This window comes from Arvicanthis niloticus, chromosome 3 (assembly GCF_011762505.2).
Source record: "Arvicanthis niloticus isolate mArvNil1 chromosome 3, mArvNil1.pat.X, whole genome shotgun sequence".
Lineage (NCBI taxonomy): Eukaryota > Metazoa > Chordata > Mammalia > Rodentia > Muridae > Arvicanthis > Arvicanthis niloticus.
In genome coordinates, this window is record NC_047660.1 from 53,948,211 (window position 1) to 54,236,568 (window position 288,358).

Consider the following 288,358-nt stretch of genomic DNA (forward strand, 5'->3'; position numbering starts at 1 on the left):
GGTGACCCCCAGGGCACCTCTAGCTCACTGGCTTCACCTCTCCCATTTAATAAACCAGAAAGAACAAGTCAGAGTTGATAACCCTTCACTCTTGCTTTTGCCTTCCCTGGCTGTAAGGCTGTGGGAGTAGAAATCTCTCTCTCTCTCTCTCTCTCTCTCTCTCTCTCTCTCTCTCTCTCTCTCCCCCACCCCCCCCCCCCCGCATTCTAAGGATGAATGACAGGTGTGTTGTTCAAAAAGATTTTCCCCTGGATATAGCAGAAACTTCAAATCAATGGCTTAAACAAAAGTGTTGGCTGGCCCTATACAGCCTTGTTTTTTGATATGTACTGTAGTGTTTAACCTACCTGGCCCTAGACAGTCAAGACATACACAGCCAATCAATGGAGTGTCCGCTCCACGCTGAGGCCTCAAGACGACCCATGTGTTGTGCCCTTACCTAGTTGGATTTGCTTACACTGGTATTCCAGCCTTCCTGTGAGACGGTGTGAGCTGAGACCTATGGAGGGAACAGTAAAGAAAGAGTTCAGGAGAACTGAGCCAGCCTCTGAAAGCCGACCCTGCAGCAGTTGGATGCTGATGAGCAAGACATCCACACTGAGACCAGAAGGACCTTCCTGCTGAGCCCAGCCTGAATCCCCAGTCTGCAGAATCATGAGACAAGCAAGGGTTCTATTGTTTAAGCCTCTGCCTTTGGCATTAAATATAACACAGCAACATATAACTGAACCCTTAGGGACGATGGAAATAAAGATTTGACAGTGTTTTGTTTTGTTTTGTTTTGTTTCCCTTCCAAAAACAGTAATCATTGGAAGTCTAGATCCAACATGGCAGGTTCATAGCCAAGGGGAACCCAGAACCTTCTGTGTTTATTTTGAATCGTCTTTAGCCTATGAATTTTGTGGTGGGTAATTTTGATTGTCAACTTGATGGAATTTAGAATCACTATGAAAACAAACCTCTGGGTGTGTCTGTGGGAGAATTTCTCAACTAGGTTAACTGAGGCAGAAAAACCCATCTGAAGTCTGGGTAACAACATTCTTTTGGCCGTGGTTCCAGAAAGAAAGGAAGGAAGGAAGGAAGGAAGGAAGGAAGGAAGGAAGGAAGGAAGGAAGGAAGGAAGGAAAGAAAGAAAAAAGAAATCAAGCTGAGTACCATCATGCTTTGCTCTCAGCTTCCCTGACAGCAGCTACAATATGACCAGCAGCATCAAACTCCATCCAATGACTTCCCATCATGAAACACTATACTCTCAAACTGTGAGCCCAACCATACCCTTCTTCCCTTAGGTTGCTTTCATTGGGTGTTTGTTTCCCAGCAACAAGAAAACTAGCCATTTCAACCCGATGTTGCCTCAAGATCCAAGAGAGCAGCTAGAATTCCAAATATTGAATGTGTGTTCCAGGAGAGGAGCATGGGGGGTGGGGGGGAAGGTGCAGGCAAAGCCTCTGCTGGCTAAGTTGAAGCCTTAAAAAATACTTCCTCAAAATCCCATCTAAAAACCAGCAGTGTGATTTTTACTGGCTACCTTGAGCTGCACCAAAGGCTAGGTAAATGAAGGGTTTTAGCTGAGCACACTGTCACTTTAAGTAAAATCAAAGGTACCACTCGATAAAGAATAACAGAGATGGAAAATATTGGGCAAACAGCCAGCAATATCTACCACAGCGTGTACGAGATGAAGCTCCATACCCACAACCAGCAGACTGCAAAACTATCTCCCCACACCCCATGTCATACAGAGAACCCAAAGAGTTTGTACTGGCTGCTTTGACCGGTAGTGACCAAGTGAACCTCAGAGAGCTTGGTGCCAAGTGGGCATGCTGGTTTCCTGGCCTTTTCACTGGGAACATGTGCGAGTGAAAAGTTCATTTTCAGGACTTGTTCTTAACCTGGCCAAGTGTTTGCTGCTCACTTTTTGTTGAGATAGAATTCCTACAAGGACAAAATTCACCATTCTAAATAACTCTTTCTTCACACTTAAAAGAAACTCTGTGCCCATCAGTAGCCAGGGCGGGGGGGGGGGGAGGGGGGGCTTCCCTGAACCCTCCTCTGCCCAGTCCCCAGTCCACCAAGAACCAGACTTGCCACTTGAATGAGTGCTTGCTCTCCCTGGACGATGAAAGCCTTGCATTCTGGAATGTTTCAAATCTTAGGAAAATGAAGAACAGGGTCCTGGTGCAGTTCTCCCCGGGGCGAGGAAGGAGATCCGCAGGGTTGTGGTACACTCTGAACACTGGGGCTCCAGATACCGAGGAGCCACCGGTCTGCAGGCCACTCCCTGCCTGGGCTAAGAAGAAAATTTGGGTTCTGCAACAAGGGCTAGGGCGCCTTCAGCAGCCTGCAATACCCTAAGGTGCAGCTGCGGCTTGGAAACATCCTGGATGCCAATGTGAGACTTGAGGTAGTGGCACCAATTACAGTAAAAAGATGGTGAGAAAGGAGAGAACATGGCACTAGCATTTAATAAAGGGCTCCATGTCCCAGACACAGAATCTCATTGCTCCACTCCCATCTTGGGAGTTGGCCCACCTATGCCACAGAAGGGAACCTGAGGGGGGATCACCTGCTGCAAAGGAGAAAGCTGAAAGATCAGAGCCCCTACTGAGCTTGTGCTCTGTGATCCATACCGTGCCGTGCTGTGGGCACCTGTGGAAAATGCTTCCAAAACCATCCTGGTGTGGCCTAGCACTTGCCACCCTAGTGGGGCCAGGACATTAGGAGGGGCTCAGCTGAGCCAGTGGGAGCTGGGCGTGAGCTCCCCCTCCCTCCTGTGTGCAGCCTGATCCTCACTCCTCAGGCAGAGAGGTTACTGGAGAAGACTCCAGGTTTTGGGGTCTGCCTTATCCCTTGTCACCAGGAGTCTGTTTTTCTGAGTGACTTGCCAGCTCTCCCTGGCTGGCCATCCTCACAGTGGCTCTGAAAGCAACCGGAGAGGCAGCTGAGGGAGCCTAGCTGATCGGAAGTCCAGGTGAAGCAGACTAGAGGCTGCGTTGATGGGAGGCTGGCATGTCACAAGTCTGAACGCAGAGCAGGGGAGGGGGCCAGCCAGGCAGGATTGTAGTTGGGCTGTTTGGTTGATGAAGGGGGTCAGCGTAGGCATGTGTCATCATCGAGGTAGGCAGGGAAGGGGAGGGCTGTGCGTGGGGGGAGGATATATATGCTGGTGTGGCTGACACAGAGAAACAAGCCTCACATCTGAGAGAACCCTGTGACGGACAGCGTCAGGTAGGCAATGCATGTGGTCGGCCGGCACTATCTGCCCAGAGCCTCTCCGGAGAGCAGGGCAGCCTGGCCGGCTCCTCCACCTCTGTCTTTTGTCCACTGTCACTGCTTGCTGGCCTCTTGTGAGATTGTGGCTTCATTCATCTTCTTCTCAGGGTTCCGATGGTGGAGAAGGGGGAGGGCTGAGGGCTGGCTAATCTCAGAGAAATGCTAAAGAAAGCTGAACTTGGAAATGAGGAAAAGTTTTGCTTTCCCAGTTGTGGCCGCTACTGGGTGACAGATCCACATGGAAAAGGTGGCTGCCGGAGAGGGGACAGACACTGGGAGGGGGCTTGCCATTCAGAGTAGCCCAAGGAAGCCCCTGGCACACCTTATGGAGGATTTTTCCTTCTGTGGCTTTCTGCCCTTTGTGCAAACTGTTGTCTGGTGTCATTGAATCTGATGTCATTCTGGTTTCCTTACACCTTAATGGAAATTGTCCATAATATTGGGGAAAAACAGATCCAAGGGTTGAGCTTCACCTGAGTCCATGGCTGAACGCAGTCAGTTGCCGGCTGGGTGATTTTCATGGTCGTTTCTCAAGGCATGACCTTGGTCCTCTGGATCTGGGTTGTTTCGGGGTATCCTTTCTTCCTTGACATCTTTCTCCCCACTGCTCGTCTGTCCCACCTAAAGCCTAGACTGCATAAAACTCTCACACATCAGGGAATCTGAACTCTCACTGCTCTCTCTCAGCCTTCTCTTCCTCCTCCTCCTCCTCTTCTTCCTCTTCCTCTCTTTGTGCATTTCTTTCCCCTCCCTTCTCTATCCATCTCCTCCTCTCCCCCATCTCCCTTTGAACTCGGGGAAGTTGGGGGGTGGGGGGGATTTCAAGTAAGGCAGGATGATTCGGAAAGGGGGCTATTTAAAGCACACTGCTTTGGACTTGAATACCCCAAGCCTGGGCTTAAACATCTGTGTTTAGCTTCCTCCAGCAGCTCATAATTGCCCCAATTATAACCAATAACATTGTTCAGCAGACTAACAAAAGCTCAGCTCCACACGGCACTTGCCAGCAAGCCCAAACGAGAGTTTTCATCTCAGAGGGAGAAAAGTAACTGCCCGACTCCGTATCAAAACCTCCCAAAGAGAATGCTGTGATTTCTCGCTGCCTGTGGGTGGATGCTGTGCACACCCTTCCTTTTTCTCATTTGTGAAGCCTAGCGGGGAGATATTCTACACGCTTCCATCAGTGCCATGATACCTTAACAGAAAGGATTCCTATCCCTCCGGCTTACTGAGTCTTCTGCAAGGGAAACTGCCCCAGACATCACCTGAGTAAAAGAAACACCTGCACTTTTCCAGCCGACCCCCAGCACTGTCTGGGGAAGGTGCTCTGGTGTAGCTGAGGGTCATCTTCTTCAGGAGCCGCTGCCTCTGCCTTACAGCTGAAGTCTGAGGGCACTGGGGCTGCAGAAAACTCAGCAGGTTTTGCATTGCCGGTGAAGGGAGTAATTGCGGGATTAGATGTTAGCCGAGCCTGAGAATGGAGCTGTCACCAAGCAATTCCATCTTCAATCAATCAGGTATTTATCAGCTACACCCCACCAGGCAAGGGAGGCACAGGGCTCTATAGATTCAGCAGAGATGCTAATAACAGCACTTTATTTGTGCAATGATTTACGCACTTCGAACCCATTATCTCCAGCAACAACCCTGGAAGGCAAAAAAAATCATTATCTCAAGAGTTGCAGGAACAGGACCCAGTGCAGCAAGCGCAGCCTGGAGCAGCTGCCCCAGGTCTGATGCTCGCTCCCCTTGAGATCTGTGGGGCTTGTAAACTAGTAGCAGCCACACATCACGGACAGACAGGAAGCAATTCAAGATAATGGGATAATACAGGGCTGGGTGTGACCAGTCCTACACTTGGGGTCCAGAGAGTCAAGGCTGAAGGAATTTAGGGAAGGGTACTTCCTCTGGTAACTGATGCTGGTGGGAAGAAAGGTAGAATTCAGATGGATCCAGGGTTTGAAGGCAGGTAGGACCAAAGTCCAAAAGAAAGGCAGAGGAATTAATCTTTCTTGAAACAAGGAATGAAGGGCAGCAAGCTAAACTTGGCTATATACTTATTTCATCACACACACACACACACACACACACACACACACACACGGTGCACATGGTGACAATGAGAGGTTTGATTCTGTATTGTTTGACCCTGTGTTGTGTACTTACAATGATATGCTTCGAAGACTCTTCCTTCCCCCAATTCCTCCACTCACAAGGACCATAAGAAAATGTTTAAGTTTCCTGCGCTCTGGGTCATCAGACGTTTTAGGAACAAAAGAACACATCTCAGAAATGAGCATCATCGTACCATCGGCTTTTGGGGGCTTGAGTTCCTGAGAACAAAGGGATCTTTGAAACACTTCTGTTTCTTTGCCTTTATCTGCTCCACTGTCTCATGTAGGTCTTAGAGTTTATCCAGAAACTCTAGCTGTGATATTTGGGGCACATCATAACCCTCAAAAGGTTACACCCACTTTGATCCTCAACTTCCCATGGTCCTGGGTTTGTTAAAATCCTGGCAGCTACTTAGGCACTGCAGCCGCATAGACCAGCCAGGTGGGGAACGTTGGGCTTGCCTCCCTGCCAACAGCCAAGGCTCCGCAGCCTGCAGTGTCACAGCCAGCCTCTCTCCTCCTCATGCTGGTCCTGTGATCTTCCCCCATCCTGTCACCCCATTCATCCTCTCATTCATCCAGCTGAGAACGTGCATGGGTTCCTGAGAGGAGCTGAGCAGAGCTGTCAGTCACCAGCTTTCTCCCAACTCACCATCAAAGTCACAAAATGTGCATGAGCCCAGACCAGTGGTCTCTTTTCAAAGGGGCTTACCTACCCAGATCCTACTAGGCTACTAGAGACTGAGATGTTAAATTGTTTTTTATTTTAGCACACCACACATACACACACACACACACACACACGCACACGCACACGCACACACGCACACGCACACACACACGCACACGCTCACGCTCACGCTCATGCACCCATGCACCCATGCACGCACACTTCCCCTGCAGGCACACGTTGAAGCCAGAGGTCAACACCAGGTGTCCTCCTCTATTGTTCTCCACTGTATTTACTTGAGAAGAATCTCTCACCAAATCTCAGGAGCTCAGGGTTTAGCTAGGGTGACTGACAAGAAGGCAGCAGGATCTACTTGTCTCTGTCCCCAGCCTCAGCACTGGGGTTACAGGCACACAACAGCGTCCCTGGCTTTTTCTATGGCTTCTGGGAATTCAAACTCAGGTTTTCATGTTGTGTAACAAGCATTTATGTATGGAACCATCTCCCCATCCCCTAAATCTTATCCTTCTTAATTTGTCCATTAGTGGATTTTATAATATATGGAACATGATTTGAAGAGTTTAGGAATGTATGCTTAAAACTCATTGCAAGAGTGACTGTGGTTAATGATAACTTATTCTTTATTTCAAAATAGCCAGGGTAGAGGACTTAGAATATTTGCTACACAAAAGAATGATAAATGTTCAAGGCAATGGATGTGCCGACTACCGCAACCTAATTGTTACACAGTGCACACAGCATGGAAATAACACACTGTATCTCCATTAACATGTATAATCATGTCAATTAAAACTCTCTTTAAAACAGGTTGTTACCGTTACAGAATTAAAGAAGTTGGAAGATTATATGAGCCTAGACTCATCATTCTTTTCCTATCTGGGTTTTCTGATTATTTTTAAAAGAACGTAGAGTGATCTTATGAATGTAAATAAAAACTTTTAAGGGGAAGGGGATTTAGCTCAGTGGTAGAATGATTGCCTAGAAAGCACAAGGCCCTGGGTTCGGTCCTCAGCTCTAAAAAAAAACAGAAAACAAAAAACAACCTTTTAAAAGTCCGCTCAAACTACCTTGACAATGATGTGGCAGCATTTACCAGAATCCGGAAGGAGAACGTTAAAAGTGTCCCCTTCCAATGTGTGACAGCCAAAAGGCGTGTGCCTGGCTCCCCTCCTGGCCCTTTGTGAAACCCAGTGACCTTCATGACCTTCACCTGGGGCTACTGAAGCCACTGCCCAGTTGTCTCCTCTCCCTCCCTCCTTCTCTCTTGCTTCTCTTACTGGCAGAGGGCAATCCTGGCCATTCATACAGTTAAAGGATACTAACCATCTCACACAACTGCCTGTCTTTATAGACAAAGAAATCCAGACTCAGGAAAAGAAAGTGTTGTGCCCAGGATCCCACAAGTAACAACAGAACCAGATCTAGACCCCAAGACCTTGTCTCCAAGCACAGGATTCCTTCTCATTCACAGCTTTACCTAGGCACCCTTGGCCCACATAGACAGATAGGTGCTTTGTGCCCTGACTTCTGAGCCCTTGCCCTCCTCTCGGGGTAGAAATGGAGAGCAAGAGAGAAACCTTTTAAGAGTAAATGTATAGCTGGGCCTTTAATTCCAGCGCTTGAGAGGGAGAGCCAGGTGATCTCTAAATTTGAGGCCAGCCTGGTCTACAAAGTGAGTTTCAAGATTACCAGAGCTACACAGAGGAACAACAACAACAAAGGGTAATGGAGTAATTGTATCCATCAAAGAAAAGAAAGAAAGCTGTCTCTCTGAGTAAGAGAGAGCCATGCTCCATATGGATGTTTTAGCTGCTGGGCTATGAGAAAGCCCATGGTTCTTTGGTGCTTCTATTAGAGAATGGGGGTGGGCTCCTCCCTCCTAGAAGCACATATAGGCACTTTCTTTACATCAATGACATAAATAGAATACTTTTCCTTACAGGTTATAGATGACCTTTATATTCATCTATAACCCTGTAATCCAGAGACAACTTAATATACCTTTCTGGGGTAAATACAAGTTCATAGGAGTTAAACCGCCTACCTAATTAATAAACAGCAGAATCCTGCCTGTGATGGATCAGAGAACCAGGATATGAGGAAAACCCTGTATTCTCCCAATGATTCACAACTGGCTGACTTCGAATATCTCTTTGGCGAATCAGGGAGAAGGATTGAGACAGTCCTCCAAATGAATTCACATAAAGACAGATCATCAGAGGTACCCTCGAAATATACACTTGGGGGGTTCAATACCTGCTCTGCCACTGCAGTACATCTCTCCCAGCCTCAGTATTCTCATCTGTAAAGTGGAGTTGTCAGCACTTAGCCCACAGGACAGAATCTTATAAAGCCATTGGCTCTCAACAGCTTTCAGTCCTTCGGATTCCTTCCCAACAATGTATCACAGTTTGCTGTGCATTTCAAAGCCATAAACCTTGTATTGAGTTTGTGTTAGGTCAGAACACAGGTTAAAATGCCTGAGTTTAAGTCCTAACTCTGCTGTTTATCATCTGGATAATTGCTTAACCTTTGGGAACTGATGTTTATCTCAGAAAGGAGGACAAAATTACCCCTCCCCCCAAGTGATAAGGTTATATATGAGAATAAATATCATTTTTAATTGTTTTTAATTAAATAACAATATTCCTATGTGTCACTGATGGAAAGAGAACCCTCTGCCCTTCTTCACCAAAAGTACCCAAGTCACAGACTTTCCCCTACCTCAAGAAACAAAACTCAGACTCTCCATTCAGCTCTCATTGCAGATGTCTTCGTCCAATAGAAAAGCAGCTGACTTGTCCTCGGAGGCAAGAGTATACAAAAGTAGATTAAGACTAAATCACCTCGGAGTCTTATCTTTCTAAGCAGCAAGATACAATCGAATTTATAAGGTGCCATTACCTAAATAAAAGGTAATTAAACCTTTCTTTATTCGATACAAAATGACCTGATTATAGGATTGCCACACTGAAAGGCTAATTGCTCTGGGCTCATTTATGAAATGGAAGCCATTAAAAACTCAAACATCCTCAGGTACGCTGTGCTTCCTGATGGCCAATCTTATTTCTGGCTAATAAACAGCTGAGGGGAGACAAGTCATCTTCAAATGAGGGGAGATTCATCATCTTCACCTTGCAGTCGAGAAGACTGAGGCTCTGAGAAGTCAAATAAGTTGCCCAAAGTCACACAGTTACAGTGTGTGGTTTAAGCACAAGTGTGACTCCAGAGTTATCTAACTTCTCTGTTCTCTTCTTCTGGACACCAGCGTATGTGCACAGCTCCAAACCGGCACACAGATAGGGTTCAGGCTTCTTTTATTTGTTGTTGTTGGGGTGGGGGAGAGATTGTATGTTTGTGATTGTATTGTGCAAGTGTGTATGCACATGTGTGTAAGTGTGTGCATGAATTATGTGTATGTGTGTGAGCTTGTATGTGAGTATAGGTGTCTGTGATTATGTGTAGGTGTGTGTACACATGTGTGTATGTGTGTGTGCATGAGATATGCACAAGTGTGTGTGTGTAGGTTATGTGTATATAAGTGTGTGTGTATGTGTATGTGTCTGTATGTGTCTGTGTAGGTGTGTATATGTATGTATAGGTGGGGGTGATTGTGTGTACAAATGTGTGTAGGTATGTGTAGGTATGTGTATGAGTTTGTGTGAGTGTGTAGGTGTGTCCACATGAGTGTTTGTAGGTGTGTGTACATGATGTTTGAATGTGTGTGTGTGTATGTCTGTATAGATATTTGTGTGATTGTGTGTGTATGTGTGTGTTCTCCTGAGTGTGTGTGTAAGTGTTTATGTGTTCATGTCTGTATATGTGTGTGTATGTGTATAGGTGTGTGTGATTATGTGTGTCGGTGTGTATAGAGATGTATATGCACATATGTATATATGTGTGAGAGTGTGTGTGTGCGCAAATGTGTGTGGGTATGTGTGCTGTGAGTGTGTGTGCATGTGTGTGTATATGTATGTGTGTGTGTGTGTGTCTGTGTGTGTGTGTGTGTGTGTACGGACTTTTTGACAGAGTACAGTCTTACTCTGTAGCCAGACTGACCTCAGATTTATAGTAATCTTTCTTCTTCAGCTTCCCAAGTGCTAGGATTACAGGTATGTATCACTGTGCCAGATATACTGTTAAGACTTCTTAAAATTAAAGAACTCTGGAGTCGGGATGCAGCTCAGTTGGTGGAATGCTTTCCTAGCATGCACAAGGCCCTGGGTTCAATCCCCAGTACCATATAAATTGGATATATTGACACACGGGGTTGATCCCAGCATTTGAGAGGTGGGGTAGAAGGGACAAAAGTTCAAGGTCATCCTCATAGTGAGTTCAAGGCCAACTTAAGATAAATGACTCAGTGTCTCAAAAATAAAATAAAGAAATACTTTTAAAAACATAAAACTTCACGCTGGGCAGTGGTGACTCACACCTTTAAGCCCAGCACTCAGGAGGCAAAGGTAGGCAGATCTCTATGAGTTTGAGACTAACCTAATCTACAGAGTGAGTGCCGGGACAGCCAGGGCTACACAGAGAAGCCCTGTCTCAGAAAAACAAAAAGAAATAAATAAAAAAAAAACTTTAAAAAAAAACTAAAACTTGTACTAAGCTTTCTATTTTTAATATAATTCTCTACAGCACACAACTGGACTGGGTGTCATGAGAGTACAGAAGAACAAGATTTCTAATTTGTGATGTATTTCCATAGGTTTTTGCACATTTGTTTGTGTTGATTATAGTGACAAACAGCGAACTACTCATGAGGTGAATCCCAAGGTCATGCCTAGCTTGTGGCTTCTTGGACTTGCAGAAGGGAATGAATACTGTCCGTATGGAAGGATTTCATTTAGGAGCTGGAGCTGCTTGTTAAAGCGGAAGGTGGAGGGGTGAGGTGACATCCATCTGTGATCCCAGACGGATGAAACCCAGCCAGGAAGAATGTGAGTTGGAAGCCAGCCAGGGTTACGTATGCACTGTATGCATATACACTATTCTTACTATGTAATGACAGTATGTAATGCTCACTATGTGAGAATTGCCATGTACTAATCTTACATAGTAAGAAGGTCTCAAAAAAGGAAGAAGGAGGAGGCACTTGCCTTTGATCCCCACACTCAGAAGGCAGAGGCAGGAGGATCTCTGTAAATTTGAGGCCAGCCTGGTTTATAAAGTAAGTAAGCTCCGAACCAGCCAAAGCTACAAAGTAAGACCCTGGGGGTGGGGGTGGGGTGGGGTGGAGAAAAGAGGTGAAGGAAAAGAAAAAGAATGACGTGGAAGAATGACAGGAGAAAGAGCAGTGGAATCGAGGCCATTAAGTACAGACAGGAGGAGGGCCTGACTAAACTAAGGTCAATCTGGTAAGTTCTCACCAAAAGCCAACCCCAAAGGGCTTGTGTTTTACAGGTAGCCAGCAGCAGAGGCTAATTGCCCCCAGGATCGCACCCTTAAATTCCAATTCAATTCCCAAATTAAAAATGACAAGCATCAGTCAAAACGCCATCCCTACCCTCGTATCAAGTATGAAGTCCTTGAGTGGTCTCAGCGGGAGCTTCTCTTTGTGTCTGTCACAGCTTGTCAACTGGGCAAAGAGCTGCTTTAAACAAACATCCTAGGCAGGGTCTACAGGAAATGGCCCATACCCTTCCTTCCGAGACATATGGCCACTGCCATCGTGTGGCGATAAAGGGAACAGCTGTGCTGTTCTGAGATCCTACAAAAACCATCTCCTAAGTAGAAGTACAAGCGCTGAGCTGCTGTGAGACACAGAAGAAATTATCCCATAACAAGACAATCATAAAGGCCTGTTTAAGAGTACCTTGTGTCCTAGAACATTTATTTTATATAATATCTATTTGAGTTGCATTTTTCCCCTCAAAGAAACATTCCCGTTGATGGACTAACAACTCATACTTAACCCTCACAGACTTAGCATGGGACACAATGCCAGCCATGACCATTTATCCTCTAGCAGACATGCATCAGAGTTTCTGCTAAAGATGACATCTTACCTTACTGGGATGATATAGTGTCCTCTTCTCCCTGCTCAAACAGGATGATTTGCTAATTGAGCTTTTGTAGGGGGTGAAGGTCCTGAGGTAGCTTATGTGCCATGGGCACACTGAACCCCCAATGAGACTCCAGAACATTCCTCAGCCCTGCATTTACAGAGAAAAATGAAGGGGGCTCCTGAGATCTCCCACTGGCTTTTGTCAATTTTTTGTTCAGCAGATCCTAAAGTTTGCATCCTAGTCTGGGTACCTGGCAGACAGAGAGAATGATAGAACCAGATCTCTGTCCTCCAGGAAGTCATATGCCAGTGGAAGGAACAGACATAGAAGTGCACAGTTATGATTGGTTGCTTACTAAGGGCAGAGATGAGGCAGAGAGAATAGAAAAGTGAGGGCTATGCTTGAGCTTTCTTTTATGAAGCATTTGTTCTATGTTAGGTGCTGTTTTAACTGCTTATAAACATGAACCCACGAATGCTGGTATGATATAGTTCCTAAGACACTTCCCATTTTCACAATGAGGAACTCAGTGACTGAGTACAGCCGGCAAGTTACTGAATCAACAGTCAGAACCCAAGGACTCCTCTCCCAAGATGATGAGATAAGAAAACTCACACTACATGACTCCCAGGACCATTCCGGTTGGCCCATGTGACAGACAGGATCCCTGAGTCCCATTCGTTTCCCATGGTAATACATTGCCTTGACATGCTCAACAGTAGTAAGCACTGATCTAGCTCAAGCCAGTCTAGTGATGGTTTTCTGGAGGGGGACATTGCTGATGCGGTGATACAGTATTCTGACAAAGGAAACCGTGACAAGATATAGAAACATCAGAAGCCTGATGTAGGTGAGAGCTGTGCTCACTGGGTCTGGAAGTGCTACCAAGATGAGCGACGGGGGATGAAGCAGGAGCCAGTGGCCTGACAAGTCCTTGGAACATCCGACAGCCACAGGCATCATAGAATTATTTTAAGAATGAAGTGATATCATCCAACAGCTTGGAGGGAGACCAGATCATTAGGTAGACTAATTAGGAGACTATTACAGTAATAAGGTAATAAATCTCAACTAGACACTGGCTGTTGGGTTAGAGAAGGAAAATTTTGCATTGGAGAGACACTCATGGACACAGATGTCTGAGTGCTTTATTTATTAGCTCAAGACCCATCCCATCATCTGAAGGATAAAGCACAAGTCTCCTAGAAGAGCAGACAAGACCTGCTCCATCAGGAACAGCCCTCTTGAGCAGGTGCTAACCTTGAAGAGTGTGGGCAGGTTACCTGTCTGCTTGCTGCTCTCACAGGCTGTGATCCCGGGACTCCTGGGTTCCCTGTTACCAAACAATCATTTTTATACCCACTTTAAATGGTAACTCACTGAGGGCTGGGAATGTTACTCAGTTGGCAGAATACTTGTCTAGTATGAATGAAGCCCTAGGTTTGATACCCAACAGTATAAACTCGGCTTAGTGGTATACACTGTAACCCCAGAACTTAGGAGGTGTAAGTAGAATGATCAGAAGTTCAGGATTATTACAACTACATAGGGAGTTTAAGGACAGTCTGGGCTACATGAGACTCCATTTCAAGCGAACAAGAATCTACTAAACACCCTTCTAATCATAACCACCTATGTCCGAAACAGTTCTTGATACACAAGAGCCCAGTGGTCTTCCAATACGGCTCCTTGGCAGCTTCTTGTTTGCATGTCCCCTTCTTGCTCCATTCACCTCTCAAATGTAATCATACAGATAAGTCATTTAGGAATACTGCTAATGACACAGATCCTGATATGATGGTTGTGGGTGGGGCCCAAGACGATACACTTCTTAGAAGAACCCAGCAGATAGCATTTAAAAGGCAAACCTCTCTAAAGCCAAACAGTGGATGGAGCTTTGGGATTCTTATAAAGGAATGGGAAGAAGGGGACAGGAACTCCACAGAAAGACCAATGGAGTCAACTAACCTGGATCCTTGAGGCTGTCAGAGTCTGAACCACCAACCAAAGAACATACTTGGGCTGGACCTAGGCTTCCCCACACATATGTAGCACATGTGTAGGGTCCCAAACAATTGGAGTGAAGGCTATCCCAAAAGTTGTTGCCTATATGTAGGAAATGTTCTTCTGGCTGGGCTGCCTTGTCTAGCCTCAGTTGGGGAAGAAGCATCTAGCCTTGCAGAAACTTGGAGTGCCAGGATGGGAGGACTCCCAAGGAGGTCCTCTCCCACACATAGGAGAAGAAGAGGAGGGATGGGGGAAGGATTTCAGGAGGGGGTCACTGGGAGGGAGCAGTGAGTGGAATGTAAAGTGAATACATAAATAAATTTAAATTTTAAAAATGGCAAATCTCAAAGATTTCTCAGAATCATCTGTCGAAAAAGCAATGAAAACAAGTTTTTGTTGTTATTCTCTATGCAGAAAGGTTGTGTACAGTAAAATGCACAAACTCTAAGTCTATAATTTGATGCATATTGGAAAATATATACATTCCTATGGCCCCATTAAATAAGGTCAATATTTCTAAAGTTTCCATTCAACCTTCATTTCTGTTGAAGCAATGAAAATGGTAGTTTTTTTTTATTCTCTGTGCAGAAAAGTTACATACAGTAGAATTTAGATTCTACATCTATAATTTGATGGATTTGGGAAAATATACACACCCCTATGGCCCCAATTTTAAAAAAAGTCAATGTTTCCAGAAAGTTTCTAGATTTCTGTTGCTTCATTTCTGTTGCTATGAAAAAAATGCCCCCCCTACACACACACACACACACACACACACACACACACACATACACACACACACACAGTTTAGAGGGCTGGAGAGTTATCTCAGTGGTTAGGGTCGCCTGGTACTCTTTGGTTCTCAGCACCCATGTCAGAGAGCTCACAACTGCCTGTAATCCTAGTTCCAGTAGATCTACTGCCCCTTTCTTGCCTCTGAAGGCACCACACACAGAGAGACACATACACATAGATTTTTAAAAATTATTTTAAAAACAACTTCTTTAAACTTACAATTCCAAGGTAGTCTACCATAACAGTAAAGCACAGTGACAAAGACTTGCAGCAGCTAGTCACACATCTCATCACAACTAGGGCAGAAGGAAACAAATGCCAGCCTTGCTTACTTGCTGGCTCTCAGTTGAATTTTCTTATCTCTTATGTTGTCCAAGACCTCCTGCCCAGGGAATGGCACTGCCCACAATGGGCTGGCTCTTCCTACATCAGTTAACATCAAGTCGACCCCACAGACATGCCCCCAGACCAACCTGAGCTAGAAAATCCCTCATTAAGACTCTCTTCCCAAGTGACTTTAGGTGTCAAGTTAACAGTTAAGACCAGTTTCCTATTCCTCTTTCCACTGAAGCATGCAAGATAGTTCAACCCAATGTGACGTAATTCAAAGGAAGTAGTTTTCTGATTCAAGAGGTTTGATCTAAGGACATTGTTAGTCAGGGTTCTCCAGAGGAACAAAATTGATAGAATGAATATATATGTATATATTTATATATGTGTGTATATATGTATATATATACACACACATACACACACACACACACACACATATATGGATAAATGTCATCTGCTTTTCTATACATTTCATGCATGGAATGTCAAGGTGAGCATTCTAACCCTGTATTCAGGAAATAAGCTTTCATCTTAACTGTTGGCTGCTGTTACAAAACATCTTAGACTGGATAGTTTATAAACAACAGGAATTCATTCCTCATGATTCTAGAAGCCAGGAAATCAAATACCAAGATACAAGCATCTTTATTGCCAAGTGAGGCCCATTCCCTAAGTCACAGACAGTAAGTACCTCAAGAGCTATCTCCCCAAGGAGCCCACCTTTTACTGTCACCATCCTGGGGGTCAGGACTCTAGGTTCCTTCCTGTCCTCATCGCTGCTACCAAACAGCAGACAGAAACAACTTCCAGGGGGAATTGTTTATTCAGTTCATAGCTTCAGAGCAGTTCAATTTTGAGGAGACCATCAAGGCAAGAGAGCTTCCTGGCAGATTAAAAGCAGAAAAAAGGAGGCATGCGGGGCAAGAAACAGGGGTCATGTGACCTACTTCTTCTAAGAAGACCCCACCTTCTGTCATTCACTGCCTCTCAACAATGTTACCATCTTATGCATTTACCAAGGGATTATTAGCCTATTCACAATGTCAGCAGTCTCATGATCTCATTGGTGCTGGAGATGTCATTACAGATGAACCAGAGAAGAAATTTACTAATATTCCTTCCACATGGTGTGTGTGTGTGCATGTGTATGTTCATAGCATATATGTGTATGTGTGTGTGCATAGTGTGTGTATATATGTGTGTATAGTGTGTGAGTGTATATGTGTATGTGTGCATGTCTGTGTATCATAGCACGGGGATGTATTGTATAGTGTGCCTGGGTGTGCTCTGGTTGTTTCTATAGAGCCCTGACGTTGACTTCAGATATATTCCCCAATCATGAACTAGACTATATACAGAGAAGTAGGTCCTCTCCCTTAAACCTGGAGTTCACTGATTCAACCAATTATTTGTCCACCTTGCTCGATTGATTCCCTATCTCTGCCTCCCACGGAACTGGGATCACCATGGGTCCAATCCACATTTGCAGGTGCCAGGGATCCAAACTCCAGTCTCACTTGGATAGCAAGTGCTTTACCCTCTGAACCATTTCTCCACCTCCTTCTACTTGTTTTTAATCTTTTCAAGCTATCTGCTGAGATCAATCATCAAAGATTTCAGCATACGCATTCTGAGAAGACACAAACATTCAGACTATAGCAGTAACTCCGTTCTGATGTGGGTAACAGACAGGGAACACATGGATGCCTCCTAGAGGAGAGAATTGAGGGACAAGCGTTCCTGGCCAGGCCAGAGGGGCTTGAGGGGCTGAGAGGAAGTATTTTAGTCATTCATTCACCTGTCTCTCCCTCCTGAGAATCGGGATGAGATGGATATGATACCACCACACTCAGGTACTTGTCTGCACTATGCAGTCCTTGCAGGTCACATCTCCGCTTCTAAATAAAGACACAGACCTTACACAGCCCTATGGTAAGGTGTGTACAGTGCTTTTTTATGCCTATGGAAACTGAGGTTTGAAGAAGTTGACCTAAAGGCACACATTGGTCAGCTAGGATGCAATGCCTCTGGCCTCCAGAAAGCTGTTTTCCATCCAATAGCTGTTCCTGGAACAGCAGAGGCCAGCCAAGTGGCAGGAATCACAAGTGCTCTCCCAGAATACAGACCACATATAGCTTATGAATGAGAGCAGACTTGGATGATAGGGGCCAGGCCACCAGCACTCTCTACAAACTACTCCTTCCCAGGTGAACCTCAGACCTGGGGAATCTCCTCACCAAGGAAGGATGCTTGCCCCTCTGGATTGTGGTCCTCACAGCTAACCAACCCTCTCCCTAGACTGTACTAACTGGCATGTGCCCCCTCTGTGTTTCAGCCTCTGGCTTCCCACTACTGCACCATGAAAATCCTCTTTTGTGACGTTCTGATGCTCAGCCTGCTCTCCAGCGTGTTCAGCAGCTGTCCCAGGGACTGCCTCACCTGCCGGGAGAAGCTCCACCCAGCTCCAGACAGCTTCAACTTGAAGGTAGGTCCAAAAGGTCGAAGGACTGTCCTCTTCTCTGTCATCTCCTCCCTCTAACTCCAAAGCAAACCCTATGTGAGATACCTTAAGTCTTTCCCAGAAGTCCTACGGCTTGAGCAGTGTCATGTGACCAAGAGGAAACAGGTGAAACTGAGCTACACTCTCCTACTAGGACCCCTGTGATTCTCCCTGTCTCCCAGCAGACTCTTCTGGTCCTCCCTCTCTCCCAGCAGACTCTTCTGGTCCTCCCTCTCTCCCAGCAGACTCCTCTGGTCCTCCCTCTCTCCCAGCAGACTCTTCTGGTCCTCCCTCTCTCCCACCAGATCCCTGTGCTTCTCCTACTGTGCCACCAGAATCCTGTTGTCCTCTCTCTCTATCTCCCAATAAATATCTGTTCATGATGCCCTCCTTACAGTGTTAATGCATAACACGCATGCTATCTATAAAGAAAATGTAAATCTTCTCCAACCCCATGTATTGGTCACTTGTCTCTTTGCTGTGACAAAAATCCTTGAAACGTAAGAGTTTATTTCAGCCCACAGTTTGGGAGCACAGTTTAGGAGCACAGTCAATTCTGAAGGAGAGAGCATGGAGGCAAGGACTTGAGGCAGCTGGTCCCGTTGGGTCCGCAGTCGGGAAGCAGAGAGAGATGGGTACTGAGGCTCAGCTCACTTAGTCAGTCTTGCACTGCAGCTCTTGGGATGATGCTCTCATACTGAGGGTGGGGCTCTCATCCTCAATAAAACCTTCATCAACTGTGTCTCCTACAGGATGCTAAACCCCTCAGGTTAACAATGATGATCAGCTATTATAGTGCAGCAATCCAAGAGAATCTTACTTTTTCTTACTTTCTGTAGGTCTCTGGATTAATATTCTCATGTTATTACACATTGTTTTAAGTGATTTCTTTCTACGAATATATAACTTATTCTCCATCTGTTGAGCATGCATATTGTCATTCATTTCTTTTATCGCAGATAATTCTACGATGAACATCCAAAATGCTTTCTTGTGTTTTAAATTTCCAAGTTGAAGCACAAAACATTAAATTGTTATTCATTAAATGAACGGCTTCCTTGCTCCTCTCATTTCAGTGTAGATAGCTATTCTCGCCTATGAAATCCAGTATAATTCAATTATTTTTCCCTTTGAAGTCAGTAAAGCTGCTTTCAAGATGCTGTGTTTCAAACCCCTCAGCCTTTCAAAACAAACAAGTAATTGCACTTCCTTAAGGCAAATGTGCAGACATGAAATCCTCTGTAGCTGGTGCCCAATACTCCTTGATATCGCTCAGCTCTGGATAGAAATATGGCCTCAGCCCCAACAGACAAGCAGTATACTCTTCCAGACCCAGGCACACCTACCTTCTGCACAGTCATGCAATCAGGCCGCATGACCCCTCGAAGAGATATGTTTCTGACGCTCATCCATCAAGATTTTTTTTTTTTTTTAGAGGCTGTCTGTCTGTCCAATATCTCATCCTTCCAGAAACATCTCTTGCTTCTCTTGCCTGGTTTATGGGACTCTTTCCTCTACTCTTTCCCAGCCTTCTATATTGACCTCTAGTTCTCTGTCCAATCCCTAAGCAGATGCCTGCTTCTTGCCCCTCTGTCTCTCTCCTTCTGAGTTGCCACTACGCACCAGGCTTTCCTCCCCCAGGCTGCAGGTAACTGTCAAGGCTAGACCCCTGACCTTCTTCTTGGGTTCAAGCCCAGGTCCATACACTCTTGACAGCACGCAGGGAACCCTTCTTTTCTTTGCTCTCCTGCCACCTTGCTCCTGCTTCTCCCTTCCCCCACCCACTAGACCCCCCCCCCTTATACTTCAAGGCCAAGGTTAAGCTTCAGTTCATAGCACTCTGTTCTCTCACAAAGACAAAGGTAAGATTCAAGTGGAGTTTTGATCTGAAAACGCAAAGGAGAAGTATAGGTAGAGCTAAAACAGTACAGAGGCTTCTAAGGAGACCCAAACCAAGACAAAAAATTCAGGAGAGTGAGGCCAAGGTCGGGACCAGCCAGAAAGAGCTGGAGAGATAGAACAGTCAGGATGATAGTCCTCATGAGACACTGTGGTACTTGGGGAAACAGAGCAGCAGCCGAGGGTTCCTGGGGCTCTAGGCCTGGCTTGAGCATGAGAATGAGCCCCCTTGGGATAGATTGCATGTGCCCAGCCTGCCTGGATCCCAGCCCAGTGCCATAGATCACACGCAGATAGGAACCACCAGGGTTGCTCTCTCCCCAGTAACGTTATTTTCAATATATATACAGACTTGACCACCTATTCTCACACCCCAGTTTCTTTAATCAATCTGACCTTGAGCTTGATGAGAAAATGAAATAAGATTCTTCCTGGGTGATGATCATGGGCTGTACTTACTCTGGTTTTTGTTTCCCATGGCTGGCTGCCTGGTTCCTTCTCTGTCTCTATCTCTCTGTCTCCCCCCAACTCTGGTTAAGGTATGAGATAGGAATGAGATAGATACCTTTGCTGATAGGTATGAGTACTTATCTAGGTATCCCAGGATGGAGTCCAGTGTGCCCATAACAGGGTTCAGGCAGCCTGTCTTGTAGACATTGTATGATTCTTAGAATATTAGGCTCCTCCCGGGCACATCCTGGGCAGCCATGGCGAAGTCTTGCATTTGGGTCTTGCTGGGGTGGCAAAGAATTGGAAGTGCACTTCTATCTCTCCCTTAGTGTCTCAAATCTTTGGGGTCCAGACAACACTCACTTTACTTCCTAGAAACAAGCTAGAAAATGGGTTGGCAAAAGCCTCACTGTTGGAGATAAATGCTTTGCAGTGCCTGCTGGCCCCTGAGGACTCTGTTACCTGCTTACTTTTTTGTTTCTAGTTTGTGATCCCTTTTAACCCATTTTAAAGTGGAATGAAATGCCAAGAGCATAAGCAATTATGTCTCGTCTTATGTCTGCACATCTTGCCTGTGTCTGCTTTGATGGGAAGATGAGGAGGGACTCACATTTCAGCCAGGGTCACCTCCTAGTCTCTCCACCACATTACGTCATCCTGACTCGTTCCCAAGATCCTCAGGACACTTGGCTCTGGCATGGTTGGCTTTTTGTTAGACTATAATTTTGGTCAGCAGTGACTCACATCCAAACCCGTTGCAGTGCCCTCTGGTTCCTCACCCAATTGTCAGCAGGGCTCGTTCCATCTGTTCAAGTAGAGGAAACTAGATTCAGAGTTATTTTAGCGTCCAAGACTAAAACAACACACTCTCAAAAAACAGTTTAGGGAGATGCACTTCAAAGTCCTAAAACTATTGCAACAGAAGCTGCCCCAGGCATCTCTACGTGCAGTTAGTGAAAACTCTTAGAAGATGATTTGGGGCAGAAGCTCTTCTAATAGATTGTTCCCCTGCTAGTCATCTGCTGCCCCTTAGTGTCTGCCTTTGAATACACACACACATACATACATACATACATACATACATACATACATACATACACACACACACACACATACATACATACATACATACATATATACATACATGTGCACATGAATGCAGTTGCCTGTGGAGGCCGAAAGAGGGTGTCAGATCCCTTGGAGTTGGAGTTACAGGTGGCTGTGAGCTACCCATAAGTGCTAGAAACTGAATCTGGGTCCTCTACAAGAGCAGTATGTGCTCTTAACCACTGAACCATCTCTCCAGCCTCTGAATTTATTTTTATTAATTTTGCAGTAGCTAAGATTGAACCTAGGGCTCTGTGAATGACCAGGCAGTTGTGCTATGGCTGAGTTACATCCCTAGCCATGCCTTTGAATATCTTGGCAATATTTCCTAGAGCAAATAGCTCCTATACATCACTTAGGAACCAAAACACCACAGTGACTGTCTTCTTTCCCTCAGAGGAGTCAACTGTCTATATGACAGGAAATGCAAAGCTAGAACAGAGACCTAGCTTCTATGGCTGGGTTAACTAACCCTCAGCCTGTGCCCAAATCTCGGATTCAGACACCCAAATGGCCCTTTGATCAGTCTTTTTAGAAGCTCAGCTTTACAAATCAATTTGGCACGAGTCAGATTCCAGATGCTCATGCAAACTCTGGCTTAATATAGCAACGTCATCATCATGGCTGAGAAAACGAGTCCAACTCACTTAATAAGCCACTGGCCCATCCTGGCAAAATAGCTGATGAGGACCCCAGACCAGACCATAATAAGCATTAGGCTTATATACCCATCTGGCACTAAAAATGCTGCTGTACATTTAAATACCCCAGACCTGCCTCAAATCTTCTCCTAAACCAACGGTTTGTGATGATTTGGTCAGTATCTGATTTACCTGGCAGTGAGTTGAATCTCAGTAAAGACCGTGGCATCTGGTTTGATCACAAAATTTCATTTTCTCTCATTGACACAAAATGTAATTACCATCTGGAATTAGAAGCCCAGTAGTATTTGGTTTTAGTGGCCTCTAGACTTGTCTCTTCCACCCGTAAACCAAAGGAGCAGAAAATTAAGCAAGCATCAAGGGTTCCTTCTCTGTGAAGTTGGACCGAGCATTCCCAAAGGCTGAGCTGCTCTCAGCCCCCACCTCTGCAGGCTTATCCGTGCTGCACACACCTCCTGTGCTCTTGCTGACTCTGAAGGACACAATTTCAGCCAATCTGCCACCATGGACATGAGGAACTGGACGACTGTTTGTTGCTGGCATCTGTTCTGTGCACCAAAAAAATTTTTACTAACATCTTCAGCCTCTACATAGCATTGGAAGACACATGTGGACTCAGTTGGTTAAGGGATCACCTTGTAAGGATGAGAAGCTGCATTGGAACGATGCCCATATACATTATGGAAATTAGTTTCATACTAAATTATTTATCAGAAGGAAAATTATGATGTTTTGTTTAACATTCTAATAATTATCTTTGGTATAATAGTTGCAATACACTTTTGTAATTAAACTTACTTTGGAATGCAAAAAAAAAAAAAAAAAAGCAGGTGGCATGTGCTTGAACTCCCAGCATGCACTGGGAATGTAAAGACAGGAAGGTCCCTGGGATCCAATGACCAGCCAGTCTAGCCTAATTAGTAAACTCTAAGCCAAAGAGAGATATTTCCTAAAAAGAAATAGACAAGATTCCTGAGGATGACACCCAAAGTTGCCCTCTGACCTTCACACACACATTTTTAAAGACATACGTTATGACAACCAAGACTAGCAAATCTAGAACTTAAGAGAATTTAATTGACTGCCTAGCTTACTAATCACTATATAGAGGAGACACTTACCCAGGACTCCAAATATGAGTAAAAAATATTTCTAATTTTTTAGATTATGCTTTATAAAGTATTACAAATATCTCTATCATTAAAACCCCGATGGGAGGAATACAAAGTTGGGAAGGAACACAGACGTAAGATGGCAGTTATTTCCAAGAAACCAGAAGAAGATAATCTAAAGCTAAAGACATAAAGCTAGGATGTGGCCAGGTCGGCAAGGATGGGAACAGTGGGGGCCATTCCTTCAGAGGGCACACAGTGATAAAAGGCAGGGAGGTTTGTGAGGTGTAGACACCCTGTGTGCCTGGGGACTGTGAGAGATGAGGAGTGACAGTGACTTCCCTAAAATGATGGATCGCAACCTGAAATAACACACAAATCCTTTGTCCCCTAAGTTGCATTTTGCTGGGACATTTTATTGTAGCAAATTAAAGTACACCAGTAAGAGTATACCACATGAGAATTAAATCTACCTGCTGGTATCAGAGGCCTAAAGGTAGCCAATGGATTTGACCATCCACAAAGTGATCTTGGGGCTGGTGTCCCAGCTCTAGGATCTCCTGTCTTTATTCTGCTAGAATGTTCATTTGCCTTCCAGCACAGGATGCTACCCTCTAAGTCACCTCATGGTTTCTGGATGGCAGCAGAAGGATATGATAGCCCAAAATGTCCACATTCCAAACCAGATGCTGAAGAAAATCAAGAAAGGAGGAAAAGGGTGCCTTTTCCTGCCATGCCAGCCCCAAGCTCACTGCAGGCCCCAGCTGATCATTTTCACTCTTGTTGCCTGCCACCTCTGACTACAGAGAGCTGGGGAAATGCACTATTAACTTCAGGAAGGGACCTGTGTTATATACTAGAGAAGAGAGATGGCTCTGGGTGGAGGGTGGACAACTTCTGTACCACAAGGAGCTAGGGAGCCAGGCAAGAGCTCCACGGTGTGATGAGGAGCTCTTGAAACACCCTTCATGACAATGGCAAGGTCAAGGAGAAGGGAGACTTTCAGCTAGGTAAGGCCAGGAACATGAGAGCAAGAGTCAGGGGTAAAACTGAAATGAATATAGTAAGTTGACAGGGGAGACTTCCAGGAGACCCAAACAGAGATAGAAGGCAGGAGAATGAGGCCAAGGTCGGGATCAGCCGGAGGGTGATAGAAAGATGGCATGGTCCAGCTGCTGCTCTCCACTAGAGGATTTGATGCTTGGGGAGGAAAGCCAGCAGCAGAGAGCTCTTGGGACACTGCCTCGCTTGTATCTAAGCAGATACACAAGTTCAGTAGATTGTGAGTTTAACTCCACATGCTCAACTGTGTGCCTCCAGAGCCTCCGGGACATCACTTACTATAAACCATGGTCAAATAGGAGTGGCTAGTATAAGTGGAATAAAAATTAGTGACATGAGTTGATCTTTACATGGGGGCTTTAGGTTTCTTCCCTCTTGTGTACACGTGTGTGTAGTGTGTGCACATGTCTGTCTCCCTCTATCATTCTCCACCTTGCTTTTGTAGACAGCCTCTCTCAGTGCATCCAGTGCTTGTCAACTGCTTAGATTGGCTGACTATGGAGCTCCCGGGGGCCGCCCAGCTCCACCCTCTCCCCCTCCCCAGTAGGGTCAGAGACAAGTACCATCATGCCCAGCTTTTTAGTGGGTGCTGGGGATTTGAACCCAGGGACTCATGCTTGCACAGCAGGCACTTTACCAACTAAGCCATCTCCTCAGCTGAAGAATGGCCTTAAAATGCATATGAAGATAGAATCCCATGCTTCCTCTGTTTCTGTAACCAATGTGTCCTTCCCTAGTCTATATAAGAATATAAGGGTATAATTTGGAATATCACAATTCTGTGTTAACTTGCTGGATCAACTGAAGATAGATTAACCACAGCTCTTAACCCTAGTTTCTTTGTTAGTGAAATAATGGAGCAGAGTCATAGAGTTCTCTATTTCTAACTCTAAAACTCTACAAACTTGGGAGGGGAGCACTATATGTAAAACTATATGTACATGGGTTGGAGAAATGGCTCATTAGTTTTGCTGCATAGTTTTGTGTCAACTCAACACAAGTTAGAGTCATCAGAGAGGGAAGAGCCTCTCTGTTGAGGAAATGCCTCCATGAGATCCAGCTATAAGGCATTTTCTCAATTAGTGATCAAAGGCAGAGGACCCAGCCCATCATGGGTGGTGTGCCATCCCTGGGCTGGTGGTCCTGGGTTCTGTAAGAAAGCAAGCTGAGCAAGCCAGTAAGCAACACCCCTCCATAGCCTCTGCATCAGCTCCTGCCTTCAGGTTCCTGTCCTGACTTCTTTCAGTGATGAACTATGATTTGGAAGTGTGAGCCCAATAAACCATTTCTCTCCAAGTTGCTTTGGTCATGGTGTTTTATCACAGCAACTGTAACCCTAACTAAGACTCAGTAAAGTGCTTGCTACACAGACCCGAGGATCTGTATTCAATTCCCAGCACCCACATAAAAGACAAGCATAGAAACACATACCTGTGATCCCAGGACTAGGGAAGCAGAAGCAGGAGGATCGCTGAGGCTTGCTGACCAGCCAGTATAGCCCCACTGGATCAGGTCAGTAAGAGACACTGTCTCAAAAAATTAAGTGGAAGGGCCAGTGAGCTGTCTCAGTGGGTAAAGGTGCTTCTATGCAAGCCAGTGACGTGAGTGTGGTTCCTGGAAGCCACATAAAGGTGAAGGGACTCCATATAGTGTCCTCTGAGCTCCACACTCACACAAAATAACAACAACAACAATAAATTGTTTTTAAAGAAAATTATATTAACAATTAAATAGACAGTGATGGAGGAAGATAACTAATGTGAACCTCTGCCACACACATGCACATACATACATGTACACACACACATACACTGCTGCACAATACTTGAGAAACAGCACTTCAGAACTTTGGACAGATATAGATGATTCTGTGACTTAGCTCATCCCTGGCATTGACACTTGTCTCTTCCTCCTGCCTGTGTCTTTACAGGTGTGCATTCTCCAATGTGAAGAGAAGATATTTCCCCGCCCTCTCTGGACTGTATGCACCAAAGTCATGGCCAGTGGCTCTGGGCAGCTCAGCCCTGCTGACCCAGAGCTCGTGTCAGCTGCTCTTTACCAGCCAAAAGCCTCAGAGATGCAGCACCTGAAGAGAATGCCGCGTGTCAGGAGCTTGGTGCAAGCACGAGACGCAGAGCCCGAGGCAGATGCAGAGCCTGTCGTAGATGATGCTGCTGAGGTGGAGCAGAAGCAGCTGCAGAAAAGGTTTGGGGGCTTCACCGGGGCCCGGAAGTCGGCCCGGAAGTTGGCCAACCAGAAGCGGTTCAGTGAGTTTATGAGGCAGTACCTGGTCCTGAGCATGCAGTCAAGCCAACGCCGGCGCACTCTGCACCAGAATGGTAATGTGTAGCCAGAAGGAGCCCCTCCCAGCTGCACCGGCCACTGCAACCCATGAGTGAGTTGGGCACCAAATAGCAGGGGGCAAGGAGTGACTTCATTTACCCAGCTGTTTCAGACTTCTTCCCAAGCCTAGAAACACATTAGCCAGCCCCCAATCACACACACACACACACACACACACACACACACACACACACACACACACATTCACTACCCAAACCCTCTCCCCACACACATCTCAAGGATTCCAGTCCTTGAGAGGTTTGGTTGGTGAAGAAATTCACATCTCTGCCTCTTTACCATTTCTCCAGGAAGCAAAGTTTTTCCCACCATTCTCCTTGAGGCTGACCACTCCCATTCAGAGACTGGTTACCATGGGGATAATAGTAGTATGTTAAGATAACTAATTCCTCTATAGCACTCCAGGAGCTTAGTTACTATGGGGACAGTTAAGTGGACCAATTCTAACAGCCAGTTACCATAGCAACCATTCAGCTCACCTTTCCTCAGAGACTTTATCTGCAAAAAGCCAATAGCCAGCCCTCCTCTTAGCCATTTGCAAAAAGGCCGATTACTGCTCTACTTCAAAGACTGCTTATCCACCTCACCCTACATCACAAGGTGGCTGGACTCCATGGAAACCATTAATTGTTCCCATTTCCCCTTGCCAAAGACTTTTTGTTGAGACCTGGAGTTATGCTTTTTGCTCTTATTTCTTCCTCTAAAAATTTGGTTACCCTGGCATTTGGCCAAGAAAAGACCAGTTCTTTATCATTAATGGCATCCTTGCTGAACCAGGATTCCAGAATTTTGCCTAATGGATCTAGTGAGTTATAAAATATGTACTAAGGAAGAATGGGTCTTTTTTTTTCTACAGGCTTTTGTCTCTTCCCAGGATGCCATTTGTGATATTTTTCCTTTGCTTCGCTCCTACCCTCCGGTACACACGCACACACACTCATATAAAGCCTATCAGAGATCACAGAGCAGAGACCCAATTACAGCTGGCTGATTCTAAACCCAACTCTCAGCAGTACATAACTATGGACTGGCATTAGAAATTAACAATTCCTAATTAGAAAAGGCCCAACTGTCAGGTCTGTGTCCTTCATCCACATATGCTGATGTAAACATCTCCTGAGACAGCTCAGGAACACGGCCTCACACAAAAGCATGAGTTAAGTTTGACAAGATGATATTGTCCTGACAGAAGCTATTCCCTACCTCTGAGGCAGAGAAGAAAAATGCATGCTGCCCCTCTTTTTGCTTCTTGCACATCCAAGGTAGCCATGTCGTTCATACTCCTCTTTCAAGGTAGAGCCGTCTAGATCCTAATCTTTGATGCCCACACTCTGGCATACAGCCAGCCTGCATGGCCCAAGCTGCTAGGCCATTTGTCTGCAGCAAGCTTATCTCCAAAGATGGACACACTTATTAGGTTGTGGGGAGAAGGCTGCTGCGTTTGTCTTAACAGGATGATTCATCTCCAAAGATCCCGAGTGAACTTGCACACTCTGAAGTCACAACTTCTGTTCTTGACAAGCAATCTCTTTCTTTTGAAGCCAGACATGTTATCTACTAGTAAATCTTCCAGACGTAGCACGAATTCTTCTAAATCTTAATGGCATTCTTCAAAGGGGCTCTTAAGGGACACCAAAGCCCATATCTAATTCTAAACCACAACAATATTCTTTACAGTTTAAGATCAGTCCCATTAGCAAGAATCAATTTATTTGGGGGGGGGGGTGGGAAACAAGCAAACTATTTGAGCCAGACGATTGGTTTTTCTGGTTTTCTATTATACTTCCAGCTGAGAGGTGCTGTAACAGGGATAATAAGTGCCTTCTCTCTGCTGCTTTGCTCAACATGCAAAGTTCTTGATGGATACATTAGCCAGCTCATTTGGGTATTATTAATGGCTGTCCTGTCACCATGTGACAGCACTCAGTGTGCGCGCTCTCTCTCTCTCTCCTCCACATGCATGGTGCTGAGTTCCAGAGTGGATGTTTGTTAATGAGCCTGGCACAGCCAGAGGAGACCTTGTGTTTATCTGCATACACACAGCTCAACCTGTCATGTGTGTGATAGAAATCCTTCCCCTCCAGCTAGCTCCCATTGCCAAAGTTGTTCTTGGCGTCTAAGATGCCATTGCCAATCAATGCTCAGAAGATTGGAATGGGGGAGGGGGGCCACCCAATACTGGAGTACAATGGAAAACCTATTCCAAGTGCAATGATGGCCTAGGAAGATGGGGTACGGTAGTGCAGACCCTGCTCTGGACATAAAGTGAGAAGAGCACAGCATGTCTTGTGGACAGCCTCTCTCTGATCTATACTTCCAATAATCTCTCCTGCATCTGGCCTTGACCTTCTAGACATCAGCAACACACTCATGATCCCACAGTCATGACATCTAGCTTAGCTTGGGCCACATAAGAAAACCATAAGAACCCTGTTTAACATAGACGCTGTGCTGAGAACCAGGGAAGAGATGACTGTTACTGTTAAGAGGCATGTCGCTGTGCTTTTTATGTCACAGCCCATCACCCCCCCCCCTTTTATCCAATGCATCACCCCTGTCAGTAGTAGGCAAAAGTGGTTAGGTAGGTGGAGGGCATCAAGTAAGGACCCCTTCTGGTCACTTGGGAACTTGCCACAATGGCCAACTTTGGGTTGCTTTAGTCCTGTAGGCAAACAGGGTGGAAGGCTCAGAAGACCTATTGAGTTTGATATTGTAATCCTTTCTGTCTTCCCAGGCATCCAGGTGATCCCCCGTACAGCATGTGTCCACACCAAGACCTGCAGGCCGGGAGTCAGGATTCCTCCTCCCCCGAGGCACTGAGCACCCATGGCACCTCCCCGCCCCGTTGTTGCCCCCTCCCCATAGCATGTATCACCACAATCCCGTTGCTACATCAGAGTGTATTTTTGTAATTCCTCCAGCTAACATTTTAACAGCCCCATCTTCTCCCTCATCCTCTGGCCTCCTGTAGGGCCAGGCGAGAGGAACATGAAATCAGACCTGGGGTTTTGCCTCTTCACTGCCATAACTTGTTTGTAAAAGAGCTGTTCTTTTTGACCGATCGTTTGAAACAACTTTGTCCATTAAACTTCTACTGAGCAAATGGTTAATAAACTTGTTGCCTTTTCTTTAGTTTTATTATGTATATAAGTACACTGTAGCTGTCTTCAGACACACCAGAAGAGGGCATTGGATCCCAATACAGATGATTGTGAGCCACCATGTGGTTGCTGGGAATTGAACTCAGGACCTTTAGAAAAGCAGTCAGTGCTCCTAACTGCTGAGCCCTCTCGCCTTTTTTTTTTTTTTTTTTTTGCAGTGCAATAAAGAGGCATGGACTCTGCAAGCACATGCTTCGAGAGCCGCCTCTCTCAGAGCTGGAAACTCATAGGCAACTATGCCTAAACATAAAGCCGGCACAAGGAGATGCTGGGACGTGAGCACACAGAAGGCAACAGGCACTGTGAAGCCAGATGTAAATGGCGTGTGAAGGTATGAGCCAGAGGAGACTGAGTCTCAACCTTTGAGTGCATCCAGCTGCTGTTAGATTCCCACTCGAAGCTCCAGACCCAGCAGAAACTTCTCTTTTTAACAGCTTCCAGATGATGCAGAGAGCCTGCTGGTTTGGGGCTGGTGGGTTGGGACAGAGGAAGAATGGCAAGCTTGCCTACGTACTTTTTTCTCCATGTAACACTAAGCTCGGTTAGGTGTGTAAAAATCCAGCCAGGAAACACATGGAGAATCCAATTGGAGTAGCTGACCAGTTCGATATCTACAAGGTAGGCGGCTGCCACAGCCCATTTGCTGCTGCTGAGACAGCAGGATACAACTGTCTTTCTATATCCCAGAGGAAATGGTTCCAGAACCCCTGTGGGCAGCAAAAATCACACACACGCGCACACACACACACACACACACACACACACAAACCCCAAAAACATTTATATATAACCTACATACAAGCTTCTATGTGTTGAAATTACTTCTATCTATACCATCTAATACAACATAAACACCATGTACACAGCTGTTTTATTATGCTGCTTAGGGAATAATGAGAAAGGTCTGTATTTGTCTGGGACAGACACGATTCATTTTTTAGGAGCCTCAGTCTGCAGTTGGTTGCATCTACTGATGCAGAACAATTGTACTATACATTAGGTAAATTCAAAGCAATGGTTAATTTATTCTGCTTCACTTCCTAAAGTCAAAAAGGGCAAGGTCAAGGGGCTTTCACTGTCCAGCAACGTTGGGGAGCCTTAGAGTCTGCCTCAGAAATGGCTGCTATCCCCCAAAGCAGCTCCCTAGGCCTCCTGATTCCTTCTCTTTCAGCAGCTCCTGCCTTTGCTGAACAGGATCCCAGCTTAATGCAAAAGAGATCCCAGGTTCCCTTCAGGCACTCCATCCAGCCCTTTAAAGTCTTCTAAGGGCCAAACAGGGTGGTGCACACCTGTAACCTCAGCACTCAAGAGGAGGAGGAAGCCATCCTGGACTGTGTAGAGAAAACCTGGGTGGAAAGGGTGGGTAATGCTGACAAGCAACACAACCCCTTAGTATGTTGAACATTTAAGACACATCTACAGATTTCCTTCAGCCTGGTTTGACAGGCTCTCCCTAGAATGATTAAAGTTGCGTAAACCAGTAGGGGAGGGGGATGCTTTCTGCTTCCAGACCCTGCCCACAGAGGCCAGCTTAGCCAACAGCTGTCCACAACCTGTGACATCGATGCCCTTAGAAACAGACTATACTCAGAGCCCAACCTGGAGACACCAAGCTATGGTTTGGAGATGTTTGGAGGAGTGGGGGGGGGGGGGGGGGGCGTTCCCAAGCTCCATGTGCTGGAGGCATGATGTGCACAGGGTGGCAGTGGGAGGTGGTGCCTGGGGAAGGGACCTGGGGACCCCAGCCTCTCTGATTTTCTATCTTCACAATGATCTCTCTTGGTATTAGTTCCCAGCATTGCCACCTTCAGGGAGGTGATGTATTCAGGAAGTCCCTTGCAAGAGCCTGCACCACGCAGTTTGGTCTTTCAGCCTCGAAACCTTTCTTTTAAAGTTAGCCTGCCTTGGGTCTTTTATTATAGCTATGAAAAGCTGTTGAGTATTTAGAATGTGACTTATTTTCTAGGTTCTCAGTCAATTCCCCATTAGACACAGAAACTTGCGTAAAATATGCCTTCCTTTGAAAACAAGTGTTTTCAAAGAAAAGTTACTTCCCAGATTACAACACCAGCACCCCACCCCCAACCCAAGATGTACCCTTGGCAAGATACTCAGCCTCTGTGATTCACCAAAGTAACTTTCCTAGCCAGGTTGTGGTGGTGCATACCTTTATCCTGGCACCGGGTAGGCACGTGGATCTCTGTGAGTTCAAATCCACCCTGGTCTACAGAGCAAGTTCCAAGATAGCCAGACAACTACAGAAAAACCCTGTCCCCCCAACCCCACCAAAAAAAAAAAAAAAAAGACCTAACTTCCTTCCAAGGTCACTCTGTTTACTCCCTGGTAAGTGTATCTAATTACTTGAATTTGTTTTAGGACATTGAACCTAGGGCTGGGCATGTGCTCCTTCAACCAACCTGATACTATAAGCAAGTGAGTGAGTCCCCTTGCCTACAGTACCACATGCTATCACTTGCTGCTTACAGTAGGAACAGGAAAGTAGGCAGTACAGGCACACACTAAGTCAGACAATGTACCATTTTATTCCTTATAAAATATATTTCATATCATTGCTGTAAAAACATTACATTTCATTTCACATTTAAAAAAAAATCTTAACAGTAAAAATAATACTTGGAAGACAGCGGGGGGGTCGTGGGGGAGAAGCGCTGAAAAGACAAATTCACAGATGGGAGTCTCCCTTTTTGTGTTGTTTTTTGCCCCTGGTAAAGTCAGAACCTGGGGTGACCAGAAAGTAACAATTTTTTTTTCCCACCAAGTCAGTTTCCATATCCAATTTCATAGGGTCCTCTAAGGTGTCAAGCTATACACTCACTCCGACAAAGGCAGCCATTGCTCGCAGTACCGTCTGAAGCAGCAACATGATAAAGGCTTATCATGGATCCAACCCTTGGTTCCCAGAGAGCCCTTTGGCTTTGTACCTGAGACTTCAGTGGCTACAGACAGTATTCCTGGACTTGCAGCACGGAGTGAGTGTAGTGCAGTCCCACTGAGGCTGCTCCCAACATGGCACCACGTCTGAAGGTAACTCTGAGAACTCCGAAGAACGGAAATGTGGCTGGACAGTTTCCCAAGCTAACTGTTAGCAGGCTAGGCCCTGTTGGTTTCAAAAGCATGCCTGTGGTGCCTTCACCCGGTCAGATTCCAAACCCTCGGGGCTGGGGGAGCAGGGAGATAGAGATGAAGACAAAGCAGGCCTGATGGATGGGTGTGTTCACAAGCCACCCTTGCCCTTCAAACCCAAAGCCAGACCATGTGTCAGGAACCAACATGAAAGCATCGGGATGGGCAGGGAGCAAAAGGGGGACATATGACAGCAGGCAGGAGGCCAACACCACCAGGGAGGAGAGGGAATGAATGTAGGCTCGAGAGGCTGCACAGAGATGGAATAAAGAACCAAACAAAATCACAACTCCTTCAGTTTTTAAACCATCTCATCAATTCCTGTCTTTTCTCTCTTCCTGTTCTGTCTGCTGCACCAATGGCACAGGAAGCCTGCTTCAAATGGAGGAAGTTATATTCAGTTACGTTTGCAAGCTCCCAACCAAGGCTGGGATTAAAACCCCTTGTTGAAGTGGACACTCAGTCTACACCGGGATTAAGAAGGGGAGAGGAGAGCCTCTTGGTGGGGTCCCTATATGATCAAAAACTCTGTGTTATAAAAATACAACCCTACCAAAGACACCCAGACACTGGTGTTTCCCCTCCATCAGCAGCCCAGGCTGCCACTACACCCTTCACTTCATACACACAGTCTCTTAGACTCACAGGTTTTCTATGAATGGTACTTAGTGTGCTTTAGACTGAAAAGTAGATGTTTTCCTGTGACACCACCAGCGGAGCCTCAGTGATCAGGCTACTCTCCGTAAGCCAAGGCTGCTTACTCCCTGGGGAGGTGGCCTGGTGTCACTCCCTGAGCCTGTGACACCTGGGATGTCAGTCCAAAACAGCTGGGTCCTGGAAGTCATGTTGAGCAGGCCCAGAGGCAAAGTCTGCTAGGATCTTCCAGAGACCCCAAAGGAAAGAAGTTTTCCTCATCAAAGACTTCCACATCAGACAAGACCACCTGACATTCTCATGTCTGTGACACTCTGGGGGGAAGGGGCCTCAGGAAGGACTTCACTCAGCGGGAGCAGAGTTTTATGGAGACCCTCTACACTTCCTCTCAGAGCTGAAGGATGCTCAGAATAGTGTTGAGGCCACCTTCTCAAGCTGAATTCATACTAGCCTTTTTAGCTCAGCTTTTTTGAGACAGGCCTTGAGAAGAAGCCACATGTTTATTGGCATGCAACCCAACATCTGGGGGTGGGGGGGGAGAAGACCCAGATCCAAAAGTTGCCACCATAAAAGGGTGTCTCTTTTCTGTCTGCAGAAGCTGCTCCAACAGAAGTCAACCCATATCTTTAAAAAAAAAAAAAAAAAAAAAAGGAAATTCATTCCGCTCACAGTCCATTCTAGAATAGCTGAAAGAGCAAAGGATTCACCAGCTCAGCACAAAAACAGGCAAGGCATCCTGTCCTACTTTTGATGCGTATGTAGTCCCAGAGCGGGTGGGATGGGGTAGGGATGGGGGTAACTCTTTGGTCTCTGGTTCGCTGTAGAATACCCTTGGTCAATTTTGGCTCTCTCCTATTTTAAGGGGAAAAATAGTTTCATTTAGATTTTGCTTTTAAAAAATAAAACACTCCCACAAGGGGGAGAAAGTGTTTTTAAGTGTTCTATCTTAGCCAATGGAGCCCCAGCTGCCCACATCCATGCCACATCATCTCCCTGTGTTCTGCTGATGGCTGCAGGCCTGGAGGCCTCCTGGCTGCCAGGCAGGGTGAGGAGCGGGGCTAGCGGAGGCAGGCTCAGTCCAGGAAGCGCTGGCAGGCCTTCTTCCACCGGCAGGCTGTGCACCACTGGTCCCGGTGCTCGATGCCATACACCTTACGGCACTTCTTGGCCTCTCCACGGGCTTTCCTGACAGGGAACAAAATGAGGGTAGTGTCACTTGATGGAGGTGGCCCCTAGGTCACCTAGCATCAGCACGCAAACACACAGGAGCTGGAAGGGGTGGCTCGTGGCAGGAGTGAGCAGCACCTATAGCCAGAGACTCCGGGGAGAGAATCCACCATGTAGCCTCCATTGGAGGACTTACCCTAGGAACTACAGTTGGGTAGATTCATAGTCTACATTACCAGTGCTGATGGAGGGCAGAAACCAGAAGGCTGAGGAGGAGAGCTCACCTGGTGCTGCTCTGAGCACGGGGTGGGGAGGTGACAATCAGATGAGACTTCACTGTGGGTGGCGGCTGCTGGGGCTCGCTGAAGCTGAGTGAGCGGCTCCGGACCTGGGTATGAGCAACAGAAGCTGTTACATGAGACCCCCTCAGGACAGGGGGGCAACTCCCTGGGTCCTGCTATGCCTCACTGGGACCGAGCAGGCACTGGTGCAGGGGACCATGCAGCCTCCCCTGGAAAGACATTCTCAGCAGATGGGGTCGGCTTCAATGAAGTTACCATACAAGGGACAAGTGGAGGCACTATATTGCCTCAGTTGAAGCCTTCTATCAACTAGGTTCTGCCGTCTATGATACTTCTCTGTGGCAGACAGGTGAAAGTAGAGCCACCGTATGTGGTTCTAATGACTTCCAGTTTATTTCAGTTCAGAGTCAAGGGTACACGAATCCATGGTGGCCTGAGACTTCTGGTCCAGCCCACGCAGCCTTTGAGTGTTCCTATGATCTTCCTTGTTCTCCCTTTTGACAGCCCCGAAGTCTCTCCCTTCCTTTCATCTAGACATCAGAGCTCTAATTAGCACTTGACACACACACAGAGCAAGGAACTAAGTCTAGCCCTGTCCAGCATATTTCTAAGCAAGAAACTGCTCTGCCCTGAACTCCCTGGGAGTATCCTTCTAGCTGCTGAGAGGAGCTGTAGCCAGATAGAGGACATATGGTGTGGTGATTTAAATATGCTTGGCCCGTAGGAAGTGCTACTATTAGGAGGTGTGGCCTCATTGGAGTGGGCGTGGTCTTACTGGAGGAAGTGTGTCACTGTGGGGGTGGAATTTGAGGGTCTATGCTCAAGCTCCACCCAGGGTGGAAGAGTTCCTTCTTCTGGCTGCCTGGGAAGACAATTTCTCCTGGTTGCCTTTAGAACAAGATGAAGAACTCTCAGCTCTTCCAGTACCATGTCTGCCTGCACACTGCCTTGCTTCCTGCCTTGATGGTAATGAACTGAATCTCTGAAACTGTAAGTCAGCCCCAATTAAATGTTGTCCTTTATAAAAGTTGCCTTGGTCACGGTGTCTCATCACAGCAATGAAACCCTAACTAAGACACACAATGATCTTCACCAAGTATGGGGGTGGACTGTACCAACGACATAGTCTCCCAGCCCTGGAGATGTATGTAAAAGCTTTGGGGTTTGGGGGTGCACACTCACCGGAGAGAGGGATGAGGTGGTGGTAGGGGCAGCAGCCCAGCTGATGCTGGTGTAGATGTGGGGGGAAACAGGAATCTGGAAGGATGGCAGAGCCTGCAGAGACAAGAGTGTGTCAGCTGGGCCTCAACTTAAGGACATATCCTGTCTGCCTCAGGTCCCAGTGACTTCCTGTTTGCAACAGAAGGCATATTGCCACCTAATCAAGAGCCTGGAAAACACCAGGACAGTCACATAGGTTTTCCCACGAGCAGCCTCAAATCACCTAACCCTTCAACACAGCCATGGCCTGCCTGCCTTCTGGGAGACTCCAATCTTCCTCTCTAATCCTCCCTTTGGGGCTGCTTTCATGCTAGCCTCATGACTTACTAAGTCCTTAGGGGTGTCATTCCTTGGCTGGATCACCTACTGAGAACAGGCCTCAAGCAAAAAGTCCAAAGCTTTCTGAGTGTGAAAAGGACAGAGCTGCCACTACTCAGAAGTGGAGATGCAGGCAGGAATGTCTGGCTTAGATCCATCGGTAACAACACCAGCCACATTAACCAGATGCCACAGGGTCGGCGAAGGCTGAGCCTTAGTCAGACACTAAGTGGCCAACAGTTCTAATGAGGAGAGCCCACTTATTTTACGAAATCTTTCTCATTGAAAGTAGCACTGGTTTTAGGGGTGAAGGCTGGCCTTATGACATAGCCTGAGCTGACCCTTGACTCAGGTACCAGTATTACAAGCATGCACAGGCACATCTGGAGGGAAGCACTACGTTTTATTTACTAATTTACAAACTGGTCAAGTCTGCTAAAGCCAAATTGTACATACAGAAAGAGTTATAAACCAGCATATGGACATGTGAACCTAACATTCAGAATCAGGTTCGTTCTAAATGACATCACCCTCCTCGCCATGACAACTTTCCCAGGCCCATAAGCATAACAGAGTGGTCTTCCTTGGGCCTATGTCCTGTCTTCCTGTGCCCTGAGGAAATGGTACTTTGACAACGTAGAATTAGTCCTCATTGCTAACCCTAGCTCCACCATGTAGTTCATGAGAGCAGGGGCCATGCACTAGTCTAACTAAAGGGGTTACCTAATCCATTGTTGACACGTAGTGGGTACTCCAAGTGGGACCATTCAGTGTAACACCTTGGAGCTAGGGAGTTGCCTGGGAATCCCTGTATGAGTCCATCAATTCTTCTAACTAGTCTTCAAAGTGACAGCTCTCAGGTCACATCCACACAGCCAACATGGTTAGACTTCTCATTTCTACCAAACGTCACCAGTTTCCTTTCTCTTCCTTCTTGTTCTGTTTTGTTATTGTTGTTGAGAAAGGGCTTACATGTAGCCTAAGCTGGCTTCAAACTCCGTATGCAGTGAGGGTGACCCTGAACTTTCATTCTTCCTGTCTCTACCCTACGTGCTGGGACTGTGGGTGTGTGCGTCCACACCGGGTTTATGCTGCGCTGAGGATCAACCCAAAGCCCTGTGCACCTTAGGCAAGCACTCTACCATCTGGCCTACATCCCTCATCTTTCTTTTTCCCTCTGGTGGAAGTTAGATTTAGTGACTTGGTCAAAAGGTTCAGTCTTAATCGAGGTGCCAGAGGCCTACCCTCTAACAGCCAGTGACCACTGAGATCCAAGCTAAGCCCTGTGTGTGTACATTCCATACCTGGTATGCATGGTCAGCCTGAATGTGCCAGAAGGAGCCAGGAGCTGACTTGCTGAGTGCAACTGAGGGAAGGGAAGACTCCAGGCCAGGGTGTTCTGGGCCAGACGACTGGACTTTGGCTGGAGGCAATGAAAAAGCAGCAAGGGACGGGCTGGTCACCCGGGAGGTGGACGCTGGCTCCCCCGTAGGTGTCCCAGGGGCAGGGGGGGCAGCCACAGCCAGAGCAGATTCTTCTTTCATCTGCATCTCTGTGTAGTAAAAGTCTTCCTCCCGCTTGAACTGATCAGAGTCGACAGTATCCCTGTATACAACAGACATTTGGCCGTCACTGAGGACATGTTGCCTTGGTTCGAAGCCAGAGGAAAGAAAGTCACAAGGAGGAACTGACTGTGTATGCCCACCCACAAAGTTAGGGGAGGGTCCCAAGAGAACATCCAGGAGCCCTGCTCTCAGAGGCTGTCACGGGGGATTAGAATATGCCCATCCACGGGAGCTCTTCTTCCCTGCACAAGGGCTCACACAGCATCAAACGTGTGAACACAGACCCGGCCGTGGCACAGGCCCTTTTGGGGCACCATCTAAGCATGCTCCCAAGGCCCGTGAGGCAGTTCATGCCAGAGCTGCTGCCCAGAGGGCTCTGTACAGAGATGAGACCCTTACATTTGCACTATAGCTGACACAGACCTAACTCCCACAAGCAGCCGCAGAAGTAAAACTTGGCCACTTCGCTTAAGTCACAGGATGTCACCAGCAATTAAACCAAACTGTTCTATTTCTACCCAGAACTGAAACTTCTTGCTTCCTCTACCAGGTAAGAAGAAACAACAAGATGCACAGAAAGACACACAGAGCTCACTCTCCGGCAACAGCATCAACAATGACCCTGATGCAAACAATCTCCGTGGCCAGCAAAGGCATCAAGCTGACAGTGGTCAGGGAGAGGCTGTGGGAAGCGCCTACAGCAAAGCCATTTCACTAGAAGCATTCTGGGCTGCAAGTCCTGTGGAGTTCGCAGAGTGGAGGCGCTAGGCTCTGTACCTACCCCAGGTGGAGGGCTTTCACGTGGCGTTTGATGCCCACAATTGAACGAAGAACTTTGCCACAGCTGGGCCACAGGCACTTGTACATCACCTTCACAGAGTTCTAGGGGGGAAAAAAAAATCTTAGCAACTGGTGTGTATGAATCCTGTCCCCAGCTTCTCTCACTGCCTGATGAGGACTTCAGCCAGACCCAAAGGAAAAAACTCAAGGGAAGGGATTCCCAGAGAGCATAGAAACATGCACGAGAGAACTCAGAAGTGACCTGGTAGCCGGCCACATTAAAAAAAAAAAAAAAGGCACAGCTGCACGCACTTGTAATACCAAGAGCATGACAGAGGCGAGTAGATCCTTGGGCACACTGGTCACCAAGCATGCCTAGACCCTTTGGTGAGCTCCAGGCCAGTGAGAGAGCCTGTCTCAACAACTAAGATGGGGTGCATGTGCATGCACACCCACAAACATACACACCCAAAAAACAAAAAGGCAGAGGAACCAGCCACCTCTGGGAATTTCACAAGTGCAGCAAAGGAGAGATACCTGGACCTACAGGGTACCTGCTCCTCTAGAGATGGCTGACCTCACTACTCGCATGCCCCACGGTCACCTACCTTCCTCTTTCGTGGGGCTGGTTCATCTAATAGGAAAGGGTCAGGATCAGTCTCAAAGCCGTGATCAGTTTGGGGAGACCCAAAGGCATCCCCTAGGTACTTGGGGCTGGCCTGCGGGTGGGGGGGTGAGGGAGTGGAGCTGCCACTGCTCCCGCTCCAGTGCCCACTGCTGCCACTGTCTGAAATGTCACCGCTCTCCTTCCATGGGTCACCGCTGGCTGCACGAGAAACTGTCCAGACAAAGAGAGAGGTAAAGGAATACTCAGGCTTATCCCCAGGACCAAAGGAAAAGATGAGTAAATAAATAATAAAATTAAAATATTAAAATTTCAGTTATTAAAGATATACTTCCTGAGCTACAGGATGAGGGCAAGTGCAAACATTACAGCAATTTTTGCTACAACCCCTCTGCCTGCTGGATATTTTCTGGCACGGCCACATGGGTCATCATTCACCCACACAGACGCACACTACAACTACGGTTCATTGAGGATTAATAAAAAGAACACAATTAAAACCCAGTTCATGCTGTACATGCTAAAAAGAGCAACTTTTCCTAGTTCCAGCCTAGGAGAATGTCCACTCGGTAGCAGCAACACAGGGAGACCTTCTTGGTAAGTTTCCTGAAAATGCCTTTCAATCATTCCACCTCAGACAAGAGCATGAACGCCTGTGAGTGAAAGGAAACTGCTCAGAACTCTCAGACCATACAGCCAGGTGATCTCCAGGTGACAGGAGGCCCTGTCTCACCTGTCACGCAGTGGCCACCTGCCCCTCAAACTCAGATGTCTAAAAAAGAAGAATGCAAACCAGTGGGATTTTCACGATTAAGTTTTCCTTGATTTTTTTTTTTTTTTTTACTTAATTCTTTGTCTTTTGTAATGCTGAGGATGAAACCTGGGGCCTTGCTCATATTAGGCATTCTAGAACTAAGTGGAACCCCAAGCCTAGATTTTTACTTTTTAGATCAATGGGGTCTGTAGGGCTGCTTCAGGCTCTGTCTAGACTCTCTTGTGCTTTGTCTTCAAAGCTTGTGCCAAGCCAATTGATAACATAATCTGAAAGTCTAATACATGGGAAATACCAAGAAAGATGGGGGAAAAACCTTATACCCTCCGCATCCCCTGCTCCCTATCCAGACATACAGAGTCTCGTGACCCTGAACTTAAAGAGACACTGCCACACTCTAAGAGACCAGGACCGATCTGAAAGCTATGCCGACTCCAAGCCCCATGTTTCCAACTCTCTCTCTACTTCTAGGAGACATATGCCCAAACAGGATGCTGAATAAAGAACCCCCTCCTCCCCAGATACTCCTGCCCAGTCCCAAAGCTCTGATGAGAGCTTTTCCTGGAAACTGAGAAATTACCACAGCTACACACAGACCTTAAAACAGTAGATGTTTAAGGCAGAACTCAAGAAGCGTCCAAATCAACTGACCATAGTCCCATGAACTCAGACCCAAGAGGGAACTCCTGACATTTTTTTCCCCCCCTTCAGCTACTTTCCTGAATCTGCTGACTCAACTTTTTGAGAATTTGGCATCCCTCCTCAGGGTCTTCCTTGTGCTCATTAAAGCCGGCTGCACTGCTGGGATTCACCACTAGATGTCCCCAAGTGCAGTGACAATCTCTGGGTAGAATAATTAAAATTTGCTTTCAAAGGAAGATTACTCGTGAAGGACATTTGTAAAGGCCAATTTCCTCTCAGTATGAATTAGAATTAGCTCCACATTCTCCTACAAGTAGCTTTTAAGACTGGCAGATAAGGGATTTCCATTAAAATAAATTTAAGTCACTAGCAGTCTTGTCAAAGGCCTTATTCTGCAATCCTTCTTTAAGCTACCCCCCACCCCACTTTAAGCTACAACCCTTCTTTAAGCCCACTGTACTGTATGGGTACAGTATGTGGGGGTCATAACCCAAAGAATTTTGTTTGCAACTATAAATCAGAGGTCATACTATTGGGAACTTTTTATTACTCTATGTGGTAGGTGTGTGTGTGCACACGCGCATGAAAGAGAGAGAGAGAGAGAGAGAGAGAGAGAGAGAGAGAGAGAGAGAGAACACATGCATAAGGACAACTCAGTACTCAGTACTTTTCTTCCACTATGTGGGTCCCTGGAAGCAAACACAGGTCGTCAGGCTTGGCAGCGAGCACCTTTACCAAGAATCATTTTGTTGGCCCACATTGCTGGTTTATATAAAGCAGTCAGATTTGAGCTCAGGTATTTGGCCTCTAAGCCCATGCTGAGAATTTGCGAGGCTTATTTGGGCACTGAGAAGTGAACATTGACAATCGGAAGCCACTAGGGGGCCACGGAGCATAGGTCTGCTTTTGTAAACTAAGTAAATCGTTCTGCTGGCCCTGTCCAGGCTCCCACAGAACCTGCTTGAGTGTCTGGGCAGCTGGACTTAGTGCTGAGTTCAGTCACTGTCACGAAGCACCAAGTTTCTGCTCAGGTGAGGAAACTTCTGGATCAATGGTCGTAAGAGACTGCAGAAGCCTACTGCCAAGTTCACACTGGCAATACAAGCTGGGAAGGGAGAGCTTCAGTTGTAGGCCTCCGCCATGCCAGGAACCAGTCCAGCCCCACTTGCTCACCAGAGAAGATGGGCTCAGCCCCAGGAGGACTCTGCACAACAGGACTGCAAGACAGAGACGTCAGCACCATGGCGGCCATCATCTCATCCATCTCCACTGCATCCGACTTCCTGGATTCAAGTGAGCAGAGAACATGCTTACTTCCTCAGAGATTACTACCACATCCGCTTATTTTGTGGGATCACCTTACATTGATGTGAGCCCCCACCCAGACAAGTAGCACAAGCTCAGTGGATGGTAAAGCGAGAGTCCACGTGCCCGTTCCGGGCAGTGCTAATATTAGCTCAGAATGAGCAGTGGGTTCCCTGCTTAACCGGCACTGACACCTGAGGCGGCACCACTCTCCCCAAAACTCTCCTTCTAGACCTGCAACTTAAAATGGAGCATTTTATTTGGGGGAAGAGAGAAGAGTCAAGAAGATAAGGTGGAAATAAATGATGCCCACCGGAATCTAAACACTAAAATTACATCCTTCTCCTGTCTTATATTCAAATTTAAGAGGAAACAATTACACTAATGGATCTCTCTCCCTTCTGCCAAAATAAACACAACATTCTGTTAGCTTCTGAATGTCAACAGAACCTATTACATAAGCCAATGAACAAACAGACCAGGATAAAATAAATAACCAGATGAAACCATCTCCCGCTGTTAAACTCCAGGCTGCATAGAATTTTATGTGTCTTTTCTTTCCCTCTAAATTTATACAGTTATATGATTTGGAAGTAAAATAAGCACTATCTGAAATGTAAAGTATCTGGGGAAAATCAGAATGTAATAAGCTGCCAGTGGCTTGCCTACTTCAAAGGACTGTATTCACCCATTCCTTATACACAGGTCTGCTAAACTGTGCAACTGGGTTTGAAGCAGACAGACCAAAGCCATTAACATAGTAAACATGACTTTACATGATCTTTGTGTTTTCACCTCCTCAGAACAGCAAAACAAGTTCTTTGCTGACTTTCCACTGGATACACGATCAGAAATGCTGTTCCTCTGGCCTTAAAACACTAGGTCTGCTGGGCCAGTGATATGGCTCAGGGGACGAACGCTGCCAAGCCTGACTAGGCGAGCTTGGCATACAGTACTCACAGAGTAGACGAGAACTGACTCCTGAAAGTTATCCTCTGGCATCCATCCACATGTGCACCACAGCATGCACACACCCCATACACAATAAATAAATGAATGTAATAAAAACATGTTTTAAGCCTCCCAATCTGCCAACAGCTCCCATACCCACAGAAAGTGGGACAGAGTTCAGCTGTTTATATATCTTGCATGCAAAATAGTTCAGTTGGCAAAGTTCCCTGGTTGTTTTTATTATGATGATGATTATTATTATTGCATGCTGTGTGTTAGTGCACTCATGCCATAGTGCAAATGTGGAGGTCAGAGAACAGCTCTGTGGAGCAGGCTCCTCCTTCCACCCGTGCTAGGCTCAGGCACTGAACTCAAGTCGTTGGGCTTGCACAACATGCTCTTTAGACCTACTGAGCCATCTCCCAGCCCCAGATTCTCCTTCATTAAATCTTAAAAAATCAATACAGATAGACCACAGGGTGTACATCAGGATCTAGAGTCCCAGGATGACATTATATCCCTAAGCTCTAAAGCAGAATATTCATTCTTCACCTAATAGTTTTTAGCACCTAAGTGAAGAATCAGACCAGCTGTGCTCCAGACACAGCCTGCTGCCTGCCTGTCCAGTTTTGAGCTAAGAAAGGATGGTTTTACCTTTATAAATGCTATTTAAGAATCAAAAGCATTTTACGCCTTGGCAGATGATACATGCCAATGGTACTGAATTACAAGAAAGTTTGGGGACCCTGATTAGCTTTCATTGATGAGAGCATGGCTGTGCCTACAGGCTTTTGGGTCTATGGATGCGACAAGTGGTCATGACAGAGTCTGCTTTGGCCACAAGGCTAAACCATTTTCTTCACCCTATATAGAATGAACATCAGCACCAGGTTCAAGCCATTTATTTGTTCCTGTCTCTTCTTCTGAAAAATTATTAGCTGAGTTTAAACTTTCACCAAAGCACATACACTTCACTCCTAAGAGAGTTTCGGAGAAGAAAGGATGTGTCCAAGGCTTCCTTAAAAACATGCCTCTCTGTACCTAACTCCACTATCCCATCAAGTAGGTACCTAAGACCCCACATTCCCTACACCACGTCCCAGCCCATACCTATAACCCTCCCCACCCCTACAAACCTCTTTGGGACGTCGATGTTCCTAGACACGGGTCTGTAGGCTGACACCTGGGCTCCGGGTTCCGAGGCTGGCACCTGGGGTGTGGTACCACCCTGCAGCTCTGCGAGCCACACCTCTTCTACTTTACAACAAATCTGTAACTTCTGGTCGAGCAGCTGGACGGTCACCTTGTCCTCGGCCCAGCTGTGCTGTTCCACCAGGCCCTTGCACTCCTGACCCCCATACCACACACAGACCTGCAGGGGAAGGATGGCCAGTGGTCAGCGCTCAGGAGCTCCCACACCAAAGCCCTTGGAGATCTGTATTCCACGTATCGGGCTCTGTCTGCAGCAGCCTGTGCTTTGACACACTCGTCTCTAACGATGTTAAGATCTGTCAGACATCCCCAGCGTTCACATGTTGACACTTAATCCCCAAGACCAGTGTCAGGAAGTACGGACCACTGTTTGTGAATGTCACAAGAACTGCTGCTCTCTCAAATGGCCTGTCATAAGAGGAGAGTTATCCAGAAAGCGGGTAGGCAGGGAGAGTGTGAACTATTACAAAAGTGAATGCAGACTCTCTCATTCTCTTGACCTTATCTTCCTCAGAGACTTCCCAGTTTCAGGAAGGTTGAGCCAAATTAACTACTGTCTATAGCCTACCCCATCTTGGGCCTTCCATTATAGTAGCCTAATCAGGCCAGGAGAAAGCAGGTATTCCCAAGCACCAGCTGCCCACCCAAGCACTGTGGCAAGCCACACAGGATCAAATCTTCCTCCTATAGCACCCTACGTGCTTTCTACAGTAGAAGATAGTGAGAGCAGGCCAGCAACTGGGGTCTCTGTGTGGATCTCAAATTATTCTCATCCTTCAGTTATCCACCCTCTCCTCCTTGCTCCACTTCTTCTCCCCCCCCCCATTCCCCCCTTTGGTTTTTCGAGACAGGGTTTCTCTGTGTAGCCCTGGCTGTCCTGGAGCTCCCTCTGTAGACCAGGCTGGCCTCGAACTCAGAAATCCGCCTGCCTCTGCCTCCCAAGTGCTGGGATTAAAGGTGTGTGCCACCACTGCCCAGCTCCTTGCTCCACTTCTTACTCAATACTTTTCTTCCAGAGAGTTCTAACTCCCCATCTCTTCCCAGCATGCATTGGAAAGGGAGAGAGGCTCTCGCGTGAGGGTACCAGCAAGTTAGAAGGCTATCTTATCTTATGAGGACAGAGGTCTAGTGGGCACCAAGCTTCATGGGAAGACAAAGGCTAAGTCTCTGTGGATGGACCCTAGAGAAGGCAATGGCAGGAGTTCCCCAAGTCTAGAGCTAGTAATAAATCAGGCCTAGGTGACCATGGGCCCAGCCATGGCAAAGGGATGCAAGAAAAACAAAATCTCATCAGATCTGGACTACACTTCCATCTGCATCTTCTGCAAATGCTTTCTCTGGCTCCGACAGTCTAATGTCCTTCTCCTGGCTGCCTCCATCTGTGAAATGAGGCAGACAAAAAGCTGCGAAGTGAAGGCCATGCTCTGATCTGAGGTTCTCGGCACCCCAGAATGCTTGGCCACTCTCTCCCCTACATGACAATCAGGGAGATGCCCTGATCTGAAATGAGTTCATTCTCTACACCTAGAGCCCCAGTTCACAGGCCTTCCAGCCTATCACTCAGATACCGCTAATCCGCCAGTCCGAGTGCTTAAGAGACAGGGTATGTATCCATGCTGGGCTCAACCTACCTTCTGTCCAGGCTGAAAGGCCACCTGTGGGTGGCCTGAGGTACCCAGAGCTTTGAGGACATCCTTGGGCTGCTCCTGGCACACAGGGTCCTTAGAGGTGAGTGAGGATGGGGGCATGGCTCCTTCCGGCACTTCTATCTGTGGCTCCAAAGGCAGGCTGGCCCCTGATGGCACTTCAGTGGCACTAGGTCCCAACACCCGGGCTCCCAAAAGGGAGCGCTTGCCAAGGCGTCGGGACAGCATGCTGGATACTCTTAGCTCCTCGGTCTGCTGAGAAAAGTGGTAGTGAGTGAGTCTCTCTTCTCTCGCTCTCGCTCTCATTTCTGTGTGTGTGTATGCACCATGGCACATCCGTTAAAGTCAGAGAACAGCTTGCGGGAATCAGTTCTCTCTTCCACCATGTAGGTTGCAAGGATCAAACTCAAGACCTCAGGTTTGGTGACGAACTGCTTTACCTGTTGGGCCACCATGTCAGCTCTATCCTTCCTTTATACAAAAATAATAATAATAATAATAATATCTATTCCTAGGAAGGCAGGTAATAAATATCAATAAACTCAAGGTAAATAAACTCACTTGTGAACCCAAAACACCCAGTGTCCCCACTCCCGTTTTCTAGTTTTTATTTTGTCTTTTAAGACTCCTGTTTCATGCAGCTCAGGCTGAAATTTCCTATACAGTGGAGGGTGACCTTGGATTTCTGATCCCCCTGCTCCATCGCCCAAGTATTCACCAGCATGTCCAGTTTATGTGGAGCTTGAGGCCAAACCAGGGACTCTGTGCATGCTAGGCAAGTACTTCACCAAGCCCCTCCTTCTATAACTGCTCACATACTTTCTGTTGTTATTTTGTTTTTGAGGCAAGGTCTTGCTAGGTAGCCATGGCTGGCCTGGAACTTACTATTCAAGTCAACTTGGCCTTGACTTGTGGCAATCCTCCTGCATAAGGGCCACTTCACCCAGCTCGACCACAGTTTATTTCTATGAAATGAAATCATCTTTGGTAAGCTTGTTTTCACTTAATATGCCAGCTAGCCTCTTTCCTACATCATGAAGTATTGTTCTGTAAAAATAGCCACCATGGCTTCCTTAGTGAGGGTCCTTCACCCGGTATTGCCTGAGGGCTTTTGTTGGACACATGGACTCCCAAGCTGGATTCCCCTCAAAGCTGCAGACAATCTAGGAAACGCATTGTGCTGTTTTTCTCCTAGAAACTAACACCACCAGGACTAAAAAAGTGGCTCCGTGGTTACAAGCACTGGATGCTCTTCCAGAAGACTCGCATTTGGTTCTAGTACCCACATGGTAGCTTGCAACCACATGTCACTCCACTTCAGGAAATCCTATGACCTATTTCTAGCCTCTGCCAGCACCAGCACAGACACAGACGTGCAGGCAAAGCACTTGTATGCAGAAAGTAGAAATAATAAATCATTAAATAGAAGAGGAAAATCCAGCCTCTGCCAAGCACACTGTCCTCCTCCTCCCCTCCCCCAACCCCCAGCCATCTTGAGCCTCTCCTCTGGGTCTCTAGCACACTCGGCAAGAGGCACACTCCAGGTGTGCTGGGGCTGGGCAGACATTAAAACACCAGGGCTTTTCCAGTTGCTGCTTCTCCAGCCCAGAACACCATTGGACTAATTGCATACAGGCTAAATATCTCAATAGAGGTATCCCAAAGCCCAGCAGTGGTGGTGCATGCCTTTAGTCTCCCAGGACTTGGGGAGACAGAGGCAGGAGGATCTCTGAGATTGTGGCCAGCCTGGTGGTCTCCAGAGTGAATTCCAGGACAGTCAATGTTACAAAGAGAAACTCTGTTTTGTTTCTTGAAAACAACAACAAAGTATTCTAGCACATTCCTCCCCCTCCTCTCGGCCTCTCCCTCCCCCTCCCCCCCCTTCCCCAATCCATAACCAGAAGAGCCATCACTGGATAAAGTCACTTCCCACTAAGCCTGAAGACCTCAGTTTGAGCCTTAGGACCCACATGGTAGATCTAACTCCTGCAAGGCAAGTTGCCATCTGACCTTCATACACACACAAATAAATAAATGCAGCTAACTGCATCTCCTAGCCCTATAAATACCCTTTAAACACTTGTTAGCATCAAACGTCTTTGAGCTGTCCTATAGGCCTCTTTCTGCCCTGGCCCATAAGTACCTCAGGGCTGATTTGTCCGGGTTCCATATCACAGCCTCACCCCACCCCCATCCACGCTTCTTTTCCCAACTAGCCAAGCAAGTTCTACTAGCAGCCAAGACAGGAAAAAATACCTATAAAGAAGAGTTGGAGAGAGTGTGAGCCAGGGCACGGGGAACACCAAAAAAACAAGACCTCTAAGTCAACATGAACAAAGCTCATAGAAACTCACGGAGACTAAAGCAGCATGCTCATGGAGGGCCTGCACAGGTCTGCACTAGGGCCTCGGCATACGCAGCCTCATATGTAGTGTTTTACGGGATTCCTGAGTGTGCAAACAAGTGGGTCTCTGATTCTTGTGTCTTCTCTTGGATTCTTGTTCTTCTGTTGATTTGCCCAACTTCAATAGGATAATTTTTGCTTTATCTTATACTTTTTTTTTTTGGGGGGGGGGTTGGTATTTTGAGACAGAGTTTCTCTGTATAGCCCTGGGTGTCCTAGAGCTTGCTTTGCAGATCAGGCTGGCCTCAAACTCACGGAGATCTGCCTGCCTCCTGAGTGCTGGGATTAAAGGCTTCTGCTACCATGCCAGGCTTTGTTGTGTTTTCTTAAATGAATATGCACACAAATGAATGAAAACCTAACCACTGGCGTAAAGGTTAACAAGAGAAGGGACACTCTACCTGCTGGGAGAGGGAAATCAGTTTTCCATGGAATGACAGGTCTGTCAACCACTCCAGAGCAGGTCATGCTCAGGAATAGCTGGCCCACATAACTGCTCGGGTCTTTTTGTTCCTTTTTTTTTTTTTTTTTTGGTTGGAGTTTTGTGTTTTCTCTTTTTGTTGGGTGTTGCTTTATTTTGTTTTCTTGGTGGTGGGCAGGGGTGTTGTTGTATTGAGTTTTTGTTTGTTTTTGTTTTGTTTTGAGAAAAAACTTAAAATTGGGTGGGTAGGGAGAGGGAGATGATCTGGAAGGACCTGAAGGACTGAAGAATATGATCAAAACATTTAAAAACTGTTTTAAATAATTTAAAAAAAAAAAAAAACAATAACAGCAGAAGGATAATAAGAAAGCGGTAGCCAGGCAGTGGTGGCACACACATCTGAGCCCAGCTCTCTGCAGGCAGAAGCAGGCAGATCTCTGCGTTTTGAGGCCTGCCTGGTCTAAGAGTTCTGTGACAGCCAGGGCTACATAGAGACCAGGTCTCAAAAAAAAAAAAAAAAAAAAAAAGAATTAAGTAACAGAGTGGGGGAGGGAAGAAAAGGAAGTAGAAGGGAGGGGACGATAGAAAGAGGCAAATACTGAGCAAAGTGGAAAGGCTGGTTCTCTGCTCAAAGTCTGTAATCTGATATACTAGCAGCTTGGCTAGGAACCCCCAAGAAACAACGCAAAGATATGGCACGCAGAATCCTCAAGATAGGCGGCTGGTGCCTTCATGCTCTCATAGAACTTCGTGACTACAATTTAAAAAAAAAAAAAGTGCCCCAGATAAAAGGCTTTTAAACTGCAGCCACAGGACAGGGTGTGACTCAGTGTACAGTGTGCCTGGGTTCAAGCCCAGACATAGCAAAAAAAAGGGAGCACAGAGCAAAGGAAAGTACAGTGTAATGCCACTTACTGACAACAGGTGGCAGCACTAACACAGAGAAACCACCAGTCTTTTTCTTGCCCTCCCCCACCCCCCCAAAAAAGAATCCCAGGAGCTACCCCCACTTTGCTGAGCCGGAAGTTTGGGGTTTCTAGTACTGAAAATGAAGAAGGTGGTGTTTCCAAACCTTGGTTCCCAGTCTTCAGAAAGAACCTGAGCTGTTTGGGCAACAAACTCTGCCGTTGTTTTTGGAAGGCTGTCTTCTTTTTAAAGAATGCTCTTCTGTTGGCTGGTAAGCCTGCACCTTCCAGAAGCCAGAGGGATCTGCGCAAATAGGCAGCTTGCCTGCTCCTGGCCTGCTTCCACAGGCTGGCTACTTTCTCCAAAAACCCACTCGAAAACACATTATGCTTTCAGGATTCAGAAGTAATAAAGCAATAATGACAGAAGTTGGCCGGAAAGATGGGTAGAGGAGCGAGGTCACACCTATTTTGGAGGTGCTAGCTGGTCACTCAGCATGGAGGATCTCACCCTTCCTCCTAGTGCATGCACCACTCTAGCTGTCCTCTTTCAGGACCTTCTTCCCCCACCAGGATGCTTTCTCCAGAGCTACTCATGGTACCAGGACCAGCCAGCCATGTGGCTTTTCATTTGTCATGTGACTCTTCTGTGGCAGCAGAGAAAAGTTAGGAAACCTGTACTGTGAAGTAACAAGGACTGGATTTCACCGTGTAGCTAAATGCAGCCTTTCCGGTTTTACTTCTCCACTTACAGGATTCCTTGATGGGTCATAAACTTATAAAGTGGTCTCAGAGCATCATAAGGGGCATCTGGAGTCCCAAATGCCGTCATCAATAGGAAAGGGATAGCTCATGCGCTTTGGTCAATGTCCAGTCTCAGCAGATGCATCCTGATGTGCTAATGGCCTTTAATGCAGACATCTGCTCTCCGTTACATAACTGAACCTGACAGAATGGTAAAACAAACTCTATGGTCCAGAGTCACAAACTGCCATTCATCACGTGATGGCTACTGGACAACAGCATCTCTCTCAGCACACATTGCAAGTGCACAGAGCTGCACACGATGGCTGTGCCTCTCACTACCCAGGGGCATTGCGGCATGTCATGACATCACCCAGCAGCACTTCCAGGACACAGGTCAGAAGCCGGTGGTTTATTACACAACTCATGAGACTTTTGTCAGAGTTGAGGAGGGTGAAGTTTGGACCGAGGTTGCTAAATGCAAAAGCTCTGATGCTCACTAAGTTGCTAATGAGGGTCAAATTGAAGACAAGAGGCTCCTAATCTCTCTCTCTCTCTCTCTCTCTCTCTCTCTCTCTCACACACACACACACAAGAGGCTCCTATTCTCTCTCTCTCTCTCTCTCTCTCTCTCTCTCTCTCTCTCTCTCTCTCACACACACACACACACACACACACATGCACACGTGTGCACACGTACGCACACACACGCCATTTCCATGTCTTTATAGATCTCACAGCCAGAGCATAGTCAGGAGCCTGGTTTTAGTACTTAACATCCTGGGTGCTCTCCTCATCCTTTACTGGAGAACTACCAGGTTTCTTTTCCTCCTTTAAATCTTTACTGTTGTAACATGAATTGCTTTTCAATGTTATGTTCTAAATTCAACCAGAGGATAGATTATCAGGAAACCGTGTCTCCTGTTTTCAGCAGATCTCCACGGGGATCTCGTTCTAAAAATGGGTAGCCAGTATTTCGGCTGATAGGTGCCGTGTGCCCCTGTGTGTTAACAGTGATTATGAGCAAAAACATTTGTGACCATTTTGGCTCACATTTTGCCACTTGCCCTTTGTCACATTCCATCACCACTATCTGAAAAACAAAAACAAACAAACAACAACAACAAAACTCAACCTACTTTGGGTTTTTTCCTCCCCAGAGACAGGAGAAAACTCTACCTGATTTCAGTTAGAAACCCCAGTAAGAAGGCTGGAGAAAGGACTCAGCAGTTCATAGCATGAACTGTTCTTACAGAGAAGACCCAAGTTTGATTCCCAGCACCCATGTCGGGTAACTCACAGGAGCCCTGACAGCATTTTCTGCCCTCTCTTTGGACAACTGCACTAACATGAACACACCAAGCCACACACGTAATTAGAAATAAAAATAAATCTAAAAGAAGATGACTAAATCCCCGTGAGGGTATGTATCCAAGGCCCTAACCCAAAACCTCTCATCTCAGCCATTCATCGGGCTTTTTGGTGTGTGTGCATGTGTGTGCACACTCTGGGGACACATGTATGTCAGAGGGCAACCTCAGGCGTCTGTCCTCATCACCCACCGGTGTACACAGGGCTAGGGACATGCAGGCTTCTGTTCTTTCCCCTCCTATCTCTGTAAGAGCTGGGGTGACACCTGCACAGAGAGCACTTCCTAGCCCTCTCCCCAGCTCCTCTGTATTAGCTTTACGGTGGGAGCATACACACTTAAGATGTTCATACCATACTCAAGATACACAGCATTTAACATATATTAGTGATCTTTTTGGTATTTCTAAATCCACTGGCCTCAGGCTGGTGAGTGGGTAACAACCTGAGTCTGATTGACCAGACACACTTGGTAGAAAGAAAGAACCAAGTCTTGCAAGCTGTTGTCCTGGACACATGTACTGAGACATGCACACCCACACCCAAAACTTAAAAAATACCATGTAATTTTTAAAATTTCAAATCAGCTGTCCAGATAGTAAAAGTTTGAATTCTCAGGATATTCTAATTATTATCTTTTTCTGAGGATTTAAAAAAAAAAAAAAAGTGAAATTTAAATAAAATCAGCCAATCAAGAATCAAGGCTGGATCCCTCTCCACAGCATCCTGTAACGAAGCACGAAGCCTCTTACTGTTGCAAGTAACAGATGTAACAGGATAATGGAAAGGAAGAATAATGGTCTCAAATAACAGAGCCATTTTCATATTCCAGCGATGGGCCAGAGAAGCAGGTCATCTGATCTGGTTTCCAGCAAATAACAAATGAACCTGATCAGCAAATATGCCTGTGGGTCTCACAGCCCAGCTGGCATTCAACAGGGTGACAGAGGCAGTTCTGTGCTACAGAGGGAAAGGAAGGAGTTCACAGCTCTCCCAGCAACACGAGCCCCGCCCCACCCCGCCCCTTGCACTTACCTCCTCCTCCTCCCAGCTCTTTCTGAAACACAGTGCCCTTTGTTCATGACTGTCCTGCTGGCTTGACTCTCTGAAGGAGACAATACTCAACATAGCACCTAGCACCCAGGGAGGGCTCTCCTCTGAAAACCTCAAACACCAAGAGCTCTTGTACAGTGCCACTACGTTGAAAATTCCATATGTGACTACACGTGAAAACACAGGCCCCTTAAAAATGATGTGCAGGGAGCTCCGGAGACCACTTGGCAGTTAAGAGCAGTTGTTGCTCTCACAAAGGATCAGGATTCACTCAGTTCCCAGCACCCACATGGCAGCTTGCAACTGACAGGTCCAGGAGATCCAATGCCCTCTTCTGGCCTCAGAGGCCACCAGTTAGTTATACACATGACACATACATATATGTAACCATACATACATACATACATACACACACAGTGAAAGAGAAATAGGTAAAATTACCTATTTAAGGTATATAACTACGAAACAGATGACTCTCAGGGTTCAGACATGGATTTTTGCAAATATTCCCAATTTGGGGTCAGGCTGCAATAACTGATATGCTTCTGTTCTCAGGCACTTCTGCTGAGGAATACTCAACCTGCAGCAGTGGGACTGCAGAGCTCTTTGCAGACCATCATACTTTGCTTGTCACTCAAGGTTTGTTATTTTAATCAAATCTTCCCAAGGCCCAGATTCAAGAATAGTTTGGGGCCTGGAAAGATGGCTCAGCAGTTAAGAGTACTTGCTCTAACAGAGGATCCTGTGATGTTCCCAGCACCTACATGGCAATGCACAACCATCTGCAACTCCAGTTTTAGAGGATGCCCTCTGCTGGCCTCCTTGAGTACTGCATGCAAAATACTCATAAATACAATTGCAAATGAAACAAACAAACAAAAAAATATTTCTAAAAAAGACCTGCTGCTTCCCCTGACATTCAGGTAGACATCAAAGCAAGGCAGAAGGCTGGAGAGATGGCCCTGTTGTTTAGGGTATTTGCTTCTCTTGCAGAGGACCCATGTTCAATTCCCAGCACCTACATGGCAGCTCAAAACTCCAATTACACGGGTTCTGCTGCCCTCTTATGGCCTCTGTGGGTACTGCACACGTGATAAACATGCATACAGGCAAAACACTCATACATATTTATAAAAAAAGTAAAACAGTTTTGTTTTTTTTAGACATATTTTATGTACTTGAGTGTTTTATATGTATACCACATCCGTGCCTGGCTCCCACAGAGGTCAGCAGACAACATCAGATCACCTAGATCTGGCATTTCAGATAGCTGGGAACCATCATATGGATGCTGAACAGAACCTGGGTTCTCTGCAAGAGCTACAAGTGTCCTTAACCACTGAGCCATCTCTCTAGCCCAAGGCTGGGTCTTAAACAGCACTCAAACTTGGTTCGAAGATTGTTTTTGTAAGAGATAGGCCTTGTAGTGCAGGCAGGGCTGTGATCCTAGCTAATCAGGAAGTTGAGGCAAGAGAATCCCAAGTTCAAGGCCTGACTGAGCTACACAGTAAGTTCAAGGTAAGCCTGGGAAACTTAGGGAGACTCAGTTTCAAAGTCTTTAAAAGGTGAAAAGGATAGTGGTAGCCAGCATTTGACTAGCATGTACCAAGGCTCTGGGTTCAATCCCTAGCTCTGAAAACACACACACACACACACACACACACACACAAAGAACAGGCAAAAACCAGGCAATATATAGGTGCTATCCCTATAGTCCTGGGTACTGAGGAGGCTGAAGCAGAGAACAGCCTAGGCAGCATAGTAAGACCCTGTTTCAACCAGCAAAAAATAAATAAATACATAACAGAGAGGGAATGTTGTGGTTAAACCTGACTGAAACTGGGCTCAAACTCCTCCCCGGAGGAGACAGGGAGATAAAGGAGTGCTGACTTGGCATTCTCCCCAGAGCCAGGTCTCAGGGGAGGAAACTAGGAGCAGAGTCTCCCCAGGGAGGCAGGCCCCAGACAGCTGGCAGCGCTGTGGCTTTTCACAGCAAGCTTGGGAGCCTAGTGCTGGCTCGAAGGAGCGAAGGAGGAACACTCAGGTGGCTCCTTGTCTACCCTCAATTTAACAGACAATTTGGGGCTACTGTACTTTCCTGACCCCTTACCCTACCCTAGTAACCCAATAAAGCATGGAGGATGGCTCAAGGGCAAAGGTGCCTGTCACCAAACCTGGACTTGATCCCTAAGACTCACATGGTAGAAGACTAGAACCAACTCCTGCAGACTAGGCTGTCTTCTGACAGCCCTCCACATGCTCGGGCACATGCACAGGCACACGGTGAGTGAATGTAAAATCATTTTTAATTTGGAGGGACAGTGGCACCCCTGCTTTGTAGCTAAGTAAGGTCCCTTAAGAAAGCCACTCATTTGCCCAAGATCACCCTATGAACGGGGTGGGGGTACATTTACAGCTTTGCTGGCCCCTCCTGGGGTATAGGGAGGGTAGCTCAGGAAAGGAAGGGGCCTCTGGAGGAAAGGAGAGTGATTTTTCACCTGGAAGGGTCTATGAGAAGCACCTGAAGGAGTGACAAGCCAGGCTAGCAAGATCCACACCCCAAAACATAAAGCAGCCACATGAGTTTAACTAGAAAGGGAAGCTACTGTTAGCAGCACCCAAGGTCCTTCCTGACATTCACAGGTGATGTTTTCCACCTTGAAGAAGGAAGCAGAGCATAGGATATAATTCTGTTTTACAAGAGCAAATACCCTTTAGAACTTGGCCACCATTTGCAAGGATTAACCTCAGACCCTGGGGATGCCAAATGAACAGAATGGCTGCTGACAGTGAACCCATTAGAAGAGGCGGCTACAGGGTTCAGACGTCACTCCTGTGAATTACCACATTCCCTGACAAGGCCAAACAAACAAGCGACGGGCTTGGGGGAAGAGCCAAAGTACCTGGCAATGCTCCTGGCTGAATCGATAGGTCATCCGACAGCCCTGCACCTTCCGCGTGGTGGAGAACCAGGCTTCAGGTGCCAGCAAATGTGCCACTGATTCAGGCACCAGGCTGTTGTATGAGATTTACAACTAGCAATGACAAACAGTGCAAACACACACACAAGAGACACTGTGCCTGCAGAGACACTCAACAAGGAGGGTGGAGATCAAGGCACCACCTACATACCCCTCAGGAATCAGTGTCCACTCCAGAAGCCACCAACAACTACCACCTTTAAGTCTGCAGCTGCACACCTCACCTGTGAAGGTGAGACTGTGTCCGCCTCGCTGAGCCAATCCTGCATACTGCACCAACTCCAGAAGGACCACGACCCTCTCATGGCCGTGAGGCCCATGCTATTTAACATAGCAAGGGACTCTGAGCTAGACACAGCCACTGCCCAGCAGCAGCCATCCAGGAGCCGGCTTTGCACCAGGGTACCCTACCAGAACCTGAAATACAACTACTTACTCTCAAGGGAATCCAAAAGCCTGCCATGGGTGAGCCACTAATTAACTGAAATCCCAACCAAGCTGACTTCAGCAAGATGGGGGGAAAAGAAATCCAACCTCTTGCTGTCAGAGGCCTCCTGGTCAACAAAGCCCCTGGGTTCAGTCCTCAGACCACGCTCAGTGTAAGCCTAGACAGACATTTGGGGAGTCCAGACGAGGGCCTGCCTGTCTCCCACATGATCAGGCGCCTGTCACCTCTCTCCAACCATGGACTGCTCCCCTGCTCACTCCCCTGTGCCTACATCTGTCTTGGGGCCCTGCCCAGGGTATTCAAGGCTGACTGCCAAACTTCCCCGGGGTGTGGCCTGGCCAGCCTCGTGGAGCAGATCCGGCCCACACTGGCGCAAAGACACACTTGAGCACTGACTCACCAGAAACCTGGGGCCAGCAGTACCACTGAGCATAGCCCCTGCCCCCAGCCATCTGCTGACATAGCCGTGTCAGGGCCTAGCTCCCGAAGACAATGCTAAGTGGAAGAAGAAGACAAGGATGGTTCCAACCCTGCTTTGCAAAAGTGTGTGTGGCCTGCCCAGAGTACAGGCACACGTCTGTGATCCCAGAGCACAGCTGCTCATGTCCACCTCACTAGAACGGTTGGTTACAACATAAACAGACAAGCACGGAGTAGGAAACGTGACACACAAACCACAGTCTTTCAGAGGCTGTGCCCAGGACCAGTCCCATAGCTTTGCTGATCAACTACCCAAGCTCCAGTAACTCGCTGAGCAGTTCACAACCTGTACTTCATTTAATCCTCCTGGATAATTCACAAGATAAGCACCCTGGTCGTCCCCATTTTCCAGATAAGCAAACTGAGCCCCAAGAAGTTTGAGCAATCTTCCAGAACCGCAGACACAGAAATGACAGATCTCAGCTGGGAGTTCAGATGATCTGATTCCAAAAGCCCTGAACTCTCAGTACAGCCAGGACGGCCATGCACGAGTAAGGAGAGGTTAGGCTGCCTAGGTGGGATGACTCTTGAGGCTTCTTGTTAAAGATCTTAAGTCACATCGAGGTCAAAGTGGCACTGGCGGTTGTGGCATGAAAGGGGAAATGGGCCCTGAGGCAGTGACCCAGGATGGGGCTCCCCCAACAGCAGGGCCACCCAGAAGACTCCATCTAAGCTCAGACTGCCCAACTATGTGACCTTCAGGAAAAAAACAAAACAAAACAAAAAAAAAGCCTTTTTGTTATGCCTCAGTTACTGTACCTGTGAAATGGTAAAACACACATACTCTCTCGTGCACGCACACACACACAGATGTACACACACACACACAATTTTTCAAGACAGGGTTTCTTTACATAGCCCTGGCTATCCTGGCACTCTATAGATCAGGCTGTCCTCAAACTCAGAGAGCCTCCTGCTCCTGCCTCCCAAGTGCTGGGACTAAAGGCCAACACCTCCCTGCTATTTGTTTAGTTTTCAAAAATACTTTGGGGGCCTGAGGAAATGGTTTAATAAAGAGCTATGGGGATCAAAATCTGGATCCCTAGAACCCATGTAAACGCCAGCCAAACATGGCAGCCCACTTCGAAATCCAGCAATCAGAAGCAAAGACAGAGGATCCCACAGAGTAAACTGGCTGCCGGACTTAGCAGTGGATAGCTCTAGGTTCACTTGGGTTCCCAACCTTGGCCTCCACAAAGACAGACACAAGCATACACACACACACACACACACGTGCAGACATACACGGAGGGGGTGCCTTGGTTTTTTTGCTGTCTCAAAGCTCTTCTTCCTAAATGTTCTGATTCCCCAGGTCTGAGAGAGAAGATAATGAGGAAATGCATGTCAAACACAGCTCAGCTATGCAATAAATGTTAGACACACACACACATACACGCACGCACGCGCACGCGCACTGCCACCACCTATAAATAGGTATAAATTTGCTGTCCAGTTAAAAATAAAAAGAGATCTTTGTATCAGAAAGGAAAAAAAATTGTTTAATATATCATTTAGAGCCAGGTGGTGGTGGCGCACACCTTTAATCCCAGCACTTGGGAGGCAGAGGCAGGCGGATTTCTGAGTTCGAGGCCAGCCTGGTCTACAGAGTGAGTTCCAGGACAGCCAGGGCTACACAGAGAAACCCTGTCTCGAAAAACCAAAATATGTGTGTGTGTGTGTGTGTGTGTGTGTGTGTGTGTGTGTGTACATACACACACACATACACAATCATTTAGAGCAATGAGTTGGGCAATAACAAGAGTCAAAAAAGAGGTGGGTGTGTAGGGGTGTGTGTGTTGTTGTCTGTGCACTGAGTAGCTGCACATATGCTACAGGGCACATGTGGAGGTTGGAGGACAGAGTGGGTGTTAGTCTTTGCCTTCCACTTTGTTGTTTGCAGGTGTCCTGCAAACACCAGGTTAGCTGACCCACAAGTTTGAGGGAGTCTCCTGCCATCCCTGCCCATTCACTAGCGAAGCACTAGAATTGCCAAAGTGTGTACTGTACCTACTGTACGTGGGTCCTGGGACTACCGAAGTGTGTGCCTGCTATATGTGGGTTCTGGAGATTCAAACCCAGGTCTTCATGCTTGTAACATCTCCCCAAGAGAGACTCCTAACAAAAGAGACGGGCTTGAGTAAGGCTGTATGAGGTTTGTGATACAGTACTTGGCTAGCATATACAGCGCCCTAAATTCAAGCCGAAGTACAGGGACCAAATAATAGAAATTAAACTGTAGGCAGTGGTGAAGAGTCAAATCTATAGGCAGACTACAGGGCGGCATTATAGTGGGGAAAAACACTAAATTATAATACTGGCCAGGGAGGTGGCTCAGCAGGCAAAGGTGCTTGCCACCAGGTAAGCCAAACAATCTGAGTCTCATACTAAGGGTTCACACAGTGGAGAGAATTAACTCTGTAAGTCATCCACCGACCTCTACTTAATATACGTGGCACACATGTCCTCCCCACACCCCATACACACAATAAATAATCACTAAAATTTAAAAGAAGAAAACAAAATTTACCACTGATAAGGAAAGTGGAGGGCACCAACCCCCCCCCCCCAAAAAAAAAAAAACCAAAGTCTTGCAAGTGTAGTACAGTAAAACTCCCAGACGAGGACATGTGCATCCGTATGGATCAGAATGCCATCCTACTCTGGGCACAAAGGCCAAAAGCTAAATGGCATTCTATGCAGGACACACACCCATAATCTCAGCATGGGGGTGGGGCGGGGGGGGGGCAGGGGGGCTGAGCAGAAGGACCAAGATTTTAAGCAAACATTTGGCTCACATGGAGAGATCCCATCTCAAAACAAAACAAAAAAATATTTGGGGAATGGAAGGATGGCTTAACAAACAGGAGTGCTTGCTGGTATTTCGGAAGCCCTAAGTTCAGTTCCTAGCACACTTGGGGCAGCTCATGACTGCCTGGAACTCCAGCTTTATGCCTCAGAGGATCCAGTCCCTCTGTCTTCCATGGATACATGCTCACCCTTGGAAAACACATACATACAAATAAATCTTTTCTTTTTAATATATTTATTTTTATTTTTATTATTTTTATGCACATTGGTGATTTGACTGAATGTATGTCTGTGTGAGGGTGTAGTATCTCTAGGAACAGAAGTCATAGACAGGTGTGAGCTGCCATGTGCTTGTTGGGAATTGAACCCAGGTCCTCTGGAAAAGCAGCAACACTTAACCACTGAACCATCTCTCCAACCCCCAAATAAATCTTTTTTATAAAGACAGTCATCCTGCCCAACACACTGCAAATAAAAAAGTTAACTAATTTTTAAAAATTAGGAAGGAAGGAAAGGACACTACCCCCATAAAATTAGAAAACTATCCACCCTGGGGACAATGGTCACTCCCCTGAAAAAGAAACAACCTGCAAAGCTCTGTGCTATGTGGTGAACGGGGCAAGCTGAAAAGGTCAAAGCCAAGAGAGCACTGGGAAAACCTGCCAAGTGGAAGGAAGGTAGGGAGTATGCTGGTCTGGACACCAAGTCCTAAAAGAACAGAAAAGGGTAGCCTCTGCAAACACCTGTAGGAGAGCAGGAGGGAAGCCACCTGAGGCTGTCAAGCAAGAACAGGAATGCATTCCTAGGTTTGAACAAATGACCCTAGTGTCCTAGGGTCAGAATACAAGCTGCCTTCACTACCTGCAGAGGGATCTGAAGGCAAAGCCCAGGAAATCATGCAAACCATAAAGGGTTCTAACTTTTATATGGGTGGTCGGTCCTATCAGCACACAGCTAGCCTTGGAACAGGAGCACGGCCATAACTCTCCATTACTACTTTGGCCCCATCAATGGGACTTAATCAGCATTGGTGCCATATAGGAGTTCTGCAAAGAGCAGGCATCCATGGCTGACAGTGCAAATAGGAGAAAGACACACAGCTTCTTCTCTAACATTAACCATTAGTGACCTGTGTGGCAAAGGTCTAAACACTTTCATGGAAAACTAAAACTACCTCTCAGTGCCCCACCCCAGCCTGAGCAGTGAAACCGTGCTTGGTATTCTGAAGAGCTCAAGGAGAAGACCCACAGGTGAGTCATGTCTCCAATGAGAGTGAAGAGCTGAGACTTGCCCACTTTGGGTCCACCACACTGCTCATCCACCCTGTGGCTCTTCTTCACGCAGGCTCTATCAACATACCAAAGACCTCTGGGCATGGCCCCAGATATCAGCTTTCTTAAACACCAACCTCTCTCACCTACCAACACTTGGCCTGCATGGCGGGTGAGACCCAGAGAACACACAAACCTAGCATGCGCTAAATTCTGTTCTCAGAGTACACTGCAGGCATCCTTCTGTCCATGGTAACTCTAAATTCAGAAGTGCCTCCATCCCATGTCTTCATCAGGATGTATGATCTTTATCCTACTACCCAAGAACTCCTCTTCTCAGGACCCACCCAAGAGAAACCTCCCAAGATCTGCAAAGGCTGCAACAATGTTTTCTCTGAGGGTATTTGGAACAGAAAAAGATGAGAGGTAACTTCTGTGTCCATCAGTTAGGAAAGAATGAAACAGTTGTTCAGTCTTAAGGTATACCACATGCAGTACAGTGTCTTTGACTCTTAAGTCCTAGAGGCCCAGCTGTAAGTATGCAAAGCATCCGAAGAATATCAACAACCCTAGGACAGTGGTTAACCTCTGGGGGGGAAAGGGCGGGGGAAACTAAGATTAGAAGTGGTTGTCAAGAAGGCCTTTTTTTTTTTTTTTTTTTTTTTTTGCCTGCTTAAAGTCTGCATTTTCTTCCCCTATAGAGAGTATGTCCATATATTATTTATGCAATAAAACTCTCACTCATTTAATTTTTTGAAGAAGAGTTTGAGACCCTGCTCGATACATTTTAATAATGTGTTTAGTTAAGAGTGATTTCCACTGGAATCTGGCCCCTGCCTGCCAGAAGGCTGCAAGCTCAGCAGTGCACAGACTGTGTGTGCTTCAAGCCAGCAGCTCGTTTTGCAACATGGATCTTATTTCAATCTCCCAAGCACTACTCAAGTTAGCTCTGTGGAAACTCTGCAGATGGTTAAATTTTATGTCAGTTGGGGGGGTGGGGGGGTGGAGTATGTCATGGGGACTTTGGTAATCCAAAGGGACCTCCTTGGAGCCGTTCCAGTTCTAACCCACACTGCAGGGCTCCAAAGCAACAAGCTAAAACACACCCTAGGCACATAGGCATGCACACGGCACGCACGCACACAGCAGTAAGACAGTTCCTGCCCCATCATGCTTCCTCTGACTCTTCCAGCTGGGAATCAATCTAGATCCCTTGGGCTACTGAAGAGGAAGAACCTAAACAACACATAAGGAAAACACTACAGCAATGGGGGGGGGGGGCACCTAGTTATACAGGAAACTGACTGACTATTGTACAGGAGGATCCAACCCAGGGCCTTATGCATGCTAGGAAATCACACCCTGGCGATAACAGCCTCAGCCCCAGACAGTGTTATTTACACACACACACATTGTTTCTGTCAAAGCTAATTAAAGAACACAAAAATCTGAAATTTCACTGTACTTAAATTATACCTTTAAAACAAAACCTCAACTAGGAGTGGTAACGCTCGCCTTTAACCCCACTCAAGAGGCTGTGTTAAATGGATCGCTGAATTTGAAGGCAGCCTGGTCTACATTTTGAGTTTCAGGAAAGCCAGAGCTCTGTGGAGAGGCCCAAGTCTTTTTTAAAAAAAAAAATAATAATAATAATAATAACTAAAATCTTAAACACCGCTAAGCCACGGGACCCTGTTTTATAGAACACTAGAAACCTATCCTATACCATGTAAGGAGCACGCACAGCACGGTGAGGTCACGTAAAAACAGATGACAAGGGGCTAGAGAGATGGCTCAGTGGTTACAAGCACTTACAGGTCTTGTAGGACTCAGGTTCCCAGCACCCACTAGTGGCTCAAACTATCCTATAACTCCAGCACCACTGGCTCTGATACTCTCTTCTGGCTACCTCAGGCACGAGGCACACACATGGTGCACTGACATACATTCAGGCAAATCTCATACACATTAAATAAATAAAGCTAAAAAAAAAAAGCCGGGTGGTGGCGACAAATGCCTTTAATCCGACTACTTGGTAAGGAGAGGCAGAACTCTCTCTTGTTGAGAGTTCGAGGCCAGCCTAGTCTACGAGTTTCAGATAGCCAGGGCTACACAGAGAAACCCTGTCTCAGAAAAGAGGGAGGGGGAGGAGAAAAAGTTTTATTACTGCCTACATTTAGCCACTGACTGGCTGTTTTTAACCAAGTTTTATGACTTCCCAGTACTCAGAGAACAAAATAAAACTGAGAACTGCTGATTCTTCCCAGTTTGCTTTTTTAATTTTAAAAAAGGAAAAAGTTTCTGGATGTGGCTATCTCTACTTGTAATCCCAGCATCTGAGAAGCTGAAGCAGGAAGATGGAGTGTTCAAAGCCCATCTGGGATACAAGGTAAGATATCGCAGGCCTATTGTACTACTACATACTCTGTCGCCAACAAAGGGAATATAGGGCAGGATCTGAGTTTGATCCCCAGAATCTATGCTAAAAAAATAAATAAATAAAAGCCAGGCATACTACACTTGTAGACAGGCTGACAGGCAAGTTCCAGGCCAGTGAGACCCTATTTCAAACAAAACAAAACAAACAAACAAACAAAAAACTGGACAATACCTGAGGTTGCCCTTTGCCCTACACACACACACACACACACACACACACACACACTAGGACTAGGAATGTAGCTTACTGGTACAGCCCTTATCTAGCAAGTATAAGACCTTAGACCTTAGGGTCTATCCTCAACATCACACACAAAGAATTACATGTTAGTCTAACTTTTCTCCATAACCACAACATGTGGACCAAAGAACCAATTTCCAGCATCTAGACAAGTACAGACACCAGGTAAAGCACAAGCAACATGAAAATAAAGGAGAGCTGGCCCATCATCCCGCGTGAGCAACAGCCAGACTTAACCATCCACATCGATAATCTCAGCCAGGTTCAGCAGTCATTCTATGCCTGTAATCCTAGAACTCAGAAGACAGACACAGGAGGGTCATAAGTTCAAGACCATCAAAAACACATACTAAGACCTGTGTCAAAAACAAACAAGTGTACAAATATCTTGTTTCAGTTCTACACAACCAAATCCTTCATAATCACTTTACACACATCTCAAGTGGCACTGGAGTTGCTGGGCTCTGAATTACTTTATCCATATGAACAGAGTGCTTCTTGTCAAATGATGGTTCTTCAAATGCCAAAATAGGAGCATGAACCACATGGAGACAGAAATCAGCTTGTGACAGTCCTGGAAGATAAACTCAACCAATACAGTCTCTAAGGAGCTGGAATTAACCCACTGCAAGGCAGTCCAAGCAGTACCAACAACAGCAAAAGTCACCCCAAACATCCAGACTGGTGGTGTGGCTCAGACCTGTGCTTCTAAGACTGAGGCAAGATCACAGCTGTGAGTATGAGTACAGCTTGTGCTGTGTGAGAAATTATCTCAAAAAAGAAAAGGAGGAGGCTAGGTATGGTGGCCCTTAGCTAATCCCAGCACTTGGGAAGCAGGGACAGGTGAATCTCTGTTGAGTTCAAGACCAGCCTAGTCTACATAGAAAGTACCATGCTAGCCAAGGCTACATGGTGAGACCCTGTCACACACACTCACTCACACACACACACACACACACACACAAACACGTAAAGCTAAAGGTTGAGGAGACAGCTCAGTGGATGAAGAACTTGCCTTGAGGACAGGGGTTCAGACCCCCATAAAATCAGAGCAAACTTGCTGGTACTTGTAATTCCAACCCTCAGGAGACAGAGACAGAAGATCCCGACTACAATCTCACTAGCTAGACTAGCCTGTGGTGGGTAGCCCAGCCTTGTAGTTTGATGCTAATTCCACTTTCCTGGGAGGGGCTGCAGAGGAGGAGAGAATCAGTACACAGGTGACTTCTTGTGAACCTTCTGTCCACCTTAATTAATAAAATAAAGGCTAAAGCCAGTGATTGGGCAGAGAAGGGGAGGTGGAGAAAAAAGGCTTGTGGGGGAGAGGAGAAAGAGAGAGGAAGGGGGTGGGGAAGACAACAGAGGAGCAGGAGGTGGAAGGACAGGCACTCGGCCTGGAAAAACTGCAAGTTATAAGGGATCTCATAGCTGAGGAATAGAGTAGTGTAGTGGTGAATCTGCCCAATCTAGGCATGCAGTTTGTATTCATAATTATTGAGTTGTGTTTTCTTTGACCGGTCTTATCTGGGTTGGAGATTTACCACAACACTAGCCAGAGTCAGTGAGCTCTATGACCTATAAGAGACCCTGCCTCAATAGCTAGCTAACATGGGGAACAGCTGAGAAGACACCCAGTGGCCAAGTCTGGCCTCTACATCCATGCTCACACACACATGTCCATATACATGTAATCATACATACACACAACACACATGCTCAAAAATTAAAAAAAAAAAATCAACAGAGTAGAATGTTTATTATGATCTGCCATCTCCCCTACTTCCTTACCTCTCCTGAGGACTGAATTCAATTATAACAATCACAAAACAAGTCTCAACCCATCTCAAAAAGGCTAGAACCAGGCTGGGATATGAACCCCGTGCTTGTCTTGGTGTGAGGTCCAGGTTCCATCCCCAATACTGAAAAAACAGAGTAGAAACTTTCTATGTAGTGATACTGACTCAAGAGGTACAGCCACCATTCCAAGTCATCCCTCAGCTGTGACAAGTCACGGAGTCACTGAAAACTGAAACAGGCTCTAGAGAGCACCTTGGTTTCCTTCTTTTCTAAACATCCCTGATCGGTAGCTTAGATCCAACTTGAATGCACCCAACAATGGGAAGCTCACTACCGCACAGGCAGTCATGTCCACTGTTGGACAGCCTGCCAACTGGAAACCCTTCTATGTGCTGAACTGTGACCTGCTCTCAGACTCTGCAGTTAGAGGCCTGAAGGCCCGCCAGCTTTAGAGGCAGAATCAGTGTGTGTCGCCGGATTAGTGTCAAGAGCACACGTCATGTCCTTCATCCTCTGCCACTGCTTTTTACCAAACATTTGAGTTCATCTTACAAATGAACCTTGGGCACAAACACTGTCTCCATTATTTTTTAAACGACCCCTAAGTATTACTTTTCATGACCTTGTAGTATTCCATCATCATAAAATGCATCCACCAGAACTCATTTACAGTTACACATGCCTGTAATCCCACCACTTAGGAGGTGGAGGCAGGAGGGCTGGTAAGAACCTGAGGCCATCTTGGGCTACATAATGACATCATTTTTCAATACATATTCTCTGATTTCTGGGTAATCTCTGTGTACAACATCATCTACACTTGGACAGGGTCTCAGAAGAGGAACTTCTGATCACAATGCATAAACATTTCAAAACAACATTTTAAAAGCTCAATTTTGTTTTAATTTTCTAAGTATTATACCATATGTGCATGACGGTGGGTCACGCACGCACACCATGGACTGTGTGTAGAGGTCAGAGGACCTTTACATGCGTCCAGAGATCACACTTGGTTGCATTGAAACAAGTGTCTTTACCTCTACGTTCAAAATCTTTCAAGTCCCTAGACATTCATTCATTACTGAATTTCTTTCTAATTCACGATCCTCGTTCTCGATGAGTCTGAACCTTGGTTTACTTCTGTGACTCTTAAACTGGATAAACATCAACACCCCCCAACACCAGAGAAATGCTGAACCAATCGACAGCATCTTACAGCTTTTACATTCATACCTCCCTTGAGGTGGACTTCTAGCATGTAATTGTCAAATTAAAGACCGCGCAGCCCACCACACTTTACCACCTATGATTTTAATATGAACGTGTGTGTGTGTGTGTGTGTGTGTGTGTGTGTCTTTTTTTAAGTGTTAAACACAGCTGGGTGGCACACAGAACTTTGGTTCCAGCACTCAGGAGACATTAAGCAGACAGACTTCTGTGAGTTCAAGGCCATCCTGGTCTGTAGAGTAAGTTCCAGGACAGTCAGGGCTACACAGACAAACCCTGTCTGGAGGGAAGGGGTGTTAAATACTTTACAAATTGAATATAAGCATCTAGAAAAGAACTCAAAGAGTCCCCAGTAACACTGGGGACTGAAGGAAGATGGAGAGGCAGAGGCAAGAGGACACATGGGACACAAAGAGAATAATCTCTGGGTCTCAAGGGGATACAAAGGACAATGGATGTAGCAGGGGTGAGGAGATGGGGAAGGGGAGCCACAGAGAGAGCAAGCCACACCTTGCTCAAAAAGGCACAATGGTATCTAACACATTATAAGCTGATTTTTAAAAATAAAAATAATTTTTAAAAAAAGTTTACTAAAGCCAAATTGTAACATAGCTGCTAACCCTTAGTCATCACATAAAACAGAAAATTAATTTAGTTTGATAGGACTCAGCTGACTTCTGACTACTCTGCATACTACAGACACATTTAAAGAAAAAACAGAATACAGTTAAACTTCAAAAAAAAAATTTCCCCCAAAGTCTATGTAGCCCAGGCTAGCCTCAAACTTACAGTCCTACTTCCCCCTCCAAAGTGCTATGAGCCACCAAGCCAAGCTTCCAACTTCGTTTTTTATACTATCAAAACAATATTCTTTTAAATAATTGAATTTTATCCTACCTATACAAAAACAAAAATGAGTGACTATTTGCCAGGCCCTCTCACCTGCAGCTCAGGTGGGAATGCCTCTGAATCACAGGTGACTATGGATTCTTCAGAATACACTAGAATGTTCTAGATTCCAAAAACCTGAATTTATTCACTTCAGATGGTCACCAAACCAGACTAGTTTTCCTGGAGTCATTTCCAGATTACTACCTAGACTTGAACCAACTATTCTGCAGCCTCCCTGAATCCTGGAGCCATGACAGGTTTAAAAAAAAAAAAAAATCAGAGAGAGACGGATTGGCCTTTCTTACTCCTCCTTTAGTACTGTCTCACAGAGACACAGGTCCTGAGAAATCCACTGCCTCACAGCATTTGACAGTCCTGACACAACATCTCACCGGGTTATCATCACCCTTAAATATTATCCCCAGAGTCACCTAAGCATGCGAGCCTACAGTGAAAATGCTAGTGAGACCCTGGTAACCCTAGAAACAAGTGTCACTCTTACTTATCCAGTGGACATTTGCTTAAAAAAAAAAAAAAAAAAAAAAAAAAAAAAAAAAAAAAAAAAACACCTTTGGTCCTAGCATTTGGGAAGGCAGAGACAGGCAGATTTCTGTGAATTCAAGGCCAGTCTGTTCTATAGATCGAGTTCCAGGACAGCCAGAGCTACACAGAGAAAGAAACACTGTCTCAAAAAGAAAGAAAGAAAGAAAGAAAGAAAGAAAGAAAGAAAGAAAGAAAGAAAGAAAGAAAGAGGAAGGAAGGAAGGAAGGAAGGAAGGAAGGAAGGAAGGAAGGAAGGAAGGAAGGGCGAGCTGGAGAAATGGCTCAGTGGTTAAGAGCTGGCTGCTCTTCCAGAGGTCCTGAGTTCAATTCCCAGCAACCACATGGTGGCTCACAACCATCTGTAATGGGATCAGATGCCCTCTTCTGGTGTGTCTGAAGACAGCTACAGTGTACTCACATACATAAAATAAATCCGAGAGAGAGAGAGAGAGAGAGAGAGAGAGAGAGAGAGAGAGAGAGAGAAGAAAGAGGAAGAGGAGGAGGAGGAGGAGGAGGAGGAGGAGGAGGAGGAGGAGGAGGAGGAGGAGGAGGAGAAGGAGAAGGAGAAGGGGCTGCAAAGATGGTTCAATGGTTAAGAGCACTTTCTGCTCTTGCAGAGGACCCAGATTCTAGTCCCAGGAGCCACATGGAGATTCACAGTCCTAACTCCATTCTAGGAGATCCAACATCTTCTCCTGGCTGCCATATGCACTACACATGTGGTGTACACACATACATGCAAGACAAAACACTCATACATAAAAATAAATCTAAGAAACTACAGTTCTGATCATATAAAATATTTCCAGGCTCCATCCTCCTCAGGAGCAACAGCCTCTGATTTGCATAACACACGTCTATCCCAGCAGATTCCATGTCATGCCCTTACAGAATCTTCCAATGACCAGCCAGAGCTCATGACATAGATCCCAGGCTCCCTGCCTTGGCATTTAAAGGTCTTGAAACCTGAGGTCCCAAAGCCAAATGTGGATATATGCAAAGAATGCAAAGACCACTTCAAAGCACCAGGGAACACTGAGACCAAGCCAGCAGGGGATTATAACGCCTGTCTTTTGTACTCAGCAGGCACATATGCCTCAACTTGAGAGAGCTGCCATGTTTGATTCCTCAAAACCCCAAACCCAGAGGTTTTTTTTTGGACTGCTCCATTTAAAAAAAAAAAAAAAAAAAAAAAAAAAAAACAAAAACATGGTGCTCAGGCGTGGTGATGCATGCCTTTAATCCCAGCACTCTGGAGGCAGAAGCAGGCAGATCTCTGTGAGTGGGAGACAATAGGCAGGGATACATAGTGAAACTCTATCTCAAAGAAAGAGAGAGAGAGAGAGAGAGAGAGAGAGAGAGAGAGAGAGAGAGAGAGAGAGAGAGAAGAAGAAGAAGAAGAAGAAGAAGAAGAAGAAGAAGAAGAAGAAGAGAAGAGAAGAGAGGGGAGAGAGGAGAGAAGAGGGAGGGTGAGAGGAAGGAAGGAAGGAAGGAAGGAAGGAAGGGAAAAAAGAGAGAAAGGAAAGGAGAGGAGAGGAGAGGGAAGGAAACCTTTGGAACTTTGGTGTTGTCTAACCTATAAGTCACCTGACCTGTCACACATGCCCAAGCCCTACACTACACATGACCCTAAACCACTTTTCCTGTCCTCCTCTTTCACAAAGAAGAGTTTCCACTCACACACAACCACAGTATACATTCTTAGCCCCAGGCCTCACTCACTACCATGCAGCTCTGAGATCCTCCCAGACTTGGTTATTCCCAGGTCCATCAGCACACACCACTGAGCAGCCCCGCCCTCCTCTGCCCACTTCTCTAGCCCTTTCCAATACTAATTTCTCATCTTGGCATTTAACACTCTGCCTTGTGGAATCTCCAGTTTATATCTTATCTCTCCAGCTAGACCATAAACCCCAACTCTTTGTTGGGCTTTCAGCTACCTTCAGCCCTGGGAGGTGTAGCTCTACACACAGGCTGCTTCATAAATAGTTCAAGAATGTGGAAAGTCTCCCAATGCATTTCAAACTGTGAGTGGATTATGAGCCACTGGAGAGTGATTGGAGCAAGTTGGTGGGAAAGAAAAGAATTTTTTGGTGAAAAGCAACAGAACAGACAATAAAAAAGCCCAAGGTTGCACCAAGAAAAGAAGACTTCACAAACTGAAATAGATTTTTACATTAGGCATATAAAGTCATAACATAAATTTCCTTTCATTATTTTACATTTAGAAAGACACTATGAGAGAGAGACAGACAGACAGACAGAGAGAGACAGAGAGAGACAGAGACAGAGAGAGATAGACTGACTGCACCTGCAGGAGTTGGTTCTTTCCTTCCACCATGTGAATTCTCCGGATCAAAGTCAGGTCAGCAGGCTCAACATCAAGCCCCGCTGTTCACTGAGCCATCTTGTCCGCCCTCAACTTTCTTTCTTACCTTAGTTTATAGCCACAACTGCATACAAACACTGCCCTATAATGAGCCAGAGAATTCAACTTCTGTCTGCTCTGCACAACTAGTCACCATAAGAAAAAAATGCCTGTGATGGCTCAGGCCTGCCAAGGCAGGAGGATTGCTGTGAATTTAAGGCTCCTGGGCTACAGAGCAAGAAGGATAGGAGAGGGGGAAGGGAAAGGAAGGAAGAACAGGAAAGGGAAAAGAAGGGGAGGGAAGAGAAAAAAGAGAAGACAAGGGAAGAGAAAAGAAAAGGAAAGAAGAAAGGGGAACGGACCAAAGGCAAGAAAAGGAGACGGTAAGAAAGAATATGGCCCTTATGGCCTCCAGTCCCCATCCCTCAAGCTCCTCTTCCCCTCAATCCACTGATTCTGCATCTCAGAGACATAAGCATCTGAAACACCGGTCCCAGCTCACTCCACCGCCTTTTGCAATCATCCTTCAAATTTGGATGTTGCAAGCTGAGGCTCGAGGGATTAGTTCAGCAAATCACCCTAAGTCACTCTTGCAAAAAAAGAGCAGGATCCAGAGCTCAGGAAAAAATAAAAAATAAAAAGAAATTCGGGTTCCCTTCTATGCCTTCTCCTCACCAGAACCCTGGGAAGGGGTAACTGGATGGGACTAGGATAAGCCAGGCCTACAAAAGATCCTAAATTCCTCTGTCTTCCTTTAGGTTGTCTTGCTGTTCATCCCTCCCCCTGCACAAACAGCGCAGGCGACTTACCTTAATATCTCTGTAAAGAGTAAAGTTCAGCAGTCAGCAGAGCCTATAACATTCTTCTCCAGCAAAGCCCACTCCACTTCCCTCCATACACACCCACCCACCCCGCAGTTAGATAAATGGCCTCATTTCCCTAAGAAGCCCACTCCCCAGCATTGCTCCTCCACCTCCAGGGCCAAATCCAGACAGTGTCCAGTAAAAGGAGGTCAAAACAGAAGCCCTGAGGGTCAGACCCTCAGTCCCGCATGAATTCTCTGCTGCTCCTATGACCAAGACAACTCCCAGCTTGCTCCCAGAGTTCCCTGACTGGTTTCCATCCGCTCCTCTCCAGAGCTCCCACCTATCACAGCCACAGTTCCTAGCACCTACATACGGACATCTGGATAACCTGGCAAAACACAAGAGACTTCTCTAGAGCCCAAGTGGCAATTATCTTCCCTACAAAATACACATTTCCGAGTCCAGTTACCAACTACAGCAGCCCCAGGCCCTGGTGTGGGATCGGCTTCCTCCAGGAATTAATTCCCATTCACTTCTTCCCTTCAGCCTGCCCCTGTCAACAGATTATTTTAACAGCAGCGTCTTCCAGTAAAACCAAGTCCAAACCCATAGCACTCCAAAAGTGCAACAGGCTACTTACTGGTCTGTCTCCTAACATCAGATTCAAAAGTCTTTACCAATACCCTTGTTACCTCACCCCCTAGCCTAATGTCTTCCCAGTCCACTTTGGATAGAACTCTAATTCCTCAGTCTGACTTTCTAGGACTTTCACAGTTTCAGTCACTGTTCCTCTCTATCTCTTACTGTTCAGGAAACATTCCAGGAGGGCCAAGGCCATCTCCTGGTCTCTAGAGAAACCCATATTCATCTCCACTTTGTATCCCATTTCCATAAATCTCATCTTTCAAGGACGCACAACGCACAGGCCCAGTAATCCCAGTCCGTAGCTCCCTCCCTGTGACCTCCACAGCACCCAGTTCTGCGCCTGGCGTTGTGACAACTAACTGTGCCCCATCTGGAGTCTTATTTCACGTGCTCAAGTCTTTCTATGTCCTCCGAGAGATTGTAAGCCCTGGAGGGAATTATCTCTGTCTCTTCTGGCACCTTTCTCACTGAGACAAGCAAGCCCCTGGACATCCTTCTGCAAGCTTGTCATCTGTGAACTCTTCCTTCTGACTTGACAGGGAATTATCCACAGGTGGAAATTATTCCAAACTGAGCGCTGTATTCCCTTCCCACCTTTAACTACCACGCCTCCTGTGCCTCAATGGGTTCATTAACTTTGCAACCATAGCACGTTCATTTAAATTTGAGCCCTCAAATCATTTCTCTCTAGTCTTGTAGCTTACAGAGAGACCTTAGACTTTTCATGGGCCTCTAAACATCATCCAGAAAGCTTGGCAGTGGGAAGAGGGCAGAGTGGCTTCTCAGAGGTACCTGTGGGTTAACCAATGTCCTTGCGTTTCACCCTTGCAAAGCAAGAACCTCTATTTACACACCCCCTTAGGAGGATGTCCTGGGGCTAAGATACCTGTTGATTGCACACTTTGAAACCAACTGCTCCACTTTACACCTTTCTGTTAAGGGAGAGTGCAGAATGCAGTGAAGAACTATAGATAGCCCCTGTGCCACGGCCTGGCATCATGGGAACCCATGCCTGGTGGAAGTCCTCCAGAACCACAGGAAAGGGAGGGATGGAAAACAGCGCTCGCGCAGGATTGCTGGCAGGTGGGTCTTTTTAGATCTCCAAGTGGGCCCTAAAGTGAAGGCGCAGAGCCTTAACTCCCAGGCAGGAAGCCTTGGAATTTGTTTGCCCATGACAAACTCCCTTTCCAGGCCCCCATGGGCCACTCCAGAGGCCCACAGTGCCACGGCCAGGGAGGGACCTGGGGTGAGCCCGGAAGGCTTAGAGCCAAGGGGGCGGCGAAGGGGGCCGCAAGAAAGGGGTTGAGAGAGGGTGTGTCGCGAGGCCAGTCCCGCAGCACCGCGCTCTCTGGTTCTGGAGAGGGCAGAGGCGCGCGGAGCGCAGGGCTGACGGCCCAGCCGGAAAGGGAGCAGGTTAACAGGTCAGTGTGGTCCCGCGAGGCCACTCCCGGCCACCCCTCAAAGTTAGAAGGGAGATCCGGCCGTAGGACCCGCGACATAAACAAGGCGACGCGTGAGAGGGCGAGCGGCCACCCCCACCCAGTCACCCCGCCAGCGCCGCAGCAGCCCCGGTCCCGCCCGGGCCGCGCGAGCCTCCTGGGTCCCCCACCCACCCTCGACTGTCGGCCCCAAACCCGGGCTGCAACCTCTGCGAGGTCCCGCGCGCAGCTCACCTCGGCCGGCCACCGGCCCGGACAGCTCAGCTCCCTGCAGCGGCCGCGGCCCTGCCCGCCACCGGCGCGGCCCCTGCACTGCGCCGCCTCCCGCGCCGCCGCCTTCGCGCCCACCTGGCCGGCCTGCCCTCCCTCTCCGGGACACTGCGCTCACGTACGCGGCCGCGGCCACAACCCGGCCCGGATTCCCCCGCCCGGGAAGGGAGCGCGCCGAGCGGCTCGCAGCCAGTCCGCCCGCGAGCCAGGCAGACGCGGGGACACACCCCCGGCCACGCGCGCGCACGGCTCGCGCGCCCCCCAGCCACGGGCGCGCGCGCGCGCGTTCCACAAATCCTGCTTGGCAGTACACAGTGGGCGCTCAATAAGTGCTGGAGCGACTCCTCTCACACATGCGCACTTGAACCTGACCGAGTTGTGACCCACTTCCCCAGCCCCCACCCCGAAATCCGAACGTTCAACACCACCCGGAACCGAACTAGCGATTCTGCTACCCCCGCTCCTCCTTTTTTCTTTCTTTTTTTTCTTTCTTTTTCTTTTTTTTTTTTTCTTTTCTTTTCTTTTTTCTTTTTTTTTTTTTTTCGCCCAAGTGAACTGCAAACCCAGCCAAAGTTTCTGGCTGTTGTTTTTCCAGCGAGCCCCAGGGCGGGAAAGGAAGCCAGAAGCTCTAGGCGCCAGGGACAGGAGCTTGGCGAGGGCGACAAGGACCCGAGGCCGGGTAGCGGGAGGCGGCGCGCGAGGGCGGAAGCGCTTGAAAACCTAGCCTTTCCATTTCTCTTTGGACCAAGAGTGTTCTTCCCCGGTTTTATGACATTTATTCGTTTGTAGTTGTAACGAGAGGCGATGTTTACTGTTTCTGGAATTAAATGGGAGAAAGTTAACTATTAGCCTTCAACCCTTGTGTAAACAATACCGGTTGCTTTTTGGCACCGTTAGGCACTGGCTTTTGGATAATTTGTAACAGGGAGAATCGAAGCTGTTCCATTGTGTAGTTCTGTGTTTTTTCTAGATAAGGCCAAGGACGGTAGAGAGGGGCGTGTCTAAGTGTGTGTGTGTGTGTGTGTGTGTGTATGTGTGTGTGTGTGTGTATGTGTGTGTGTGTGTGTGTGTGTGTGTGTGTGTATTTACAATCAAATTTAATGACTAAAAGTAATAGCCCCTCCCTTCTCAAAAAAAAAAAGTTTTAAAATATTTTGAAGTTGCAGTTCACCTCCAATTTTGGACTTCCTGTGTTTCTGGGAGGCAGTGGTGTGCTAGTAAAGTTTTGGAAATCACATCCCATTTTAAGTGCTGAATTAGCATTGGCTTCTTCAACAGGTTCAACCCTAAATATCAGCTTCTTGATCTATAAAACAAAGCAGAGTAACTAGAGATAGTTCCTAGCTCACAGCAAATAAAAAAACACCATGTCCTAGGGACTGGCAAGAGGTCTCAGTGGGTGACTGCTTGTGGCCAAAGCCTGATGTCCCAAGTTAGAGGCCCAGTATGCACAAGGCAGCGGAGGGAATCAACTCCAGCAAGTTATCCTCAGACCTGCACATACACAATAAATAATTTTTTAAAAAGTAGTATGTCCCTTTTCCTGCCTTCAACTATTTGTTGAAATAAAATTATCCAACTGGAATCAAAACTTCACAACTAGGGGTGATTTTTGTTCCTAATAATATTAATTTGTCCTTAAAATATCTGGAAATATTTTCTACTGTTGTTGCAAGGGTCTCCCACTACTAATATCTAAGCTGCTAAAGATCAAGGATGTCACCAATATCCTGCTGTATACAGAATAGCCCCACATGCTGGTCGGTGGTGGCACACACCTTTAATCCCAGCACTGGGGAGGCAGAGGCAGGCGGACTTCGAGGCCAGCCTGGTCTACAGAATGAGTTCCAGGACAGCCAGGGCTACATAGAGAAATCCTGTCTCGAAAAAACAAAACAAAACAAAAACAAACAAATAAAAAAACAGCCCCCACATGGATGAATTAACTAGTCTAAAATGCCTGCCTTACCTACTCTAGGACAGTCCTGCCCAGGGTGTAATTCACCCAAGACTACTGCTCCCTTTTGATTCTCAACCTCAGGAAAGAGTTCTGTTTTGAGCTAATAATACAGTATTGTAGGGAATCACATAAATGACTTTATTTAATACACAAAGCCTTCTCTTAACATGAAAATGTGGACTGGAATTGTATACTTTATTATTAAAGGAACATACACAGTCTATGTGAAGCTCTCTGTTCATGATCCCAGTTGTCCTCAAATGCAACTGTATAGTCACCGCTCTCAAGTCTCTCTTGATCATCCTGAAGTTTGCAATATAGTCCCTGCCCCAAGGAACACTTGGCCTCCTCAAGAGCAGACTGCTGCTCACTCATAATTGAGGAGCAATACAGAAAACAAAATATGCAATTGTTAATTGCAGCCCAGGGACTAGGGTGTCTGAGACGAAAGGGAAATGAGTCTTCATAGTAAAACCCAGGGCTTCAGAAAGGCTCACGGAGCTAAATGAAAGGTGCATGCACAGAGTAGGTCTCCAGCTAGACTATGAGGAGCACCACAGATTTAGATGGCTAGGATGTGTTTGGAGTGGGGGGAGGGTGGGCTTTGGCTTTTGTTTAACTGTGCTTTCTGAGACAGAACCTTTAGCATTGTTGGTAGGCCTGGTCTGAGATTTTTACATAGATAAGGGTTCTTCTACTACCCAAGGACAGGGGCCACAGGCAGGCACTGACACCCATTTATGTTTCATTGGGAACCAAACCCAGGACTTCATTCATGCATACTGGGCAATCAAGTTACCAACTGAGCTATCTCTGGCCCGACTTCTCCTTTTTATAATTTTTATTTATTCATTTATTTATTTATTTATTTATTTATTTATTTGCTTTTTTTTTTAAGACAGAGACTCTCCATATAGCCCCACCTGACCTTAAACTCACAGAAATCCACCTGCCTCTCTGTACCACCATTACTGATATTTATTTACTTACTAATTTATTTTTGCAGTACTGGAGATTAAACCCAGGGTTTTGTAACTGCTGGACAAGCATTCTACCACTAAATCCTCAGCCTGATTTTATTTAATTTTTTTTATTTTATTTTTATTTTATTTATTTATTTATTTATTTATTTGGTTTTTCGAGACAGGGTTTCTCTGTGTAGCCCTGGCTGTCCTGGAACTCACTCTGTAGACCAGGCTGGCCTCGAACTCAGAAATCTGCCTGCCTCTGCCTCCTAAGTGCTGGGACTAAAGGCATGTGCCACCACTGCCCAGCTCAGCCTGATTTTATATTTATTTACTTATTTGTTTTTTTTTTTTTTCAAGACAGAGTTTCTCTATGTAGTCCTGGATATCTTGGAACTCACTCTGTAGATCAGGCTGGCCTAGAACTCAAAGAACCACCTGCCTCTGTACCCCAAGTGCTGGGATTAAAGGTATGCACCACCACCACCACCCAGCTGAATTTATTTTTTTAAATAAATTTATTTTTTAAACTTTTTAAAAAAGATGTATTTATTTATTTATTTATTTATTTTATGTTTATGAGTGCTCTATCTGCCTGTACAACTGTGTGCCAGAAGAGGGCATCAGACCCTATTATAGATGGTTATGAGTCGCCATGTGGTTGCTGGGAATTGAACTCAGGAGCTCTGAAAGAGCAGCCAGTGCTCTTAACCACTGAGCCATCTCTCCAGCCCTTCATTTAAAATTTTAACCAAACATACACTTCCTAAAATGACTGAGTCTTGATAAAACTGAAATGCTTCCTTAGTTGACAAAACATATGCCCCACTGTGTGCAAAGTGAGCCATACTCTGAATATGAACAGAGCCCATGGCTTGTTCTGATTGAAATCTCTTCTTGGAATCACAGGCTGTTCAGGGACATATGTCTTCTCCCAGCATATGTTAGATACAAATCCCTTTTTACTGCTACAGTGTACATCCCAGAGTTCCTCGCTTAAGCCCCAACCCAGAATGTCCCACCACAGATGCCTGCTCTTAACACAAATACCCAGCAGGAAGCACCGTCCCTTGGAAGCCAGGCCCTACCCATGAATACATGCAGCACAGTGCATGCCAAGCCAACTACGCTCGCAAAGGCTGACATTTGGAGTCTGTAGTCCTGTTGTGTCTGCTTGCCCCTGCTGAAGGCTGTCTCATCTTTGGCCTGCTGACCTCCCTTTCTCCCACACCCTGGCTCTCTACAAAAGTGCTGGCACCTTCTGCCTCTCTTCCATTCAAGTAACCAGCCCTTTGAAGAATATCAGCTGAGATTAAGCAAAGCAGATCCAGACCTTTGTCCCCTCCCCTACCTAATGTTATATAGACACACATATAGCTAATATTTGGGGCACTATGAACCTAAACTGGCCACCCTCCTCAGACCTTGATTCTACTGCTTATAGGCTTGGCTTCTCCAATCTACCCTTTCCTTAACCTCTTAGCTCTGCCTAAGGCTTTCCAGAGGCTGCCTGAGGCTTTTCTAATACAGTTCCAACACCTGCCTCCCTCTCTGCTTCTGTCCACCCCATTCACGCTGCACTCCAGACAGGCTCAGCTGCTCATCAGAATGCATGTCTTCCTTTGTCATGTGCTGTGTTCTCTGCTTAGACCACCCCGTTCACACTCACTGGTCTGCATGGCTCTCCCTACTCATCCCTAAGCAGAAACACTTGGGAAGCAAGTTCTTAGACATGCATGCTTTCTTTGGCCTCTGAAGCAGGATGAGCCGACTCTCCCGTGGCCAGAGCACCCTCAATTTACCCCCTCCCCACTGTGCTGAGATCTCCACTCTTTCATCTTAGTCTCCTACAAGACTAAACATTTATAGATTAATCTTCTTGTCCATGATCTAGGCCATGTCCTGCACGGGGCCTTAAACATTTGTTGCTGGATAGCTTGCTGATCGCATGTGGGAAAAGAGTATGGGTGATCTACAGTCAAGCACTCCTCAGTTCAAAGCACACTTTAAATGCTCTGTGGACTCCAGGGCTCTTGAGAAGCTGCCAGCCATTTATTTAGAGTAGAATGAAGCTTCTGGTGTGAAGTGGATCTTTGAACTCTACCACCGGGTGAGGCTTTCTATCACGTGGTTTCCTCAACTCCAAACCCACGTTGTTGATGTTGATGATGTTGTTGTTTTCAAGACAGGGTTTCTCCGTGTAGCCCTGGCTGTCCTGGACCTCACTCTGTAGACCAACCTGGCCTCAAACACCTAGAGATCTGCCTGCCTCTGCCTCCCAAGTGTTGGGATTAAAGATATGAGCCACCACCTCCTAGTCAGCTCCAAACTCTTATCACCAATTCTTGCTAGACATTCCAATGCTGATGTCAATTAGACCTTGGGGGTTCCCCTCCCACCTCAGTAAATGACAGCATTCTTCAAGTTCTACGGATCAAGCACACATCTTAGAAACATCTTTATCTCATGTCCTTCCTTCCTTCCTTCCTTCCTTCCTTCCTTCCTTCCTTCCTTTCTTCCTTCCTTCCTTCCTTCCTGTTTCAAACTCTGTAAGACATTAAAAACGAACAAACAAATGCCCTGTTGACTCTAGCTGCCTAATAGCTATTTCCAGCACAGCTTCTCTGAACCAACCACCATCTCTCTTACCTGGACTTGTGTAATGGAACTCTGCCTCCCTCCCGTCTCTGTTGTTTCTCTACAATCTACACAATACCCATGCAAACACGGGGATCCTTTGGACCACATCACTCTTCCAATCAAAACCTCCAAGGGCTCCATCCACTCCCTACCAAAACCATGTGATCTTAGGCCACCACGTTCTGGCCTATCCAGTGATATTGGCCCCAAGCTGTTTCTCAAACCAGCCCCCACCTTGGCCTCTCTGAGATTGCTTATTTAGAATCTACAGTGATCTCCCTCTAGAAGCCTAGTATTTAACTACATCTCTGCTCAAACACATAGGACATTTTCCTCCCAACGTATCTAAAACTGCACCCTGCACCATCCATCCCCTTTACCCAGAGATATTCAATAGTCTTAGCTGTCATTACCACTTGACAGTCTGTCACCAGCTGCTTGGCTACAAGTTCAATGAGAACAAGGATTTTATTCATGATGTATCGTTGGCTTTCTAGGGCAGTGGTTAGCATATAGTAGATTAAGTAAGTAATCAGAAACTAAGGGTCTGACTAGTCAATCATAAAGGTACCCATGGACTAAGGAGATGGTTCGGCGGTTAAAACTTTAGCAAGCTCAAAGGCTAAAGTTTGAATCCCCAACACCCATGTAAATGCCAAGCGAAATTGGTAGCCTGCCTGTAATCCCAGACTCTGAAATTAGGGGATTGCCCAGAGCAAGATAGCTAGCAATCCCAGCCACATTCGCAAGCTCTGGGATTGATTGAGAAACCTTGCTTCGATGAGCAAGTGCAAGAGAGATGGGGGATAATTTCTGATCCAACCCAACCTCAACCTCGGGCCTCCATACACATGTCCACACATCTATATGGTACACACATACATGTGTATGCAGGTACACACACATACATACCAAAACACATGCAAATGGGCATATACACATGCATACTTCACATGCACATACACACACATGGAAACGAGAAAAGAGTGTGTGTGTGGGGGGGGGTACTCATGAGTCAACTGCAACTCTAGTTTCTTAAACTCCCTCCAGAATTTAGCTTCTCTAAAGCAGGCTGTTAAGACATCTGTCAGCTCCATGGCATTTACATGGGTGTTGGGGATTCAAACTTTAGCCTTTGAGCTTGCTAAGCTAATGTTTTAACCGCAGAACCATCTCGTTAGTCCATGAGTTCCTTTATGATTGACTAGCTCCGTTGTTTGGGCTTAGTTTCTTTTTTAGTCAAAGCAGGAGCCACTAATGCCTCCTGGGTACATGCTTCTAAACACGGCTTCCTTTGTGGTCCTCTCAGAACCAGGTTGTGAGTTTCAGATGGAAAGAATAATATGCTATTTTTGCACTTGTAGCATTCTGGGTTCTTTTCTCTGGTTGAGAAAAGCCATTGTGGATCCTAGTGCGCAAAAGGGTGAAGGGGGAAGCGCCCACCCAGAGCATTTCTCACTCTAAGGCAAGAGTCAGAAGTTCTAAAGAGAGTGGTTTGCAAACATGCCCGGGGCCAATGGAGGTTCTATCTGATCTACTTGTCCTACGGCTTTTCTGGAGGAAACAGGCTTTGCACTCCATTGCTAGAGGATTGACAGGTTGTGAGATTGTTCAAAACTCAAAAATATCCCTGAAGTCCCCAGGGTAAATCTGTACAATGACACTTTCACTTGGACAAACTCCCACACGTGTAGACAGCAGACTCCGGTGCTCTAAGCCTACTTCCTCTACTCATCTCTGCAAGTAGAACTCAGCAAGAATCCATGCTCAGTAAAGGAAGAAAAAATATGAACTCAGATCCTAAGGACTGTGGGTATAAGAGGATGTGTAAGCCCAGGCAGGCTATATATGCACATATGGTTTTATCATTTTATGCTTCTGTGGTTTCTATGACACAGGAAATTCATTCTGGACAACGCTGTCTGCTTTCTAGTGAGGGCAGAAAACAGAGATGAAAAAGTATGTTTATCTCTGGGCTGGAAGCAGAATGATAAGATCCAGAGCAGCACCACTTTGAAGGTGCAAGGACTGTGGCTCCCAGACACATCAATTCCCTGTGGAGGTATAGAAGGCCAGCAGCAGGATTCCCACACTGTCTTCTGGCTGTCTTCACAGCTGTCACTCTGGAGCCTCCCAGATAGGTAAATTACATGTGACAAAAACTAATTTAACTCAATTCCATTTGTGTGCTTCCTGATGGGGGTACTGGGGGTGTCCTCTGTTATGACCCCTGAAGGAAGGTTCTTCTCATAGAAGATCCTTAGTAAGACCTGGGGCAGCTCTTCCCACCCACAAGGGGAAAAAGTCAGAGCTGTGAAAAGTGTCACAAAATAAAACAAGATGTTGTAGGCCAAGATGGTTTAGCAAGTGGAGGCGCTTGTGTCCAGCCTAGTGACCTAGAGTTTAATTCCTGGAACCCAAATAATGGGAAATAAGAGAAATGACTCTTGCAGATTGTCCTCTGACTTCCACTGACATGTGTACATGGATACCCACAGAAACACACACAAAGTTAGTTGTTTCATTTTGTCTTGGTTTGTTTTGTTTTAAGGTGACTACATTATTTTGGAAGTTTGTCCCCCAAGCCTGATGTGCTAGAACTGGATTCCCAATTTGACAATAGTAAGAGGTGGAGCCTTGTATAAAGAAATGTATCCTGGTCTATGAAAAGGGAAGAAACTTTTTCCAATAAGTTATTTAATCTTGAAAAATTACATTTCAAGGTGAATCTAAGTTTTAGACAGTGATGCCTATACTTAAACTCAAAGTTTAGGCAAAAAAAAAAAACCTGGGACCTATTTTAGGATTGTTTGTTTGTTTAAATATTTTATTTTATTTTTAATTATATGTGATGTGTGTATATGTTAGTGTGTGTCTGCAGTACCACCAGAGGCCAGAAGAGGGCGGCAGATCCACTAGAACATTAATCACTAATGGTTGTAAGCTGCCCAATATAGATGTTGAGAACAAAACTCAGGTCCTCTGGAAAAGAAATAAGCACTCCTAACCACTGCACCATCTCTCTAGCCTGTTTGTTTTTGAGAGTCAAACACTTTCCCAGAACTCTAAGTCTTAGCCTCCTAAAATAGCTATCACCACATTGATTCTCTTAAATTGCAATTCATTAGACATTAGACCATATCCTGCTTTAGTAAACCTTTTAATTCATTGTGATAGAGACCCTATGAATTATTAAAGTCCTATTCAGTTACTCGTTTGCATTATCCACTTGGGAGTACTCTGATTTTCCAAAGCTTGTCTCATCTCACAGTGTTCGCACTTATAAGCTGCTGATCCCAACTCGCCCTCTCTCACAGTGCAATGGACTGCTTCAGTGCCTCCTGGGAAACAAGAGAAATGTCCAGTAGCAAAGCATTCTTTCCTTTAGCACTTCAGGGTAAGGATGAGGACTGTAGTCTACTTCAGATAGTTCTATGGTGTTAGCTCTCTTGTAACTCCTATGGCTTACTTCATAACCAAAACTAGTTACCCAAAGGCAAACTCTAAGACTCACTTAGCCAACAAGTTTACAACAAATACTAAAAGCTGGGGAAATGACTATCATCATTTATTTTGGCATCAGCTAGCCAATTTCCAACAAGCACCAAGTTACCACTTGGTAACTTCAAGTTATTAATGTCTTCTGTGTGTCTTGGGATGTGTGGTGTGAGTAGGTATGGCCCTACTCAAACCTATAGTCATGGCATCTCTTCGCAGCAACGGACACTCTAAGATAGAAGTTGGTACCAGGGACTGGGGTATTGCTGTGATAGGCCTGACCATGATTTTGTTTGGAGGAATGAATTTGGGAACTTTAGATTAGGAAAGCAGTGGAATGGTTTAAGTGGGACTCAGCGTCCCATCTTAATAGGAACACGGAAGATAGCAGTGTTGAGAATGAACTGAACTATGGGGGCCTGGCTAAAAAGGTTTTAAAATAAAATGTTAGTATGTTGCCTAGAGATCATTCTTGGGATATATTGGTAAAGAATGTGGCTGCTTTTTGCCCTTATCCAAAGAGTCTGCCTGAGGCTAAGGTAAAGATATTTAGATTAATTGCATCGGCAAAAGAAATCTTGAAACACCCTAGTATAGAGTCTCTCCTGTGGTTCACTCTTTTTCTTTTTTTTTTTTTTAAAGATTTATTTATTTATTTCATGTATCTGAGTACACTGTCTCTGTCTTCAGACATACCAGAAGAAGTCATCGGATCCCATTACAGATGGTTGTGAGCCACCATGTGGTTGCTGGGAATTGAACTCAGGACCTCTGGAAGAGCAGTCAGTGCTCTTAACCGCTGAGCCATCTCACCAGCCCCCCTGTGGTTCACTCTTATGAAGAACACTTTGATTAAATGGAATAAGCTGAGCAAGGAAAAACAAAATGTATGGTTCAAGGACTAAAGGAGCTCCAGGAAGTGAAATGGAGCTAAATCCTGGGTTCAAGGAGATACACAAATTAAAGATATTAAGTAGAATCAAGGGATTGGTGACATCAGGGCAGGATCCCACCTAGCTAAACTTCCATCTTGTGAAAAGGAATTAAAGAAAAGCTTAGGTCCAGGCCCTTAAACTCAGCACTCAGGAGACAGAGTCATGCAGATCTCTGAGTTCAAGGCCAGCCTGGTCTACAGAGTAAGTTCCAGAAAGGCCAGGCATAGGCAATGAAGGAAACCATCTAAAACACAAAGCTGGTGAAGATGCAATTGAACAAGAAGTCCATGTTCTAGCCTTAACAAACAGCAAAATTTGGAAGCTTTGGTCATGTGGTTCTGGACTTAGAGTCAAGGACAGAAGAAAGAGGTTATAGAATCTCCCTCTGCAACTAAGGAACATCGCTGTGTCAAGGGATGTCCCTTCATAGAGTCCCAGAGAGGCCACTGTGTGAGGCAGTGAAGTTGAAGCCTGGCTTGCCTTGGAGATCCCAAGATGTTGGAGATGCCATATCTTGGGATACCTGTCAAGGAAAGCTGCTAACAGGGAATGAACCAGCCCAAGAGAAAGAAGTGTATTACAGTCAAAAAAGGTGAAAGGAGTCGGAGATCTGAAGAGCATTTTGACATCAGACATGGAGATGCAGAATTTAGAGTTTGCCCAGCTGGTTTTTGGTCTTGCTCTGCTCCAGTATTTCCTTGCTATGCTCCCCTCCCTATATTTTAGAGTAGTAATATATATCTTGTGCCATTATACGTTGGAATTATGTGATCTGCTTTTTGATTGTGTGTGTGTGTGTGTGTGTGTGTGTGTGTGTTTTAAGGGATTACAATTAAAAGATTGCATGCATGTCAGAAGAGACTTGGAACTTTGAACTTTCAAAGATTATTGAAACTATATATAGACTATATATTGAAACTATATGTAGACTATAGGGACTTTCGAAGTTGGACTAAATGCATTTTGCAGTTATGTTATGGCTACAAGTCAATGGGGACCAAGTCGTGGAATGTGGTGGTTTGAGTAGGTATGGCCCCCATAGACTCATGTGCTTGAATGCTTGGCTCACAGGGAGTGGCACTATTAAGAGGTGTGGCCTTGTTGGAGTAGGTGTGGCCTTGTAGGAGGAAGTTTGTCACTGTGTAGGTGGGCTTTGAGGTCTTAAATATGCTCAAGCTATGCCCAGTGTGCCCAGTGAGGATATATTCTCCTCTGCTGCTTGGGATGAAGATGTAGAACTCTCAGCTCCTTCTCCAGCACCATGTCTGCCTGGATGCTGCCATGCTTCCTGCCATGATGATTACGGACTGAACCTCTGAACTGTAAGCCAGCCCCAATTAAATGTTTCCTTTATAAGAGTTGCCTTGGTCATGGTGTCTGTTCACAGCTCAACTCTCCAGACACAGAAAACCTCACCTTCTAGAGCTGGAGAGCTGGCTCAGCAGTTAAGAATATGTCACTATCCTTCATTTCCTCCACCACCATGATTCGTGTCTGACTCCACTGGACTATTCCTTGCGGGTTTCTCTCACAAGAGTTTCTGAGTCAAAGGACGGATTCGTGCCAAGACACAAAAGCAAACTGCCCCATTCCCCAGTGGATCCAGATGAAATCTCACAATAAAACCAGGTACATTTCCAAAGAGGAGACACTGGAAAAGCAAACAAGGTCTATCAGGACTTAACTATGAACTAGCAAAAACAATTATGATTTACCAGTGATGACTCACCTCACCACACTGAAAACGTCACCACTGCCCCAACACTTGACATATTTGGGAATCTGACATTTCTTTCTGTTTGATCTGTTCTAGTTGGTTGGCTCAATAAAAATATGTGAGGCTTTCTTGAAAAGACTATGTGTAATATTATTGCATTCTCTCTTAAAATTTCTTTTACTTTTTAGTGTGTATCTCTTTGTGTGAGTGTGTGTGTGTGTAAGGCATGCACACATGTGGCACCACATGAGTGTGCAGGTGAGAGGTCTACTCTCACAAATCAGTTTTCCCCTTCCACCATGGAGTCCTGGGATTGTCCTCAGGTTTTCAGGCTTTCTGGGCAAGTACTTCTGTTTGGTGATCCATCTTGGCACCCTTCCTCTCACACTTACCTGCTTTGTCACACAAATCTCATACATTGTCATGGTTGCCCTTCAGCTCTCTTTGTAACCAAGGATGATGGCCTTGAACTTATGTTCCTCCTGCCTCCACTTTCCAGAATGCTGGGATTGCAGACATGCACCAGCATGCAGTCTGAGAGCTAGAACCGGTGGCTTAGTGCCTATGAGGCAGGCACCCCACCACGTGGACTGCATCGCCAGCCTCTCTGTTGACTCTTTGAAGGGAAGAAGCCAAGGAGGAATTCTATTGCACAACACACAACAACGTTTCCAAAACTTGTCTCTCCAAATTCCTCTCCTCAGAATTAAACTCCCACATCTGCCGTTTCTCTCAGCTTCTCTTCTTCCCTCTTCATGATGTCCTCAGCCTTGCTTCTCTCCATTTCTCTCTCTTCTCCAGGGACAGCCATACTGCTGCAGACAAGCTCTGCAGAGGACCTAGCAGCCTGTGCTCACCAGGTAGAGAGGCTCCTCCCCCAGAGGAGTCAAGGAGTAGATAGGGCCTAGTATTTTAGGCATCTCAAGTGTTTAAATGCATTCACTAATTTTAGATTGTTTTATTTTATGTGTATGACCATTTGGCCTGTCTGTGTGTCTGTGTACCACATGTGTCAGATCCTCCGGAACCAAGGTTATGAACCAACATACAGAGACTGGAAACAGAACCCCTATCTTCTGTAGGAGCCACAGGTGCTAGTAATCACTAGCCATCTCATTTCAGCTTTATGTTCCTTTTTAAACTTCCGTGTCAGTATCCCCGATGTGTTTCCATGAAGGACACACAACCCACTTTACCCTCAGAATGGACATTGCTGACCAAGATTCGAAAAGACCATCCACCCATGCTCTTTCTGGATGACTACACATATCCATGTTCTTTGTGGATCACTGATACCCTTGTCCTTGGTAATGTGTTCAGTCTGTCATCACTGGAACTATTTAGGAAGGAGAATGACAAACACATCGGGGACCCTTGGTGTCTAAGATTTAGTGATGGCAAACTTCCCTGCTCCTCCTATCTATCCTTCAGCTATAACCAACTAATAATTGTTATCAGACTTCCTCCTTCCTTTCTTCTCTCCTTCCTCCTCCTCCTCCTCTTCCTCCTCCTCCTCCTCCTCTTCCTCCTCCTCTTCCTCCTCCTCCTCTTCCTCCTCCTCCTTCTCCTCCTCCTCCTTCTTCTTCTTCTTCTCTCTCTCTCTCTCTCTCTCTCTCTCTCTCTCTCTCTCTCTCTCTTTCTCTCTCCTTTCAAATCACTAAGAACCAGGTAATCTCATCTCACAAACCTTAGAGTGGAGACAGCTCTGAAGAGTGCTTGCCCAGCACGAAGCTCCACTCATCCCCAGCACTACATAACCAACTATGATGGCACTCACCTGTGGTACACTGGGGAGATGAAAGCAGCTCATGCTCTTGGCCATGAATCCAGTTCAGGGTCAACCTGAGATTCATGAAAGGCTATGCCAGTAAAATAAGATAAATATGATAAATAAATAAACTTGGCCTTAGTGTGGAGGCTGAGGCAGAAGATCATGCATTCCAGGTCAGCCTGGAATATTTAGCAAGATCCTTTAGAAATATATACATTTTTAAAAGGCTAGAATCGCTGTCTATATTCTATTCACAATTCAGACAATTACAGTATCCCAAGGTTAAGTGTTATCTGTCTAACCCTTCACTTGTGCTTGTGGAAGTGTGTCCTGTTTGCAATTGCAGTAATACTTCCTGAAGAGTTGGACTTGCTGTCTAACCCACATCCATGGACACACACACTTGGCATGACTCACTAAGGGAAGTAGAACACTTAAGAAGTGATAGTTATGGCCAGCACCCAACTTCCATTATTCTAGGAGGGAAAAATAAACTCCGTGCCAAACTTATTAGTCAGACTTCTTTTTAGAGATAAGTAAGAGGAACTCAGTTTATGCTAACTTAAGCAAAAAAAAAAAAAAAAAAAAAAAAAAAACAGACTTGTTGCTTAACTGAGAAATCTAGAAACACTTCAGGCCATAGTGCCAGGGCCTTTGTGCACACTGGTCAACAGCTCCAACGTGGAACTAGACCCATTCCTAGCCCTTGAGAGCTTAAACCTATTTGTAATAATTTAGTTTCTAAATTTCTCATGTCTGTTTGCTCTATCTTAGTAGTTTCATTTACTTTTCCTACCTCAGAAGAGCCACCCTTCCTCCAAAAGGACTTCCTTCGTATACTTGGGAACACAGTTTGTTGGCAGCTCCACCACTCTGACATTTCAACTTAGCAACTCTAGCAGAAAACAGCCTTTTCTCTCCCAACTAACTACCTCCTGTTGGTCACGGGAAAAGACTGTAATTGACTGCGATGATAAAATGCCCCACCCTCCAGGCCACTGATCCCAGAAAGGGTAGGATTCTATGATCCTTAAAGCCAAATGAAACCACAGGGAAAGGTGGCTGAGGAGTTAAGAGGGCTTGCTGCTCTTCCAGGGGACTGGAATTCAGTTGCCCGAATCCACACTGGGCAGCACACCACAGCCTAGGACTCCAGCTTCAGGAGATCCAGACCTCTGGTCATCATGGGACCCTGCACTCACATATACAAACCCGCATGCAAGCACACACACAATTTAAGATAATAATAAATCTTTAATAACTAGCCCCAGGGAATAGAAGAGTGATGTTCCAAATCAGAGACACTAATGACAGAAAATTACACGTCCTCACACAATGGGTTCATCGCTTTTGTGGGGGGGCGGGTGTCAAAGGCCTCCTGTTCCCTTGCTTCTTTATGTTTGTGACTTCTCACTGACTAGTTAGTGTCTTTATGTGCTTCAAGTCCTCAGATATAAAACGGTTACTTGGTAGTAATGGCTACAGTAGCAAATACTGTGTATGCTACAGTTTCTCCGTGCTTTGTATTTTTCAGATGAATGGAAACTCAATTGAGGAAGGTATTGCCCAGTGTTCGCTAATTTTTGTGAATTCATTTGTGAAACACATTAGGTTGTGTGAGCAGCCCTCTAGCTCATCCTATGAATTAGAAAAACTAAGCGCGAGTGATTGAACCGCCTAGAACAACCCCCGAAGGGCTTATTTGTGTGCCTGTGGCCAGATGCAAGCATGGGAACTACTTGAGAACGTGCAAATGAATCAGTTCCTGGATTTAAAAAAAAAAAAAAAAAAAAAACAGTGGCAGAGACCCACTCAGGAACAAGCACGCAGCGGGCGTCCACCTCTTCGAGCAGCAACACTAGAAACACCGCTCCATAGTCCTACCCTAAAGGATCCAAGAATTTCAGGGCCTAAAAAACGGTGTGCATGCACTCTCCACCAACCACACAGTACTCTGTGCAGGGTGGAAGGCGCACAGGCGGGGAGCTGCACAGCGACTAGGAACTTGTTCGAAGACTGCGCTGCGCCTGATCATCCAGCTGCTTTCCAGGCCCACAGCAGCCCCGGCCCCCAGCCCGCTCCGCTCCCTCTGCCCGTAACTCCAGGCCACGTTTTCGCGCTCGCTCTCCCACCCCCCTCTGCCAACACCGGGTTACTGCTCCCCCGCCAGGAGTAAACAAGCAGCCCGAGCCCGCAGCCAGTAGGCCGGGCCCCTGAGCCCAGTTTCCTGCGCCAGCCTTAGCAACAGGCCCCGCCCCCACGACATGTCCCGCCCGCATGCCTTCTTCCACTCCCTCCTCCCCCCCAATCCCCCACCCCTCCATTTCTTCTCTCGCCGGGTCCTGGAGCACTAGAGGCCGGGAACCTTCAGCCAGCCTCCTCCCAAGGGACCGCCCCGCCCACGCGCCCACGCCCACGTGATTCGCGCTATGGGCGGGAGAGAAAAGAAACTGGGGGCGTGGCCAGATCCAGCCACGCCCCGCTCCGCCCTGCGGCCTGCGCGGCCTGGCTCTGCTCCAGCCCGCTAACCCCGCTGGGCTTCCTGACAGCGTGGATACCGCTGCTGTTTCTGCAGGCAGGCGCAGCGCGCTCCGCTCCATCTTCCCTATAGCCTCCGCTCGTCTGAACCTCTTAAATTTGCTGCCTGAGCCCCAGAATCGACCTTTCGGCCCTTAAACGTATACATTCCGGCTGCGTAAACGCGCCCCCTGGGCGGTCAGGGTGGCGCTGGTTGCCCTTTCTTAGAAGGTGAGCGAACTTGAGGTTCAGAACGGAGGAGATCCACTGTCAGACTCCCCCTCCTGTTGCTTATCTGTTCGGTCTCTTACCGCAGTTCAGGGTCAAAAGACTGACCACTCAAACCTGCAGTCCAGTCTAGTCAGCACCCTCTCAGCCCCCACCTCGTCCGGGACAGCATGTCTGCTAATGAGCTAGGCACAGCTGGCAAAGAGAGCTGGGGAACCTTCCCAGCAGTACTTTCTTGTGTCTGTGACAAGAGAAAGGACTGGGCAGGCCAGAATTCCGCAGCCGGCTTCTCCACCTACTTGTTATCTTGGGCAAATCATTTGACTTCTCTTTGCTGGATTCCAGAGATGATTTATAACCCGGAGGAGTGACAGTAACTACCTAACAGAGATGTTCCACAGATTAATGTCAATGGATCAGGTGTTCAGAATAGGGAATTTGCATCCAAGCTACTAAAAAAAAAAAAAAAATGATTCAGGACCGGCACATTCTATGTTGTCTTCTTAACGTACTTCCTTCGAGGCCTGGTAGCCTGACAAGGCTTTAGGGGCCTGAAGCCAAAGTTACCATTGGTGGCCGGAGGGGGAGAGAGGATGGAGGAACAAACACAGGGTCTGTATACTGGCTAAAGCAAATGCAACACTCGAAATCTTGAGGGAATAAACCCAGATCTTGAACCTGATATTGCAGCCCTCCACCACTGAGGTACACCTCCATTTCTCTTTGTACAGATTAATTTGAGAACTTGTGATTCTTTTTCCCGAGCAGCTGACCTTACAGGCTTGAACTACCTGACCCAGCACCAAGAAATTTCTAAGTGGAAGGAATATGTGTGATGAACAAGCTGTGGTGCCAAGGAAAGAGGTGTGGATGGTGGGGTGCTAGAACAGAAGGAAGATGGGGTCTGAGCAAGAAGCTGGCCATAGGCCCAACCAGGGTAGGGAGAAACTACTAGATCCTGGTCTTTTATTCTGACCCCTCTGTGATGGTTTATATATGCTTGGCCCAGGGAGTGGCACTATTAGAAGATATGGTTCTGTTGAAATAGGCATGGCCTTGTTGGAGTAGGTGTGTCACTGTGGGTATGGGCTTTAAGACCCTCACCCTAGCTGCCTAGAAGTCTGTATTCTGCTAGAAGCCTTCAGATGTAGAACTCTCAGCACCTCCTGCACCATGCCTGCCTGTTTGCTGCCATGTTCCCGCCTTGATAATAATAGACTGAACCTCTGAACCTGTAAGCCAGCCCCAATTAAATGTCCTTATAAGAGTTGCCTTGGTTATGGTGTCTGTTCACAGCAGTAAAACCCTAACTTGGACACCCCTCATTCAGTAAACTACACAGGTGATAATGTGCTCAGGTTCCTTCAGGCAGAGCCTTTTTCCTCTCCTTTATCAGGTCCCCTTATGTTTAGCCCCAACTCCATCCTGTGGGTACTGGTGGTTAACAAATGTTTCAATGTGTGTTGGATGAAAATTTATATACACTACCCTCTGGACCATAATTTTATTTTTTTTTTTCCTTCCTATCGTCCCTTCTTTTTCTTTATTTTTTATTTTCCGAGGCAGGGTTTCTCTGTACAGCCTTGGCTGTCCTGGAACTACTCTGTAGACTAGGCTGGCCACAAACTCAGAGATCACCTGCCTCTGCCTCCTGAGTGCTGGGATTAATGGCCTGGACCATAACTGCTCAGAACCTGATCTTAAGAAAAGTAATTTTAGGGCTGGAGAGATGGCTCAGTAGTTAAGAGCACTGGCTGCTCTTCCAGAGGTCCCGAGGTCGATTCCCAGCAACCACATGGTGGCTCACAACCACTTGTATGCCCTCTTTTGTCATGTAGCCATAAATGCAAATGGAGTCTTCGTGTACATAAAATACATAAATAAATAAATCTTTACAAAGAAAAATAATTTTAATAGCATCCCAACACTTGGGGAATCAGAGGCAGGCAGACTTCTGAGTTTGAGGCCTGGTCTACACACAGAAACCCTGTCTCGGGGAAAAAAGAGGTGGGGAGTATTAGTCAGCATGGTGGCACACAGCTTTAATTCTAGGAGGCAAATCTCGGTGAGTTTGAGGCCAAACTATTCTGCATAGCAAGTTCTGGGACATCGAGGTCTGCATGACAGAGAGACCCTGTTTCAAAAGGAGAAGGAGGGAGAGGAAGAAGAGGAGTAACTTTAAGGGCTGGAGAGATGGCTCACAGGTTAAAAACATTTGCTGCCAGAAGACCTGAGTTCAGTTCCCAGTGCCCAAATGGCTTACATGTAACTCTAGTCTCAGGAAATCTAATGCCCTCTTCTGTCCTCTGTGATCTTCGTGCAAGTGATGCCCATACACCCATGCAGTCTCATACGTACACATAGAACACAGATAAATCTTAAACATATTTAAAGGAATTTTTGTTTCCTTACTCAACTCCAGAATTATAGGAAGCCAAGAAAGGTGTTTACCTGAGGTATATAGCCGATGAGACTTAGGACCAAGTTTCCACTTTTCAGCTGACTGTTATTGCCATCGTACAGGAGTTGGGAGGGAAAATAATATAAAGGGTGGGAGCTGGAGCTGGAGAGACTCCAGTGAGTAAGAGCACTTACTGTGTAAGCATGAGGACCTGAGTTCAAATCCCAGTGCCTGCCTGTGTGAACACCTGTAAAACAGTACTTTGTTGGGGCATGAGATCACTGGGGCATACCAACCTGGCCTAGCTCCAAGTACAGCAAGAAATCCTGTCTCAAGGAAATAAGGCATACAACAGGATATCCAATATCCTGGTCTGGGATCTATGCTCATGCAGGACCACATATACACTCACACACACTCACACACACTCATACAGACACATACACTACATGGGACTTGCAAGAGCCAAGAGAGCATCATTCAGATATCATGAACACTCACAGCAAGAAGGAACCTGAGTGGTCCTCGTGGATCAGTAAGATTTGGGTGCTAGGGAAAGGGAAGTCTTGAGAGAGGAAGTGGCTTTTTACTAAGGCTGCAGTGGATGTTTATAGGGGTGACCAAGGAAACCAGTTGGATAGGAAGAGAGGTTTGTGTTGAATCTTAGTACGACAAGGTGTTGGAGGGTCGATGTGGCAAGATTTAGAGAAATTCTAACTTATGGGATAAATTTTGACCTTTGTCTGTGGGTAAAATAAACAACCTTGAAATTAGTGAACAGGGTACAGAACCAAGACTGGGTTCCAGGCAGAGATCTGCCAGCTTGGTCTGATTTGCATCTTTTGCAGACAGTTGCTTGCTATATATTCATCCCTCACTCACAGGAAACACTACCAACTAGCTTGCATCTATTTCATCTCCAAATGAACATGATATTGTCAGGGAGCAGAGAAGCTCTGGAGAGGGTGAGCAAGAGAAGCAATATGCCTGCTGAAGACTAGATACCTTCACTGGGATATCTCACTTAATCCCCGCCTTCTGGAGGGGTGTGCTACTTCCTCACTAACTCCCATAAAGCTAGGCTCTTGCCAACCTATTGACTTTTATTAATAATCATCTTCATTCTTTTTTTTAATATTTATTTTAGTGTATGTGCCTGAGTGTACGTTTGTGTACCACATGCACGTAGGAACCTGAAGAGGTCAGAAGAGAATGTCAGATCCCCTGTGTCTTACTTTGGGTTTTACTGCTGTGAACAGACACCATGACCAAGACAACTCTTTTTTTTTTTTTTAATTTATTTATTTAGTTTATATGAGTACACTGTAGCAGACACCCCAGAAGAGGGAATCAGATCTCATTACAAATGCTTGTGAGCCACTATGTGGTTGCTGGGAATTGAATTCAGAACCTTTGGAAGAACAGTCAGTGCTCTTAACCGCTGAGCCATCTCTCCAGCCCCAAGACAACTCTTATAAGGACAACATTTAATTAGGGCTGGTTTACAGGTTCAGAGGTTTGGTCCATTATCATCAAGGTGGCATCCAGGCTGGCATGGTGCAGGAGGAGCTGAGAGTTCTACATCTTCATCTGAAGGCTGCTAGCAGAATACTCACTCCCAGGAAGCTAGGGTGAGGGTCTTAAGCCTACACTCACAGTGACATACCTACTCCAACAAGGCCACACCTCCTAATAGTGACACTCCCTGGGCCAAGTATATACAAACTATCACACCCCCAGAACTGACAAATGGTTACCAATGGTTGTGAACCACCATGAGGGTACTAGGAACTGAATTCAGGTCCTCTTTGAGAGCAGCAAATGCTCTTGACTACCAAGTAGTCTGTCCAGCCAGCCCATCATCTTCATTTTTGCTACAGGCAAATGGGCAGGTTAAAAACCGAGCTCAATGATTCCGTAGACATCTTTTCTGAATAAAAATTAGTTATGACATGCTGTCAAGGGGTTGCAATTTAAAAGTATTGCTTGAAGAAGTCATGTTGGTGCACGTGTATAATCCCAGAGAGTCAGGAGCAGAAGGGCTGAAAACTCAAGGTCAGACTGGGCTACACATTCTCAACAAACCAAGGGCTAGGGCTTATCTCACTAGTAGAGTATCCTGGGTCAGAGTATTGCTTAAGGGGTAACTGTTCAACTCTAGACTATGTCACTTGTAAATCAGTCCCTCATACCTAACCTGAGTTTCTTCATCCATGACACCCATGCATGTCAACAGCTGTACACATGGATGGCACTCCTCAAAGCCCCCTTCCCATAGCTGTTCCAGTGGTTAGCAAATGCAACGGAAGTGGAAAGTAGATTGCATAGTCACAGATCTAGGAGATAAGAGAGCTTGAGTTCAAGCCGAGGTATCCATTCATTTATTTGAGTTTTTATTCATTCTCTGGTAGTTTTGTTTTTGTTTTGAGACTCTTGCTGTTTAGCCCAGGTTGGCTTTAATCTATTCTTGCCTCAACATCTCAGTGCTGGGATTACCAGCATGTGCCATTGTATCTAGCTTCAAACCCATGTTTGATGCCAAAGCCCACACCTGCTACTTCTCACGCCTTCTAATCAAAAAAACAAAAAAAAACAAAAAAAAAAAACAAAAAAAAACCATGGGCAGACAAACTCCCAGGCCCTTCAGGAGTGATCTGGTTAGGTTCTCGATTTTTGAAAATATTTTAAACCCAAACTTTTCTTCTTTTTATGTTTAATAAGAGGAAATCCACATCTTGTATCTCGGAAGGCAGACAAGACTAAGTTAGTATTCTGTTTCTGCCTTTTTACCAACTAGTCCCAGAGGCTAATCAAGTGGAGGAACTTTAAGCTTCAGGGCCTCACACACAGAAGCCCCTTGCAAGCTGCCTAGTCAACCTCAGACCTCTCAGTTAGCATCGCTGTCCCTAACAATTGTGTGTGCTTCAGAAGCCAGACATCTGAAACTGCCCCAAGTGGATGGGCTCCGTGGATTCCAGGTTCTCATAACCAGCAGAACATCCAGCCACTGAAGAACGCTGGAGCTGCAGAAAATAATCTGAAGAGCTGGATCTCAGAGAGCCGAGGCCCAGGCAAAGGTCGCACAGTCCCAAGGACAAAAGAGACTTCTGAATCATCTGTTTGTTTAGCAGTTAACTCCAAACCGCCAAAGAATGTGTTCCTTGAAAGGTTAGCAGTCCTTTACAGAAATGATATACATACATGAAAAGAAGTCAGTCTTTTGATTTTGCTTCTCAGTGACTGCTATGACTCTCTAATGGGATCTGCTCACCTCTTGAACATTAGTTTCCCAACCCTGACAATCAGATTCCACACAACGACCCTCATTTCCCAGTCCCCACCAGGGTTTACATAGTGCCAGCATGTTAACATGGCATCTACCAAGACCTAACTCAGTGAAGGCCAAAATGAACTTAATGCTGGCTACTTCAGAAACTGTATTGCCTTTACTAGTTCATGCCCCCATGGCAGAGGCCAAGTATCATAGTGTTTTCCTTTAATGTTTATAAAATGCCCCCAGGCATGTCGAAGACAGGATGATCAGAAAGTCTTCCTCTATTATATAGGATCTTTTGAAGTGAGCCGGGCTACATAAGACCCTGTGTAAAAATATTATAATTCCTTTTACAAGCAAAAGACACAAGCCATTAAAGAGGATATAAAACCATTTTTTCCCTAGTTTCAACTGAGTCATTGTGTGTGTGTGTGTGTGTGTGTGTGTGTGTGTGTGTGTGTGTGTGTCTATCTGTCTGTCTGTTGGGTAAATGAGTACAAATGTGACTTATAGTGTGTAAAACCCCAGTGAAGCTCCATGGCTTCAGAACAGCTATTCTTTTGTTTGTTTGTTGTTGTTTTGAGACATGGTTTCTCTGTATACCCCTGGCTGTTCTGGAACTCTGTAGACCATGCTGCTGGCTTCGGCACCACTTAGACACCACTGCCAGGCTCAGAACAGCCTTTCTAACTGCAGAGAAATTAACTGAGATATAAACTAGACAAGCACCTGAGTGGCTTCCTCAAACCAGCTGTGTGATGTTTTAATTCGTGAGTTAGTTAGAATAAAAACATAACTTTATTTATTAATAAAATAAAATATAAGGCCAGACATGGTGGCACAAGCCTTTAATTTCAGCACTTAGGAGGCAAAGGCAGACAGACCTCTTTGAGTTTGGGGGCAGCTTCGTCTACGTAACAAGTTCCAGAGTCAGCCAGGTTACATAGCAACACTCTGTCTCAACAAAAACAAAAACAAAAACAAAAAACCAAAAAAAAAAAAAAAAAAAAACCAACCCTCACAATTAGTAGAAGATTGATTCAGAAATGGTTAGAAATGATTTCTAAAGCAAGTAAAGGACATCTCAGTTGTCTCCAGCAGGATGGGGCAGGAGAGATTCCTGCCATATTGCCCCAAGCGTGTTCTATCTTATCTGATCCTGGGAGGTACCATGTCTGGGCCAGGTCTGGGACTTGAATAAGTGAGCTGTATACAGCTTTGTTCACAGCTTGCCACAATGTCCGTGCTCAACTATACACAGGAAATCTTCCTGAAGTCTTTTTCCTGGTGCATCCTGCCACCCCTGGTTGGTTATATTTAGGTAACATCCACAAAGTCAAAAAAGCAGTCAGTACTGGATTGTTTGGCAGCATGGGTTTGCAGCCTGGATCTGCCGCTTAGGTTGTATGACACCTTGGCCATCTCCTCCTTCCAGAGTCTCTTCCAGCCTTAATGTCTCTGAATCTCACATCTGCCTTCAGACTTTCTGCTCAGTAGCCGAGGTGTATGCATTTGATTTCACTGTAGCGTCCTTAGAGCAGGAGGGAAGGAACTCTTTCTTCCTTGGTGCACGTCTCCAGGCTGTCCTTCAAGCAGAGACATTCTAATGCAAAGCACCCACATTTCTGAAAAGGAGGAAGAAACATCAGCGTCAAGAACTACTAGAGTGTGCTGGGGGGGGGGGGTGTACTTGCTGACTGACTTGAGGAGATTCAACTATAGTCTATAGATAAGTGTGTTTCTTTGTATGTATACCACATGTGTATGCCATAAAAGAACCAGAAGCTCGTTCTGGTGGTTTAGACTGGTATTGTCAACACTCCAGAGCTCAAGGCAAGAGGATAGCAAGCTTGAGGCCAGCCTCGGCTGCATAGCAAGCTCTAAGTCAGCCTGGGCTGGATAGCAAGACCCTATCCCAAACAAAACAGAAGAAATCACTTTTAAAGTCAGAAGCAGATTGTAGAATTGAAGTAATATTGAAATTATAAAACACCACATTACACAATATTTATTTTTATTGTATGTATATGAATGTTTGTCTGCATGTATGTCTGAAATACCTGAAGAGGGCAGAGGAGGGCACCAGATTCCTTGGAACTGGAATTCTAGGCAGTTTTCAGCTACCATGTGGCTGCTGAGATCCCGACCCAGGTCCTCTGCAAAGGCGGCAAGAGCCCCTAACCACTGAGGTTTCTCTCTAATCCTAATATTATTATTACTGACACTGAAAATAAACTTCAGCAGTCTGAGCATGCTATATGCTTTCAGTAATGTCTTAAAATAAAATGTAAGTTATAAGGAGACTGGGGAAAAATTAGAATCCTGGCTATATGTAAGCTTTGAGGCTGGGCAGGAAGGCAAGGGCTCTTTCTCTCTGCAGGACTTCTTTTAAGTATGATTTCTCTGAAAGACTTCCTTTGTTCCACTGCTCTCTCCCTGTCTCTCAGTCAAGGGTCAGGTGATTAGCCAATTCACACCCATAGAAAAGTCAGTTTATCAGGAAAGCTTGCAGGAAAGTTAAAAAAAGGCACAATCTTCCTTACTCAAGATTCTTGACACACCCACCCACCCCCCAATCCCCTGAGGAACCAGAGTTCAGGAGGCATCTGCCCTGCCTAGCCTGGGGCTCCAGAAACTTATCTTCATCCATCAGGAAGTCAACCTCAGGACTGCCCAGAGCCAAAGAAATAGACAGATCATGAAGCTGCATATTCTAGCAGACTGAGCTCACGAATGTTGTTGGTTGAGCCTCAGTGACAGAGCCAGCTGGGTGACCAAATGGCCTCTTCTGTGAAATGTGGAGTGGGCAGTAGACACTCCTTATAGCTTGAAAGTGCCATCATTTCCTGATTTGACAAGCACAGGAGAAAGAGTATGAAAGAAGAAACTGCAGGCCCACCTAGAAAGGATGGTCAAAGTAATTTATTTTTCCTTTTTAGTTATGTGTAGGAGGGGGGGCGGGGCTGGGAAGATGGTCCTGTGAATGCAGGTGCTCAAGGAGATGAGAGGTGTCAGTCAGGTCCCTTGGAGCTGCAGTTACAGGCGGTTGTGGGCCACATCTGATGTGGGTGCTGGGAACTGAACTCAGGTCCTCTGAAACAGCGTCATGAGAACTTAACCAATTAGCCATCTCTCTAACTCCAGGGCAGTTTTGAGATGCACTAGAGGGCAAAGGATCCAGCTAGGAGCTGCCTGCATGTACAAGATGTAACTGATTTCAAGATCAGGGCAAAGGGGAGGGAGGGAGGCTCCATGTGCAGCCAGGGAGCTGAATTTGTGGTTCTGAGCACGGAAGCCTGATTTTGGGGTCATCTGAGATAAAACCTTGGGGTGTTGAGTGTGCAGACAAAAAGAAGGAACTGATAAAAGTGGGCACTCTTAAGTAAGGTATGCTGTGTCCACACGGACACAGTACATAAGGGCTCCCCTGAGACTCACCCCTTCCACTGAAGCAGAGAGAAGAAACTATGCCGTCAGTGACAGAACATTAAGACAGCAGGCAACTGAACTCACCAATTTCTGTAACTGTAGAGTGAAGGTCAATGTCCCTGCCACCTAGGGTTGGTATGACCTCATTAGTGACCAAGAATGTGCAGGCTGGTGCCCAGGAGAGTGGTTTAATGCAATGCTAACTCAGCTTTAGGGAAACTGAGATAGAAAGATTTTATGAGTTCAAGGCCAACCTGGGTAACATAGTACTTGGCCAGGCAGAACCACTTAGCAGGATCCTGTCTCAAGAAACAGAAACAGCCAAAACAACAACAAAAATCCACCCCCAAAAAGCATAAAAACCAAACGACTCCTAAAAAAACCAACCAACCAACCAACCAAACAAACAAAAATCTTCACAGCAATACTGCATCTTCAGGGTATTACTCAGAGTCCCTTCAGCCACTCAGATTTGGAGAACAAATTCTAGACCATGATTCTCAATGGACCTGCACCAAGTGGCAGTCTCTGACCCCTCATTTTGAGACAAACTTTCATAAAGTAGCTCAGGCTGTTCTTGAACTTGTGATTCTTCTGTCTTGGCCTTCCCAATGTTGGGATTATAGGTCTGAGCTCTAAGGAACTTTTTTATTATTTTTGTTCCTGTTTTTTTTTTTTTTTTTTTTTGAGACAAGCTCTCTCTACATAGCCCTGAAACTCTACATAGACCAGGGTGGCTTCAAACAGGTGGTTTGTTCCTTCCTGCTGAGTACTGGGATTTAAGGCTGTGCCACCAAGGGACACCTAGCTCCAAGGGACTCTTAATAAGGTAATTATTATGATTATTCAGCATGTAGTCTTTGACTTAATTTTGAGCCTGACCCCATGGGAGCTGCTGAAACTGTCAGCCCAGCCTGCTGAGTCTGCTGGGAACCCAGGAGGGAGTCTAACTGGAATCAAGGCACTTGGGGGCCCTGGGGAAACACTATATACTGTCTCCCTCTTGGGCTCTTCAAAGTACTGATTTAGTGATACAATTCTGAACTTAAGGGGACTAGATAATGACTGGAAAACTGAAAAATAAGAACTGGTCAAAGGTCACCATAGTCAGACCACATGAGTTTAACTGGTTTTTTTGTTTTTCTTTTTTGTTTCAAAGAAGGAAATGTTTGGGACCTACAAAAAGCCTGGTATCCACAGCAACACAGCCAAGTAATCAAGGGACAGTAAATCCACTTAGTCTTTTTGCACAGTGTTAGCACAGAACCATTACCCATATTTAGGACGTGTTTAAAGAAATGGAAGATGTAAGAGCAGCAAGCACAAAAAGCAAAGCTAGGTGTGAACTGGCTGGTGCTTGTGATCCCAGTACTTAGAAAGTTAAGGCAGGAGAATTACTCCAAAGTCAGAGGAGAGGAGGGTCTCCAGATATCTCTCAGCTGGTAGAGGTGCTTGCCCCTAAGCCTGATTGAATTGAGTCTTGGCTAAAAGAGGATCGACTCCTGCAAGTTACCCTATCACCTTTGCACACGCTACCCCTCCATCGATAAATCAATTAAAAATAGTTTAAAAGCAAGATACTAAATGATTTATGCAGAATTATCAAGTATGTAAAGAAATCTAGACACATCAAAACATAAAACATTCCAGAATATGAAGAATTAAATTTGGGGCTGTAGGATTCTGAGTGTTCTATTTGGGGAGGAATCTAATTATTTACACATTTCCGTGTTTACCAGTTTATACACTAAGCTATCTATTATTTTCTAAGGTGGTGATCGAGATGGAAAATGTCCCCAAAGCTCCTGCTTCCTTCCCAGTTCACCGAATCAGAAGAATTTTTTCCAGGACCCATCTTAAATTGCGCAAGATCTTTGGGCACACAGACCCTTTGGGGCTGTAGTTGAAGAAGTGGTGGAACCCAGGGAAGGCGGAGGGGTCACGCGAGTCTCTAGCGTTCCTCTGCACACAGCGAGCAGAGATCCTCCTTCCACTGGCTGGGGCCGGCGACCCCCGGCAGCGCGAGGTCCTGCAAGAGTTGCAGCCAAGGCGAGGCAGCCTTCGCTCCCCTCCCCAGTCCACCCCCACCCCAAGCCTCCAACAAGCTTCAGCCAAGCTCCGGCCAAGCTTGCGACACGATCGCCCCCATCATGATCATGGCAAACGGGGCCTCCTGGAGGCCCCTCCCCGCCAAACTAGCCTTAGTGCGCCGGAGGCGGGCGCTGCGCGGACGTGCCCGGGTCCACGGAGGCCCCTTCGCAGCTCCGGGCCCGCCCTGCCGGGGGACATCGAGCCAACAACAGGGCCCCAGAGGCGGCCTTGCACGTTCCAGCCCCGCAACTGTGGCGCCTCCCTGTGCCCACAGGCGGGCGTCTGTGCGGACTGCCAGGGACACCCAGGCCACCAGTGCCCAATCGCCCAAGGCAGCCTTGGGGCTGGGCACCAAGCCAGGTTTCCTTCAGTGCCTTGCTTCTCCTGGGCTGCCCCCCCTCACCTTCCCCTCCCATTCCCCCCCCACCCCTGGCCAGTTTCTGTCTCCACTCTGTTTCCAGCCCAAGGCTAAATCTTCCTTCTGAAGGCCTTGAACCCATCCTTCACTTCTATCTATCGCGACCCCCGCCCCCGCCCCCTTCCCGCTTGCTAGAACATTCAGCGCCTCCCCACCGAGCTGACCTCTCAGGGTCAGCAAGAAACATTCTCAGACCAAGAATAGTCCCCACCTGTGCCTTCACCCTAGGCCGACTGTGTAACTTGCAGCCCCCCCTTCTCCCCCCACCCCCACCCCAACCCGTGCAAAATGCAAGGCAGGGCCTCTTGCTCAGAACCTGAGTTCCTCGCAGGAAACAGCAAAACACTGATCCAGCCCCAGAATCTTCCAAGGCTGGGGCGCTAGCACCTGCCTCAGAGCCAGCAAGGCAGCCTTGCCAGTAAGTTTTCCACCTTCAAGTGTGTAATAGTGAAAGCAGGGTATGAGGGACAAATGATCTCTCTATTGTGCCTCATTTCTGGAGTCAAAGGTTCTTTCTTTTCCTAGTCACTGAAGCGTTGACACCGCTCACTCAGCCTTGATTCATAAAAACCCCTTTCCTGGCTGCAGGTGTGCGCGTGCGCGCGCCCACGAGCACCCACAGGAAGGGGGTTGCCTCAGAGGGAAAAGCTTCTTGCCATCACACCTGAAGACCTGCTGTGGAGGTCTGCTGTGGGAATTGGCTCTCTTCTTCTACATTGTAGATCCTAGGGTTGAACTCAGGTCCTCAGGCGTAGCCTCAAGTGCTAGGATCCCAGGCTGTACATATATTAAGCCAATATGCTAGAACTAAGTGATGTGCGCCTCAAATGTTTGCCTTTCCTCCACTTCTCCCCTTCTTTACCCTCTTCCTCCTTCCTTTCCTTTCTTCTTTGAGCAAAAAAAGTAGGCAGAGCCTGGGGCCCTCCTAATTACAAGATGCTTTACAAATATACAGGTACCAGTAAGGCCAGTCTTCCTAGTACCTTTCCAATTATTTCAGTAGTTACTTGTGTGTTTGTGGGGAGTGGGGTAGGGGGTTGGGGGAGAGGGACAGGAGGTGACTTTACCATGGAGAAACCTGGCAGACATCATCTTAGTCAAATCATGGAAACCGCAGGTCCTGAGATGAGTGGACTCTGTGTGCTGCCTGAGAGGACACAATAAGAAATGGTGGTGTAAACCCTGTGACACTTCAGTCTCAAAGAAGGAAGCCTAGGTCTAACCACAAAGAAATACTGAACAACTCTCTAAACTGAAGATAGCCTGCAAAACCAAGAAATCAAGGCTGTGAACATAGAGGTAACTCCAGGAACTGCTCAAGATTGACATATATGATAACTGGGTCAACATGTGACCTCTACAGAGGGCCTTAGTGAGACCATAGGCCACACTTGAAAGGCAAGCCTATAATCACAGCACTTGGGGAGTGGAGGCAGGAAGAAAAAGAGATCAAGGTCTATCTTGGACATATCAGGCCAGACTAGGTTTTGGGACAAGCAAGCAAACAGCAATAAAACAAACAAACAAAAAACCCAAATAGGCTCAGGATAAAAAGAATAAGTAGGGGCTGGAGAGATGGCTCAGTGGTTAAGAGCATTGGCTGATCTTGCAGAGGTCCTGAGTTTGGTTCCTAGCACCCACATGGTGGCTCACAAACATTTGTAATTCCAGTTTCAAAGGATCTGATGCCATCTTCTGGCCCTTTCGGGCACAGCATCCATGTGGTGCACAGATATACATGTAGGCAAAACACTCAAACACATAAAATAAAAACAAATCTTTAAAAAATTTTTTCACCATCACAAACTCCCTTCCCCATCAGCTTTTCCTCTAGCTCTTGTCAGTAGAGAACAGTGTCCTGGTCACCCAAGCTTAAACACCTGCGGGTGGGCTATCATGCTCCGGACCTACTCACTCCCGCCCCTGAATCCTGCCAGTTCTGGCTTTGTAAAATCTCTCTCATATACCCACCTTTCTAATTAAATCTCTAAACTTTAAAAAAAACGGATTCAGCCTAGCTCACATGATTGTTTTTAGGAGGGTCTATAAAAGGCATGTGTACACATTGTGTAGATACAAGGTCTGATTACTGCATTTCCAGTTCAGATTACGGCTACTTATCACTGTAATCTCCTAGTTGGTTTTCTCAGCGTCCACCATCAACCTGTCCTGTATCTAGTTACCAGAGTCATCTGTTTAAAAGCACTCGTTCATCCTTTGGGACTTTATTTCCCATGGTCCATGCCTGGACTTAATCTGTGATTGAGGTGGTCTGTCCTCATATCAAATGACTACAAATTGTGTCCCCATTTCACAGAGAAAGGAAAAGTCAGTGGATCAAACTAGCTGGGTTTGAAAATGACCCCCCTTCTTGCTTTTCCCCCAGTAGTGAGGATCCACCCTGGGATCTGCTAGCATCTTGGACTATAAGACAAACGAAGCAACAGCATATAAATAGTGAATATTTGGCTTTAGCAGATGAAGCCTCATTCTGAGGCTTGGATTCCTTCTGGGCATGTGTTAGCAGTTGTGATTTTTTTGTAATTTATGTCAATTATATGGTCAGTTTCCTTCTTGAAAAGTATCCCTGGATTTTTTCTTTTTGAAGATGAAATGAAACATATCAAAATCTCATCAGGAACAAATTACAGGAAGCACAGATTCCAAATAAGCACCAGAACCACGCATCCAGGGCCTCACCAGTTCACCCCATTACCACTCTTCTTGACTTCAAAGTTCTTCAATCCCTGTTCGTGTTTGCTGCTGGCAGGGTTTGTTGAGATACAGTCTTCCTATGTAGTCCTTACTGGTCTGGAACTCTTTATATAGTCCATGCTGGGCTTACTAAAAATATAGATGATAGCCAAGTGTGGTGGCGCACATCTTTAATCCCAGCCCTTAGGAGACGGGTGTGTGTGGTGTGTGAACCTCTGAGAGTTCAAGGCCCTGTCTGTCTGTCTATCATCTATCTATCTATCTATCTATCTATCATCTATCTATTATCTATCTATCATCTATCTATCTATCTATTATCTATCTATCATCTATCTATTATCTATTATCTATCTATCATCTATCTATCTATCATCTATCTATCTATCTATTATCTATCTATCTATCATCTATCTATCTATCTATCTATCTATCTATCTACCTACTTATCTCGGCATGCTAGGGGAAAATGAGGTGAGATGGTTTAACCTGTTAAGGTGCTTGCCATGTAAGCTTGGTGACCTGATTTCAGTCCCTGGAACCTATGGTGGAATGAGGGAACCAACTTTCAAAAGTTGCCCTCTGACTTCTATTCATCAGGACACACTGTGGCATGTGCATGCATCTGCATGTGTGAGCAGCTGCACTTGTGCCAGTGCACACATGCATGCATGTGCATGCACACCCCCCCCCCCCCCAGTAAAAACAGTTAAAAACTGTTTTGAGGTAACAGCTCATTATGTACCCCTGGCTACCTTGAACTTGCTACATAGATCAAGATGACACAAACTTACAAGAGATTCACTGGCCTATGCCTCAGGAGTGCTGAGATTAAAGGTGTGTACCGCCATGCCCGCCTGAGAATACATATCTTGAAGTGGAGTAATGCCAGAGATGTGGGGTTGATTGTCTGGTTACACACGGAATTCTAGGCCAGCCTGGGCTGCATACCAAGACCTTGTCTCAGAATCTAAATTAAGACCCAAGAGATGGCTCGGTGGGTAAAGGCACTTGCTATTAAGCTTGAGGACCTGAGATCCCTGGATCCCCCAAGGAAGCAGGGAAGCGGCATTCAAAGGTGGTCCTCTGACTTCTGCATGCACACCATGCATGGCACACACACACACACACACACACACACACACACACACACACAAATGTACTTTTAAAAAAAGCCAACAAAAAAGCCCATTTAGTCCACTTGTCCCCAGATCATCTCGAGCCCTGCCCTTTCTCCGCCCCATGTTTGCAATCTCACTGCCGTGGAGGCAGAACTGCTGCGTGAATATTATATACAAACACTCTGGCGCTCTATGCAGAGGGAGCTGAAAATCCCAGAGCTCTGGGAGGTCCTAAAACCGATGAATGAAAGTGTTGTCGTTGTTCTTCTTTTACGGTATACGTCTACATAATAGGCCCCAGAAACTCACATAAATGATGATGGGTAGGTGTGAAACCTTCTTCTGAAATTGCAGGCTCTGAAGGCAGAGCAGGCTGGCTAATGGCACTTTACCCATATCAGTGAGCTCTGAGTTCGATTGAGAGGCCCTGTCTCAGTGAGTACAGAGGAAGAGATTGAAGATGATTTCTGACTTTTACCTCGGGCCTTCACAAGCATGTTCACACATGCACATTAGCCTACACACATGAAGAAGAAACATGCATATACGAACATGCAGCACACACGTACATACAAATTGGGAATGGGGGCGGGGGGAGAGAAAGTAAGATCTCTGAAGATCCCTGATTGCCAAGTCGGAGGTAATAACACAACGGAATGGAAATGGCTTGTATGGGGAGGTGAAGGGAGGGGGCACCGCAATCCTGGGAATCGTTAGCCTCTTAAAGCCAGCAGAGAAGGCAAAGGAGGGTCTGTGGATGATGCAGAGAGTCTCTGCAGATTTAGGAGCAAGTCCCCAGTGGCAGGATGCAAGGGGAATCCGGACTGGAGCAGTCAGCGGTGCACTGATAGAAACCATGGGGCGTCAACAGAGAAGGAAATGGCTTCTGATCAATGGCCAAATGCTGCCAAGAGATCAAATAGGATGAAACCAGAGGAGAGGCTGCTAGAGGGGGCTGCAGGAGCCTCTGAGAGGAAATTGTGTGAGAGGTGAGAGGGCAGGCTCCTAGTTTAAGGAGGGCAGATGCTAAAGAATGAGAAAGGAAGATAGTGACAGACTTGCTGTAGAGAAGGGGAGGGACAAACAGCACTCTTGAGGGAATGATAAAGGGTAGGATGTCGCTGAGTGTGGTGGCACAAAGAGGCAGGAGGGTCAGTTCAAGGCCAGCCTCAGCTTCATAGGAAATTTGATGCCAGCTTAAGTCACAGTAAACTGTCTCGCCCCTGCTCATCTACCCAAAATTGATAGTACCTGGGATGTAAGACACATAGACAGATACATGAAGGAGACTTAACTGAGAAACAGGCTTGGAGATGCACGAGAGAGGAGAGAGGTCATGATCCATGTGGGGTGGGGTGGTCTTTGCTTTGTCTGCAGCCCCGTCCTGTCCTGTCCGCTACTGACTTGGAGCTGCCTGCCTGAGAGGTCCTCCGAACCCTGGTGGGGCACCATGGGAAAAGATGAGCCCGAGTCTAAAACTGGCTTTAGGAGTAGGACAAATGGCTTGGCAGTCCTTAAGAGAACTGGCGGCTTTTCCAGAAAATCTGATTTCCACCCCCAACACAGGACCTCAAAACCTTCTGTAAATCCAGCTCAGGGGAACCTGCCGCCCTCTTCTGGCCTCCATGGGCACGGCATGTATATTATTCATAGACATAAGCAGGCAAAACATGTACATGTAAAAATAAATAAATCTTTAAAATTTAAACTAACACTAAAAGTAATCAATTTAAATGAAATAAAAGACTTGAAGTGAATTAATGAGCATTTTCCGAAGGTGCTGGCATATAGATAGCCAGAACTCTGAAAAAGCTCTGAAAAAAAACACTGGAGAAACTTGTTCAAAGCAAATGAATGACTTTGGAAGACCCAGAGGATTCGAAGGGGAGCTGCTGCCTAGACTTAGAAAAGAGGGGAAGGAGCGCCCTCTAGCGTCCCTTTTCTGCTGGAGCCCGGGACTTACGAAGCCAGTTGAGAAATGCGAATTTCTTGACATTCTGAAGACAGTGTTACTGTCAAGCACCAGTCATGTGCCTGCTAAATAAAAGAAACGTGGAAGTATGTCGTGGATCTGGGATCTTATAAAGGATTCCATCCTAGAGGGTTCATGGCTAGAATTGAAGATGGACAGAGAGAAATGGGGAGAGGTGGGAGGGAGGCCAAGAACAGAAGAATCCAAGCTGGAAAGGAGAGACAGTGAGGTGCCTGCGGAAGTGGAAATGTGTGTGGTTCAGACACTTGAGATGACACTGGGCTTATCTGAAGGCTCCACTTTCATCTTTTTCCTGTCTCTTTAAGAGAGTCTAACTACGTAGAGTTGGCCCTTTTACAGCAATCCCGCTGCAGATGCACATAAATAAAATATTTTAAAATATGAAAAGGAAGAGGAAAAAATTATTTGACACTCCTATCTGTTTGTTTGTTTATCTGTTTGTTTTGAGACAGCATCTTACTATGCAGCTCTAACTGTCTTAGAATTCACTATGTAGACCAGGCTGGCCTTGAACTCCTTGAGATCTGCCTCCCTCCAAAATGCTGGGACTAAAGGCATGTGCCACTATGCCCAGCTAATTCCAGCTCTTGACAGCAGCCTTCAGCTGCTCTCTGAAAGCCCATGGGAGCACCAGATCTAACCTCCCCACTCCTTGCCAGGACCTTCTCTGCTCTCTGTACTAGGTAGACCCTCTTTCCAGCCCCAATACTGAATGAGGAAGCATGGCAGAAGTGAGGCTGCATCCACTCAAGAAGGTTCTTGTGGCTACGGAGCAACTGTGAGGTGGGAAGAGATGTTCTTTGGAGTCAAACTCTCAGTCAGAGCCCAGGCCTGCTGTTTTCCAGTCATTGCTTGGGCTTGCTACTCCATCCTAAATTCTCCAACTATAAAATGAGGGTGCCAGGCCCTCCCTGTGCCCCTCCTTTTTTTCCTCTCCCTTTTCCTCCCACTAAGGGTCTTATGGAAATTAAACCAGAGTAGGTGAGTGGCTTTTGAAGTCTATAGTTTAACACTGTCTCTCTTTCCTCCTCACCCTTCAGAGGAGCCTTCTCACAAGTTTCCCTTGTCCCTGGGATATCCAATACAGTTGCACACCCAGCAAGATCACCATCAAACCAACACCAGCTGCAGGGGAAGGAACTGTTTGTTTGCATTCCAGGGCAGGGTGGTGTGGGAAGGCCTTTCTGAAACACACTCATCACTTCCCCAGAGTTTCCGAGTGCCGATGCCAGGCACCAGAGAGTCTCTCTCACCAACTTTCTCTGTACCGCTAAGTCCTGCTGCTGCCCAGAGTCTATATCCTTCTAGCCCCTGGTCTCCCTCCACCAGTCCAGTTCAACTCACTGACCTTTCTTCTCTGGAGAAAGGTGGGGACTCTGTGATGGGCAGTCCTTTGCACATCCCCTCTTTCCAATTACCCAGGCACCAGAGCCCTCTAAATGCAAGTCTTCCCAGCTTGCTTTCTTATTTAACAGTCTGTTATCAACTGTTCAGTACCTAGGGTGAAGCCTTGACTTCCTGTTTGGGCTCTTGACTAGCTTTCCAGCTCTCTCCCCAGCTCAGATGGGTTCCTATGGACTCCAGCTTTCATGGGCCAGCCAGTCTCCAGAACCACTCATGGTGACTGAAGGGCTTCCTGGACATCGTCCTTGTTTTCAGTCTCCTCTTCTTTCCTCTTTCCCTTCCTTTCTTCTTCCTCATCTCCCCTCCCTCCTTTTCTCCATCTCCTCTTTACACTCCTCCTTTATGCCCTCCTCTACCCCTTTCCTTCCTCCCCCTTTTCTTTTTACCTTTCTCCTCCCCTTGGCTTTGGCAGTGCTGAGGAACATACCCAGGGCCTCGCATTTGCTCTCACTAGACTATAGATCTGAGTCTCCTGAATCTGGGTCTTTTAGTCCTGAAGCCAAGCCAGGCCTGGGAAAACCAGGATGACTGATTCCCCGGCTTCTCCCTGGGTCTCTGGTCACTTCGTTGGATCATTTCTCTCTTGGGAATGCTCCCCCTTGCACACCCCACACCAGTGACTCATCCTTGGCTTTCTGCTGGAACATCCACCCCCTCTGTAGCTCCTCCCACACTGCTATATCTGCCCCCTCTTTGAGATCTGCTCAAGGTACTATGTTCAAGAAGCCAGGTATTGCAATGGCTGTCCTCTCCTCTCTCCAGCTTCTTAGGCTCCTTAAAAGATTTATTTCTTACAACCACACAGTTAGGTCTTCTGTATCTGCAGGTTCTACATTCTTGGGCTCTACTACACACCACACACACACACACACACACACACACACACACACCACACCACACCACACACATACACACACTACTAGAAAAAGTTATCACAATATTGCTGATATACATTCACGATGCAGCCAGGCCTGCCATGTTTGGAACTGTATTGAGCATCGATCAGTACTGTCCCATTTAGTCACAGTACAAAAGACACAGCATTAACAACTACCCACATTGTGTTAGGAAGTACAAATCATCTAGAAATGATTTGAACTCTATGGAAAAGGCTGGGGACACAGCTCTCCTGTACAGCTTGTATATAAGACACTGGGTTCAACCCCCAGCACCGAAAGAAATAAAAATGAATAGGAGGGGCTAGGGATATTACGATGTTGTCAGAATGCGTATCTAGTACCCACAATGCCTGGGGTTTGGTCCCCAGTGTCTCATACACTGAGTGTGGTAGTCCAGCACACCAGTAATTTCAGTATCGAGAGGTGGAGATAGTTCAAGATCATCTTCAAATACATACTTAGGTCAAGCTCAGTCTGGGATACTTGCATCCCTCTCAAGTACAAGTAGATCAACAGAAATAAATGAGAGGTTGGTGAGGAAAGTATATGAAAGCAGTATGTATTTGCACAAACAAAGTCCATTTTGGTGTCTATGGGTGTCCTAGAAACCAGTGTGTTCTTCCAGAACCTTGCAACCCTGCGGAGGCTATGTTGCCTTTGTTTCAAATTGAGCCAAGTAAAGAGACAGAAGTGACACTGTGAACCTCCCATGCCTGGAATTTCAAAGGTGACTCTGGCCCCACCAGGCTCACCCTCATGTTTCAAAACCCCAGGCTTTGAGAAGGGAACGAAGGCTCTGCCTACAGCCTCACTGAGCCCCTAGTGGATGGCTCACACCAAATTGCCAGCCATGTCCCTCTGCCATCTTGGACATAGATTGTTCCTTCGTCCTCAGGATGTCCAAGAGCTGCATAAGGGAGCAGAGGTAAGTTATGCATACAGAGTCCTGCCCAAATTTCAGATTCAGGAGGACAACAATCAGCTCCTCACTGTAGTCAGCAAGTCAGTCAGGGGTACTCTGACACACAGGGATAAATTGCTGAAATTCAGCCAAAGACAACTTATAGAGGCTGGTACTAGATAAACGCTTCTTGACCTTGATAATTCTTGGTCCAGATGATTCTGGTTCATATTCCAAAGAGAATGGTGGTAGACACCAGTCTGGCCCATTTAAACATAATCCTGGAGTGTAACTAGCTTATGACATGACCGGGGGTCCCTTGGATGAAAGAGAGGTCCATCTGCAGACCATCCAGCTTCTCCATCTGCCCATGGTTCCTGGCATATTCTTCCAGAGCTTTGCAACCCTTTGTTTCAAATGATACGACTGTATGGCCAACTAAAGAAATGGAAGTGTCCATGAGGACACAGGCTTCAGGAAGAGGACACCCTTCCTATGGGAAAGACACAAGATCTCAATGTAGAAGGACACTTTAGTGTAACCCTATGTGGGACAAATGAAGTAATTATTAATAGATTGTGTTTTGTCCCTACCCATCATCTGGACACACACCACACTTTATTCTGTACCATCAGTCTGGGCCACAGTTCAAAACCCTCTCTCTCTCTCTCTCTCTCTCTCTCTCTCTCTCTCTCTCTCTCTCTCTCTGTGTGTGTGTGTGTGTGTGTGTGTGTGTGTGTGTGTGTGTGTGTGTGCAGAAAGATTGTCTGGTATTACAATGGATGGCAGTGTTTGCCATCTTTTTCAATACTGTGCAACATACCTAAAATAGACAAGCTTGCTGAGAAAGGATTTATTTTGGCTGCTGGCTTCAGAGTTTCAGTCCTTATCCACTTGGCTTCATTGAGTATGGGCCCATGCATGAGAAGGCAGAAGAGTACAAAAGAAACCAGAGCTGCTAACAGGATGAGAGTAAGACAGGAAGGTGCCAAGGACAAGACAGACTCTTCAACATATGAACTCCGAGACTCACTCTCTCCAACCAGACCCCACCTCCTAAAAGTTCATTTGGTGTAAACTCTGTAATAAATTAACCCACTGATTGTTGTGGATGGCCCTGGTGTTGTTTGTATTTTGATCCTAATTCCATTCTCCTGGGAGGGGCTGTGGAAGAGGATTGAGTCACTGTACTCAGGTGACTTCTTGTGAACCATCCCCTAATGAATAAAGGAGTCAATCACCGGGCAAGTAGGCGGGACTTCTGGGTTGGAGAGGGGAAGAGAGAAGGCAGGAGAGAGATAGGGGCTTTTTGATGGGGATAGCGAAAGGGCAAGATGTAGTTACTAGTGTCTCCCAGTTTCAATAGTGGATTCACCAGGATTTGCCATCGGAGGATTTAGATTTAATATGGCTTACAAGGTTAGGATTCTAGTTATTGTGCCCAGTGATTGAGTTACCATTGTTTCTGAACTAAGTTTGTGTGGTGTTTTGACTAGGTTCCAGAGAGAAAGGTATGGTGGCAAAGCATGGGTTTGCCAGATGTGCACCACAAAAGGCTATGGGGGTTTTGAAGCGTGGGGCTGGCATGGTAGCGACCTGCCAGTGGGAACTTAGTAAGCTGGGTGGAGAGATTTTGAAGCTCGGAGTCAGAGAGTCTTCACAAGATAAGAATAGGCCAGCCATTGCCCACCAGTGCATGGCCAGCCAGCCAGGCCACTGAGGCAAAGAGTAGCTGGGCATAGCACGGGAACTTGATGTTCTATTTAATATTTTCCACAACAACTGATGATGTCAGAGCTGTCATGATGTAGTCAACCCCCCAGTGATTGGACTTCCTACCTTGTGACCAAGCCTTCAATGCATTAGCTTCTGGGAGGGGGGAGAGTCCTTCATATTCAAACAATAACAGCAAACACTGCTCTTCCATTTTTCTACTTTATTTAGATAACTCATCTCGGAACAGCAGTTTCTGGGACACTGAGATGGCTACGTGATAGTTTAGTGTAGAAGGAAATATTGTGAGGTAAGCCCACCAGAGACGACCACAAGGACATTTATTTATAAAGCCAAAAAGAAAGTCATTATTGCTGGCCAGTGTCTGCATAGGGAACTTGCCAAAACCATGCAACCCCAAGCCTTACAGACCTTTATCTGTTATGCACAAAAACCACATCCTAGTTGTAACCACTCTAGTTAGCAAGGAACAAAAGTACAGAAGCCAAAAAGCAAGGTTGGTACGTGTAGGGACGTTCCTGGAACTATGGCCTAGGTCTTTGATGTGTTAAGTCTTTTTGTTTCCATGTTAGCAGGTACTGGGACCTGTGTGCTGGGTTTTAAGATCAGAATGATGCCTCTAATATGTATCAGTTGTGTTAAGGTCTGGGGCCTGTTACAGTAGCATTCATGTCTTCAGTTGTGTTAAGGTCTGGGGCCTGTTACAGTAGCATTCATGTCTTCAGTTGTGTTAAGGTCTGGGGCCTGTTACAGTAGCATTTATGTCTTTGTACTAAGTTGCTGTGGATTTGGTTTAATGCTTGCATTATGTTATTTGGGTTTCTAAAATCCACACAGGAGACACCAAGGGTCCCTGACCCTAGTTGGCTTTGATTGGTAAATAAAGTTGCCAGTGGCTAATGGCAGACAGAGGCAGGATTCCGGGCAAGGATGCAGGAGGAGGAGAAGGTGCCATGCTGGGGAAGGAGAAGGTCTAGGCCTGAGAAGTGTAGGACAGAGAGACAGAGAGACAGAGAGACAGAGAGACAGAGAGACTGCCAACATGTAAGAGTCAGGGATTGTGGCCCAGAAGGGCAGCAGACCTGGGTCTGTGGTGGCCAGGATGGAATATAAGTTTTGGTAAGTAATAATTCAGCAATATTGGAGGGGAGAGTGTGCTAGCAACAAAGAGGATTGAAATGGTCCAGCTATTGAGCAGATTGATAAAGGCATATTACGTGTGTGTGTGTGTGTGTGTGTCTTTCATTCGAGGATTCAGAGCATTTGGGGTGGGTAGCAAGGAGTGTGCATTCAGCCACAGGGGAGATAAGATCAGATGAATCCACTACCATGGCTACACTAAGTGATTTTGTCCTGTTTTCCAGCTACCCCAAAGCTCGTTTAAATTGCTTACATGCCCATTTTAACTCCTCCAGACACGCGCTCTGTTAGTGTTGGAGTAGGAGGTTGGCACGTGCAGAGGCCAGAGGTCACCTTTCAGAAGTTAAATTCTCTCCTTCCACCATGGATTCTGAGGACTGAACTCAGGTCATCAGACCTACACAGGAAATGCTTTCTCTGGCTGAGGCGTCTCACTGGTCCCAGCCCTGTACTCTTTCCCTCCATGAAGCTGGTCATTTCCCATGATCCTACCCAGACCTCCTGCTCAGCCTTCCCAGTTCTGCTCTCTTGCAGAAAGGTGGACTTTCTCCTAGAAGTATCTCTCAGCTGGAGGCTGCCAGCTAAGGGCTGAGCCACGAGTGTCTTTGTCTCTACTTCCAGATGGGTGATATGGAAGAGTGGTAAGAGAGAACTGAGTATCAGCTGCTTCCCTCCCCGAATTCCTCTGCCACCTCCATCACATTATGTCTGCCAGCCTCTCTGAAGGCCACAGCAGAAGCTGGATCCCAATGCCTTCATTCTCCCTGATCCCTTCATCTCTTTGGCACAAAGGATGATAAAGGTTCTCACCGCTGCCCATTCCCGAGGCTTCAGTATTCTATCTTGATTCTCCTAATTCTGCCCCATAGCGTGTGTTACTGGCTGAACCATATCTCTTACACATGCTGAACGCCTTACTCCCATATCTTATAAAGGGCCTGCATTTGACTTAGAAGAGACTCACATAAAGACAGGGAGAAGATGGCCAATGGAGAGGGACCTCGGGACCTTGGTGTCATTTGCTGACACATCATCTCAGACTTCCAGTATTCTGACTGTGAGCTCATACACTTCTGTTGTCACAACCTCTCAGTTTGTACCCTAAGCATCTCCTTTGCAACTTCTGAAGGAGGTTGGGGGTGTCATTCCCTTCCGGAGCCTGACTTTCCCAGTATTACCAATGAGGACATCAGATGTCGCCTTATCAAATCCAAGGTATCCATTGCCATATTTCCAAGGGTCTGCGTTTGTCTCCATTTCTGACATTCACTCTCTTTTCCTGAGACACACAGACTCACAGGACCATTCACAGTAAGGTACTTAAGTCAAAAGAGTTTAATGAAGGGACTAGCTAGAATCCAACTCTCAGCGGTGAAGAACACCTTGTCATTTCTAGGAAAGTCCTTTTCCATTCTTAGATCAGCTTTGATTCTGGAGCCTCGGAGAGGATGACTGAAGCCTGGGGTGTTTCTGAAGGTGTTCCATGAGAGCTTCAGCTGCTGCTTCAGGATCTGAGGGCGCTACAGGCAGATGCGGAGGCCAGGCGAGACGAACTGGAACTTTTGGAGGGAAACTCAGGGACATCTAGCGAAGAAAGACTGCCGTTAGAGGGAAGGTTATGGGAGTGCCAAAGGAAGCCATGCAATTAAACCTCCTATAATGATGTGATGTAACATAACGCAGTCATAGGCAGGCCGGGATTTCTCCAGGAACACCACTCTCATGCAGTCTTCACCTTGAATTATAACTAGTAAATTTTCACCTTCAAATGGGCTTTTATAAACACACACACATTCTCTCTCTCTCTCTCTCTCTCTCTCTCTCTCTCTCTCTCTCCTCTCCGTCTCTCTCTCTCTCCCCCCACCCCCCGTATGTGTTAGCCCATGGCACACACATGAGGACATTGAGTTCATTCCTCAAGAGTCACCCATGTAGATTTTTGTTTTGTTTTTTAACACAGGGTCAGCCAGTGGTCTGGGGCTCGTCAGTGAGGCCAGGCTGGCCAGTGAGCCCCAGGGATCCGCCTGTTTCGACCTCCTAAGTGCCGAGATTATAAACACACACGACCATCCCTTGCTTTTTACATGGGTGCTGGGGGTCAATCTTAAGGTCCTCATGCTTGCTGGGCAAGCACTGTACAGACAGAGCCACCTCCCAGCCCCAACCACATTTTATTTGGACCTCAAGAAAATCGTGAAAGAGAAAGGGATGGAGGGAGGGAGCTATTCACAGCCTCCTTTTCAGAAGTAAATGCAAGGGAGGGACCAGCCTGCCAGCTATAGCGCTCAGACACAGCTTCACAGCTTCAGTGTCACAGCTGGCTCTGGAGACTTCTGTTTCAGACCAGGGAACACCAGGGCAGTCCCCATGCCTTTCACTCTGCATCTGCATGCACCCTTTATAACAAGGCAAATGGCCCAAGGTGACATCCCAACCCCAACTCACAGTGACAACAGGTCTCTCCTTGACGTCTGACAGTGTGCAGGAAATGGGAGATGGAAAAGCAAAGAGTAAGAAGGTGAGGCAAGCTGAGCTTGAGGCGAGAGGGAGGTGCTTTATAAAGTTTGCCTTGGAAGCCAGGCACTTGGGAGGCAGAGGCAGGTAGGGTTCTGTGGATCTGAAGCCAGATTGAGCCATAGTGAGATCCTATCTCAAATAATAAATTAAACTTTAAAAAGTTTGCCCTTGGCCAGGCGGTGGTGGCGCACGCCTTTAATCCCAGCACTTGGGAGGCAGAGGCAGACGGATTTCTGAGTTCGAGGCCAGCCTGGTCTACAGAGTGAGTTCCATCTATAATCCCAGCTGTCTGAATTTAGAGGAAGGAAGGGCTGCTGAAAGTTCAAGGCCAGCCTGGGCTACATAGTTCTAGGCTATCTGACTCAAAACATACCAAACAAACACAAAAAGCAAAGTAAATGGTTTGCCTTTTCCTTGGCTTCAATTACATAGTGATGAAAGATGATTCTCGTGGCCACAGCCCCTTGCTTGCTGTCATTTCCCGACATGCCACCCTACCCCACCCTGTTCCCCTTGCTCCCCCTGAACCCTTACTCTATCTTGTCAGATAAGGTACAGATCATGTGAGATCGTTAATCCAGTTTATGCCGATTCATGTGTGCAGGCTTCCTCTGAATCTTGGAAAATCTCTTCATTTTCATTGATTCGGAAACCAGTGATCGCTATCACTTGCTCTCCCCTTAGCTAACTGTCCCTCAAGGCTACACTGTGTGGAATGGTCCTGCCCCACACCTCTGACCTGCCTGAATTTCTAACAGCTAACTCACCCTCCAAGGTGGACTTTCTCCTAGAAGTATCAACATACAGGTCTCATATAACACAGGCTGGCCACTTTGAACTCTTGATCCTCCTGACTCTGCCTCCTGAGTGCTGGGATTATAGTGACACATGACTACACCCAGAGATTCTAATATAGTGTATATGTTTTCATACACGTGTACATGTGGAGGCCAGAGGTTGACATCAGATGTTTTCTTCAATTGCTCTCCAGCTTGATTTCCAAGGCTTGGTGTTTTGTTGGTCTGGAGTTTGCTGCCTCAGCTAGACAGGCTGTCCAGGAAGCACCGCTCTTATCTCTGTCTTCCCAGAGCTGGGACTGTAGGCTTGCTGGGATTGCAAACACATGCCACCATGCTCAACTTTTATGTGGGCGCTGGCTAGGTATCAAACTCAAGTCCTCATGCTTGTATGGTAAACATTTTATTGCCCAAGCCATCTCCTCGGCCCTGTCTTTGTGTTTTAGGATAAGATTTCTCAGTGTAGCCCAAGTTGGCCTTGAACTTGCAACATTGCTCTTGCTTCTGCCTCAAGCACTGAGATTACACACGTGCATGAACCCTCCCATCTTGAATGATTTCATCTTCTGGGATTCCCAGAACATCACTGAGCCCTCCATTTTGGCCTTGGTAACTTGGTCTTGCACATCACTGTTCATCTCTGTGTCTTGGTCTCCCTGCCTGCATATCTGGGGTCTTGTGCTTCATTCACTGTTTCTACAGGGGCCATCTACAGAGGTCCAGAATATATTGGATGGTGATTTTCTTTTCCAGAAAAGTAGACAAAACTAGGGCTGAAGTAGCAAGTATCTAAGTTCAAAGGGTCAAAATGTCAGTATTGAGGAGGAAGCAGGAGATAAGACCGTAGAACCTTCCCTTGTTTGACGTTTTCAGTGTTGGTTTTAGATCCCTGTAGAGGATGATGGGTTCATGCAGGAGACCAAGGCAGGAAGGCTAAAGTTCAAAGCCTACCTGGGCTACAGAAAGAGTTCCAGGTCAAACTGGGCAATTTAGGAATTTAGCTAAACCTCATCCCAAAATAACACTGGCTATGGTGGCACACACCCTCAATCCCAGCACTCAGGAGGTAGAAGCAGGTTTATCTCTGTGGGTTTGAGGCCAGCCTGGTCTATAGAGAGTTCTAAGATAACCAAGGTTGTTACAACAGAGAAACACTGTTTCAAAGAGAAAAGAAAAGAGAAGAAAGGAAAGGAAGGAAAGGAAAAACAATCTCCACTGAGAGAGAGACAGACAGACAGACAGACAGACAGACAGACAGACAGACAGACATAGACAGACAGAGAGCACTCAATGGTAGAACAGTTGCCAAAACATGTAAGACCCTAGGTTCAATCCTCAACACCACAAAAAGGAAAACCAATCAAACAGCAGTTGATTTCAGATCCACATAAGGCAAGAGAGTAACATGGAGTGTTCCTTTGTGCCCACTCAGGAACAATACAAAGTGCTGCCTGCTGAAGGGGGACAAGCCTGGCTCTCCTGATAACAAGACAGGGCTTGTCCCTCTCACCGGTAACACTTTCAGGTTTAATCCTATTACTGAGCCCTGCTTATCTGTCACTGAATTAGAGGAACTCTTTGCTAGGAAGCCCCAGGCAGCCACAGGTCTGGGCAGGCTCTTTGCCACTCTCCTTCATGGTGGCAGGTCCCAGGGGTTCCCACTGCCTTGCTCTCCCCGCCTCCCCCCCCCCGCCCCCCACCCGTGGTAGCTGTCACCACCTGTCCAGACTGTTGGCTTTCTCTCTTCTGCTGAGAGCAGTTCTGGGAAGCTGGTTTTCTTATATCTATTTTTCTTGTCCTAGAAAGCAGTTACAGACCCTCTCCTTTAAGGCTGGGTTTTTGTTTGTCTGTTTTGTTTTTTGGGGCATGTGAATGTTCATATATGTGTGTGCAAGTAGATGTGTAGATGTCCATGTGGAAGCCAGAGAACAACCAGTGTCACTTCTCAGGGGCCATGCAGCTTATTTTTTGAGACAAGATCTCTCAATGGCCTAAAACATAGCTAGCACGAAAGGCCAGGGACCCCCATGGATCTGTTTGTTTTCATTCTCCCAGCTCTGGGATTACAAGTGTCTACCACCGTGACCAGCTCCCTGCCTCACACACCTTACAGAGGTTCTGGGGACCAAACTCAGGTCCTCATGCTTGCAAGGCAAGCACTTGACCAATGGAGCTGTCTCCTCAGACCCAGTTTACGACTTTAGTATCAGCCTGGTGGTGGTGGTGCATACCTTTAATTCCAGCACTTGAGGGGCAGAGTCTGGCAGATCTCTGTGAGTTCGAGGCTAGTCTGGTCTTCAGAGAGAATTCCAGGACAGCCAGGGCTACATGGAGAAATTCTGTTTTAAAGAAGAAAAAAGGAAGAAGAAGAAGGAGGAGGAAGAAGAGGAGGAGGAGGAAGAGGCAGAGGAAGAAGAAGAAGGAGGAGGAGGAGGAGGAAGAAGAGAAGGAGAAGGAGGAGGAGGAGGAAGAGAAGGAGGAGGAGGAAGAAGAGAAGGAGGAGGAGGAAGAAGAGAAGGAGGAGGAGGAGGAGGAGGAGGAGAAGAAGAAGAAGAAGAAGAAGAAGAAGAAGAAGAAGAAGAAGAAGAAGAAGAAGAAGAAGACTTTAGTGTCTACTTTTTTATTGTTGTGGCTGTGTGTGCTTGTGTGTGTGTGTGTGTGTGTGTGTGTGTGTGTGTGTGTGTCTTACACTGTAACCCAAGCTGGCTTGGAACTTATCAATATAGCACAGGCTAGTTTCAAACTCATAGCAATCTTCCTGTCTCAGTCTCCCAAGGGATTACAGGCATGAGCCCTAAGATTTAAAAGAAAACCAGGGAAGATATATAAAAGGGTAAAAACCTCAGAGGGCTGGACCATGGTCTGTAACATCTGACTGTTATTGAAATAACTGGAAATGTTTCTCTCCGCAACACCAGGGTTCCCCAAACCCTCTCCTTTCCACTGATCTTTGCTACCTGCCATGAGCTCCCCAAAATGTCCACCTTTTCAAACATAAACTTAGCAACGAGGAACATTTTAGGGAGGTGACTGTCTTAGTTAGGGCTTTACTGCTATGAACAAACACCATGACCAAGGCAACTCTTATAGAATACATTTCATTGGGGCTGGCTTACTGGTTCTGAGGTTCCATCCACTATCATTATGATGGGAAGCATGGCAGCACCCAGGCAGGCATGGTGCTGGAGGAACTGAGAGCTCCATATCTTGTTCTGAAGGCTTTTAGGAGAAGACTGGCTCCCACAAGGCTAGGAGGAAGGTCTCAAAGCCTACCCCTACAGTGACACACTTCCTGCAACAAGGCCACATCTCCTAATAGTGCCACTCCCTGGGCCAAGTGTATTCAAACCACCACAGAGACAACTCACAATTTCAAGTTGTTCATTTGACCCCTGAGCACTTCAGGATGGATCTGGTTTCACTAACCCTCCCACCTACACGAGGGCTTCTTCCCTACCAGGTATCTCCAACAGGGGGCCTCAGAGATTTTTCTCCCTTTCTTTAAAATTAGAATTTATTTTTCACATAGGCTACTTTTCTGCATAATTTAATATTCAAAAGATGAGAAAGGGCTCAATTAAACCTCCCTCGGTTCATTTCCTATGTTTCCCTTTACAAGGCCAGCCAAGGTTATCTGTTCCTTTACATCCTTCTAAAGCTATTGTGTGCAATCACAATGTTCACAATAAATATAAGTGCAAATCTACACAGAAAATACAAGCATTGTCCATGAACACACATGCACATGCGAGCACACCACACACGTGTCAACACAAAAACATAGTGTTAGATATTGTTCTTCTGTCTTTTAAAAATATTTTGTTTCGTCTTTGACAAGTCCATAACGCATACAATTTATTTTGATTCTATCTACCCCCTATTATCCTCTCTGACTCCTCCTACTCCCTCTGAATCTCCTCTTCCCAGTAAGTCTTCCTCCTGCCCTCATGGCTTTTAAATTTTCATTATTGTAACTCTGAGTTTAATTAGCGCTCACTGGAATGTGGGCGACTTACCAGTGGCCACAGCACTGAAGAGAAATGACTCCTGCTCCTCCAGCAGCCATAATGTCAATGCTCCTTGGCTAGAGCTGGGACTGCATGAGCCCACTCTCCACCCACCATTCATGATGGACTGTTGAGTGGCCCCTTCTTGTGTGGGTCTTGTGCAGCTAACCACGGCTGTTCACCGTTTCTACAGCGGAATCGATGGAGCTCACTTACTTCCTGGGCAGCTGGTACCTAGATCGTCATGGCTGAATCTACTTCTCTCTTCCCGAGCTCTGGCTCTTACATCCAGACCTCATGAATGGTTCACTTGGAGACCCACAAGTCCCTCAACTGTGTCTGCTGGTTTCTGGCCTCAGTTGGTGCTTTCCCCATCTAACTTATAAGCCACTAGAGGGCAGGAACTGTGTCTTATCCTGCTGTTTCCCTAGTGCCTGGTCCAATGCCTGCCAAATATTTGTTGCTTCAGTGAGATCTAGCCCAGTGACTCCTTCTTTTAGTGCAGGGCAATGGCTGCAAGCAGGTGGACTCTGAAATAAGGACAGAGGATGCTGCTGACAGGTTGGATGCCAGAAAAGTGGGTGAGAGGACCCAGAGGCCGCCGAAGTGGAGGGATGCATGAAACAGTAGTACCCTAGAAAAGTGGTAAGCTGGAAACCACCCGAATGATTAAGTTGATACACAGACAGACCTGCGATTTTCAGCCTGTAGTTGATTTTTTAAAAAATTCATGTTATGTGCATCCACTTGGAAATTATCAGTCATATGAACAACACCAATGGATACGCCCATGGATCCATTAAGAGAGTTAGGTAAAGCACTTAGTGAGTATGGCAAATAAAGAGATACAGACTGAGGATACTATGTGAGGTATGCCAGTCGCACTTCCAGAAAGCAAATGGCCATCGATGTAAGTACCTGGAATCAAACATTCCTTAGTTCACTTAATCTTTCCAGCACTTCTGTAGTGTGGGAAAGAGAAGGGGCAGAGCCGAGCACAGGCATGTGCCTACAGTCCCAAGGACTTGGGAAGCAGCAGCAGAAGATCATTTGCATTCACTGGTTTGAGGCCAATAAAAAAGAGATTCTGTGTTGGAGAGGTGGGAGTGGAACATGGCAAACCTTTACTTCATTGAAGACCTCTCCACCTCCTTCAGTGTTTAGGAATTATGTCCCTTATTTTTACATCGTGACTCCTGGTTCAGGTTATTACACTGTGTCTAAGTGTGGATTATTATTATTTGACTGAGATGATTTTAGCACTGGCTGGTGACCATCAGGGAAGATGAAGGCTCACTGAGTGAGTTCTCAGTCCTTCTGGAGCAGGATCTAGGAGGAGCAATGGCTGAGCTGTTTCTGCCTGCTATTCTGTAAGGAAGACCCTTGTCCTGTTGCTGTGGAGTTCAGAAATCTGCTCAGGCCCCTGGTCAGGCCCCTGCTTTGGTCAGCACCTGTGGGATGGTGTCCCCTTCCTCCCCTCTTGTCCTGCAGAAACAGAAGTGATGTGTCAGGGAGAGGTCAGCAGCACTGCCGGAAGATGCCTCCAGCATGGCTTTGTTCTGGGTTTTCCTGAGGCAAAACCATCAGCTGCCGAGGAAGATGAGGCAATGTAGCCAGGGTTTTGAAACTGTAACCCAAGACTTCAAGTCTCTGCCTCTCAGCCATCCAAGTAGATGAAATAAGGCATCTACATTGCGAAACTCGCACAGGCCATACACATGGGCCAAGGGCTGACTCCTGCTTCAAAACACCCACATCTCAGCACACGGGCTTCTAGCAGATTTTCAACAAAGCCCCATATTACCAATATTGCAAACACACAGAAATGCGCACACACAGAGACACACTTACAATATATGCATATATAAAATACATATTTACATACATTTAATACATATGCATACACAAATACACACATACAAACATAAACACACAAATTCTCACAATACAGATGTATAATGCAATATACACATACACAAATCCACATGCATACACATATACATACATTTATACATAAATGTACACATATACACATGCATTAACACACACATACATATATACACACACAAATGTACATTCATACATATACACATATATTCACACATATACACACATGCATGTATACATACATACATATTCACATACATACACATGCATGCACATATACAGAGGCATATACATATGCACCCTCCACTACCTACATTCATATATAGTTTAAACCCTATGAGAACAGTGATTTAAACCTGTCATCACGGATATGCATATAACTAATAACATAAAATTCACAAGTAAAACTCTTTCCTGGTAGATCCTAAGTAGATGCTACTTGGTGCCAACTGTTTTGGTTTAAATAGTCATTTGGCATCTGTCTAAATGTTTGGTGACAGAGAAGAAGGAAGGCTCCTCTTAGTGGGAAACGCCGAGGTCATTCATTATATCTAGAGCGCTGACACAGGAAGCAAGGAGACAGAGCATACACTCAGCTCTCTGAGCAGTAAAGAGAAATGTGGGCTCTAGACAGGGTTCCCAGGCCTTTTCCTTTCAGGCATCAACACCAACAGCCAAAGTTGTTGTTGGTGTATTCAGTACACTCTGAGCTTCAGTGTGGGAGGGTGGAGCGAAGCACAGCAGTACCAAGGAGCCAGTGCAGGGAATGTACACAGATCCACAACATGTATACAAACAGATACATAATATATATACAAACAGAAACAGATACACAGTGATGCAGAGGCCACATGGGCAAAGAAAACCCATGGCTTCCACTTCCCTTTCACTTCATATTGAGACAGAGTTTCTAGCCCAGGATGACCTTGAACTCCTGTAGTCAAGGTTGACATCCAACTCATTCTTCTCTCTCCATCACCTGAGTGCTGGGATTACAGATGCAGCCACAACGCTCAGCTTATGTGATGCTGAGGATTGAACTCGGGGCTTCTTGAATGCTAGGCAAGCACTGAGCCACAGCCCCATACACTTCAGAAGGCAAACAAAGAGGAAAGGAAACTGGGGGAAGATGGGTAGAGTCTGAACATTTCTGCCCCTGGTCACTACCTTCTGTCTGGTGGGCTGGTCTCTCCACCAGTTCCTCCACTGTCTGCTTCTCAGCAGCTGTCCTTCACACCTGCTGTGTGGTCCCAGGTATAATTTAGTATTTTTTCTTTTAACCACTGCGGCTAGTTACAGTAGTCATTATCTGAAATGCTGGGGAGCACAGGTATTTGATTTGGAAACATTTGCATATGGGTGATGAGACACCTTAGCAATGGTCTACAGAGGAAATCCATTGATGATTTGTGTACATCACATACATGTATCCTGAAGGTGAGTGTCCGGGATATTTTCCATGCACTTTACGTTTTCCTGCGACCTGTGTTAGGAGGTCAGGTGTGGAATTTCCCCTGGTGTCACTCGGAAGATGTGAGGATTAGTTTTAGTTGTCAATTTGACACAATCTGAAATCACCTGGAAAAAGAGTCCCAGTGGGAGACTGCCTGCAGACGTGTCTATGTGGGTGTGACTTTATCGCCTTAATTGATGTGGGAAGACCCAGCCTAAAAAAAACCAAAAAAACAAAGCAAAACAAACAAACAAACAAACAAAAAAACCCAGTGGGCAGCACTGGTTTGGGGTTCTGGCCTATATAAATGTAGGGAGGTACTGAGCACCAACAAGCGCACATGTGTCCGTTTTCTCTCTGCTCTCCAGGTATAACTAGATGCTTCTAGTTTCTGCCCTGACTTTACTGTAATGATGGATTGTAACTCAGGATTAAATAAACCACTGCTCCCTTAAGGTGCTTAACTCGGGGTGTCATATACAGCCAACAGAAGCGACATGAGAACACAGAGTATTTCAGATTTGGGCTTTTCAGACTAGGGATGTGCCATGCATATTACCATGACTGGCAGCTACTGGAGGGTGCCCACTCTGAGCTAAGAACTAACTGCCTCACCTCCTCCCAACCCTGTGTCAGTCCTACTAACTCTCCATTTTTCCAGATGAGGAAATTAGTCCTCAGAAAGCTTAAACGCCCTCGGTTAAATTTCCAAGCCACTAAAGTAGTGATACAGGGTACTGAGCCTAGGTTATCTGAGTCCTACTCTGTGTTCTTAGACAGCAAAGCAAACAAGAAAGATGGTGTGTAATGGAGGAGAACACAAACACATAGTAGGTGCTTGTGATGGCTAGTGCTGGTATCAACTTGACAAGATGTAGAATCAACTGCTAGTTCGGTCTCTGAGTCTGTCTATGAGGGACTGTTTTAAGTCAATGAATGTGGAAACACCCTTCTTGTCTATGGGTGAGACCACTGCAAGCAAGGAATACAGGACAGCATAGGACAGAGAGGATAAACTGAGCTCAGGTGTGCATTCCTTCGTTCATTGCTCTTTGAGCTTGACCGTGAATGTGATGTGATGGGCTGTTTCAAGTTCCTGCTGCCTTGGTTTCCCCACAATGATAAATCATAACCCCAAACTGCTAGCTAAATGAACCATTTCCCCACAGATTGCTTTTGTTGGAGTATTTTATCACGGCATCCGAAAAAGAAACCGAGACAGATATAGGTATCAAGGTGTGTTGTTGCTGCTGTTATAAATCCACTCGTGTGGCTCCTAGGCCTTTGGAACTATTTTGTGGGAGGAATATGGAAGACTTTGAACCCTTGTGCTACAACAACCATTGAATGCTGTGGTGGTTTGAATAGGTATAGCCCCTATAGACTCATGTGTTGCTTGGCCCATGGGGAATAGCACTATTAGGAGGTGTGGCCTTGGAATAGGTGTGGCCTTGTTGGAGGAATTGTGTCATTGTGGGGGTGGGCTTTGAGGTCTCATAGTACTCAAACACCAGTGTGGAGTATGAGTCTCCTCCTGGCTGCCTTCGGATCAAGATGTAGAACTCTCAGCTACTTCTCCGGGACCATGTCTGCCTATGCACCGCCATGCTTCCTGCCATGATGATAATGGACTGAACCTCTGAAACTGTAAGCCAGCCTCAATTAAATGTTATCCCTTATGAGAGTTGGTCATGGTGCCCCTTCACATCCATGAACCTCTAACTAAGACAAATGCTATGAGCCTGGCCAAGATGGTCTGTTACCTGGACCTGTGAGCCAAACAAATTCTCTCTTCCTTAAATTGCCTTTATGAGGGTATTTAATCACAACAACAGTGAAAGAAACTTAATTATATCTTACATTTATGTGTTAACACCAACCTTGCAAGATAAACACCATGATTCCCATTTTACAGATGGAAAAAGTGAGGCTCAGTGAGACTATCTCACCCACAGTCATACCATTTAGCAAAAGATCCCAATTTCATCTCTATGCATAGCCACAGTCTTTCTGCCTCTTTCCAAACGACATCTTCAGATGTTTCTTTGGTAGAGTTAAATTATTTAAAATCTCTCCCGTGGAAATGTGTAGCTTCGCATATCCAAACCAAATAGATATTATAAACAAACAGGGAAAGTTTGCTGGAATTTGAAAGCAGTCATTGACGACTGTCAGCGAGGAAACCAGTTTAAGTTCTCTTTTGTAACTTCTTTCATCTTAGGGAATTCTGTTTTCCAAAGTTCAAAGAAAAAGACAAGAGAGTAAACAAGAATTACCGGCTTAGAATCTGGATTCTCAAACGGAATGGCTTACCTTTGGTATTCTATCTCGCGGCAGTTCAGCCACAGCGGTGGAGCCACGGCCTCCAGTAAAGGAGAACACACGCATGCACACACTCATTAGGTACCCAGGGGACCCCGTAGAGTCAGGATCCAGCCTGCAATGTGTGTATGCATGTGCGTGCATTTGTAGGTGAAAGCCACATAACTCCTGGTGTGGTTCCTCGGATATAATCTACCTTGTTTTTTGAGACAGGGTCTCCTACTGGCCGAGGACTTAGCAATTAGGCCAGCCTGGCTAGCTAGCGAGTCTTAGGCATCCTCTCATCCTTGCCCACCCAGCACAAGGACTTCAAACACATACCACCACTCCTGGCTCCGCCCACGCCCTCTCAGCCCTGTGGGTTCAAGGGATTGAACTGGGGGATGGCCACATTATTGAAAGGCAAGCACTTTACCAATGAATTACCTCTCGAACAACGCCCACCCCTGCCAATGACAACATTGTTAAAGTATATTCAAATTCTCATTTTATACACGGGAAGGTAGCAGCCTAAAAGATTGACTGTTAGAGTTGAAACTGAACCCTGTCTTCTTCCGCTCTTTGTATCACACCGTCCCAGAATCATTTTAGCGTATTTGATTTAGCAAGGCACAATGAGAATGCTTAAAGAAAAATTAAAAAAAAAAAAAAAAAAAGAAGAAGAAGAAGAAGAAGTCGGGACACTAAGAATAAAGGGATCCTGGAAAGAGGTGAAGAAGGTAATTGCCTTCTGGAGGCTGGAATTAGCAGCAGGTCTTATCTAAGGCAATTAGAAGAATGAGCAGGTAATTAAAGGCTCAACAGCTTTCTGAAATCCCCAGTCCAGACGCGACCTGGAAAGCAAGGACTAACTTCCAAGGAAAAGTCTAATGAAGGCAAAGGTGTGTGTGTTTTATACTCCACCTGGTGGGAAGGAAAGGTCAAAGTAAGAGGTCAGCTGAGGGTTGGGGACTGTAGCACAGCTGGAGAGCCAGCTTAGTGGTTAAGAACATGGCCGCTCTTCCAGAGGACCAAGGTTGCAGTCCCAGTTCCACACAGCAGTTAATAATCACCTGCCACTCCAGTTCCAGAGGATCTGACACCCTCTTCTGGCTTCTGTGGACACTGCATAATGTGGGGCACCAACATCCATGCAGGCAAAAACGCATGGACATCTTAAAATAAATATCCATGTCCCCCCCACCCCCGTCCCATCTTTGTATATATAATGTCATCTGTGATCCTCTGAGTCTAATTTCAGGAAGTCTGACACTCACAAACTAGATTTTTGTATCATCTCAAGAGACTTTTGTTTTCTTGAGCTTTGAGACTTGTAAGCCCTTATTTGTATATATAAAGTGAGTAGAGTTTACCACAGATATTTCCCTGGTCTCAAGCACTGTAGGCTTAGGCTTCCCCTTCTCTGCATCCTGGTGTCCGCTAACGCCACGCTCTTCCTATCTCATTCCTATCTCCAAAGTCACCAAAGCCTCCCTGCAGGGAGACAGCCCCCCCCTTCTCTAAATGGCTTTAGAGGTCAGCTGTCAAGATGTCGGGGGGAAAAAGTGGTGTGTGTGTATGTGTGTGTGCGTGTGTGTGTGTGTGTGTGTGTGTGTGTGTGTGCGCACACACGAGTATGTGTGATTTGATACAAGACTGGAAAAGACTTTGAAGTTTGAAGACGAGGTCATCATGATGTTTGTGCTTTTCGCTTGCTCTGTTTGGAAATGGATCCTGTCATAACTAACAGTGGTGGAGATTTCTTCATCTGAATGAAAATTTCCCAGAAAATCTTGGAGAATTCAAAGCATCCCCACCCAGATCTAAGCTTGATTCCCAACTTCTAACAGATGTTAGCAGCCGGCTATATCCCAGGCTGCCCCTGGGGATCTCATGTAGACAAGAGAACACAAGAGAAAGCCGGCTTCCAACGTCTTCTTAGCTGTTAACCAGGAAGCTCACAGTTCCATGTGTAAATTAGAAGCGGGTGCCCTGGGGATGCTTCTCTTTAGACTGAGCCTCATCTCAGCTTGCTCTGAGGAGACAGGCAGAAGAGAAGCTGGTTCCCCCAGCTGTAGCTGGGACCTTAGAGCAGGGGTATCTGATGTGCTCTCTCCTAGTGGTCTCTGCTTCCTTCTTCCCCAGGCGTTTCCATTAGCAACACTTTACCTTCTCCAACTACCATGCATCCCTCTCCCACAGCACAGGCACAAGTCCCAGATTACTGTAGTCTCAGGCAGTCCTCTGGCTGGGTGATGGAGGCGTGCCACTTTTATCTGTGCAGTTAGCACTGGCTCCTCCCCAAACCCGTTGCTCTTCCCCCACAAACATGTTGAAAGGATCCTAGAATTTCCCATCAGAGCCCTCCTTGGAATCACTTGGGATGCATTCACATGTGCAATGTTCCCCCTCTTTAGGAGGGATAATGTCTTCAGTGCCTGCTCCCTCCCCTCTCCAGGCTTCCCCAACATCTCTTCACTATCATAAGGGTGGGGGTGAGGGGGTGGGGCAGGCACAGGATCTCTATTAGCTCAGGCTGGCCTTGAATTTGCTGTGTATCTGAAGATAACCTTGAAGTTCTGATCCTCCTACCTCACCTTCCCAGTACTGGGTTTACAGGTATGAGCCACCAAGACCAGGTTGTGCAGTGCTGAGTTGAACCCAGGACTTCAGGCATGCGAGGTAAGTACTCTACCTGCTGAGTTACAGCTCCAGGCCTCTACTTTTAAATCTTAAAAAAAAAAAAAAAAAAAAAAAAAAAAAAAAAAAAAAAAAAAAAAAAAAACCTAATTGATTTAATTTTATGTGTATATTATATTTATGTGTATGTATTGGTGTGAGGATGTCAGATCCCCTGGAACTGGAGTTACAGACAATTGTGAGCCTCCATGTGGGTGCTAGGAATTGAACTCAAGATCTCTGGAAGAGTAGCCAGTGCCCTTAACCGCTGAGCCATCTTTCCAGCCCCCACTTTTGAATTCTAAAGAATACTTTAAGAAAGCTCTGCCAGTGTTTGATAGATGGTTAATGTCAAAAGCCATAAATTTTGTGCTTTTCAAGCTGGAGAAATATTCAATTACATTGATTATTTCTAAGCATACACTGCCACCAACCCTTATTATCTTCAGATTCATTCTCTTTCCCTTCCTCTATCTTCCCTCTCCCTTGCCTCTATCTCTGTCTGTCTGTCTCTGTCTGTCTGTCTGTCTCTCCCTCCCTCTTTTCCCTTGTTGTCACTTTCTGTCTCCTCTCTCTTCTTTCTCTGCCTCCTTCCTTCCCTTCTTCCCTCCCTCCCTCCATCCCTTCTCTCTATTTCTGTCTCTCTGGTAATTGCCACCGCAGCTGGCTCAAATTCTGGTGGCAACCAGGCAGAAGGTCTTGCAATGGCCTATGTGATAAGATTCATATTGTCTGCTGTTGGTGTTTCGTTTCTATTTTGGTTTTTGCAATCAGCAGGTTCATGGCCAACTTTACTGCTTTGGTCCAAGCTTCACAGCCTGTACACGCCTACAAGGAGCCTCCCCCAGTGCAGTAGAACTGGTCTTCAGCACACAGCTCTATTTTAAGAAACTCACCTCTCTCTCTCTCTCTCTCTCTCTCTCTCTCTCTCTCTCACTCTCTCTCTCTCTAATATAACACTTGAAAATACATTTCAGCAGAAAGTAACAGGTTCTTAATTAGAACTGTAGCAGAGATTTATTCCCAAGTGGGTACAGATTATCCTACCAATTGATATCCATTCTCTATTAATTTTCCTGGAGTGTGTCCTCAGTTTTTCTCTCCATTCTTATTACATTATATGCACTTTTACTCCCACTCATATCCTTCTTACTCTGCTCTAAAACCTCTCATAATGTGATAAAAGAGAACCCCTGTGGTCCAAATCACAATCTGGGAAACTTTGCTACAAATTAACTGTGCTCCCAAGTCACAGTTACTGATATTATTTTGTTGCTGATTGCCTGCTTTTTAATTGGAGGCAGAAAAAAAAAAATTGAACCCAGTGTTTTGGAGTCAGTGTATCCATTTATTTGTTCATTTCTTTTTGAGCCCAGGTTGGCTTTGAGCTTGCTATGTAGCCAAAGATGACCTGGAACTTCTAATCCTTCTGCCTCTATCTCCCAAGGGCTGAGATTACAGGCAGGTGCCACTGAGAGTTTTCTGCTGTGATGGGGATGGAAGCCAGGACTGTGTGCTGGCAGTCACTCCAGCAACGGAGCTGCACCTCCAGCCCCAGAGACCAAGGTTTAAACAACCACTTGATGATTCTGATTTAGCCAACAAATTCAATTTCACAAATAGGATTAGGGATCAGGGTAATTTCCTGATTACGGGAGGAGTGTTTTGTAAGCAGACTTACCAATGATTGTGCTTTCCTGAGCCTGGCTCTGTCTTGAAGCTTATTTTTCTTATCTTGCAACTGCTGCTTGAAGTCTGGGGTCACTTCGTTTCTTTTTCTTCTTCTGCAAAATTGCAAAGTGATGGGAACATTATAACAGATCTTTTAAGTCTTTAGCAATCCACATAGTTATTTTTTTCATTTTGTTGACTCTTATTGGAGTAGTGATTTAAAGACTGCCTGCATGTCATTGGAAATGAATCAAATGTTCGTCTATAGAGAGCTTGTTCAACTAACCCTGGCATAGTAACACAACAGATAGCTATGAGCTGTAAAAGGGAAGGCGGAATGTTTCTATAGACAATGCTGAGTGAGCCTCAGGATACAATGACACATGAAAAAGAAGACCGGGTAAAGAAAGGCCAACCTATTATATGCTGCTGTTCATCTCAGAGGACATCTAAAACCATGTCTGCTATTTGCCAATACTTTTAAAAACATTATTTTTATTTTATGTGTATGAGTGTTTTGCCTACATGTTTGTATATGCACTGCCTGTAGGAGCCAGAAGAGGGCATCAGATCCCCTGGAACTAGAGTTACAGGCTGTTTTGAGCTGCCATGGAGGGGGCTGGGAACTGAACTCAGGTCCTCTGTAAGATCAGTAGTCCCTGTACTACTTTCTTTTTTTCTTCTTCTTCTTCTTTTTTAGGTTTTTCGAGACAGGGTTTCTCTGTATAGACAGCCTGGGCTGTCCTGGAACTCACTCTGTAGACCAGGCTGGCCTCAAACTCAGAAATCCACCTGCCTCTGCCTCCCAAGTGCTGGGATTAAAGGCGTGCGCCACCACTGCCCGGCATCCCTGTACTTTCTATTTGTTAAATGTTATTATTACTTTGGTTTGTACTTTTTAGTTATTGTTTGTTTGTTTGTTTGTTTGTTTCTGAGGCAGGGTCTTACTATATAACCCTTGCTGGCTGTTCCTGAAACTTGCCATGTAGATCAGGCTACCCTAAACTCCTACTGCTCACCCTGTCTCTGCCTCATGGCTACCCTAAACTCCTACTGCTCACCCTGTCTCTGCCTCGTGAGCATTAAGATCTTGGGTATGCACCCCCATGTCCAGCTCTGTGAACTTTTTAAAATGGAAGAATGATACAAAAAAATTGGAAAATCATTATCAGCAGGTAGGATTCTCATGTGAATCCATCAGAAACAATCAGGAGTCTTAGGGGCAAAAGGGAGACTCCCCCAAGCATAACCTTATTATGTATACTTGACTTTAGAACCTTCTAAAATGTCCTCCAGCATATGAGCTAAGATGAAAAAGAGGGAATAATAAAAAGCAAATTTAAACAAGTTTGATCTTGACCATAAAGCTGGTGGCACTACCATACACAAAGCAGGTTTTTCTTTTGCTTTTTAACAGCATTATTTATCTGAATATTCTTTCTTTGTTGTTTGCTGTTTGTTGTTTGTTTATTTGTTTGGGGGTCTATTTTATATAGTTCTGGCTGGCCTGGAACTCGCTATATAAACCAGGCTGACTTCAAACTCACAGAGATACACCTGGCTCTGACTCTCTCTGCCTTTGCCTCTGAGTATTGGGATTAAAGGTATGCACCACCATGCCCACACTATCTGAATATTCTTAGTAGGACATCTCCCAAAGATAAAAGTACAGACCAGGAAATCTGAAACTATTTCAATAATCATGTGTGTTAGTATTAATACTTGTTTACTATCATACATGACTGTCATACATGCTAAGAGAAGGCAGAGGCCATCAATCCTCAGTCCAGCCTGCTGCCAAATTCTGTTCATAAGGTCGTATCAGAAAACAGGGATTTCTGTGTGTTGTCTAGGTCATCTTTCAGACTATGTTATCAGAGCTGAGTGACTGTACCACAGAGCATATGTCCTGCAAAGTCTAAAATATCTTCTGTCTGGCCCCTTACAGAATAAGTTTGCCTTAAATAGTGTATCTAGGTAACGCGCTTCCATGGTTACCAACAATACAGAAAGAACCAGGAGTGGACGTGTAAGTCTCTGTTCAAATAGTCTAGATCTTCTAGTTCTGATGATCAGTGTGGCCAGGGACAGAGGACAAGGGACATGAGAGGATGCACATGGCTGGGCACTCCTGCGAGAGCATGGCAAATGGCCCGATTCCTACAACAAATTTCAGGAAGGGTGCGGGGGACAAGAAGAAGGAGGAAGAGCAGGTTGTGGTGGGTGGGGGTGGGGGAGTTGTAGGGTGGGGAGTTAACTGGGTGAGGGTTGGGAGGAGGTGGTGAGACACTACAGAAGAGGTGGAGGCTAACTTACAATTCAGAACAAGAATGGCCATGTGTGGCAGGCTGCAGTTGGGATGTAAAGGGAATTTTAAAAACGAATTAAGGAAAAGAAAAAAAAGAATGGACAGGTGAGTCAAACATAACATGTATTTGACACCTTATCTGGAACCTGATTAAGCAAAGCATTCACAAAGGGGTTAAGCATCTGTTTGAGTCAAGGAACCCTGAGCACAGATGGTCCTTAGCTGTATTAAGGAGTTATTCATTGAGTTAGATGAAGATGGTGTCTGCTTATGATTTTTATAAAGGGTCCTTACCTTTTAAGAATACAGATTAAAGTATACGACATGAAGTAAGTCATATATGAAATAATATGACATTATTTATTTAAAAAATAATTTAGAAGTCTGTCAGTGGTGGCATACACTTTAATCATTGCGCTCAGGAGGCAGAGGCAGGTCCATCTTTGTCCAGGACAGCCAGGGCTACACAGAGAAACCCTGTGTTGAAAACAAACAAAACAAAAAAATTAACAACAATGATAATTTAGGGGATCCAGACATAGTGATGAATGCTCGTGGTCTCAGCGTTGGGAAGCTTGAGACAGGTGGATTGAGAATCTGAAGCTACCTTGGACTAACTTCAAATTCTCAATCCTGTCTTAATCATCATCATCATCAGATATGGGTGGGACAGAATAGGTAAGGAATACATGACTCTAGACTAGTTGTAGGTTAAGAACTATTAACAGTTGATGATAGCCACAAAGGGTTAATTTTGCTATTTTATTCTATCTATCTATCTATCTATCTATCTATCTATCTATCTATCTATCTATGTGTCTCATCTATTTGAATATTGGTCATAAAAGCTTTTTATTTAAAAATATTGCTAGCCCAAATATTACTAGCTATTTTACTTTCCAGATGTCTCCCAAGTTTCAATCGAGGCGTTTCAAGTATAAGAGCTAGAAGGGGGTGGGAATCCCAGACTTAAGTACTTGGCTGTTCTTGGCTTCACTGTACCCTGCATATATATGCAGTTGGGTTCCATGGTGGAGGTAGCTGTTTGCTTAATTGCAGAAATGATACACTGCTCCTTAACACATCAACACTCAGCTGCTAAGAGGAAGACACTTGTCTGCCTCATCACTAGCACCATTATGTCTTAGGAAATAAACATTATTCAATATCATTTAGTACACAATCCACATTCAAATTCCTGCAGTTGTTGTAAGAATGCCTTTTGTTTCTTTTCCCCTTCCCTCTCTCCCTCCTCCCCCTCTCTTCTTCTATCCTTCTCTCCCTTCCTCTTTTCCCCTTCTCTTTTCTCCCTCTCTCTTCTGTCCATTCCACTGAGAACTCCTCTAGATTCAAGCTACATTTGGTTATAGATCCCTTACCTCCTCCTTTCCTCAGTATACAGTTTTTTTTTAAAGCCAGCTTCTAAAACATCCCAGAGACGTCTTGTTTCCTTACAGTGTCTTTTATTTGTTTCTTTGTTACTTATACCTTCCACCAGACACATGATTAGTTTCCAGTCAGACCTTGGACAAGATGTTTGTATTTGATAGTTTTCTATTCTATCAGAATAGTTGATGACCAGGGTTTTCTGGCTATTAGTGATAGTAACATTGATTACTTAACTAAGGTGGTGACTGTTGGCTTTCTCTCTCTCTCTCTCTCTCTCTCTCTCTCTCTCTCTCTCTCTGATTTTTTTGAGACAGGGTTTCTCTGTGTAGCCCTGGCTGTACCTGGAACTCACTCTGTAGACCAGGCTAGCCTCGAACTCAGAAATCCACCTGCCTCTGCCTCCCAAGTGCTGGGATTAAAGGCATGCACCACCACTGCCCGGCGACTGTTGGCTTTCTCAACTGTGTTGATACTTTTTTTTTTTTAAGCCTTTCCAATTACTGTGTAAGTCTTACAAGTGCTATTTTGTCACCTTGAGAACTTCTAAGTTCCAAATTTTCAGCAGGGCCTAGTACCTTATACCTGTAACTCCAGCACTTGGGAGGCTGAAATAAGAGAATGTGTTGTTTGAGGCCAGCCTGCCCTGCATGGTGAGTTTTGAGTAGCCTACTTAGACTACTGGGTGAGACTTTGTTTCAAAAAATGAAACAATGAAGCAAGCAAAAAACAACAAACAAAAGCAAGTTCTTGCTAATTTTTAACTTCTGCCTTCCTCTCTGTCCCGTATCTCCCAGCCTGTCCTTCTGTTTCTGGCTTGCATGCAATACTTTGTGTGCCCCAGGAAGAGCTGCCTACACACTATGGACCCTGAGTGCCCAGCCTCATCCCCATTCACTCTATTTCAAATGTAGGACCGGAAGGTAACTTCCAGACCACGTTTAATCTGCCTTAAATTGGCTTGTCTCTCTGGCTTTGTCACACCATCCAGCTTGGCCACACATAGGAAAAGTGAACAGCAACCAAACTATAATTTGATGGAGAGTGTCAAGATAGAGAAATTTCAAATGTACAGAAAAGCCAGGCATGGAGGCACATATTTATAATCCTAGCACTCAGGGTTCCTGAGGCAGGAGGATCACAGATTCAAGACAAGCCTGGGCTGCAAAAGGAGACTCTATTCCCACAAACAAAACAGCCTCCAAAAGGCAGGAAAGTTGAGAGAGACTAACAGCACAGTGAGGAACTATACTGTCTCCATTTCATTTTGACAACTGATAGTAATTTACTACACATATCTTAACTTTTGACTTCATTATACTATACTTTTTGGCCTGTGTTTTTTCTTTTGGGGACAATATATCTCTATGTAGCTCAGACTGGCCTTGAATGTGCTACACTCCTGCCTCAGCCTCCTCAGGGCTAAGATTACAGGTGTGTATCATATTCAACTATGTGTTGATATTTCAACTATCAATTTCCTTTTGAGACAGGGTCTCATTACTTAGCTCAGGCTGCCTTGAACTTGGTTTGACCTTTTTACAAGTCTGTCCCTACTTATTTCGGTTTCCTTGGCCCTGAGTCCAACAGAAAAAACTTTGTGCTCTATACGGGGTGGGTGGGTGGGTGGGATTAAAATCAGTCCCTCCCTCCCTTTGTTTGTCGACTCACTGGTAAAGGAAGAAAGTATTAAAAAAAGAAAAGGGAGCTGGGCAGTGGTGGCGCACGCCTTTAATCCCAGCACTTGGGAGGTAGAGGCAGGCGGATTTCTGAGTTAGAGGCCAGCCTGGTCTACAAAGTGAGTTCCAGGACAGCCAGGGCTACACAGAGAAACCCTGTCTCGAAAAACAAACAAACAAACAAACAAACAGGAAAAGGGGAAAAAAGCTAGAATGAACTATGTTTATAATTAATATTAAAATATTGAGTGACGGCTGGGGCTGGAGAGGCAGCTTATCAGTTAAGGGCTCTTCCTGCTTTTACAAGGACCTGTCCTTGTTCAGTTCCCAGTATCCATACTGATCAGCACACAACCACCTGTAACTCCAGCTCAAAGGCTAGACAGCCACCCTCACACACACCAAATAAATAACTAAATTATACACACATACACACACACACACACACACACACACACACACACACATCTGGGCTGGCCAGATGGCTCAGTGGGTAACAGCCCTTGCTAACATGCCTGATGATCTGAATTTGATTCCCTGAACCCAGGGTGGAAGCAGAGAATTGACTCCTAAAAGTTGTCCTCTGACATCCACACACATGTGCCGTGCCATGTACGCACAGTAGCCACAGTATTTAAAATACTAAGGAGCATGTACTGCTGAGTCATTACAGCTGTAAGAACCAGACCGAAGAGGACAAAAAGGACAAACTTCTTAAGAATGGTCAGTCCACATCCACCTATGGAAAAGCTTCTGTAGTTCACAGTGGGCTCTAAGATTACTTCTTCCCCCTCCCCCATCTACTCAAGTGTCAATAAATTATTCTGAAGAACAAATGGGCTAGGAGGGGTATGGAGCTTCTCACCCTAACCTGAAGAGCTCAGGGTCACAGTTGTCTAGATAATTAAAGCGGATGATGTCAGTGGGATGCTTATCTGATGATCTCCAAGGTGGAAGCTCTTTCTCCCCAGGGTGATTCTTCTTTCTTAAAGAGGAGGAGGACCGAAAAGCGAAGGAAGGGGACTGCTTCTCCTCTGGAGAATTGCCAGGAATTGGCTGAACATCGGCAGCTGTGAACCCATCCTTTGGAGGTGTCTAGAGGAAGAAAATGAATTACTTTTACTCTCAGAGTACCAGAACATCGACCCCAACAGGCGAAGAACACAAGAACCTTCACCACCTTTCCAATCATCCTTATCTTCTCTACAACAATGCTGATAACGGTGATGAGGACCACAACCACTGTCTCAGGAGCACTTGGGTGCGCATGTAAGTTTCTTTGTGTTTTCTTATTCCATCTTCATAGTAATTTACTTATTACTTACTTATACTGAGTCACTTGTAGCCCAGGCTCACCTCAAACTCCCTGTATAGCCTCGAACTCCTTTTCTTCCTGCCTCCACCTCCTGAATGCTGGGATTAAAGCCCTATAACACCAGGCCTGGTTTATCCAGTGCTAGGGATTGAGTTTAGGATGTTGTGACTGACAGTCAAACGTTCTCCTAGCTGAGCTGTATCACCAATCTTACTTTGGTTTCAAAAGACAGTTCTCAGGCTGTGACCCAGGCTGGCCTAGAACCAGGTAACCAGGCTGGCTCTGCACTCACTGCAGTCCTTCCCCAACCTCAGAAGTGCTGGGATCACAAGTGTGAGCGCCACTCCCACCTTCACAGTAAAGAAAGCTCACCATTGCTCTGTTTTACAGAGGCAGAAACTGAAGCCAGAAGAAACGACTTAAACTGACCCATGATTCAAATCCTAGGTCTTACCCTTAATGGCCTAACACATTCAAGTTACACAGAGGTGGACTGTAGCTGTGGCAATTATCCAAAGCCAGGCAACTCCCTGAGAACAATTCTATTTCATTTCCAAAATTAGAAGTCTTTTGTATGCTCAGTTCATAAAGTGTTTTCAGTGTGGGTTTAGCCTAAGGGAAGTGGTACTGGTATGTTGGGAAGCCATTAAGAGCTCAATTTTTGTTCATTAAGAGATTAGGGGAGCTTTGCTTGGTAAATTGGCTTGCTTTAAATGTGAGTTTAAAAAAAAAAATCAAGAATTTCCCCAGTTGGGACTGGAGTATAGCTCTGAGGTAGACTCTTTGCTAGGGTCTTATATTCCAAGCCCAGCACCACCAACAAAAATAAAGAAGAAAGGAAAGAAGGAAGAAAGGAAGAGAGAGAAGGAAGGAAGGATGGAGGGAGGGAGGAAAGAAAGGAGGGAGGGAAGAGAGAGACACAACCTTCCTAGTTCTCCAAGCATAACAAGGTAGTTATGCATCGTTTGAGACACTCCTTGTTTGTTGAATTCACTTATACTCCAAGATTACCTCTTAGTAGTATTTCAGATACAGCATTTATTTGGGTATGTCATGGCTACTAGACCGAGTTCTTTGGAACTCTTGGTTAATATCTTTGTACTCTTAACACCAAGCACATAACAGTGTTTGATAAATATTTACTCAATGAATGGCTATGGCTGTATCAAGTTTGCTGTCTGCAGCTCTGATAAATTCCATGACCAAAAGCAACTAGGGGAGGGAAGAGTTAATTTCGTCTTACAGGTTACAGTCCATCATCGAGAAAATTCAGGGAAAGAACTTGAAGCAGAAACCATGGAGTAATGCTGCTTGCTAGCTTGCTTCCAGGATCATTTTCGGTTACCTTTCTTATATAGCTCAGGACCACCCTGCCTAGGATTAGTACTGCCCACGGTGGACTGGCCCTCCTATATCAATTCATAATCAAGACAGATACAGCAACAGGCCAATCACAGGTATGTCAAGTTGACCATCAAGTTTACCATCACTGTAGCCCAATAGCCAACTAAGAAAACATTTAACATTTGTAAAATTCTGTATGTTTATAAGGGTCTCATCTAGAATGGACATTCATTTCTATTAGCTTATTTAGAAAGAAAACCTTGTCCTTTTGCTGGAGGAGTTCTACTTTAATCCTTGTAATGGTTGAAACTGTCAATTTGACAGGACCTAGAATCACTTAAGAAACAAACCTCTGGGCACTTCTGTGAGGGAGTTTCCAGACTGAGAAGACCCACCCTAACTAAGGCAGCAGCATTCTGTGTACTGAGGTTCCAGAAAGAATTAAAAGGAGACAGTGAACTAAGTACCAACTTTCAACCTCAGCTTCCTGGCTGAGGATGCAATGTGACCAGCCACCTCACAACCCTTCAGCCATGACTTCCCACCATAATGGACTGTATGTGCCCTTGAACTGGGAGCCAAAATAAACCTTTCCTTCTCTTAGTTGCTTTTGCCAGGTATTCTGTCACAGCAATGAAGAAAGCAAATTAATATAACACTATGCATTATTTGATTAAATAATACAAGATCATTTAAGAAACAAGGAAAGTATTTAAGGATAAGTGATCATAACATAGAAAAATCATTAATTCTGAAAGGCACAAAATGCTTGGCCCACTAACAAACTGGCAATAATGACATCCGCAACAATGAAGTAAACGAGTTCTGCTCTCACTATTTGAAATCTTTTGTGCTAGCACTGGAGTTAAACCCTGGGCCTGATACATACTAGGAAAGTGCTTAGTCTACCCACTGCTGAGCTGTATTTCCAGCCTGAGTGAGGTCTTTCAGGAATTCTGTCATCATGAATGAATGAATGCTGAATTTTGTTAGATGACTTGATTGCATATCTGTATTAAAATGATCTTGTATCTCTTCTTTGATTCTATGAACGTTCATATCAAATGATTGTGTGTGTATATTTGTGCATTGTGTGTGTATATTTGTGCATGTACTTACAAGCACATGTGTTTATGCACACGTGTGAATATCATTGTGGAGGACAGAGTTAAACTTTGGGGTCAGGGTCTCTCATTGGGACCTGGGGCTCTCCCATTTGTCTCAGCTAGCTGTCCAGTGAGCCCAAGGGTTCCTCCTCTCTCCACCTCCACAGTACTGGGATTACAATTATGTTACACTGCTTCTGGCTTTTTTATATAGGTGCTGAAAATGGAAACTCAGGCCATGATGCTTGCATAAGGCCCTAGTGTGGAACATCCATAACAATTGGTAAGCAAATTAACAGCCAAGCATAGTTGCACATATCTATAGTAACAGCATCCCTAATGCTGAGGCAGGAAGTTCTTGGGGTCAAAACCAGTCTAGGCTACACAAGGAGACACTGTCTCAGTCAATGAACTAATTAACCCACTGACTGGCCAACCAATACACTTCAGCTCATCTTATAGAATCATAGCAAATATAAATGTGCCGATTCTAATGGCCCATAAGTGAACATAATGCAGAGTTACCATGTCAGAGCTATAATGGTGTCTGAGGGAGAGGCAAATAAATCAGGGGTGGAAATACAGAGAAAGATACCTCACTTCTAAAGGTATCTGAGATTGGAGGGCACCAGATGAGAGCTCTTGGTAACACGGCCATCCTGAAGAGATCTGTGAAGCCTCAGAAGAGAAGCCTGAAATCATGAGAAATGTCTTTGGCCCTTCCTCCATTTCAAACTGGATCATGTACTCACAGTTCTAGCATTTGCTAAAGACGCCAGTTTCTAAGTGTGCTGCTCTCCGTCTCAAACTTGCCTTGGGCCTGGTGATGTGAAGTTCTCTCACCATCTGAATGTAGTGCTTTTTCCAGACGCCCTGCTCAAAGGGCGTTGGGGAGAAGCTGATGTACCAGTTAAAGCGCAGGCACTTGAGCATCCAGAGCTGGTCCAGCTCAGCCAGGCTCTTCCAGTACCAGCTCACCTGGGAAAACAAAGCAGCCTACTCAGTTCCCAAACTCATTTCCTCTACTGCTTGAGCTGCTTTGTGGGACTCCAGATAATGTCTGTCACCTGTGGTTTTCCTTGAACACTCAGCTAAGTAACTTAACACTTCTGACCCTCCTGTGGTGTGCTGGAATTACAGGTACGCCCCACCAAACTTGCTTTACAGGTTTATATCTTAATTTAACTTCAGTTTGATTTTTATTATTTTTGAAACATTTATTTATTTTTACTCTTATGTGTATGTGTATTTGCCTGTGTGCATGTATAGGCATACAATCCAGAATATGGAGAATATGGAGATTCCCTGGGGCTAGAGTTAGACAGTTGTGAGATATCACATAGGTGCTGAGAACTGAACCTGGATCCTATGCAAGAGAAACAAGTGCTCTTAACTGCTGAGCCATCTCTCCAGCCCTTTACCTTCAGTTTAATACAGTAAAAAAATTACTTGTGAGAAATATTAGCCTCTTTTTTTCTCCCAAGCCCCTGAGGGTATACTGGCACACTCAAAACTACCTATATTTCTTTCTATGTTTTTGTTTGTTTGTTTGTTTGTTTTTTGAGACAAGATTTCACTCTGTAGCCCAGGGTAGCCCTGAACTAACAATGGTTAGCTTTAGCTATCCAAGTGCTGAGTTCATAGTATGCAGCTTAGTGTAGATACCTTTCATTCTCATCCTCTTTGAACATATCTCACAAAGACCCTCTTTCGAGCTTTTCTATTTACAGGTGCCCTGCACTGCACAGTGTAGGGCAGTGTTTTGCAACATGTGGGTCATGACCCCTTTGGGAAGTCAAATGACCCTTTCATGGCAGTCACCTAAGACCATCAGAATACACAGATATTAAATTATGTATTAAATTATGATTCATAACAGTAGCAAACTGAAGTAGCAACAAAAATAATTTTATGGTTGGGGGTCACCACAACGTGAGGGACTGTATTAAAGGGTTGCAGCATTGAGAAGGTTGGGAACCACTGACTGCTCTAGGGTGTTACTGTAGCTGTGTGGGCGGTGGCAATGCTGTCCTTCTGAGGAACCACTTATATGTATGCATGTAACTGCTAGTGGGTTTTGTTTGTTTTGGTTTTTTTTGTTTTTGTTTTTTTTTGATCTTGCAGAACTAGAGAAAAAAGTCAAGGGTCATTCAAACTTTGCAGAATAAAATCTATTACTTGGCTTTATGCACAGGCATGTGAGTTTCATCTTTAGATTATTCCCCTTCCAGAGTTTCCTAAGGCTGTCTCAACTAATCCCCAAGTGCCAGTGCCGTTACCTGTGCACAACGGCAAAGGCTCCGGGGATCCAGGAAGGAAAAGATATAGACAGATAACACCCTTGGAAGCTTGGTAGTAAAATCCAGGGCCTCTGCTGGAATTTTTTCCTGCAGCTTTCGACAACAGAACTTCTGCTGGGACAGGGAGCAACGCTCTAGCAGGCCTGTGAGAATTCTTCTCCTTTGAGAGTCTGTCCATTTGTCAAACTGAGGAAACAGAACAAGAAAGTCTCATAGGTATTATGATTGATTATAGGGAAGAGAATGGCACAGAAAGCGAGTTTAGTAAATCACTGCTAATGCATAGCATGCACTTGTTTCTGTCTCAACTCAGTAAATTCCACAGTTTACCGCCTACATCTCTCTTATGCACATGACCAGACTGCTACTGCAGAAGTGCATCTGACCTGGACCTTCAGTGTATCTACAATGGTTAGTCAACTCAAGTGTCAACCTGACACAATCTGGAACCTGAGCAGAGTGTCTCATTGAGGGACTGTCTAGATCAGGTTGGCCTTTGGGAGGACTGTCTTGATTATGTTAATTGATATGGAATGATCCCGCGTACTGTGGGAGGTGCCATTCCCTAGGCAAGAGATCCTGCACTCCCCAAATGCAAAGACAAAGCTGAGCATGAGTGTGCATTATGCACTTATTTCTCTCTGCTCTTGACTACAGAAGTGACTGGCTATTTTAGGTTACTGCTTTGACGTCCCTACTTTGGTGGACTATAATTGGAACTGTGGACTGAGGTGAGCCCTTTCTCCCATTAACTATTTTTTGTTGAGGTGTTTTATCACAGTAACAGACACGACACTAGGGAAGTATAATTAATTAATTAATTAATTAATTAAATGTGTGTGTAGAACAAAGAGAAAGCATTATCTTAGATTGCTCTCGGGTACCTTTCTCCTGTCTGACATGGTTCAAAAGCTTATGTTCAGGAAACCATACTACCTACAGGACCATCCCCCACAGTCATGCTCACAGGCCAACCTAGTCTAGACAGTTTCTCAATTGAGACTATCTTCTCAAACAAGTCTAGGTTGTAGCAAGTTGACACTAAAAACTTTCCTTCACAGTAAGTGTGTAAATTCACTTTTGTTGGTATACAGATATGAGAAATACCACTTTAGACTTTGCCCTATCTGGCCCTCATACTCTTTTCCAACTTCAAAAAGAACTTTTCCTTAAATAATTTAAATTACATAGTGATGATTTGAGAACTTGTCTGTAAAAGTCCCACTTTTTCTGCTTCCTCCCAAATACTGATTCAGAGTTATTAGAACCAGTGTCTCCCAGATTACAGTTTCCCAGACCTCACATAAAATTTGCTTACACGTGCTGAGTTTGGATTCTTTGACAGTAGTAAATACTCAGGGTCTCGCTCTCAATTTTCTACTGTTTGTAATATTCAAAATGTCCTCATTTATACATTAGGGGTCATTATATCTGTACTATAGGGCTATTATGTGAGGATTACATATATGTGTGTATGTATGTGTGTATGTTAATATAAAGGACAACTATTATTCTAAAATGCCACAGTGATCTTAAAAATAATATGTACATGGTTAAATCAATGTAAAAAAGATACACAAAAAACTTTAAAAGCCCCAAGCTGTCATGCTTGCGCCTAGACAAGAATGAGACCAGGTAGGCTCACCATACTTCCTTAATGTCACAGAAGAGAATGAACTCAAATTACAGTGCGACTTAAAATGAATATAAAAGAACATTAGAATCATAAAAACCTATAAAAGAAAACACTAAAACACTCTCTCTGGAGATTAAAAAGATAATTACAAGAGTTCTTCATTTGTTTCCCTGATCAAGAAGGTCCAGGATAATTTACATTTAGCTCTGATAGGTGTTTTTGCCTCCGGGATATTCCTTTCTAATTGTGTTTGTTTAAGCTAATAAAAAATGAATTTGCATTCCTTGAACCCCTATCAATTCAAGGTGGGGAGATGACTCAGAATACTGAGGAGCAGCAGGGGGAAACAAACGGTCTCTTGGAGTTTAGAAAGTATTAGGACAAATCAGAAAGTAGATAATCCATGCAGAGTTGACTGTACAAGAATTTAATAATCTCACTTATTTCTTGCATCAATTCTCCAGTAAAACCCTGCAGCACAAACGTGAGGGACCAGCATGTGAGGCTGGGGAGCCATTAGAGTTCTTACAGTCTCCTGTCACATGGTATCAGGGCTTACTCCGGAAGGTCCCTGTTCTGTGGGGTATACTTGGTAACTGCACGCTATTTTCTGAGTCACTGTAGCTAGGGCTATTGGTGTCACCAATCTCAGGATGAACGGCAAGCATGTGGAATGATTAGGGAGGTTTTCCCACACACACGTGATGTATGTCCAAGGTTGATGCTGGGAATCATCAAGGCAGGGTCACAGCCGGGGTCATCTTTCTAGCCAGCTTGCTCTGGGGATCCCTGGCTCTTCCTTCAGAGGCTACACTTACAGACAGGTACCTAACCTACCTAGAGTTTATCTGGGCTCTGAGGATCCAAACTCCCATCCCCACACTTATGATGTGAGTACTTAAGCCACTAAGAGATCCTCTTAGCCCTACAGAGGATTATTTTTTTTAAAGAGAGGGTCTCATTGTGTATCTCAGACCACCCTTGAACTCACAATCCTCCTGCCTTGGCTTCTGGAGTACTATAATTACAAGTGTGTAATACCACACAGTGCACTTCCACACACAACTTCAGTTTCTCATTATTATTTTGTTTGTTGCTATTCTAAACATTAAACAGAACCACGCATACATGCATGAACACAAATGAAATTATTTATGGGGCTGGTGTGTTAAGAGCATACTGTTCTTGCAGCAGTACCCAGGGTACTGAGTTTGATTCCTAGTACCCCTGTCAGACAGTTCACAACTACCTGTAACTCCAGCTCCAGGGATCTGATATGGTCTTCTGGATTTCCTGGGTACTGGCATTCAAGTGCACATATCCTGCCCCCACTCACATATACACATAATTAAAAATACATTTAAAAAATGTTAAGACTTTAAAGGGCAGAGAGAGAGAGACAGAGAGAGAGAGAAAGAGAGACAGAGAGAAAGACAGAGAGAGAGACAGAGACAGAGAGAGACAGAGAGACAAAGAGAGAGAGACAGAGAGAGAGAGACAGAGACAGAGAGAACGCTCAGTTGGTAAGGTGCTTGCCTTGCAAACAAAAGGATCTGAATTTGGATCCCCAGCACCCATGTAAAAGCTGGGTGTGCTAACACACACCTGTAATCCGGGGTTGGAGATGCTGAGACAAGGGAATCCTTGGGCTCACTGGCCAGCCAGTCTAGCTGAATTCACGACTTCCAGTTTAGTAAGAGACTCTGCCTTAAAAGTAATGTGGAGCTGGGCAGTGGTGGTGCAGGCCTTTAGTCCCAGCACTTGGGAGGTAGAGGCAGGCAGATTTCTGAGTTCGAGTCCATCCTGGTCTACAGAGTGAGTTCCAGGACAGCCAGGGCTATACAGAGAGAGAAACCCTGTCTCAACTCCCCCCTCCCCCAAAAAAAGTAAGCTGGAGGGCCAGTAAGATGGCCCAGCAGTTGAAGGAACAAGGGGTACCTAAAAATCAGGTGACCTGAGTTTGATCTCAGGAATCTATACAAAGGTGGAAGGAGAGAACAGAGTCTACAAAGTTGTCCTCTGACCTCCACAAGAGCATTGTGGCGCATGTGCCCTTACACAGGCATCTCACACACACGCAACATGCACACATGCACCTACACACAAAGGGAAAAAAGTGTACAATGGAATGTGTTTTAATATACTCACAAGCCATCACTACTGTCTAATCTCGGCAAATTTTCATCCCCACCCCAAATTTAAAAAAAAAAAACAAAAAACCAGAAATGGTACCCTGTTCTCTGAGGGTCCCATAAACCCATTTGCTTCATCCGTCATCTGCTAGCTTTCAGAGACTCAGTAACCAAACAGTCTGTGAGCCAGGAAGCCATCTTACTGCTCATGTGTTTGGGATCCAACCTCACCCTCTCTTCGGATTGTAGGGGAGGCACTCACAGTACTATGCACCACAAAGTGAGCACGGTTTATATTTCTAAATTACCATAAAAATTCCCATTATTAAAATAGTTGCCATTAAAAATTACCATTAAAATATCCATTATTGAAGATAAAATGACTTGAGAAAAGGAATACGTAAGCATCTCATCCTACTTTAAACTTCTTTGGGGGTTGGGGTGGAGGAAGAAGGCTGGGGAAGATTGGTTTACGATGACAAGACTCTCAGGAGCTCAGGCCAGCCTGGATCTTGGTGTGCAGCCTGAAGCTGGCCTTGATTCTCTTGTCTCTGCTTTCCAAGTGGTGGGGTTACAGGCTTTTCATACCATACTTGGTCTTATACTTTGTTAAAATAGATATAAAAACCACAATGTTAGCCATTTATCTGTAGAGTGGCATTTAAATAAGCTCACATTCTAGTGCAACCATCACTTAAAGTGTCTCCAGAACTTTCTCAAACCCATCAAACGGTAGCTACCCAACCCCTGATCCCCTCTACTCTATTTTCTATCTTTATGAATTTGTCCATTCTAAGTACCTCATTCATTTATTTATTTTTATTTTATGTATATGAGCGCACTGTTGCTGTCTTCAGGCACAGCAAGAGAGGGTATCAGATCCCATTACAGACGGTTGTGAGCCACCATGTGGTTGCTGGGAATTGAACTCAGGACCTCTGGAAGAGCAGTCAGTGTTCTTAGCCACTAGGCCATCCCTCCAGCCCCTATTCTAAGTACCTCATATAAAATGGAGCTGTACAATATTTGGCTTTGTACCTGGCTTATTTCACTTAGCACACGATGCCTTCAAAGCTTGTCCATGTTATAGCACATATCAGAAATACTTTCAGGTTGCCAATGAATAGTCACTCCATCCTATAAGCATAGCACGTTTTGTTCATTCATTTACCCGTGGATGGATATTTGGATTATTTGTGCTTTTGACTAGTTTGATTACTGTTGCTATAAACACCAATGTGCAAGTTTTTGTACGACCATATGTTTTCAGTTCTCTTGAGTGGTGGAAAATAGTTAGTTGAGAATGTAAAGTAATTCAACAAGTAATTTGTTGCCCAGAAACACATAATTTGACATTATCCAATGATGGATAATGACCTTTGGGACTCTGTCTCCTCCTCAGAGAAACAAACAAGAGAATTGCCCATTGGTGATGAAGGGTAGCTGTATCTTGTTAGGCAAAAGCATGAAGCCATTAGCGTTCTCATGTGGAATTTCAAGTGTATACAGAAGAGTATACCGCTGCCTGGATGCTAAGAGCCCAATGGTTGAGCTGCACTGGTTACTAAGATACCACCTCTCAGATCCAAACCCATATCTCCATACTCTGTGAGTGCAGGAGGCTGGAAATCTGTAGCCATATTTCTTTTTTGACAGCCAGCTCTCTGCTAAATGCTACCTGTGAAGAGGGAGGCACCAAGGGGAAACTGAGGAAGAAGAGACATATTCCTCTTTGTATTTGCCTGCTGTTCCTGTCAGAACTACCTTCACCCTAATCCCTGGCTTCAGCTTTTCCCCCAAACAACCTAGAATCATCATGCTTCCTTGGATATATCAGACCCAACTGGCTGTGAGATGCTGACTTCAGGGGTGTGGGTACCGGCTGGGTTGGAGCTCTTCCTTCCAAAGCACAAGGAATGCTGGCATCAGCCCAGTTCTGTCTCCATGGACCCCCATCGATCCCTTCCTGAGTCTTTGTTTTTAATATTTGTTCATCAATCCTTTTGATTAAATTATGGCCATTAAAATAATGGATGAGTTCTGTTTTCCAGGTAGGATCTAAATGGAAATAATCAGTCATGCTCCCCAGGAAAGAGCCAACATTGCCTTAGGTACGCATTCCATAGGCACCAAGATAAAGCTACAGGCTGAATGTTTGTGTTCTGAATCATTCACATGCTGAAATCTTTTTTTCATTCATTCATTAATTAATCCACTTTACATTCCAAAGTCAGCCCCCCTCTCCTTTCAGTCTCCCCCAACAGTTCCTCCCCACTGCTCTCTCTTGCAAGAAGGGGAAGGCCCCCGTCCCAGGGCAACCTCCTACCCCACACCCCCTCTCACCCCTATCCTCCACTCCTTACCTCACCCCCTAACACATCAGTCACTGCAGGACCAGGCACACCCTCCTGCCACTGAGGCCAGACAAGGTGGCCCGCCAAGGGAACAGGATCCAAAGGCAGACAACAGGTTTAGGGACAGCCCCTGCTCCAGTTGTTGGGGGACCCACATGAAGACCAAGCTGCACATCTGCTACATATGTGTGGGGAACCCAGGTCTAGCCCATGCTCACTCTTCAATTGGTGGTTCAGTCTCTGGGAGACCCCAAGGGTCAGGTTAGTCAACTCTGTTGGTCTCCCTGTGGAGCCCTCATCTTCCTTAGGTCTCTCCATTCTTCCACAAGGCTCCCCTTAACCTCAGCTGGGGGAACATCTACCCCATAATCCCAGATTTGTAAAGCTGAGATCCCTGAAGTTATATAAGTTTGAGGCCAGAGGAGTCTGGCCTACCTAGTGAGCTCCAGGCCAGCCAGGGGCTATAGAGTGAGACCCTTACTCAAATAACAACAGTAAGGGCTACAGAAACGATTCAGTGGACCCAGATTTTGTCCCAGCACCTACATGGCGGCTCACAACCATTTATAGCTCCAGTTTCAGAGGATGAAATTCCCTTTTCTGGCCTCCATGGGTATCGAGGCCAGAATGCCCACATGGGGCATATATACATATGCAGACAAAATAAATTTAAACAAAAATTTAAAAACAACACAGAATCCTAACCTGCAGAGTGAGGGAGGGGTGGGGAGGTCCGGTGCCAGTGGGATTGTAGGTACGACCTTGGGACGTGGAGCCCTCAACAGGATCAAACCAGATCCCAGAGAACCCTTTCCCCTTTCATTTTAGGAGGCAGCAAGATGGCTGCTCTCACTAGACACTTATCACCAGCACCTTGATCTTGAGACTTTCAAATCCAGAACAAAACAAACAAACAAAGAATGAATAGCCACTTGGTCTAATTTTCATGATAATAGTTTGGATAGACTAAAACATAATATTACCATGTTGCAGAAACAGGCATATTTTATTTTTATCTATTATCTATCTATCTATCTATCTATCTATCTATCTATCTATCTATCTATCTATCTATCTGATGGTACTGAGCATTGAACCCAAGGCCTTGTGCATTTTAGCCAAGTGCTCTGAGACCCAGATATCCCAAGCCTTGTATATTTTAAATGCTTTACCCATTTTCCAAGCAGAGCTCTTCGTTCTTCAAACACCTACAGCAAATAAAAGAAAATAGGGTCATTTGTGCATCGTGGTTCAAGACATCCATTATAAAGAACACCACTAAAGGGTTAGTGAGTAAGTATTCACTATCTCAACCGAGTAGGAAGAGACACACTGCATTCCTGAGGGCATTTTATTTCTTTATTAAATGACCTTGAACTCTCTATGTAAGCCAAGGATGACCTTGAACTCCCAATCTTCCTGTCTCTACTTCCAGAGGGCTTGAATGACTTGCCTGGTTTATGCAGTGCTGAGGATCAAACCCAGGGCTCTGTGCATCCTGGGCAAGCACTCTACTGCTGAGCTACACTACCAGCCCACTTTACTTACTTTTAACCTAGATGAGGCTTCTTTCTCTTTTTAGTTCTGTATATGTAATAATTCATATAAAAGAAGTAATCTACTCTCTTTTCTTTCTTCCTATCCACCCTCCTTTTGTTCTTTTTCTTTTTTACTTCTAGACAGGGTCTCACACTCCATAGTCCAGGTTGGCCTGGAATTCATGACATAGCCCAAGATAGCCCAGCAGGCTTGATTTTCCTACCTCTGTCTCCTAAGTGCTGGGGTTACAAGTATGTACTACCATGATGACTTACTGAGAAGTTGCTCTTTAAGAGAAATGAAATCTGAGAGAGAAGGAATTGTGAAGAATAGTTAAGTCTTAGATTCGAAAGATCATAAACTAACACAGGCTAAGCAAGAAAATGGAGATCCTGGAAATTTTCAATATTAATCACACAAGAACTTATAAAATACATGAATGAGTGGTTCTTCCCTTCATCCCCTCCGTGTGTGTACAAGTACAAGCATGTGTGTGTAGAGGCCAAAGATCAACAATATCAGCTATTCCTAATCTCTCTCCAACTTAGTTTTTGAGACAGAGCCTCTCCCTGAACCTAGAACTCATCAATTTGGCTAGACTGGCTGGCCTAGTTGGCCAGCAAACCCTAGGTATCCCCTTGTCTCTGCCTCCCAGACACTGAGATACAGATGCATGCCACAGTGTCCAGCTTTTTTGCAGTTTCTGGGCATCGAACTCAGGTCCTCATGCTTGCCGAGCAAGCATTTTACTGAGTGAGCGTCTCTCTATCCCTGCTTTTGCCCTTCAGTGTATACCGATATACACAGTTATCCATGGACTTACTAATTATAAAATTAGTAATTCCTATATGTGTGCCTCTGGGCTTGCAACTTTGTGTCTGCACAGGTTTGTTCTTATATACTGTTTTGAACAGAAACCATGTCTGCCTCATTTGATACATCCAAGCAGAGTGCTGGTGTAGCATATCACAAGTCCCCGAGATAGTGGGATGCGATGGATGTGACTGTAAGAATTGATAGCCTTCTGGGTGTTGCAATACAGTGTGAGGGAATGTATATGTTGGTGTTTCTCTGAGCCCCAGAGCATATGTGGATTTGAGCAAGTGAAGAGAAGACCAGCGTGGGTATATTTGGCAGAGGAAGGGTTATGAAGAGAGGAGGAGAGAATAATGAACATATGCGACTGTCTCTGCGGCGCCAACACAGACACCCTCTGTCAGCTTTCAAATGGGGATCAATGTTACAGCAGCTCTGCAGGAACAAGAGGCAGCTAGGCGAGACAGTGCAGACCTTGTGCCCTCCTGATTGTGGAGGTTGAGAAGCTGGCTTCATGCTGCCAGGGGCTCATCTTTTCCTTTCTTTCCCAGTTGCTTACACTCTGGTTGCCAAAGGCATATTGAAATGGGGGCTGAAATACCGGCTTCAACAAGTGCCATGAGAAGTCCTCACTCTCCTGTTCGAGGAATCCCATATACCTCGTGCAGATGTTTTTTTGCATATTAAAGAAGAAAACGACTCTTGCATCCTCCTGCCCCATTCTGAGATGTTATGGCCCTATAATAATGGCAACAAATAAACTCAGGACTATACATGCAAATCGAAGAGAAAGTAGAGCACACAAGAGAGACAAAACTAAATCTGGATCCAAATGTTTCTGGAGCTCTTTCTCCTCCAATACCTCCACCCAAGCCAAGCCACCAGTGCCAATGCAATCTGCTGCCCAGCGCCCCTCCCCTTTCTGCTCTACTCAAGCTCTGTGGGGGCTGAAGAGTTCTGAATTTGTTTGTTTTTATTGTTGTTGTTGTTATTTATTTTATTTTTTTGTTTGTTTTTCAAGACAGGGTTTCTCTGTATAGCCCTGGCTGTCCTGGAACTCACTCTGTAGACCAGGCTGGCCTCGAACTGAGAAATCCACCTGCCTCTGCCTCCCAAGTGCTGGGATTAAAGACGTGCGCCACCACTGCCCAGCTGTTGTTATTTTTTGAGACAGGGTCTCTCTATGTAGCCTTGGCTAACTTGGAACTCACCATATAGACCAGGCTGGCCTCAAACTCACAGAGATCTTCTTGTCTCTGCCTCCCATGCTCTGGAGTTAGAGACATGTACCACTATGCTCCGTATAGAGTGTCTGGTTTTGCCTCTAGTAGTTCTTATTCACTTTACCTCCCCATATACCCAAGAACCCGTTTCTCTTACATGCTCCTCAGAACCAGCAAGAACAGGTTCCATCACAGATTCTCTATGACACTGCTAGTCAAGCAATGATAATGAAAAGGTTTCTGAAGTCATAGGAGCTCAGAGATGAAAGAAATCCTAAAGAGCTGCTGGAGAGATTGCCTAGGGGTTAAGAGCACTTGGAAGCTTATATCACCCTATATCTCCAACTTCAGATGGCCTGACACCCTCTGCTGGACTCTGGAGGCACAGCACTTATGTAAACATACTAATACACACATATACACATACATAAAAATATTAAATAAATAATTAAAAAACATAAAGAGATTTTTGTTTAACTTCCTATTTTCGATAGAACATGTGAACTTTCATGAAAGTTACTTTGTCCAGATTTTTAAAAACATAAACAAATCACTGGGTCTAGCTGGGCATGGTGGTTGTCTAGGTTAGGGTTTTACTGCTGTGAACAGACACCATGACCAAGACAACTCTTATAAGGGACCAGGTTTAGTTGGGGCTGGCTTACAGTTGCAGAGGTTTGGTCCATTATCATCATGGCAGGAAGCATGGCAGCATCCAGGCAGATATGGTACTGGAAAAGGAGCTGAGAGTTCTACATCTTGATCTGAAAGCAGCAAGGAAGACTGGCTTCTAAAGGGAACCAATAGAGGGACTCTTCCTTACTGAGCAGAGCCTGCACATAGGATCTCAAATCCCACCTACACAATGACACACTACCTCCAACAAGGCCACACCTATTCCAACAAGGACACTTCTCCTAATAGTGTCACTTCCTGTGGGCCAAGGAGTCAAACACATGTGCCTATGGGGGCCAAACCTATTCAAACCACTACCATAGTGCAAGAATGAAGTCCTCATACTTAGGAGGCAGAAGCAGAAAAGCAGTAAGTTTGAGGCACAAGTGGGCTGACAAAAAGATCAAAGGCCAACCAGTACTCCCAACACTTAGAAAGCAGAGGCAGGAGGATCTATGCAAATGTACCCTCTACTACATAGTAAGTTTAAGGGTAGCCTGGCTTACAGGAAACCCTGTATCAAAAACAAAAACAAACAAAAAAGGAAGGAAGGAAGGAAGGGGAAAAGAAAAGGAGGAAAAGAGGGACCCTGGTACCAAACTACCTAGTCTGCTTAATTCTACCCTGGTCTTTCACTATACTCATGGTCTTCTCCATCCTGACTGCCTGGAACTTACTGTGTAACCCAGATGACCTGAAACTGATTCTTCTCCTGCCTCAGCTTCCTGAGTGCTGAGATTATAGGTGAATACCACCAAGTCTGGAGCTCTAAATTCGTAAGGAACTTTTGTCAGTGTCCCCATATTGGCAGTGGGAAGAAGACTGGGTCTTGACGCCATAACTAAGTTTTCAAAAGAAGGTTGGGCTGCTCCACCAAGGTGTTCTCCATGGGTGTGGCTCATGGTAACAAAGGGTGCCTGTGTGAGAGGAGACAGTCCACAGAAAGGTATCAGGAAAGGAATGAGGTGGGCTAGAGCAAACACAGTGTCTGATTAAGACCTGGTGCTGCAGGCTTGCCATCCCAGCTACTCAGGAGACTGAGGCAGGAGGATCACAAGTTCAAAACTTGTCTATTTATATTTAAATAGATAATTTGGGCAAATCATTTTGTCGTCAGTCCTCAGTTGGATTTGTACTCTTATGTTCCCTGAATTATCATGAATTTTCATTCCAAAGATGTGCAATCAGGGTCTTCCTTTTTAAGAAGCTGGAAAACAGACTATCTCTTTGAAATGGCAATATTAAAATGGCTCTTCTCTCACAGACGGCTGCAGTCTGTTTATATCACAGTTTACTCACAACCTGCTGTTAAGTCAAAATCCCTTGGTTGTTATTTTAGTTTGTTGACATTGAAATTACATATTTCCTCATGTGACATCATTACAGTGGAGGAGGGAGCTATCTTGGAAATCATAAATTATGATCGATGGATGGCAACAGAGGTGTAGTCTCCCAGAACACCCTTTTCTCAGGCACGACCTGGTGCATGATTCCATCCCCTGAAGAAGTGGAGATGTGCACTTTTCATGTTTTAAAATTATATATATTTAAGGTGTGCAACATAATGTTTTGGGATGCATATACAAGAGAGAAATAATCGTTAGAGTCAGGGCAATTATCCTGCCCATCCCTGGCCACGGCTAACTTTGCGTGTAGGGGAACGTGATCCTTCTAATTACAACACTGGCTGGCAACACAGGTATTATTATAACACCCTCCCCTAGGAATCCCAGTGCCCAAATTACTCTGTAATCTGCTGCATTTGCCTACCTTGATGATGCTTTATTTTTTTTTAAGTTATCTAAATTTGAATTCAGTCTCTCTGCTGAAAACCTGCTGCGAAGTTAAAACCCTGAGTCTCTTATTTTAGGCTGAGTTGGTTATTATGTACTTCACATTTTACTACAGAACAGAGGGAAGACAAAAATTAAAAACAAAATGAAGGACTGGAGATGCAGCTCAGTTGGTGGACTCATTACTTAGCATGCATGATGCCCTGGGTTCAACCTCCAGATCCTCATAAACGGGGCCTGGAGTCACATGCTGGGAGCGGTTGGACTAGGAAGGTAAATTCAGGAAGATTAGAAGTGCAAGGTTATTTGTAGCTACATAATGAGTTCAAGGCCAATTGGGCCTACATGATATCCTGTCGCAAAAGAAGGAAATGGGTGCTAGAGAGGTGCACAGTAGTTAAGATCATGTGTTGCTCTCGAAGGGAACCCAGGGTTCAGTTCCCAGCATTTAAGTAGGGCAGGGCACAACTGTCTGTAACTCCAGCTCTAGGGAACCTGATAGTCTGATGACATCTTCTGGCTTTCATAAACACTTATTCTACCTACCCCCCTACCCCCCCCCGTCTTACACACACACACACACACACACATTAAAAATAAAATAAATATTTTTACAAAAGACTTCACGATGGCAAATATACATTTTAAAAAATTCATTTGAATCAAGAAGCCAACTAAGTGATATTTTTGCATCTGGGAGTTATGAATGATGAGTATTTTCTCTAAAAATTATCATTAGATGTGACAGAAACCATTGAAGAACAAAGATAAGTCTATGCCTCGTCTGCTATATTGTATTGATCCTTTCTAGAACTGGGGGATGTGTTTAGTACTCATTGAGAGGCAGCTGGTTGACAGCCAGGAGCTTAACGGAGCTGCCTTGGGCCAAGGTCATGACCTTGGAGGGGAGAGCAGCTGGTCACTGAAGGGGAGTATCAACTATGGAGGCCAGGCCTCCTTGGTGAGTTGTAAGATGACTCTGAGGAAACCCAACAGCTGGTGCCCTGTGGGGCCAGTGGAGATGTCATGGAGACTGCACTGCAGTCATCCTTGGCCACAAACCCTTGCCTTCTGTACTAGTCAGAGTTCTCTAGAGGAACAAAGCTTACACACATATACAGTAGTTATTAGAATAGCTTATAGGCTACGGTCCAGCTGGTCCAATCATGGCTGTCTAGAAAAGAATCCAGGAATTGTTCAGTCTATGAGGCTGGATGTCTGTCTTAGCTGGTCTTTAGTACACGTCAGATTCTTGAAGGCTTTCTATTGCCAGTGAAGGACCCGACTTACTGTAGAGAGCAAGCTTCCTTCCGCTCTGTCCTTTATGTTATTCTGGCTGCCACCAGAAGGTGTGGCCCGGATTAAAGGCAGATCTTCCCACTTCAAATGATTTAATTAAGAAACAATCCCTCACAGGTGTTCCCAGCCACTTGGGTTTTAGTTAATTCCAGATGTAGTCAAGCTGACAACCAAGAATAGCCAGCACACCTTCTCTCCCCTTCTTTAGGGTTAATTCCTCCCTGCTCATCTTAAAATCTGCTTCTCAAGGCTGGGGATGTACATCAGTGGGAGAACCCTTTGTGCATGCATGCAAAGCCCCACGTTCCATCCCTAGCACTGCCAAATCACACCACCAATAATTAATAAAAGACCGTTCTTTATCACCCCACCTACAACAAGCACCCGGGTACTTTGGGGACTATTAAGATAGTTTGTAAATTTTTTTTTTTATTTGAATTATGTTTGTGTGTGGGTATGTGCACATGACTGCTAGCATCCCAAGAAGCCAAAGGTATCAGATTTCCCTGGAACTGGAGGTACATGAAGTTGTGAGCCACCCCATGTGGGTGCTAGGAATTGAACTATGGTCTCCTGAAATCTCTAATGTGCTCTTAACTGTGGAGCCATCTCCCCAGCCACCAATTTAAAAAAAAAAAAAAAATGGGAACAGAGTCTTGTATGCAGCCTTGGCTAGCCTGGAACTCATTTTGTAGACCAGGCTTACCTTGACATCCTCCTGCCTCTGAGATCTGGAATTAAAAGCATGTGCCACCATATCTAGCTTAAGATAATATTTTTTTTCACAATGGCCAAATTGATCAAGACTTTTCTTGGAAATTTTCTGAAACTCGAAACACTCAACAACTTCATATTTCAACTCAAGTCACTTTCTCACACATGTGCAAAACCTTCACAATTCAATGAGAAAACAGATTTCCAAATCTGACACTGAAGTTGGAGGAATAAGCTGTTATATAAACTGTTGGAGAGCTACGAGCATCACGACAGGTGCTCAATAAATAGTTGTTGTGCTGAAAGAAAAAGATTTCCATACGTTCATTTGGCTCCGCGAGGCCAGGCTCCATCTGCCTCTGCCTGTCCTTTTGTTCCTGAGGCCTCTTTTCTTCCATCCCCCTCCCCATGTCATTGCTGCATCTTTTTCCTTTATAGCTTCTCCCTACTTTATTTCTCAAGATTCCAATATCTTATACACACTCCTATATCACATCAGAGTAGGAGAAAGTTTCTAGTTCTAAGATGAGCCAGGTTTGACTTTGAGCTTTGCCACAGGGGATCAATACTTAAAGATTACAGCAATAACAGACCAATTCCATCCAAGGAAGGAGCTGGAAGGGCCTGTGATGGTTTATATATGCTCGGCCAAGGGAGTGGCACTATTAGAAGGTGTGGCTTTGTTGGAGTGGGTGTGGCCTTGTTGGAGTAGGTGTGTCACTGTGGGTGTGAACTTTAAAACCCTCATCCTAGCTGCCTGAAAGCCAGTCTTCCACTAGTAGCCTTCAGATGAAGATGTAGAACTTTCAGCTCCTTCTGTACCATGACTGCCTGGACTCTGCCATGCTCCCACCTTGATGATAATGGACTGAACCTCTGAGCCTGTAAGCCAGCCCCAATTAAATGTTGTTCTTTATAAGACTTGCCTTGGTCATGGTGTCTGCTCACAGCAGTAAAACCCTAACTAAGACAGGGCCCAAAGATAAACGTCAATGAATGTCTAAGAAAGAGCCCAGTAGGTAAAATATTTGTTTTGCAAGGACCTCAATTGCATCCCCAGAACTCACATGGAAACACCAAGAGTTGTGGTGTGTTTAAAATCTCAGTGCTAGAGAATCAGGGACAAGCAGATCCCTCGGGATTACTGGATAGCCTGCAGCACCTGCTTGGAGAGATGCAAGCTTATGACAGACCCTGTCTCAAAAAAACTAGGTAGTTCACATCCAAGGAATAAGAGCTGAAGTTGTCCCTGGGCCTCCACACCCATGCATGCACATGTATACTTGCAGTTGCATATGTGCAAGTACACACAGAGAGTCACACACAAAGAACAGTGGGATGACTGGACTTTTGTTCTGGAAGCCACACCCAGACTTGTGTATTCTAAGAGAGTGGGCGAGGAGGAGCATGTCAGTCCTGATGGGCTAAAGCTGAATGGGAAAGCCTGAGACAACAGTGAGAGAGAAAAGGAGACAGGAAGTGGTGCTGCTGAGGGGACAGCAAAGTGATTCACAGGTGATGGGCAGGAGTTGTGATGCTGTGGATGTCACCTGACTGGCTTCAACTGCCATGGAGTAGCAGCAAGGGTGAGATCTGGGAGGTTAGCTGGGCGCCAGGGCCTGAAGGGACCTTAAGGATGTGTATGCGTATTGGGGTTGGAATGTGCCCTTTGGAGTAGATCCCACTTTCAGCCTCACCTAATAAGATTGGTATTTCAGAAAGAACTTTATGGAGCCTTAATAGAGTGGGTTAGAGGCAGTGACAAGAACCAGGATGTTACAGTACTGTGCCTGGCAAGAGGTGGTGGTAAACCAAGAACATGGAGCTGGGCCAACTAGATCTAGAGAGAAGAGTCACAGCCCCAGAGAACACATGGGAGGGACATGGAGGTAAGAGTGTACAGATAGATGTTCCTAACATGGGCCTACATGATAAAGTATCTCATGATGTTGTACTACAAAGTAGGGCTTTCCACCTGGAGGAAGATAGTGAAGTCGGTTTTACACAATGAGACTGGTTGTTTCATTGCCAAGTAGGTGTGGTCCTGATGTTGAGGTACTGATCAGAGTTCTGTAGCTCCCAGAAGCAGGAATACAATACCCTAAAGAGCTGCCATCCCTACCCCACCTCCCAGCCATGTGCTGTGATCCTTTATCAGGGGTATTTTAACTGTGTCTCCCCAGAAGTCAGCTGGGAAGTAGACTGCTTAGGAGAACATCAGTCTCATGAGTACCTGGCTGAAATGTATTCACTAAGTGGCCTCAACTTCATCCAGAAACTTGGGGATTTGGGCAGGGCAGGGAAATCCCTCCTGGACATCTTTCCTCCCCTCCCCCAATTTTACTGGCTCCAAGGAGATCCAGAGAGGATCCAGTGCAGGAAAAAAAATGACAACTTTTCCCTTGGGCAGGACTCTGATCTATTTTAAGTCTTGTCCACATAGCAAAGATACAAATAAAATTGTTGGTGTTGTTTTTAAATAAACCTCTTGTTTTGTCTTTTGTTCACCAATTGTGACATCTTAAACAATTCCTGCTCATATTTTGACGATCAGAACTTTATTTTTTCCTCCCTCATGGACTGAAATGAGAAAGTACCTTTGGCCACTCACCTGGTCATTCAGAAGCTGATGGTTTAGAGGTGTCCAGGTACTCATCTTTGTCTGCATTTTTGGGCCATCGATGCTTTTTGGAGGTGCAAATGCCATCATGCAATGAACTGGTATTTTTCCATAAGAAAGACTACACCTATCAGGAGAAATGAATCATTGAATCTTCTGAGAACCAAATAAAGTTAATGGGTTTTGTTTGTTGTTTGGTTTTTTTTGTTTGTTTTTTGTATGTTGAGAGAAGGTACGGGTGAGTAGCTATTTACTGAAAGCCTTGTTTATGTCAAAGACTTTATATGTATAATCAGTACAAGTGTACAATGAGCTGATGATAAGGTTGTGGTTCAGTTCCTCAGACCACTGGAAAAAGTGATGTTCACTGAGGGTACACACCCTGTCCAAGATTATAGTGAGTGGAAGAGGGATCGAACCACTGGATCACGGGGGAAGCTCAGAGGCATCCTTAGCTCACAACATAGTTAACTGGCCAGAAAGAGACGTGCTTCAAATTGAGGGTCCCAATGCAACATAACACCCTTTACCCCAACATTTACCCCAACAGAGGTAGGTGAGTCTCTTTGAATTTAAGGCATATTGGTCTTTGTAGAGATTTTGAGGCCAGCCCTAGCTACACAGTAAGATACTGTCTCAAAACAAAAATCTCATTTTTGTCCTTGCATCATTAACTCACCTCCTCTGGTCTTAGTGTAAAAGAGTTCCAGCCTGAGACATACTCAAGGAGCAGACATGTAGTGGTCAAGGCCATGGCTTTGGAGATGGACAGACAGTTTATTGGGAGAATTCTGCGGGCTTCAATGATCTGGTACCCAGTCTGCCTACTTTTAATTAAGGTAGCTTAATTTCCATAAGAAAATAGTGTGGGTTGGTTGGCTGATTTTTGAGGTGTCCAGTTGCTGCTTTCTGTCTTCTTTTAGGGGCTATCAGTAGCCCCCTCATGGGAACAGATGGTGGGTGATTGGCTCATGTTACAGATGGATCCTTTTCTGCACTAGTCACCTGAGCAGACTGCAATGCTGTCCCTGCTCGTCTGGCCCCAGGAGCTGCATGCCCTTTCCTCTTCTGCATCTGTTACCTAGGTGTTGTGTCTAGTTTTGCAACTTTTTTTTTAACCTTGTGCAGTTTTTTTAATACTAGTTCTTCTGTTTCTTTTTTTAAAAAATTCTTAAATTTATTTTTTGAGTGTGTGCATGTGTTTTGCCTGCATGTATGTATGTGCACACATGCATGTTTGGTGCCTGAGGAGTTCAGAACAGGGCATCAGATGCTCTGGAACTGGAGCCGTAGATGGTTGTGAACCATCATGTGGATGTCAGGAATTGAACCTGGGTCCTCTACAAGAACAACAAGCACCCCAACTTCTGAGCCATCTTTGCATCCCCACTTCCAGCAGTTATTTTAAAAACCCTAGGTAGGGCTATCTCTAAAATGATGCTTGGAAGAAAAGTCTTGCCAAGGTGGCTGAAGGGTAGGTGGCCTGAGTAACTAGTAACCTCCTTCAGTCTTTCTTTCTGAGAACTTGTCAGATATAGAATGCCCCAAACCTGTACTTTGGGGACCATGATGGAATATTTTACAATGGACAGTAGTGTCAGTGGCTGCCCCTCAGTGTTTCTACCCTCCCTCCTCTCTGAAGATGGGTTTGCACAGACAAGTAGAACTGTGGCTGAGAGGACTCTATACATGAACAATGTTGAGAAGTGTTCAATACCTTCCCAAAGCCCTGGTATGAAGGGGCTCAGATTAGTCATTGGGCCTTTCTCAGTTCCTAATGTCTATCTAAGTCACTACATTCACTACATTTTTAGCTAGGTTACAAAAAGCACAGGAAATGGTTGCATTGTAGCATCATTAACTAGCAGTTAGAAATGCACACACAGGTGAGCAGCCAAACTACAGATTTAAAGCAACGCTACCCAGTTCATACCTGTCCAGGTAAAATTGTATACTGCTTGTTGTTGTTTTGTTTTGAGACAGGGACTTACTGTAGTCCAGGCTGCCCTCAAACGTCAAGATTCCACCACCTCAGTCTTCCCAGTGCTGTGATTACTGAAGTTTGTCACCATGCTCAGTCCCCTTCTTCTTTTTAAGACAGTAGCTAGTTTAAACATCGTAAAGCCTCTGAGATAAAATCTATGCATCTCTTCCTAGAAAAATACACAGGAAGCTAAAATTCTGCTTCCCCCAGGTTAAAATCTCTGTGTTAAGCCAAGAAGCTCCCTTGCTTCCCAGTGTGTGAGGAAAGCCATTTAATGTATTCTGCACAGGCTGTTTTCTTCCTCCTGGCTCCTTGGGTCTGAAAATCACTTGAGATTAGGCTTTCTTCAAAGCAGCTGCAGTTTCCAGGAGGTGGGCTTAGCCAGGAGGCACCTTTCTTGGTGACACTCATAAAGAAGCATGCCAGTGGGGATGTCTTACCTGTCCTTTATAATTATCCCTTTTCCATTTTTCCCTCCTTCCTCAACTCCAGAAGATGAACAGTATACATAGTTTGTATGCATACACAAGTTCACAAATAGACCACTGTCTACTTTTCAAAACACAGAAGTTTTTGCATGACACACACACAAGAAATAATTGTGCCCTGTCTACCAAGACAACAAAGATTGTCTCATCCTAGTCCACAGATACAAGTTGCAGGTACTTATGACTTCCTTTCCTTTTAATGGCTGCCTGTCATTATGTTTCATGTTCCTTGGGATAAAACTGTAGAAAGAAAGCCCAGGGTCCTCACCTCCTACATATGACTCCAGGCTCGTGTTCAACAGCCAAGCAGGAGTCCCAGTCTCACATGCTTCCGGTCTGGCCTTCTAAATCTTCTGAGCCATTTTTCATACCATTCCCATTACACAATAATTTTACTAAAAATCTATTCCAGACATGCCTCAAACCTGCTTATGTAGTCAAAGATGACCTTAAACTTTTGATCCTCTTGTCTCTATCTCACAAGTTCTAGATGGCAGCACCTGTTTTATACAGTGCTGGGTTCCGGCTTCATGCATGCTGGACAAGCATTCTACCAAGTATTGATATTCGAAGCCCTAAGATTCATTTTGTTCTGTCTTGATTTTGTCTTTGTTTTGAGACAGAGTGTGCCTCATATCCCCGGTCGGCCTGGAACTTGCTATGTAGACCAGGCTGGCTTTAAACTAACAAAGATTCACCTGCCTTCCCCAGTGTCTACCTGCCACTCCCAAATGTTTTTTGTTTGTTTGTTTGTTTTAAATGACCAGTCAGTGAAGTCACTTTTCAACTCAAAAACCTTCTCATCTCACTAATGACTGGAATTCCAATTCCTCAATTTGAAGTATGGGTCAACTCAATGTAACTATTTCAGTCTGCCCCCACCCCGCCCCTTTTCCTGTACTCTGTCCAGATCCACTGACAGCCTGACCACGGTAAGGATGGTGGCACAAGAACCTGATGCTTTGGGGCTCGTGTATTCTGTCACTGCTCATTTAAATTCCAATCACAGTTGTACATAGTAGATGCTCAATAAATGTTATTCAATGAAAGGAAAAATGTCTTGGTGGAGCACGGGAAGGGGCATGTGTGATTGCATGCTGAAACTCAGAACATAAGAATCCTGGCACAGAGTAAATACTCAGCGTTGTCAGAGTTTTATTTGGAGGTTACAACGAAGACTAGGATTGAGTTTCTCTGCTAACACACAATTCACCCGCAGTACACCGAAATATCACCAGACAAAGGGAATCTCACACAATATCAGAAATAGCGGGTGGGTAGGTTTAAATACGAATTCACCCTATATTCAAACAGCTAAAACCTAAATAAGCACTGTAATGCACGGTTTTCAAAGCTACTGCTTGACCTTCGCGTAATTGTTGGTTGTTAATTTCAGAGGTGTGAAGCAGCCATTGAAACCGCAGCACACTTTAATCCCCAGGGGCCCCCAGCAAGCTTTTTGGGAAGCTGGGAGCTCTCTTAGAATCTCCATGTTTTTCCTGCTCTACCGACTGCTCACCTCAGCAGCTGGCCTCCTTCTTCAAGCCTCTGGTTCTGGGGTTGCTATCGTTGCACTAGGACAGCTTTCTTTGACTCCTTTCAACCCCCACCTCATCGCTTCCAGCAGTCCAATCGCTATCCATAAATCCTGTCGCTGGCATCCGGGGTCTCTTAGGTAACAGTGTGTGGTCTCTTGATTGGTCAGGGCATCCGAGAAAGGCTGGCTCCAAAATTGGGCACAGGGATAAAAGGAGAAAGTGTGGCGGTCTGGTGAGTGGGAGGAGCTGTAACATCTTGGTAGAATGCTCGGAGGAAGCTGTATTCAATCCTGAAACCAGCAGCCTTGAAAAATCTTCCTTCAAGACTCGCTGCGTTTGTGTTCCAAAACAGCTCTTCGCGACCGAGCATGCCCAGTTATGTTGCTCTGGTCACTCGGGAGCTCCAAAATGCAAACTCCGTTGTGCCAGGTTTTAAGACTTCCCAGACGGTGGAAGAGGGTTGGAGGAAATAAAAATTGGCTACGGTTTGGATGGGGAAAAAGCACCTGCAGAGGGAAAGGGAGGTCGTGGGGGAACTGCCCCAAGCCGAGTGACAGATACGCCAGGGAACCAGCATGGCACGCCCTTGTAAGAATAACTGAATTTAGGTTTTAAGATCCAGTCACATTTAATTAGCTAAATATATTGAGCACTCACCTTGTAGTGAGAACCAGAGAATACAAGGATTAAAAAAGAAAGAAAAAAGAAATCTGGAGGCGGGCATGGTGGCTCAAACCTATAATCCTAGCACGAGAAGGTCAGGGCTCCTAGGAAAGCATTGGCTACAAAGGGAGTTGGAGACCAGCTTGAACTCCAAAACCCTGTCTAAAACATAAGAGGAATCTAACGAGAGAAACCGAACATTGTAATGTGCAAATAACTAATGTAAAGCCCAGGGTTCTAGTAGCTGTGATAGCAAGTTCTAGAGAATTCCAAGAAGTTCGAGATCCCATGCCTGCATCCACAGTGCAAAGCAATTTTGATAAGAAGCAGCAAACCTAAAACAAAAACAACAACTTTCCAAACTATCTTTGCTTACTAAAATAACAGACACCTCCAACTTAAGCAGTCCTTCAGATCCTACATGGTTCATCATTTTTAATCTTTTTTTTTCTTTCTTTCTTTTTTTGGTTTTGTTTTTTTGAGACAGGGTTTCTCTGTGTAGCCTTGGCTGTCCTGGAACTCACTCTGTAGACCAGGCTGGTCTTGAACTCAGAAATCAGCCTGCCTCTGTGCTGGGATCAAAGGCGTGCACCACCACTGCCCGGCCATTTTTAATTTTTTAATAGTGTGATTTTAAGTTTAGGTTTATTTACATGTGGGTACCTATGTCTGAGTGTTGGCCTGTGTGTGCCATGTGTAGAGGAGATCAGAAAACAACTTTCAGGAACTGATTCTCTGCATCACGTAGGTCCAGGGCTCCAACTCAGGTGATAAGGATTGCCACCAAATTCCTTTACCTACGAGCCATCTTGCCAGCCTTATGTTTCATAGTTTTTAAATAGGCAGTATTTGCATATCTCCCATTTGAATGGAAAGGGGACAGTGGATCTCATGGAGGTTGGTGCTTTTCCTAAGTTAACAATGGATCAGTGAGTGGCCAAGCTGAAATGAGAACCTCAGTTGTCTGGATTCCAACTTAGTGGTTTTTCCAAATGACCAGCTTGTATGTAAATGGATAAACAAAGCCTTTGGGGATGTGAGGGGGTGGCCTGGGGGAGGCAGGTAAAGATGTCATACTAAATTACCATGCATTACCAGTTAACATTTATGGTTTCAAAAAACGGGTTCATCCAGAAAGGGACCAGTTTTAACAATGCCTAGGTAGCTGAGTCTCCCTGTGAAGTTCCCGCTTGTTAAAAGCTTTCTATTAGTGGTTACTACATGGAAGGAAGGGAGATGGAGAGCAGAAAGCGTCTGGAGTTATCCCTGTGGGATTTGAATGTTTCCATTCCTATAGAAGATCCCCTTCGTCTCTGCTCTTAACAGTACCTTCTGGGTCTTCTCATGTCCTATAGCTCCTCCAACTGACTGCTCCCCCAAGGGGGAATGAGTCACCCCGTTCCCACTGTGTTCCTTCTGAGTCACCCCATTCCCACTGTGTTCCTAGGGAACATGCACACATAGCTCAGTGTCTTGTGATATTTTGACATTACTTCTGTGTGGAACATATCACACATAAAGAAAAGCTTAGAGACTTTTATAACTTATATCTCCACAGATGTTCCACCATATGCGTTCTCTCTCTCTCTCTCTCTCTCTCTCTCTCTCTCTCTCTCTGTGTGTGTGTGTGTGTGTGTGTTTACCAGACATGTAGTACCCCTTTTGCACACAGATTCCATTGTCTTCTCTGTCTAGAAAACCACTTGTGTGCAGCCTTCTTGTTCCTTTGTTGACAGTTTCATTAGATACATGTTCACTCTTACAAGTGAGTTGTTCTTGCCAGTTTTTACAGCTGCGCCACCACTGACATATAGTAGTTTCCTTTTGTTTGTAATTGTGTCTGTGTCATTCCCATCTGCTGATGTGAGCAGTGGCATGGCCTGTGTCTGTTATTATAGCGTGAGGTGTACACTGAGTAAGAAGGCTCCTGGCAAGCACGTTTCCAGTGCTTTAGTTATGGGGACCAAGCAATACATAAAGCTGTCACGAAGTTTCTCCTCCGCCCCCATACACCACCTGCCTCGTTATTTACTCTCATCAAGAGACACCACTGGGTCCCTGGGACATGTTGACTTGCCTGGAATAGCCCTAAGAATCAATATTATTGTCCTAAAAATGTTGCTGCACAAGTGTCAATAAAGAAAATGAAAATTGTTGTTTCAGATTTTATTTATTGTGCTGGTCTATCAATTATATATGAGACTGATCTGAGCACAAGACTTTTCAGTATTCACTACATTACTTGAGAACCTTTTTAAAATTACTTTCTCTGTCTCTCTGTCTCTGTCTCTGTCTCTGTCTCTCTCTCTCTCTCTCTCTCTCTCTCTCTTTGTGTGTGTGTGTGTGTGTGTGTGTGTGTGTGCACTTATAGGCCAGAGGTCAACCACAGGTGTGTTAGTCAGTTGCTCTCCACCTAGTTTTTTGAGACAAATTTCTCACTGGCCTGGGGATTCAGTGAATGGGCTAGGAGTGACTAGCTAGCCCCGGGAATCAGCCTAGCCCCACCTCCCCAGCACTGGAGTCACAAGTGCCTGCTTTTTTTTTTTTTTTTCTTCCCGAGACAGGGGTTCTCTTTATAGCCCTGGCTGTCCTGGAACTCACTCTGTAGACCAGGCTGGCCTCGAACTCAGAAATCCACCTGCCTCTGCCTCCCAAGTGCTGGGATCAAAGGCGTGTGCCACCACTGCCCGGCTACAAGTGCCTGATATTAGGACTGATTTTTTTTTTTTTGTGGGATCTGGGGCTGTAACTCAGGTTCTTCTGCTTGTATAAAAAGTGCTTTACCAAAAAACCAAACAAACAAAAAACCAAAAAAGTGCTTTACCATCAGAACTGTATCTCCAGCCCATATGTTACCATCTTAGCCATTTATAAACATGTCAGTAGTGTTAAGTACACTCACTTGCAACAGGGCCAGTGTTGCTGTAAGTCCTACCAAGAGAACCAAATGATGCCATGGACTCTAAGTTGAAGATGGACAAAAAGGAAGATAGGTAAAACGCTGTAGCAAAGAGAAACGCAATCACGATTAATTGAATCCAGACTCTTCCATTAAAATGCCGAGTGACTTTAAGTAAGACATCCAACCTTTCTGAGCGTTCTTCTTCCCTGTTGGGAAAAAAAAATGTATTTAGATGACCTCTAAAGAATCTTTCAGCTTCTCAAGTCGTGGATGTAGCAAAGGGGGTAGGGGATCTTCTAAGAAGACGAGGCATGCAGCCAGTGAGCACAAGCTCTGTCTGTTTATAGTAAGGTCTCGGTAGAGAGGACGCAGAGCATGCACCTGCTTCGCCGGTCAGAATGCAGAGCTGCAACCTGTGCGCGGCACTACCCTCCACCGTGGGTCCCCGAGGTCCGAGGTCGGCACACTGGCTCTCAGAGCAGTTGTTGGTGGATCCACACTGAGAGCTTGGCTCGGAGGGCTTTGAAAGGAGGACCCGGTATACGTCAGATGAATGCTTCCAGCGCAGGGAACCACTTAGCCGACGCACGGCAGCTCAAGGCGTCACTATCACCTAGGATGCCAGGCTGAGAACAACGAAGCGGGTCAGCGCGGCACAGCCAGTATCAGGCTAGGAGGTTGGGCGCAGCGCGCATGCGCGGCACGTGCGCGCGCACCTTCCTCCTCGGGCCGCGCGCCCCGACGCTCGCGAAGGCTCGGCGCGCCGGCTGTCCTCGGCCGCTCGGGGGACCTGAGGGACGCGCGGCCGCCTGCGGGGCCAGCGGTGCTGCTCGGGAGAGCCCGGAGGCCGGCGGTGAGGTGAGTCCTGCGGCCGACGTTTCCTCCGGGGCCTGGAGGGCGGGAGAGGAGCAGAGCGTGTGCAGAGTGCCGAGGCGCCTGCCCTAGCCCGGCCGCCCCTTGTCAGGCGGCGCTCGCTGCTCGCGTCGCGGCCGAACAAAAGCCCGAGGCCGGCGCTGCCGAGGCGGGCGCGGAGCTGCGGCTGGGGAGCGGCCGGGCCCGAGCGGGTCGGAGTGGGCGGCGCGGAGTTCGGGGCCGCGGCCGCGCTGAGCGAGGATGCCCCGGGAAAGCGGCGGGGCCAGTAAGTCCCGACCGCGCCGGGCAACCTGTGCGAGTGTGGACGCGGCGGGTCCCCGCGCCGGTCGCCTGCAGGGAGCGAGGCCGGCCCCAGCCGGTTTCTGCGCTCGGCGCCGCGGGGGCGTGGGCGGGAGAACGATGCGCTCGGCTCCGGCGCCGCTGCTTCCCTGCAGCCCCCGCCCGACCCCTGCCACCCAACGCCCAAAAGTTGTCCCCTGCTGCCCATCAGTTTGCAAAGTCGAAGGCTCCCAGCGCTGCGCGCTCCCCAATTACCCCCGCAGTGGGGACTCGGGGTCGGCGGATTTGCCCTAGGATGCAACGGTGAATTTATAGCCTCTGGAATAAAGGCACTGAGATGCAAGTAACGTTAAGGTTGTAAACATCCCAACGGGTTTTCCCATCTTGGAACTCTTGGAGGTAGGGACTTCCTCGAGGGAAGAGAAGAGGGCTTTTTCATTTTGCTTTTCTCCTCCCTTTCCTATTCTTTCCGTTTTGTGGGTAGAAAAAGAACAAAAGCGCATGCCATTAATTAAGCAGAAGAGACTTAAAGTTGAAAAAGACCAGGTCTGGGTTTCGCCCAATGTAATGAAAAAAAAAATTCAGTTTTTAGCTCCTTTCCGAATTTCTCAGGCTGCTGAACAGACGCACCGGTTCTAAATCTCACGGTAGAAAAGTCCTTCAGTACATCCTGAATGTTTGTTGATAGGAATTGGGTTACTTTGCAGAGCCAGTACATGAGAGCAAGGAAACAAAGACCAGCCGGGCTTAAGGATGCTACCTCCCTCCTCAGCCTGCTTTGGTCCTCGGTGGTCGGCTAGTGGCATAAGAGCCTAGAAGAGGACTAGATAAATCCTGAGTTGTGTATTCAGAAGCAGGTACTCAAGTCGTGCCTGATGATGCCTCATGCCTGTAATTTGAGTAATCAGGAACTAAAGCAGGAGAATCACAGGAAGTTATAGGCCAGAATAGGCTGTGTAGTGGACCCCTTTATCAGAAAGAAAGACGGGGAGGTCCTCGAGGGATACGGCTTTACATTCTATCTTTACCTTAAACAAATCAGTGTTCCCCACCCTCTGGGAAACAACACATTTACTTCAAGCACAGCATAAAGAAAAGATTCAGGGTTAAGGAGCCATCGAAAGAAGAGTAAATATTTGGAAGCATAAAACCAAGATAAACTGTAACCCAGTTGCAGCTCTTACCATGCTTCCCTGTAACTTAGTAAAACACTGCGTGGTGTTGATCTGTCTGTCCCCCAAATGCTTTGAACCTGTTAGGGAAATTGGCATACTTTTAAATAAGGTCTAGAATTCTATTTCATCTTTTCTATTTTTTTCCTTTCATCTAGTAATAATGTGCATTTCATCGCCTAAAAAGCTAATAAGATTCCATTAATGAAAGAAAAAGCGACTGTGGGCTTCTCATCTCTTTTATTCTTTTCTCACGTCTCTTTGAACTTTATTTTCTGTTTTTTTTTTTTTTTTTTTTTAATTCCATGCTTGAGATATTTGAAGTAGAAAGGGTTGAGAGGAATTAAGTGAAGTGTATAATACAGTGTAAGTCTTTGTATAATACAGCATGAAAGGAAGAAGAGAGAAGCGATTTTGCTTACAAAAGTGTTTCCCTGCTTGACCTCTGGGGGTTAGGAATCTACCCAACTTACATTTCCTATTAGTTTGTTAATAAAACTCTACAATGTTTTTTATGTAAAACTTCTGAGTGTGTAATAAGGTGTGGTGGCACACGCTTTTTATCCCAGCACTTGAAGGAGGATCTCTATGAGTTCAAGGCTGACCCGGTTTACATAGCAAGTTCCAGGACAGCCAGGACTACATAGAGAAACTTTTTCTCAAAAATAGAAAAAGAAAAACAAAAAACCAAAAAACAAAACAAAAAACCCAAAAAACAAAAACAAAGAAAGCCTTCTGAGTGTATTAGTATATTGATTGTTCTTAGGAGGCAGGTGATAGGCAATAGTTCTTAGCACATCATTATCTTCTTTCAGTAGAGATCAGGGCAGAGAGATAAAGTAAGGTTCTGAGGAAAGAAAATGAGAGTGTTCAGTGGTGGTACTTGTAAGGCAACTCTTCATTGGCTCGAAGAGACTTTTAGCTGTTTTTTCAGAAATGGCCTCTCTCTCTGATTTCTAGTTTATCATTCTGGGAACCACCAGCTTCAGTGCATCCAGGGAATGCACTATAAATGAAGCTTTTGAAGACTGTAACTCAGGGAGTGAGCTTAACACATTCCAGTCTCCCGCTCATTATGTCTCACCAAAACAGTACTTTAGTCAAAGCACACAAAGCATATGGTCTTGTTAAGGGAAAACACTAGGACTTGCTATTTCCTCACAAAAGTTCAGAGTTTTCTGACCACCTTTATTTATTTTATTTACTTTTTTTACTGGCCTCTTATTTAAGACTAGGGATACAGCCCAGCTGGTAGAGTGCTTACCTGGCACCCACGAGACTAAGTCCAGTCCCCCGTACTGCAAACAAAACCAACCAGAATCTATCTTTGATTTTCTAGTTTTATGTACAGGTTAATTTTGAAAGATTGTTTTGTTTTTCTTAGTTTCAGAGCTTAGTAGTTTGTCAATCTGATTGAAATCTGGTGCCTACCATTCTTTCTAAATTCTGAATCTAGTACTATTTGGTTTATTTCTTTAAGCAATACCACTCAGCACAATGAGAGATTAGATGATTGTAATTAGTAGATGTCAAAGTGAAATTTAAAAATTAGAAAGGTGATGGGCACTAAGGCATATACCTGTTATTTCATTTTGAGGGAGGCAGGAGGCTCTGGAGTCAGATGGTAACCTTGGCTATAAGAGATGCTGTCTTACACCTTGCCTCAGGCAAAAATTAGATTGGTATAGTAAAGAAGATCAGAAAAGAATTACTCTATTAATACAAATATAGATTCTATGAATTAAATATGATGTTATGTAAACTTTTTTTTTAAATAGCTAAGAGGCAGTTTGTGAGGATGAGGGATTTTTTTTTTCCCTTTAACTGTAAGATACAGGGCTGAGGAGGTGGCTTCATTGATGAAGTGTTTGCTGTGTGTGAATGAGGACCCGAGTTTGGGTTCTCTACAGCTATATAAAAGGCCTTATGCGGCAGTGGGTGCTTGTAACCCAGTGTTGGCCAGAATGGAAACAGAAAGATCCTTCTTCTAATCTAGCCAGTTGGTGAGCTCCAGTGAGAAATCTTGTGTCAAAAAAAAAAAAAAAAAAAAAAAAAAAGTGTAAAGCACTAGAGGAGGCACATGCAGGCACACATATAAGTACAGACAAATGTATAACCCCCAGTAAAAAATGAAAAATAACAGGCTAAATACTGACTAGGCTTTAGAAAAAGGGAAGTGATACTGGAATAGGTCGTAGGAATATTTTTCTAATAAGATAGTGGTTTCGTTCAGAGAGACTGACTTAAAGCAACCCATTGCTAATCCTTTGCTATGCATTCTTGAAGAATGTGTCTGAAAGATGGGAACATTCTGGCTTTCCATGCTGGAGCTAGTATATCTAGCATTACAACTTACAGATGAAATTTCTGAACTACCTGTATTTACAGGGTGTCAAAATTAAATATAAACTAAGAATAGTGAGATGGGCCCTGTCTGTGGAGAAACTGATAGAAAGGTATTTATGAGCATAGTCTTTGGTTGCCATGTTTCTTGATAAGCCCCTTGTGGCACACTTTCCCATGGTTGCATCTGGGATCCGCCTGCTTTTTCCACCTGAGTTGTTTGGATCTGGCTTTGTTAGCCAGCCTGGGAAGACAGCCTTTCAACATTTCATTCATCTTTTTCTTGCTGTTGTTCAGATCATGGGCTCAGCTAAGTTAATTTTAAAGACCTTTACTTTTTCTCGTCAAATGGACTATAATTGGAAAAAATATCAGATTCCTGATGATCTACATTAACAAAACTAAGAATGTATACATTTCAAGTATTTCCCATGCCCCACCTAGTATAGGAACTCAAACCAGGGCTTCACACATGCTAAGAAAGCACTTTCACACCAAGCTGTGTTCCTAGCTCTAGTCTAGAATGTTACCAAGCACTAACAATTAATTTTTCAAATATCTTATATTGCTCTGTGGAGAAGTGAAAGTGCTTCTTAACCCACAGTGCATTAACTGTCATAGCATTCATTTTTGCTTGGACTCTGGTGCCCAGAACTGCCTACTCCTTCTGTTAGCTCAATGGGCTTCTTTATTCTTTTGGAATCCTACAGAGTCTCATCAAAAACAAAAAACAAAAAACAAAAAACAAAAAAACCACACACACACACACACATGCATATATATATATATATACATATATATATATATATATACACACACACACACATAGTCAAAATAGTGCCTCGAACAACCTTAACTTTTATTTAATGGGTTGCTATATTTTATCTTTTTTAGTCCAGATTTTTTTTTTTTTTTTTGAGTCCTATTTCGTGCTTTTTCTACCTGAGTTGTTTGGATCTGGCTTTGTTACCCAGCTTGGGAAGATGGCCTTTCAACATTTCATTCATCATTATGTTAGAGCTTTTCCATGGATGAGCCTACCTTGAGAAAAACGGCACATTCTCCTGATTCTGATTAGAACCAGGTATTTCAGGGACTATAGAGATGGTTAGTCAGTAAATATGCAAATGAAGCCTAATCCTTGGTACATACATTAAAAAGATGCCCTGTGTAGAAGGTGCATATGTCTAATTCCAGCTTCAGAGACAGGTGGATTGTTGAGACTGGCTCACCAGACAGCCTAGTTAGCCCCTGGTAAGAGACTTGATCATCTCAGCAAAACAATGTGGATGCTTCTGAGAAAGACACCTGAGCCTACACCTTATCCCTACATGCATATGTTTATATATGTACATATGTATAGGTAGTTCACCGCTCAAATGTGATGTAGAATGTGTATGAGATGTTTTAAAGCGCACATACCATTTTGGGGCTGATAGGTTACCTGCATTTTTTAGTGTTAAAAAAGTCAAGTTTCGCCAGGTATTGTGTGCATGCCTTTAATCCCAGCACTCAGGAGGAAGAGGCAGGAGGATCTCTGAGAATATGAGACCAGCCTGGTCTACAAAGCAAGTTCCAGGACAGCCAAGGCTGTTACACAGAGAAACCCTGTCTCAAAAAACAAACACCACTACCAACAACAAAAAAGTCATTTTGTTTGGTGTTTTATTTTGTGTGTATTTGTGTGTGTGTATGAGACAGCATGCATGTGGAGACCAGAGGATAATTTTTGTGAATTACTCCTCTGTCCTGTGGCTTCTGGGAATTGAACTCCTGTCAACCATGCCCAGTGGCAAGTGCTTTTACCTGATGAGCTGGCTGGCTGGCCTGAAAAATCTATTTGAATCATACTAAATTATCACTCCTCTGCTTTTCTTACTACTTGCACTAATACAAGTAGTATATCCCTTGGCTTGTTGCTTTAATTACCAGCCAATAAACTGTTCAGCTAGCATTTATTCTTGTCTTCCACTCAGCAACATTTGTAGATTTGAAGTTACATCCCTTATACACAAAGTAATATAAAGTCAAGTCTTTCATAAAATTCCATAAGGCACTTAAATTATTTTTAAATAATTGGAATGACCTTCCTCTTTTTAAAAGATGGTCATACTTTGTAGCCCAAACTATTCTTCATTTGTAATCCTTTTGCTGAGTTCTGGGATTATAGGTGTGTACTATGACATCAAGCTAAAATAGCTGGGTTTTTTGTTTGTTTGTTTTTGCTTATAGGCTTTTCTGACAGAAGTTAGTTATATATGCATACTGTTTCTTAACTCCCTTAAAAAACATCTTTGTATTAGGTTGTATGTGGTGATACATCAGTCTTTGGGAAGCACAGGAAGGTGATTCTCTGTGAGTTCAAGCCTGGCTAGGGCCAAATAGTGAGACCTTACCTTAAAAAAAGTAAGTGTGTGTGTAAGTGTGTAAATACAATGTATGGCAGTTAGGACAACTTTGGATGTCAGTTTTTACCTTCCATTAAAAGACTGAAACAGTCTTTTACTTACTACCATATATGCCAGGCTGATTGGCTCTCGGGCTTCCAGGGATTCTCCTGTGTGTTCTCCCCCTCTCTGACGGCATGCTGGGATTACAGATATGTGTTATTGTATCTGGCTTTATGTAGGTTCTGGAAATTTGAACTCAGTGCTTCATGGTTAACACCACAAGTACTTTACCTACCGAGAATTTTTCTAGCCCTAATTTTTTTGCTTATTATATGTTATTATGTTATAAATACAATCCATGTGCATCTTTTGGAAGAGAGGAGCAGTGTCAGGGATTGAACCATGGGTCTAGGTGTTGAGTACCTAGGGTCACTGTGGTGTGCTCTTAGTCATGTTTATCTTTTTTAGTGTCTTTATAGTCCATCATGTGTTATACCACAGTAGCCAAACTACTGTTGGTAATCTTTTTGGTTATTTTCAGGGCTTTTGTTGTTGTTGTTATAAATTACTTATGCTAATATTTCAGTTGTATACTACATGTACTTGTATCCTTCAGAAATAAATTATGAATAGGTTTGCTGGATCAAGTTGTGCCCATTTGAAATCTTTTGGTATAAAAAGTCATTAAAAATTATTTACCATGTGCTTGTAGTTCCTAAAGAAGCCAGAAGAGAGTATTGAATCCCTTGGAATTGGAGTTAACGGGTGGTTGTGAGCCCTCCTGCAGCTGAGGAATTGGACAGAGGCTCTCTGGATGAACATTATGTGTTCTTAACTACTGAGTGATCTCTCCAGCCCAATAAGTAGCCATTTAAGAAAAAAAAAAAAGTATCAATTAATTTAAGTTCTTATCTAAAGTATTTTGAAATGCTGAATATAATTTCTTCCTTCCATTCCATGCCATACTTTGTTCTGTCATTGCTAATTTTGTACATCGGATTGGCAGAAGTATTATGTTTTGCCTTTTTATTTGAAGTTTTTTATTTGTGAAGTTAAACATCACTTCATGCGTTTATTGGCTATGTGTGTATTTCTTTTGTTCTTTGATACTTTTTCTAGTATTCTTTTTTAATTGTTATATTTTATATGTATGAGTGATTGCATGATGTCTATGTAATATGTGCATATCTGGGACCCTCAGAAGAGGGCATTGGATCCCCTGGAACTGGGGTTATGGATAGTTGTGAACTACCATCTGAGTGCTGGAAACCAAAACTGAATCCTCTGCAAGAGCAAAGTGCTCTTAAGCCCTTAGCTGTCTCTTTAGCCTTATTAGTTACCTTTATGTCCATTTACTTCTAATGTCATGTAGATAATTATATATAAATATACTTTTTCTGTTTTAGCATAGCATTCCTCAAGACCTGACTTACAAGACATTTGCAATTAGGACCATCCTTAGGAGTTATTTCTTAGGTAGTGGTCCTTAGGCAATGGCTCTCTCTTCAAGGGAGTTACCACTAACTTGGAATCATTCCTAGCCCTACTCTGGCTTGTCTACATAGCTAGGCCTTGTGGTGACCATTTGTTGGTCATGTGTTTGATTGAGATTCCAGGGGAATAAATATGGCATTACATTTTTGTGTTATCTAAAATGATGCAGCATTGGCAAAACTGGCTGGTAATACTTCTAGAACCTTTTATTTGTTAGTTCAGTTGATATTGGTTGATAGAGGTGGCCTTGTCAGCTGCATTTCAGTGCCCCAAACATCTAATGTGTAATGCTACTTTTTACTGATACATTATTTCATAATTTACTTGTAAATTCTCCTGTTTGAGAAGTGATGTGTAAATAATTTTCAGGAAAGAAAAATATGGGTTAAGTGACAGTGTTTACAATGTAGCATTAATAAGAGGTTTTAATCTCATCCCAGACCTTTCACAGCTGCTTTCTATCAAGTCAGTTAATAAAAAAATGCACTGCCAGTGACCAGAACACACTGCCAATGACCAAAACATGTAAAATAAATTTGAAATTCCATAGTCTGTTTTAAAACAAGTATCATTTAAACACAGTTTGGGACATATCTTGTGACAGAATTCTCTACCATGTGTTATATATGTAACTTAGAATATAAAAATATAATTATAGGGCTGGAGAGATGGCTCAGTGGTTAAGAGCACTAACTGCTCTTCCAGAGGTCCTGAGTTCAATTCCCAGCAACCACAAGGTGGCTCACAACCATCTGTAATGGGATCAGATGCCCTCTTCTGGTGTGTCTGATAGCTACAGTATACTCATATAAATAAAATAAACAAATAATTCATATATATATATAATTATAAATGTTAAATATTATTTAAGGACTATTTTGAGTGTGTGAATATATACATATATATCATATATGATAAAATAGAAAAACTGTTACTTTGTGAATACCCTTGTGTTTTCTCTATTAAATCAGTATGATGTCTCATCAGATATTTTAATGTTAAGTCTGCAGTATTTTGAGAAGTGATTAACTTTCCCATTTTTCAATATTTTTCAGATATTTCTACAAGAAAGAAATCACTCTCCTCCTAAGATGGAATCTGTGATTTGGGAATGTGGTTGATCAACTTGATATGCTGGCCAGATGTGCCCTATGTAATAAAATGAAAAGAAGATACAAGATGATGTCATTTTCCCATATTGTGAAACCAAAAACAAATGCCCTTTGTGAGACCAGGTTAACAGTCCTTTGACAGTACAGGAAGTTTTTAACTGAGGAGCCTAACAGATACAGAAGGGGTACTTTCAAGCTGAGACCTGCAGGTGTAGACTGATCTAAAACACATCTTGAGTAGATCTGATCATCCGAGCCTCATTCTGATCCAGGAAGAATGGCTGTGAGCTGGATTGTCTTTTATCTTTGGCTCTTGACTGTGTTTCTGGGGCAGATAGGTGGGCACAGTTTGTTTTCTTGTGAACCTATAACCTTGAGGATGTGCCAAGATTTGCCTTACAATACTACCTTCATGCCTAATCTTCTGAACCATTATGACCAACAGACTGCAGCTTTAGCAATGGAGGTAAGGCACTCCAGAAAGTACCCTGTGCTGCCCAGATGACTCACCTAATGTGTTCCATAGAAACAATAGGAAAATAGTGCTGTTTTTAACCTTATCTTACACATTTGAAAATGTATATCGTTTGGCTCATACTCAAATAGATTGAAAAATTTGTGTTTAAAGAGATTCTACTCTTCAATTTATTTTTAGACATGTTTTTATGAAGAATTTGAAATACTAAAACATGGGTGATGATACCTCTTTAGAGATTACATCTGTTATTTAACTAATAAATAACTTTATATAGATAGCAGAGTATAATAATATTATATAACATTTAGTAGCTGAGTATGGAATATTATGTCATTTGTTTTGTTCTTCAAGACAGGGTTTCTTGGGCTGGAGAGATGGCTCAGTGGTTAAGAGCACTGACTGCTCTTCCAGAGGTCCTGAGTTCAATTCCCAGCAACCACATGGTGTCTCACAACCATCTGATGCCCTCTTCTGGTGTATGTGAAGAGACCAATGGTGTACTCATATACATGAAATAAATAAATCTTTAAAAAAAAAAAAAAAAAAAGACAGGGTTTCTTTGTGTAGCACTGGCTGTCCTGGAACTCACTTTGTAGACCAGGCTAGCCTTGAATTCAGTTCAGCCTGCCTCTGCCTACCCAGTGCTAGGATTAAAAGTGTATGTTATCACTATCCAGCATAATGTAATGTTTTTAAGGCTGAATTCTTTTGTTCTTTAGGTTTAGAGTATTCTCCCCACCTTTTTTCTTAACATCTAAGATGATTTCCTGGTCATGTCAAGTTCATATCAATTTCAGAGTAATTTTCAAGCAATGAGAAAGGTTTTGTTATGCTAATTCTGTTACTGATGGTTTAGAATTCTATGTAAGTTTGTTGCTTTACTTGCAGGTACTTACTCTTCAGGTACTTCTTAATTTTGCTTCAGAAACTATGTCCTATTAATGAATATGGTAAAAGTGTCTGCAATGGTCTTAGATTTGAGGACAAAGATATATTTACTAGATAGAAATGGGAGGCAGTAAAAGTCTGATGAAGAATATGGGCTTAGGAGCTAGGCAGCCTAGTGTTTGATTTTAAGCAGTGTCACTGTGGCAATTTCTGTGAACCTTGTCAATGTAGTTCCTTTGATTTTTAGTAACACAGTAGCCTGGTGATGGTGAGGGTGGTGGTGGAAGAGGAGAAAGAAGAAGAGGTGGTGGTGGAGGAGGAGGAGATTATAGAGGAGGAAGAAAAGGAGGAGATTATAGAGGAGGAAGAGGAAGAAGAAGAAGAGGAAGAGGAGGAGGAGGAGGAGGAGGAGGAGGTAGTTGTAGTGGTGGTGGTGGTGGTGGTGGTGGTGGTGGTGGTGGTGGTGGTGGTGGTGTAAGCCAGTACTTGCAAGGTGGAGGCAGGAGGATCAGGAGTTCATGACAGTTCCTTGCTACAGGATGAAGTAGAGGCCAATCTGGGCTTTGTATAATCCTGCCTCAAAAAACAATAAAATAAGGTTAGTTAATAATTATACAAGATTTCATAGTACAAAATTAAAATATGCTTATAGGGTATTTAGTACACACTAAATACTCTCTAAGTGATGGTTTTTGCTATTTTTATTTACGCCATGTCTCACTATATAGCCCTGGCTGGCATGCTTCCTGAGTTCTGGGATTAAAAACATATGCCACCACGCCCTGGTTATCTATATTCTTATCATTAGCATGACCATGTAATATAATTTGGACAGTGTCTTATATTTTTATCAGTTTGACAGTGTTTCAGAACCTACATTTGGAATTCTTCATTTTACAGTAAAACATATTCACTGCTTCAAAGTCTTATATAAATCTGGTGAAATTTGTAGAAAGATCATTATTCATAGTATTTCAAAATATAGCAGGAATTATAAATTATCCAAATATTTGATGATGCTGTAGAGATTGAACAAAACATTTTCTGTTCTTTTTATGACTATAAAAGGTCTAACTAATAAAGAGAAATATTTGTCCTGGGGTATTATATGATGGCCATAAGTTGGCTCCTGGCGTGATAGTTGTAGTAGTCTTTGCTATGTGCTGAAGATTGAATTAGAAATACCCTCATATCTAGTATCACCACAAAGTCAAAATTTCCTTGGAAACAAGTGATAAGGATGCCTGTACTAACTTAGGCTCTGTTTTGACTCTGCATGCATAGGTGTAAGACTTTGGACAAATTGCCTATCATTCCTACATTTTGTTTTCATAACTTATTTTAAGCACCAAAAAAAAAAAAAAAAAAAAAAAAAAAAAACCTAGATATGCTTGTGAGGATTAAATGAGAGACTTGTAAGTAGCTGTAAAATGCATGGTGTACACATTTTAATTCTGGCCCTGGTCCTGTTTCTACTTGTCAGAGTTGCTAGTAAGGTGATGGACTTGCATCATTATACTTGGGTTCATGGGACATTCAGAATGATGACATGATAGGCTTTCTCTGCCTTCTCAAATTTGCCCAAGTAACCATATAGTTTATTGTCAGTGGGTTTGCCTCTGAATTTCTGATAGCATAGGAAGTCTGTAAGTGGAAAGTAGTTTCTAAGAGAAGGCTTCAAAGATTTGACGAAACCCTGAAGAAGTTGTGTTATTTCATGGCTGTCATAGCAGGGCAGGGTTGCCACTGATAGAATCTTCAGATACAGTTTGAGAGTGAGTTTCATGCAATAGCAAAAGACTTGAAAATTAGCAGACATTGCAGTGCTTACAGCTTGTCTCTCAGCTCAGTAATTCTGTTAAAAAAAAAAAAAAATTTCCCCCTAATGCTGGAGATCAAACCAGCACTGGTTTGTTGTTGTTTTGGGTCGGGGGTGGGGGGTTGATTTTTTTAAGACAGAGTATCTCTGTGTGGCTGAACCAGAGTCTTAAGCTGCTAGAAAAATGTATCCAACCATTTAATGTGTTGAGGAGCTGTTAGACTTCTTTCCGCCATGTCCTCAGTTTCTCTCCTTGCTTGTGAGCACTTGCCTGCCTGCCTTTCTTCTTACTCTTAAAAAAAATTATAATAGCTGCACTACTCCAGTGGCTATGATGACTTTGGATTTTACTGCTACATTGGGTTGGATAATTCCCATTTCTTCACTCAGTGCTTACTGATGAACATTGGGGATTTTTTTCCTGTTCTTTGTTCTTAAAGTAAGTGCCACACATGTGTTTTCATACTTTTGCTGATACAGTTTTGACATGAAATTCAGATATTCAAAGAAAATATTTTCATTGATAGTTTTAAACTCTTGATAGTAGTTGTACAGTAAGTTTTTTGTCCCTGGTAGCAGTGTAAGAGAGAACCTGTTTCTTACCATTAGTAGAACCTGCTCTTTGTCTCTGTATTAAACTGTCACTGACAGAAACCTACAGAAATAGCATAAGAATGAAAAGGTTTATTTTGGCTCACAGTTAGGGACACTGCATTGTAAGGGTGGTGTAGCAGAGTGGCTCAGTTCATAGTAGATTTTTGTGGCCCTGCTGCCCACATTGTAGTGGACCCACAAGAAGAGAGAATACTTGAGCCAGCAGCTGAGTTTAACTCTCAAATGGACACTCTACTAGACCTACTTCTACCAGGCAAGCCCCATCTCCTAAAGCCTTCCCAAAGAGCCATACCTGCTGGGACCAACTGCTCAAAACAGGAGCCTCTGGGAACATTCAGAGTCAAGCCATCGTATTCAGTAGTAAACCACTCTTGTAGCTGGAAAATAGCATCTCATTGATCTTAAGCACTTCCTTTACAGAGACAGAAATTGTATCATATGCAAAAGTAGTTAAGCAAAGATTGATTATACTGTAATGAAGAGGGAAGAGTAAGAAGTTTGGAGTACAGTAATTCAAGCCCAAGTTTCATTACTTATAAACAGTGTAGCTGGGACTAAGTGTCTTACACTGCCATCATTAGATTATATTGGTTACAAAGATCAAACAAAATATGAAAGTTACTTTATAAACTAGCAGTGCCAATCCTTGCCCAGAAGATCCAATTTGAAGCATCATAGACATTTGTAAATGGCTTCTACTTAATAGTCAGTCTCAGTGGTCTTTAAAAGCCATTCACCACATTTGCAGTTCCTTAACTTTATCAAGTCTTGGTAAACACCACATCTGCCTGGAAGGCTCTGCCATTATCTGGGTGATAGCGTACTTTTTTTTTCAAGGCCTGACTTGGGTCTGATTTTGATTTCCTTGTGGAACCTAGGAAGACCAAAGTTTGTGCCCTTACCACCATACTTAGCAGTATGCTTTGTTTGCCCCTGGTGTGTGTGCATGTGTGTGTGGTTTTAGTTGTTACAATATTTATTTTTGTTCCACTTCTGGAATTTGGAAGCTTGTCCTTACTCACCTTTGTGTGCCTAGTACTTAACTCAGGGCCTCACATATAATATTTACCAATAAGTAAACGTTTGAATTAAACTGTAAGTTCCTTAGTAATGATAGTAAAAATAATTGTGTTTTGCTGCTATACCTAAATCTTACTCTCCTGGGGTTGAAAATAGTTTGGTAGGATAGTGATACTGATCATAGTTCCAAAGCTACCGCCTGTCTGTGAACACTAGTGTGATACTTCTCTGTCTGTCTGTCTTGTCTTTTCTTTTTTTCTTCTTCTTCTTCTTTTTTTTTTTTTTTTTTGGTTGTTGTTGAAAGTGATTAGAAACTTTGAATGTATGTGTTTGCATTTTATAAATAATGTAACTAGTAAAGAATGACACAACATAACTTTCCTTTCTCTAGGATCTTGTTTTGTTCTGCTTCAGTGTACCTTTGCTTGTCCAAATTCTGTTGTTCTTGATCTGTTGTTAAGTTTAAGAAAAAAGTGCACTAAGGGTGCCTTAACCAAAACATTTGTAATACTGTGCTGGTTAGTTTTATGTCAACATGCTGCAAGCTGTAGTCATCTACCTCAATTGAGAAAATGCCTCGGTAAGATTGGCAGGTAAGTACATTTGCCTGTAGAACACTTTCTTAATTAGTGACTGATGGGGGAGGGCCCAGCCCATTGTGAGTGGTCCCACCCCGGCTGTGGTGCTAGGTTCTATAAAAAGGGAGGCTGAGCAAGCCATAGCAAATAAGCCAATAAGCAGCACCCTCCATGGCCTCTATCTCAGCTCCTGCCTCCAGGTTCCTGCCCCTATTTGGGTTCCTGTCCTGACTTCCTCCAATGAACAGTGATGTGGATGGAGGTTTAAGCCAAATAACCCTTTCCTTCCCACATTGCTTTAGCTGTGGTGTTTGATCACAGCAATAGTAACTCTAACTAGGACAGGCTAATATAAGAACCTTCTTATACATACAGATAGTAGAGAATTATTTGCAGTTATTTCTGGTTTTAGGAACAAAAATAACGGCTTTTGAAATTTTGAATGTACCCCAATGTAACAATACTAATCCGTATTTGTGGATAGGCTTTTTAAGAAAGAAAAATTCTTTAAGCTCATGTTTTTAACGGCTAGAGTATACCATATTTAGTTATTATCTTTTGTTTAGGTTAATTTTTTTCTTTTTTGAGACAGGGTTTCTCTGTGCAGCTCTGGCTGACCTGGAACAAGATGTATACAACAGGCTGCTGTCAAACTCAGAGACCCACTTGCCTCTACTTCCAGAGTGCTAGAATTATAGGTTAATGTTTATTGGAAGATTTTTTTTCTAAGCAAACAACAGTGTAGTGAAATGACCCATTTTATTATCCGTATTTAATTTTGCAGTACTGGATATCAAACCTGTGGCCTTGTGTATGGACCTACATTCCTTTCCCTAATAGATACAGCTTTAGAAGCCAGTTTTGTGACTAGGGTAAACCAAACAAACTTAAGACACACACACACACAGAATAGAGAATTGCTCGCAGTTGTTTCTGATTTTAGGAATAAAAATAACAGCTCTTAGAACTTTTGAATTGGTTTTCTTATGAATTACATTAAAGGAATCTTTTGAAATTCTTTAAATCAGATTATTAAGTGGAGTAGGATTTGCCCTATAAAGTATTATTTTTTAAGTATGCCATAATCCGGAACTCTCCATAATAATGAAATGTTTAAAAAGTTTACTAACCAAAGAAGAGTCTTATGTACTGTTTTAGGAACTCTACTTTGACTTATGAAAGTAAATAGATTCCTGTGATAATGGCAGATTTCCAAATAGATTATTCAATTTCCCTAGCTATTATCAATGAGTAGACTACCATGATACATTTTTGAAAATTAAGGTTTAAAAAGGAAAAAAGTACCAGATTAAAGATGTTTTTGGTTTTTTTTTGTGTTTTTTGGGGGTTTTTGTTTGTTTGTTTGTTTTGGTTTTGGTTTTTTGGGTTTGTTTTTTTTTTAACCTAGAGGTTTTTGGTTTAGTGTAGAGACAAAAAACAGTTCTTGAAAGTTTTGGACCTTACATCATCAGAAATTTTATTGTTTCAGAAAGGGAGATTGGATTTGGGTTTTTGTTTTGTTTTGATATTTAGAATCTCTTACAATTTTACTTACATAAAATTATTTTTATAAAGTTGTTTGGAATAACTTTTTATTCCAGCTGGATCTAAAGTAGCTATGAAGGGGAGTTTTGAATTTTCAAGGCTGTTCTACATTGGTTCACATTAAGTGAGTTTAGTCATGCTATTCCCAAACCTAGTGTGGCACAGTTTCTATAGTTACCAGGCCCTTTGTACAGTGACAAAGGTTGGAATTCTGATTCTTCTGAGTCAGATTTTGGCCTTTGACACTGTCCCCTTTTCACACCCTTGCTAAGCTTGGACTGTGGCTATGCTTGAGGGCTTGTCAGTTAGCAGGTTGCTATGGTAACGAATGGAAATTTGAGAGTAGAAAGAATGAGAGCACAAAGGCTTGGTTGATTTGAATTTAAACAAAGAATGTAAGGTTCCCTGCAGTGCACCTTTGTTGTAGAAATCAAAAATCTAGTTTTTAGAAAGTTACTTTCCAGTTTGTAAACTTTCTATACTCTGGTCTTGATTTAGGGAATAAAAACATCACTGCTTAGAGAAAGGCTCAGGAAGAATCATTAGAATTCAATCACTATGTTCCTTTCTCTTTCATAGATTGTGAGTACTGTTCCTTATGTTATATGTGTATTCTCAACCTAAGTGTCATGGCCACATCATTTAATTTTTATTTTGCTGTGGTTAGAAATTGTTAAGAGCAAGATGATTTGCTTATTTTAAAAGTATTAGTACTTAGTTTTGTATAACAGCTCTATTGAATTGTACCATATTTAGTAACTACACTTATTTAAAGTTTTCCCTTTGATAAGTTTTTAACAGCTTCTATTCACCATCACCATAATTAAAGTAGAATGTTTCTGCCACATCAGAAGCCTTCTTATATCCTTTGTAGTCCACCGTCTCTGCTCATGCTTCCAGCCATCTCAGATGTGCTCTCTGTCCTTATGGATTAGTGTACATACTAGTGTTGTACAGGCATAGGCTCATACATGAGCTACTTTTTTGGACTTCACTTTTAGTTATGTGTGTATCTGAGTGTGAGTTTATGCAGATGAGTCCTGTGCCCGTAGAGGCAAGAAGTAGTCATCAGGTCTCCAGGTAACGGGTGGGAGCTGCCCGATGTGGGTGATGGAATACGAACTCTGTCCTCTGCAAAAGCAGTTTGTGCTCTTACTTGCTGAGCCATCTGTCCAGGCCCACAGCATTTATCTTTTTATATCTGGTTTCTGTCACCTATCATCATGATTTTGGGCTTACCTACTTTGTTTGACATTTAAAAAAAAAAAAAAAACTCCAGTTGAGTTTTCCCATTTGACAGTTGAGAACAGGGAACAAAATCACCCTGCTATAGCCCTACTATACATGAAATTATTCCCTATTTTATTTTAATTATTTACTAGTTATGTTCTACATGTGTTAAGACCATTTTATAAAAGGGGAAACTAAAACAGAAGTGAAACAAATTGGGTAAGTATAAGGGATCTGCGTAAAAATGTCAAAGTTTGCCTGGCACTTAGATTCGTGTTTATAGTTGTATGATCTTAGGCAGGTTAGCATTTTGTGTCTGTCATATGAAATTATTCAGTTTGAAGCACTTTAAGCCCTACTGTGCTAATAAATGTCAACCAAAATGTAGCTCAGGGTATTTATAGTTCAGTGCAAACACACAAAATGGTCATTAAAATAAATTTTATAATTTAAGATGGTGCTCACAGGTGGAGATTTTGATAACATTAACAAAGATGCCTCATCATCTGTCAGTTTACAGTTTGCATATTACCACACGTGTATGTGCATGTTTGTCACATATGTACATATATCAGCATGTGAATGTAATTATTATTTTTTTTGAAACAGTCACATTGTAGTTCTGTCTGATTTGTACCTTGCTATTATAGATCAGTCTGGCCTTGAACTCACGGAAATTGGCATGCCTCTGCCTCCCAAGTGCTGTTAACTTTGCCTTTAGTTTTTAAATAATTGTAGACTCCTTAGAAAGTTAGGAATTTGCAAGAATAGGACATAGGGATTACATGTCTTTTCCCTATTTCCTGCTCTAATCTTACTATTTTATAAAATTTTGGTATCTAGTTAACATTGAAAGATGTATGCATTTTTCCGGACTTTTGCTGTTACAAATAAAACTCAGCGTAAACATTTGTGACAAATTTTTCTGTGGACATAATTTTTTATTTCTTTGGGATAAATGACCAGGAATGTGATTGCAGTGTTGGGTGGTAAATATGTTTGGGTTTTAAGAAACCATAATGGTTGCATCATTTTACATTCCTATACCTGTAGGATACAGTGTATCTGTTTTTCTCACATTATTGCCACCATTTGGTATTATCATTGTTTTTGTCTTTAGCAGTGCAGGTATATATGTAGTACTAGTTCATGTGCATTTTATTTGTCAAAATAACTGTTTAAGCTTTATGGGTATTTTCAGTTAGATTTTCTTTGTTAAAAACATTTCAATTAGCTATAAAGTAGCAGTTTTTACTAGTTTTGCTGAACTTCCTCTTTCCCTCCCCATATCCTTCTGTACTTCTCCCCCCATTCACCTTTCCACTTCCATAACTCATGTATTCTGTTACCTACCCCAACTTCTTACAATCACTTTTCCCCCTCTTGTGTCTCTTACATTTTATTGTGGGGTCTTGAGTTAAACAACTTCCTCCTTTTCCTTCTCCTCCTCCTCTCCCTCCTCTTCCTCCTCTTCTTCCTCTTCTTCTTTGTCATCATCATTATTATTAATGTGTGTGGAGGGGTGTGCCACAATTTGATTGTGAAGATTAAAGGACACTGTATGGGAGTCAGTTCTTCTTGATGTGGGGTGGATTCTGGGGATTCTAACTCAGGTTAGTAGGCTTGTTCAGGTTACCAGTGCCTTTATGTGCTCAGCCATCTTGTTAACCCCTGAGTTATATATTTCAGATACAAATCCCTTCTAACTATTATCTCAGCACCTGGTAAACTGAGATAGGATTATGTTCTGGCCAGCTTGGACTGTGTGGCAAGATTCTATCTCAAAAATAACCCAACTAAAACAAACCAAAATCTTTTGTAGTGTATAAGATTACAAAAAAATGTATCCTAGTTTGAAGTTTGTCTTTTCATCTTTTCAGCAGAGCCTTTAGAACAGGAATTTTCTATTGTCTTTTTGGTTGTGATACTAGCATTTAATGGCTGAGCCATCTCTCCACCTCAGGAATTTACTATTTTATTGAAGTCCAATTTCCCCCTTCCCCCAACACACATATGGATGTTTTGAGTTCCATTTCTAAGACCTCTTCATCTTGTTGTAGTTCTGAAAGATAATATTAGCATTTTCTTTCTCTGTCTCCCTCTCCTTCCCTTTCTTTCTTCCTCCAGTCTTAATGTTATATAGTTATATTTTTAGTTAATACTGGCTCAATATTTAGACCTTGTCATATTTATTTGACCAGTTTTTTTTTTTTTTTTTTTTTTTTTTGAGGCAGGATTTTTCTGTACAGCACTGGCTGTTCTGGAACTCACTGTGTAGATCAGGCTGGCCTCGAACTGAGAGCTCCACTTGCCTCTGCCTCCCAAGTGCTGGGGTTAAAGGTATGCGCCACCACTGCCCAGCTCCAGTTTTGTATTGTGTCTGTATATGCAGGTACATATGTCCCATAGCACAAGTGTGGTGGTCAGAGGACAACTTTCAAGAATGAGTTCTTACCTGCTATCATGTTGAGACAGGGTCTCTTGTTGATCTGCTTCTGTGCTGTGTATTTCAGGCTAGCTGGCTCTTGAACTTCCAGGTGCTTCTCCTGCCTCTCTCTCTATCTCTCTGTAGGAATGCTGGGATTCCAGATAGCATGCCACAGTATCTAGTTTTTTATGTGCTTCTGGGTAGCCAGCTCAGATTGTCAGGCTTACGTGGCTAGCACTTTTTACTTTCTGGCCTTTGCCAGTTTTTATATGCACATGCACACTCACTTGTCTGTTTCTAAGAGAGTATGTGTACAGGCTTTGCCACTGTCTTTCTATCATGTTTTCCATTGTTTTATGTCTTACTCTGAAATTGATAAATTTTGAGGTAATTGTTTATATAGGACATGACTAGTTCTTGGCTTGTGAATATTCATTAATTGAAGCACCATTTTGTTTAAAACATATATTTTGTTGTTAAGTTTTAGAAAAAGCTTGGTTTTGTCTACTAACAGTCATGCTAAGTTTTTGAGTATGTGACTATGGTAGGCTGAGGATCAAACCGAGGACCTCATAGATAAAAGAGATTTCATTAAATTTTAGAGATGATTTGGGGGAAGAATTGGTGTCTTTACATATAAACTCTTGTAGTCTTTGAACATTTATGTTTGGGGGAAGAATTGGCGTCTTTACATAAACTCTTGTAGTCTTTGAACATTTATGTTAAGGGTTTGTGTCTCCCTGAAATACATCAAATGTTGGAGTCCTAAACCTAATGCCTCACAGTGTGACTTTACTTCAAAATAGGATCATTCCAGATGAAATTAGTATGAGGTAATGCTGTGAAGTATGAGCGCTCTTGATATAATGTGATATAACTAGTCTCCTTAGCTAAAAGGCACATGTGGGCATGGAGACAGGCACACCTACAGGGAAAAGGATAGGTAGTGAAGTGATCTCCATCACCATGAAAAAAACTTCCAGAGAGTTCTGGGACAGGTTGTTCTCCGTGGCTTCAGAGAACATTGTCTCAGACAGAGACAGTGAAGCTCTGTTGCTTAAGTCATTCCATTTATATCTCCATATATTTGTATAATCTTGATTTCTTTTGTCATTTTCAGTTAACAAATACTGTGCCTTACTCCCAGATTCAGCCAGTGTCTTCATACAAATGTGGCTGCCTTCTCAGGCCCTGTGACCATGCTCCCCTGCTCTTTGAGCTCATGGTCCTTGGGGTTTTGGTTTTGTTTTGTTTTTTTTTTTGTTTGTTTTTTTTTCCCATGAGTAGTTCTCCAGCAGCTTAAGGTAACTTAAAACCTCTCCTTTAAGTTGTTCTTCATGGAAACTACTCTATCATACTTAGAAGGGATTGTTGATTGTTATATGTTATTATGTATACTTTATCATTAGTTTCTTTGGCATTGATTTAACTGACTTTAGGTTTCCAGATGTATAGAAACTAATTCTTATTCAGTAGATAAACCCAGTGGTTACAGTATAACCAGTTCACAATCAGCTGTAGCTCAGTTAATTTTAAAAACAACTGGAAAAATTCTCAATAGTCAGAAATACAGATGTACTTTTGGGTGGGACATTTGATCTATTCCTCTGGTTACAGTAGCTCTCGTAGCCTAGTTTTATATTTGGGACCATAAGTTTTCTTTTTATCAACATAGTATAAAATTGTAGCATTAGCTATATTTACAACATTTGATTTCGGTTTAAAGAATTATTTAGAAATTTTAATTATTTATGTTTTAAAAAACTACAAATTAGTCAGCAAAAGGTGAGAGATGTTTTCTCTACCAGAACACCCTTTACTGTGTACAATTTCTGGATGCAGCTATTGAAAGGCCTTTCCCACCCCAGCCCTTTACACTGTAACTACCTGTCTTTTTCCTTCTCACCTTCCCAGAACTACTTTCTGCTACTAATTTTCTTTTTTTGATGGTGTTAATTGAAGAAAATATAGAAATTTAAATACATAAAAGTTAAAACCCTTACAGTCTCACCACTAAACTGTAATAAAACTGTAATCATTCTTGAGCTTTAAAGCATATCTTATATAATTTTTGTTTTTCCTATATTAAATAAGCTGTATTATTAGTAATTTCTAGCCTGCTTCATTAATATCACCTGTAACACTTAAGTATATATAAGGATTTATCAATTCTGTCATAGTTCTTGGACTTAACTAAAATAAGTCCTTGGGAAATAAGCCCTCAGAGAACATTTTATTTTTTAAAAAAACTTAGAAATATTAATATTTTTGAGAAGTTTTAAAAATGAATTAAAAAGAAACAAGTTATTAACAAATTTATCTAAAGCTTTTTATCTAATTATTCAATTTTAATTTTTTCTTAGCCATTCCATCCTATGGTGAACCTGGATTGTTCTCGGGATTTTCGACCATTTCTTTGTGCACTCTATGCCCCTATTTGTATGGAATATGGACGTGTCACCCTTCCCTGTCGTAGGCTGTGTCAGCGTGCCTATAGCGAGTGTTCAAAGCTCATGGAGATGTTTGATGTCCCTTGGCCTGAAGATATGGAGTGCAGTAGGTATGGGTCATATTTTATGCTAATGCGTGTCTTTTCTTTATTTTAAAGAGCAGGGTATTTTTTTTTTTAATGTATGGGTGAGTATACAAATACTGGTTTGCAGTATGTAATATCTGTATTGTAAAACAGTGCTCAAAACAGTTTAGCACTATTTCATGATCTCAGTTTTTTTGTGGAAAAATTGAACACTGCTTCATGATCTCAGTTTTTTGTAGAAATTTGGAAGAATTAAAATGAAAGGATAACGATACATCTGTGAAGAAATTTATAGGAATTAAGAATTACATAAACAAAACCTTTGGTTGATACTTTTTTTCTACTTTTAAAATACTTCTCTGTTTTTAGAAGTAATGCTATTCTTGGAAAATTACCAAATATAGAGAAGAAAATAATTACTCATAACTATCATTTTAAAGCTTAAATGCATTTGATACAGATGTGTTGATATATAAGGCTGTTGTGTTGGCTTTATGGTTTTGTTTTTTCATTTTTTTAAATCACATATTAACACCCAGTTGAGAAAACATTGGGTGCTTTTCAAATCTATCTAATGCAACTGTGAGCTGTTACAGAAGACCTAAGGGTTTGTTCAGCAGATGTTCCTGTCATGTTATAGGAGTGAGCATTGTTAATAGTAATAACATATTGCTGTTAGTAATAATTAGTGATTATATAACATACCTTTTTATTGGTTGAGATATAGGGAATACTTATTTACTCAAAATGATCTGCTTTTTTCTTGTCTCAACAATTTGTAATGTTTGCCTTCATATCTCCTTTTAAGAAATAAAACAGTGGGGCTGGAGAGATGGCTCAGTGGTTATGAGCACTAGCTGCTCTTCCAGAGGTCCTGAGTTCAATTTCCAGCAACCACATGGTGGCTCACAACCATCTATAATGAGATCTGATGTGCTCTTTTAGTGTGTGTCTGAAGACAGCTACAGTGCACTCATATAAATAAAAATAAATAAATCTTTAAAAGAAAGAAAGAAAACAGTGTAGATACAAGCTGAGCTTGATGGCATATGTTTATAGTCCTAGAATTTGGGAGGCTGAGGCAGGAGGATTGTGAGTTTTAAGCCAGCATAGGATACATAGTGAAACCCTGCCTGGGGTGAGGTGGAGTGGAGTAGGATGGGCTCGGGGGAGTTACATGTTGTGTTGGTCCTTGTCTTGCTCACATTCCCTTCTTTCTCCCCAAGGTAAGAAAAACATCATGGTAAATTAATTATTAATTACTTCCATGCTTGATTTTATACATAAAATATAAACATACATATTCCATGAGCAAACTGTTTTCCCCTTTTTTTAAAAAAAAATATAATTTGTCTTATATGTGAGTACAGTCACTCTCTTCAGACACACCAGAAGAGGGCATTGGATCCCATTACAGATAGTTGTGAGCCACCATGTGGTTGCTGGGAATTGAACTCAGGACCTCTGGAAGAGCAGCCAGTGCTCTTAACCACTGAGCCATCTCTCTAGCCCCACTGTTTTATTTCTTAAAAGAAGATATGAAGGCAAACATTACAAATTGTTGAGACAAGAAAAAAGCAGATCATTTTGAGTACATAAATAGTCCCTTATTATATCTAGCCCCATGTGTGTTCTTTCTCTCTCTTTCTCTCTCTCTCTTTCTCTCTCTCTCTTTCTCTCTCTCTCTCTCTCTCTCTCTCTCTCTCTCTCTCTCTCTCGCTCTTGCTCTCTTCTTCCTTTCTGTATGTGTGTTTATATGTAGATTTGGTTCATTTTTTTGTAATTACTTATTAAAAGTTAATATTTGGTAGTTAATTGTGTTAATATCCTAAAGTTATTTAGCCATCTCCTATTGATAATTACTTAGGCTGCTCCACAATTTTCATTAGAAAATGTTCATTTCTTTTTTAAAGTAATTTTGACTGTGATCTGATAGTAGCTAGAGAAGGCATATACCATGTCCTCACACAGTAAAGGGGTTAAAAAGCCAGAGGCAAACTCCTCTGATCTATGAGGGCTTTGCCTTTGTAACTAGTACCATTACAGTGGGGATTAAATTTCAGCAATGAGAGTTGGGGCCATTCAGACCATAGGACTCAATCCTCAGCTTCACAGACATCCTCCTTTTCTTCCCCAACACCCTTTATTTTTTTTTCATTACTTAGTGTAAGCTTTGTTGCCTATCTCTTGAAATGATATTTTTGTTGATAATCTCAGTTCATTCTTTCCTCTGTGTGTGTTCAGATCTCCAGATGGAGTGCTCTGACCCATTTCTAATAAATTAATATGCTGTGTATTTATTTGCCAAGCCATAGCTATTCTTTTTGTTATTCATAACTATTTGTCCTGGTAAAAAGAATTTCTTTTGGTCCCTTCAGCACCTTGGCTGATAGAATTTTAGCTCCTTAAGGACAGGGACTTTGTTCTGTTCATTGCTTGTCTTCATCGTCTACAAGAGTCTAGCACACTGGAAACACTCCATATTTTTTTAAATTTATGCTTGTTAGATAAATATATTTATGTAACTCAGCCTAAGTAAGCTAAGAGAGAGCAATGTGGAAGACAGATTTAACCTGAGCAAAAGTGTATGCAGAGAGCCCAGTTGGTGCATAGTTAATACATTTAAAAACCAAAACCAGAGCCAGGTGAGGTAGTGAGAGTGAGGCAGATCTGAAAGTAGTCATAGGAAAGCAGCTGAAGCAGAGGAAGAGAGTTCATGGCTAATTGGATATAGGGATTGAGTTGATGAAAACTAAACAGAGAACTTGAAGAAAACTAAGAGAACCAAAGAAATGCATTTCAGGCCATGTTAAAATTGAGATATTTAAGACAAATTTAAGAATTAAGATCCTGGCATTTATTTAAACTTGTATCTCATTTAGAATCTAATTTAAACCTTAGAGTATTCTATCTGAGCTGCTGTGTTACCCTGTATCAGACCAGTCTTGTTTCCTTCTTGCATCCTCTTCCTGAGTGTCCCTTGTGTTAGGTCCCATACAGGGTTCAGATCTTGCTTTCTTTTATACTTTCCCTGGAATCTCACAAACAAGAATCAGCAAAATAAGAAAATTGAAATAGTCACTGATTATAATGAAATAAAGCTAGAAATCAACACCTAGAGAAACTACAAAATACATAGGCTCCTGTAGCTTAAACAACACACTATAAAATAATGAGTGGGTCATTAAAGAAATCAAGAACGAAATTTTTTTTAATGCCTGGAGCCAAATGGAAATGAAAATACAGCAGACTAAAATCTATAGGATATAATGAAAGCAGTCCTAAGGAGGACATTTGTAGCTTTCTGAAGATTTGTGGTGATAAGTACATAGAGTTTTCTTTTTAAAAAAATCCTTGTTTAGCAAGAACTGAATTTAAGGGTACAGTGTGTTGATGAGAAGTTGTCAGGATGATAGGAAAAAGTGAGGTGATATTAAAGAACTTAGATGCCCTTTAGTTACCCAGGAAGATAAACAAAAAATTGGGCTTGGGTGTCACTTAAGTGGTTGAGTGCTTGCTTGGCATTCATAAATGCCCTAGATTCTAAACCTAGCATTGCTTCCCCATAGATAATAGAGTGTGTGCATGAAATTTAAAAGCCATCTGTGAGGGTGTGTAGATCTAGCTCACAGCACCGTGGACATTTAAGGAAGCCTTAAAGGAAGATTTTTAAATCTTAGGTTTGAGCTTTTAGTTGCTATTCTTTTGGTACAATATAATTGCACATATACTTGCACACATACTTAACATTTGGAAACAATAAAGATTGTACTAAATACACATTCCATGTATATGTTGTTTACTATTAATAGCTAGATTGACTGTTTTAATTGAGTGCTGATTTTGAAGGTAAAACAAATTTAATTTTAAAACTAATGTAATTTAAAATGTTTGAAGCTCCCCAGAATATGCCATTTTCTTTATTTCTATTTATTCTATATTATAGGAATAGATGAAGTCATAGGTGCTAAATTTAGAAATTGAAATTGTTAAGTGACAACAGATTTCCCTGGAAGTAAATATGTTTTTCATCTTTTGATTTTTAGGTTTCCAGATTGTGATGAGCCATATCCCCGACTTGTGGATTTGAATTTAGTTGGAGATCCAACTGAAGGAGCCCCAGTTGCAGTGCAGAGGGATTATGGTTTTTGGTGTCCCCGAGAATTGAAAATTGATCCCGATCTTGGCTATTCCTTTCTGCATGTGCGAGATTGTTCACCACCATGTCCCAATATGTACTTCAGGAGAGAAGAACTGTCATTTGCTCGCTATTTCATAGGCCTGATTTCAATCATTTGCCTCTCTGCCACATTGTTTACTTTTTTAACCTTTCTAATTGACGTCACAAGATTCCGTTACCCTGAAAGACCTATCATTTTTTATGCAGTCTGCTATATGATGGTGTCATTAATTTTCTTCATTGGGTTTTTGCTCGAGGACAGAGTAGCCTGCAATGCATCTAGCCCTGCACAGTATAAGGCTTCCACAGTGACACAAGGATCTCACAATAAGGCCTGTACCATGCTCTTTATGGTACTCTATTTTTTCACTATGGCTGGCAGTGTATGGTGGGTAATTCTTACCATCACATGGTTTTTAGCAGCTGTGCCAAAGTGGGGCAGTGAAGCTATTGAGAAGAAAGCATTGCTGTTTCATGCCAGTGCCTGGGGCATCCCCGGAACTCTAACTATCATCCTTTTAGCGATGAATAAAATTGAAGGTGACAATATTAGTGGCGTGTGTTTTGTCGGCCTCTACGACGTTGATGCGTTAAGATATTTCGTTCTTGCTCCCCTCTGCCTATATGTGGTAGTTGGGGTTTCTCTCCTCTTAGCCGGCATCATATCCCTAAACAGAGTTCGGATTGAGATCCCATTAGAAAAGGAAAACCAAGATAAGTTAGTGAAGTTCATGATCCGGATCGGTGTTTTCAGCATTCTGTACCTTGTACCACTCTTGGTTGTAATTGGATGTTACTTTTATGAGCAAGCGTACCGTGGCATCTGGGAAACAACATGGATACAGGAACGCTGCAGAGAATATCACATTCCATGTCCATACCAGGTAAGGGAACTCTTGTTACAATTCTCAGAATCTGGGAGTGAAAAGAAGGTTACTATAAATAGGGGATCTTATCTATTGTTTTCTTTCTAATTATTTATGAACATTAAGCCTACACATTGAAATTTTAAAGTGAAGTAAGTATAAGTATATCATAGTAAGTATATAATACACATATTGTATAGACATTTATTTTAAAAGATGATTTACATTTTCATACTAGGAGCTTAAAGCAACTTATTTCCATTACCACAAAAAATTTATTGATTCTTTGAAAGTAAGGCTTTATAAGGGAGAAAACTGTTTCAACTCTGGGGTAAGGGTCTTCTGTGGAAATTTAACTGGTGGTCAGATTAGTAATTGTTTGAACAGTTTTACAGAAATAATGATTCAATTACACAAACCATCTTGGCATTAGTTTCTTGTTTGCATACTGAATATTTTGTGATGTACCTTTTAGTTTGAAGAGTCACAGAATCAGAATTTTTGATCTAGAAAGAAGTTTAAAGATCATTAATTTGAATTCTATATATATAAATCTTTATACATGTCGATTTTGTTTAAATATTCACAATACTGAGTGACTTGCCATGCTTAGTGTATGACCAGCTGGTAGTTAGTCCTATGAGAACAGCTCAGAGGATCCCATCCTCTAGGTGGAACCTGATCTTCTTCCTTTTAAAAGATTTTTTCTTAATTTGTTAAGGTTTGTTTATTTAATTTTATGTGTATGAATGTTTTGCTAGCATATACATATATGCACCATATGTTTGCCTCGTGCCAGTCAAGTTCAGAAAAGGGTGTTAGATCCCCTGGAACTGGGGTTATAGGTGGTTGTGAGCCATCATGTAGGTGCTAGAAACCAAACTTGGATCCTCTCCAAGAGCAGTAAGTGCTTTAATTGCTGAGTGATCTCTCAGCCCCTCACAAGGAATTTTCTTAAGAGAATGTTCTGACATTGCATCTATTCCCTATCTTTTAAGTACACCAGTCATTTATAGCTCCTGGTATTTCTCAGACCTCTAAATACTATTAAAGGTACTTGCATCTTAGACTAAAGGGCGATGTTCATGTATCTTTTCTTCCTACTAGATGGTGAACTCTTTGAGAGCAAGATCTTTTTTTCTTTTATTGAAACTAGAATCTATTCTCCTACAGTATACCCTGATTATAGTTTTCTCTCCCTAAGAGATAACAATCAAACATGACAAAATAAAATATAAAATGAAGTAAAACCTATCAAATCGAAGTTGGACACAGTCCAATAGGAAGAAGAGTCCCAAGAGTGGGCACAAGAGTCAAAGACTCACTCATTTTCACACTAAGGAATTCCCTGAAAATACCAAGCTGATAGCTATAATGTACATGCAGAGAACCTGTTGACTAATGAAGGCCCTGTGTTTGCTGCTTCAGTCTGTGTGTGTGTGCTCATATGCACCTTGCTTAATTGATTCAGTGGTCCTTGTTCTAGTTTCCTCCATCACCTCTGGCTCTTGCAATCCTTCTGCCTTTTTCATGGGATTCCCTGGGCTTGGGTGAAGTGAAGAGGGGGATTTGATGGAAACCTCCAGTTTAGACTTTCTGCATAATGTCTGGCTGTGGGTCTCTGCACTGTTCTTAATCTTGCACCAATGGAAGCCTCTCTGATGACTGGATAAGGCACTGGTCTATGAGTATAGCTGAATATCATTAGAAGTCATTTTTTTTTTTTTTTTTTTTTTAAGACCAGTAGTGTTTGGTTTTACCCTAGGTCTCTGAGCTATCTAGTCTTTGGTTCTTGGCTATCCAAGCAGTGTTTAGGTATGGGTTCTTTCTCATGGAGTGGGCTTTAAGGCAAATCAGATACTGGTTGGCTACTCCCACAAGTTTTGTGGCTGGGTTAGTGTCCATGTTTCTCTTTCAGTACTGCAAAGTACCTTCCCGCACCAGAGACGAGAACATAGGGGTAGAAGTTCCATGTAGGCACCAGCTTAGTTTATCCATATTCAGTGAGTTGTGGAGTTGTGTTCATGTTGTCCTCAGCAAGTGGAACCCTGCTGTCAGTTTGTGGAGAGTCATCCTTTGACTCAACAAAACCTGGGTTGTTTGGTTTTTTTCAGGGACCCTTTTGGCCAACTCAATTGAATGCAACCCTGTCCCACTACTGAAAGCTTTGCCTGGCCACAAGAGATGGCCAGTTGAGACTCTATATACCCTATAACTAGGAGTCCTCATTAGGATATCCTTTCATAAATTCCAGGAAGTTTTCACTGAACTGTGTTTCCACACTATCCCCCAAATGCCTCCCAATTCCAGCTTTCTCTCCTAGTATTCTCATACCTCCACCCCATCTCCCACCACACCTGACCCCCAACAATCTCATCCTCGTACTCCCCAAGCCCCTTGTAAAAATCTGTTTCCCCCTCCCAGGGAGATTCGTGCAACCCCTCCAGACCTCTCCTTGTTATTTATCCTCTCTGGTCTTTGGATTATTTATAGCTTAGTTGTCATTTACTTAATGGCCAGTATCTACTTATAAGTGAGTACTTGCCATATTTATCTTTCTGAGTCTGAGTTAACTTCATTCAGGATGATATTTTTCTAGTTCCATCCATTTGCCTGCAAATTTCTTTTCTTTTCTTTTTTTTTTAATAGCTGAGTTATACTCCATTGTATAAGTGCACTATATTTTCTTTATCCATTTATCTGTTTAGGAACATCTAAATTATTTCTAGTTTCTGGCTATAATAAATAAATAACTTATAAATAGTTTACAATAATTTATAAATAAAGCTGCTATGAACATAGTTGAACAAATGTCCTTTTGATAGAATGAAGTGTCCTTTGGGTGTGTGTTCAAGAGTTATGGGTCTTGAGGTAGATCGATTCTGAGGAATTAACTGGTTTCTATAGTAGCTGGACAAACTTGCATCCTACCAGTAATGGAGGAGTGCTTCCCTTTTTCCTCATCCTCACCAGTAGAGGCTGTCACTTGAGTTGGTTTTTTTTTTAAGATTTATTTATTTATTTTTTATGTATATCAGTACACTGTTGCTGTCTTCAGACACACCAGACAAGGGTATCAGATCCCATTACAGATGGTTGTGAGCCACCATATGGTTGCTGGGAATTGAACTCAGGACCTCTGGAAGAGCAGTCGGTGCTCTTAACCCCTGAGCCATCTCTTTGGCCCTTGAGTTTTTGACCTTAGCCATCTGACAGGTGTAAGATGGGATCTCAGAGTCATTTTTATCTGCATTTTCCTGATAGGGAAGGATGCTGAGCATTTCTTTAAGTGTTTCTCAGCCATTTGAGATTGCTCCATTGAGAACTCTCTTTAGATTTGTACCTCTTTTTTTTTTTTTTTTTAAAGAATTATTTATTTTATGTATAGGAGTTCACTGGTGCTATCTTCAGACACACCAGAAGGGGGCATCAGATCCCATTACAGATGGTTGTGAGCTACCATATGGTTTTTGGGAATTGAACTCAGGACCTCTGGGAAAGCAGTCAGTGTTTTTAACCACTGAGCCATCTCTCCAGCCCTGTACCTCATTTTTGTTTATTAGTTTGTTTGGTTTTTCTTTTCTTTTTAATTATCTTTAATCTTTTTTTACAGTCCAGCCATTATCCCCCTCCTGGTGCACCCTCTCACACTTCTTCAGCCCATTCCTCCTCTCTTTCTCTCACCCCTGTCTCTAAGAGGATGTCTCCACCCTACCCCAACCCGCCAGGCCTCCCCACTCTCTGGGGTTTCAAGTCTCTCAAAGGTTCAGTGTACCTTCTCTCACTGAGGCTAGACCAGGCAGTCCTCTGCTGTATTGTATGTGTTGGGGGCCTCGGACCAGATGGTAGGTACATGCTGCCTGGCTGGTGGCTCAGTGTCTGAAAGATCTCAGGGGTCCAGGTTAGTTGAGACTACTGGTCTTCCTTTGGGGTCACCTTCCTCCTCAAGTTCTTCCAGCTTTTCCCTAATTCTACCACAGGTATCCTCAATTTCAGTCCATTAGTTGGGTGTAAGTATCTGCATCTGTCTCAGTCAGCTGCTTGTTGGGCCTCTTGGAAGACAGCTATGCTCCTGTGGGTAAGCACACCATGTAGCATTAGTAATAGTGTCAGGCCTTGGAGCCTCCCCTTGAGATGGATCCCAAGTTGGGCCAGTCACTGGACCTTCTTTCCGTCAATCTCTTCTTCATATTTGTCCTTGCAGTTCTTTTAGATAGGAACAATTCTGGGTCAGAATTTTTGACTGTGGGATGACAACTCCCATCTCTCCACTTGATGCCCTCTCTTTCTACTGGAGGTGGTCTCTATAAGTTCCCTCTCCCCACTGTTGGGCATTTCATCTAAGGTCCCTTCCTTTGAGTCCTGAGAGTCTCTCATCTCCCAGGTCTCTGGTACATTCTACAGCCCCCCCCCCCCAAGGTTACATATTTCTATTCATTCTGCTGGCCCCCAGGGCTTCTCTCCTGTTCCCCCTCACACACTACCTAATTATGTTCCCCTTTTCCCCTCTCACCCAGGTCCCTCCCTTACTCTGTCTCCTGTGATTGCTTTCTTCTCCCATTCAGGTGGGATTGAAGCATCTTCACTCGGGCCCTTCAGCTTGTTATCATTCTTGAGTTCTGTGGATTGTATCCTGGGTATTCTGTACTCTTTGGGCTAATATCTACTTATTAGTGAGTACATACCTGCATCTCCTTGTGCGTCTGAGTTACCTCACTCAGGATGATGTTTTCTGGTTCCATCCATTTGCCTGCAAAAGTTACAGTGTCCTTGTTCCCTAATAGCTGAGTAGTATTTCATTGTGTAAATGAACCACATTTTCTGTATCCATTCTTCCTTCCATTATGGGACATCTGGATTGTTTCCAGTTCTTTCATTGTTCTTATTTTATTTGTATGATTCTTTTATTGGTTTAGCTATCCTAGGTTTTTTGTTTTTTCAAGATCTGTAAAGGATTATGTTGGAATTTTGATGGGTATTACATTGAATCTGTAGATTGCTTTTGGTGGGATGGACATTTTTTCTATGCCAATCCTACCAGTCCGTGAGTATGGGAAATTTTTTTCATCTTCTGATATCTTCTTCAAGTTCTTTCTTCAACAACTCGGTTTTTAATAAGTCTTGCACTTGCTTGAGTTACTCCAAGGTACTTGATATAATTTATGGCTATAGTAAAGGGTATTGCTTCTCTGATTTCTTTCTAAGTCCATTTGTCATTTGTATATAAAAAGGCTATTGATTGATTGATTGATTGATTTTAGTTATTCTTGTATCTAGCCATCTTGCTGTTGAAAGTGTTCATCAGCTATACAAATTCCCTGGTAGAAATTTTAGGTTCAGTTTAGGTGATAGTATACTATAATATTACCTGCAGATATCAATACCTTGACTTCTTCCTTCTTAATTTCTATCCCCTTCATCTCCTTCAGTTATCTTACTGCTTTACCTAAAAATTCAAGTGCTATATGGACACCCTTATCTTGTTTCTGGTTTTAGTGGAATTGCTTTGGAATTTCTCTCCATTTAAGTTGATGTTGCCTATGGGCTTGCTGTAAACTACCTTTACTGTGTTGAGTATGTCCCTTTTATCTCTAATCTCTCCAGGACTTTTATCGTGAAGAGGTGTTGGGTTTTGTCAAGGACCTTTTCTGTATCTAATGAGATCTATCAGGTCTCTAAAAACTATTAAAACGTTTACATCTCATACTAAAGGGCTTGTGTCTGTGTATTGTTTCTTCCTATTAGTGAACTCGTTGAGAGCATATTTTGTAAATTAGTGATGATAGCAGTAAGGATGTGGATACAGAGATGGAGAAGAAAGGCCACCTTAAAGAAATAGCAACAGTGCTAGGGTGTGGGTCAGTCACTGCTGACAGTAGATCCTGAGAATGATAGCTTCCCTGTTCTAATATAGTAAAAGACTGCCTTTCGGCCAAACATTATTTCTTTACTAGCCCTAACACGACATATAATTGAATCCTAGGTAATAGATATAGGGAAGCAGTTAATGTGATTCAGTTACCTCTTTCTTTTACTTTCAGGTATGAAGATTGTATTAAGACATTTTAGTAAGCAAGTCTGATAGGAAAATCAATAGAAGTTCAATTATTATTTTCCCTTGGCCTATAAATTATTAGTTTTAAAGACAGTAGTTAATATTTCTTACAAAGATAAAAGCATTATTTGTATAGACTACCACAAAGCAAAGGAGAAACTGTCATTCATCATCTATGATCACTGACTGTGATAATGTCATAGCTATGTCCCCAGCACTGCTGTTACCATTTCTTTAAAGTGACATTTATTCTTCATCCATAACCCATAACTTTGTAACATCCTGTCCTGGTCTCTACAGGTTATTTATCAAAATCTGCAATTGTTGTAGTGTGGTATTCTTTTGAATCTTCAACTCAAGTGGCTATTTTAATTTATATTCAGACATTTGTTTACCTTTTATGGGTATCAGGCATGAAAGTTTTTGCCAGCCTTTAAAGTACTACCCCAGTGCTGTAGTGTACACCCTTGTATTAATGACAAAGTATTTCTATGTGCCTATTGGGCTTGCGGCTTCTCCCCTATGATTTGCCTATTTGTTACCTTTGGTCATTGCTCTCATGGGTTGCCATTTTCCAATTATTTGCATCACAAGCGTCTTCGGGCTTTTGTGATTTGGAATTTTTGTTTGTTTAGGGTTTTGGGGGGGGTTGGTTTTTGGTTTTAAGAAGTTTTAATGCAAGTTGAATCTGATCTTTTCATCGATTTTCTAAAACTTTTTTTCTATATACACAATTTTGTTGTTGTTTTGCTTTTTTTGTTTTGGGGGTTTTTTGGTCTTGGGTTTTTTTATTATTTATTTTTTTTTTTTTTTGAGATGTGAAAATCTTTATTGGATATTTTATTTACATTTCAGATGCCATCCCCTTTCCCCATTTCCCTTCCCTAGAAAACCCCTATCCCATCCCCGCTTCTCCTTTTGGCTTTTATACTATTTTTTAATGTCAATCAAAGGCTTTCTAAGTTTGGTAATGCTCAATAACAAGATGCCTATACAATTAGAAGTGTAACCCAATACCCAACCTAGATATATCAACTATCTTTGACTGGCGGAGACACGTGAACATCTGCCTCCATGTTCCCCCCCCTCTCTTGTCACCTAGCTCCGCCTCTCCTCCTCTCCTTATTCCTCCTCTTCTTCTCCTTACTCCTCCCACCTTAGTTCCTCCTACATATCACCCTTCCTGTTAAAATAAAACTTTTCTCTCAAAATACAGTTAGAGCATAACTATACCAATTTATGTCAGTAAGGTGCAAGATAGCCCTAATACCCAGTCCATCATTTTGTTGACTAAACAGAACCTCTGTCATCCCTCCTAACTAAAAGACTTAGTTCTGAACCTGGCTTTTTCTCTTGGCTTTAGAATGAATGTCAGCTGAAAACCATCCTCTCAAACCTTTTCTCTCAAAGTAAATAGCAAGGATTGGCTATGAGACTATAAGTTTTCAACCCCATCAGAAATCCAGAATGACTGAATTAACTGAAATAGGAAGCACAAAGCATAGCTTCTAAAACTTAGCCAAATTATAGAGACAGCTGAACACCTGGACAGTCCCTATACTACAGAATGTCGGAGCATCCAATCTTCAGCCTTCTGGCCCAGGATCATCTGACAGACCTAGTGATGCAGAATTATTATTAAGGGCTGATTACCCTGTCTTGGCAGATATAATCAGTTGACTATTTCAAGTCAAGTGTGTCCTTTTCTGGACAGTGATTTGTCTGTAGATGAAAAGAGGCAATTCTTGCCTAGTGGCTGTCTCACCACAACTGGAATAACTCCAAAGATGCTCAATTTCTTCTTAGACTCTAAGACAGGAAGCTGTCAGGAGCAGACAGGTCTCTAATCAAAATGAACACTAATACAGAAATGTGCTGGGCGGTAGTGGCGCACGCCTTTAATCCCAGCACTTGGGAGGCAGAGGCAGGCCTGGTCTACAGAGTGAGTTCCAGGACAGCCAGGGCTACACAGAGAAACCCTGTCTCAAAAAACAAAAAACAAAAAACAAAAAAACTAAAAACAAAAACAACAACAACAAAAAAAAAAACGGAAATGTTTGTAATGTCAATTCTGTGGACTTCGGACGTTTTGAAAACCAACTATCCACGTAAGGCAATCTGGACTGTTATCTGTTAACTCCTCTCAGCCATTTCTAAATAAAATATAGAAAACACCCTAACAATAAACTCAGAGCCATGAATTTGCCATAGGCCCTTAACTCACAGGCTAACCATCTCAAATCAGTTAAAAAAACATAAAGAAAGACTGGGTCTAAGCCTGGTATTCCTAAATGTGTTATATAGGCACAATGCCTATGAGAGTAACAATATTAATCTCACTTTTATATCAATAAGAAGCTCGTACCAATGAAAACCTTAAAATTGAAATCAAAGTAAATTTTGTACCATTTAAGAAATTATAACTTCATCTTAATAATAATTATACATATTTCTATGACTAGGTTATGGCTATGCAATAACTTAATCTAATAGGATTAGATTCTAGCTAATCCTCCCTGTTCCAACAAAACCACTACTTTTCCCTAGAAAAACAGCCCAATATTAACCACCTCAGTCCCCAAGCCCAGGGAATAGCGGCATCGACTCTTCTTTAGCTTCTTCAAGCTGATTATGGGTGTTGAGATATTAGAAGAGGGGCAGGGGGAAGAGTAAATTGATAAGCCTCCAATGATGTGTCTTCACTGCATCCAGCTGGAATTCCAGGACATCAGAGGTTCGAGCAGGTCTGCTCAGCTCACTTGATGAATAGATACACCAAGGCTGTGTATTCTGCAATATACAGTTCTCAAAACAAATTTTAGTATCAAGATAATTTTTTTGTTTGAATTCTGGAATCTAGTCATCTGATGGCCTGCCTCTGTCATGTCTAATCCATATAAGTCTGGGAGTTGCTATGACAGTGTGCTCCCACCTTTTCCTCCTCCCTGCTTTCAGATTCCCCAACACTAGGGAATCCAAACTTTCAGGCAACAAGGCCCTCCACTTTCACTGATGCCTAACCCCTTACCTCATCCTCCCTCCTTCAATTACTATGAGGGTGTGCTCCCACCATCCTCTCATTCCCACCTCCCTGCTCTTGCAATTCCCCAACACTAGGGTATCCAAACTTTTAGGTACCTAGGCTGTCCACTTCCACTGATGCCTGACAAGGCCACCCTCAACTACCTATACAGGTGGAGCCATGAGTCCCTCCCTTTGTGTTCTCGGGCTGGAGATTTTAGAATGGCTACTCCAGCTTGTTTCTTAGGACCATTTGCTTGAAAAATTGTTTTCCAGCCTTTTACTCTAAGGTAGAGTCTGTCTGTGTCACTGAGGTGGGTTTCCTGTATGCAGCAAAATGCTGGGTCCTGTTTATGTATTCAGTCCATTAGCCTATGCCTTTTAATTGGGGGATTGAGTCTATTGATGTTAAGAGATATTAAGGAACAGTGATTGTTGCTTCCTGTTATTTTTGTTATTAGAAGTGAAATTATCTTTGTGTGGCTATCTTCTTTTGGATTTGTTGGAAGAGGATTACTTTCTTGCTCTTTCTAGGGTATAATTTTCCTCCTTGTTTGGAGCTTTCCTGCTACTATCCTTTGTAATGCTGGGTTTGTGGAAAGATATTATGTAAATTTGGTTTTGTCATGGAATATCTTGATTTCTCCATCTATGGTAATTGAGAGTTTTGCTGGGTATAGTAGCCTGGGCTGGCATTTGTGTTCTCTTAGGGTCTGTATGACATCTGTCCAGCATCTTCTAGCTTTTATAGTGTCTGGTGTAATTCTGATAGGTCTGCCTTTATATGTTACTTGACTTTTTCCCTTACTGCATTTAATATTCTTTCTTTGTTTTGTGCACTTGGTGTTTCGATTATTATGTGACGGGAGGTATTTCTTTTCTGGCCTAGTCTATTTGGCGTTTTATAGGTTTCTTGTATGTTTATGGGCATCTCGTTCTTTAGATTAAGAAAGTTTTCTTGTGTGGGAGAGCTAGGTTCTAATGATGCCAAGTACCCTGGGTTGCTGATGCTTATGTTCTTGCGCTTGCCTGAGATCTGCTCCGTCTTGGGTTTTTTATTTTGTTTGTTTGTTTTTTGTGTTTTTTTTTTTCAAGACAGGATTTCTTTATGTAGCCCTGGCTGTCCTGAAACTCATTCTGTAGACTAGGCTAGCCTCAAACTCAGAGAAATCTGCCTGCCTCTGCCTTTGCCTCCTGAGTGCAGGGATTAAAGGCATGCGCCACCACTGCCTGGCTCATAAGTGTTTTATTAATACAGCATATGCAAACTATAAAGGAGTAAGCCGCTTAAATATCTGCAACATAACTAACAGGTGACAATTCAGTATCCAGGGTAGAGAGAGCACTGGAAGGAGGCTGCAGCAGATTGATTCCCATGGGAGAAGGCATCTTCATAGGTGAGGGAGCTCAGGATCCAGGTTCTATATCTTCTCAGGCCCACTCTCCCTTGTTTGCTATCATAGAGGTACTCCATTCAAGGGGAGAGGTGCAATCTGGTGTTCCTCAGGCAGGTCAAAACTCAAAAGTCTAGAATAGAGGTTCTCAACCTTTCTAATGTTGCGACCGTTTAATACAGGTCTCGTGTTGTGGTGACCTCCAACTATAAAATTATTTTAGTTGTTACTTCATAACTGAAATTTTGCTACTGTTATGAGTTATAATGTAATATCTAATCAGCAGGGTATCTAATTTGTGACTCCTGTGAAAGGGTTGTTTGACCCACAAAGGAGTTGCAACCCACAAGTTAAGAGGATACAAGGGAAGAAATTTTCTATTTCTAGGTAGCTGTCATCAGAAGCAGGAACAGAACTTTGTGCTTTAACAATTTTCTGAGTTATCTCACAGTGGAAGTTGGTTGGTTTTGTTTGAGGGGTCTGTTAGTCTTCACTGACTTTTCTGTAGCTCTTTCCAGCCTTTTTGCCAATGTCAGATAAGGCTGGTAGACCACTGAACACCTTGCCAACTTGTGCTTTTAAAACCTGATATTTCCCATCTGAGGTTTTGATAGCAGACTCTAACCTCAACCCATTCTTAGTCACATGTTTCCAGATTCTCCATTATCCTCATCAACAGAGATCAAAGTAGCCATCCTGGATTACTGTAAGACTGCTCCACATTTTCTAAAACTCCATGGGGACATTTTGCACATTCACATCTCATGGTTACGAACACTCATATGCATACATTTAAATTTTTTCTCTGTTACTTAATTTTTCTTCCATATTAATACTAACCTTTCTCTTCAAATAATTGTGCAGTCTAATGAATTCCTTTATGATTTTATAGTTTTTAATCTCACTTGAGTAAATGGCTGTTGAGTTGAACCTCATATATTGAAAAGGATGGAGTACTGTAAAGAATTCACTAGGTCTATTACTTGATGGTGGATAAAAGCCAATGATGACATTTGGTATGCACAGTAACCTCATAAAGTATGTAATATGGCTTCACTGTAAAGCACTTGAAGCACTTAAAACACTTAGCTATGTGGCTTACACAGTCACATTAGCTAAGAGACCAGCAAAAGTGACCTATTCAAACTACATTTCAGTGACAAGGCTGGCCACATGTGAGTATAACAATACTTACTATGATCCTCACCCTTTTACTTTCTTATTCTCTTTTTAAGACAGTATTTTATGTAGGCCAAGTTTGCCTTAAACTCATTCTGTAGCCAAGGAGGACAAAGTTAATAAAACGTTGGGAATAGAACTCAGGGCTTTGTGCTTGCTAGAGGAGTGAAAGGACAAGAGATGCTCTACCAGTTGAGCAAACTCAAGTCCCATTTAAGCATCTTTAAGTGTGTCATTCCAAGTACCTTCACAATTCGCAACCCTCCCTAGCACTTTTTTTTAAAGAAATGTTTTCATTTTCTCAGTCTGAGGCTAAACATTTAACAGTGACCCCACCCGTACTCCCACAATCTCTGGCATTCACAACTCGACTTCCTTTCTGTGACTACTACCTGATACAAGTGAAATCACAGAACATTTGTTGCACTTTATGGCTTTTAACAACCAAATATTAGGGTATTAATATTCATTCAGAATTTCATTTTAGAGGGATCTTGAGCACCAGTAATATTATAGTCTCATTTTGAAGTAATATTGAGCATTTCTAAAGGAACATGCAGGAAGTTCTGATGATAATTTCTAATAGGAAGTTTTAAAGTGTTTTATGCAGTAATGGGGTAGCTGCCTCAGGTAACATAGAAAGACTAAGTAGCATTTGAATGTGCTTGATTAAAAATACTGACATTGCAGACCAGGTAGGGCAGCTCACACCTGTAATCCAAGCACTAGCGTCTATAGACAGCCTGGTCTACATAGTGAGACCATAAATAACAAACAGTGCACAGCAAGTAAGAAAAAAGATATCTGGCTTCTAAAAAAAAAAGAAAGTTGGCCTCTGATATCTAAAAAATCAGTTTGTGAGGTAATTTAATGACAATCACATGTACATAAGCTTATAATTTGAATAAAATGAGCTAAATATAAGTTAGTTTAAAAATCTTTGAAATTAATGTTCTTCCTAAAAATGGAATTTTACTGCCTACACTTGTAACAACCTTTTTTTTTTTTTCCAAGAATGTTCATTTATTTTTTTAAAATGTATTCAGTCACACTGTAAAAAGTATTATTTATGGCTAAGGATATGTCTCAGTTGGTAGAGTGTCTAGGAAGCACAAAGCCCTAGGTTTCGTCCTGAACAGCATGTAAACCCACTGTTAATGGTGTGTGTATGTGTGATCCCAGTACTCCAAAAGTAGAAGCAGGAGGATCAGAAGTTCAAGGTCATTCTTGACTGTATAGAGAGTTCAAGGCTAAGTTGGGATATGTGGCGTACCATCTCCAAAAATTAAAAAAAAAAGAATATGTAGACCTAAGTTTACTCAGTAATGCTTATTTCACAATTGAAAAGAGTAAAAGGGCTAGAGACATGGCTTGGTGGTTAAGAGTGTGTACTGTTCTTGTGGAGAACCTTAGTTCAATTTCCAGCACCCACACTATTGCCCTCCAGGGAAATCTGACTCCTCTGCCCTCTATGGGAAATGCACATAATTTTAAAAATGTCTTTTAAAGCAGTGACATTTACTTCTGGAGCAGGTGTCATGTTGGTAATTTCCTAGATACTTGGGTATTTTTTCTATGTTTGTTTGTTTGTTTGTTTTTCCTTAAATAATTCCTTTTATTTATTTAGTGTGTCTTAAGAGATTTGAAGGATTTTATAAAAGTTTTATTTCTTAAAAGTTTATAATCCTAGAATAGATTTTTGAGTGTAACCTGGGACAAATGAAACAGATTGAATTCATAACAACTATTTACCATTTACTCATATAAGGAAATAATATGTTACCTTTTAAGTGCTATGAAGACTAAACAAGATAAATTTTAATCTTTTACCTGAGTGTCTTTTATAGAGTATAATTTCACTGTTAGGATAAGTATATAATTCTTCTCATGTTCTCTGCTGTAATCAGATTTTCTTCCAAACTTTAATTTTCAAAAGAATATTTTTTTTCATTTTTTTCATGGCTTTGATTCATCTAACCAAGGAATGCTGCATGTCCCAGGGAGTCTGACACTGGGGCTTTTGTTTCAGTCATAGAAAGTATGTTGTTAACATTAGAACCATTTGCACAATCTAAAAAGATACATTTTTATAGAACAACAAACATCATTTATTCTTCCAGACACACAAAACAAGCCATCTGTTGTTTATCTCGTCTTGATTCAGAAAAGTATAAAAAATAGAATGACATTAAATCTAATTTGTTGTGATTTTAGCTTCATTTTTCAATAGGAGTTTTCCCTTTGTCAGGCAGCTTCAAAGGAATCAGCCATACTTAGGAAAGGACTATGAGAGAATGGGATTTCTCTTCTTACATCATGAAAGTCAGTGAAGGATCCATCTTGTAAATACATAGTTTGTCTCGTGTTTTGATGGAGGTATCTATAAGACTTTAAAGAGGAAGCTGTCTTACTTGTAACTTCTAAGTTCAGTAAGTTTATTCTCAAAAAGTGTTTAAGTTTCTGTTAAAGAAGAAAAAAGTGAAGATAAAAGCTGCTACTGTTATGGCCTCCGTGGCACAAAATAGCTTAAGCTCTGAGCTCAGTTATGTAACACTATAGATAGGCCTGGTGTATGAACTTTGGACTTTTTGTTTGGGTTAAGACAGGAAGCAAGGCTAGATCTCACTCTTGCTGTGTAGCTAAGGCTGGCCTAAAACTCCTGATCTTCTGTCTCTGTCTCCCATGTGCTTGGGTTAGAGGCATGTGCTGTCATGCTTGGTGGTTTACTTTTTATTCAAAGTAGTTATCATGATCTACAAAACGGTGCTGCAGCCTTTTTATGAAGGGTTAAATGTAAATGTGGGGGCTTTGGTGGCCAAGTGCTTAGCTCTTGGTGTCTGTACATACAGTCATAAGCAAGGAGGCAAATGCTGCAGGAAAGTTTTACTTATTGAAGAATGACTTAACCTACTACAGGCTATAATTCACCAGCCCCTATTCAACATCAAGAATTATTCCATATAACCTTGGATATTGTGTTAGGAACTCCTAACAGCAGTTGGTACTTATCAAGTAAGTTGTCAGATTTGCAGTCTTACTACTTTGGTCATCCTTTTATTTCATAATGGAACTAAGATGTTTAGTATAGTTAAATATTGCTATGTCACTGCACTAAATAAATAAACAAACTGACTTACATATCACGGTAAGACATGTCGGTAAAGTTTATTCCTAGCAGTCTTCAAAAGTTTCACTGTACCAATTAAAGGAAGTAAACTTTGATAGTTTATGCTAATATAAAATCAGCAATACAGTTTAATGATTGTATTAGCTGCCAAGGGATGTGTGTGTGTGTGTGTGTGTGTGTGTGTGTGTGTGTGTGTGTTCATGTGAGGGATGCTCATATGTTTTCCAGTATGTGCTCATGCATGTGAAGGCCAGAGGACAATGTTGACTGACAGTGGAGCCCAAGGATAGTTTTACAAAATAAAGAAACTAAGTGTGAAACACAGCTTAAACAAACTCATGCAGTAAGTGACAGAGTGGATGTGAACTGCCTGATTTCAGAGCGTGCAGTCTTAATATTTTATGCCTTTATGCAAGAACACTTGTACTTAGAGGGCATTTTCCTACTTTTGACTGTATTACTCAGAAGCTGTCTTTAGGTCAGTCATTTGCTTATCATTTCTTTAGCTCTAATTTGCTTGCTTGTTTATTTGTTTGTTTGTTTGTTTGTTTGAGACAATATTACTCGTAGCCCAAACTGGCCTCAAATACACTATGTATGGAGAATGACCTTAAATTTATGATTGTCCTGCCTCAGCTTCCCAAGAGCTAATATTTAGATGTATGCTAGCTATCACACCCAATTTATGTGCTTCTGGGGTTCAGACCCAGATGCTACATGCTGGGCAAGCACTCTACCAAGTGAGCTTCATCCCAGCCTGAGCTCCAAAATCTTACAAGATATCCAAAGTTCTTGGAACATGTAAAATGAAATTAATCTAGAAATTGTCTTTTTTTTTCTCTTTTAAAAAACTCACTAATTCAAAATTATTGTTAAATATTATTTAACAATTATTAAATATATTAATTGTAATATTAGTAAATATAAATAAATAATATTAAATTAATGTTATTAAATAGAATATTATTAAAATTATTATACTTCTACTCCTCTGGCATGTTGGTAAGATACAGCCACTGTCTTTAAGGAGCTCATAGCCCAGTGGAGGGAAGTAACTGTTAGTTGGGTAATGTCAAAACTAAAGCAGAGTAATGTGTGAGTTCTTCTTGTCTTTAGTTCCATAAATAATGAGCCTTTTGGTCAGGCAGTAGTGGTTCACGCTTTTAATCTCAGCACTTGGGAGGCAGAGGCAGTTGGATCTCTGAGTTGGAGGCCAGCCTGGTCTACAGAGTAGGACAGAGAAATCCTGTCTGAAAACAAAACAAACCCAAAAAACAACACTTTTTAAACATGCACCAGAAAAAAAATGAGAATAACAACAAACAGATCTGAAAGTACCTAGTAAAAACGGCTTAAAAAAAAAAAAAAAACAACGAAGTTTGTTAAACTAAGATTGTATTTATCTTTCTAGCTCTTTATAGCTAGATTAAAATATCTCTGAGTAAGAAAACCATATGCGAGTTCCTGAAGTTTAGAAGTTTAGGTTTCCAGACAAGTGTTTTATAAACTCTACCTTAAAATAAAACACAGCACTTAAGGGGCTGGAGAAGTGGTTTGGGAGAGGACTCAGGTTCAGTTCCCAGTACCCACATTACGGCTCACAGCTGATAGGACTGTTGGTGTGTTTTTAAATCATGAAGCTGTGAACAGTTTGGGGGAAGTTTTAAGATGTCATTTCTAACCCTGCTCTGGCCTTGCCGTTGTGTACATGTACAAGGCTGAGGAGGATTGTTAAAGATTTATGACAGTGTTTGGTAAGGAAGAGTCCTTGTTTTCTTTATTGTTCTGTAAAAACAAACTAATTCTCCCTTTCTGATCATCTTTTAGTCTGCATTTGAAAAAAAAAAACCAAAACCTTGTGAAATAATTTACTTTTTGTGTGATTTGCTTTAGGAAGAAAAACAGTTGTTCTTTTCTTAATCTAAAAGAGAAATTACACTCCGCCTGTGTGAGCAAGAACATTACGCTATGTATAAGGGATATCATTTTTATGCTCACTGAGATTAAGATTGTTCTGTAGAGTTTTTAATTGTTTCCGCATCTATTATTGTGTGATCTGTGTGGACAGTGTTGTTTTTCTACTTTCAAGCCATTCTTTGCTGTAAGAGACAGTAACGTCAGTGATGGTCAACATCAGTCATGTAGAATTGGATGAAAGTTCAGGATGTTGCCCTTTGCTTAATCAAAGATAACTTCTTCCTAATGCCAGCAAGGCAAAGGACGATAGAATTGAGATAACTCCATTGTTTTTATTCCCATTTTGAGCTCTTAGGTAAATTTGGCTTTTGGCAGTTTTCTATGGGTTAGCTAAATAACAGGTGCAGTCTGTGTTGCTATATGCATGACAAATCTGTCAGGTGGTGAAACACTGGGCTAATGTCTGAGCATTCCATTCTGAATCAGATGGCAAGTTCTGCTCTCCTTTGTCTCTGCCTTCTGATCCCTTACTTGAGAAGTTAGGGGCTTGAATAATAAGATTTGGTTTTTGTAATCATTAATGTTCACTTTTTATTTCCTTAAAGGTTGACAGTGAATGGTTTTACAGCAGTCATTATAAAGACACTAGAACCCAAGTTGTAGAACTTCATTACAGTTGGCCACATTGGCTGCTCTTATTTTGTATGAAGTAATTATTTTATTGTTTAGAAATTCAAAGATTATTTATAATATGTTTGAAAAGTGGATTTATATTGATTTCCTTCCTTTCAGTGATAGAAGGAAAATCTGAAGGTTGATACCCTACATTTTTCACAGTGGCACAAATAAATTGATGGTCCAAGGATAGAAGAATAAAGATTTAGAGGAGAGGAGAAACAAAACTATGGAAGAGTGAGCTGCTAACAGCTCTTTACTTGCCCAGCCTTGTGCTGCTGTAATTTAAAGCCATTGCTTTCCTGACGGGAACAAATTACAGTTTCTAAGCTGTGCCTGATGTGCATTTCCTGACTACAGCCCTGCTCCACTGCTCTGTATTGCTTCTTTAGTCAGACATGAAGAATTCACAGAGAACGTGCTGCCCCTCTGTTCCATGGCCTGCTTATCTCTCTGTGCTACATTATCTTAATTACTATAGCATTATAATAGGCTTTTATGTCAATAGGGCAAGTAATTGACTTTTCAAAGTGTAATAAAAGTAAAGGCCGTTAAAGTAGCATAATGTAATTAAGAAGTGTATAAAAGTTGTAACTAGAAGCTTCTATTCAAGAACTGGTGGCTATGGGTGTGGCCCAGTAGTAGAACATTTGTCTGAACATACAAAAGTCCCTGGGTTCTATCCTCAGCTCCCAAGAAAACGACAAAGGAATCCTCCACCCCTTGTTACTTATATGACAGGCTGCCTAAACCTGATTAACAGTTTATTTTCATATGGCTTTACATGATGATAGGCTTGATGTAAGTCAGTGTTTGTGATTAGCATATTTAAAAAATAAAAGCTAATTCAACAAAGTATGAACATTCATTAGAAAAATACAGATTTTTTTTTGGTAAGGAAAAGCTAAGACCTGATTCAAAGCCAAAGCCTCAACAGTGTAGGCCACCAAGTAATGTGATTATACCTTGGGCAGTTTCCTTTTTATTCAAGGCTTTCCCTCCTTAATATGAGTAATTTTTTCCCATTTATATCAAAAGAATTTAAACCTCAGGGCTTTGTTAGGTTATGAATCTAAATAAGAAAACCAAGATATAGGTGAATATTTTTCTGTGATGAAATAAAAAATAAATAAATCTTAAATAAAGCCATGTAGCAGTACTGTTGGCTAAAATTAGAGTGATTGTGGAGCCACTGTTTGTTTGGGAGATAATGCATGTAGTTTGTTTATAGCCAGCCAGGCTATTGCACAAAAAGAAAAAAGCAATAATCAAGGTGGATGCTAGTGTCATCTTTGTCTGGGATTCTCCTTGGTTTCCTAGATGACAAGCCAAAGAAATACATCAGATGAATTGAGTTGTTAGGGTTCTGTGATTGTCTGTTTTGAATGTCAACCTGATACAGTCTGTTCAGAAACCACTCCGGAAGAGAGCCTCAACAAGGGATGGTCTAGATCCTGTCAGCCCATGACTATGTTGGTAGGGAATTATCTTAATTACAAGAAATGATTGGCTTCAAAGACCCAGTCGACTATGGGTAACACCATGGATTTGGGGGCTAGACTGTAAAAGTAGAAATAACTAGCTGAGCAGCAAGCATGGATCATTCATTGTTTCCCTGCCCCTGCCTGTGGGTGTGATGTGGCCATTGGTCTCAGTCCTGCTATTGTGACCCACCCTGGAGTGGTAGGCTGTAACCTGGAATTGTTAACTAAAATAAACCCTCTGTCCCAAAGTTGTTTTTTGTCAGGCGGTTTTATCACCACAACAGAAACACAACCAAGACGATATTTTATAACATGAGAAAGATTTTGACGTTTTCAGGAACTTTATAAAAGAAAAAAAAAGTGCTTCTCATTTGTCACCTTTACTATTTAAGGATTGACTTATTTTTCACGTTTTTTGTTTGTTTGTTTTAAGATTCAGTTCATTATAAGGCTGTTTTAAATGAAACTGAACGTATATTCCTTTTATTTAAATGCACTTATTTGATGGGCTTTACCCTGTCTATCATGTTTATATACTACCCACCTTCAGTATTTTCATGCTGTCTACGACGTTTAACCAGATAATGCACTCTCTAGCTCTCTTCTCAGTCAGAAAAGGGAAGCTTCCTTTCTTTTATAGAATCACTTGACCATTCCCTCTGTGTCTTGAACTTCTGCTCCAACACTCCTACATATTTCTGAGTCACTGTCTTGCTTTTTAAATCCTTGTCATCCACAGGTGCTGACTTGTTGCTCCTGGAATTTTTGCACTTAACTGGAATCTTGTGGTACAAACTGTTGAGTGCTCTGTCCCTGCTCTCCTTTGTATCTCTCTGTGCTGCCTGTATGACTGAAGGCTTTGGTGGTTGCTTTGGGTATTACTGATTTTGTTTTTAGCACTCCTTCCCTGTAATTCAAGCTTTTATGATACGTGAGCAATGTTGATTCATAAGAGACTTGCTATACAGCATAAGACACTAGAGGAAAGAACTTAAAAACAGGATTTCTTGTCTGTCCTCTGTTTCTCCCCTCCTTTCTGGATAGTCTTAAGCTCCCCATGTTTTAGGCATGTATATAAGCTCCAGAATGCCCATTTGCTTGATGTTTCTGAGCTCAATTTAGAACTCCTAATATTTCTCCTAAAACCTGATTCCTGCATCTCACCCCCCAGTTTCTCCCATTCAGTGAATGTTATTTGCAGTCCCTTGTTGCTCAGATTCTTAATTTGGAGCCATCTTTGAGCTCTGTCTCCTCCATGCTTTGCATTTAGCCCATTAGCTTTGTACAGCCTCCGCTTCTTCACTGTTTGCACAGTGGTCTACTGCTTACACTCTTACCTTTTACAGGAAACGGAAATGAAGTGGTTGCCCCTTTGGACAAAGCCCTTCAGTGGATTCCGGTTGTTCTGGATTCTTACCATTGCCCTCAGGACCAGACACATTTGGTTCCTGTCCTCTGACTGTATCTCCTGCCATTCTCTTCCTTGCATGCTCAGCTCTAGCTTTACTTACTAGCCACTTTGGTTTTCTTCAGAAATAGCAAATTTTCTTAAGATTATCATTATCAATGTTTCTGTTTGAATGCTTACGCTCCAAAATATACCCACTTTTGTCTGTGGAAAGACCTTGACCACTCTGATCTCGAATCTAATTCCTGACTCTTTCACACCCTAGTGATCCTCTTCTCTTTGCCCTGACCTCGCTGTAGTCCTGACGTTTCCTCATTTCTGTGTAGTAGCAACAGTCTACCCTCTCTTTCCCTAGAATGGAAATTGAACAAGGACACAGAACTTTCTGACTCATCTGCTGTGAGACATAATAACTGTGAGTCAAAATTTGAATGACTAAAAGTGCAAATAAATATAACCTTAAGATGGATCACTTTGCATTTCTGTGCTTTGATTCCATATGTATAAAATGAAGGGCTTACACAAAGTCCATGAGCATTCATTTCAACTTCAGATGATCATTCCCTTATAGTTACAAGTTCAAGGCATTTAACTTTTTAAGTGATTTATTTGAAGACACATTACTCAGGCCAGTACTTTACAATCACAACACTCTAGGAACTATGAGATATCTGACGCTTCTGTTTTCTTTTTCTGTACTTCTTGTTTACAACTTTCCCAGCTTTATTTTCTAAAGTTACTATCCATCATCTACTTCTTTGTATTATTATTTGAATTTCTTCATTATTATTATTTATGTGTATGAGTGTTTTTGCTGCACGTATGTATGTGTGTATGCCTAGTGCCCAGGGAGGCCAGAAAAGGGCACCTGATCCCCAAGAACTGGAGTCATAGATTGTTGCAATTCACCATGTAGGTGCTTGGAATCTAACCAGGCACTTGGTAAAACAGCTAGTGCTCTTAACTTCTGAGGCATCTCTCTAGCCCCTCTTTGTATTGCAGAATTAAATTGCCTCTCTACATTTAAAGTATTTTTTTCTGATCAGTCCTCATTTGACATTCATTGAATATAAGCAGATTTGATTTGAAGCATATTTCTTCATTCTTGCTTCATTCTTGCTCTGTAGAAATTCTCTTCCCAACTCTCTCTCCAGATACATACAACCCAGGTTAATACATATATTAATTGGTTTGATGGATTTTTAAATATTGGAGAAGAAAACAAAATTAGATGTAAAATTTAGTCTCTCATTTTACTACAAAGTTTTTCCAGCCAGGACTCGGTGCACATTTGTAGTCTTGGTGCTTTGGAAGTTGAGACAGGAGAAACAATAGCTCAAGACCAAGCACACATAGCAGCTCACCCTGTAGTATGCACCCCAGTAGCAGCAAAGAAGGAGGACTGCCACAAGTTCAAGACCAACTCGAGCTTCAGAGTGAAACCTTGTCTTAAGAAACAGAAGTGTTGGAGCCAGAGTGCAGAAGAATGAATGTGTACTGGTTCAAGAATAGCCCGTATTAAAAGACATTGTTTCAGAAAAGAAAAATAAAACACTTCTGAGCTGAATAGCTTCTGACTATAGATAGATAGATAGATAGATAGATAGATAGATAGATAGATAGATAGATAGGTAGGTAGAAAGGTAAACAGCTTGCTTATTAGTCCAGGTCTTCAGAAACTTGAGCAAACTAATGTATTATCCTTCAAGAGATGATTGCAGTATCCATGATTTATTTCACTACAGAGTATCTTTTTTAAGCTTCATTTTTATGTATGTCTGAGTATTTGCCACATGTGTGGGTACTTGAGGAGAGCAGGAGAGGGTTTCAGATCTTCTGGAGCTGGCAATACAGGTGTTTATGAGACTCCCCATTATAGGTGCAAGGAGCTGAAGTCAGCAAGTGCTCTTAAATGCTGAACCATCTCTCCAACCTCACACAAGAGACAGCAGTGCTCTGTGAAACATATCTTTGAACATTTACTAGGTAAAGCATTGTTGTAACTATATGTGAATCACTTTTTATGAAATATACATTTGTTCCTTAATATTTTAAGAAAGTCTTTAAAAAAAAAAAATATGTTCTGGGGCTATAGAGACAGCTCTTGCTCAGAGCACTTGCTGCCTGTGTAGGAACCAAGCATGCAAATGGCATACAGATGTACATGCAGATGAAACACTCATGCACATAAAATAAGTAGATATTTTTTAAAATGTATGTTGAAGCTGGGCATGGTCACACACACCTTGAATCCCAGCAGAAGCTGTGGATCTCTGAGTTTGGGGACATCCAGAGCTACACAGAGAAAGTCTCAAAACAGACAAACAAGTTTAAATGGGAGGTTGATGGCTCAGGGCTTTAATCTGAACACCTGGGAGGCTAACAAGACTGCAAGTTAAAGGCCAGCCTGAGCTACACAATAGGTTGGACAGGCTGAACCAGAATAAGATCCTCAGAAATAAAAATACTGTACCATATCAGAGAATGAATATTAGATTATGTAGGGAGATATGTGTAATCTGGTGTGTGTATAAATGCATTCTGTAAATTTCAGGTATTCGTTCATTTACAAAACTATTATTTTCTATCTAGTTGATTTTTTTGTATCTTTATATCTTTAAAAATTTATGATGTAAACTATTTACTACAGACTATCTATCATTGTAATTATTGTAGAACATATATTGATGTGTGCATGACCAAATGTACATTTTATTTTATGATTTTTTCATTTCATTAGAACATTTTAAAGGTTTTTCTGATTAAGTACTTTGTCAATTTTAAATATACAAGTAACAATTTTACACTTAAAATTTTTAAAATATTGACCCAAGCATAGCAACACATGATTTTAATTCTAGTTATTAGGAGGCAAACATAGGTAGATCTCTATGAATTCAAGGCTAGACAAGGCTACATAGCAAGACTATGTCTTTAAAAAAAGCCCCCAAATTTAAAAAACAACAACAACAAACTGTAAACTGTGCTCAGAGAAAAAGCTTTTCTTCATCAATATAACTGTGATTTATATTCTACATACTTTTCTAGACACTTTGATCCTATTTTTTGCTAATGTTCAGAGATGCCTACTCCCGAGACCCTGTCTGCAGTCAATGAAGCATACCTCTTGTGCTCATCAAAGCATTTGCTTTGAATTAGATAGTCCTTGACTTGGTTTTGATTAATAGACTTCCACAAAGGTGATTGATTCTGCATGAACCTGAGGTACTTATATGAAAAAAAGGATCTTGTTCCAGATTTGCCAAGTAAAATTGTAGAATGCCTACCTCAAAGAAAGGTCAGAAGGATAAGAGAGAAGGCAAGACTGCACTCTTGGGATGAGTATAAAAATTTTAATAGGGACTATGTAGAAAATTAAAGAATGTTCATCTCCTACTAAGCAGTGATGTTAGTGGGGCTGAGTAGGCAGATGTCCTCATTTTAGGAGAGAAGTGTTGCTGTGTTAAGTAAGAGCCTGGCAGGGGGCTGGGTGGGATCATGTGGAAACCTAGAAAAGCATCCAACAGTCTTAACCATCGAAACATAGAGTCCTTCCCAGGTAACATATATGCTGATAGGCTGATATTATGGGCCCTGTTAGCTACTTAAAAATAAGCATGTTTAAGATTCTTCAAAATAAAAACAATGTTTAGAAAAATGATAGTAATCAGGATAGGCAGTTGAATATCAAGAACTGATTAAGCATAAAAGAAGTGAAATATAAAGATACAGAGATTAATCAGTAGATGACAGTAAAGCCTAAAGTCAACATGGATGAAGAAAGAATTAATTATTCAAGTAAGAAATGGTTCTGAAGAGTTTGCGGTGAGTACAGAATAGAGAAAAGTCTTGAAAACTATGTAGCGATACAGTTGGACATTAGGAAAGATGGGGAGCCTCAGTCTGGGAGGAGGCTGTGAGTGTGACTAAGTGATGGCCTAAAGGCTAAGAATGGCTTCCAGAATTACAGGTGTGGTTAAAGCTAGGCAGTGGTGCCGCACACCCTCGCTCCCAGTACTTGGGAGGCAGAAACAGGTAGATTTCTGAGTTCAAGGTCAGTGTGGTCTATAGAGTGAGTTCCAGGACATACCTGCTTCACACCTGTTGTTGGTTTGTTTGTTTTTTTTTTTTCAAAAACCCAATAAACCAACCAAACAAAAAACTGGTTGAAACTACAGTCAGAATACTAGTGATAAGTAAAAGTCGACCACAGTAGAAGTATTGAGTGGAAAGTTAAAGAGACCACAGCCAGAAATCTGTAGAGGAAAGAAGGGACTTCGCCAGTGGCAGTGGGAACTGCACACAATGGACTTTAAGATGCTAACAGATTTTAACATCCCTGTGCTGTGTGCCTATTCAAGGTTAAGGGAAGAGCTGCTTTTAAACAAAAGTTTGGCATACTGTACCCAAGAAGGCATCTGGAGGGCATCATGTCAGCAGGGAAGGAGGAATCCATAGTTTTGGGCACAGTTAGTGATGATAAAATATTTTTGTGAAAGTTACTCTGAATACTTTGAAAAATATGCAAAAGATAGCTACAGGAGGGAGCACTATCTTGTGAAGGGGATGGTGGCAGTGAATAATTTTGATTAATTTCTTCCTAATAAAACCAAGCATAAGTAGCCAGGTATGGTAGTTCACTCCCTTAATCCCAGCACTCAGGAGGCGGGTGAATCTCTGTGGATTTGAGGCCAGCCTGGTCTAAGTACTGCATACTTATAGGATATGCAGTGAAACCCTATCAAAAATACATATGATTTATTGAGTATCACGCATGTGTTGAACACTGCTTAAGGCCCTGGGTATAAAGCGTTTGGAGGACATGGGAACCTCTGTCTTTACATTTTAGTGATATAACTACACACTGCTTTTTAAAGGCACAACAAGCCCAAACATAGGACTTCGGTTGGGGGGGAGTCTATGAAGAAGGGTTGAGAAATCCTTGAAAACATGTTGATGTGGGTAAGAAAATAGCTAATAATGGACAGTGTTAAAGTTAGACAAAATGTTAGGTGAAAGAGCATTCGCAAAGTAAGACAAATGGTAGCGCATCTTCTCTCCCCAGCAGAATACAAAATTGACTAGACTGGGTGTCTAGTGTATCTCTGAAAAACTGAAAGGGAGACAGAAAATTAGTCAAGAATGTAAGATTTAGGCTTAGATGATTCAGTTAAGAATACTTGCTGTTCTTTTGAGGATCCAAGAAAATTATTTTTTGGACTTTATAAATGAAGATACCATATTTGTAACATGAATTCACTGTTGTCTTTTGTGTTTATAGTTTCTATAATTGCCTTTAATAGGTGCACAGATTTAGGATGATCTTCTTTCCCTCCCTGCAGGTTACTCAGATGAGTCGTCCAGACCTGATTCTCTTTCTGATGAAGTATCTCATGGCTCTCATAGTTGGGATTCCCTCTATTTTTTGGGTTGGAAGCAAAAAGACTTGCTTTGAATGGGCCAGTTTTTTCCATGGGCGAAGGAAAAAAGAGTAAGTTAATGGGTTCTCACAGTATTAACAGCCCCCCTTTGTGTGTGTGTGTGTGTGTGTGTGCGCGCGCGCGCACTGAACTTAAGTATTCTCAGAAAATTGTAACTTTATCAGCAGTGACTAGTAGCATTGGCACAATAGCAGAATTTAAAACAATTCTCTGGACTCAGTGGTTCATGCCTGTAATCTCGCTGTTGATTAGACTGAGGCAGAAGGATTAGGAGTTCGAGGCTAGATTGGGCAACATTGGAAGATTCTATCTTTAAAAAAATAAAAACAACTGAAAGTCTCATTCTGAGAAGATGGTTGAGTAGAGGCGTACAAGTGCTTCAGTGTTCAAATCCTTTAGATTGGAATTGTGGAGCATTCAAAATATAATTTTCTTGAAACTAGAAACAAGTGGATGCTTTTTTCTCTTCATGTTTACCTGGCCTTCCTGACTGAAGGCTGGTGTGTATTCTCACCTTTTTTCGGATGAGAAAACCAACAGCAGCATGCCATGCCACGCTGTTCAGTGTAAGAGGAACTTGTGAACTTCTGTCAGAGTTTCCCATTGCTCTTCTAGGTCTATCAGACATGTGAAGAGATAGAGTAACACGCCATTTTGATTCAGTGCACGTTCAAATTTGATAACCTTGGGTTTTTTGTTTGTTTGTTTGGTTGGCTGGTGGGTTTTTTTCCTTTTCTTTTGTTCGGAGACAAGGTTTTTTTGTATAGCCTTAGCTGTCCTGAAACTAGCTTTTCTTCTTTTATCTAATTGTAGTCTGAAGCTATTGAAAGATTAGTTAAGAGTGATCATAGTATATAGTATCATATTCTTGATTTTTAATGAAAGTATTTGTAGTTAGCCCGACAGTGGTGGCACAAACCTTTAATCCCAGCACCTGAGAGGCAGAGTCAGGTGGATCTCCAAGTTTGAGGTCAGCCTGGTATACAGAGTGAATTCCAGAAGCCAGGCAGGGCTACACAGAAACCCTGTTTCAAAAAAATCAAATACATAAATAAAAGATATTTCTAGTGGTTATTGGTGTTTCATTAAATATTTTGCTGCTTTTGGAGTTGACATGTTTTCTCTCTGTAATAACTTACTCCTCATCTGTTGGTGTTCTATTATAATTTTAAATATCAAGAATAACATTAAATGGACTAAAGAAGAATCTATGTAAATTACTTATCAAATATCAGTTTCCAGCCTTCCAACCCAGCACTGAAAACAGCAGTAACTGTAGCAGTGTTGCTGATTTGAGAACTTACACATACTTTCTCAAATACTTTTTCAGTATATGATCGAGTCTATAAATATTGGTGTTGTTTTAATTAAGTCATTTAATTTTACCTTTGGCTGATTCTCATAGACACTTTACAGTGATTTAATTTGATTTTTTTGTTTCAATTGTTGCTTTGTTCAACATCAGGCACCTCTGTTACTCTCTACCCTTTCTTTCATAGCATTTAATTTTTTTTTTTTTTTTTTTTTTTTTTTTTGTTTTTCAAGGCAGGGTTTCTCTGTGTAGCCTTGGCTGTCCTGGAACTCACTCTGTAGACCAGGCTGCCCTCTAACTCAGAGATCAGCCTGCCTCTGCCTCCTGAGCACTGGATTAAAGGCATGAGCCACCATTGCTTGGCCACTTTTAAAAACTTACTTCTGTAGTTTGTCGCTTTAAATTGTTTAGGACTTCATTGAATACTTGCTTAATTTAATCTTTCATATTACTTTGTTCTAAGGTTGACCACTCATGACTGACTGTTTTAGTACTAGGCAGCTATTCCTGCCACAGAGTCAAGATGGAGTATTAAAAATGCTTTTGCAAGTTAAAATTTTAATCATTTATCATGAGCCCTTATTACTTCCACAAAGCACAAAAAAAGAGAGAGACTTTTTTCTATCTTATAATTATTTTAAAAAATATTTTGGGACCTGAAAGATCACAAGTGTCTTTATCTGAAAGGGCCTTTTAGAAACAGTGGACTTACCAGCTTTCTTTTCATAGATAAAACAAAGGAAAGACAAGCATAGTGAGTTGCTGAGAGTGTGCTCACAGAATTGCAACTGCTATTTCGAGTTTTATTTAGGTGGGTGTGAAGATGACCATGAACTCCTGATCCTTCTATCTCAACTTCCCAGATGCTAGGATTACTGGCATCAAACCTAGTTTTTGACAAAGATTTTTGTTATATTTTATCCTCTGCCAAAAAGGTTACCTCAAATTGGTCCCAAAGACTTAATTTGGGGAGCAGTTAACTTTAAGACTAGTATCAACTAGTATCAGTAGCAGTAGTGTTTGTTGGTCTATAGGAATGTTAGTTTGTATCTTAAGCTTCCTGTTGTATTGTCTAGGATAGTGAATGAGAGTCGGCAGGTGCTCCAGGAACCTGACTTTGCTCAGTCACTCCTGAGGGACCCAAATACTCCAATTATAAGAAAATCAAGAGGAACTTCCACTCAAGGGACATCCACACATGCTTCTTCAACTCAGCTGGCCATGGTGGATGATCAAAGAAGCAAAGCAGGGAGTGTCCACAGCAAAGTGAGCAGCTACCATGGCAGCCTTCACAGGTCACGTGACGGCAGGTAAGTTCTGGGGGCCAACCTAGTTCATGTATTCAGTCAGGAACACACAGATTAAGAGACAGAAGCCAATTCTGAAGTAGAAGTGGAACATTATTAAGATTTTTAAATTTGAGTATAGTTCCAGATTATGGGTTTAAAGCCAAAGACTTTGGGGTTTAGACCCGATGCAAAAGCAGTATGATGTTACTGTAGGGCACTGAGTGGAGGTAAGAGAAGGCAGACTGCTCAGTTTAGAAAGATGCATTTAATTGGGTGGTGGTGGTACACACCTTTAATCCCAGTTATTGGGAGGCAGAGGTTGGTGGATCTCTCTTGAGTTTGAGGCCAGCCTGGTCTACAGAGTTCCAGGACAGCCAGGGCTACACAGACAAATAAAAAACAAACGAACAAAGAAACAAAGAGGGGGAGGAAGAAGAAAAAGAATTAATTAATTTAGCCAACATTTCCTATGCTGGTGCTGTGTGAGCCTCTGGGAATAGAGAGATTATGTACCATGAGCTTTGCACTTAATAGGTTCCCAATCTAGAAAGATGGTGTATTTGGTGTTATGGTTAAAAGTGGATCTGGGCAGCTGTGGAGATGGTTTAGCGATTGAAATTACTTGCTGTTCTTCCGTAGGATCTGAGTTCAGTTCCCAGCACCCACATCTGGTGACTCAAAACCATCTGCAAATCCAGCTCCAGGGGATCCAACACCTCTGGCCTTTATAGCAACCTGCACACATGTGCATGTACCCTCATGCAGACACACACTTACACATAATTAGAGCAAAAGTAAATCTTGAAAAAAATATCTAGAATGCAAAGCTTAGTTTCCTTAGCTATAAAGGAGAGAAATAGTAGTAGTAGCCACCCATTTTGTAGACCAAAACAAATGAACAAAAAAACAAAGGGGGGGAGGAGAAAAAGAATTAATTAATTTAGCCAACAAAAGCTCAATGAAATAAAGTGCCAGCCTGTCTCAGTGTTAGACCACGGTTCAGTTATTAATGTTAATAAGTGCATGAAGTAAAATATATCCCAGGGCTGCAAACATGTTTAGGAGCCATATAGTAAATACTTTAGGCTTTTTAGTTAAAGTGACAACCACTGCTCAGTCCTGCTATGGCAGTCAGTATGTAGTCAGACAAGAAGCATCTCAGTAACCTATTTATAAAACTAGGAGGTAGCAGATGTGTCCATTAAACTGTCAGCCCCTGCTATTTTGTGGAGGTACTCAGGTTTAAACCCAGGGCTTCGAGCATGCTTGCTACATTGTATCCCAGGACCCAGCCCATGTTTATTAGGAGCAGTAGAAGCAGACTAGGAGTGATTCTTTCTGGTATCATGGAGAACATCTCAGAAGATGGTTCACAGAGAATGCTTGAGAGAAGCCTGTCTGCGGGTTTCTCATTACATTTGACTTGGGATACTAGAGCTAGAAATTGTTGAGGAGGTGGCACATTGAGTCATTTGAGAGAGAATAAGAGTTTATCAGATGGTAGGGAAGCAGCGGGAAGAGCTGAACAGCTGACTTGAAAGGTGTATTTTTAAGAAAAATAACATAAATATTGGAAGGATGGAGAGGAGATAAGAGGAACATTGCTGGAGAGTATTTGAGTTATTCCAGCCCCTGTGGACATCATTATGGAGGTCCCTCAGAATACTAAAAATAGAACTGCTTTATGACTCACCTGTAAGACTCCTGAGAAGATACCCAAAGGAATCTAAGTCAGCATGCTGAAGACAAGCCTTTACCCATGCTTACTGCACCACTGCTCAGAGCAGTCAGCTTGTAGACTCTGCTTAGATTTTCATCAACAGATGAATGAATAAACAAAATGGTGTGCATATGCACAGTGAGGTTTTATTTAGCCATAAAGAACAATAAAATAATTCTTTGAAGGAAATTGAGTGGAACTAGAGATCATCATTTTAAATGAAATAAGCTAGATACTGAAAAACAACGCTTTCTCCCTCTTATGGAGAACCTAAATTGTGTATGTGCGTGTGGGCACAGATGTGTACAAGATGCTTTAGGATCTCAGAGAAGAGCACCATCTACCTCATCACGGACAATCAGAAACAGCTTTACAACTGATGGCACTTCTACTTCAAATAGAGGTCAGAGGAGACACTTGGGAATGAAGGGCAAGGGAACAGCATGCAGAGCAAGAACAGGCAGGCAAGGTTTAGTGTCTGGGTTACCCAGAGCACAGTGTGTGTTGGGGACTTTTGGGAGACAAAACCATGCTGTGGGCTTATTTCTCTCTGACAGTGAAAGGATCTTACAGGACTTGAAGTACTAGAATAACACAGTCTGACTTGAATTTTAGAACCATCCCTCACAATAGCGTGACAAAGGAAAGTATAATGAAACCATCCATCGATTTGTGGTCTTAATTTTTAAGATGCTGATGAGGAGGTAGGGGATCTGATATCCCTTGAAATGTACTTCATCCAAAAACTCTTAGCAATGATATTGAAGTCCTCATCTATCCTTTTCAGTGATGAACAGACATTATCACAGTAGTACTTGTATGTGTATGACATTTTGTACATAAGTACATAGAAGAGCAAGGTTTGAATTTCTGTATTCTAGGAGCACAGAACCTTATAGAAAAGGTATAGTGCATACATATGAAGCAGAATAATGTGGATGTAGTCTGTTGATGGCATCCTGTACCCAGGTGAGGGAATACACGTCCATGCCCAGAACTGTAGGCAGGTGTAAGAGGTTTCAAGATGACATTGAAACTGGGCATCTGCACAAGGATTTTCATGATCCAAAAGGACATCTCATGAGGAGTTATGCTTCAGTCAGGCTTTAACTGCATGTTGGTGCTGTCTTCTGGCCATCGTATTATCTCAAGCTATCCTGGCCATAGGTCACAGATTCCCAGTACTCACTTTGATTCACTACTTGGATAATTATTGATCTGTGTACTACATACACCTACATGTAAACACCACTTCAAAGAGTAATTGGTAGGTAGATGAGAGGATGGGTAGAAAACTACGTGGGAATACGTGACTAGATTGGTACATAAGTGACCTTATGTACCAATCTAAGGTCAAGGATTGTGCAAGGGAAAGCATTGGAGTGAATAACAACACACTGAACAGTGTTTGATTTAGTTATTTAGATGAATGATAGCAGATAGTAAAGAAAATCAAAATGTAAATCATCACGTTTTGACTGATTCTGGAATGCCCATACTATAGTGCTGAGGTTTGGTCTATTGTTATGTATTGTAATGCTAAATTTTATACCTGAAGGTCTAGGCCTTGAGGTGACTTTCAGTGACTTTTTATGTTTACAAGCTTTTGTTGTGCAAACCTTGTTCTTTGATTTAAAACTATTAGTTAAATAAAATTGGTTATAGCCAATTATTGGAGGGATTAGAGGTAGGTGGGGGGGGGACATGTCTTGAGACAGGGTCTCCCTCTGTTAGTCTTGGTAGGTCTTGAACTTCTAGAGATCTGCCTGTCTTTGCCTCCTCCCATATGCTGAAACTGAGTGTGTGCCATCATGCCTGGTCCCTAGGATAGATTTTTAAGACTTTTTTCAAAGGACTTCTCAGTTTTAAACTCTGTAATGAAATGAAAACATCCGTTGACAAGCACTAGATGGCCACCTCAGCAGCGTTCAGAAATCTTTCTTTTAGAGCTTTTAATTTTACAAATGGTTCACCTTAATCATGGCTTATAATGATTTATTTTGATGACTATTAGAAAGGGAATAAGTTGGGCATGGTGGCACACACCTTTAAATCCAGCTCTCAGGAAGCTTAGGCAGGAGGATGTCTGCAAATTCACAGCCAGCCTGGTCTACATGGTGAGCTCCAGAACAGCTAGGAATATTTATAGACCTTACCTCTGAAAGAAAGAATGAAAAAGGGAGCAAGGCTGGGGCTCATTCTTCCATGGAGAGTCCCTTGCCTAATATCCCCGAGGTCTTACTTTAATTCCCAATTCTATAAGCAAAGCATACAGATTAAAGCCAAAGCAGTTTGCTATATTCTGAGTTGTTTGGTTTTTTTTTCTTTCGTCTGCAGTGCTGGGGATGAAACCCATGAACATACATATAGGCTAGTGTTGTATAAGCGCACTGTATGCATTCCTTGCCCTCAGTGTTGAGACAGGGCCTCAAATGTTGCTCAGGCTGGCCTTGAATTCTCAAATTTCTTGTCTCATCCTGAGTGCTGGTGTTGTAGGCCTAACAAGCATTCCTGGCCCTGATTACGTTTAGAAACATTGCCTAAAACATTGTATCTAGGCAGGGCTTGCAGCCCAGGGCCTCTTACTCCTGTGCTATAAACAAAAGCAGCATGTTTACTAAAGTCATCAAGAATACTCAGTTCTCTTTTACTTTTATTATTCGAAATTATGTTTTCCAAAAGAGTACATGTATGAACAAAAATAATTAGAAAATTTTTCAAGGTTCTAAAGATTAAAAGATAAAATATGGGACTGAAGAGATGGCTCAGTGGTTAAGAGCACTGGCTGGTCTTCCAGAGGTTCTAAGTTCAATTCCCAGCAGCTACATGGTAGCTACATGATATGGGAACAGATGTCATCAATGAGTGGCAGTTCATTCACTGATATTTAGCTTACCCTTAATTTCCCTTAATTTCTCCTCTGGTTTCATATGTTCCTTCCAACCCAAGTCTTTTAGTAAAACTGACATTTGCACTGCTGCTAACTTTACCTCATCTTGTAGAGTCTGAAGGCAGTGCCTCACTCCCTTTCCTCATCTCTCTGAGCCCAGTGTTTTTGAAACGTACGTGAGTAAGGAAAGTATCCATACTTTGCTCATAGCTCCAAGCCTTTTGCCATTTTACAGGGACTAGGACCTTCATCCTGGCCCTAAGTGGATTATCTCTCTCTGTTGGCCTCACTGGATAATTCTATAGCACAATGGAATTACTCTAAATAATCATGTCAGCCATTGCCTTCTCACTATTGATTTGCTGAGCACTTCAGTTACTAAGGCATTTTAATGAAAATTATTAGTCCTATTTTCTGGTGTGTTCTGTTATCCACTTCAAAACCACCTCTCTTGTGCAGGTACACTCCCTGCAGTTACCGAGGAATGGAAGAGAGACTACCTCACGGCAGCATGTCACGGCTGACAGATCACTCCAGGCACAGTAGTTCTCATCGGCTCAATGAGCAGTCCCGACACAGCAGCATCCGAGACCTCAGTAACAACCCCATGACTCACATTACACATGGCACCAGCATGAACCGTGTTATTGAAGAGGATGGGACCAGTGCTTAGTGTTGTGTAAGATGAAATGTGTGCCGTGGAAAGCAGGTTTTAGTCTTTGCCTTTGCATGGCTGGCTGCTGTAACTCGCTGTCACTCTGCTTTCTCAGGCAGAGTGTGCCCACTGGGAAAGTAGATCTTTTTATCACATAACCGTGGGATGTGAACACATCCAAAACACTAAGAATCATGTCATCACAAAAGTAATTCTTTCTAGGCTGTGACGAGATGACTGTCTGGTAAGCATTTTTATAAACCCACTTATTTTATATCTAGAAAAATCCTCTATGTGTGGTGACTGCTTTGTAGTGAATTTTCATATAATATGAACTAGTTGTGAAATGACATTCTGGTAGCTCTGTTAATAAAACAAAGTTTCAGAATTAAAGAAAATTTCTATGCAAGGTTTATTTCTCAGATGAATACTAGGACTTTGTAGGTTTATTTCCACAGAGTGAAAAAAGGAACTGTTTTTAAACTGTAGAAGACTTTGATAAGCCAGCAAGGGTATTTTAGCTAATAGGATAACAGCGCCATAGAAGATCTGGTTGGCCTGTGGGAGGTTCTCAAAGTGTGTCAATCTTCCCCCAAGATATGCAGGCTGTGGATGAACACTGGAGTGAAGGCAGAGATGAGCATTTCCCCGGTAATTGGACTGGTTTTTGTTTTGTAAATATTACTTTTATGGGCTATGCTTTTATAATATCCATATGCATGATAGAAACACTTTAATTTGTGGCCATTTTCCCCAGGAAATAGTAGACAACTTCATGTTCATATATGTTCTGTGGAGGCATGCAGTAAGATAAGCATCACACATTATAAGGGGTTTTAGTGGTAAACAAATTACAAATGGCAAAATATTTTCTGTGTATTCATTGTCGTATTTTTCTACAGTGAGATGTGATCTTGCCAAAGCCATCAGACCTTGGTACCCAGACCCTCCTATAGTGAGCTGATTGTCTGCACCGAATTCCCCTGTAGCCAGTTGGCTACAGCTTTTGCCCCACATCCCTATTTTCTGAATTACTATGGTTTACAGCTGAAATATAGATAGATAGACTAAGTCCAAAATGGTGATTGATTTGGGTTCTTGAAAATCATTTTAACTAAGTGGAGCATGGTTACTCTTTCTGTGAATACCATTTAATCTTAAAAATATTAAGTAAAAACCTCTTCACATTTTATCTTGCAAAGCTTAAATGATTTAGGATATGAACTGTGAAGTTTATTTGTATAAAATTGATCAGAAAGAAAAATTCTTGAAAATGCTAATATGTTATTCAGAAAACATAAGTGATGTTCGGCCCTGATTGCAGGTACGAATCACTCTGGAAACTATAGCCAACATCTTTCTGTCAGGTTTGAGTTGATGCTTTAAAAACAAGCAGCTTTCCAGGTGATTGTTAGTGTAGCCAGGCTTGAAGCCGTTTTTTTAAGCTAGCTTTCCCCTAAGGATGGGCTAATGGCATCACTTTCGACCATGGGAAGGTGGAGCCAGACACAGTGATACACTTAGCTTGTTTCCTGATATGCAGTTGTTTCTTACTCTGTTATAATCCACTATAAAATGCAGAATTCTCAGCTCTCATCTTGAGAGAGTCTTACTCAATAAATCAAAGGCAGTAGGATCTCACAAATCTGTATTTCTAAAAATACCACAGCAGAGTCTTAGCAGGTTATCCAAGAATCACACTCAGAAAAAAAAAAAAAAAAAATACCCTAGACTCTGGAGAGGTCTGGCTTTGCCATATGCTAGTTTTTAACTCAGAACAAGTCAGCCTCCGTGAGCTTAGCTCCTCTTGTTTAAAGATGAAGATTGAAGATGAATATCTCCTCTACCTACCTCACAAAGTTGTCAAATTGAGATCAAATAAAAACAACAGTCTGGAAGCTCTTTGAAACTGTGAAGTGTTGTGAAATGTGCAGGATTAAGATTCTTGGCTGAAGAGCTTTATTGGAGGTCTACTGCAGTACATTTCTTGACACATGTTTAACTCATGTGTCTGCTTCTCTCGCCCTTTAAAACTAAGAGTGCCCATATGACAGAAGAGCCAGTTTCCTGGTAGTCATGATTTATTTGTGTCATGTTGCTTCTTCAAAGTATGTATCAGTAGAGATTACCCATTCTTCATAAGACACAGTTGAGCATTTGGTCCCAAATGTTTTCTCTTTCCTCTGTCCTGTCATTCTCCTTGGAACTGGGGTTACAACTTGGAGAGGCCCATAGACAAGTTATGACATATAACTTGTCTATAAACAAATCAATAACTCATGAAGCTTCTATCTGAGAAGCTCCTAGAACAGCATGAGCAAACCAAAACAAACATCCATAAACAAAAATAGAAGTTAAGATAGGATACCAGTTGGAGCTCAAAGAGGTTGTCGTCTGCCACCATCTGCATCACTACCAGTTGCCAAGTGTTAATTGGTCGTCTTTTAAAGTGGGCCAAGTGTAGAGAGTGAAGTGAACATTGCCATGAATATCTCACCTTTGTGCTTCCAGAGCTTATGTGTGTCTTTGCAGCTCTTCTTGCTTCAGCCACTGGTGATGTGTATATGATGTTGGCCTTATAGTCACCTTCACCAAATACCATCGTGCATTTGTTCTGTGCAGTCTGTACAGTATTGTTTGGTTTAAGTAACACTGTTCAATTTGGGCCATGCTCCAGGTTTTAAGTGTGCCAGGTTTTGAGAATCTTTTTTTTTTTTTTGAAGAGACCATTGAAGAACTACAGCAGAACAGTTGATTCCAAATCTTAACCTGTTTAACTTGTCTTGAACAAGTCTGGACAGTTTTCTTACCGTATAGGTTACTTTAATTTCTGTTGTGATTGGCATATGTTAACACTTGGTGTTTTCTTTAACAACCAAGAAAATGATAGTGCCCTCTAAAATGTTAATATATTATCAAAAGGGTTTTGAAAAGAACTTTGATTTTAGCAATATGGTTTTATTCAATAATTAGGCAAAAGATCCTAGGCAGTATTAAGCTCAAAACAATAATTTGTTTCAGAGAGCAGTTGATGAATAACAATTAGCACAGGGCTTAGCACAGAGTAAGCTTTCCAGTAAATGTTTAGCAAACAACTAACTACATGGCACTCAACTTAAACCGTGAAAATTGTATGTATATGTATATTTGTGAATTTGTTACAAATCTGTGTAAAGTAAGAATCCTTTTCAGTTTCACACAAACACATGAGATAGGAAGTTTATAGAACCTAGGTTTATAAGAAACTCATGATTCTTTTAAGCTGCTTTTATGCCTTTTTGTGACCACTAAGATGAGAAACACTTGGGGTTGTAGAAACGGTTCAGTGGTTAGGTGTACTTGCTGCTCTTCCAAAGGACCCAACTTTAGTTCCTTGCAACCTATTCTCACAGTGTCTGTAGCTCCAGCCCTGGGAATCTAACATTCTCTTCTGACCTCCTGACACCAACACACTTGTAACACACACACAAATACAAAAGGCTTATTTAATTCAACTATGTATAATGTATATACATTTACATAAATTTGATTACTGTATATGGAAATGCATTGGGGTTTGTGCATCTCTTCCTGGTTTTTCTTCCATTTCATTTTTTGTTGTTCTCGTCACATAAGTATTGGGAGAGGCATAGGAAGAGTAGACATCCTTCCCCGTTCATCAGACTATAATTGCTTTCTGTAATCTAATTCTAATCCTATGTATCTTTAGTAATTATACTGATACAGAATACTCCTTATCTTTCAAAATCCAAATCTGGGAAGAGAAAAAACAATATTAAAAGTCTGTTCAGACCACCATTTTAGTAGATATAGATGTTTAGTTAACTGATAGTTGTTAGCACATATTAGTAAGTATGTTTATTCCTGTGTTCTCTAATTAGAAAATCTGGCTTTAAAGATTTTTTTTAAAGCTTCCTCTAATATTTTGGTCAAAGGTAGAGTAAGTACAAAATCCATTAAGTTCAATCTATTTAAATATGTTGAATGATATTTTATCTTTACCTTTTTATCTAAATAGTCACCAATAACCTATCTTGCCCTTTTCATTGATTTGGGGGGGGATGGTAGACTTATTTATAATTGACAGTTTTATTAGCACCACTTCCCATGATTAAAAATGTTTTTTACTTTCTAATAATTCAAAAGTTTAAATTTTGCCAGATGTAGTGACACACATCTTTAATCTTAGCACTCAGGAGGCTGAGGCAGAAGGATCTCTTGTGAGGTCAACCTGGTCTACATAGTGAGTTCCAGGGCAGTTAGAAAGACCTTGTCTCAAAAAATAAAGATTAATAAATCTTAAGGTAAAGATAATTAAAAATAATTTTATTTATGAATATTCAGTGTTCTATTTTTCTGCTCATTACCACTAACTATTGAATTAGTATTTTTAATTTTTTTAAGCTTGTTATATTTCCTAAAGCAGAAAAATGTATTATTTTATTAGTAGTATTGTGGCCTTAAACTTTTTGGTATATGATCAGGCTTGCTCAAATTTGCAGAGTTGCAGATGTTTCTTTGTTTTATGCTAACTGGCTTTTTAAAATTTAGAACTCAATGGCTTTGTTTTGGCCAGGTTTTAATTAATACCTAGTAAGAATGCACTGTTTTATTTTAAAAATATCCAAGGATTTTTGAGTCAGGAAAACTGATATCTAGTTTTGCCTCTCCTTTCAGTGAGCTCTGTTAACCTCAGACAAAGCATTTTTGTTTGCAGTTGAAAGGAACTCAGGGATTAGATTAGGAGTCTCAAATTCCACCACACTCTAATTTGTTTCTCCCTTGACCATTTTATAGTCATTGCTGAGAGCTCACTTGTATTCTCTTCCCATAAACTCTGCTTGCACAGCTTGCTCAGCTAAGGCAGCTGCACTCCAGGACCCCAGTGTTAGAAAAGTAGTTTGCCAGTGAGCTACATTTCCAGCCTCTCACAGAATACCTCAGGCTGATCTCAGAGGCTTAGGTATATATCCCAGGTTGGCTTTGAACTCATTCTCTCACCTTTGCCAGGCAAGTGCTAGGATTTTGGATGTGCTACCATGCCGTAACTTAAGTGATTTTTAAAAGAGGAAAGATATAGATAATAAACGTAAAAGAACATATAAGTAGCAGACATGATTTTTAATGAAAAAATTAAACATAAGTTGATAAACAAAAGAAATAACCACGATATTTTTATGTTTTTTCTCTTAATTATGAAGATAGATTTTTTTTTTAGTCAAGCCTTTATACCAAATGTATTCTGTAGAGCTGTAGTGTAACTCATTGGGAAAGTACCTCCCTAACATGTGTTCAAAATAAAATTAGTGAGCAGATCGTTGACAGCATTGGTCCCTTTGCTAATTAAAAGGCTGTCGGGTTTTACCAGCTTTCACATGGTCATAAAATCCATGATTATCATCATTAACACTATTGATTTTTATTACTACTACCACCACTACCACCACCACCACCACCACCACCACCACCACCACCACAACCACTACTTTGGTTTTTCAAGACAGTGTTTCTCATTGTAGCCCTGGCTGTCTTGGACCTTGTTCTGTAGACCAGGCTGACCTTGAACTCAGAGATCTGGATGCCTCTGTCTCACAAGTGACAGGCTTAAAGATATGCGCCACCACTGCCCAGATTGATTATAAAATCTAAGAGAACTTAGAGAAATGGAATAGAAGAACTCTTTAACTGCCTCCTCGAATTCATTGAATCTGTGTAGTTGCAGATTGTCACAGAAAAGTGATGATCTATTTTAAAATATTATCAGGAGTAATATTTAGCTTAGCAATAAATGGCCATGGGTTCAGTCCCAGCATTGAAAATAAGACTCATAAAATATTGTTAGAGATAAATGTGTCTTGCTATTGTTAATTTGTCCTGGCTTTGCAGAAAATATTACCATAAGTTTCCTTAATTCTCTAATAGAGCCAGTGCGATGACTCAGCAGGTACAGGCACTTGCTGGCAAGCCGGACAATGTTGATTTCTGTCCATGTGGTGGAGAGAGAGAAGAGACTCCCCCAAGTTGTCCTCTGACCTCCACATGTGGGTTGTGGTGTACATGCACATGTAGGCACACATGCACAGACATAAACACAATAAATACAATAAAAATTTTAAGTATTCTTTAATAAAACATATTCCAGTAGCTTTATCCTTTCAAAAGAATTCTCTTGTAAATTAATGGTGCTTTCCATGAATTGGATCAAGGAAATCTCACTTGCTGTCTTCTAATTTTATGGGTATGGATAGTCTGCCTGGATCTGTGTCTATGTACCATTTGAATGCCTGGCACTGAGGGATTCCCTGAAATTGAGGTTATAAGAGGGTTGTGAGCTATCATGTGGGTGCTGGAATCTAACCCCAATCCTCTGAAAGATCTCCTAACCATTTAGCCATCCCTCCAGCCCACCCAGATGAAAGATTGATTTCTTTGGTCTGACTGTCTGCATCCATTCATATGTCTTGAACTGTAGTCTTACAGTGTACAGTTGAGCCTGAAGTCTGACGAGTACATAACATTAGAAAGTAGGTATAGGTTGGTGTGCTGGTTCTTAGTGTAATTTTTTTTTCTAATCATGTCAGCTTTGTTGCCCCTCCCTCCCTGTTTGGTTCTAGTGAACAAGCCTAAGGTCTTGCATATGCTAGGCAGCCATTCTGCCACTGAGCTATATATACCTATTAGATTTCCTTAGCCACATTTAACTCCTTGTCTTAGGTCTGTCACAGGTTTTCAGTAACTAAATTAGATGCTCAGTCTCTCACTCAGAGATTCCTATGGCCATATGCCGCATAATGACATTTTAGTCATTTTTAGTTAGGAAACACATGGCAGCCTAAGGCAGGAGGGTCATAAGTTTAAGACCTGTTTCAGACCTCCTGTCCATACAGCAGTGGTCCCATAGGGTCATATCACTTAGTAACATCATAGGCATGTGATTTGGCCAGTGCATGCTCTGATGTTGCAAAGTGACCCAGTTGCTTAGCAACATATTCCTCAAATGTATCCTGCCATTAACCATAACTGTTACAGTTTTTTAAAATTGTCTCTAAAAACAGCACATTTATTTTCAGTTTTCTGGCTCTTCAAGTCCTTGTTGTTGCTACATTGAATATGAAGTCCCATTTCAATGAATATTTGGGGATTGATAATGAGAAGTTCTATAAGAAAAACCAGGTAACCCTAGAGTGGTGGTTTATAGTTATCCATCTTGTGTTTTTCTGTTTGTCTAGCTATCCTTCCACCCTCAGTTTTGAAAAGATGGCACATCTCTTCCCGTGGCCCTGTCTCAGATCATTTCCCCAGAACTAATCTTGTCAGCAGAAGCATTTACAGTGAAATCATTTTTTAAAAGAAATCAGCACAGCAGGTTTTTACACTGAGCTGAGATGACTATGCCTTGGAAATAATGTAAGTGTGAAATTGTTTAACTCATAAAATGGATTCCCTAGCGTGGAGATGTTTGTTTGAGCTAAGTGTGGGGACTCACACTGGAATCCCAGTCTCTGAGAGGCTAAGACAGAAGGATTATACATTTAAGGCCATCGTGTGCTACATGGTCTATAATATATATTATAGGCCAGCCTGAGCTGCATTGTGAGACTGTGTCAAAAACCAAGTAGAGGAAGAAGGAGAAAGCTGTTCAGACTCTGGAAGTTCTCCTGACCATGGATATTATTTCTTGTATATCTTAGCCATGAATTAGAATAAATCTAAATTTTCTTATCATTTCTCTTTTTATAGTATTCCAACCTCCCCAGAGCCATCCAGCTTCTCATGTTTTGTGTTTGTTTTATTATTTCCCCTGGTACTAAGGCCTTGCCTGCTACCAGAGCCTTGCATACTAGGCAAGTGCTCCAACTCAACAGACCATGGTCTTCTCTATCAGGTATCGGCCTTGAACTTGATGTGTTGTCCAGGCTAGCCTTGGAGCTTACAGTCTTCCCGCATGGGCCTCCCTAGTGCCAAGGTTGTAGTCATAAGCCTCCCATGTGCTTAACATCAGCTTTTATTTTTTCCTTCTCTCCTTTCCTTACTAATTGTGTGTGTGTGTGTGTGTGTGTGTGTGTGTGTGTGTGTGTGTGTGTGTCCCCGTCCATCTGTCCGTGACTAATGGTAGAACCAGGCCTTTCTTTTATTATCCAAACCTTCTGCCACTGAACCGTATCTCCAGTCCTTTAATACCAACTTCAAACAGCTTTTCTGCTTTTATTTTCAGTTTCTAAATTTTGGGATTTTTGTTTTGTTTTGTTTTGTTTTGAGTTTTACTTTGTTGCTGAAGTTTAAACTTTTGTTTCATCATGATAAAGTACACCATTGTCACCTCACCTTCTCCCCCCTCCAGCTTCCAGAGCACACAGTTCACTGACTGCTTCAAGCATTGTGCTGGAACTATTTGTAGGAACTATTATAAAAACTAATTCTTCAAAATTAAAATTTTAAATTAGGAAGCGTTGTTTTCAAGTCCAGCATGGTAGATACCTGTCTATAATCTCAGCATTTAGGAGGCAGGGCTAACCGAGGCCAGAGGATTGCCAGGAATTAACAGCCAGCCTGAGCTACATAACAAGACCCTGTTTCCAAATATGTAAAGAAAATACTTTTTAATATTTTAATCTGATAGTTTGGAGGAGTATTTATATGAACATGTATCTATGATTAATAGTTACTTCATTGTCTATAATAGAGAATATCTAAATCCCATATTTATTTAATGAGCTGACTCTTACTTTCTTGTCTCAGTAAACAACTCTGTTGTTCAGTGATTTTTCTGACAGTTGAGCTCAAGATTCTCTCAGTCTAAATAGTTGGAAAATATTCTTCTAAGCATGTTGTCTTGAGGGGAAATAACCTCATGTTAGCAACTTATGATGTTTTAGAAGAGATGTTAACTGTTTACCTCTGCTCTTCTCAGACCATCAGAAGAGACTACATAAACTCTTAGGTCATCTCAAAAGCTTCTGCTCTGTATTGTTGCTGAATTCCTGCTTTTAAAGACATCTTATCAATTTGAAGTAAATGCCTTTGAGAATACTTAAGTTACATAAGCTCTTCACTAAGTCTGTGTTTGATTTTCAAGCTTTTATAAGCTGACATCCTGTCACAGTGTCAAGGAATAATTGGTAAATACCATTTAGAGGTAGAATAATCCCCCAGTGTGATAGGGACTCCATCTCTGCTAACTGCAGAGTTTTATCCTCCACAATAAATGAATACAATGTTATACAGTCAACACATTTTCTATAAGCTTTAGATCATCTAAAGATTTTCTTCATACTTAGATTTCTGGTTATAGGAACAAAGGTATAGAAATAGAAACAGATAAGAGTATGAAGCTCCTATCCAGGACATTCCCAGTTTTATGGTTCAAAAAGGTATAAACTAGGTTGTTTCAAACTCAGACTAAATTGCCCCATATTGTTGTAATTAAGATAGTTGCTAGAAACCATTACTCAGTACCCATTGCACTCTTGGAGTTAATTCTGGGTATCTTAGATTTCGATGCATTCTTGTGTTAGACAAAGGTACTTTGATTTCTATAGAGACTTGGTACTTTTTTTCCTCAGTGATACCCTCAGAGAGCCCCAATTTAGCTGATCTGATCCCCAAATGCTCAACCTGAAACCTTTCTAGTTTCTACTTGTTCTAGCTGCTCTGATCAGTATGTCCAAAGTATGACCCACTTCAAGTGTTAGGAAGAAACAAATTCAGAAAATTCTTATTAAATTGTCAGTGACTATAATCTTACTATCTTGCTGAAAGAGAACAAAACACATAAACATTGACATCTCTGCTCAATGACAGGAAATTTATAGGTGAATACTGTCCATGCTTGCTCAAAAAACACTTTCCCTGTTTTCTGTTGACAATTTTTCAAGGACTAGTGAGGTAGGAAAACTCCTCCTTTTTCATTATTCTGAAAGTTATTTTTAAATAACTGGTACTTAGCAATTTAGTTTTTAAAACACCATTCTGAATTAAATTGCTGAGGTGACTAAATTCTAAAACTAACCTTGTTTTATCATACAGACATCTAGTTAGAAAGTGTTTGTGGTGAAGACTTGTATCTTGTGGCATTAGTTCTTCATGTTTCTTCTCCATATGTCGGCTAAAGCAGTTCATTTCCAGATGAGTGGAAAGTTGCTGTTGTTGGGGTCTGTGTAGGGCGAGCACACCCAGTCAGAGCATGGGCTGTACTGTCACGGTAGCTGGGTGTGCTCTGCACTCTGCTGTTGTAGATTTATTTTGTTTACAGTAGACTGATGTCAGTTTTGTAAATGTTTTTCTTAGCACTTTAACTGTGAGTGTAAAAACTGATTTTAAATGTAGTGGTTGTATATTTTGGTTATAAATTGGAAATTTTTAATAAAACTAAATAACTTGTTCTCTTGTCTGTCAGTATATTATTGAACATAATTTCCTATGTCATCATCCAGACTTAGTGTAACGCATTACACTACTTCTTTACAAGTTCAGTTTCAGCGGCCCGGAGAGATGACTCAGTGGACAAGAGCACTGGCTGCTCTTCCAGAAGACCCAGGTGCAGTTCCTAGCACCTACACGGCAGCTCACGATCATCTGTAACTCCAGTTTCAGAGGATCGAACATTCTCTTCTGGCCTCAGCAGACACCAAGTATTCATGTGGTACACAGGCTTATGTGCAGGCAGAACACCCATATACATAAAATTATATTTAATTTAACTTCAAAAAATAGGTTTCTTTTTTTAGTATTTTTATTCATAATTACATAAGAAACATTAACCTGGGATTTAGAAATATATAAATACACACTGCCTGTTGGGAGAATGATCTATGATAACCATTCAGTTTTGAATGAGGGAATTACCTAACAAAAGTAAGAGAACAAATAGTGAGCAGAGAGACATGAGTGTGGAAGCTTATAGCATCCATCAGAAATGATGGTGGAGGTCCAGCTTCGTCACACAGGGGTCCCCAGTTGAGAGATTTCCAGGCAGGGCTGTCTATCACAGCAGCACAAAATAGCTTACCAGTGCAATTTACACTATCCTCTATATTATTTTCTCTCTCATTTTTGTCAATATAGACTACATACATATGTATATATGTTCATTATATTATCATATCTTATTGCAGTATAATAGAGGCTCAGTAAATGCTTGTTGAAAAACAGCCCATCAATTGTCTCAAAGCAGATAGTTTCTTAGGTGAATTTGTTTTTAAACACAGGAAGGCAGTTAGAAGACACTTAGAAGTCATAAAATCCAGTCCCAGCATTTGGGAGGCAGAGGTGGATAGATCTCTGTAATTTTTTTTTGCCAGCCTGGTCTACATAATTCCAGGCCACCTAAGGCTACACCATACCCATCTTGACAAGAAATCATAAGGTCTGTACACACATCAGGAACACACACTAAAATTGGAATAATAAAGAGATTAGCATGGCTCCTGCCCAGTAGTAACTAGCAAGTTCTGTTTCAAAAAGGAAATCCTAAAGTTTCTCAAAACCTTTTACTAGCCATGGATTAGATGATGTTAGTAGCCAACTGCCCACTGCTCTCTGCAAGGCCCTTGGTTTTGTTTGGGGAATGAAAGGCTTCCTGAAAGTTGAGTTGTGAAAGGTTCCTTTGCCATTGGTTCTGACAGAAACAGTAAGTCTTTCCTAGGAAGGCTTCCTGAATACTTTTCCCCCAGATTGTGCAAGCAAAACACGCATTGTTCTCCCAGCAGCATCCTGAGAGGCTGGGGTTGTCCTTTCCAGAATGCCTCAGTATGAATATCCACAGAAGAGCCACCCATCTCCAGATGCCTTGAAGCCCTGAGAGGTTGTATGTACACTGTGCTTTCCATTGCCCTTTAATTCTACGTTTATCTTGCAACTTCCTAGCAATTGAGGGATCTAACACAATGAAATATGTAAGTGTACGTATTCTTCAGTTGTTGAAATTCTGTATTTCCAGCATGCACCACTTGACTCCTGCTATGTGCCAGGCTTATAAGCTGAGTAGTCATTAATATCCCATCAGTTCATTTCTAAACAAACAAAAATATCTAAGATGGAAAAAATAGACTAAATCGTGTTTGCTGAATTTAAAGTGTTCACATTCAAGGGGAAGTGGGAAGGTGTGGGTTTGGAATGTGTTTCATGTCGTTGGCTGGTTAGCTAATGCTGGTCGCCAGTGGGTTGAGAGTTATAATGCATGTACTGAAGCACACAGGCATGTACCCAAGTTTCTTCTTAACAAAATGAAAATATTGGGCTGAGACAATGGCTTTTAGCTATGGGATCCTTTCTTTAAATAATAATAGTTTTTAAAATTACTAAATTCAGGGGCTGGAGAAATGGCTCAAGGGTTAAGAACATGTACTGTTTCCCAGAAGGTTCAGTGCCTACACCAGGCAGCTCACAACCACTCGTAACTAAAGCTCGCAGCATTCAACACTGGCCTCTGATCTGAGGGTGGTACATAACATATGCTTTCTCTCCCTCTCTCTGTCCCTCTTTTCTCTCTCTCATAAATATTTTTAAAAATTACTACATCCAGCCAGTTATGGTCATACATATCTGTTGGAAGCAATCTTGGGTGGAATATATAGCAAGGCCCTATCCAAAAAATACTCAGTTGTTTGCACCTTGGCTGTGATGGTACTCACTAAGATCTATATATGAGATCGCATACAGATAAGTGTAAACACATGAGTGAGTGTTTCTGTAAGGAAGAAATCTGAGTAAGATAGATTGTAGCTATCAAACCAGCTTCCTGGGTTTGATACTGTGCTGTGTTTACAAAAACAAAAAACAAAAAAACCAAAAAACAAAAACCAAACAAAAATATTATTTTAAAAAAAAATAAATAAAAAAAAAAAAAAAAAAAAAATAACATTGCCACTGGGAAAAACTAGGTGTAGTTAACTTTTCAAGTTGTGTTTAAATTACTACAATCTCAAAATGAATATACTTCAGTAACATTTTTTAGAGTGTCTTGTTATGTACCCTATATTGGCCTCAAATTCTAGATTCTCTTGAGTCACCCACATACTGAGATTACAGACATGAGTCACCATATCTGGCTTTGTAAAATGTTTAAGTACTAAGCTAAGGGATCTCTAGTTCTTTCCTAAAGTTCTCTTGCTTATGCTTCATTCATTTGCTCTTTCCTTCAGTTGCTTTAAAGAATGTATCAGCAGTTGTTATATAGAGGTTTGTCTTATTCTTGTTTGACCCTCTTAATTTAATATTCTTAAGAGAGAATTAGACTCTGCTAAAATATTTATGTAAAGAAAGTAGTCCTCTGCTAGTTTCAAGTCTCTCAGAAGCAGCTGCTTAGAATTCAGACTGCACAGAAATGCCTACTCTAGCGCTCTCTCTCTCTCTCTCTCTCTCTCTCTCTCTCTCTCTCTCTCACACACACACACACACACACACACACACACACACACACACACACACACACTCAAGGGTTCCTGGTCCATAGTCATAGTCCCAGGACCTGTAAACAGTCCACCTCATCTGGCAAAGAGATGTTCTGCTTTGCTTGTCTGCTGCTGTGGTGAATGCCATAACCAAATAGCTTGAGGAAGAAAGAGTTACAGTCTGTCATAAGGGAAATCAGGAATTTGACACACAAACCATGGAGGAATGCTGCTTACTGGCTTGCTCCCAGGCTCACATTCAGCTACCTTGTCTTAAGCAGCCTAGGCCACTGCCTCAGGATGATGCCTCCCAAAGGGCTGTGTCCTCAAACATCAATTCACAATGAAAACATGCCCTACAGACATGTCCACAGCAATCCCTCCACTGAGGTTTCTCCTTCCTAGGTCCATCACATTGAAGATCAAGATTAACCCTCATAGGATCTTTGCAGATATGACTGTGGAGACTGTCCTGGGTTATCAATGGGATACCAGTCTAATCAACATGATTTGGTAAAAATCTCAGAAAGTTCTAGCCTTGATTGTAAAGAGTAAGAAAGATGCCATATTGCAAAGGCTTACTCTACTGTCTCTGACTTTAAAGATGGAAGAAGGGTACCACAATGGATGCCATAGATGCTCTAGAAACAGCTTTCAGTGACAGTCAACAAGAATGAGGGAAAAAGTAACCCCACCCTAGTCTCAAGAATGGAACTGCTGCCACCTCACTTAGGCCCCCTGACACCTTCAACTTCAGAGCTACAGAACTATACAACAGCTAATGTGTGATGTTGAACCCCTATGGTGGGGGTGATTTGTCAGGACAACAATAGAAAATATACCTGACTTCTGTAAACTGTAGACCATTCAATGAATTAGTAATGAGAAGTGGCCCAAAGAATCTATTAAGAATGGAACAGTTCGTCCTTCCAGTCTGGGCCCAGGAACTGAGCAGATGCAAGCAGCTCTGCCCCCAATCACACAGAACCCAGAGGAAGCGGGGCTCCCAGGAACTCTAACCCAGGCAGTATCTTAGGTAAGCAGACAGCAACAATCACCCCAAACAGGGAGTAACTGGGACCCACAAGGACCCAGGAAGTCACCCCCAGCCCGGAGCATTGGTTCCTTCCGGTCTGAGTCCAAGCACTGAGCAGATCTTGGGCTGCAGCTCTGCCCCCAATCTCTAAGAACCCAGAAGAAACGGGGCTCCCAGAGCTCTAACCTGGACAGCATCCTGTCTGCCCTTGAGCACTGAGCAGATTTTGGGCCCCAGCGCTTACCCCAGTAGTTACACCTACCCCACAAAGTTCTGATACAACCAAGATAGTAGGAAAGACAGGCTCCAGTCAGGGACAGGGCAGGTAGCACTAAGGAGATACAGATGGCAAAAGGCAAGCCCGAGAACATAAGCATCAGTAACCCAGGGTACTTGGCATCATTAGAACCTAGTTCTCCCACACTAGAAAGTCCTGAATTCCCCATATCACCAGGAAAGCAAGATTCAGATTTAAAGTCACTTCTAATGATGATGATAGAGGACTTTAAGAAGGACATAAATAACACCCTCAAAGAATTTGAGGAGGACACAGGTAAACAGGTAGAAGCCCTTAAAGAGGAAACACAAAAATCCCTCAAAGAATTACAAGAGAACACAACCAAACAGGTGAAGAAATTGAACAAAACCATCCAGGACATAAAAATGGAAGTAGAAACAATAAAGAAATCACAAAGGGAGACTACGCTGGAGATAGAAAACCTAGGAAAGAAATCAGGAGTCATAGACACAAGCATCCCCAACAGAATACAAGAGATAGAAGAGAGAATCTCAGGTGCAGAAGATACCATAGAAAATATTGACACAACTGTCAAAGAAAATGCAAAATGCAAAAAGTTCTTAACACAAAATATCCAGAAAATCCAGGACACAATGAGGAGACCAAACCTAAGGATAATAGGTATAGATGAGAGTGAAGATTCCCAACTTAAAGGGCCAATAAATATCTTCAACAAAATTATAGAAGAAAACTTCCCTAATCTAAAGAAAGAGATGCCCATAAACATACAAGAAGCCTATAGAATGCCAAATAGACTAGACCAGAAAAGAAATACCTCCCGTCACATAATAATCAAAACACCAAGTGCACAAAACAAAGAAAGAATATTAAATGCAGTAAGGGAGAAAGGCCAAGTAACATAGAAAGACAGACCTATCAGAATTACACCAGACTTCTCACCAGATACTATAAAAGCTAGAAGATGCTGGACAGATGTCATACAGACCCTAAGAGAACACAAATGCCAGCCCAGGCTACTATGCCCAGCAAAACTCTCAATTACCATAGATGGAGAAATCAAGATATTCCATGACAAAACCAAATTTACATAATATCTTTCCACAAACCCAGCATTACAGAGGATAATAGCAGAAAAGCTCCAATACAAGGAGGGAAATTATACCCTAGAAAGAGCAAGAAAGTAATCCTCTTCCAACAAATCCAAAAGAAGATAGCCACACAAAGATAACTTTACCTCTAATAACAAAAATAACAGGAGACAACAATCACTGTTCCTTAATATCTTATAACATCAATGGACTCAGTTCCCCAATTAAAAGACATAGGCTAATGGACTGGATACATAAACGGGACCCAGCATTTTGCTGCATACAGGAAACCCACCTCAGTGCAAAGACAGACTCTACCTTAGAGTAAAAGGCTGGAAAACAATTTTTCAAGCAAATGGTCCTAAGAAACAAGCTGGAGTAGCCATTCTAAAATCTCCAGCCCGAGAACACAAAGGGGGGTGGGGGGTACTCATGGCTCCACCTGTATAGGTAGTCGAGGGTGGCCTTGCCAGGCATCAGTGGAAGTGGACAGCCTTGGTACCTGAAAGTTTGGATTCCCTAGTGTTGGGGAATTGCAAGAGCAGGGAGGCGGGAATGAGAGGATGGTGGGAGCACACCCTCATAGTAATTGGAGCGGGGGAATGGGGTAAGGGGTTAGGCATCAGTGGAAGTGGAGGGCCTAGGTGCCCGAAAGTTTGGATTCCCTGATGTTGGGAAATTTGAGAGCAGGAAGTCAAAAATGGGAGGATGGTGGGAGCACACTGTCATAGCAACTCCCAGAATTATATGGATTAGACATGACAGAGGCAGGCTGCCAGAAGACTAGATTCCAGAATTCAAACAAAAAAAAATCTTGATACTAAAATTTGTTTTGAGAATTGTATATTGCAGAATACATAGCCTTGGTGTATCTACTCATCAGGCAAGCTGAACAGACCTGCTCGAACCTCTGATGTCCTGGAATTCCAGCTGGATGCAGTGAAGACACAGTGTCAGAGGCTTATCAATTTACTCTTCCCCCAACCCCTCTTCTAATATCTCAACACCCATAATCAGCTTGAAGAAGTTAATGAAGAGTCAGCGCCCCTATTCCCTGGGCTTGAGGACTGAGGTGGTTAATATTGGGCTGTCTTTCTAGGGAAAAGTAGTGGTTTGGTGGGACAGGAAGGATTAGCTAGGATTTATTGCATAGCCATAACCTATTGGTAGAAATATATATAATTGTTATTAAGATGAAGTTATAATTTCTTAAATGGTACAAAATTTATTTTGATTTCAAATTTAAGGTTTTCATTGGTACGAGCTTCTTATTAATATAAAAGTGAAATGAATATTGTTACTATCATAGGCATTGCGCCTGTATAGCACATTTAGGAATACAAGGCTTAGACCCAGTCCTTCTCTAACTTTTTTTTTTTCGAGACAGGGTTTCTCTGTGTAGTCCTGGATATCCTGGAACTCACTCTGTAGACCAGGCTGGCTTCAAACTCAGAAATCAGCCTGCCTCTGCCTCCCAAGTGCTGGGATTAAAGGCGTGCGCCACCACCACCCAGCCTTCTCTAACTGTTTTAACTTATTTGAGATAGTTAGCCTGTGAGTTAAGGGCCTATAGAAAATTCATGGCTTTGGGTTTGTTGTTAGGGTGTTTTCTATATTTTCTTTAGAAATAGCTGGGGGAGGGGGAAATGGGGAAAGGGGACGCCATCTGAAGTGTAAATAAAATATCTAATAAAAAAAAAAAAAGAATGGCAACTCCAGCTTAAAAAAAAAATAGCTGAGAGGAGTTAACAGACAACAGTCCAGATTGCCTTACATAAATAGTTGGTATTTAAAACATCAGAAATCCATAGAATTGATGTTACAAACATTTCTGTATTAATGTTCATTTAGATTAGAGACCTGTCTGCTCCTGACAGCTTCCTGTCTTGGATTCTAAGAAGAAATTGAGCATCTTTGGAGTTACTCCAGTTGTGGTGAGTCAGCCAGTAGGCAAGAATTGCCTCTTTCCATCTACAGACAAATCAGTGTCCAGAAAAGGACACACTTGCAGAATAGTCAACTGATTATATCTGCCAAGACAGAGTAATCAGCCCTTAATAATTCTGCATCACCAGGTCTGTCAGATGATCCTGGGACAGAAGGCTGAAGATCGGATGGTCCAACGTTCTGTAGTATAGGGACTGTCCAGGTGTTCGCGGTCTCTATAAATTGGCTATGTTTTAGAAGCTATGCTTTGTGCTTCCCATAATTTCAGTTAACTCAGTCATTCTGGATTTCTGATGGGGTTGAAAACTTATAGTCTCATAGCCAATCCTTGCTATTTACTTTGAGAGAAAAGGTTTGAGAGGATGGTTTTCAGCTGACATTCATTCTAAAGCCAAGAGAAAAAAAAAAAAAAAAAAAAGCTAGGTTCAGAACTAAGTCTTTTATTTAGGAGAGATGACAGAGGTTCTGCTTAGTCAACAAAATGATGGACTGGGTATTAGGTCTATCTTGCACCTTACTGACATAATTGGTATAGCTATGCTCTAACTGTATTTTGAAAGAAAATTTTATTTTAACAGGAAGGGTGATATGTAGGAGGAGCTAAGGTGAGAGGAGTAAGGAGAGGAGGAGGAGAAGGAGAGGAGGAGCTAGGTGATGAGAGAGAAAGAGGGGGGGTGCAGACATGGAGGCAGATGTTCACATGTCTCTGCCAGTCAAAGATAGTTGATATATCTAGGTTGGGTATTAGGTTACACTTCTGATTGATATTGAGCATTACCAAATTTATAAAGCCATTGGTTAACATTAAAAAATAATTGTATAAAAGCAAAAAGGAGAAGGGGGTATGGGATAGGGGTTTTCTAGGGAGGGGAAATGGGGAAAGGGGATGGCATCTGAATGTAAATTAAATATCCAATTAAAAAAAAAAAGAATGGAACAGTTCATAAAGTTGGCCAGTTGCATGATGCTAGCCGTTGACAGGACGGAGACTCAGCAAGAACAACCAGTCCCCTGTGCCTTTCATCGGGGGACTCCACCATTTCCAGATCAGTTTTCTTTCCATTATGTTCATATCTTGAAACTTCCATTCTTCATATGCTCCTCCTCCAAAACTGCTCCATTTCTGTTCATTTAGTCAAGCATATGTCTTCATCAGCCCTGCATTGCCACCAGCAAATCCAGCCATGTGGGAAGGATGTCGGGCCTTAGGAAAATACTGAGACTTTCAGAAGGGAGCACAGCGCTGATGCCTGGTCTCCGTGTGCTCCCAGGAAGTAGTCACAAAAGAGAATTATATGTGAAGCCATTTATTTTTTTAAAAGAAAACAAACCCCCCAAAGTCAGACACTTAAAAAGTGTTTTGAAATATTTGGACACAGGAAGCTCTTGGCTAAGGTCTATAATGAGTCACCGTCATCTGCTCCTCAACTGGAGACTTAATGCTGAATCCTTCCCATGTCTTTGTAGATTGCTCAAGTCAAACATCAGATGGGTCTCTCGGGCATTTTTCAGCCCCCAAATACTAGTTAGATAAACTGCTATGTAGTAAATACACTAGAAATATCCAAACACTGTACATGAGATGATCAACGAATCATATGTATTTTAGGAATTTTTTGATAGCAGACTGGTTTGAAAATTGTTTGCTAAATATGGGAAATAAATGCATGTGCTAAGTCTGGAGGCAGCTTCTGCTTTCCCATATGTCCAGAAGGAGAGAAGTTGTTCTCTGACAACAGATTGGACACAGTTGAGCCAGTTTAAAGGAACTGTTGGGGATGCATGTCCCCGTCAGCCATCGGTTGGGGGCAGTCCGAATGAGCCTTTGTCATAAGGACAATGACAAGTCCCAGGGGGAAGATGAGCAGTTCTGAAAATCCCCAAGGCCACATACATGGCTGTAGGAAATTGCTTCCTTCCTGGGGCCATCGCTATAATGTTCAAGTTAATGTTCAAGTTAATTAACAAATCCAGAGGTACTCAAGAGAGCAAGCTAAATCCTTTCATCTAACAGCCCGCCCTTCTCCTGTTCATTGATAGTTGTCTCACAGAAACAGCATGTAATCAAGATGTCGGAGTCTGCTTTAGCTGACATTGTTTTGGGTTTCTTCATAGTGAAGGATCACATTTATATTTTTTCTTGTCTATAGGTGAGTTATTTGGGGAAATATCTCGTCAGTAATATATATTCATTCATTCATCCATCCATCCATTTATTCATTCATCCATCTACCTACTCCATACTCCAGGTAATAAACTGGTTAGAAAAAGAAAATGATAGTTTCTACTCTTGCAAAGCGACATTGTAATGAGTAAGCTTCCAACACTGAGTACTATACACTGCCTTCCCCAAAGTATGGTGGGAGTGCAAACAAGTGTGGAAGGAGATAATTCTGCCATAAGGAATGAATGTACCAAGAACATTATAGAATATAAATGATGAGAGATTAATTCAGCAACTATTTAATGGTTAAGTATTAGTTGCTGGGACTATGGTATCTTAGTTGATTACTGTTGCTACAACAGAACACTTGAGGCTGGATGATTTATAAAGAGGCTTACATGGGATACAGTTCTAGAAGCTGAAAGTCCAAAGCTGGGTGGGGTGGACGCATGTGCCTCGCTCTTAGATGGTGACCCAGTGTTGCTCCGTCTATGGAGGTAAAGCAGAAGAGCAAGTGGACACACGCAAAGAAATCTCTTTTGAATATTAATTTTATGTGTATGAATGTCTTGCCTACATGCATGTTAAGTATATCATGCGTGTGCCTGGTGCCCGCAGAGGAAGGAAGCCTCTGAGGACCTCAAAAGTAGAGTTACAGCTGCTATGTGGGTGCCAGGAATCCAGTCAGGGGCCAATGGAAGAGTAATCAGTGCTCTCACTCACCGAACCACCTCTCCAGGTTCCAACGAAGAAATGTCTGCGTGCTTGTCCGTGTGTGCATGTGTGTGTTGCCGAACCCAGAGATTTTAGCATGCTAAGTATACACTCTACCAACTGAACTACATCTCCACTTCAGGTGATGTGTGGTGTGGGGTGTGTGTGTGTGTGTGTGTGTGTGTGTGTGTGTGTGTTCCATGTGTCTTCTACCTGGTTGAAGCCTGCAGGGTCTCTCTTATTTCTGACATTCTTTGGCATCTTGGGAGTAATGGGATTGCAGATAGACTACACTGCATCCAGCTTTTCATGTGGGCTCTGGGGATCAGACTCAGGCCATCAGGCTCGCTCAGCAAAAGGCCACCACATAATCTTTTCACGTTGCACGCAGGCCTTATAGGGAAGGTGCAGAACATGAGAGGGGGAAGGAAAGCAGGCATAGCAGAGTCAGTTAAAACACAAAGGAACAGCAATTCCACTGAAGGCTTACTTCTCCACAGCCACAGAAGACAGAAATATACCTTCTTCATTTACTGAGCAGAAAAATATACTGTAAATAAGATTAGTAAACTGCTAGAGTGTCTCCTAATGAGTGATAAAATCTGGGTCTGAATAGTCAAGGACTGCAGCTACCTACCCCAGATCTGTCCCTCGCCTATTCTTTTTATTCAAGTGAAGAATATAGCTGTACATATCTCACTGTTAGCATAACAAGAAGACAAACACGTGACAGAAAAGAGAACAGTATTTTATAGAAGATATTTCTGTCTTCTACACTCTGCAAAGCCAGAGGGGGCAAAGGAGTCCAGGATGGTGAACTGAGGCCTTGAAAACCTAGGAGAATGAGATTGCCCACAACAGATGGAGAAGGCGCCAGACAGAGAGACTGGAGGTCAGTGCCACATTCGATCCTGTCTGACCTCTAAGTGGCAGGTAGGTCCCGGTCTGAGTGTTCAAGGAGGGAGATCAGAGCTACACCAGCGAGGGCCGCATGCACGCACAGGTGATACTTAGTACCCAGTAGCATCACGTAAAGAGGAAGGAGAGTCTGGAAACTCATTCCTGGACACTCCAACATGGGGCAGTTGGGAGGATGAGGAGAGTGGTCATCCACCTGTGCGGGAAAATGAATGACAAGCTCGTCAAACAGGAACATGACTCCATGACTCCTGTGACTCCCACTGCTGGCCAGTGTGCTGAGGGCTTTATGTCCACCCAACTCTGAATGGAGTTAGTGGGGAAGAAAACGTGCACAGGGTGGGACTAAGAGACCCTGAGATTTTCAGTAAAGGAAAGGCAAGAAATAGATGAAGAGAAATTATTATTACATTTATTTATTTATTTATTTATTTATTTATTTATTTATTTATTTGTAAGTGGATATGCACAGGCCCCAGTGTGCATGTGGAGGTCAGAGTAAAGCTTATGGGTTCCTGGGTTCAAACTCAGGTCATCAGGTCAAGCAGCCTGACATTTATTTATATATTCATTCATTCATCTGAAACAAGGTTTCTCTGTATAGCCCTGGCTGTCTTGAAACTCACTGTGTAGACCAGACTGACCTCAAACTCAGAGACTCACCTCCCTCTGCCTTCCAAGTGCTGAAATTAAAGCCATGTGCCAGTCCACCCAGCTTGTCATTTTTTTTTAATATGGGGAAATAGTGTGTTCGTATTCTGATGAGAAGGAGCTGATAGAGGAAAGAATGCTGTCACAGTGTCCTGAGCAGGTTCCAGTACATAAGCACAGGGATTGCTCCTCCACCATGACAGGACATGGGGACACTACACAGGAGGGGTGAGGGTGAGAGCTGGGGGAATTTCCTGGCAGTTTTCAAAGGGAAACAGGAAGACAGGTCATTAGGAATGGGTCTGCAGAGAAGAGGCTGGCATCTAAGGAGACAGGAGACAGTGAAGTCATCACCCTAGAGAACAGGAGAAAAGAATCTACCGGGAACATGCAGTTTGCTTGCCAGGCAGTAGTATTAAAACCCCAGCAGAAGCAAGGGTGGGGCTCCTCTGCCTGCTGGAGACAGGCGCCCAGGCTTCTGAGCTACTTTGGAGTTTAGCCAGTTTGGGAGAGCTGGTGATTGAAGTCATTGTGTGTCTTTCTGTGGAAGAGTTGTTTTAAGGCAAGGGTCTCATGTAGCTCAGTCTGGCTTCAAACTCACCATGTAGCCAAGGGTGGCCTTGAACTTCCGGACCTCCTGCCTCCACTTTCCAGGTGCTAGGATTCTTATAGTCAATTTTAAGATGTGATTTGATGAACTTGGGTGTTTTAAAGATTGACTAGTTCATTTAACTGCAAAATACCATTCAAACTTAAATGTACAAATAACTTTTTTTGCTAATGATACTCATGTAGTACCCAATTACCCTCCCCGCCACCTCCCACCTCCCACCTCCCACCTCCCACCCATCTCCCCCACATCCCCCCCACATGATCAGCAGCTCTTCAATGGCCTCCTGTAGTTGAAGTTGAGAATCCACGCACCTCTGGATATGCCTGTGACAGTGTTTCCAGGAGGTTTCGCTGAGGAGGGAAGACTCACCATGAAGTGGGCTGAGATCCAGGGCTGGATAAAAAGGAGAAATTGAGTTGAGCACAAGCATCCATCTCTCTCTGCTTCCTGACTGTAGACACCATGCCCCCAGCTGCCCCAAGCTCCTACCACCGTCTCTTCCCTGCCACGATGAACTGTAACCTGAACTGGTGAGTCAACCTAAACCCCCTGCGATGGTCCGTGTCTACTGTGAGCTTGGCCTGAAAAGGCAGAACCTGAGCTGAAGAAGTTCCCATCAGATTGGCCCTTTGGGCATGTCTGTAGGCACGACTGACCACTGATATATATAAGAGGGCCCAGCCCACTGTGGTTGGTACCACCTCTGAGCAGATGTGCCTGGGATCTATATGATAGCTGACTGAGTAGGATCAGGGGAGCAAGCCAGTAAGCAGCATTCCTCCGTGGTCTCTGCTTCAGTTCCTGCCTCAAGACCATGTCCTGGTTTTCCTGGATGACGGGCTATAAAGTGTAAGGTGAAGTAAACACTTTACTGCCCTAAGCTGCGTTTGGTCACTGATTACAAACTGGAACACCTTCCTTCCTGACACCCCAAGAGTTCCCATGCTGCTGACTCTGCCCTCGTCTTTTGACAATGCTGGGACTGTCTTAGCTTATGTCATGATCCACTCATTCACTGTCTTTAGGCTCTGGTTTCCTTGGCCTGGTAACTTGTAACAAGCTGTTGTCCTTGGGAGAGTTTACAACGGTTTTGTAAAGTGTGCCGTGTAGATTGGGGACAGAGGTCAGTAAGGGGGACAGACACTCTTGGGTTTTATTTTAATCTGGATCATTTCTAGAGATGGTGGGTCCCGAATCCAAATATGAGACAGACCTCTGAAGGCAGAGCAGAGGAGGCGGACATTGAAGGTGAGGCTGTCAGTGCACACCCTGAAGAGCGGAGATGCGGGTAAGAGCCGGTTTGTAGAAAAAAGCAGAGCCAGGTGCTATCGTCTCCTGAGCAAAGAAGGACAGCTGAGTAGTGAGGAATGTGGCTGCCACAGAGGGGGAGAAAATGTGCAAGAATAGTGCAGGCCTGTGCTCTCGGGGGCTTAGATGCTCAGAATTTATTTCATTACATTTTTCAGTATTCGAGAGACCAATGCATTAAAATCCTTCTATTATGCAAGAGGTGCGGGTAAAGTGCCCCTTTCTAGTTAAGAAGTGCCCTTTTCTCCTCGTCTCCATCAGCGCATATGCACGGACTAATTCACAGAACAGCATCTGCATTTCTTAGTGGGTGAGTAAGAGATGGGGCATTTTGTAAGGCAGATGAATACATTTTATAGCCTGGGAGCTTTGAAACGGGGCAATGTCTCGATGAGACGGTGCTTAGTCTACCTGAGTGTGAGACTAGAGAATCCTCAACTAAGTACAGACTCTGAGCAGGGAGTCTGCCCTCTCTCCCAGCCCGCCTCAGTTTGGTTTTCTGTGGTACTAGCTCCAGTTACTTAGTTCTCAGTCTATAAACATCAACACTTGTGTTCTTCCCTTCCCTTGCCCTAGCCATCTCCACAGCAAAAGAAATGACTGACGAAGCTGCAGCACCCATAGAAACATCTAAGAGACCCAAAGAATGGCAAGGTCTTTATGCCATTGAGGCCAGGTGCAGGAGCTATGTCCAGTGACACAACAACAGAGCGGCGGACCTCCTGCTCCTGAACTAACTTCAGGAACAGAAGAGAGTTGAGGCTTTTCCGATAGAGCGTAGGAGTCGTAAGGGATAGCATGGGCTAAGAGAGGGGAGGGACTTCCGTGTCTTCTCTGTGATTGGCAGTCATAACCAGGAGCTGGGACCACTTTCCTCAGCCCTCATGCTCTAGTCGTGGCTGCAGGTAATTATCTTTAGCCTTGGAACAGGGAGTAGAGAAGCTAGGTCACGTTCACAGTATATTATAGGTCAGGGGTGAGGCATTTCTTGACTGTCAAGGCATCTGCATGTGGATTTGAGTAAATTCTGGCCTAGTGGTTAAGACAGACCCAAGCTGAAGACAGAAGCCATGCATTTTCATCCCAGTCCGGTCACCCATTGGATATCTGCAGGTTCAATGAGGAGTTAGTGTTCTCAGCAAAAGCAGCCTCGAAGATGCTGGAAAGTAAGGCAGGCAAACGTGATCATAACCCACGTGTCAGATGTGCCACCGCAGCAAAGCCAGGGGGAGACCAAGTATTGCCCGAGCAATGTAGCTAAGTCAACTGTGAGCCAGTGAAACTAGAGGGTGTGTTTACATTCTTCATAGCATACTTACTTAGAAATCATCTAACTTGGGGAGCAGGCCAAGTTTGTGAGGAGCAAGACAGGAAATATTCTAAGCTACATAGTAAAAGCAAATGCTCACTGTTGAGATCGCTCACACATTGTATCAACTGGCTAGGAAGATGTGTCTCCTCCTCCTCCCCCCCTGGACACGCCCCCCATATTCTTAATTGTTAATTGCTGAGTGTGTGTTGGGGCTGGAGGTCCAGGCTAGCTGGACATGTAAATGTCAATTCCTCACCTGCCCAAAAAGAAAGGTACCCTGCCTGGCACAGGGGAGGTCCTCAATGCCAAAAGGCAACACCAAGATATAGACTGGGCCTTGTCCTCTGCTGATTGGGTCAGACTGGGTGAGTAAGGGGCGTGGCTCTTTTGCATAATAAAGAGCTGGTGGCTGGAGCTAGGGCAGACCTGCCAAGCAGAAAGACAGAGACAGAGAGATAGAAGCAGAACAGGAGCAGGGTAGGGAGGTAGAGCAGAGAGAGAGAGCCATGTGGAGAGACAGACACAGTGGCCAGGAAGTTAGCTGAGAGACTGCCCCAGCAAACAGGCCAGCAGCCTTATACTATACAGATGTTGTTGTGTCTTTATTATTAAACCACAAGAGGAACTTCCAACATCCCTGCAGTGTCTGAGAACTGCTCCTCAACTCTGCCTTGTAGCCCACAAGCTACCCATACATATTTCATTTATATTAATACATAACAAATGGGAAGGGCCAGAACCAATAAAACTTTATTTAAAAAACAAGCGATGGGCCAGAACTGTAGTGCATGCGTGCACACTACACACACACACACACACACACACACACACACCAGTCCACCAACAGATGATAGAACTGAGGCTTGTTGGTCAAAAGAAAATAGAACTAGAGAAGCACCTGGCCTGAGTCTCAGAGAAACACTCTTTTCACTAAAACAGGCTCTCTCATTTTCACCTGCCTAAAAGTGGTGAAAGGGGTTAGAGACAGTCGGTCAGGTTGGAGACTCTTGGTTCAGGTAATCTGAAGTGAGAACTCGAATTCTAAATGTGCATGTGAGTCTGCTGCCTGTGTCCCAAGGATCACCTTCGCCAAGTGCCATGTGTTCTTAAATTTTCCAGGCAACAAATGAACCCTGTTTCGCAGCTGGACAGATAAGCAGGTGCTGAGGAAACTTCCCAGATTCATTTTCTTGTCTTCTTTGTTCCAGAAACCCTCAGAGGGCATCAGCTTGCCTGTACATGGTGGGCGAGCAGAAAGTATGCAGGCACCTGCAGCAGGCTCACGGGTGGGGCCTGCTAATGAGCCTCTTTTGCTGACTGACTAGAGGGGAGGTGCTCCTTCCAGGCCCTGGGCCAGGAGCCTTCAATTTAGGCTTGTCAGAAGCCAGTGCCACCGGCTTCAGGTTCACCCCAAGGATAAAGGCACCGCAGCTACAGCCCAGGGCGCGCATCTCTCTGGAAAGGGTCAGGTCAGTTGGAAGGAAGCTTGTTACTTGGCACAGAACTTTCACACTTGAACTGTTCCTTTCTGCTTAGTTAGTTACCCTTGCCCAGCCCACCTTGATCTCCTGAATGTGGACATTGTCTGTTCTAAGTCATCCAAAGCGAGGCCTCTGTTCTCTGAGGAAGCCTGTCCCCCACCTCCAGATTCTTAAGAAATATAACCCCTAAGAAAACAACACGGATTTAAGAAACATTAGGAGCCCTGATTCCTGTAAAGGGGCAAGCCTAATCCAGAAACCCCATTCCTTACATGAGCCTGGCTCCAGACCCAGCAGTATCCTCGGCTTATAGGTCTATCTCACACAAAAACCCTCAGCTGAACCCTGGAGTCATGTTTATTCTGTTTAAGAGGTAAAGTCAGGAAACTTAGGAAGGGAATGCATACAAGAAGCCCCACTGCAACCACCAGCGCCACACACAGCATGTGGGAGGTAGAAACAAGAGGATCCCAGGTCATTCTTGACTGGCCCTGAGTTCAAGTCCAGCCTAGGCTTCATGAGAACTGTCTCATAACCAAACTAACACAGTGGAATTCAACACTGAAATGCCTTCCTGGGCTGTCGGCTCTCACTCCCAGGGAAAGGAGGAGACCTGCTGAGGTCCAGCCCACGTGCTCTGGGTGATAACTACTCTCTAGTCATAAACTCACACTGCAGTGACGGCGCAGTAAGAGGTTCCTTCCGTTCCTGATGGCGGCCCCTCCTGCTGTCACTCTGTGATGGGGAAGTCCACTGCTTCTGAACAACTTCTGAGCCAACAGTATATTCATTAAAATGTCCGTTTTCATCTATTTGAGTCTCTTCATTGTACAAATGAAAACCAAGGGTTTTGCTGGGCTAGGCCAGGGCGGTATGCCCGGTGGACTCTAAGGGGCAGGCATCTATCTATACACACAGTTCTAGCCTATCAGTATGTGTGATGAGAGAGGGACAGGCTAGAGCAATGGAAAGACATGGAGAGACTTCCCCTATCTTCTGTTTAGCCCAGGATTGCCCTTAGATGGACCTTGGGAATGGGGGTGGGTAGAGACAGCTGTGACCCTTCTCTGCTGTTTGCTGTCTTGCCTTGTGGGTCTTTCTGTTGTCCCTCCACCCCAAGCCTCACTGTCTCTTCCCACTTGCTTTGTTTGGATTGGTGGTTCACAGCCCATTCGAGTATAGGAACACATCTATTATGTGGGTGAAGACCCACCGCTTCTCAGACCCCTGCAGGGGAGAAAAGGTGAAGGGTCATTGTTCTTGACTTTGCCCGTCTTTGGTTGGGTTCTGACGCCCTGCCTGCTTACAACGCTTTCCTTCTCTCCCTTTCTGTTCTTCCACGCCTTCGCTTTTCAAAGCTCCCAGCTTTGGCTTTCTGCCCCATGTTCTACGCCTTTTCTCTGTGGCCACTTAGTCACAATGTGGAACCGAATATCAATAACTGTTACACACTGGATGAGTTACATGAGTATTCAGTAAACAAAGCTTCTAATTTGCATGGCTACTTAGTTGGGTTCCTGATATGAGGAAATTTGCACAAAAAAAATACTCATAGCTGAACAATGAGGCTGGTATTGCATTGTGTGCTTTTCCTAAACAATTCTCGATAGGCAGCCATACTTCTTGTCTCTGACAAATGTACTTGCTCCCTCTCCTGCTGTGAGCGGTAACAAAGGTTGGTCTAGTTAAGCATCTGGAGCATAAGCGCCCCCTTGTGACACATCGTTATATTGCATGCTGGTCGGATGAGGGAGAAAGGCAAGGATGCTACAGGGTTGGAAGTCTGGGAACAGACTCTGCAGGTTGCTGGGCCGTCAGATGGCTGCCTAGACAACAGGAAGGACTCTCGGGCTGTCTTGTGAGCAATACGAAGTTCTTCATGATTCACCAAAGCACTGTGTACGTTCATCTTTGGTGCTCTGGAGCGTGGATTCCAACCCCTACCTTCTCTGGGGTTTTGTTGTATTAATATTCCAGTGTGTCAAGCCTCTTAGCATTTACTGGCACAATGCTACCATTGTGGGATTTAGAAAATTTGAACATTTACATATTAAATTGTTCTTAGAGGGCTGGAGACCACTTTAAATTTCAAATGGACAAAGGGGGCAGGAAGTCACATCTCACGATTCTGAGATGCTTGAAAGGAGAAAGGAAGAGAAGCTTACTGATAAGAATGTCTTAGAGGCGGGTGCTGTGACTTAGAGTCACAGTGCTGCCACTTGCTGTGACTGTTGGACTCTCCGCTGTGACAACAGTGAAGGAGATGCCGAGGATGCAGCCCAGTGAAGAGCACTTGCACAAGGCTGTGGCTTCAAGCCTCAGCACCACAGCCAAAAACCTAAATACATCAGAAGTAAAGAGGAATCAGGAAACAATCAGGAAAGAAGAATCTCTAATGGAATCAGCAACATGACCACAGTGCCTAGGAAAGGAAGCACAAAGAAGGTTTAAGCAAAGCCATCAGATTTGAAGTGAATCCAGAAGATGTTCAGAAGAGGATTTCCCGATTCCCCACCATTTCCACAGAATTGGACATGGCCTTTTCAGCACCTTGATGGTTTTAAGTGTTTATGATTTTTAACATCAAGTGCATTAAACTTATATTTCACTGTTTAAGTTAATACATTCAGAAGTTTCCGAAGTTAATATCATCATCTAGGTATTTCAGATGCTCAGGGCAGGTTGATTCATGTGATCCACATGGGACTGTGGTTAGCTCTGGGATAGTCCATCCTGATAGGACTGAGAAGAACCTGCCAGATTAGTAAGCATACTTGGGAGTGTCTGTGGGGGTGCTTCCAGGAAGATTAATGAGGAGGCATGTGCTCTAAATGTGGGTCACATCATCAATAGGCTGAGGACCCACATGGAATAAAGGATAACAAGGAGGAACTTGGTGTCACAAGCATTCTCTCTCTCCCTCTCTTCCGCTCTCTCTCCCTCCCTCTCCTCTTCTCCCTCTTCCATCTCTCTCCTTCCTAAATACCCAGTTTTTGCTGGGCACACGTTCCCTGCCAGGAAGCTCTGCTTTACAACCAGTCCAAATACAACTGTCAAGTACATTTGGGCCAAAATAAACTTTTTCCTATTGGTCTGTTGTTCTCCCACGCATGAGTCACAGCAAGGAAAAAAGTCTGACGAAGAAGGCCTCCATTTCACAGATGGGAAAATAGAGGAAGACTCGGTATGTTTTCCAAGGTTATACTCTCACTTAGTTACTTTCTTATTAGTGTAACAAAGTATCCGCAAAGGCAACGTAAGGAAGGAAGGGTTTATGTGGCTCTCTGCTTGAAGGTATAGTCCGTCATGGCAGGACAGTCAAGGCACTGGGAGTGTGAAGTGGCTGCTCACACCGCATCCACAGTCAGGAAGCAGAGAGAGATGAGTGTGGATGCTTAGCCCACTTTCCCCTTTATATCCAGTCTAGGACCCCAATGCACAGGATGGCTGAGCCCACATACGGCGTGGGGTTTCTGCTTGATGAAACCGTTCAGGCAATGACCTCATGGAAACACCTGAAAATATCATGTTCACGGTGAAGACTAACCATCACAGAGCTAGCTTGGGGCAGACTAAGCATTTACTCTGTGCAATCTAGGTTTAGAATGTATACTCTTAAACACTGTGTCACCCTGAACCTTTCCTAACTAAAATATCAACATCGCAGTATTACAGACAGTAAAGTCTAAGGACTGTTGTCAGCAACTCAAGGGAGCTTTCAGGGAAGGAGGGGGGATGCTTTTTTTCTTGCATTATTTATACTTTTTCTTAAATATTCATTTACTACAGTAGTTTTTAAAAAATATTTGGCAATTATTGGAATTTTCTTAAATCAAATAAAACATACTTATGATCCAAATCAAAAGAACAATCCCTTCTTAGTTGATTTCTTAACCCCAGACATACCCATGCTTTGTTTTTGGTAGCCCATCACATGCACCCAGTGCACTGTGGCCTTCCTCAGACCTATTTGTATCAGTGTCTTCTGTGTCAGCCTTACTTTCCTTTAAAAAGTCAGTCAGCCAAAGTTACTTATGGAAAAGTCTTGTGTGTGTGTGTGTGTGTGTGTGTGTGTGTGTGTGTGTGAGAGAGAGAGAGAGAGAGAGAGAGAGAGAGAGAGAGAGAGAGAGAGAGAGAGAGAGAGAAGGCAGAGCCTTGTTCAAGCTGGACCACTGAGCTACACTCTCAGTCCACCTTTAAAAACTAAACCAATGTTGCTTGTACTGTTTGCAGATCTGCCTCCAATGTCAGGCTTGGGTGTTGGCAGCTCTTCAAAAAATTCAAATCCATCCCTGAATTCACTTAGCAACCGCTCCTTAGTCCAATCACACGAGGTTATTAGAAGGGGAAAGCCTCTCACTTCTATCACCCTGGGGAGATTTCACATATTGCTTCCTCTTCTCAACTGCTGCCAGGAACAAGGCTTTGTGGCATCCAAAGTCCCTGTGTCAATACAAATCTAAAATGCAGACAGCTTGGGGATACACTCAAAGCGGCTTCTAGCTTGAACTTAATGTTACACAACCTTTTCTCTCTAATATTTCCAGAGTGAATTGCTGAGCCTGGAGAGTGCAGCCTTGCTCGCTCTTCTGGGTTGGACAAAAGAGTTGCTGTCTTGGAGCAAAACAGCTGTAATCACCCCTGAAAACCCTCAGGAGAAGGAGCCCATTAAAGTTGTCTCATGGAGCAGTGTGGTGGCTTGAATGAGAATGGCCCCCACAGGCTTCTATATCTTGAGGATTAGGAGGTGTGGCTTTGGAGGTGCGTTCCTGGGGGTGGGCTTTGGGATTTCAAAAGCTCATACCATTCTGATTGGTTCTCTCTCTCTCTCTCTCTCTCTCTCTCTCTCTCTCTCTCTCTCTCTCTCTCTCTCCCTGCCTCCTGCTTGTTGGTCAGATGTGAGCTCTCACCTACTGCTCCAGCCCATGCCTGCCTGTCTACCACCACACTCGTTGTCATGATGGCCATGGACTCACCCTCTGAAACTGTGAGCAAGCCCCCAGGTAAATGCTTCCTTTTATAAGTTACTTTGGTTATGGTGTCTCTTCACAGCAATAGAATAGTAACTAAGACAAGTGGGGAATGGGGCAGAGAAGGCTCATGAGACTCTCACAAGGCATCTACGTTTTTGGACAACTGCATCTCTTGTCCAATGTCACTTCTCTTGCATCTCCACGTTCTCAGAAGTTTGCAGTTCTCTCTTGCAGACAGAAACCTGGCACCTGTGGGGTGGGTGAGCCAGGCTCCAGAGACTGTCCTCTAGGGATCATGTGATACCTCTTTTCTTCTTCCGGTTTTATAATTGATTGCTCAAATGGAATATTGCATGATGAATGGACATCAGCTTCTCTAGGCATGGGACTTGACAGGCAAGGGCTGGTATTTTAGAATCCATCTCTGTTGCTTTCATGGCTGGAGTGTTTTTAAACCTGAATTTGAAGTATATAAGACCACCAAAGCGATAGTCTCCATATGTGGCTAGTACATAATTCATTCTCTCTAGGATAGTGTGGATTGAAATGTCTTTTAATACTGGTGAATGAAAATTAGGTATTAGTTTCTGGATCTGCTGTGACTTCTGTCTCTGTCCAAGTCACAAATTCTGCAGCCAGTTTTCAAACCCCATACAAGCTAAGCCCTGCCAGAAGATGCCACTTCCCCCATCCACACTTCTTTTTCTCCTTTTCTTCCTTTCTTCCTTCCTTCCTTCCTTCCTTCTTTTCTTTTTTTCTTTCTTCTTCGAGACAGGTTCCTCTGTATAGCTCTAGCTGTCCTAGAACTAGCTCTGTAGATCAGGATGGCTTCAAACTCAGAGACCCATCTGCCGCTGCCTCCCAAGTGCTGGGACAAAAGGCATGTGCCGCCACCACCCAGCTCCATCCATGCTTATTAAGATAAAAACAACGGTGATATTTGAGGTGTATCTAAATGCTCCTGCATCAGAACAGCTGCAAGTATTGCCACCAACCTACAAGATGCAGAGTTACAGAGACACCAGCTGGGAGGAACCAAGTGATCCTGCCCATGTTGGGGATGGATATCTTAGTTGCAGCCCGAGTTGTCTGGCAGAAGTAAGTTCCCAACCCATCCTTGTGAGGAGCATGGGGTGGACGAAGTGGGTGGCAATGGAAAGGAACCAACATGTCCTGTACTCTTAAAACATGTGAGGCCTCACATCAAGGCAAGCCTGAATGCTGGATAGAATGGGCCTCAGTTTGAAGCACCGGAAACAGAATTCAGTGAGTTTTATAAATTGCCCAGTGAGTTTTAAAATGTGGATTTTGCAAGTGGCCCAGCTATAGAATGAAAGGCTGAATGAAAGGCTGACCTAGCTGTTGTCAATCTCTCAGGAATGCTGCAACCTTGCTGGAAAGATAATGAAGTAGGGGCCATTCCCTCCCAAGACTTCTCTTACAGAGAGCAGGGTGAGTGGCCGGGAGCAGGGTCAGGGGTGGGATCTAAAGCCCTGGCTCTGAGGTGACTGGGAAGGGCCTGACCAATGTGGGCTTTGGACTGATGGATGGAGAACTGGATCCTTCTGGACCACTGGGAAGGTTAGGTGCTTGCTAAGTACTACAAAGTCCTCTTCTCTTCTCCTTGCAGCCCTCCTTCCTCCACTCCAGGTAATGCCTGGCCTCCCTGACAAACATTGAGCAGATAGTTAAACACCATTGGCTTGAGGGGGAGGGGATACATCAGCCTCTGGCTGGCTAGGCACCTTTCCCCAGCCCAGTTCCCCAGGGGTGCCTTTCATTTCTATGTGAGCTTCACATCTGCCCTTCGGCCTCCCTACCTTCGAACATTTTGCAAGTGATTGTCCAAATGGAAGTCATTTCCAGATTTCATGGGATCTTGTCTTTGAGTAAATCTTTTCAGAGCTCAATATCACTGGTACTATAAATAATTTTCGTGGGGAGAAAACAACAAACCAGCCAAATCCTGCAAAATCAACCGTTTTTTAAAGCGTTGGGAAAAAAAAAAAAAAAAAAAAAAAAAACCCCACCAAAAACAAAAACTTTTACAGCGACAACTACATAGTTTAAAATTTTAATTTTCTGTATCATGCCACAGGACATGAGCCTATGTTGAGGTGTGTTGCAAAACAAAATGAAGCCATTTCCCCAGTCTCTCTCTATAGTGAATCAATGCAAAATGCTGTAGAAAACAGTGATGTCTTCCTTCAGGGCAAGCCTAGAGGAAGGGAGGGGTGGGAGACTGGGTTAGAGGGAGTCACAGAGAGTTGGAGAGACAGGATGGGGAGCTATCAGAGGATGGAGTGGACGTGGAGAATAAAGAAAAAAATGGGAAGAAATGGGATAAAAAAAAATCTATAAGGACAAGAAGGACATGGCTGTGGAGAATTAAGGCCTTGAATCAGCCCAGGAGCGTTTGTACCTGTAGCACCAACCTGAGGTGAATGTGAGTGTGCAAACAGAGAAACTAGTGTTCTGTCATTGTCCCAAGGTGAGCCTTGGCTCCTGTGTTTACAGCCAAGGACACTGCAGAAGGCAGGGGCAGATGCCTCCTCTCCCAAAGTGCAGGGTGACTCCGCCTGCCAGGCTGTCAGATTGTTCTGTACATTTCCAGCTGTCCTGAGTTCATGGGACCACTACCGTGCAGTTTGGAGGATGCTGTGTCAGAAGCACAGATGGACGTGTCTATGTCTTTCCACAATGTCAGAGTTGTTTAATAACACTGAGTTCACAAGCTGCATGAGTCCATTTGGCTGCAGTTTGCCAAGAAGTCTCAATTTCCCTTGATAGCTGGCTATTGGCCACCACAGGTTCTTTTTTATTCCAGTCTTAATTACTAATATGAACTCTCACACACCATATGGTAATGAATCTATAAATACGAATATATGTAGGTTGCAGAGTGGCTACAAGAATCAAAGAGGCTGCAGCAGACTTTGGGGAGTTCGAAGAGGCCTCCTGAAGGTGGAAGGTGACTGACACAGACGCAGTCACTGTAATGTTTAGATGAGATATTACGAATGGGGCTGCAGAGATGGCTCAGCAGTTAAGTGTCCTGGATGCTCTTCCAGGATACTCTGGTTCAACTCCCAGAACCCATCACAGCCATCTATAACTCCAATCCCAGAGGATATGACGCCCTCACGTGCCTTCTGTGGGTATACATGAGGTGCACCATAAACATATAATACAAATAAATAAAATTTCAAAAAAAATTAATAAAGATGTTAAGGAACCCAACTGGAGGGCCTGTAGTCTCTCCAGAACAGAACTGTAGAGTCACAAGGTTGAGCCAGTCCTCTGGGTTGAGTTGATTTGGAGAGACGAGGTAAAAGACCTGATAGACCTGCACGGATACATGGATGAATGAATGCACAGAAATCTGAGTAGCCACATCAGCAGTGGGGACCAAATTAGGCTGAAGCTCCAGGGACAGTCCTCTGACACTGGATGCTCAGATGACAGTTTGCTGGAGACTGTGGCTAACCTTTCTCAGTGTGTACAGTAAGTTCTTGGGACTGTTTTTCTGATATGTTTTTAATATACCCATGTTGTAACAATGTCCTCTGAGCCAAACTGCCACCATCTTTAGGAATTTAGCTGGGCCTGTTCATCAAAGATCATCTCAGCGGGGCTTATTGACTGTTAACATTACCTTTTGGAAGGAGGGAGCAGGGAGGGTAATGGGACCCGCCCCTGAGTGTCCTCTCTCCCTACCAGCTGTATGCAATTCTGCCTTAACTGCAGGCAGCCTGAGGGTGGGGGTGGGGGGGAGGGGGAGGTCTCTGGGTAGGGCTAAAGGAAGTGATGTAGAAAGGTGGGGGAGGGGCTCCAGCTACACATTGCGCATGCTGGCTGCAGACTATCCAGTGTGGCTGCCTTAGGGTCACCCATGCTCTTAGCTATGGCCCCCTATCTGCTACTCTGTAACTCTAATAAACCCACTGGTTCCCCAGAGTGAACTTTAGTTTGTTACAGGAGGAGGTAGATGTTTACCTCCCCCCAAATGAAAGGGTTTTAGTGATAACCCATGTGTTCTACTGTCCCGATCTTCTTGCTAATCTTTCAGAGGACCCAGGTTCAGTTCCTACCACCTACACTGTGGCTCATGACCATTTGTAACTCCAGTTCCAGGGATCTTGGAATCTCTTCTGATATCCATGGGCATATCCAAGCACATAGCACACACACACACAGGCAAAATACTCATACACATAAAATAAAAATAAATAACTTTAAAAAAATTTAAATCTGATTAAAGTTTCTGTGAATGATCACACATGGTCTGTAGTGGGCACAGGCCTTGTGTCTACTACTGTCAAAGAGTGGACTTCCTGAGTTGGGACAGAAGGCTTCAACCTTAGTGATGTTGATACCCCAAAATGCCCTGTATAGTCTCAGTGGTCACTGCCAGAGGGTGTAACTTGGTAAGGCACTTACAGAGATAGTAAAAGCAAAAGCAGAAAGGCAGGAGGAGAAGGAGGAGGGGGAGGAGAAGGGGAAGAAGGAGGGGGAGAAGGAAAAGGAAGAGGAGGAAGAAGAGGAGGGGGAGTGTCCCGGCTAGCAGGGCATTGAACAGGGGTCTGGGAAGGTCACCTGAAAGAGAGGATGGGGGACACAGGCAAACTCAAAGAACAGCAGCTTGTCTATAGTCTGATCAAACCGCTAATTTTACTTTTTTCACACCTGGGTTATATGCACATAGAGGCAGGATGTGGGGAAGGGGATGACGCAGGTTCAGGGGACAGGTTACTATGACTCTGCCTATGATTCACTTGTCCTGATCTAAGTTGGTACTATCCACCAAGGCTACCCAAGGTCTATGACTATCCACAAGACCTATGACTACTTGTTCTTAACCAGGCTGGTAAATTTACACCAAAGCTGCCTGTTTACAATATCTTATAGCTATCTGTTTCAGTGTTTTTCCACAAAAACCCAAGACTTTGTGTTAGCAGGCATGTATGTCAGCCCTATTGCTGATTTTAGGCCTATGGCTGATTTTAGGCCTTCAGTGTATAAGCAGGGCTGCCCCTGACAGAGGAGGAGGAGGAGGAGGAGGAGGAAGAGGAGGAGGAGGAGGAGGAGGAGGAGGAGGAGGAGGAGGAGGAGGAGGAGGAGGAGGAGGAAGAGGAAGAAGAAGAAGAAGAAGAAGAAGAAGAAGAAGAAGAAGAAGAAGAAGAAGAAGAAGAAGAAGACAAGAAGGAGGAAGAGGAGGAGAAGGAGGGAACAGGGCTGGAGCACGTGAGTGAAGCAGATGGGTCTGGAGGTCCAGCAGAAAGGAAAGGAGGCTGCACACAGGCTTTTTTCAGAGGCTTCTTCAGGACTGAATAGTTTCTGTTCACCACAAAAGAGAAGCAAAGGAGAGGCAATAAAGTTTTTATTAGAAATAAAAATCTTTCCTAACGATGCTTTTTTTGCATATAAAATTTAGTAAATTAATTTTCCCTGTGACAAAAATAAAAAGCAAATGCACCCCTGAAATGCTCTCCTGTTGTCTCCATGCAACAACAGTGAGGTCTTCATCACATACATCAAAAAGTAATATTCCCAAACAGGCCAAGGCCATCTCATCCTAAACATGCATTTTTGTTGAAATAGTTTTAATTAGTCCTTTTAAGATGGTAGCTCAGCCGGGCAGTGGTGGCACACGCCTTTAATCCCAGCACTTGGGAGGCAGAGGCAGGCGGATTTCTGAGTTCAAGGCCAGCCTGGTCTACAGAGTGAGTTCCAGGACAGCCAGGGCTACACAGAGAAACCCTGTCTCGAAAAAAAAAAAAAAAAAGATGGTAGCTCATAGGAAAGTTTTACTGAACTGAGTGGTGGAGCACACCTCTAATCCTAGCACCTGAGTTCAAGCCCAGCCTTGGTTACATAATGAGTTTGAGGCTAGCCTGGGCTATATGAGACCCTGTCTCAAAAACAAAACAAAGAAGCTGAGGAGATGGTCTCTTATACTTGCTTGCAAACATGAAGTTTGGATACCCGGAACCCATGTGAAAGCCAGCTGTGACACTGCATGTCAGCTGTGACACTGCATGCCAGCTGTGACACTGCATGCCCATAACTCCATTTGGGGGTGTGTAGAAACTGGATCCAGGGGCCTGCTGTCTATCCGTCTAGCCAATTAATGAGTTCCAGGTTTAGTGAGAGACCCTGTCTCTCCCTTTTTCCTCTCCTTCTTCTCTCCATTTTTTTACTTAGACAGGCCAGCTCAAGCTGCCTTGAACGTATTGTATCGCTAAGGATGACCTTGGTCACTAAGGATGACCTTGATCGGCTGGTTTTTGTGCCTCCACACTAGCCATTGGGATTATAAGGATGTACTATCACATTCAGTTAACAGGGACCAAACCCGGGGCTTCATGCATGCTAGGGAGGTAGCACCTGAGCTGTACCTCCAAGCCTGCTATAAGCATTTCAATTGGCAAAATGTCACGAAAGGACATCAATGAAGCCATGCATGGTGGCACATACCTATGATCTCAGCACTTGAGAAGTAGAGGCAGGAGGGTCAGGAATTCATGACCAGTCTGAGCTACACAATGAGTGCAAGCCCAGCCTGGGCTATATAAGACACTGGAAAGAACCGATCTGTGTGACATAGAAACCTAGTCCTATATTTTGGATTCTCTATGATTTATTTATTTATTTATTTATTTATTTATTTATTTATTTATAAGAGGGGCTCATGTAACCCATTTGGCCTATGTGGCTGAGGACTGACTACCTTTAAGCTTGGATCCTCCTGCCCCTGCCTCCCAAGTGCTCGGATTATAGATGTACATGGCACAGTTGGTTTACACAGTGCTGGGAAGCAAACCCTGGGCTTTGTGACTGCCAGGTGAGGATGTTACCACCCGAGCCACATCCCCAGCCCTTTTCTTTTTCTTTTCTCTCTTCCTCCTTTTTGTTTTGTTTTCTAAATGACAGTTTTGAATTCTACTGTAATGGAATGCTTTTCACCTCCAGGGGAAGACAGGAGAATGACCTTGAAGAGCTTCCTGCCTCAAGGGACTTTATCCTGATGCTGTCTTCAAGGCAGAGAAAAGGTCAGAGAAGAAAGGACACAGCCATGGCTTCTTTGTCCACAGCTCTTTCCTTTCTGGAAAATATTTCTCATTTTTTAAATCCTTTTGCTTTGATTCGGGGTGAAGGGGAGGGTCAAAGGGGACTTGAGTTAACTACAGAGCCCAGCCTGTTAACTGCCAGCCCGTCCCAGCAGCCACTGTAGAATTTCTCTGGCTCTGTTATAGAAGCAGAGGCTCGGTGTCCCTTTGCTTTTAGCTTTGCTGAGAGTGCAGGGTGAGAGGCTTGTTACTGATGGATGCTTGCCCACCTAGATCCTCAAGTGCACCTTGATAGTGAAAAGAAAACACAGCCCCAGATTCATGGTAGCATGGCTGTTTCAATCAAAACCCACCTGGGTGCAAATGACTTGGGGACTCTTATTTCATACCATACTTCTTTTTTGCATGTGTGCATGTTTGTGTATGTGTGTGTGCACACGTGCATGAGGAGATCAATCTCACCTTTTGAAATAAGGTCTCTCCATGTCATCCTGGCCACTGTGAAAGCCGAGGTTGGCCTTGAATTCGAGGTAGTCCCAGGATCCTGCCTCTGCTTCCCAAGTGAAGGAGGATTGCACAGACACACCACACCTCCAGGCTTCTCTTAGTATTCTTGACTAATTATCAGTGTAGATAAAATGTATTATCTTATTCATCTTGTTAATTTTATGACAGGTCCAACCTAAATTTTAAGAAATGGCTTTTTAGCTGATGTATGGTAGCTGCCTTGCACACAAACATGGAGCGCAGGGTTGGCGTTTTAGTACATGTATCCAGTGCACAACGACCTGGTTAGCATAGCTATCAAGCTGTTTTCAGTGCTGGGGCAGGGATTCAGAACTTCATCCAGGCTAGAGATGTGCTTTACCACTGAATGAGTTATCATTTCTTTGTCAACATGGATTTTTAGGGAAAAAAATCATGAATTAGACAATGGAGGGATGACTCTGAGGTTAAGGGCATAGACTGCTCTTACAGAGGAAGGGCATAGGCTACTCTTACAGAGGACCCAGGTTCAGTTGCCAGCACCCAGGCTGAGTGGTTTACACATCAACACGAGGGCTCACAACCATCTGTAACTCCAGTTCCCAGGGATTCAATGGCCTTCTTTAGGGGTTCCACCAACTAAACATTCATATGTCATTCACAGTCATGACCTGTTGGAGGATGGTTACATGAGTTGGTGGGAATGGGATTATTTTGTTTGGATTTTTGAAACAGGGTCTTGATATTTAACCCAGACTAGCCTCGAACTTACTATGTAGCTCAGGCTGGCTTGGAAGTTAGGATCTGCCCAGTTCTGCCTCCCAATTTGGGGGGATTACAAGGATATGACACCTACATCTGGCTTTGGACTTTTAAATTTTTCATAAAATATATTCTGGTAAAATTGTTACTCTGGAGGCTGGAGAGATCGTGCGACCAAGAACCAGCGTTCAAGTCCCAGCAGTTCACAACCATCCACAGTCCAGTTTCAGGCGATCCTATGCCTTCTCCGGGCCTCTAGGGCACTTAATGCATGTAATACACAGACATCCATGCAGGTAAAAACATCCACCCACAAAATCATAAACTAAAATAAATTTTAAAAAATTGTTAATTTGGAAATAAAATTACTCTTCCAAAAAGCAGCATAGGGGCTGGAGAGATGGCTCAGTGACCAAGAGCATCAGCTGCTCCTCCAGAGGACCCAATTTGATACCTAGCACAAACATGGTGACTCACAACCATCTGTCACTCCAGTTCCAGGGAAATCCAACACTTTCTTCTTCTGACCTCCTAAGAGCACCAGGCATGCATGTGCTACACATATATACATGCAGGTAAAACATATACACATAAAATAAAAAGCAATTTAATAAGCTAGTTCCCACCATCTAGTCTTGAATGTAGATCAGTATGGATGAGTCTTTCAGGACACAGGTAAAGGTTTGCGAGATCGTAAGGGAGGGGCTGTGAGGCTGGGAGTCAGTAGGTAAAGCTGAGTGACAGCAGCCACACAACAGCAGGGAGAGGGAGACAGATGGAGAAGCCAAAATGTCTGCAGTGCCTGAATGCTTGAAAGCTTCCTCCCTTCCTGGCTAATCAGGCTGGCCTCACACTTGTGATCCTCCTCCATCAGCATCCCACACGCTGGGATTACGGACTGTGTAACACGGTCGTCAGCAGACAACTTTCCTTTCTAGGTAAATTCAGTTAGCACTTGGGTACTGAGTGTGAACTTGGCTACCAGAGGGCGACCCAGGAATGCATGGGGCACTGTCCGAAAGACAGAGTCCTGTGTGACTCGACTGTGCTCAAACTTACTGTAGCTGAAGGTCATTTTGAACATCTGAGCCTCCCGCCTCTACCTCCTCAGGGCTAGGTTACAAGTATGTACCACCATGCCTGGTTTATGAGGTGCTGGGCATCAAACCCAGAGCTTTGTGCTTATTGGACAAACACTTCATTAACTGGGCTATATCCCTGACCCCCAGAAACTAACTTTTGAATTCTGCTTGGGAATGGTCTATGATTAGGGTCATGGGGAACTCATGAGCCTACAAACTGAATGTCACCAGCCAGACAAAGAGACAAAATCCAGTTCAGGGCCTTGAGGCTTTAGCACAGGGAAAGGAAATCAAAGAAGGCTTTCAAGTGACTGCTCTTGGGGGCAGAGTCACAACGACAAGCTGGTTCTGACCAGATTCAGGTTAGGTCATGGCATTTCTCTGCGCTCAATGGGGTCCTTGTTGGTATTCTATAGTCTGCTTATGTTCATGCAAAGCATGGCGTGGAATCGCGTGCTGGCATCTCACTGTTTCATCTTTTGTGGCTGTGAGGAGGGGGAGTGTTCACACGAGGTGGGGTGCGCCTATGTGTGGAGGTGACATCAGCTGTCTTCCTCTCTACTGCTCTCTGTCTTGTGCATGTGTAGATCATTTCTCACTGAAGCCAAAGCTTGCCAGTTTGGCTAGACTACCTGGCCATTGAACCCCCAGGGTGTCCTGCTCTGCCCTTCAATGCTGGTGTTACTGGCATGTTTGGCCATGCTCGTGTGTGTGTGTGTGTGTGTGTGTGTGTGTGTGTGTGTGTGTGTGCGCAGGGGCACCTTCGCATGTGATCCTGAGGATTTGAGCTCATGTCATCTTGCTTTCACGTCACACTCAGTGAGGCATCGCCTCAGACCTCATTTCATCTATCTTTCCTTCTTTCAAAGATTTATTCATTTATTTTATGTATATGAGCACACTGTTGCTCTCTTCAGACACACCAGAAGAGGGCACCGGATCCCATTGCAGATGGTTGTGAGCCACTATGTGGTTGCTGGGAATTGAACTCACGACCTCTGGAAGAGCAGTCAGTGCTCTTAACTGCTGAGCCATCTCTCCTGCTCCCTCATTTATTATTATTACTTAATGCAGTGATTTAACAGCTTTGGCAAAGTTCTGCTGAGTCTCTCATCTACCCTCCTATCTGTCTCCCAGCCTTTTCAACTCTTTGCTATCAATGGACTCCACAACCAGCTGTGCACTGTGGGACCTTCTGAGAACAGTCTCATGGGCACACTTACTTGTGTATCAAGTGTAGATCCAGCCTTACTATCCTTGTGCTAAGTGTCACTTTCTGTCACTTCCCAGTTACTGGGGCCTCCAAATCAGTGGCTTCAGGCTCTGTTACCACCCATCCGTCTTCCTGCTATCATAAGACAGCTGTGAAGTCCACAGAACAGGGAGCAGCATGAAAACCCCCATGGGCTCAGTCCGGAGGTGTAGTCTGGGACTCCTATTTTACCACGTTCTCTTTACTATTTATGAAGATTTCTTTTTCTTGAGACAGAGTCACATTGTGCAGCACTAGCTGGTCTGGAGCTCACTACATAGACCGGGCTGGCCTCAAATTCACAAAGATTTGCCTGCCTCTACCTTCTGAGTGCTGGGATTTAAAAGCATGTAACACCATACCTGGCTATTTATGAAGTTTTTTTTTTCTTTTCCAAAATTCTGTTTACTTCCTTCTTTCTTTCTCTATTCTTCTCTCCCCTCTTTCTTTCTCTCCATCTTTCCTTCCTCTCTTTGTTTCTTTCCTTTCCTTTTGGCAGGATCTCATGTAACTCAGACAAGTCTGGAATCCCTGATCTTCCTACCTCTGCCTCCCAAGCGCCGGGATTTCAGGTGTGCAGCATACCGAGATTTACAAAGGGTTCTGAAAGGCACATGGAAGTCATCCAGGCCCACGGTGCTGTATCTCAAGATTCCTGGCATTGGTATTCAAATGGGAAGCGAGGAAAATATGAAGTGAAGTTCCAAGTGTGGGTGGGGTGGGGTGGGGTGGGGTGGGGTGGGGTGGGGTGGGGTGGGGGAAGGGAAGCACAGCAAACACAGCTGGAGAACCCAGTGGGCATCAGATCATCCAGGAAAGGTTTCAAGCAGAAAGAAATATCTCAGGATCACATCTTTGGGGAAAAAATCATGCATGCATGTGACAGATGCGCACATGCACTTGAGACAAGTCTAACAGTACTGTGAGAGGCTAGATAAGGGGCTTAGTTCTAGGGTTCTAGATCTTATGACCTGTGTAGTCCAAGTACCATCTGCTGTAAAGGAGCTCTTGTGAGTGCTCTTGGGTCCAGGTGGAGAAATGGGAGAAAGCCAGGAGGCGACCATGAGCTCAGTGATGACAGTCACCTGTGTGAGCACTGGGCATGCTACCCTGGCCACCTGTGCTCCTAGTACTTTCTCCTCAGGGATTGGGCCCTAGTAAGGGAAGCTGAAGGAGAGTGTTGCTCTCAATTTGGGAAAGTCTGAATTGCCTCACTATTGATTCCAGTTGGCTAGCAGTATAAGTTCTAGAGTGAGCTGTGAAAGCAAGCACTGCCTCCTGGTAGCTGCTCTCAAGCTACTTTCAGAGCCCTCCCCCACCCTGTCCTGCTGTCCTGTGTCTCACTGAGACCTGTTTTTCACTGGCTGCCCACCGTTCGCTGCTCCCCTCCAACACTGCTGCCCAGCTGAACTCTGTGCTTAAGTCACAAGAACAGTGGCTTCTGCTTTTGACTTCAGGGCTCCCAAATGTGGCCGGTGCTTAGAGGATCACTGGTAAGTCAATCACTGTCTCGGTAGTGTGTTGAAGTCCCTGACACTGCTCTGTGTCCTCTTGGGGGTAGGCTGAAATCAACCAGGAATATTTATGGCATAGATTTTCATGCACACTGCAAACTAGAGCTTCTATGTGCTGGGTTTTGGGTTCTCCCAGATTCTGACAAGAAAACACAGCTCTAGCATGCTACACAGGCTTTGTTTCTTGTAATTAGTCTAAAGCTTCTTACAGTGGTATGGTTTGTATAGTTGGGCTACCTGAGAGCCAGGGCTCAGCTGTGGAAGAAATTTTGTACCTGTGAGGCATCCTCCCCAGCCTGGGGGCTTTGGTCAAACCACCACCCCTGGACTTGGAATTCTTCAATAGGAGGCCTTGCCATAGTCTCTCTATCCAAGACCCTGAGGTTCAAATGCAAGAAATGGGCCCTTCCCCCAGACCAGGCATTTGCACAGTGACCAGGCACATCAAATACACACCGTGCAGGTTTCCCAAGTCTGTAGGGCAGCTCAGCTCATCCACAGTGCCAGGCTTATTTTGAAAGGCAAGAGAGGTGTTAGGGGCGAGAAGAGAAATGAGTTGGTTTTCCTGTGCTTAAGTTTTATTACTATTATATGTATATATACATACATAATATTACATATATACACATATGTATGCATATAATATTACAGTATTTTTGCCATCCATTAGGCTTTCCATAGGAATTTTCTAAGATTATGCTGTGAATTTCCAGTGTTTAGTCCCAGTTTTGGGTTGAGTCATCAGTCTCCCATCGTGTGTTGAAGTTCCACACCCCCAATACCACAGAGGGACTCTGATTTTAAGTTGGGTCATTGTAGACACTGTTTAGGATGAGAGTATGTTGGAGCAGAGCAAGCCCCTTACCAAAGATGACTGGTCCTATAAGCAGGGATGCAGGCATGCCAGTGGGAAACACTGTCACCATGAAGACACTGTGTGTAAGCCCAGGAAGAGGGGTGGGCACAGATTCCTCCCTCTCAGCTTTCAGCACTGGAACCCACTTTGCTGTGGTGAGTCTTCACAGACTGCTGGCTTCTGGAGTGTGCTCCTGTCTGAGTTCTTTGAGAAGCCTAACACACTCCCAAAGAAATTGTTTCCTTCTGGTACCCTGCCGTGATTTGCAGATAAGCTAATTGTTATGGTTCTCTAAGACCTCAGAAACATTTTTGTGTGTTGATATCTTTTAAAAGTCACTTAGATGAGCTGGGCGTGGTGGTGCATGCCTTTGATCCCAGCACTTAGAGGCAGAGGCAGGCAGAGCTCAAAGCCACCTGGTCTACATAGTGAGTTCTAGGATAGCCAAGGCTACCCAGAAAGACCAACAGACAACAAGAACCCACTGTGGGGGAAACTGAAATCTTACTGCGCTGCAGGAAATCAGAATTAGTTTCAACATCCTAAAAACATTTAGAAGCTATTTAATAAACATTAAAGGCTTGATGGATATGGCACCATGCTCCTGGTATCCCAGGACTTTGAGAGACTGAGGCAGAGGGTGGTTCAAGACTAGCTTAAGGTATGTAAAGAGACCCCCGTCTCAAAAAGCCAGGAAAAAAAAGCAAGCAAGCAAGCAAGCAAGCGGGAAAGAAAAAAGAGAAAGAAATGCAAGGCATATTAAACATCTGTCCTGGGCACTTTTAATTTTTTGTGCCCCGCAATAGCATTTCATTACTGTCAAGGACTGATGATCTGTGTTTCTTTGTCATCTTGACAATATTTTTTCATTTTCAATTGTTTTTCCCTGGTTTCAGTAGATTTTCTATTGTACATGTTTTAGTTTTCGTTTGAGTTTCTCTAAGGGAAGGGGCTCCAGCTGCTTTACAGGTTTCCATTTTATTTTGGTATTTTAATGACCTGGTAACCAGCTTGGGCCCCAGGGTCCGAGCCCGCAGCCGCACTCCGGCAGCTGTTACAAAAGCGCCCGCCAGGAGTCAGCACAGGCCCGACCTTGGCCTGAGTGTCCCACAATGCACCGGGCTTCAAGCAAGCTGGGCAGGCCACTCAGTTGCTGGTGCGCCTGTGCAGTAGAACCTCAAACGGTGGGGCGGGGCATCCCCATCATGAGCGTGGCCTGGATGGTTGGGCGGTGCCTATATGTTTGGGGCGTGGTCTATTGAGAGTTTGGGCTAGTTTGAGAGGTGGGACCTGGCTGTGGGGGCGGGACCTGGACTTCGGGGCGGGGCCCAGCTGATAAACGCATGGAGGGGCGTGGTCTGTCCGTCGGGGGCGGGGCCGGGCCAAGTGTTCTGCGAACGTGGAGGTCCGCGGGTGTTGCAGACCTCGACTCCTGGTGATGTAGCGAGGTAGGGCCACTGGAGGCTCGTCCCCTGAGGGCGGGAAGCCCTGGAGCGGTGTGGGCGTGACCGCGGGATCTGTGGAAAAGCTTTGCCTGTATCCCTGGCACTGAATTTCCAAGGTCTCGGGACACTGACTCGGGGGCATCTGGAATCCGTTGTGGTGTTTTGTTCCGCTCCAAGCTGTCCCTCTCGTGGGAATGGATGTGAATCTCGGGCGCAGGTGGCTGGTGGGAAATCAGAATCGTAGATTAGAGGGTGTGCACTGAGGGCAGGGGTGAGTGGCAACTGCCACTCCTCTCAGGAGGTGCTGTCCCTTGAGCTGAGCCAGTGAGGCCCTGATGTCCCAGAAGTCCAACTAAATGCTACCCAGGACAGCTCCTGGAGCTCCTTGATGCCACACCCAGCTCCTCATCGATCGGAGCGTCTTAGTTTGCGAGATCATAGTTAGAACTTTGCAAAAAGTACGGTTTGGTAGCTAGGAAGCACTGAAATGCCTGATGGCTTGGGCTTGAGTGTGTCTGCCCCCTCAGCCTGTTTCTGCTTCTCTTGGAGTTCAGTCCTTTAAGTCTCATTTCTGGTTACCCTGTTTCCTTGGAAATGTCACAGCCTGGGGGCATCAGGTCGTAATGCCCAACAAGGTTTTCTCCTCAGATCCCCGACTCCAATCATATTTTAGGTTTTTTTCCTTTTAGATTTATTTTATGTGATGAGTGTGTATGTATGTACATTCACTGCATGTGTGCCTGGAGGCCAGGAGAGGGAATCGGATCCCCAGAACTAGAGTTAGAGATGGTACTGAGCCACTGTGGGCATGCTAGGAACTTCTAGAACTTCTAGAACTCCGGGCCTCTGTGAGAATAAAAAGTCCTCTTAACCCCCGACTCATCTCTCCAGCTTCATAAATCATATTTGAAAGGCTTGTTTCAACCTGTTATATATCCATTTTTATAAGCCAGTTGGTTTGCTTTTACTTAAACTCCCAAGAAATTTCTTATTGCATAGTATGCTTTTAATTATAAAAACTATAGCGAAAAGATGATAATCCAGGTGAACACAATCCTAACCAGCAAATGAGTCTATTGGTGGGAGGCTGTGGATGGTAAATCAGGCAAGCTTGGTTCTCAGAAGGTTGAAGTATGAAAACCATCTTTACTGTGTCTTCCAAATCTAAAATGTAGATAATGAAATGTTGCTAGAATTCTTGACTTGCTATTCAAAACAAAAAAAAAATCTTTTAAAAAACTACTCCTTTCTTTCTTTCTTTTCTTTCTTTTCTTTCTTCTTTGAGAGGGTGTCTCTCTATGTAATCTTAGCTGTCCAGCAACTCACTATATAAACAGCCTGGCCTCAAACTCAGAGATCCACCTGTCTCTGCCTCCCAAGTGCTGGGTTTAAAAGTGGGGGTGTTACCATGCCCAGCCCCTCCCCCATAATGCTTTTAAACGGTTACTGAATTACCTCTACTCAAGGAGAAGAGGTGACTAACAGTTTGGGTTCTAAATCTTTGTCAAGCAGGAACCTACCTTAATGGTTATTCTGAATGACTTCATTACATGGGGATTATTCCAGCCTGTTTTGTAATGGCAGAACACCACCCTTGTTATTCACACACAGATTCTGCTTTGTAGACATCCTAGAGTGCTAGGGTTGGAAATGCAGAGAAAGTTTAAACTTTGGCTTCTGCAGCTAACCTAGGAAGGTAAACCAACCCAGACTGTATGGTACTATAGCACATTTTTGCCACAGTGATGGGTGGTGTGGTGATGGGCCGGCTCATGGTGCCAGGACTTTATGCCTAGTCTGTCGGTTGCTGGGAAAAGGCTTCTGGAAAAGCTGGTGCCTGACATAAGGATAAAGGGTGCCTGGGAAGAGGGGTCAAGCAATAACAAAATCACAGCAGGCAAGAAGGAAATTTGAGAACCCAGAAAGATGAGGAATAAGATAGATAGCGGGCTGAGTGATCTGAGCCAATCCCAAAGGATGAATAATGTATGTCTCTACTTGAGCAAGGTCCTTAGAGTAAATAGGCTGACAGAGATAGAAGACTGAGTGCTGGTTGCCAGGAGCTCCGGGAGAAGAAGTACAGAGTTAGTGTCCAATGGATGAGGACTTGAGATGAAGTCCTAGAAAAGCAAGTGATGGTTATACACCAGATTGAAGATACCAGTGTGGTAGAGCTGCATCCTTAAACTGGTTAACCTCAGGGTTGGAGAGATGGCTCACTGGTAAGTGTGACAATCTGAGTTCAAAACCCCACATCCACCGAAAAAGCTGTGCATGGCAACGTAAGTGTCTGTAACCCAGTGCTTGGGAGGCAGGGCTCAGAGAGAGGGTCGCTGGAGTTTGCTAGTTGCTAACCTAGTTCTAGGTTCAGTGAGAGAGGCTGTGTCTTGAGGAATAGTGACAGAACAGAACATCCAGCATCCTCCTCTGGCCTCATACTTAGAGCATACTCCTCTGAATGCATGTCTACCACATACATGTATGTAGCTAATCTCTTTTTCCCTGTTTCCTATCAACATGAAGAATCTCCTCCAGTGTTGAGAACCGCACTAGTCCCACGTTCGGGTGCCAAAAAATGTCTCAGCCCGAGCAAAATGTCTTGGCCCGGGCTGCCCCGAGTTTGGCGGCCACTGTATCCCAGCCCAAGCTGCCGCTCAGGTCCAAGGGTCGGGGTTCAGCAAGAGAGAGAGTGAGGATGGACTCGAAGAATGGAGACCAGACAGAGTGTGATTCAATCCCATGTATTCTTCAGTCTCTCTTCCTAGTCCAAGTCCCAAGTCTAGCTGTACTCTCTAAAGAGTCTCCCTAAAGAGTATCTCTCTGCCATCTGCCTCTGCCTTTTATGTCTCACTTCTAAGCCATGCCTCTAAGTTACACCTTTAATCATGCCCTTAGGTCTTGTCTCTAAATCTGATCTCTAGGTCACACCCTTAAGTCACACACCTTTAATTTCACACACCTTTAATCTCATACACCCAAGGAAAGTCCTGGGTATCCAAAGCAAGATGTTATCAGAGTGTGCTCAGTTGTTGTAGGCTATTGTAATACAAGTCTCATGTCAGGGTATATGGCCCAAGATGGCTGCAAAGCTGATAGCCGCTTTCTGCTAAAAGTCGACCCCCAACACTCCTGCCAACTTCTGGCCATAAAGAAGCCCAGAAATAGAGCCAAGTACCCATGTTGTGATGGTTTTAATATGCCTGGCACATGGGAAGTGGTACTGTTAGGAGGTGTGGCCTTGTTAGAGTAGTTGTGGCCTTACTAGAGGAAGTGTGTCACTGTGAGGGTGGTCTTTGAGACTTTCTATGCTCAGGCTCCCACCCAATGTGGAAGAGCCCCTCCTCCTGGCTGCCTATAGAAGATAGTCTTTTCCTGGCTGCCTTCCAATCAAGATGTAGAACTCTTGTCTCCAAGCACCAAGTCTGCCTGTGAGCTGCAATGCTTCCCACCATGATGATAATGGACTGAACCTCTGAAACTGTAAACCAGCCTGTCTTAGGGTTTTACTGCTATGAACACACACCAAGACCAAGGCAAGTCTTATTATAAAAGGACAACATTTAACTGGGGCTGGCTTACATGGTTCAGAGATTTCAGTCCATTATCATCAAGGTGGGAACATGGCAGCATCCAGGCAGGCGTGGTGCAGGAGGAACTGAGAGTTCTACATCTTCATCTGAAGGCTGTTACTGGTGTGTTTATAAAAAGATAAAGAGATAAAGAGAGTATGTTCTGTGGGTGTGTGGAGAGGTATGGGGGAAGAGGATGTCTCATCGGGCCCATGCCAAGGCATTTCTTCCCCCTGAGGGACCAGTCACACACCTGTATAGTATAGAATAGAGTTTATTCAGAGAGACAGAGAGACAGAAAGGGAGGGAGAGAGAGGGAGGGAGAGAGACTAGAGAAGTAGAGGCCGGCCATGAGCATGGGGGGGGGGAGGGGCAAGGGGACAGAGGGATCAAGAGAGATTGAGAGAGGAGGGGGCAAGCAGCCTCTTTTATAGTAGGCCAGCCTACCTGGCTATTGCCAGGTAACTCTGGGGGTGGAGTTTAGACAGAATGCTAACATTCCCCCATTTTGGTTTAATTAAAAAAGAAAATTTAGGAAGAGGTGATGGTGAAGCAGGAATAAGAGTGTTGTGATATCTGGCTACTTCCTGCTGGCATTAGGGGTGACGTGTCTCTAGGGAACCTAGAAGAATGGGGATGGGGATGTTTGTCCAGTCTTAGGAGAGCTGGCTGTTTCCTGCTGTCCAGGGTCTATGGAGTCATCAGAAGGAACAGGTCCAGTAGAAGCATCTGTGTGTGTGTGACAGGAGATGGAGCATCTGGAGATTGCTTCTCTGGAGCTGTTCTGGATGCGCCTGGACTTGACAAGATATAGGGAAGAAGATTAAATAAGTTTGGGAGAAAGGAAAATTTTTCCTTAAGATGTATATTTGAAACCCAGAGTGATCTCCCCCTTTGGAATAGGTAGGAAATGGGACCTTTAGGCAGATGTACTTATCTAGATGGAATCTATTTGGTCCATGAGAGGTAGATCTGAGTGGGTTTCCTATAGCTTATAAGTTTACAAAAGAGGTAACAGCATGAGTTAACAACATGAGGAGTCTTTAAGATAAGCCTTTGTTGGATCATATAGTGGAATGTTTAAGAGTTAGGCAAGTTTATAGGAACTTAGTTAATTTAGGATAGTGGCATAGCAAGAAGAGGAAATATAAAGCATTTAATCAATGGAAACTGAGTTTGGGTAATGAGGTAACAGATTACATCTGTGAACGCTTAGCTGTCAATGTAGTCAGAAGTCTGAGGAAGAGTAAACAACAATCTACCAGTTATATATTAGTTTAAAAAAAAATGACACAGTCCACTAGCCAACAGTTCCCTGGCCAAGAATTACGTCTGCTCTTAAGAGAATTGTGACCTTTTATTTTAAGTATAGGAGAGAGAGAGAGAGAGAGAGAGAGAGAGAGAGAGAGAGAGAGAGAGGAGAGAAGAGAGAAGAGAGAAGAGGGAAGAGGGAAGAGGGAAGAGGGAAGAGGGAAGAGGGAAGAGGGAAGAGGGAAGAGGGAAGAGGGAAGAGGGAAGAGGGAAGAGGGAAGAGGGAAGAGGGAAGAGAGAAGAGAGAAGAGAGAAGAGAGAAGAGAGAAGAGAGAAGAGAGAGAGAAGAGAGAGAATGAGAATGTGTGTGTGAGAGAGACAAACAGACAGGGTTTCTCACTAGCCTGGGGGGGTGTTTCTTCTGAAGTACCCCAAGAATCCCTTTGTTTCCACCTTCCTAATATGTGGAAGATCATGCACTTGCCACAACCCTTGGCTTTTTTATGTGGGTTCTGGGGATTGAACTCAGGTTCTTATGCTTGCAAGGCAAGCACCATAGTGACTGAGCCATCTTCCCAGCACCTAAACATATATAGATGTGTTGTTTCCCTTTAACCTACTGTCCTTGCTTTCTTCCCCTCTTTGCCAGGCTAGCCTGGAACTTGCTGTGTAGCTCAAGCTGTTCTCACACAGCAGTGTTCCTGCATCAGCTTTGTGATGTGTGCCACCATAACCAGTCAGTCCAGGGTCTCTCACCAGCTGCCCTGTCACGCTATTTTGTGATGCCTTCCAGTGGCTCATCTCCATCAGCTTGGCAGTTTACAGCAAACTAAGAATTAAGTCAGCAAATTTTAAACCAGGACTTCTGGGTGCTGTCCTTTTTCTATCATGTAGATCGTGGTAAAACTGAAATGGTTTCTGTTACCCAGAACAGGCACATAGCCTGTTCTAGCTGGTTCTTTCTCATTCTGTTCTCCACAGCAGTTTTTTCAAATGGCCTCCCATGCTCCTCTCACTAAGTCAAGGTTGTCAAACAGCTCCACTGCCATGCCTCGCACTGATTAACTTCACATGTGCCCTGTTCTTTTTTTTCCTTATATATTATGTATACAACATTCTGCCTGCAGGCCAGAGGAGGGCACCAGATCTCATTATGGATAGTTATGAGCCACCATGTGGTTACTGGGAATTGAACTCAGGACCTCTGGAAGAACAGCCAGTGCTCTTAACCTCTGCAGCATCTCTCCAGCCCCTATGTGCCCTGTTCTTTGCCTGCTCCTTTTTAGCTTGGAGTGCCTAGCCCTTGAATCAGAACCATGGTTTTGTTTTTGTACTTCTCTGAAAGTAGGATCTTATTACATAGGCTAAATCCTCTTGCCTCCATTTCCTGAGGGATGGCTTATAGATGTGTGTTACCAGGTGGGGTAACTTGTCGTCTAACCTCCACATCTGTCTCATTAGCCTTTGTCCACACTCCCATCTCGCCATCAACACCTTTCCCAGCCACCCTCCTCTCCACCTGCAGCTTTAGTCTTGCCTGTGCTAGCTGACTCCCTCCCACCCCTCATCTCCCCTTCTTGCTTTGTTCCCACCTCACCGCTGCAATCGTCTTCACAGAAGTCACCCATGCTGTCCTTGCTGCTCAGCCCACAGTTGAACATCTCTCAGGGGCCGGAGGCTGTTGCCCCAGGCTTCCCAGCAGTCTCCATGTTCTGCTAAATCCCACCGTTCTCATAAGCAAACTTCCATTATAGGAAGATGACATTCCCTGGCTGATGGGTGCTGCTTGTTCCTCAGATTCCCCTTTCCCCCCTTTCAGTTCCCTTCAGCTCTCACCCACAGATGGCAGGTGGTGGAAATTCTAAATAATTCCCTCATGTTACCCCTCCCCACAACCCCACACCACTGACAAACTGCTGCTGGTCCTTTGAGGTCAGAGACAGCTTCCCCTTGGAGAGCCTCTGTGCCTGTTATGTATACATGCCTCCTCTTCAGAGACTCTACCTCTGGCCAGGCCTGGTGCTGCAGGCCTGTCAGCCCAACTGCTCCAGAGGCTAAGGCAGGAGAATTGCACCTTGTCTTAAAGTGTGAAAAGAAGACAGGCAATGGTGGCATGGGCCTTTAATCCCAGCACTGGGAAGGCAGAGGCAGGCTGCTATCTGTGAGTTTGAGGCTAGCCTTGTCTACAGAGATTGAAAAGTGGATAGAGAGCTGGGGGCATGTATCTCATTGGTATAGTGTTTGGCTTGTGTGAGGACTTGGATTCAATATGAAATCTCTCTCTCTCTTTCTCTTTCTTTCTCTCTCTCTCTCTCTCTCTCTCTCTCACACACACACACACACACAGAGTATTTGTTACTTTTCTGTTGTTGTAACAAAACATCATGATTGAAGCGATTTATAGGAGACTTTATTTGGGCTTACAGTTCCAGGAGGATATGACAGGGAACCGTGATATCAAATGACAGGCATAGCAGTAGACACAGGGAGCCAAGGGCTTAAATCTTCAAACGTAAGCACAAAGTAGAAAATGAAGCAGAAATGGCTTGAGACATTTCACCTCAAAACCCACCCTCAAGTGTATTACTTCCTGTACCAAGTTAGAACCTCCTAAGCCTCCCCCAGACAGTGTCACTAGCTGGGGACCAAATGTACAAATGCTAGAGTGTATGAGGGACAGTGCTCATTCAAACCAACCTACCAAACACCCCTGCACGCACGCACGCATGCACACACACGCACGCGCACACACAGGCACACACAGGCACACGAGCGTGGAGACACATGCACCTGCACTCACGCACCCACCCATGCACACGAGAGAGAGAGAGACAGAGAGAGAGAGACAGAGAGCGAGAGAGACACACACGACGAGAGAGAGAGGAGGAAGAGAAAGGGAGAGAGGTGGTGAAGAGGTAGAGAGAGATGGAAGGGTAGAAAGGGATAGAACGGGGAGGGGAGAGGGGACTCTTTCCAACTCAGTACTGCACTGTATTGTAAGCGCCTCTTAAATCATGCCTCAGTTGACTTTAAAGGGCTGTGAAGGTTTAGTCCTAAGCATTCTGCCTCTTCCCCACCCCCTTTCCTTGGTGAACCTGGCTTTTGAGCTCCCCTCAGCCGCATCCCGTGTGAAGTTGTCATTGTCATTTCTGGCTCCTTGACATTCTTGCTGTGTAGTAGGTGCAGTGAGGGAGGATGTTGGAGAGCTCTTCATTGGATACAGAAAATACTTCATTATCTCTGCGGGAGGGAGCAGATGGGAGGAGGGGTAATTGACAGCTCAGCGTGGAGTGAGTCTTTGTACCCAGGAGGCATTGCAGCTGCCTCTTCAGTCTTTGGAAAGGGGTCTCCTAGTGGGGAGAGGAGAAGCCATGGCAGCTGGAAAGCTCACATTGTGGGAGTGGGAGATGGTCGGGGCATCCCTTGATGCAAGCAGTTGATACCTCCTGTATATATTCCAGCATTTTGATATTTATTTCATTAAGTGTACAGATGTTTTGTCTGCATGTATGTCTGTGTGTCACATACATGCCTGTAGCCTGTGGAAGACAGGAGTGTGCATCAGATCCTCTAGACCTGGAGCGACAGATGGTTTGGAGGCCACCATGTGTATGCTGGGACTCAAGCCTGGGTCCTCTGGTGGAGCAAAAAGTGCTCTTAACTGCTGAGCCATTTCTTCAATTGTCTTGAGGAGACTTGCTGGCATAGAACTCCCTATGTGTCCTCTGCTGGCCTTGAACTCGTGATCATTCTTCTCAAACCTCTTAACTTCAGTGTTGGGGTTAAAGTTGAGAGTTGCAGAGCAGTGTTGGCACATGACTTCAATCCCAGCACATGGGAGGCAGAGGCAGGTGGATCTCTTGAGTTTGAGACCAGCCTGCTCTACAGAGCAAGTACCTGGACAGCCAGGTCTACACAGAGAAACCCTGTTTTAAAAAACCAAAACCACCACCACCAACAACAAAAACCAGTGAGTGGCCATACCCAGCTTCATTTTATAATTTACTTGTTAAAACCAAATGTTTTATTCTTTAACAATTCATATAGTATACAGTATATTTTAATCATGTTAAGTTTATGGTTTATTTGGATGAATAAATGAGTTCAAGGTTAATGATGTCAACTATGTCATAAGCATGTATTTACAATTTGTGCTCTCGAGTCTCATTTTGAAATGTTCCCTCCATTACCAACCATATGTATATTATCCTGTGCTACAGTTTCTTTCTTATTAAAATGTAAAGTTTTTAATTTTCACATGTTCAATGTGAAAAATTTGGTGCACACACAGACACACACACGCACACACATGCACACACGCTTTCAAAGTCCCCTCTGTATCTCCCTTAAATTTAAAGATTTATTTTGTGATTGATATAATTTATAAAATCTTTACATTGGCCGTTTCCACCCCTTGTGTAGAACTTGGAAGTATTGGTTGTGTTGGTCTAGTTATCTCGCATTGCCTCTGTGGTAAAGCTCCATGCCCGTAGGCATTAGTCCCTTTTCATGGCCAAGTATGATGCTGTTGTACAGGGCATCCATTCTTCTCGTATTAGGTCCCTTGCATTTTCTAGCTACAAGAACAAGCAGGGTGCTCTGCTTGTTCGTATTTGTTCACATGCCATTCTTTTGGCTCTTTACTCAGGAATGGAACTGCTGGGTCATGTGGTATCCCATGCTAACGTAACTTCTCTGGGGCGGGGGAAGGGGGCTGGCAAGCTATTTTCTGTAGTGACCAAACTGCTTCATATCCCATCAGCATCATCCAAGGGTCAAGCTTCTAGTTTCTTCTCAGTCTTTCTTTTAACCCAGCCATGGTTGTGGGTGTGACATGTTATGTGTCATCATGATTCTGGTTTGCATTTCCCTGCTGATTAATGACACTACGCATCTTTTTTGTACTTGGTCATTTATGGATCTTCTTGGAGAAATATTTATTCAAATCCCTTCCCCCACTTTATTTAATTCCTTTAGAGCACTTTAAAATTTCCAGTAAAATTAAGCAGAACATAAAGAGAATTCCCATTGTTTCCAAAAGAATGCTTTGAAAAATGTGTTTGGGTATTTTTTTACCTATGTGTTCGTCTGTGCGCCACATGCATGCAGTGCTGGTGGAAGCCAGAAGAGGGTGTTGGGTCTTCTGGAACTTGAGTTACAGATGGCCATGAGCTGCCTTGTGGAAGATAAACCCTTGTCCTCTGTAAGAGCAACAAGTGCTTACCTGAAGAGTCATCTCTCCAGGCCCATATTGGTATGTGTGTGTGTGTGTGTGTGTGTGTGTGTGTGTATGTGTGTGTGTGTGTGTGTGTGTGTGTGTGTGTGTGTGTGTGTATGTGTGTGTGTGGGTGTGTGTGTGGGTGTGTGGATGTGTGTGTGGGTGTGTGGGTGTGTGGGTGTGGGTGTGTGGGTGTGGGTATGTGTGTGTGGGTGTGTGGGTGTGTGTGGGTGTGTGTGTGTGTGTGGGTGTGTGGGTGTGTGGGTGTGTGGGTGTGTGGGTGTGTGTGTTTGTTTTTCTGAGATATAGAGTCTTGCAAATTTTACTTGTATAGGGAGGAGACAAGTATTTGTTTTCAGCACTAAACTTGCTCTCTCTCTTTGTGATCTCTGAGGGTCCTTGAATAAGGTAAACAAAATAAAAGTTGTCTCAGGAGAGTTTGTTGTATGAGAAAGAAGAAAGGGCTCCAATCTGTGGCCTATTTTACACTATATTGGTATATAATCACTTAGATCTCCCAATGTGCAGATACAGAGAGAGATAGTATTGGAGACTGACTCACCAATGCTGTCTTCCACCAGATGTGACCACACACATCTGTAACTCTCACACACAGGAGGCTGAGGCAGAGTTCACAATGAGATCAGGTTACCTGTGTTCAATCTGAGTGCATATAAAAAAAGAAAAGTTAGCTGGGTGTGGAGGTGCATACCTATAATCCCAGCACTCAGGAGGCAGAGGTCAGCAGATCTCTGGGTTGAAGGCCAGCCTGGTCTACAGAGTTAGTTATAGTGAGTTCAGGCCAACCAGGGATACACAGGAGAGACCTTGTCTTTAAAAAAAATTATGTAAACTAATTCTCAGTGAGATACCATTGAGGGCTTTTTGCTTATTTGAGTGTGTATATATGGTGAGGGCTAGCTTAAAACTTGCAACCTTGCTGCCTTGGCCTCCTGTGTGTTGTTAGGGCTACAGATGTGTGCAGTCACATCTGGTGGAACAGTGTTGTTGAGCCCGTATGTATTGTCACATCTCTTTAGCTCCATGTTCTGCCTACATCTGCACATTTGGGACCATTTCAGAACCATCAGATAGTGATACAGTTTAAAATTCTCCATCGATTGGAATCCTGTCTCCTTTCTCATCCCACAATTAAGTCATTTTCACATGGTTTTGATCTGGAATATACCCCAATGCTCATGTGTTGAAGGCTTAATTCCCAAAGTAGGCATATTTAAGGTGCATTTTGGGGAAGTGATTGGCTCCATGGGGATTTTGACTTCATTGAAGGGCTCATCTCTTGATAGGGTCATAATTTGATGGGCTATATTGGGAAGTGATAAAAATGTAGCAGGTGCTGGCTGTGCCCACTCCCAAGAGAGGACTCTCAACCTTCTGTGTCAGGCAGTGGAGCATGTTTTACTAAATTTGAAATACCATGTTTTCGTGTGTATGTGTGTGGAATGCATATGTGCATGCATAGTCACATGTGTGCAAGTATGTATACAGGTGCACGTGTACGTGTATATTCATGCTGACGAAGGCTCAAAGTTGATGTTGGGATTTTGCTTATCCGTCTAGCTAGCTGTGGATCCCCTGTCTACACTAGTGGACCCACTGTGAATTCAAACTCTGGTCCCCACACTCACAAAACAAACACTTTACCCACTGAGCTGATTCCCAGCCTCTCTGTCTTTTTGTGTGGTACTAGATATTGAATCCAGTGTCTCTTACACTTGTAAGCAAGCACTGTATTACCGAGCTCTGCCCCCAGGTCTCAATCATTCCTTTTAAATATGTCCTCGGAGGGCTGGAGAGATGGCTCAGTGGTTGAGAGCACCAACTGCTCTTCCAGAGGTCCTGAGTTCAATTCCCAACAACTATATGGTGGCTTACAACCGTCTGTAATGGGAATCTGATGCCCTCTTCTGGTGTGTCTGAAGACAGCAACAGTGTACTAGCATAAAATAAATCTCTAAAAAAATTTGTTTTCCTTGCTTAATAAGGGCTAGGGTATTTATTTCCCCACTCCAGTGTCTATAGAATGATCCAGCATGGTCATGAGGGGCCTCAACCGGGATAGCAGTGACTAGAGCTCAGGACTGATGAGAAGGTTGCCTGCTATTGATGATGCAGAAACAATAGGACTAGCTGCTGGTCATGAGGATGAGAAGGAGCAGGTGGCATCAGGATGAATCAGGGCAGGAAACCATTCTCTTTATACAATAACTCTATTCACTTGAGAGAAGCACCTGCCATTAACCATCTGTGAGCAATCGAGTGACACCTAACAGTTGAGGTTTTGCTAAGGTGGATGGTTTTCAGTTCTGAGTGGAGGGTGAGGCTACACTGTGAGGGAAGTTCCTGCTCCCAGGAGACCCCTGAACCCCCAGTGTCTCTTCAGATTTGCTGCCTAAAATGTGCCTTCCAAAGAAGTCTGGAATGTCCCTTTATAGCATTCCTTTTTATTGGAGTGTAACAATGTATAACTTAGCCTGCATCCCGCTGTTCTAATGTGATACCACAGAGTGGGTAGCTGGTAGAGGCTTCGAATGGCTCACTCTTGGGCTTGGACATCAAGACTGGATATTTAACAATATACAGTGAAAGCTTTGAGTTGCTTCAACTCATGGCAGAAAGTGGAAGGCCGGGTGTCCTGTGTGAAGACAGTCAGTGTGTGGTGGACATGTAGCTACCTGCTCCTATGGCGACTAAGCACTAACTCAGGAGCTCCTCCAGAAAGCATCAAGCCATTCCTGAGGGCTTCCTTCCCAGGACCCAAACCCTTCCCGGGAGGCCCTACATCTCAACACTGATATACCCTGAGGAGTTACGCCTCAACATAAGAGCTTCAGGGGGAGAAATGGTGGTTCTGTTCACAGCAGTTTCTACTTGCTTTTGTGGTACTGGTTGGCCCCTCCCTCTGGCCATTTGATTCTGGCAGCAACTGCTACATCGTTCATACATCCCACTGATCTGACCCAAGCTGACTGAAGATTCCTCTTAGGATTTTTGAACAAAGAACTAATAAAAGCTTGAGGGCTGAAATGGCAACTCTTGACCTCCGGGTGTCCATGTTTCCTGTCCTGTGAAAGTGTCTTACTGTGAGAGGCAGCCGCAAAGGACAAAGTCCTGCTCAAGTTTGGGCTGGGTTCCTGGCTTGGCTTAGCTCTTATTTGCATTGTGTCCTTTGCTACGTGGCCCTTTCCATCACCTAGGTTCCTGTCACTTACAATCAAGAGTTTGATTAAAGCTGACTGACTAAAGCAGGGCAGGCTGTTGGCCACCATGCTGCCTCTAGGTTTGGAGTTCAGGAAGGTTATATTTAGTAAAACTTGTGACACTTGGAGACATTGGAGGTGCCTAGGCCTGCTGAATTGTTCAAGCACTGAGAGCATGATTTTTGCATCTAATTTTATTAATTAGTACAAAGCTTTGCATTAAATGGGTGATAGACTTCGGATATGTTCACATGCCAAAACCAACCCACTAATTTAAATACTAGTTGATTTTACATAATTGTGAAGGGCTGAGGCTGGAAGGTGGTTTGAATATAGAGTGGTTAAGTTGGGGAGATGAATGTGACATGAGCATCACTTAGGTTTACAGAGTGAGGGGAGGAAGATGGCTTGGAGGGCTACTGCATTTCAAAGCCAGTGAGGAGAGGACTGGTGGGAGGAGTGAGCTGCTAGCCTTAAAGCATCTGTTACTTGCTGTACCTTCTTACCTCTGACAGTTCTATTCTGCCCTTCAGGTCAGCTGGGGGGTCACACTGACCTACAGCCCACTGGGATCTTTGACACCAGCTGGGAGCTGAGCCCAGGGCCTCACACATGCTAGGGCAGTGGTTCACCACTGGCCTATGACACTTACAATGCCCATCAGTTCTTTCTCTCACCTACCTACCTTCCTTCTTTCCTACTTTCCTTCCTCCTTCCCTCCTTCTTTCTCTCTCTCTCCCTCCTTCCTTTCTTCTTGAGATAAGATCTCACATCACTCCAGCTTGTCTTGGATTCACTGTGTGGCTGAAGATGACCTTGAACTCCTGATCCCCTTGCCTCTCCATCTCTCTCTCTAGTGTTAAGATCACAGGCGTGCACCCCACACCTGCTTTATGCAGTGCTGGCGATCAAACCCAGAGCTTCACATGTACTAGGTAAGAACACTGCCAACTAAACTACACCCCCAGCTCCTGGAACTCACTATGTAGACCAGGCTGGCCTCCAACTCACAGAGATCTGTTTGCCTCTGCCTCCCTAGTGCTGGTATTAAAGGCATGCACCACCACACCCAGCCTTCTTCATCTTTAAAGGCTTCAGAC

The 288,358-nt window shown here is 43.7% G+C and overlaps 5 protein-coding genes across 17 annotated transcripts in view; 3 read left to right on the forward strand and 2 right to left on the reverse strand.

Moving 5' to 3' along the window:
- The first annotated feature begins 2,798 nt into the window (after positions 1-2,798).
- On the forward strand, positions 2,799-29,470 carry Pnoc (prepronociceptin). Of its 3 annotated transcripts, none has more exons than XM_076930483.1 (4): positions 2,799-2,971; positions 17,560-17,709; positions 25,947-26,355; positions 29,112-29,470. In XM_076930483.1, exons 2-4 carry the CDS (start codon positions 17,584-17,586, stop codon positions 29,195-29,197), a joined length of 621 nt encoding a protein of 206 aa, XP_076786598.1. In that variant the 5' UTR covers positions 2,799-2,971; positions 17,560-17,583; the 3' UTR covers positions 29,198-29,470. The 3 variants fall into 3 exon arrangements, with proteins under 3 accessions (XP_076786598.1, XP_034354780.1, XP_034354779.1); XM_034498889.2 differs by lacking the exon at positions 2,799-2,971 and adding an exon at positions 3,127-3,228 and having other exon boundaries at positions 25,947-26,411; positions 29,112-29,206; XM_034498888.2 differs by lacking the exon at positions 2,799-2,971 and adding an exon at positions 3,129-3,228.
- Positions 29,471-32,062: 2,592 nt separating this feature from the next.
- On the reverse strand, positions 32,063-73,776 carry Znf395 (zinc finger protein 395). 3 transcript variants are annotated; one of them, XM_034498767.2, is made up of 10 exons: positions 73,355-73,776; positions 45,828-46,094; positions 44,121-44,356; positions 41,902-42,011; positions 39,298-39,527; positions 38,691-38,791; positions 37,649-37,949; positions 35,988-36,080; positions 34,788-34,891; positions 32,063-34,521 (listed from the first exon to the last, which is right to left on the reverse strand). In XM_034498767.2, the coding sequence occupies exons 2-10, from the start codon at positions 46,068-46,070 to the stop codon at positions 34,410-34,412; spliced, it is 1,530 nt and encodes a 509-aa protein (XP_034354658.1). In that variant the 5' UTR covers positions 46,071-46,094; positions 73,355-73,776; the 3' UTR covers positions 32,063-34,409. The 3 variants fall into 3 exon arrangements, with proteins under 3 accessions (XP_034354658.1, XP_076786948.1, XP_076786947.1); XM_076930833.1 differs by having other exon boundaries at positions 45,828-46,097; XM_076930832.1 differs by lacking the exon at positions 73,355-73,776 and adding an exon at positions 56,155-56,175 and having other exon boundaries at positions 45,828-46,097.
- Positions 73,777-114,450: 40,674 nt separating this feature from the next.
- On the reverse strand, positions 114,451-163,204 carry Fbxo16 (F-box protein 16). Of its 9 annotated transcripts, none has more exons than XM_076930836.1 (9): positions 162,681-163,204; positions 158,681-158,816; positions 149,183-149,218; positions 141,868-142,074; positions 140,402-140,566; positions 136,695-136,918; positions 130,461-130,563; positions 115,584-115,609; positions 114,451-114,722 (listed from the first exon to the last, which is right to left on the reverse strand). In XM_076930836.1, the coding sequence occupies exons 2-9, from the start codon at positions 158,777-158,779 to the stop codon at positions 114,713-114,715; spliced, it is 870 nt and encodes a 289-aa protein (XP_076786951.1). In that variant the 5' UTR covers positions 158,780-158,816; positions 162,681-163,204; the 3' UTR covers positions 114,451-114,712. The 9 variants fall into 9 exon arrangements, with proteins under 9 accessions (XP_076786951.1, XP_076786949.1, XP_034354329.1 ...); XM_034498439.2 differs by having other exon boundaries at positions 114,579-114,722; positions 136,689-136,918; positions 162,681-163,188; XM_076930834.1 differs by lacking the exon at positions 115,584-115,609 and having other exon boundaries at positions 162,681-163,183.
- Positions 163,205-166,974: 3,770 nt separating this feature from the next.
- On the forward strand, positions 166,975-238,058 carry Fzd3 (frizzled class receptor 3). The gene is made up of 7 exons (XM_034498918.2): positions 166,975-167,122; positions 175,871-176,393; positions 188,892-189,088; positions 193,111-194,128; positions 219,713-219,861; positions 222,200-222,433; positions 227,482-238,058. The coding sequence occupies exons 2-7, from the start codon at positions 176,205-176,207 to the stop codon at positions 227,693-227,695; spliced, it is 2,001 nt and encodes a 666-aa protein (XP_034354809.1). The 5' UTR covers positions 166,975-167,122; positions 175,871-176,204; the 3' UTR covers positions 227,696-238,058.
- Positions 238,059-273,935: 35,877 nt separating this feature from the next.
- Extl3 (exostosin like glycosyltransferase 3) overlaps positions 273,936-288,358 on the forward strand; it is a 93,363-nt gene continuing 78,940 nt past the window's right edge. The window contains exon 1 of the mRNA XM_076930841.1: positions 273,936-274,002. The gene's annotated coding sequence lies outside the window, so the exon portion shown is untranslated. The remainder of the gene's footprint in view (positions 274,003-288,358) is intronic.

Coding starts and splice junctions, on each gene's coding strand:
- Pnoc (XM_076930483.1), top strand. CDS start 17,584: ATGAAAATCCTCTTTTGTGACGTTCTGATGCTCAGCCTGCTCTCCAGC. Junction 17,710..25,946: donor CAGACAGCTTCAACTTGAAG/GTAGGTCCAAAA, acceptor GTGTCTTTACAG/GTGTGCATTCTCCAATGTGA. Junction 26,356..29,111: donor GCGCACTCTGCACCAGAATG/GTAATGTGTAGC, acceptor CTGTCTTCCCAG/GCATCCAGGTGATCCCCCGT.
- Fzd3 (XM_034498918.2), top strand. CDS start 176,205: ATGGCTGTGAGCTGGATTGTCTTTTATCTTTGGCTCTTGACTGTGTTT. Junction 194,129..219,712: donor ACATTCCATGTCCATACCAG/GTAAGGGAACTC, acceptor CCCTCCCTGCAG/GTTACTCAGATGAGTCGTCC. Junction 219,862..222,199: donor CATGGGCGAAGGAAAAAAGA/GTAAGTTAATGG, acceptor TGTATTGTCTAG/GATAGTGAATGAGAGTCGGC.
- Fbxo16 (XM_034498438.2), bottom strand. CDS start 158,779: ATGATGGCATTTGCACCTCCAAAAAGCATCGATGGCCCAAAAATGCAG. Junction 130,564..136,688: donor CCTGAGCTCTTCAGGTTAGG/GTGAGAAGCTCC, acceptor GCAATTTTGCAG/AAGAAGAAAAAGAAACGAAG. Junction 114,723..130,460: donor TCAGGAAAGCACAATCATTG/GTAAGTCTGCTT, acceptor TTTCTTCGCTAG/ATGTCCCTGAGTTTCCCTCC.
- Znf395 (XM_034498767.2), bottom strand. CDS start 46,070: ATGCTGTCCCGACGCCTTGGCAAGCGCTCCCTTTTGGGAGCCCGGGTG. Junction 42,012..44,120: donor AACATCGACGTCCCAAAGAG/GTTTGTAGGGGT, acceptor ACTTGAATCCAG/GAAGTCGGATGCAGTGGAGA. Junction 37,950..38,690: donor GTGAAAGCCCTCCACCTGGG/GTAGGTACAGAG, acceptor TGTTGTATACAG/GGATACTGTCGACTCTGATC.